Source organism: Larus michahellis, chromosome 5 (assembly GCF_964199755.1).
Source record: "Larus michahellis chromosome 5, bLarMic1.1, whole genome shotgun sequence".
NCBI lineage: Eukaryota > Metazoa > Chordata > Aves > Charadriiformes > Laridae > Larus > Larus michahellis.
Window position 1 is genome coordinate 30539592 of NC_133900.1, and position 239034 is coordinate 30778625.

The 239034-nt window shown below is 38.2% G+C and overlaps 3 protein-coding genes across 13 annotated transcripts; 2 read left to right on the forward strand and 1 right to left on the reverse strand.

Moving 5' to 3' along the window:
• The first annotated feature begins 53660 nt into the window (after positions 1–53660).
• On the forward strand, positions 53661–58783 carry GIMD1 (GIMAP family P-loop NTPase domain containing 1). Its single transcript, XM_074589418.1, has 3 exons — positions 53661–53728; positions 55285–55706; positions 58511–58783. The coding sequence occupies exons 2-3, from the start codon at positions 55314–55316 to the stop codon at positions 58781–58783; spliced, it is 666 nt and encodes a 221-aa protein (XP_074445519.1). The 5' UTR covers positions 53661–53728; positions 55285–55313.
• Positions 58784–60637: 1854 nt separating this feature from the next.
• On the reverse strand, positions 60638–100121 carry AIMP1 (aminoacyl tRNA synthetase complex interacting multifunctional protein 1). 4 transcript variants are annotated; one of them, XM_074589414.1, is made up of 7 exons: positions 100001–100121; positions 79332–79465; positions 78497–78610; positions 76035–76190; positions 72844–73052; positions 68028–68196; positions 60638–60881 (listed from the first exon to the last, which is right to left on the reverse strand). In XM_074589414.1, coding segments are annotated over exons 1-7 (951 nt in total). In that variant the 5' UTR covers positions 100003–100121; the 3' UTR covers positions 60638–60714. The 4 variants fall into 4 exon arrangements, with proteins under 4 accessions (XP_074445515.1, XP_074445516.1, XP_074445518.1 ...); XM_074589415.1 differs by having other exon boundaries at positions 99817–100051; XM_074589417.1 differs by lacking the exon at positions 100001–100121 and adding an exon at positions 97182–97272.
• Positions 100122–100282: 161 nt separating this feature from the next.
• Positions 100283–208813, forward strand: TBCK (TBC1 domain containing kinase). Of its 8 annotated transcripts, none has more exons than XM_074589405.1 (27): positions 100283–100350; positions 100828–100885; positions 106431–106665; positions 109146–109218; positions 130755–130869; positions 132397–132470; positions 133586–133727; positions 134970–135030; positions 136344–136405; positions 137165–137226; positions 137932–138080; positions 139097–139238; positions 140659–140758; positions 142733–142782; positions 143148–143277; positions 144129–144227; positions 145519–145581; positions 146460–146586; positions 147101–147151; positions 148544–148627; positions 152665–152750; positions 158913–158949; positions 160502–160663; positions 175268–175443; positions 192199–192374; positions 197074–197233; positions 208141–208813. In XM_074589405.1, the coding sequence occupies exons 3-27, from the start codon at positions 106473–106475 to the stop codon at positions 208249–208251; spliced, it is 2685 nt and encodes an 894-aa protein (XP_074445506.1). In that variant the 5' UTR covers positions 100283–100350; positions 100828–100885; positions 106431–106472; the 3' UTR covers positions 208252–208813. The 8 variants fall into 8 exon arrangements, with proteins under 8 accessions (XP_074445506.1, XP_074445511.1, XP_074445509.1 ...); XM_074589410.1 differs by having other exon boundaries at positions 100285–100350; positions 139100–139238; XM_074589407.1 differs by lacking the exon at positions 100283–100350 and adding an exon at positions 100373–100531.
• The last annotated feature ends 30221 nt before the right edge of the window (positions 208814–239034 follow it).

The window sequence follows — 239034 nt, forward strand, 5'->3', positions numbered from 1 at the left end:
TTAACATGTGCTCACAGTGCCTATACTTTACTGACTCAAGCACCTAATGTGCCTCATGAAAGGAAAAGAGTAAATAATTACCAGGGATTTATGTATTAATGGCTGATTATTCTTTTATATTTATAACTCCAAAAAAGAAAGAGACCCTACTACAAGAGAAAAGAAACCCATTTATTTCCAAAGAAGTGACAGTCCACCAAACAGCTGAAGATAAAAAGCTATGCAAAAAAGGGCTGTCACATCTGTCAGAGTTGATATTCAGGTACGGCTTATCGTCTTGTGACGACGTCTATCTTTGGAGTCAAAAACTGCCCATATTTCATGTGAGACAATAGGAGGTCTCAAGTTGGAGGAAAATGCAAACCAGACATTTCTGAGCTATTCTGCAAGGCCATGGATATATCCTCACTTCTGTCTCCACCCTGAGCTCACTTGCAACATGTCAAACACATGGCCACAGCTGACATTTTATGCCCATTGAGCCTGTGTCCACCATTACAGCCTCACCTGTGAGGCAGTAGGTGAGCACAAACTCAATGTCCAGTTGCTGAGCACAGGCTTCTCACCTAAAGACATGCTAATTCCCATGTGGATGCAAGACTCGTCAGGGAAGCTGGAAGGCAATATAGAACTGATGTTTGGGGTTTTCTGTCTTGGGTTCCTCCTCCCCTCCCCAACAGAAACTTGGTGGTTAGAGTAAGGAATTAATCTGGGGCTTTAGCACAAAGATAACTATCTTGTTTATTGACCAAAGTGCAGGATGTTTTCTTCATGCACTCAGAACTGTTTGGTTACACTGACATGTACAGGAGTACACAGTAGTTAAGTAAACGTGACTCACCTGATGAGGAACAGTGCTCTAATTGAGGAGAGACAGCAGTGTTTCTAGATACACAATTTATTTACATGTTTTAGATCTAGGACAATCTGTAAGTCACATACTTGTGCAGAAAATGGCATGTTTGTCATTAGGGAGGGACTTCAAGTTCTTAAACTCAATTCAGAGTTCTGCCCACTTCCGAAAAAATGTTTCAAGTGAGAGAAGGCCCAACAGCACACTTTCAAATTATTGAAGACCAAGTTATGAACGTTAAGAAAAAGACTAGAATTAATTCTAGGAATCTAACAATCCATCTGAGAAGACTGCAGTATTTTGAATTTGGCAAGGTTTACCAATTCCAGGAACTAATGATTTTTAATTTTTTTTTTTTTTTTTTTTTTTTTTAAAACCTCTAAATGGTAATGAAGTTATCATAATTTCCCTAAGGATTTTCAGCTAACTCATTTCTTTCAGGATCACGTTAAGCATCCAACATTTCTGAACGGCTTCCAGTTACTGGAATCCAGCCTTTAAGATAAGCAATTTTTAGACCTTTCATTTGCACATGGACTACATAACTGAAAACTCAACCTGTGACTCCCATTCCTTTTCTGCCCTGTTCACCTTTCCTCTAGTCCTCACCCTTCCTCAGGTCTTTTGTTTTACTATTTTATTCATGAAAGAATCAAAGTAAAAACTAAGTGGGTAACCGGACAGTTTCTGGGTAAGACCTTTTGTTATAAGTTACACAGTCTGGTTTCATGCCCAGCCAAGAGTCTACAGCAAAGGAAACCTGGTGGTCTAACCTAAATCCCATGGCAGAGATATGCTATATTGCCAAAATACGCGATCCCACAGAATCTGAAGTGTATCTGCTGCCTCTTTGCAGAGAAATGAAAGTTGACATGAGTGGAAATCAAATTACCTCCTTCCCCCAGAGGCGGTCATCTTCCCAGGTCAGAGGTATGCAAAAAAAAAAAAAAAAAAAGAAAAAAGAAAAAAGAAAGAGTTCATATTTCATGGCTTGCACCATAGCTGTGACTGGACCAACAATATCTTCTATTTCCCCCCCCCCCGCACTCTCCACCTTCCTGACTTATATTTTCCAAATATTCCTCAAAATAGAATTATTAGAATATGGGGGGTGGAGGGGTGGCGGGGGGGAATGCACATTTAAGCAAAGTACTAGTTGTGGAAATGTGCTGAAATTGAAAATTGTGTGGTTTTGTATAAAGGAAGATAATAACTGTCACATAACCTCACTGAAACATATGGTTTGCATTGATTCTCAAAACCCATAAATAAACACACTAGGAAAATCATTATGAAATTTTTAAGAAATTGTTGGTGGGAACTGGAAAAGGAGAGACGTGGCAAAAGAAAACAGACTGTCAGATTTGCAACTGCAAGCTAGCTGAGAAGAGATACTTTTAAAAACAAGTTTATGTTTCACAAATATTTACAGTAGATGAAAAGCCTAAAGGCAAGTAAGAAAAAACACAGGAAGACAGCACAGTTACATCATTAAGGCCACCATGAAAATCTCTGGACTTTAATGAATTTGCAAGACCTCCATAGGCCCCTTTCAGTGATTTAATCAGAATTTAAGTTTGGTATTAACACAGATGAGTTCTACCACGTGTATAATCTGTAAACATACATATAACCAAAAAAGGTAACACACAAACATTTTAATACTTGGGATATTTAAAGAAGTTGGTTTTTTTTTTCAACACTGTGAACAAATTTTCTTTCAGATGACCAGTAATTTGTCTTGAAAAATTATCCTGTTTCATAAGCATTCAGAAGCAAGAAAAGTTCTATGGCGTACCATGCAACTGCTTTAGAGTTGAACATTTTTAGTTCACTGAAACTGCAGAATTAAATATGTTGGCCTACGAATATGAATCCATTAATTGGTTTGTTTTCACACTGGCCAACGAATAGGTACGCAATCAATGAAAAAACTCTGCTGAGGTGTAGTAAGTCACAAAGAGACAGTAACGCAATCACTTCTGATTGTCTGTACATACCCTTCAACCCTCAGCCAGCTTGCACTATAATGAAATGTTTTTGTCCATCAAGATGTGAACAGTTTCATTAAATCATATGTTTGCTTTGCTGACTTGACCAATGCAGGTTATTCATATAAAATAAGACACTGACAATAAGTCAGCGTAAGGTAATTCAATTCCTCATCTTTCACAACAATTAAGAAACAGCCCTATATTTAACCCATTTTCAGCTGTATTTCATATAGATGCAGCACTAAGATACATTCCCTTTCTTTTAACATTAGTGGCAAGATTTAAAGCAACAGAAAAATACAGGAGCCTCAGAGTTTTATAGTAATCCTCACTGATTTTGCTAGAACTGACACTGAGCAGGACTGGCAACCTGTTCTCTAGCTCTGCTCTGCACATTCATGTTTCCATCCTATTATTTAGGAGATAAGTTTTGTTTATTCTTATCCATGATAATTTCCACTGTACATGCCGAAACTCTGCTACTGGTTAGTCCAACACTTGACTGTAGAGTTAGGAATACGTAAGCGCATTTTTTTCAGGAGCTGAGTATTAAAGACTTCTAAGTCAAGAGGGAAACAAAAACATGAATATGGTGAAAGAAACGCTTTCCAGGGAAGAGACACATCTTTTCAAAAGCTTGTTTCCCTGGATCCTTTATGAAGTGTTCCTGATAGAAGCAGTCAAATGGAATTTGATTTTCCTTTTCCTAAGGAGTGTTGGGGTGAGAAGACGGACGTGCTGCCCATAACACTGAGCTCAGCTGCATGACAAGCTACAGTAGGTTTGTGATTGTACATGCAAACAGAGCCTGTCTAACCACATCTGTCTTGTCTTTGGGGTCTTCTAAAGAGAGAAGCTGATGACAGCTGAGACAAATACATGCCATTTCACTATGGACAAATCCCTTTGCGGTGCACACTTTTGCCATTACAAAAATAGCAATAACAACAATGCCCAATCCAACTAGAGCCTTCCTAGGGAAAATAAATAAGCAAAACTGCTTTTCCCTCCCTAAACAACCCTAAAACATGTCCAGGAAGTATCTAGATCCTCCACTGCTGCAGCAGTATGGCTGCTGGTCATCATGATAGGCGGAGCTTATCCATCTTATCCTGAATTTACTCTCTGGCAACGGATTGTTGATCCCGTGAGACTGGTTTTATGTTCAAAGCATTCTCAAAGCTTTGTTTCCTTTGTGGCACATTCTGTATCCATCAACATCAGGCCACAAGCTCCATTTTTTCCTTGTTAATTATGCTTATGCTGCTCTGCTCTGGCTTTGTTCATTGCAGAGCTTTGATAAATGAGCTTTCTGCCCTCATCATTCTGAGGACACAGAGAGAAGTCCCATCCAGTTCTAAGTGAAATGATGAAAATAAGGAAATGGTTTGGTTTTCATATTAGAAATTGATGAACTGTTCAGGGGGGAGGGGAGGGAAGGGGAAAAAAAAACTAAGAGAAAAAAAAAGAAATGAAATTCCAGAATTAACCAGACTGGACCAGCAGCTCTGAATTCCGGGAGCTGCTGGGTCAGCCAGCTCTGGATACATTTCGAAATATAAAACTATTTTTGACTTGATTTTTGCATCAGTGCAGCTTAACAATTGGGAAAATAGTAAAGTTCCTCTTATTGGGATAACTTTTCTTGTGAGTGGATCTTGTTTCCTCTGTTTAGTAACTGCCCAAGTGCTGCATTAGACCACTAGAATCACTAAGAGGTGTCCTGGCTTTGTGACCAAGTGACCCATTCACATTTAAAATTAACTTTCTGCTCAGTACTGTACCTCAAATATTGCAGCTAGTCTGTATCACCTCTATGGAGCTCAACAGAAAAAAGCAGCCCATAGCTTTGGTTTGCATAAAGAGTACAGTATGGAAGTGAGGTGTGGTGGTGGGGTGGAAGGGGTAGGCAGAGAAAGGAAAAAAAACCCAGTCCTAAACCCACAAGCCCATGGCTGCTCAGTTATAAACTAATGACAAGGTCTTTGTAAGGGTGCCAGCACCTGTTTCTCGTGGAAGAAGGAAACTGCATGCTGTATTGGTACTAACTAGTAAAATTACTGTGGCCTGCACAGATTGATTAGAGGACAGGAAAGTAAGAATACCATAAAGAAAAGTGATTTCAAATTGCTTTACATAACCAGCTAAGATTTTTGGCTTAAGCAGGTATAACATGATGACAAAACTTGTTTAAATAGCAATAGTCACCTGGCCACTCTACATATCCCATCATCCTCTGTCAGGGAGGCAGCAGTTCCCACCAAAACTCCAGGCTCAAAGTTCAGTTGTAGGCCAGTTCACTTCAAGACAGTACAAAATAGCCTGTTCTAGCTCTCTGTCCACCAGAATCAGCATTTGTGAAGCAGTGGTTTTCTGTGCTGTTTGCCCAGGGCACGCTCGGAACAGGGAACATCACGCGCTGTCAACTGTCACGTCCAGAGTGCAGTAGCCCAGTACCATGGCTAAGAGGGAGCACGTTTCTTTCACTTCTGATGCTAATTCCCTCTTTTTGTCTGTTTTCTATCAAATAAAACATCCTTCACTTTTTAGTAATAAATTACACTGAAATGTATCCAATGGTACCTAGAGGGATAACCAGCTCTATTTAAGTTCATTTAATTTCTTTGTTCTCATGAAAACTTGCAAGTTTCAGGCATGGTATGAAGAAGGAAACAAACCAGACTTTATTCAGAACCAGAATATCTCAGTGTTCCCATAATCTGGCTCCTTTGTCCTTCTCCTGCTTCTCTGTGTGTATCCGATTTTTCCAAAGCTCCCAGCAGCAGGATGGCACAGCTTTGCTTTTTTTTTTTTTTTCTCCCCCTTTCCTTGCCAACTGCAAGTCATTATTTGTTTCACTAGAGGAAACAAATCCAGTTTCCCTCTGTGCTCTAAGTTGCCAAGCACTTTTACCTGCTGGCTTCAGACTTGGATATCTGTTGCAAACAAGGCAGTAATATCTTAAAAATTAAGTCTGAAATAGATATTTTCGAAATAAACTTCTTTGGGCAAATTCTGCACTGAAATAAATCTTGCGCAAAGTCCCAAGACTGTAGATGCCCAGAGTTTGAAATATGATGCAATCTGTTTTGAAATAACTAAGAGCAAGATGCAGATTTCTGGTGTGACCAAAACTGCTACATCTACACATGTCACTCCTGCCTGACCAGGTCATACAGCCCTTTCTTGAGCAGTGGGGCCACAAACAGGCCTTTTCCCTCTCCTGCTGTTCCTCCAATACAGTCACTAGTGGAGCAATTCAGTCAGCAGGGGCTACAGCCATTCTCTGCCCCTTCAGCACGCTCATCAGAGTCATCTCATATGCGGACTTCTTCTCTGACCTTTTGCTTCACATGCCTCACATACATTTCTCGTATTCTCATGAAAAGCCCCTCTCACTCTACATTTTTTTTTATTCAGACTAGCCACTGTTTTGGGATACTCTTGTTTCACACTCACTGGTCAGCTTTACTAACGCAACACTTATTTTCATATCGGTGCCACTTGGCTACCCTCAGAACTTCTCTTCAGCCACTATGAATGGGATACCTGAATGTCTAACTTTATGGAGAATTAGCTAAGTTAGTTAAATATGCACTTCAAAAAAACCAAAACAGGCAGTAACAGACCAAGCTGATAAACGTGGCATCAGCTCAGCAATTACCCAGTTGCACTGCATATCATAGTCCATCTTGTCCCATCAGTTTTCTTCATTAGCTTATTAGATGCGCCCATTAGATACCTACACCAGCTGCATATGTATTTGCACACACACTAAAGGGATCTTATTTTCTCAGTGCTAAGTTCTCTCACTGGTAGGGAGGATACAGGGAAGCAAATCTGGATAGCCTTACCAAGTCATTACCTGTGCTAATGTGAAGGTCTTAAATTCTCTATTTTTAGAGGCAGTGGATAACTTTGATTAAGTCTTATTTTTAAAGGCAAATAAATATGTTGATTTTTCAAATACTTATTTAGAGCTATGGCATTTCACTTGCATTTTGACTTTCCCATATTGGAGAGAACTTAACAGTTGAACAGTCCCTTACAGAAATCACATTCATGTATCTCCAGAGCATAAAATCAGCTAACCAGTCAGCAGACCTAATCCCAGAGACATGTGAAGGCCCATGAAAAGGCAGGGTATTCAGGTGTCTTTCCTTGTGCCTACGTATTCTTTTCATACAGTTACCTCAGGAAAAGCTCTAGATTCACCCTATGGCTAAGAAAAGAGAGCGGAAAAAGTTGAAGGGAGGGTTGTTCCAAAATAAAAACAGTTCGCAAAGCGTGGTGACTTGTGTAACATGCCTTCTGTTTCACTGGCATGCAAGCCAGGCACATCTGATATTCAGCTGTTATTTTTTCACAAAAGATAGTGGAATTATATCAAACACTGCGTGGCTGGCCACAGCAGAAAGGGAGGTGTGCCACGTGACTTACATTTGACCAACATGACTAAACATGTCACTGAAAGCCTTCTTAGGAAACATAGTCTTCTTGAAATAAAAAACATATTTTGAAAGAGAGCCCACAACAGAAGTCATGGAATCTTTGGCCTTTGCGTAACATGGAACATTTTCTGGGATAACCATTGCGGTACAACAGTTCTCAGGACTGCCTGGTTGTTCGCCTTCAAGTTACAACATACATGGGTTTCAGATACTTCATGTTTGGCAGCTGGAATAAGGTACCTTGAAATATCAAGGAAGCTGAACTCCAGATATAGGGACCAGCTATTACTTTTTGGTCTGGCGGTGGGCCAAATTGTGTTCATTTTACTCACAGGAGCCATCCAGCTGAGGTCAGTGTGATGACTCACATGAGCAGAGTGCACAGGACTTGGCACAACGAGCAACAGAAGCGCAGATGTGGAAACTACTCTAAAGCCAGAGACAAACAACGAGATTCACATGGCAACAAAGGATTTGAAGTTGTTTCTGCTGACCTGTTCATACAGTGAGACCCAACTAGACTATCACAACTCCCTAACGGTAGAGTTTATTGCTAGTATGTTATTTATGGTTTCAATAACCTATGTCCCGTGAACTCACTAGTTCAACAGGACCCACTGACATTTTTCTGAGCACCTACTGCAAGCTAGATCCAACTATTAGGCCTTAAATAGAGAACATAATTAAAGATTCATTGTTCCCACAAAATCACCTTAAGATATTACCATTTCCCTACACTCAGAATATAGGAAAATAATTTTCCCAAGACATAATGTGGAATCTCAGGCAGTTTTGTTACTTAAGACTTACCTTCCAATGGTATTCCTGGTATATTCCACCCATACTATAAATCTGATCTTTGAAAATTTTTTAAGTTTTATTTATTTATTTTAAGAAGCCAAACTGTGGAAACATTGAGCAGCTGTATTAGTTTCCAGTACACTTTTTTCAAATTCATGAATCCATTCACTTTGAGTAGATACTCTCAGATGGCTCTGCTTCATCTGTAGTATGAAGGACCTGAAATGACTGTGTGTGAAAAAAATCTGAACAACTGCAATCTTATATGAATTTGCATTCCATTTGGAATAACTCACAGACAGCAGGTTGGAAACTCCACCAGTTTTGACTTGTGGAGTGTTCTTGCGATTCTTCTGTCTCTGAGGGCATATTTGACTCTCCCCAAAGAGACCCACAGTTCCATCCTACAACTTCAGATGGATCACTAGATGCAAAGGTCACCTGCACTATGGCTTGCTACATCTGCTACCTCCATGAACATACACTCTGCTTCAGTACTCTTTCCAGGTTCTTCCTTGACTGTGGTTTGTCCAGAACATCCCTTCAAGGGGAACTTCCAAACCACAGAAAGGCAAAACATTACAAGCTACTGCTTACTGTGGATTGCACTATCAGTCTGTGAGAGAGCATGAAAGAGAGACAAAGAGAGGAAGAGAATTTGGGAGAGGTTCCTTCCCGATTTCTACACCATCCAAACTCTAGATATAAAATATGGAAAAAGAGCATGGGAGTAGATCTGGGGAAAGTGAATACGGCATTTTCGGTATGAGGGGAAAGCCCGTTAACAAAATGAGAAGTCCCGGTTGTAAATTAAATCAACCACATCTCATCCACATATTTTTGACTTACCACAGAAGTAATATTTTATTCCATTTGGGGTTGCTGTTAAATCCATAATATTGTCCTTGCTTTAGCAGGGGTGTGATTATCAGCACCAAGATAAACAAAACAAAAAGATTTTGGTAAATGTGTCAGAATTTCCTTAGAACTAGACAAACTCAGTGCAAGTTCTGGGATTTCTTCACAGTATTTATGTTCTAGACCATTTGGGGAAAGAGATTAGTTGCTTTGCTGACTTTGGACATGCATGCTTGAGTTCATTAGTGTGGCTGTTAGTTCTTTGCAGTCATAGTGGCAACATTAGCTGGCTTATATCATTATGCACACCACAGTGATGGGTTTGATATCTGAGGCACTGACAAATGTTTCACTGTAAACCAGTAAACACTGGTTGAACTAAGTGGAAGCAATAATGTTTTCAGCAATCCAAGATACGATACGAATACGTGCTTTTGAGTATGTCTCCATTCTCATTTTCTCTTGCTCGCTGTTTCCCCTTTCAACTCTCTCTCAACAGCTGCTTTCTCCCAGTTTCAGCAGGAATAAAACTAGGTTCCCAACCTTCCTGCCTGACTCTTCAAACAAGCCAGTTCTTAGTCTGTCCCTATACATGCAGCATCCACAATCAGCTTGTACACAACTCTCTCATATGTACACGCACATATATCAACTTGCTCTCTTGCCTCAGAAATTAGTGGTGCTACAGGTGGAGACGGACCTATGGGGAGACTGGTGTTATATCAAACCCAGCTCATCCTGCCCAGGCTCTCAGTGAACTGTTTGTTCCCCATTAGCACCAAGCAGTACTGGTAATTCTTTTACATCCTATCCTACAATGATGCAGCCTTTCTGCCCCTAGCTTCCTGGGGCTACATGCACAGGCGGCATAGGCAGCCTGCTTCAACATACAGCAAGGGGCTACTTGGAGTGCTAATCAAAGTGAAAAGGAGACAGGTGTTCATTAAGCACGGCTGTAATAATTTCTAGTTCACCATTTTAAATGTGGATCCCAGGTTTCCCACCTTATCTCAGCTTAACGATAGGTTCAGGTATATAATATTGGAGGGAGGAAATGGGTACAGCATATTCCTGAAAAGAGGACAATGCATAAAATACTCCCTGTCCACCAAAGAAATATCTACGCATGTACACACTTTTATTTTAAATAGATATTAATCTAAATTAATTTTAAATAACTATTTTAAGTAGCAGAACACAGACTCCACCCTGCCTACACATGGAGAAATGCAGCATCTCAACCAAGAAATAGCTGTTAGAAACTGATTGAATTTGGACATATTACAAGTATCTAAGAAAATTCTTTGTGTCTATGCAGCATTATTAAGACTGAGTTATCATCTTTTCCCATTATTTTACATTACTTGGTATGGAAGTTGACTACTGCAAACTATTTGCAGTGTGCATTTGCATTACATGGGTAACTCCAGGCAAACCTAATAAGCCCATTTGCTCTTGAATTTAAGGGGACTTCTCAGATGCATGTTGAATGAGTTCTGCACATGCCGAGTTATTCAGAGCTTTGCATCAGTGGGTGTAGGCTGATTACAGGGCAACTGAATATAACACTAGCATCAGATGTCCTGCTTGTTTGATGGTTCAGCTCTTTTTTGCAGCTGTAAAATAACTAAAGCATGTCCTACTAGATTTGTTACAGGCCTCCTACTTGCCATGTGAAGTCTGAGGAAGAGCCTTGAGCTAATCCCAAAAAGCACTCTCATAACCTAGCCCTAAGCAAAACTTACACTGATTCTTCACACTGCAATCAACCCTTGTTTAGTTTTGTATTCTAAGTACAACAGCATCTGCCTTCTGTCAGCTACAGAAAGCCACATGTGACATTGGGCACTGGAAAGCAGACAAGTTTTGTGTTTTCCTAAGAAGTTACCCCAAGAACTTCAGGACATCACAACTAAAGAGACAGGTTTGCTTAATGCTAATCAGGGGCAGGGTTGCATTCAGTTACATCAGAAGTTTAAAGACTTGATTTTAGCCAGTCACTACAACACTGTCTCCTAACGACTGACTCCACTCCAGCAGTAACAGCACTTCTATGCTTTCTTGTCATCAGCACTTGAATATTTTATCATACACAAGAATCTACCAAGAGTGACTTATGCTTGTACTATTCTGTTTTAGGCTTCCTTGTGAACCCTGGCTTTCCTAAATCTTTCCCTTCGTGCATCTATGAAAGGAGACAGCAAACACTTCTCTTCCAACAGCAGCATTATTATCCATTCAATCATATCTGCAGAGGTGGCAAAGAGTTCATAAAGAAATAAAGCATTTTGGAAGGTCTGCAGGACCAAAGTCCTGCCAGTGACCATGCTAATATTTAACTGCATGAGTGGTCTGGTGTCAGCACTCAGGTGATCCTGCTTAGCACTGCTGTTGCCTCCATTTCTCCAGGAAAGTGCAGTATGGTGCACCTCACTAGCTTTTGCAAGTTAGTTCAGAAGTAGCATAGGGAGAGCGTTTCCAGACAAATTCAGTGGGACCGGATCAACTCTGCTTCTTGACATAATTAGCTCACACAGACAACTCTCACAGCCCCATGCAGCTTTAGCTATATTGTTGCCAATACCTGTGGAACAATATATGGTCTCAATACCTCCTTAAATGGCACTGCTTTTCTAGTGCAGCCACCCTGTACTTTTTTTTTTTTTTTTAATTCAAAATGTGACTACACTTGCTATCTTTTATTGGCATGCAAAAAGGCATCATTGCTTCTTCCATTAACTGTTCTAGCAGCTTGGAAGTTTTTGGGGTTTTTTTTTGGTAGGCATCTCAGTCCTTTAAGACAATTTACAAGAACAAACCCTTGGCAAATGTTGCCTTTCATATTTATTGCGCTGTTCTAATTATCACAAACGTTCTTCACAGTATTTCAGACACTCTGTATACCTTGCCTAACAGTTGCATTCTGTTGCTGACATCAGCATAAATTAAGTTTTTCTTGGTGGGAAATGGTGCTATTTAGAAATAGAAGGCAACAATAATAAATTCAAGGAAAAAAATGCAAAAATTCTCCATGACCTTCCTGACAACTGCTGTAATGGTCCGAAAACTGCAGATGTTTTTCCACTAAGTTTTTACAATGTTTATTTTGAAATGATTTTTTTTTTTTTAAATCATGTTGTTTTCCTGTTGTAATTTCTGCAAAGCAGATGTGACATCTTGGGCTTAAGGGCTTTAAGCTGATTTTGATGGCTCGGTCTTGATGCTATTCATGCAGCACAGAAAGGCCTCTTGCAGTGGAAAAGGAACCACTGCATAAAGAACAAAGAATCACCTGGGAGGAAAGGGGTTGTCCTCACTGTGTCAGTGACGGGACTTGGCCCTTGGATTTAGGAAAGGGGTCCATCTACTGCCTAGTCCCATGTGGATAATTCTCAGCAAACGGAAGAACACAATGGGCCATATCAACTGGCCTCACACATCTCTATTTCAAGCAGCCTAAGGCCACTTAGACACACACACTGAAGTTACAGCAAAATTGGGTCTGAGAACAGCAGGAACATGGATTCCATCCTTGAAAGCATTTAAGAGCTAACTCTTTCTCCTAAAATTAAAAAAACCTGCAGAAGAGTTATGTACTGGACCAGCTAGATTAACCATTATATAGACAAATTACACTCAATGCAGAATAAAGCTTTTCCCTGTCATGTGTCCTCAGAACAATAGCAGGAGAAAAGCTATTGCTTGAATGTCCAGCTGGTGAGAGTGATCAACAATCTGAAAGGCCTTGTCTGCCTACCAGTTAAGCTGCAAATGGCTTCAGTGAGGTGCTGAACAAAGTCTGCATTTTTTTCCATTCTGCATTCCCAGGTTTAACCAATGTCTACAAAACAAGCATGTCACACAAAACCAGCTGGATCTAACACAGTGCTATGAGAATAATAAAGTTGCTGATTTTTCTCCCTTCCTCATAGCCTTGCTCCCGCCCTCATACTCAAGGCCCTCTCACTGACTCCCTCCCTTCAGGGTAGCTCTCCCTGGACAGGGAATTCTACTTACGGCTTCTCTTCAAAAACTTTTGTGATGAGGACAGACGTTATTCTAGAGTTAGCCAGAGGGTTCTAGCTAAAATGAAAATTAACATTTACCCACACCTTCCCACCGTCTCACTCGCCTCATCCATGGCCCTTCAGATTGCGCGACAGCACCATGCAAACCCACCCTCAATGAGGCCCTTATTCAGATGCTGGGAAATTCCTCATTTACCTGCAGTCAAGTCAAGAAACATCTCTGCTTTCTCAGGAACCTGGATCCCTGGAAAAATGATGATCAAATATTTTTCTCCCGATTCTCAATAATGTCAGACCTTTTTGGAAAGTCACCTTCCATACTTAATGATTCCCTGCAAGCCTACACATCCACAGAAAGTTTGCATTCAGAAGTCCCAAGTGGGAAAACAATGCTGTATGCTACGTGTTTTTGTATTCAAGTTACTATGCTGCTAGAAGATAGACAGAAAAAACAAGGCAAATTCTTCAGAGCTCAGGAGTAAATGCTGTGAGATATTTTAAGTGAAGGGAGACGGCCATTTAATGCCAGTCAGATAATCATAAAGTGAAATGCACTTTAAAACACTCATTAATCATTCCCAGCATGCTGGGAATCTTGAAACAGATGTTCATGGCAGGACAGATCATGTAGTTCACATGTCCCTCGAACAGTCATCTGCCTTGGCCTCTTAAAGGACAACATGTTTTATAGCATTACCTGAGAGAACTTGGGAAAGTGGAGTGAACGTTACCACATATTAAGCACAGTTCCAGAAACAGAGTGACATACTTTAGGCAGGCAAAATGTAAGACAAATAATGACAGATATCTGTCTTAGGCGCTCATCACTACAGCATCTTATCACAACTAAGATAATTATTAGTACAGGAACACTAAGAATGGGGATTTCAGAGCTGCCTGGATGATTTAGATACCCATTAATTTTAAAATATATTTGACAGGTCATATGCAGCCCATAAAGTCCTAGTGATGGATCAAAGGCCACATATCTAAGACCTACAGCAAACCATTGTCATAAGTAGACAGTAGGAACTGAAATGGTAAGGTAACCTAGGGTGGCAGGCAATATACCCAGAATGAACGTCTATTTGACCTTGCAGCATAAGACTAGTATTCAGTCTTTCACTCTTCTTCTTATACATGGTCGTAAGGAAGCTGCACAATGCGGAACAGTGAGAACATGCCTTCTGCTGTGGACATGGCTAGACACTACTCATCAAATCCATTGTTCAACAAAATACTCTCACTGGTGTTCGGCTATTCTAACTCAAATCTTTATGTCAGTATTTTATTTCTTTTGCACCTTGAATCAAACAGAGAAGCCAGCAAACAATGTAGTCCCATAAGGCATAAATAAGGCAGCTCTATAATCAAATTGAGCCCTCTACCTCCCTGAAGATTGTTCTTTCCAAGCTGTTCAAATATTGAATAACTCCAGAATATAATTACCCCTTGTATTCGATCATGTGCCAAAGTTAAACTAACCAAGCATTGTAATATAATATAGTTCCTTGAAACAGCTAAACTTTCACATTGTTTATCTCTCTGCCATATGTAAAAGGACCACCCGAACAAAATATCAGGTAAAGGTTAATGTCCCTGCTCAGTGAAAAGGAAGGTGCTAGAGAAGATGCTATAGATGACACAGTAGTAAGGTGGTTTAGCAAGACACAAAAGAGTCAGGAGATTGTGCTTTATTCCTGATTTTAGCTTCTGACAGCTGTAAGAAAAGCAGTCATATAACTTGTTTGGCCACGACTCAGTACTTTCTTTGTAAACTGGAGGCAACTCCATTGAAACGTATCTGAGCCAGAAAAGAAACACAACCCTTTATTAAAATAAAACTAGATTTTACTTTCAGAAACTGTTCCCCCCCCACCCCAGTGTTGAACATGAGAAAAGGAGAACACACTACTTCCAAATAATCACAGAAACTTCATTTGTTCATAACATTATGGTTTATGTTTAAAGTCCGAAGAGGAAAGTGTTCCATTCACTAAATTTGACACTAGTAAATATCCTTCTATTTTACAATCACAGAATAAAGTTTCAAATCAAGAGATGTTATTTGAACCTGGGAATACCACCTGCTGTTAAAGATTTTTTTCTTTTCCAGATAAACATCCAACTTTGAGACATGTAAAAGTAAGTAAACACTAAATAATCTCTTCAAACAAACAAAAAAAAGGTTACATTTATAGATAGCTTTTTGGAAAGTGTTTTAAGACCATGTGCGGAACAGCTGATGAATTTAACAGGATATTTTTTTAATATGGGTCATATTAAGGACCAAGGATCTCTTAAAAAAAAAAAATTGTCGGCGCCCACTAAGCTTAGAATATGGTATTTCCTGACTGTTTTGGTTCAGATCAGTATCAGAGTCCAATTTTCCTGAATTTTCCACTCTGAAGTCTTTCCCAAGCCATTGTCTGGAATACAAGGTAAGACAAAGCATGAAATGGGTTTTCCATATGTAGTGAAAAAGACACCTAACCCATTCAGTTTAAGAGAGGGAAGAGATGTTATCATTTACTGTCGACAGATAAGGTTGAACCAGAATCTCCTTAACTTGTGATCCTGGTGCTATAGCAACATCATCTTCAGACAGGTCACTCACATTGTGATCCTCAAACAGCGGCAACGTACTTTCACTGGAGTTAAGGGTTCAGGTCCCAACCCAGAGAAGCACTTTATAGTATTATATGGTTTGCTGGACCAGGATTTTAACTTACCTGCTTTACTTTCAGTCTGTGAAACTTGGACCAAATCATGTAACAAGAGGGCAAAAGAAACCCCTACAAGACTGGAAGTAGGATTTCCCAAAATCTCTTTTAGGTGTTTTAAGTGAGGTTCCTGAATACTTTCTGTGCAACTCCAGCCTTAGTTTCTTTTTAAGATGATGGAGATGAAGGTTCAAGAGTGGCTCTACCCTATCATTAGCTTCTTTTCTGGTCTTTCACACTATAACACTGAAAAATACAGTTGTGAGGCTTTCTAGAGATACTTGAACTACTAAGAGTAGGACAGAGAACCAAATGGTAAACCAAAATGACACGTGAACCAGCAGGAAAAATCACCTGTGGAAGATGGGGTGATGGAGTCTCTGCTCTTGGCTCGAAGCAGCACAATACGCTTGGTAGTTCTGTGTTGTACATAGAATAGTTTGGGTTGGAAGGGACCTTAAAGATCATCTAGTTCCAACCCTCCTGCCCTGGGCAGGGACACCTCCCACTAGACCAGGCTGCTCAAAGCCCCATCCAGCCTGGCCTTGAACGCTTCCAGGGATGGGGCATCCACAACTTCCCTGGGCAACCTGTTCTAGCGTCTCACCACCCTCATAGTGAAGAATTTCTTCCTTATATTTAATGTAAATCTACCGTCTTTCTGTTTAAAGCCATTGTCCTATCACTACATGTGCTTGTAAAAAAGTCCCTCTCCAGTGTTCGTGTGGGCCTCCTTTAGGTACTGAAAGGCTGCTATAAGGTCTTATGTGAGTAGATCATGCATTTTAAAAAGCCTGTAAACTGGTATGACAAAATTGAGAGAGAAGTGAGGAGAATTCACGTACAGGTATGTACATACAAGTGTCTTTAGCACACTGGTACTACCAATGAGGTACCACCTACTCTGATGTGAGCCTCAGAAAGATCCTAAAAATTCTTAAGATTTCAGCCTTCTAGAAAGAAGAGTAAGATGAAAAATAAGAGACATTTGTCAGAACATGCCTCAATCTATCTACAAGCCTGAATGTATCCACAGTGGAAAAAGACATTACGACAATGAGGAGCCATCTCACCAGGACAGCTAATGAAGGGATACTGGACTGTGTTAAAGACAGGGAGGGATTATCCTACACTTTGTGGGCTTTAAAGTCGCTAAAAGCACGTTATAAATTCCTCTGGCACCAGGAGCTACATAAGGAAAACATAAGTTGCTCTATATGAACATAAGGTTTTTTTAAAGCTTTCAAGGAAAGCTCAAACTCAGTGCTTATAATACGTTTTCAATAAAAGAAGAGATAAAAAGAGGAAAAGAGATTTTTGTATGCAACAGCCCATACAACAATCCTCTCTAACAGCTCATTTCAAGTCAGATGTACCCTCTGAAAGGATTTGCTATACTTACACAGGCTATTTTTCACATGCCACATAACCAAGTTGCAGGTGATGGGATTGACAGTTGGTGCAATTTCGCATCAGTGCATTAAAAAGCCTCCAACAAACCAAAAAACCCCAACCAACTAAAAGGAAGAAGACCCATGCTCATCTTTGCCTGCTTACTTTGTGGTACTCAACATGAGCACGTGCAACAAGAACCTCAGGTTTTGATTCTACTTTCTATACAGCCCTCCCAGTTGACTGCATGACCTTGACCATCACATGCCACCAGAGCACTGACATATGCATTTCTGAAGAAAAGAGTTTGTAAAAAAAGTTACCAAATAAAAATAAACTAGTTCTTTGGGTTTTTGCAGGACAGTTCTAATCTGACATTTAGTTTGCCTTCTTTTTGTCATACAAAAACCCCTCAGCTGCCACCACTGACTACATGTAACAAAGGGAGCCTGCATTTTGCTTTGTTTAAACACAGTTACAGCAAAATGCTTTAAGGCACTGTAGAATTTAATGGCATTTATTCTCTCTGTGCCTCTTGGAAACACATTAAAGCCATAATTAGGGCTGGCAAATCACTTGTTACTCATTAGCTAAGAGAAACAGAAGCAAATTTGAATTGTATTTAAATTGACTGCTTGTTGTGTATTGAAGGTAAGCCAGCTGTTCTCACCAGTGGGAGACAACGAAAGTCTACAGCCATAAATAAATGAACATAGAGATGTTTGTTTATGTACAAACGCAGGGACCTCAAAACAAAGGTACCTCACAGAATGCCACTGACAGGCACCACATATCCTTATAACCTTGAAAGAATCAATTGCTGTGGCCACAATCTTATTTTTAATTCTTAAAATCCATCTTCAACATTAACCCTAGCTAATATGTGTGTGTATTGATGTGATTAAGTTTAAAATTTCAGAAAGAAGATCGGTATCCATCAGAGCAAAAGCCCAAAAGATTCTTAAGCGAGAATTTAAGGTGACCTTGGACAATATGGCTCTTTAAAACAGTGCAAAAAAGTATATAAACACCAGAACTAAGTAGCAGTGCTGGACACATCAGCCACAACTGTTTTGATATAAACATATTCTACTGAAAGAGCAATTTGATTTTTACTTGGAAAAGAGCGGCTTGTGGTACAAAGGGCTTCTAGACAACGTGTGATTAAATTAAAATCAACTACTAAACTGGAACATCTTCACTAAGAACGCAGAAAAAATTAAGATGCAAGTAGGTCACCCTTCACTCCTCTTTCAAATTTTTCAAGCTGTCATCCAAACAGCAAATAATCAGGAGTGCTCTGTTCAGAAAAGTAGACTCCAAGAGGGAGGACATTCTAGCATTTAGGAAACTGGCCAAGACTTGCAAATATGGGTTTGATTTCTTTCTCTCACAAGGGTTTCCAGTGTATCTTGGATTACATTACCAAGGGGATTCCAAAATCTAAAAATCAAACTTGGTAACAAATTTAGCATCAAATTTTCATCATAATAGTTACTTAACTTGGAAGCATCTAAGCCCATCAGCACGTATTCTTTCTACCTTCCATTTAATGAAATAAGAAACACTCTGTTTTGGAGTACAACAATAGCACCTTAGCCTTACCACTAATGAACAACTCTCTTCTAGTGAGGTCCCCAAGGGACACCCTCAGGGAGTCTGGGCAGCAGACTCCAGCTGCAGACTTCCATTACCCATTCCAAATGGTGTTCCAGTTCCTGCTTCTTCCATATGTTAGAGATAGGACACACAGAACAGACTTGCTGTAGACATGCATTGAAACCAAACTGTGTCTATGTTTAGATTACAATTGTCACACCAGCTCTATGGTGTCTGTCCCTCAGTTTCACACTATAACCTTTGAGAAAGCAGAAATGGTCCAGGTAGAGACGCTTAGGCGCTGCAGTAATAGGGCCATGCTACACAGATGGAAAATACCCCCATTTGGGACTGTATATAGGTAGGAAAAGGAATGGAGTGGCGGGTCTAGTGCAGCAAGTATTTAAAAACTTTTCTAGGTCATGGACCAAGGGGAGAACAAGCTCTAGGGACTGCAGCATTTTCTAGCAAAGGAAAATCGATCAGTTGTATAAAAATGTCCTGACAGTTTGGCACACCTGTACTTAAGGTCTTTAGTGAATAACACCATCACACAGTACAATGTGTTTTCTATTGTGTTACACGAGGCCAATATTTAGATTAATTTTACTTGACGTTTTCCACTTCATATCATTACTTTTTTCATCAAAATGGAAAAAAAAAAAGTAATAAGATAGATTCCCCTGAGAAACATTTTTCCAGTGTGAAGAATTTGTATCAGGGATTGCTGGCCAATGTACAAATTTACTGTAAAACAATCAAATGCAGTTTTACCTGTAGCTTTCTACCCTCCCTACACTCAATCTGCTGAAGGTAGTCCTGGTTTTCCATTTTCTTCTCCTCTGTCCTGTTCAGGGTACTAGTGTGACCCACTGTATTGTGAAAACAAATGAGCTCCTGGTTTGTTTTTCCTTTATCTGTCCATCCTTCAACTCTTGTGAGGTTTTAACTGCAGCTCACATTAACAGAAAACATAAATCCCTATCACTACCATATTCTTGTTTTCCAGTTGAAGCACAAAATGAATACACAAGAAGTTGAAAAACTATAATGGCAAAAAAAATTCTTATCTTCAACTTTTCTCTCTCACTTTAGGTCTCCCTAATTTTTCTGTAGTCTCTCCCTGCTTCACTGCCATATATACTGTTGGAGCCTCTCTAGGATGACCAGTAGCCAACAGAATTTTCTTTAAAGGAAATGGCCCTTTCTCATCTTCCCCTGCTACTTGACAACCATGCGAAGAACCACCAATTTTACTAGGCTATTTTGAAGGTCCTAACATTGATGTGTGATAGTAGTCAGGGACTCTAACAAGCTAGCAACAGAAATACTGATTAGAAACTGGCACTTGTCTTATGAATCACCAAAAATTGAATGCACCTGGCTTAGTATCTGTAATTATTTTGTTATTGATGACACAAATACTTTTTCATGGAAAGGATATCAGTTTGTTTTTTTTTTTTTTTTTTTTTTTTCACCTGACTTAGGCTAAATCTGGACATACTTTGTATGCCTCAAGTCTGGCCCGTGTGCTTGGACTCCTTTTGATGCAAAGGAGGAAGGAGGAAGCGTACTATTCTACCCCAAATGGACTTAAAATCAGCTAACTACAGACTTGGCATGGTAGCTTGAAGGCACTCCAAAGAGTTGCAGTTTAAACACACTTTCAGCACCATAGAAGGATAATTTCACCAAGGAAGAAACTGTGCAGACATAACTAGACACATTCAGGAGTGGCTATGGATGCTACAGATACAGTTCTTCCTCAGCTGTTCATCCAGAGAGGTGAAAAAACATAGGTAAAAGCTGTTAAAATTATCAACTCAGTGCTGTGACACTTCAACTGAAGTGCTGCCAGCAGTTCCTCATGTACACATTCAATTCCCATGATTTTTAACCTATGAAATTTTTTTCCTTAAGGTAAGTTGGTTTAATTTTTTCCTTATAAAATGGTATCCTTGTGCAAAATACCAGTATCACATCTTGAAATAACATTATATACTCAGAATAGGTTTTAAGAAAAGGACTTAAGTTCTTACAAGAATTGGAAGCTGTCCTACTTTAAAATACACTAGAATTTTGTGCATCTCCCTCTCAGTCTGGTATTAGTCACAAATGAAGACAGAATATCAGACTAAAGAGATCCAATGTCTATTTCTAAGTCAAGTGGCCACTTCTAAGCACTTCTGTGTGACAACTTTTGACAACGGAAAACAGCATTTGGTCATAGTTTTGTGCATACACAAATCATTAAGATTTTTACTTACACTTTATACATACTAATCAGCCACAAACAGTCCCACACGAGCCATGATCAAGAACAGAATACTCACATTTTAAAAAAAAAAAAAAAAAAAGCTTCTCCTTTGAGCTATCAGCAACTCAAGGACATACCAGGAAGTGGTTATTTAAAGAGTTTTCTGATCTTCACCAAGAAGTTTGCTGCTAAATGAAAAAGAATGTACAAGCACAAAAGCAGCAGTGCTTTGTGTTACGCTTGCTGAGGAAGAACAGACTTTCCCATTCCTTCCTTTTCAGTGAAGCATCATCTACACTATGCGCAGTCCAGGAACATCTCTGGCACTGATGTTTTAATTTATCATTTCCCATAAATGATTCCCTTACCTGATTAAACTTATTGTTGTAACACTATTTATGCTGGTCTAATTTGGGGGAATTTTTCTGCCTGCCAAGAGCACTCATGACTTTGCAGCCCTATTTGAAACTCAGCCCCAACAACACAAAGAGGGTTCCTAAAATAGTCCATGAGCTGTTGCAAGTTAATGCCAGAATGAAATCAAATATTTGCCTGTGCTCTTCCAGCTACTCTATCTGACCTCTGCTGAGAAAAGCTCAAAAACTGTATTTTTGTTTACTGTACTTAATATAATGCTTAGGTGTAGAAAGATGGGCTCGATGTATGCATCTGTGCTAATCTTACCTCTGAATTCACAGAGGACCAAGTTATGAGCATTCATTCATTTGAATGGTACTTCTATGAATTGCTAATCAACAGATTAACTCAGAGGAAAGAGCACAATGTAACATGAGAAAGTAAATACACACTGCAATGAAGATGAAATAAAATCCAATGATTTAAAGTACAGTGTCCAGAGTTGCACAGAGACCATCCAGAAAGACCAGTTCTTTTTGGAAAGAGATGCTGGATCAGACTCCGCTGTTATGACCGTAGGTGTGTCAGCTGTCATGTCAGCAGGTAGCTAGCATAGGAGAATCCTTCCAGTTGTTCAACCCCCACAGGGAGCAAAAAGAAGTTATTCCCTTTTGACTGAATGATATCAGAAGGTTTTTTTGTTTGGTTGTTCGTTTTTTTTAAACTGTGAAGACATTCTGAAACAAAGGACTTGGGAAGCAATCAGAATTAGTTATGTAGTCGTTCACATTTTACTCAGTCTAAAATCTATATTTCAAAGATATTTACAGGAACAAAGCTTTAGTAGGGTAGTTTTTCACAATGTTACTAATATTTGGCAATATTGAATGATGAATAAATAAAATGTAAGCAAAGAAGTGCCAGATGAGAAAATGGTGATTTATGATCAGCAGGTATGATGCTAGTCGCAAGGTTTTAAACAACTCATGCAACCACAAAAGAGATTCAGAAAATGTGGATTTTTGAAAGATGCAACATCTGGTGTAATTTTTTGAAGCCACAAGGCCCCCCCAGTCTCTAGAATAACGCGTAGAGCAACTAAAGCCAAAAATATAAAAGCTGGGGCAAATATTAGTTGCTTTTTTTTTCTTAAGGAAAAAAAAAAAGTAACACCACATGAAGAGATGAGTTCAGCTATTCCAAATCTTTATTATTAGATGTTAAGTTCAGACAACTTTTATTTCTTCAAATCAAAACTTCTGGAATTCTTGCTAAAGATAAATTTTGGTAAAATGTCAATGCTCTATCACCACATCATTACATTACTAAATGAAAATAAGCTGCATAATGTCAAGTTTCAGTTAACTGCTTTACCAAAAGTTTGCAGAGCTACCTTTTAAAACTAATGAGGAATTCCTTTTAAGGTCTTCACTTGAACCCATGCTCCTTTTTGTTTCTCAGAGGATTTAATAAAAGGGGACTGGGGGTGGAAGCTGGAGGTAAAACTAATAGTGATGTAGTAATATATTTTCTCCCAGCTAAGAAGGCTGCCTGGTGAATCTTTCAGCAATATAGAAAATACTGGCAAAAGTCCTTCCTATCCCCTGAAAGAGTCATCTGGATTACATCCTCTCTAGCAGTGGGATTAAACCACTTGTAAAGAAAGATATCTCTTTTCATTAGGTATTTATTTATTTATTATTTAAAGAAAACAACTTTAAAACTAGCCCCATAAAAAAAGAGAATAATTTGTGTGGGTTTCTCAAGACCCAGATTCAACTTTACAAGTTATTCAGAAAGAGTAACTGGTTTGGTTTATATTTTCAACGTGTTGCAAGAGCCCTACTTATCCATGAGTCTGATTGTGACACGCCTGTGGCGTGAAATTACTATAGGGTGACAGCACTGATAATTTTGCAAGTACGAGGATGGAAATAGGGGCCCCAACATCTACAGACAAATCTGCGGTCTCCCAAAAAGTTCTTTAGTTGAATGCACTGAAAAAGGGTTTAGCTGTAATCGATATTTCCCCAGCACAAGAATTTTGAAGAAAGATGCTAAACCAAGTAAGTAAATCACTACACTGTAGTTTTCTTCAACACTGATCCATTAACAATATCAAGGGAAAGGTTTTTTTTCCCACCTCTGCAACTCCAACTGAAAATCCGATGATTTTGGCTACAGGTTAAGCACACCTTTGAGTAGGCTTTGGGATGTCTACAACCATGGAAGACAGAAGTTTATTGCTCCTGCTCTGGTCTTAATGTTGGCTTTCACAGGGCCTGTGGGAGATCCTCTGACAGCAAGAAGGTTTGAAAGCAGCTGTGATTACAGTCACTCTGAGGCTGCCAAATATTGCATGTGGGGTGAGACAATGCCCCACTCAAATTTTCAGCATGTTTTCTGCCACCAGAGGTTTTACATTTTGATAAAGAAAGAGCATAACATCAAGACATCAGACAGTAGAAGCATGGGGGGAGGGCGGATGTCAAGAAAAAAACCCCCACAACCCAAGGTTGGTTCATCAGCAGCACAGTATGGACCAAGGGCATACATACAGAAGAGCCATATAAAATGATACAAGACATTTCAGGGACAGAAAGTAGTTCAATTATGATGATGGCTGGGAACCTAATATAGGGATCCAAATTCGCAGAGTATTTTAACTATGAGTTTTACATCAAACTTTCCAGAGAGGTTCAAATACCCGCTCTTTTCAAACTGACTTTTCACATCACTGCACACCCTCTCTGCCAGAGTGCCATTTCTAGCTACTAGTGCTTTGAAGGAAGTACACCATCTCACACCAAGGCCATCCACTCAACAGCCTCTCCAGATCTGACACACATCACTTACAAACAGAGCCATCGGGGCACTCTGAAATCAGCTCAGCCCTTTGCTCTTCACAGAGATATTTGTAAACTACATTTGGCACAGTTCTCCGAGTACACGCAAACTGTCTTCCCCATCGCTTCAGACTGTATCCTGACATTTGATTAATTCATAACACAAACATCTGTTTCATTAATCTCTTCTGTCATTATTTTACAGTCATCACATATCTGCATGTCAGATAATTCAACACTTACTTATGAGTTCCTTGTGGACTTTTCTCCGAAATTATTTCCTTTCGTTTGTGCACATTTCGTTTACTCATATTGAGTGGGTCAGTGAAATATTTTACATCAGTGTCAGTGATTTAACAGAGGATGTTCAAATGAAAGGGTAGTTTTGATTTGCTCCTCATTTATCAAGACTGCATTTTATTTGTCAAAGGATGTTGTGTCAGTTTGGAAATCCTGAAGCAGTATTGCACATGCAAAATGTTACAAGAAAAACAAATTTGCCCCCGTTGTTTAGTATTGTTTTAGGTTACCTTAAAGTTTTAGGAAGGATTTTATGGTAATTTATGAGAAATTTGTTGCAAGAATGAACACTATCAAGGCAAGGAATGAATCCAGAGACTCTATAGCGAAAACTGGTTTGCTGGACCCAGTTTTAGATGTACTCTAAGTCCATGTCAAATCCATTAAATCCTTTACTTTGTTGTCAGATGTTAGTTACCCAGCAGTTTCTATTATCAAAACAATTGTATTTTAAGTACTATAGAGGTATGGGTAAAAGCAGAAAGGAGGAAGACATGCCTCACTCAGTTCCAGTAAAGGCTACTTTGGATGTCAAGTTCTCTTGTTACGTGTAACCACAGACTTTTATGATCATCATTTTTTCAATGAACTTGTGAAAAGCACAGGAAAGAAATTCTGCATTCCCTATAGATATCAAGCTCGCCGGCTTGACAAAGTAAACTGGGAAAGAGGAGTAAGAGCTTATAATGCTACAAAATTGCTTCATCTTCTCCATGAAAAAAAAACAACTCAGCACTGTTTGCTCATCATACACAATTCACTAAACCTAACAGAGCCTGAGGACTTTGTGCAGGTGAAGAATTAGTTATGTGTTTCAGAAGCAAGGGAGCTGTGTTCTGATATTTTGTTGAAATAGTACAGCTACTATTCTCTACCAAAACAGAGCTCGCTTCTTGTATTGGTCACAGTGCACAAAGCTGGATTTTCAATTGGGAAGTCAGTAGCTTTAAACAACAGGTTTAGCGCATTCAAAATTATTTTTAAATAAGGAGAACACCTATGCTTCAGGGGACACCACCTCCTTCCTCTGAGGAAAGGAGAAATTCCTCTTTGTCCGAGGCCTAGTTTCTGCTCTGTCTGCCCATGCTCACATATTAGGCTTCAGCCTTCATACAGCTGACAACACTTTCACCTTAATACTATTCGACCTTACCTTTCCTATAAATTTATAAGTATGCATAAAACAGATAAGACTACTTAACTCAGAGAGAAAAGCTCTTTGCTCATCATTGCATCTCTCAGTATCTCCCCCGCTATCAGTGTAAATATACTAGATCATAATGAATTAGAGTACCTTGAAGAAAGGGGACAGGAGACTACATTCAAGATGTTATATATACTTGTCTCAAATGATCATACACACAATGAATAAAGTGTGTGACCAGCTAATTAAAGAAGCTGTATTATTAATGCAAATACACTTTAAATAAAAACAAAGTAAAATACCAAAGCTAAGTTTAACCATGCTACCTAAGCATGTCTCTAATATAATCTTCATCTGGAACGACAATGAACATGGATAGTCTTTCATTTTTTACTATTTGTTTGGCAAATTCCTTCATTCTTTTACCTTAGTCATGAATGCTTTTGACAACAGATACTTGGCTGAGAAGCTGGAAATCAAACTGTAAGTACTGCTGTAAGAGGTAACAGACAGCATCTTAATCTTTCAACAAAAGAGGATTCCAGCTTTACAGTACAATAGCAGACCCGCCTCTGAGATCACATCTCATCTTTTGTGCTGGTCACTGTATCAAACTGTTTCAGAACTGCACATTCTCTCCTGAAGGCAAATTGTCTACAGATGATACAGAACTATTGTCTGTAAAGTAAAACCAGCAGAGATCTGGGTCCTTTGTCTTTCAGTATAATAGAAGCGTCCACTTAAGTCATCAGGACAGACCTTACTTTTCCTTTACCATTAAAAGGTTGCACTCTGCTTGGTGGTTAAGTTGCAAACACTCATCTGAGTGTGCACATGTACATTTCCTACACACATGTAGGAAAGTGAAAAAGCAGCTAGAAGAATCCCAGATCAGATTTCTTATGTTGCCAAATAAAGTTTATTTTCTATTGGTCAACTTGAGGTGAAAGCAGAAAGAACAAAAGAGTTATCCACCCTATATGCCAAATAAGAATTCTGCAAATCCAATTATTGCCTTTCTTCTAATTCCATTTCCAAAGTTGTTCCCAGAATTTATCCTGTTGCACAAAAGTGAGAGAGCAGATTTTTGTAACAATTGCCACTGATATACAGTCAAGAAGCTGCTTCTTGCCATCTTAGTCTCTAATGTTTGCCAGCATTTTTTAAAAAGTGGTTAACACACTGACATTTTTGTCACTGAAGCAATCAGATCTAAGTACAGATGAAAAGCAAAATCTTCATGATGTGCCAGGATTGCTATTAAAACAGCTGAATTTTAGAAACCCTGAACATTCAAAGATCTGCTGAACTCAGGGGCAGAAACAGTGAAGCATTTGTCTGTGCTTCCCCCTTCAGGCAAGTTGCAAAGAAATCTTTCTACGCATCTTTCCTGACCCAGGTTTACCAGTGACAGCAAACTGTCTCTGATGCTCAAGTGTCCTCAGTCATCCAAGATCAGGTGGCTATGTAATAAATTCAGTTCATTACGACTGCCCACTGATGTTTAACATTGCTAGCAAAACACTGGTTAAGGCACCCATCACAGCAACATATTCCTGAAACAAGGTCTTGAAGTAGCAGTAAAGCATTTGTTTAACATTCATTTCATAGCAATTTCACTTTTTTGCATAGCAAGATATGTTACAGCTTGCTGCTCTTCTCCCTGTAATATTTAGGGTGTCTGAAAATCTGTTTGTAGCATGTTCATCTTATGAGGTCTCCTGTTAGTCTTAGATCTAATGGTTCATACATGAAAGTAATAAAACTCCCAAGTCTAAAAATAAGTAAAACGTGTTATTTCAGAAGGCACAGGTACGCACGCTATACATAAAAGCAACGTAACCTTTATTAAAGCTTTGCTATAATCTGAGACTGAAAGTGCTCTGATTATTTCTAGATGTCACAGGGACTTAATACCTTCTTCAGAAATAAAAGCCAAGTCAATTCATAACTACAGGGCCACAACCAGCACTTTCATAATAACTTCGCTTGAACTTTGCAGTTACTCCTGACATCTTTAGTTCACTTTTCTCTTGATATATAATACATATTTCTGGTTTAGGCTGTCATGCTGTGTTGGCTCTCCAAGTCTTGTATATATTGTATACTGCCAGCTATGAAGTCATGCTAAGATTGTGAAATACATCAAAGCAAGGACATTCAAAGTTTCTTCAGGCATTCTCATCTCATTTCCTCCTCCTCTGCCTTAGCTGGAGTTTATGTTGCACTAAATTCAGGCATGAGCCTGAGATTCTGGTAATCCATCAAAAGAATAAGATGCAGACTTTAAAGACATTTTTCAGAAGTACTGTTAGTGGGCGAACCTCAAAGGCATTGCTGAAAACACCCAGTATATTCACTAAACCTCAAGTCTTTGTGACAGTCTTTTTGGAATCAGCTGGCATCTTGCTTTTTCTTCTCCCAAGTAATATGAAATATTTCATGCTTTTGGAAATTAAAATGCAGTTTTAGTGGTGGTTTTGTTTGTTTTTAAGCTCAGATGAAACTCCAAGTGGCTACATCTGCCTTGATTAACATTACTTGTGACATACATTACTTGTGAAACTTGGATATAAGTAGACATGCCAATAGAGTTAAGAGTAATTTTCAGAATTGGTAACGCCTCAACATTTAGGTTACTACAACTTTTTTCACTTACAGGTCATACACTGCTAAAGCAGATCTTTACGTCATATCACTGAACAGCCCAAGAAAAAGCTTTGGTTAAAGCTGTTCACCCACCACTGTTAAATTCCATATTAATTTTTAAGCCTGCCTTGCTATCAGCATAAAGAAAAAATATTATTCCCAATGAGGATGTTAAATTTTTTTGATAGATAACACGTAAGCTGACATCAAGTTGCTTTCTATTACACTATAAATTGCATTGATTTTCCTAACTATTCAGCTTGTCTTAGCATCAGAAGAAGATAAAAGGTCCCAGAGACCTGGTATTTTCAGTAGAGTCCATCTATGTGCTCCTACTTGATCAGTTTGCCAAAATAGCGTTGTCCGTTGTCTCTTTCTACAGTAACTCCAGACATCCCCACTCTCACAGGCTGCTATGCTTTTCTTCTAGAAGCTACTCAATAGCAGCTTGGATACTTTAAAGTCTGTTGCATTTCCTTTCTTTCTAATGGAGCAGATCTACTCCATGAACACACTAATCTGTCACAAAAGCACACCTGTGGCTAGGGCACAGTCTATGCAAATTAACAGGGTTTATCAGCACTGAAGCTTGGGCTGTTCTGATTGATCTCACTATTGTCACAAGCAAGATTTTGTCCAACTCACATGCAATGACATGAAGAGTTTGCTAGTGGCAACTACCAAGAATTTAGTGGAAGCTCAGGAATTATTGCCATCACATAGAAACACAACACTCCTCTGGCTTTTAAATAGATTGAGCAGTAACTCACTCTTCCACTGCAGCTCATAATGCTACCATACAAGGCAATGACACTCGGAGATCTCATCCATTTCTTTTTTTGACATTTTCAGATGAAAGAGACATTAAAATACTAAGCCATATCTGTACTTACGCTGTGGGCTGGCAAACTGATTCCTACTTCAACCTAGCTGTAAAAAATACACTCTGAAATAACCACTAGCTATATAGGATGCTACTTTATACCACCTGCGGCTTCCTTGATCAGTTTGCTCCACTAAATGTTGGCGCATCAGCTAATACTGCTTTCACTCATTGCTGAGCCAACAAACACCAGTTAAAGCCATCTAATTTACTTAATAGAACAATTAAAATGAAACTGGAGAGTGTTTTTGATTATGATAAAAATTCAATTAATTGTGTTCATTATGATTGTGTTCATCATTGCACACCAGAGTTACCGGAAAAAAATTTACAGACAAGTTTCCCCCAGAAGGGACATTCACAACACACTTCCATTGCTTTAAAAATATACATGCAGTTACTTAAGATATTTCAGGTTAGCAGCCATACTGGTAAGACAATTTTATACTGCAGCTGGCATACTTTAAAGGCTCGTTGTATATTTAAAATTCAATGACTTAAAAGAAAGAGTGCAACAGTGGCCAGAATTTCATCGACCTAATTGCTCATGAAATTTAAGAATGACAAGCTTCTTTTCCTCACAATTATACTAAACTTTTCAGGAACTCAGCTTTCAGGAACTGGATGCATGTAAGTTATTGGGGGTGGAGTTTTGCTGGTTTAATGATTCCACAAATAAAACAAAAGGAAGAACTGTGTATGGGATTTGGGTTTATTTTTTTTTTTTCCTCGAAATTATTATTAAACAGATATAATCTGTGGTCTTTATAAAGTGATGAAGTTGATGGAACCATTACCCACACTCCCATTCAGATCAGCTAACACTTCTGCTAATGCATTTTTCTCTGACGGGACTTTCCAATAAATCAAGGCAAAAATGCAAATACAGTTAATATTTCATTTTTCTCAATATTATCTTGTCTTCTTTGTCTTTCTGTTCCCCGAGGAGCCAGATGGTTAGAAGTGTTTCCGGGACACAGCTCCAAGATACCCTCATGTATTATGGCGAACACCAAGCTCTCTTCAAGGTTCACTGCTGGTCTCTACAACCCACTTGATTGGACGATTCTCATCACTGTCCTTCCAGGCAGCCAAAATGACCGGGCAATATTCTCTTCAGAAATATTAATCTATCACATACTAAAAACCAAAGCGCTTTGGAGCCAGTCCAGACAGCAGCAAATCACAGTCCTCCTCCTATGCCTCTTGTTAATGGCAGTATCAGCTCTGTAACGCTCAGTCTCACATTGCACTTGGGAGGCTATCACAGTCCTACTCCACTTCCCAGCTATACAAACCCCTGCTCTTTAGTGAAAACAGAATTTACAACAATCCTAGCTCTCCCTTGTTCAACAACTGACTGCATTGGTTCTCCGTAGCAAGAGGGGACAGATCTTTTGTTTGCTTTCCAAGAGTAACATTGTACCTCACCCATTCTTAGGGCATTTCTCAACATGTCCTAAAGCAATTTGTCACATTATGCATTGATTGCTTTCCTAGTTTTCTATAAAAAGACAACATACTGTTTTAATTATGCAATACAAACAAAGGCACGGGCATTTCAGAAGGACAAGAGCATGGCGGGGGGTGTTTGGGCTTTTTTACTTTCTTCTGCTGCCCTCCTACCAACTTTTTTTTAATAAGATAACTAGACAGACTTCCTATGAGTTCTCCTGCATGTAGATAGAAATGAAAAAATCTAATAGAATTTGTTACTCTAAAAGACAGAAAAGCATAAGGAAAAGGCTATTGTACAGTCCACTGGAATGCAGAAGAGTCTTTACAGAGTTGGGACAAATGTTTAAACTCCAGCTTTTCTGAATACTAAAGTCATGTTAACTTTTCCAATATTTTTTCCTTCTCTAAACACCAACCCATCTATTTGGATAGGTATACAACAACTCAAAACCGATGTAAAATAATGTCAAATAGAGAACAAAGACAATCCAGTTCACATCAGATTTTGACACATCTTTCCAGCATTCTTTAGGCCAATTTAGAGAGCCACTGAAGTTCTTTGAACTATTCATGGAGCAGGGAGCTGCACGAACCAAGCAAGTATGAATAAGTACTTGCATAAAGCAAGCACTAGCAGATAGCTCACAGACCACTAATCCCTCATTTGAGCTACTCTAAGCTAGTAACAGCAGCAACAATTTCCAACTACCCTGCCACACAAAGCACTTAGCACTGAAAAGGTGTAAGAAGTACATTCTCTATCATTTAAAAAGGCTGTAAGTCACCCAAAATCCCAATTTATAAATTATGTCAGTAAACAATAACTGCCACAATTCAATGTGTTGTAGCGTGCAAAAATTTACTTTGTAAAGGACAAAGGCAGCCAAAGCTATAATCTAGCAGCACATTCTTTGTGGAGATTCAGAATATGTTCTCTACTGATAAAGGTATCCTTCAGCTTGCATCCTAACCATGAAGTGTTATATAGCTGTCTCGTTCATAAAGAATCAGAATACATTTTTAGTTTTACTATGAAGAAGCCTCCAATACAAACAAAATCACCTTCTATTGATATGTGTTTAACCGTTGCACTAAAGCACCCCTTCTTTCACAACTGCCAGCAGTAGAATTGTTTGATGTGTCTCACCAAGTTAAAAGCGTCTAGAGCAAAACTTGGGGTTGGAAGTGAAAAGAAAAGAGGAATAACAGTTTTCGGAAGTTAGTACTAGATCCACATGCAGAGAAGACTGGCAGCAAAGTAAATACACTTTAAGAAGTACTTGAGAACAAGGACATCACAGGGCCTATGATTTTATCATACCTGCGCCTTCTATGAAGCCTTGAAAGGAGCCGATTTTGTGATACTTTTTAGTTTTCAATTGAAAAAGTCCTTGAGGGTGTCAGCTCAGCAGGAGGAATTACCCTGAATCCAGTAAAAAACTGAAGGAGACACTGCTTCAGTGGAATAAACTGAGGACTAAAGCTCATAAGCTGTCTTCAATGCTACCAAAAAAAGCAAAGTGCCCAGAGAATAATGCATTTTTGCAACTTAGATTCTCTTTTCAAAGAAATTAAATGCAATCAAGCACCAATTCATAGGCACAAGGTTCCTGTAAACAACTATGACCCCATACCACCTCAGCTGTAAGACTACTTGTTTGCAATCACAGTCTAAAATCAAAATGAAGAATGCAGAATATACTGAAGGGAAAAAAATATAGCAACAAAGCAAGCCTGAAGACAACACAAAAAGTTTGAAATCTCATAAAAATTCTTACATACAAAACCAAATGGTATCGTAGACTACTTGAAATTGAGAAATACCTCTACAAAATAAAGGACCAAGAATATGCCAAAATATAAATGTTTTAACAACATTTGGGGGGGGGGGGGGAGGGAGAAGAATGCATAGATCACTCACTGGTACAGATTTAAAAAATGGTTTCACCACTTGTATGTTGACAATCTAAAACTTGTACCAAGAGTAAGGCCAGTCCCAGGCATACAGAAATAGTGAACTCGCATCCAAAAATAGAGTGAAAAAGTAGAGTTTGTTAAAAAAGAAAAACAAGTGACAAAACCCAAACAAGCAGGGATTCTTATTTGTCTTAAAGTTTGAGTTCAGGTTCATATTTTAAAATTACTTTTTCTTCCATTTGTTCAAGCGACTTGTCATAATTAGGCCCTATTGATCCACGGTAACTGTGAACTCAGTCAGACTAAGCAAGAAAGAGTTGCTTAAACATAGGCTTAAACTTAAATCTAGATAGAAGGGAGAAGGGAAACACAGTCACATCAGTAAAAATCAAGAACAAATATACTTCCAAAGACAGCTGTTTTCCTAACTAGGCACGAGTGGTTTGTCATTGCTAAGAACCAGAGAACAGTCCTTGGTCTGCTCTACTGGCCCCATAGACAAAACTTCCATACACAGGCTCTGACTGGAAGCTACCAGTAGTTGCATGAGGTACCAGGGGTCCCAGCACAAGAAGAGGGCTGTACTACCAGCAAAGTGGGGTGATGGGGAGGAAGGAAGCAGGACTATATTTATCTCAGGCACATGTGGGATCCAAAGAAGCTTTAGGGACTGAATTTAGATAACAAGCAGTAAACAAGAGGAATACAGGGCAAAGATCCAACAATCACATTGATATCAACTCTAACAGGTAGAGTAAGCAATGGAAAGACACGTTAAATATGACTATTACCTAAAGAGATTCTTTCACGCACTTCCAAACAAGCCTTATGGGGTTCCACGTGGACGAACAAGGTCTGCAGAAGAGAAAAACTGCCCAAATGACTCTGTGACCAACAAACAAGTTTTTGCCCAGTCACTTCTTCCTGAAGCCATACTGCAAGAGATCTATGTACTTCATGAAATCTTTCTTTGCAGTCATGCACAAAAAGTAAAAGCCAGGAAGCCTCCTGGTTCTTGAAGTTGAATTTCCTACAAAATGTACATGAATATTCATAGGGATCTCATGGATTAATTCATATATTTAATTACTTTTTCGTTTGCGAGGCCTGTAGTGTCTCATTCTTCGCATTTTCTCTCCTAGATCAGTACTGGCTTTTTTGTTATCACTGCTTCCTTGTTGCTTCAAAAAAACAAATGAAGATTAAATTAATTTCTGGAAATTTGTCAGAGAAAGATATCTAAGTCTTTAATAGCATTGGACAGTTAGCTTACGCTTGTCCCTCAGCATCAAGAGCTAATCAATCAATACATATTAGAATTTGCACTAAAGATACCCCTGAAAGAGACAGGAATGGAAAACAGCATAGTTTTTGTATGATCTAAAAACAAAGTGGAAGAAAGAAAAAAACCAAAACCATTTCTGCAATTACAACATCACTGGATACATATAGCAAATGAAGAAATGGATGTCTGGGTTTTAACGGCATTTCCACTTCACTGGGTCGGGATCACATATTGTACCCTGTAGCAACGCAAAGTGTAAAGTTCATAGTACATAGTATAGTATTCTCTATACGTAGAATAGTTCATAGTATATAGTATAGAATTATGCATATTAGTATATAGAATAATTAGTATTTCATTGTAACCTGTGTTCTGAGCCTAGGTTTGTATTCAGATTAATCAAGCTCCTATTTATTTAGTACTCAGTACAAGCATGTCTCCTTTCATGATCAGTTTTGGTGAGTCATGCTGTATTCAAATGAAAACTTGAACTCTATTAGTTAAGATACAGAGAATCCCATAACGCTAAGTCTTAGGAAAATTAGGGTAAAATAGAAACATAAAACCAAATGGTAGGGCAAAAAAGCTTCCAAATAAATCCAAACACCTCACTGTGTGACATTACTTTAGCAGGGTTACTCCTGATCAAGAGCTGTGCATGGAAAACTTCCGAGAAAAATGTTCTTACTACCGAAAGTAGCACTGGAGACATCAGTAAACTTGATCTCGCACCTATGCATTGCACTTCTCTAGCGTCCTTCATTTAGAAGGCTTCAGAGGCATTCCCCAAGATTATCTGGATTTTCTTCACATTTTCTCAGGTCTAGACTACACAGCTATTGCTTCTGACCTAAAAAGCAATCATTTCAGTAGTGGAACATGGCAACTTTTTAACCAGTATGCAGCAGAAACCCTATACAGCCAATTACAATAGGAAGAAGACTACACAGTTCAGCTGGGGGAATAAGAGCAGGATTTTTGTCTCTCATGCAACCTCGTTCTCCTTTTACAAGGAAAGAACCGTACAGTTCCTGGAGTGGGAACTGACTGAATGGTTAGCAGCTCCTCTGTAAAGACTCTGGGGTCCTGGTGGACAGGAAGTTAAACATTAGTGACCCATGTGACCTGGCAACAATGAAGGCTAGCAGCATAATGCAGCTGTACCAACCAGAGCATCACCAGTTTTCTAGGGAAATGATTATGCTTCCTTAATTAAGGAAATATAGCTTGGCTCTGAATTCAGTGTTGTGCAACCCCCTAAGGTCCCTTCCAACCTGATTGACTTTTATTAGTGTCACCAGATTGCCAGGGTCACGATGGTAATTACAGAGACCGCTTCTAGCGGTGCGGAATCTCCCAAAATAAAAAGCATCTACTTCTGCAAACTATTGTGTGCCAGGAGGTTTCGTGTCCAAGATCTAGCCTCACTTGGCCCTACCTTGCTTTGAGATCAGACAAGATCTCTATATTATCATTAGGTATTTTTCTAAAGAATAGCACCTATCACACTAGCCAAGTCAGTTGATCTTAACAAAATCCATGCCAGCATATTTGAAAGATTACATGTATTCACTCATTTAATACAATTACTATGATGTTTTTATTGGAAAACTCTTGCATTCCTCAGACTCTCAGTGCTATTCCTTGCGAAGAAACCTACAAGCATGGAACATTGTTTCTTTTGTTTCACATCACCAAAATGAGTACAATCAACCCCATGAGATTTCAAGACATTTATCAAGAGTCAAGCCAGGGCTATAGAAGTTGTCTGGTAAAAAGCAACGGTCACTATGTTTATCATACATTTGATGGAAGAAAAAAAAAAAAAAAAAAAGAAAGAGACCAGCTGAACTAAGGAGAAAGTTACTCATTATATTAGACCATTGATTTATATTGTCCAAACATACACATTCAACTAAAACATTCTATTCAACCACCATTCACCACCAACTCAATTATACATAATACAGCTGTATCTACACCAGGGTTGTGGCAGAAACAGCAATATCTCCATCCCTGGTGGGGCAGAGAGAGCAGAATGAGGAGGGGAAAATGACACTGAGATATTTAATAGCAGTTCAAAAATTTGTTGAGTGTGATTAGTACATTCCAGGTAACAGATTAAAATGACTTCATACTTCAAGCATCTCAGAATGTTTAAAGGATTACAATAGGTAAGTATTACTTTAAGGAAGCACCACATGGGATCACTTATTATGAAGTCAGACCTCAAATTAAACACATGGAAAAGAGAAATGCTTTGGTAATTTACTCTACGCCTACCTCTAAAACTCCCTGTTTCATCTTCTGCGCTGCCTGCTCGGTTCTGTGTCAAATTGTCTCCTAATATACTCATAAGTCCTGCCTGTCTCTTGTTACTGCACAGGCGTGTGCCAGGCAGCAAGCCATCTGGAGGCATACATCTTGATGGCTAACCAATACCAGCTGATTGTCTGCCTCCTATAGTTAGTGTGATCCACTGAGGCAGCAGAACCACACTTCACATCCATACTCTAATCACGAGCACACCTGCCTTACACCAGTGTCAGGCATTGGTCTTCAAGCTGGTGCAACTTCATCCAGAAAAAAGACCATTTCAATATCTGGACTAATTCACTCCAACCTCAAGTTTTCTTCTAAACTTGCGGAAATTCTTCCTTCCTCTTGAAAATTAGCAAAAAAATAAAACTACTTATGGGGCTGACCTACTTGCATAAATTCAAAATGAATTGAATATAGGAGTTAAAAAATACAGTACTTTAACCATTTCCCATTCATATGTGGCATTTTAAGATCAGCATGAACAGACAAGAAGGAACTTTTTGAAAAGCACTAACCCCCCCACACACTCATATGTACAAATTCCTTTTTGGTTTTGAGCTCTGTCACCCCCACCTCCCCAGGTGCCCATGACAGACTGAGACCAATAAGGACTACAGTGGCAGACATTAACTACTTTCCTATAAACAACTCAGCCATATCATCACCAGCTTTCCCTTCCCTACACGTCATCAGATACAAAGCACACTGCAGAGCTGCATATACTTGCACACACAAAGACCTCTTCACTCAGTACCTCCAGGACTGTATTCATCCCTGGGTTACCAAGGCTCAAGGTGAGGCATTCAACTGTATTGGGAAGGTTATCTGGCAGCCCAAATACCAAAATGTGTGTAAAACTTAAAGCCACATAGCACATACAACTTACCTCAGAGAGCTGTAGAGCTGGAGGAATAAATCACCACTCTTCATGTAAACCTAAACCTATCTCTTCACCAGCCTCAAAAATCCCACACAGAGCAGACCTAATGCTCACCCACACACATCCTCAAATAAGGGAGCAAAGCCTTCCCACAGCATGCCAGCAGCTCACAGAAGCACCCCCTATTTGGATGCCATCACCTGTGTAGCACAGGTGGTAGGAATCAAAGCCTAAATCACCACTTAGCCACATTTTTGCTGGTTCAGAAAGATAACAGCATCATATCAACAATGCTTTACAGCTGTAATAAATGCCTCTGTGCCCATCTCAAAACAAACCACATATTTTCTTTCTACTGTTTCATTTGCAAGAGTATTAATAAAACTGTTTATTTTAAAAGTGAAGAGAGGTGGTCTTTCCTCACAGAGCTCTAAAACTCTCCAACTTTTCCTTGTATCATCTAGGTGCATGATCTAAAAAATTTGCATGAAGGTTATAGAAGGTTATAGTTTTTCTTGTGGGAATCAGGTTCCCTTCTCTCAAATCTGCTATTGTCTTTACGCTGTTTGGTTTTAAGGATTAGCCCAAGAGAGCTAAGCTAATTAGCGCCCTTCTTCCTGCACTCTAATTCCTTACCAAAGTACTCAGTCTGAGCCACTTTCCTTACACTTTTCCATGCTTTCTGGAAAACTATGGTGAAGTAAGAATTTGACATTTCCTTAAAATGCATGTTTTGTTGGCATTGATGTGTTTAAAACAGGGTGAAGATACCACATTAGCCATAATACTCATTGCTGCTTTATGATGAGTGTGAAAACACTGTCAAAGCAGCAGCCCTAGAGAATGGGGTGAGCACTATGGAGCAGCAGGTGCCTCTTTCTCTGTAGTTCTCACCTCATTAGAGAGGCTGGGCACTTCTCCTTGCTTACACATACACGAGTGCATACATTGTGTTAAACTGCTTGCTTTTTCACTGGAAGTTGTCTCCTGGAGTGACTGAGATGGGGCATCTTTAAGACGACTGGGAACAGTCAGTGTTTTACGGCTCCAAAATAAATTAATACAGTCTATCAGGAGTCAGCAGAGATATTTCCATTGGCAATCAGGAATGTCATTAATAACATTTTGAAAAGTTCCAGTAGAATCCCTCATTACCTCAGTAATCCCGGAAGGAGGAGAAGCCAAGAAACATGCATGTTTAAAATTTCAGTTACATAATTTCCTTCAGGTTTCACAAGAGACAATTCTGCTTGCCTTTTTCCACGTAGTATGAGAGCCAAAGTTTTCTCATGCATTTCATTCCAAGTTTGTTCTCTATTTTATACCTTCATTAGTATATAATCTTTGTGGCTATATGTGGTTGTACACTACGGTCCATTGCACTGAACTATGTATTCTCACTTTTAAGACTAACATATGAAAAAAAAGGTCGTGGATCGGTTTTAAAATAAATTGTAGAGTGAGCTGTGGATACAGACATGCGATACGCAGTTTGAACAGCAGGCATCCTATGCTTTGTTAGCAAAACTTATCTTCAGTAGCAGTTCTGCTCCTTCAAACAAAAAACTCAGTTTCTGAATTTACCTCTTAGCATGTACTTCTTTCTCTTACTATTTATATGCTTATCATTAATATACTGGTTATATGGCTGTACATGTGTTCTGCTGTTTCTATTTCTTTTTTAAAAATAAGTTTTTGATACGTGATATAGTAGGAAACATGGTGGAAAGTACCTGTGGTTAGGCTGAAAAACAGCAATGTTTGCTCGGGCTTCATTTTTATGCAGAGCACCATGGAAAGGCACTCAGGAAAGTGCCTCAGGAGCTGAAGTGTCTCAAGGCCCCACTTCTCCATTAACTGAGCTCCTCTTGTAGTGTTATAACTTATATAAAAGGAACAGGTCTACATCTGAAACACAGACACCTACAGAGGGAACAAGGGCAGCAGCTAGAATACAGCAATTCCTAATAGGAAAAAATTGTTGTAACAAACCCTTCTGTATTAGTGGTTTGAACACGTTCAGCAAAATAGTGGATTTCATGAAGACATCTTTCAATTGTACTTGATAAATTGTTATATAGCCCTTCACTACCCTTCATGATTATTTTGTCCTTCAACTTCTTTGATATTGAATCACACCTTTCTGCTTTACCTTTTTTTTTCCCCTACTGTTTTCTACTATCACTGTGTCCTGTTCAACCAATGCCTAATTTGCCAACAGAGCTCAGGGCCTGTTTGCTTCTCCTGTATACCCTTTTGTTCCACATGTCAAGGATCCCTATAAATTATGTATGTGTCCTTTAACAAGTAACCTATTGCTTGCCATCTCATGGTTTGAAATTCTGAAAATTCACCTTTTGTGTCAGCAGACCTGAAATGTGAGAGATAACTGTTGTCATGCCTGTACCACTTCTTTTCCAAACTTGCCTCACTCTTGATGAATTGTTCTATTCTGGGAACAGGAACTTGTTCAATTACAAGAAATTTCTCTACCAATAAATTAAACACGAGTCTTCTACCACCACCAATGTCAGTATTTACATTCTTTTAAAAAGCATTGCCTCATAATGAAGTATGTCCATCCCATTAGTAGCTTCCAGTTGTCCCTGAGTTATGGTTCAACCTGATGTATTTACTTGACTTTTCCCCACTACTCCACTCCCTCCCCGCCTGCACCCCCCCCCAAAAAAAAAAAAAAAAAGCAAAGCACTGCACCAGAACAGGATGTCCTACAAGAACTGGCAGTGAAACCTGCGATCATTAAAAATCCAGTACTACATTTTGCAACATTTTTGATGAATCACTGGATAAATATTTGGCCTGAGCATGATTTCTGCAAGCTTGAATTGACTTTTCTCACCCTATTTTCTTGTCCCTTGATGCTTTGATCTTGTGTAAAAGGAAGAATGGACCATAAAAACACTTAGACAGATATTCTGGCTTCACAGAACATGTTTTTTCCATTTTGACAGTTTTTAATATGGTTTCTGATTTCTTGAAGAACTGTAAAAAGAGAAACTGTGATTTCCCAAAAAAGAAAAGAAAAAAGAAAAACAAAAGAAGTATATCCAAAAGAGTTATAAAATATATTTAAGGATATTCCAGTTAAAGTTCATCAAAACAAGTATCTCAAGATGTATGTTATGAAATGGATATAGGCTCTATAAAGAATAGCTATAATTGTACACTGAAAATGAAGGCTTTTTATACTGTCATAAAATTACACTCAGTTAAAAAGATCTACAATGAATGCAGAAAGATTTGATGAGGGTGGAGAAGGAAAATATGAAATACATTAAACACATTAAATAAGATAAACAGGAATTAATTTTGAAGTTAGAAAAATTGAAAGACAGCTGAAACTAAGAGGGAAAGCACTGTGCTGCTTACAAATCATACAACTGTTAGTTTAGTTTTCTCCTTATACCATTTTTATTCTTATTTTTCTCTGTAGAGTGCCAAAATTATCACTACTTTTTATTGCTGACTAAGCTATCAAAGACTATATAGCCATATCAAAACTAATTATCCATTGTGCACTAGGAAGAAAACAACCAAGATGAGAAAAATAAACATCCATGATACATAGGAGAAATTTATATATACCTTTAAAAAAAAAAACAAAAACCACAAACCCAAACAACAAACTTCCCTACAGATATTCGAAGTTTTCTGATTGCCAAGGTAATAGCTTTGATGAGGACCAGCAAGGCAGTGAAGAAAATGTAGTTTAAGGTGTCTCGTTATTTCTTTCTTTTCTTACTGAGATACATTAAAAGGCGCACTTCCAAACTGACATCTTATAAACTGCTCACACATTTATACGCTTTGGCGATATGTAATTTGATGTAGCCAAATGATTGTTATAGTCTCAGAAAAAGTTCATACCCAATACTTGCATGCAGTTTTAGTTTTCAGTTTCACAGTTTAACTTTGTCGAGAAGTTTTTAGTTTCCTGATGAAATAGTTTGGCCTCCAAGTTATGTCTGAGGGTCCTGCTTTTAATACATACCTTCGCAAAAGAATCTTTAGAGAGAAGAATCAGACACGCACTGCGACCCATGGTTTTTTAAAAAGCAGCAACTTTTCTCTTGATACCTACGCATAACTAAAACATTGTGCATCTTAAAAGCTGTATAGATACAATCTAAAAATGAAAACCATCAGGATAACTGTTCATATCCAGCAATTGCTGACCCCCCATCCTGGCAGGTAAGAATACATGGATATCATGGCTGGAACTGTCTGTCAAGCAACCCAGCAAGGCCAGCACCCTTCCTCATTGCATATCCAACATGAAGCTCCTGTGGTGTGAACCATTTTCTTTGGGCCTCAAGGCACAACATCTAAAGTTGTTCCAACAAAGACTGAATGATCATTTTTAGCAAGGAGTAACTCAACCTCATAAATTGCAGTAGTCTTAATGAGATCCAAGGTAGAGACTGGAGGGGCCAGTAGAAGACAGAAGCAATTTAAATCTCCAGTGAGAGAAACACCTGTATTCATCAACACACAGCAGTCTTGTGATCTGAGCAGCAATGCTTGATTTTAGTTAATGTTGACTGCAACTCTCAGATAAATGATGTAGGAATATGGGAGAATTCCTTTACTTGGGACCACCAACCAATACCAAATCCCTGACTGGGAGTGATGGAACAAAAACTAATAACAAAGAGGAAAAATGTTCTTTCGTTGGCTTGAAAAAGCTGTGAAATTTGTCTATCTTGTCTGCTATTCTCAGTTACAGAATACCAGCACTCTTGTTCTTTTGTAGACAGAATACATGACCTAAGAGAAATGAGTACTAGGAGGGGGGGGAAAAAGGGACTCAAATATAGTGTCTTTTTATCAATGACAAAACACTTGCCTCACCTTTCTCAAGAAGTTTAGAAAAAGTGCTGCTTTTTATCCTTTCAATAAATATTTTTCTCTCTCTCAATTCAAACTATTAAAAATAATAAGAGGAATATAATACAACTTTAAATGAGAGTTTATATACCACATGCTTTATGACAGCTGCTTTTATTTCACGTTAGATTAACAAAGCCTTTATACTGAGACTTTGGACCTGACCTTACAAAGCAGCAATACCATTAGACCCGAAGCACATGTTTCCCATTTAATGTTTCTGAGGTAACGTTCTTTGTGAAAGCAAGAGAAATGAGAACGCAAACTTGCAGGAAAAATAAAAGTCCGAGTGTCCTCCTTTTGAACAGAATTAAAGTCAGTTTGGACACTTGAAAATATGAAGTGAGAGGCCATAGCCTTACAAAGAGTTTCTCAATATGATCCCAAGAGTTACAATGCTCAGCTTTCCTTTAGTATGCCATAGCTCATTGTCATTTCCTCTCAAGAGGCTGAACATATTTTGCCATCTCAATTTGAAGTGAAAGGTCTCGCTTACATCAATGTTATTTCAGTTTTAACCAGCATTACTCAAATGATTTATAAGCATACCCAACCAAAAGAGCACTGTTGTAGTTAATCACAAATGAACCCAACAGAGTTATTCTGGGGTGCAGCAGAAAGGAATTTGATCTGCCACATTTGCAAGAGTCATGAGTTAATGTTATGCATGGAAATTGAACTAATCTTAATGGTGTTTTACCGTTGTCATATTCTAGTGGCTCAATGCAAGAGCAATGTACTTGCTTTTTTCTTGATAAGCTTAAAGTACCTATACGCAAATCTTCCCTCCTGCTTTTGTTCAGTAACTCCAAGCATTAAAGCCTGGTCAGTATTCTTCAGCTACCGGCACAGTCACAATTTTATGCTTGAAACTATTTCTATGCTCTTTTCAGTTGGTGAACCTGAAAAGCTGCAGACTAGAGAGTCTACAAGGTTCAAGGTGAACTCAGAAGAGACTGACAAATGCAGGAAAGAGCTAGACAGGGGCACAGTTTGGTAGCCAGTGGATGTACTTTGTATTTAGGACCTTGCCAAAGAAAAGAAAAACTAAATGCAGAGGAAAAGGACAAAAACTGTATGACAAATTCAGTGCTAAAATTCCCATTTATGCCAGTGGAAGTTGGATCAGGGTTCCTGTAAACATATGGCCTTTCACTCAAAGCAAGTCTCCCTTCTGAAACACGCTTCTGCAAAACCTTCCAATAGTAATTATGCAGGATTTGCTGGAGCTGCAGCCAGGTTCCAAAGCCTAGAGACCACCCCTGCACTGTTATCTGGGACCAGCTTAGAATGGAGACATGAAATTTACTTTTTTCTTTTTTTTTAAAGACGACGACAAGAAGTTTGTTTGTTACATCCATGTTTAAACACTTAAATTTGTAATTCTAATTGAAAACTGCAACATTTGTCCCTTCCTACTGACTCTAATGAGAATTCTTGGATGCTAAGCACTTCTGGAAATTAGAGACATTATTTAGGGGGCAAGACAATGAAAGAGCAGTCTACCCAAAGCATCCCTCTGTGACAGTCTTGTCCTAAGCCTGAGAAGTTCCAGCTGCTTTTTGCCCCAAGAACAATGTTAATTTTCAGAGAGACCCACCAGCAGATGCACAATACTTTCTCCTAATCTTGCAGACAGTCTGAATTTACATTCCTGATATCAGATAAAAATAGGCACACAAGTTTTCTAAGGCTTAAAAAAAATAAAAAATATATATATTTTTATTTTTTTTAAAAAAAGTGTGGTCATTTTAACTTACACAAAGCAAAGCTGAACAATCTTACTGTTTGTTTCGCCACATTCATTTCCTCACACTTACATATTCTTTAGACTCAGGTTAGACTCCTCCAACCAATCAACCAACCAGCGAATAAACCAGAGTCCTCCTCCTGCACCACCCAGTCCAATCACGTCATTCAGTTCACAGCTTCTGCCCTACTTCGTGCTGCTTTTTCCTCACTAGTGCAACCCTTTGTCCTTTTCTGTTGGGCCTGCAGACATGCAACACTCACTCATATCAAAGGACGACATATGTCTGCACTCTTCCTTTTCAGCTAGACGTAGCTGCAGTTAAGCAACTTCAATGTCTAAATCTGTATTTCAGTGAGGTTATGTACATTCAGATCCAAGAAATCTGAAAGGTGAAACACTATAAATAAAAGTCACTCATGTGCAAGGGCAGATTTAAGTACCCAATATGTCTTATTCAAATTATAGTCTGAATTACCCCATCATCCTTGGACTAAGGTCCAAAAAAGGCTACTTTTACCACATTACAGTCCAAATCACAATTTTTCTACCAACTTTTTTCCATTATTAATTACAAACTGTGGGCAAATCCCCTCTTCCCTTTTTTTTTTTTCCTCTCTTTGTTTTCTTTACTAGCTGGTCTTGTTATCATTAAATTGCATAAAACAGGCCAATAGTTAGATTTCTGTTCAGTTTTCTGTGTTTGAATTGGTCATTTTGACTTCATTCTCTTTGATGTCTAGAAAATAACCTTTCTTCATACTGTTTGTATTCAAATGCAAAAAAAAAAAAATAATCTGTGATTCTTTTGGTGTGCTATGAATAAGCATGGACATGTTGGGACAGGAAATGCATACATGCCATGATAATTAAGAAAGACTAATTTGTTAGCAGTTCCGTAATACTCCCCAAATGCAGAAATTCTAAACAGTGTGAAGTCATCTGCATAACTCCTCTTCTCTTTTCAGCTGCCAGGGTCCACAAGCAGAGTCTTCCATAACAGGGATTATTGTGGGGAGTGAGACAGCATGCCAAATTTTGTGGACTAACATTGAACGACGCAGCACTAATCAGTACGATATAGTGCATATTTAATACAGCTACTGAATCTCCCATTTACTAAAGGAGACTCTTTTCTGTAAACTCCTTCCATCTTATGATTTCTCATGCTTTCTCAGCATGCTTTGGGAAACGTTGGCCTTTTCTGACACATCCATTTGCAAAGCCTGTCAGCTCCATGTGCTGCCCGTGCTAGCGGTAGGTTAAGAATTGCACCTTTAAGAAGCTGCTTCTTAGCATTTTTGAGAAAGTGTCTATTTTATATATTTCTACAATGAAGTTGTGTGTCTGAAGGATAAAGAAAATACAGCAAAAATGCTGCACTTAGACCTCTTACGGAATGATTGAAGTCTCCATCACGCTCCCCCAGCCTCCAGTGAACTCTCTCACATGCTACCAGAAGACAACCTAATTTATATCCAAACAGCTTAAGTGATGGTATCAAAGATGTACCAAATCACTATGCACAGACTTCTCCTACTTAAAAGGAAGATTTCTCCTCTACCATCTGTTTAAGGCTGTCTCTCTGTAGCAACCTATTTAACATATGTTGCATAGGGCTTCACTATAGGCCTTCAGAGCCCCCTAAGGAAGCACCAAAACTCTAACTGCTGAATTTTGTCACTAGTTTGTCTTTTCTAAAGGAAACTAATAATTTAGCCACTGAATCCTAATTGTATATGTGCTAGAGAGAGGATGGATTTATCCTTTTACTAGAACAAGAATTCTCAAAAACAGTTTAAAGTCCCAAACTTGCCAGAAAACAACACCAAAAGAAGATCACGGGAAGGAGTTTAAGACGCAGCTCTCCGGCAGATGTTAAAAAACAGCACATCTTCAACACAAATGCAGCAATTTTATATATAATCATCCAGTTATTCAAATCTGAAACAGGAAAAACAAAAACATGTTTTCTCTTTACACCAAGATTATAAATTAAGACATGAAATTGGGTCTTGTGAGGTTACGGAAATGCTGACAGCCGAAAGTTTTTGTTGTCGCATTACAGTTTCCATCTTTTTTTTTTTCCTTTCTCTCTTTTTTTTTTTTATTTTTTTTATTCTTTTAAACAAATCTGTTCTCTCATTTGAGACAAATACCATTTCTAAAGAAAGAGTTGCGGGTGTAGACTGAAAAAATTAGTAATTTCTAAAGAAAGAGTTGCGGGTGTAGACTGAAAAAATTAGTACTCTCGTTTGTTCTTTGTGGCCCATCAGTGATTGTAAAATCTCAGCTGATGACAATAGGCAGGCATTGTTTGACCTATAGGGAAGCTAATGTAAAAACATGAACACGCTACATAAGTTTATTTTTTCTGATTCCAAACTAAACTTCACTTGAAGTCCTGAATTACTCCTGCTGGGTCACTTAACTGGGAGACAAAACTTTGTTAACTTACTGGGAGTCACCATTTGGTCTCTGCTATATGGCCGTCCCCTGTACACCTCTGTTCTGAGAAAAGGCCTATAGAGCATTGCATGACAATAATTTACAACTGAATTTCCACCAGCAGTGTTGCATTTGGATTGCGCTACAGATGGAATACTCTCATCTCTCCCACAGAAGTTATTCACAGCATGATACCACGTTTTAACTCGCCTCGTGGTTTAGTGCACTGTATTGTAACATACATCAGGGACTTAACTATTTGGGTAAAAAACATAGTTGACTACATGAAGAGGACACAATATTTTGTCTTTATCAAAGTCCATGAACTTGATAGTGTGTTAGTGAGGCCACATAAACATTAGCCTTCCCTTTTGACCCCAGTTATCCCTCTCCATACAGGGAGCCCCAGCTTGCATCAGAAATGGAAGCACTGGCAAGAAACAACTTTTTCCAGGATGACAGATTTCTGATAGAGGAAGGAAAAACAAACAAACAAACAAACAAACCCACCCAAAAATCTTTTTTTTGGGCACAGAGGCTGCTGTCAACTATGGAATTGGATGGATGAAAGTTATATCCTGCTCTTCCTGGCTGGAAAGAGTCACACAGAGGAGGAAACAAGCAAATCCTAGACGGGGAGGGAGGCAGGTGGAGGGAGCAGATCTCATCAAGACTTTGATGACCTGAAGGAGCAGTGTATTCATTGAATTTGCAGTGGCAAACTGGTTTGCAGACCTCAAGAAAAAAAAGAAGAAGAAAACGCGAAAAAAACCCAACAAACCAATAAACAATGTAAACTGACTTCTGAAAACTTTCCTCTGCTTCCTATTTGTTTCTTCGTGTATCCTTAATACCCTTAAAATTTCCAGCCTTTAAGTTTTGGTGACTTAACCAGGTAAGGTGGATGACACCAGAAGGAACTGGGCTCACATTTCCTGTGTGCTCTGTGGAGTGCTAGACCTGGGGCCGTTTATATCTGAAGATACTCAGCAGAAGACTTCTGCTGTGTGCAGCTGAAGTAGTCTGCCAAGCAGTGCCATAACAACCGTGAAGGAACCCAGGGAAAAATCTAATCAACCTGCAACTTCTACGGCCCTCTGCTGTATCTGAAGCCCAAGTGTGACTTCCATTGCTCCTAGTTATGTCAGTGCTCACTGAGACTAGGCTATACCTACAAAACTTTAATTTCAGGAGAGCAAGCAGTAATGCAGCTCTGTATTTTGCATCAACAACAGGCAGATTTCCAGCCACTGACTAAGGTAATGGTCTATCACATTTCAAGCCCTGAAAGATCTTAGACACATTCCACAATTTATAGAGGTACTACATTCCTGCACGCAGCACATTACAGAAGCTACAACACACACAGCATTGAAGAGAGGAAGCATTCCGATTTCTTAAATCCTTTCCACTCTGAAAGGCAGGTGGAGATTTTTGCCCCTTTTGTCCCCTCGTGCAGAAAGGACACCAATTTAAAAAGTTCCAACTTCACAGTATTTAGCGACAGTCAATATTGGAAAGTTAAAGCATTAGGGTTAATTACCAAGTCTGGGGCTCATAGTCCCAAACCACACACCAGCTTTGTAACCATATACTTTACACCCTTTTCTTATACATACTATTCAGAATTTTAAGAAGCCATCTACAGCAATTCTACTTTTCTAAATAATTGCATTGCCAAAGCAAGCCACGCTGGCCTGTAAGGCAATTTTTACAGCATAATTCTGACATTACATGTTTAATGGCTTGACAGCATGAAATATATTGGAAGATGTCCTCAGGTTCAGCTTGTTTGGAATGTTTTAAAACATAAAAAGTATCTGTTCAGGCTTGATGTCCACAAATTATCATGATTATCAAAACTAAAAAAGTGTAGTATTTCCAATTAGTATTCCACTTTCTTAAATATTTTTAAGAAATGCTCTTTGCAACTGAGCATATTGCCTTTCAAGTGTAAGTACATGGAAAGAAGACAGGAAAGATTCATAGCCAGCATTAAACGTAAAAAAATATCAAGTTGTTAGTTATTGGGTATTTTAAGAGAAGTCCTCAAGATATGGTTTATCCATAGAACTACAAACACCCTGCAAAACCTGGAAAATAAGAAAATGAAGGAACTGAGTACTAAATCTGTCATGAATACACACAGCTATCCATTTATTGATTAGCAAGGTGTCATTTTTACACATCCTTGAGTTGAAACTATATATGCTCTGTATTCCTGAGATTCTATGAAATATCTCTTAAGAATTAGAGTGCATAAGAGTAGCAGTGTGACCAGTCCAACCCTGTGTATTAGTGCAACTTCTGTGGTTATTAGTGTTACAACGGTTATAACCTTTGCAGGCATCATGGGAATATTTTTGGAAAGTATGTCTTAAGTCATTTGTGTCCCTATGGAGCATTTTACAATATGATAAATATACTTTGTTGGGTTTTTTTTTTAAAATGCAATCAAAGCTGTTATTGCCCTACAGAAAACTGTTGCCTTCAGCTAAATCAATCCCACTACACACCTTCAAATGAGGTGAATACTCCCCATGCTATTTAGATGAGGAAACTGAGAAATTTTGCAGCTTCTCAGAATAAGAGAATGAGTATTACAGAAACAGCAGCCAGATATGGGTTTTCTGAGCTTCCAGATATGTTCTCCATTCACAGGACTTTTTCCCCAGGGACAAAACGTTTTTACACACGTGGATGAATTTTGAGGCCAATCACAAGGTGAATGAGTATGGTACCCTGACTCATGTCACAACAGAAGATGTAGGGGGCCAGTCACAGATTTCGTCCAGCTAAGTATGTGTAAGGGAAAAAGGATTCTTCCTTAAGTCTATATTTTCATACTTTCTGATTATTGTTTCTATTCCAAATGTATGCCTTTGAAATCAACGGTTTATGATTTCAGTTTTTTGTTGGTTTTTTTGTTTGTTTGTTTGCTTAGGTTTTTTTAACTATTATTTATAGATGTATAGTCTTACTTGCAGCATCAACTTTATTTATTTGAATATTTTACATATTTCACATGAACAGACACAAACATGTCAGCCTTGTGGACAATGGCCAAACCTGTGTACTAGTGACTTGTGTCCAACATTTATACTAAAGAAAACCTATCCTTGCAACATGGGTGAAAACACTCTAATATTGCTAAGTAACCTGCTCAAGAGACAGTATAGCACACTATGGTATAATAAAATTACTCCTTGCATATTAAAAAAAAAATTGATATGGTGCCATGGGAAAAATCATTAGTTATATTGGAGAAGGTGGGGATTAGGAAGAGAATTAAGAAACTCGCAGCCTCTGACAGTAAGCGTGAGATGCCCTCTTTTACAATGCATCCCCCAGCATTTTGAAAAGCCGTATCACACCAAACCATACTAGCAGGAAACAAGAAGACACTGTGCTCCTGTGGCTCGTTACAGTGCTTTGTTCTCAGTGCACTGAGAAGCTGAGTGCTTAGAAGAGTATCAATTCTGCCAAATGAAGAGACACAATGCTTCCACAGCAGAGACTTACCAGATCAGCATGTCAAAGATACTGGTTTCTAATATGCAGTTGGATATTATTTGCAGAGGATGAAGTAAAAGGATATTTTGTGGATCTTGGTGATTCAGTGGGAGAATAAAGAAAACAAGAAAAGTCTGGCTCATGTTCTCACTGTGCTGATAGTTCTGCTCAATCTCCTTTTAAATACAAGGCAGGTCCTTGATCTGCCTTTCTCCCAGCAGTATTTGCCTTGAACACAAAATCTGCTCTAATAAGTCCAATGGGAACCTGAGAAGTTGGCTACACAATTGTACAAACAGACATTTTCCGAAAGCTGGTGTAATTGCAGCATACGTCTGCAGCTCCTTTCCCCTTAGCAATGCCAACGTAGTAGCACATAACCTACATAGCCAGCTATACTGCGTAGGGAAACATGATTGCTGATAATTGCTTACTTTTGTTCAAAAATACTAAGGATTGGATTAAGTAAAGGAAAAAAATAATAATCCATTTTAAGGAAACGTGAACATATTTTATGTGTGTGTTGCTTTAGGATCAGCACAGCAGTTTTTGTTGTGAATGCAGTCCAAAAGGAGTAAAGTGTCACTAGATCCATTCTATCTCTCTCAGCAGTGATGTACCTGGTATTTCTTAGAAATTACACATCTAACAAAACTGAAGCCACACCGACTACGTGGACTGCCTACCTTCCTGATTTCTCATGTTGTTTGGGAAGGCTAAGAGCTTGCCTCTGTGTGTGGCAATCCCTAAAACGGCCTCACTGGGTTTCCTTTAAGTAAGAGAAATTCATCAAAGCACATCTTAAATTACTTATTATGGCATCATCTTGGGCTAAAATGAGAGCCCACATGAGGAAAGAAGCTGTAAGGGATGGGAAGGCGTGGGAACTAAAAGATGACACATGGTAAGAGATGCCATGTGCCTAAAGAGAAACTATGCTATTTCAGTTTACAAAATCTAGCCTGCTTGGTATACCCAAACAAGCAACATTGTTTAGGGTATGTGCAAACCAACTGGGTGATCACAGGGACTACAACAGAACAGCAGCTGACACACTAATGTGACTAAGATGCATTGCAATTCTAGTTAATTCTGCAGATACATACAAATCCAGCAGTTACTTGCAAATTATTTTAGCCTTGTTTTTTCAAAGACAACTAAAGTAGCTGATACTCAAATGCCACTTATATGCAATTAGATTAGGGGCCTTATTTCCTTAGATTCTTGACAATTCCTCACTAGACTTGTTTGGTATTCCTATGGGAGCAGTATAAGACTTCCTTTATCAGTTACAGGAAGCCTTACTGCCTGCCAATCTGTAATAGGCTCAGTTTTGTTTTTTTCTTTGCCATTTCAAAAATAAAGTTATATAAAAACAAAGGAAACAAAAAAAACGGCTTACCCACTGGCAGCGAGCAATGCTAAAAGGCATCCAAGGCAGTTCTGTTGTACTCTGTACTTGTTCTTTGCACATTCATACTCTTGACAGTAGATTTTAAGATGTCATATCCAAAGCCCCATAATAAATGCCACTAATGCAACTTAAAAGCTAGTGAAAACTAAGGTCTCCATTAGAAAAAGAATCAGATAAGGGACAGTAAATAACACTTCCAGTTTCTTAATTGCTACCTTTCCGTTATGGCTGTTCAAATTCATTAAGGTGCCACGCTGTCTGCATTTTATGTATAAAGTAAAAAATGTTTCTCATAATAAAGGAGACAGAAATGCTTTTTACATTTCTTATTTCAGGAGATGCTTGAAGACTCCTTTAATTATTCTATATTTTCTAATGCTTTAGCTTATTTCTGACATGGTATTTCATTTCAGCATAGGACTCCAGAGCAAGGGGACCCCAGCTGAGTTTTACAATACCTGTGGAGCAGGCTGATACTGCCACCTTGGGGAGGACTCTTTCCACATACTATGAGGAGCCTAAGCAAGTGTCATATAAATCAGTTTAATTTTTTCCCTGTCATATCCTCCCAGGAAGACAACTTCTTAAAATCCTCTGCCCGTGCTGTTGTAAGACCTTCCAGATGTGTCCCAACTCGGACTGTATTACATTGATAATAACACTGGAAAGAAATGCCTTTTTCAGTTGGGAAGTTTGCTTAGCCAAGTGTTAGATATCATTTAAGTAGTGCCTCATTTACACTACTCTTAATGTTACAGCCATCTTGCCAGCGTAAAAGCCCTGTTCTGCATGCAGCTGGGCAAGCTGTATTTTGCTCCTCTGCTTCTGGGATTCTAGCTTTCTTGGTAGTCTAAATACTTGTCCACGCATAGATTAAATTATATTCCTTGCCAGGCTACCGGCTCAGTTGGATACGACTGCCAGTACATATACTGCCTCAGATGTCATGAGAGACATTACTGTGCATAGGAACAGTCTGATGAAAAGTACAGAGCTAGAGTGTGACAACTTAACCAAAGTCAAGACTTCTAGGCAAATTAAAGGAAGCATCTGGATTTTATCTTCACAATATCCATAGTTTTATGAGAGTGACCTACCCTTTTGCTTTGCAAATGATTCACCCCCCATCCGGTCTTCTTTGAGTTTGTATCCACTAGCAAATGAAGGAATCTTGCTATAGAATTTCTATATAAATATGCCTTGAGACAAAGGCTGTGCACAGCATTCAGTCACAAGGCTTTTCACAGTGGAAACTATCAGTAGTTGCCTCAGCTACGCATACGATACAGGAAAAAATTCAACGTCTCACCTCTCACCAGAACAGGCAGGCTCGAGAGCCGTGAGCTGTCTGAAAGCAACTAACTTCTCCATGTGCTCTTAAAAACATACAGCAATAAAACTATTATGCAGCTGTCTACAGCCAAGTGACACAAATGATGAACTCATCCATTACGAATGATGTGAATTTACGTGAGGAGGCTGTGAAGGAGGCACCACTAGCTCCTATCTTCTGCCAAAGTACTGGCTGTGCCTGTGGCACCACAGCAGGAGACAACAGGCTTCTAGAGAAACCGAAGTCTCACTCCACTGCTGTGGCAGGCTGTAACAGCCCTGGTACTGTGGTAAACCGATACTTACAGGCTCCCACATAGAGCTACATTTTGGATGACAAAGTCCCAAGCAGGACTGGGGTCTGGAAAGCACTTTCCTCTTCCTCCCACCACAGACAGTCTACACACCAGATTCTTGCTCTCACTGTAATGACACATATCTTAATACCCTTGGAGTAAACAAGTGCCTCCACCCACCTGGGATTTACAGTCAGAGAGGTGGCTTATCTAAACCTTTCCTCGTGAACAGACAAGAAGGGCTCACTCCACTCTTCTGTACTATTACTAGAATGTGGTTACTAAAGCACAAATTTGTATTTATTTCCACTAAGGCATACAGGACTTCAAATCAGTTACTTTCCCACTTGTGGGAAATTGTCTAAAAAGCAAGAGATAGGTCCTTTCTGGACAATCTTTTTATCTCTAATTTTAATGCTACTATAGCATGGCAATGAATGATGTTCGCAAGAGAATTGTATCAAGTTATCAAGCCAACAGCTAAGGCACATGACTGGCAGTTAGGCAAGCGTTCAGTTTCCTTCATGATTTGTAAATAATTTCTGTATTTTAATCCATTTTTTGATTATTTTAATCCATTTTTCTTAGGCAAACAGCTTTACATCTGCATATGGTTTACATTTTGCTTTGAAAATATTGCAATTACTAATTCATCGCAATAATAAAAGAAAGCGCATACGCTCTTCACATGCATATATATGAACACACATTCAAGAACATGCAATACAAAGTCATCTCAGTACCTCCATTATCACTGTCACATTTAACTGCTGGTAGAACTCAACTAACTTTGAAAAATATCAACTTCAAACAAACACTAAAGTGATTGCAAAAACTGTATCTACAGTTAAGTTGAAAAAATTCAACAGTGCCAATTAATGGCCAAATGTATCCAACTGAACGAGGATCTATCAGTAATAGATTAACCAGATTAATGTGTACGTAACAGTCAAAGCAAGGTACATTGCCACTGTTAGTTTCAAAGTCCACATAATATGAACGTCTCTTTATACTGCACACATGGTTTATGAATGAAGTCTGAATGAAAGAGGATTTTAAGGGAAAATAAGGTAAGTGACATAAAATGAAATCAATCTAATTATTTAAGCGTAGACTGCTTACAGGAATAAAAAGAACAAATCCTTGATCATGATTTAAAAAGGAATGCACAAATGCATGACCACCATATCATATTATTATGCTACAGAAAAAGAATACAATGCACATCTAGACTGATGGATAACTGACAACAACCATTTCATAATGTGTCCTTTATAAAAGGTATTCTTAAAAAAATTAAAAAAAAATTAAAAAGAGAAAATTGGTCATCAAAAAACCCATTGCAAATTCAATAAGGAATATCAGCATGTACGGTATTCAATGTTGCCTGTAACTAAATTGGTATGTTAACAGCTCTCGCATGTCTGGCTTCGTACTGAAATTATTTCAAAAAATTGATTTGGGCACAGATTGAATATGAGGGAGAAAGCTTGAACTGCACATGCAAGAACGTAAATAAATTAATCACAGGAAATCTCATTCCAAAATTACCCACGATCTCTCTCTGAGTACCTTAAAAAAAACCAAAAACTTCCTGAAGTTCAGGTGTCACTGATAACTTAAAATCAACTACTTATTTGCCAATATAGTTTTCCATTTGAAAAACCTCTGATTTTAATCATCCAGTATTCCTGTTAGACAATTAATGTGCACCAAGACCCCTGCAGATACTGGATTACACAAAAGTACAAAGAGAATGAGAAGGCTTATTTATGAACAATTATAGTAACTGTAAGTGATACTTAGGTATCTCTCCCCTCTCCATCCACCAGTCTATGCTTTTCTTTTCCACTAACTATGCCATAAGTCTAAAAGGTTGTACAGTATACATTTCCAAAGTCTCGATTTCACATGGGGTTAGAACCTGCAGCATTGGCAATTTCAGCTCTTCTTTTTTTCATTAAGACACACTTATATTTATCTGTATCAGAAAGCCCTTTTGGATTAGTCTATTTAAACTTCAGTGGTAGCTGATGAAAGACATATTCTAAGCTGTTTTCTGCTGTGAAAAAGTGCTCCTTTAAAAGCTACTTCTCCCTAAAACAAGATTTGCTTCCTGAAACACAGTCACTCAATAATAGCAGCATGTATTTGTCACCATTCTCTTCTTCCACCCCTAGTTCTCCCTCCTTCTCATAACCTACTCTCCCTGCATGCCAGTGCTGTTTTTCATGGTTGTTTCCCAACTCCGCCCTTGCCTGTTGTCTCTCCTTAGCTTTACCTGCTTTACTTGTTCCTAAAACTCTTCTCACATTGGATTCTTTCCCAGCTCTTCAGTTTCTGCCAGTGTCGGAGTGCAGCCTGTTAGGTTGCTCTCATACCTGTGACACCTTCCATGAGGTCTTGTTATTTCTAAGCAACTGACTGGGAAGGAGAGCAAATATCCATCTTTGCATCAGAGAGAGGTATATGTGCTGTAGTGAATGTCTATCTACACCACACAGTCCTCAAAACATTTCGGGCAGGGAAGGACGCTCAAAAGACATTCAATTTTCTAATTTTTGCTGATATATGGGGTTTTTTTAAGTTATCTGAAATGGCTCGTGTTATTTGTTCCTTCACTTAGTGACAGGTTTGTGGATAAAAGCATAGACAATGGTGGAGAGCAATGAGATGACCATCAACCTTGTTGTCCTTGGAAGAACTCAGACTGGTAAAAGTGCTGCTGGGAACAGCCTGCTGGGCAGCTCAGACTTTGAGACTCATCGCTCCCCAAGCTCTGTGACTACCTGCTGCAGCCTTGGACGCAGCTGCCGAATTTCGGGGATTATACGAAGAAGTGGCTGTGAGCTAGCACTCCGTGTTCAAGTACTTGACACTCCAAGCTACCCCCACAGCAGTCTGAGCAAAGAGCAGGTGACAGACACAGTGAGATCAGCCCTGGCTCACCACTTCGGGGAGGAAGGCCTGCATCTAGCTCTCTTGGTCCTCAGAGCTGACTTGCCTCTGTGCCCAGATGAAAGCGATCACACAATTCAGTTCATCCAGGTAACAAATAAATAAATAAATAGAAGTCTCTGCCTTAACAGCAACTCTTTTGTGTTCAGGTGACAATAGCTATGGAAGAGTTGATTGCAAAATTGAAATAGAGAAGTGCAGCTGAAAATGGGAATACTTTCCAGTCCAGCAGTTGAAACACACCATTCACAACTCCAACACCATGCACCATAGCTACTAAACACGCGAAGAAGCAAGAACTGCTCTCTTTTGTATGTGGGTTCAGCATAAATGAATGTAGGAACCAAATTTAGCCATCAAAGTAAGCTCTTCTCTCAGAAATTATACTTAATGCTTTATCATGACAGATCTAGCTTGTTGAAGAGAAATTCTATTTAAAGCAAAAGTCAGGTTACCTCCCTCTCCTGCGGTCTGTATAGGACCAAGGCAGAGAGCGACAGGTCCAAAGTCACGCAGAAAATCTGACTGACCTGGGACAAGAATGTTTAGCTCTGTCCTGCATTGTCACTACTGCTCTATCTGTTCAAGAGAAAATAACTTAGAAAGTTACCATAAAATTTACTCTGGCTGAGGAAAATTTCCAGCATAACTGCCTTGAAGCAAACATTTTGCAGCTCCTGGGGGAAATTTTTTTTTTGCAAGTAGGTAAGATATGTGGGAAAAGACATTGAAAAGGAATGGCTTTCTTTTCAGTTGGAGATTTCGCATTACTGTGCATACATATCTTTGGAGAATGAAAAAAAAACCAAACAACAAACCAACAGATATTGCTCAGTTTATCTATCTGATCAGATGAACCAGGTTTGTATATTTATGAACAAAGGGTTTCAGTTATTGCCAAAGTCTGCACATTACACTTTGCAGCCGTTACACTAATGAACTTTCTAAAAATCTTTAGGGCTGGAAGGTTCTTCCTGGTCCATCAAGTCTTAAAACCTGCTGTAACTGATATTATCTAAATATATAATACATATGTAGAGAAAAATATACCAATATATAAAAATATTGATAGAAAAACAGCTTTCAAAATGTCTGATTTGCTTTCCTGTTCTTTCTGATTACTCTCTATGGGTGGGCTGCTCCACACTTTTCTGGTAGTTTGAAAGTTGGTTCTAATTTCAACACATTCTTACTCATTGTCAGTTTACATATATTTGTTTTCAATGCTACCCTTTTTCCTTATACAGTTCTCTCTCTCTCTCTCTATAGTTCATGGTATTTAACAGAAAGCAGTATTTACTTAAAATATCTTTAGTCTAAGCCAATGAAAAATCATCATGCTTCTAGTTTGAGACTGTTTTGGATCAAGTCCATATGGGCATTAAAAGCATAAGAGAAGCCACCATGCCTTTTGTCTTTAAATGGAGCTTTAAAACCCCTACTAGAAATGAAATAAAACATGTTTAAGGATAATAATACCACTTCCTTCTGCTTCATGATTACAACAGGCTCTCAGCTTAGCTAACAGTTGGCTTTTTATTTATTTTTCCCTTAAAAGATTAGATGCTGTGATTCCATCAGCCAAACACAAATAGGGCAAGACAGCTGCTTGGGTGCTGGGAATATGAACAGTAACAGCTACATTTCAGTATGTCATTCCAAGAAGACATCAGCACGAAGACTACCTTTAGCAATCAGGAGTTTTCACAATGATCCTCTGCAAATTAGGGATGGCATATCACTAAAGATGGCATATCAGCAGAAGACTACTGGCATTTAAATCTCTGCATTTTTTAAAATTTAATAACATAGCCTAAGAAATTGAGAGAGTGGCAGATAAACATTTCAGAACTAAAATTAGCATTGACCTTGAGTCCTCAGCAAACCAATACAGTATCCTCTTTCTCCAAAACTGATAACCCAACACTTTCTTAGACAGCTTATGCCAAAATTTTTAATTTTTAAAATTTTTTTTCATCCCTACCGTCTAAATGATTCATGATTCTATGATTCATCCCTACTATCTAAAACAGATTAACGACTATCAATACACCAGGTTTTTCTAACTCCCTGCTTATCTTGGAAGTAGAAAGACAGCCTTTAAAGCAGTTTTGTACACCTTGGTATTTAGGTTACATAGTTAAGATCATTGCAAAGCAGACTTTATTACCAAAGCAGGCTTCTTGTCACACACAGGAGTTAGCATGATTGCCCCGAAGTTGTAATTTCATTTACATCTGCAAATGAAAGCCCAATCTCTTACTTGCATTAAAATTTTCTGTACTTACTGACAAAAAAGCAGCTTGTTTTCTCCATTGCTCTCCATCAGATGAACTACAGCACTTAAAGACAAACTCTCTGGCCCATCACTTCGGTGAGCATTTGATTTGTGTTCTTCCTGAATTGCTGAAAATAGTTCAGTTTTATGGAATACAGCTGGAATTGCAGTTGGTGTTACATAGAAATTCATCATTTATTTTTTTCAACACAAGGTGATTTGGTGATTTTTTTAAAAAAAAAAATTAAAGAGCTGTAAAAAGCGTAGAAATATGGGCCTGTGGAAACTACTCATGTAAACTAATGTGTGACATAGCTAAACAATCATTTTTCCTTATTTATACAGATATTTTTTAACTGGAGAAATTCTATTAACATCTGTAGTAAGAGAACCGAGAACTGCTAGTACTGCACAACCACATATTTCCACTGAAAGTGGATGTCAATGTCTTGGGAAGGTGAAAAACCCCAGAAATTTCAGCAACTCGGATAGCATGAACTGGATTACTGCCAGGCAAAGAACATATAACTGGTCTGTTAATGCATAAGTATATGAAGTGGGAGTGGGGAAAAGGAACAAGAAGAGATAACTATTTGAAATTTGTTTTTCATTACAGGAACTTCTGGGTCCCACATGGAAGGATTTCACTGCAGTTCTACTTACTCATGCAGACAAGGCAGAAGAGGCTGGATTCAGTGAGGAAGCGTATTTGCACAGTGCCTCAAGTACCCTGTTGTCACTTTTGAGCTCAGTACAGCACAAATACATTTTCCTAGACAACCAGAAGACCATAATTAAAGAGGAAAGAGCTATTGTCTTAAGAAAGCTCTTGAATTTTATAAGACAAAATAATTATCAAGTGCTTCTACCTAAACACAGCAAGGAATAAAATTAGCTTTCAGGTATTCATTTGTCTATTTTCTATGGTAGGTAACATTTAATAAAAGAAATAAAAGAATAGAAACCATCAGCTGGAAAATTGCACATCCATACCAAATACCTTTGAACACACAGTTGGAAATATCTCTTTAGATTACTTGCCTTTCATACAGTAGCTCACACTACTGCATCCAGAATTCTAGCTTCAACCACAAAATCAGAACAAGCTAGTGCTCTATATCACGCTCCTAATACGTATGTAGTCACAAATGAGTTTTTATGCTACAGCAGATTGTATATTGCAATTCATACAGAACACAGATCTGGAAGAAAAAAAAAAAAAAATAAACGTGCATGAGCTCAGACTGTAAGGGAGTCTCTTTGCTCAATTCTTCAAGCTTTCAGAAGTTCCTCTGAATTCCAAAGTTTGTAAAGAGCTTTCCAGTATTAAAAGCTAAGATTTATCCGCTCTAAAAGTATTTCCTTACCTTGATTCAGGATTAATTAGAATTGAGATTTTGAACTTTAAGAATTTTGTTTAATAAGAAATTATTGGATATGTAGTTTACAAGGCAGATAAAAAAGCTCCCATGTGCTTAAAGCTATTCAGCACATTTAAAAGTACTAATTACTATTGCTTATTCCCAGATGCATGAAAAATTAACACAGTTTATAGGCACATACAAAACTAATTCAAAAAAGAAATCCGTTCATCTCCTCTTTTATGCCTGTTCCTTTTAATTTTATATCATTGTCATTTTGTTTTCTCTCTCAGCTTACTGGATGAAGTTCAAAGCCTACAAAATTCAAAGTGGCTAAGTTTTTTTATTTCAGTGGTTAAAAAAGCACTTACTGTTTCAGTGGTTAGACAGCAACCACTTAAATATTATATACCAAAATATCTGAAGTATCTCTAAATAGTTACTTAAAAGGTTTATTGATCTGAAATAGTTATTTTCAGATTATTAAAAAGCAGGAATTAAAAGAAGTAATTTGAGGCTATTACCATAGCAACCATGACTACTTGTACTACATTATTATGGAATAACTCTAATTGTAGAAACTGAAAAAGCTATTTCTGTTATAACCAAAGCATCTTCTGTATAAAATATCATTGCATAAAAATACATTAAAACAAAAAATGAATTGACTTTATACTTGTTTGGGCATTGGAATCGGATTTTTTTTTTGGTAGTATTTGACTAGCTCTGGCAATCTATTTGCTATTCATTCTTTCTTTGTACTATCTATCATTGGGAAGGAAATATCTAGGTGGACTAGATGAAGAACTATTTTAGCAAAATGACAGTTTTGATCTTATTGACATTAAAACAGTATGTCTATTTATGCATCTTCGGGCATAAACGGCCATAGTTTAATCTTCCCATTACAACTGTCTGCAGACTTCTGAGACAACATAGCCAAGAACAAAGTTGCACAGGCTTATAATATACCTGCAAACCGACTGGAAGAAGAGGAGAAAAACTATTAAAAGGTGACTAGAAGAATGCAGATGATTGTAGTTGTCACCAACCAACTGCTCGTTCTGCACCTCTTGAACAGCAGTTAGCACACAAGAAACATCGCAGAAATTTTTCCTTTTTGAGATGCTCTTGCTCCATAGATCCTCTAAACCTTTTAGCTGTCCAGAAAATATGCGTGCCTGCCTGTAGTTCTATCATGAACAAGCCTTGGCAATTAAGCCTTGAGCATTGAATGGTTAATGACTGTTGACAACACTTAACCTCAAAGACAGTAAGCATGATGAATGAGTGAACGGTGAAAATGTTGGAGACATAACACATTCTGTACCTCTGGAAGAGGACTCAAACAAAAAAGGTATTAACCATGCACTTCAGAGGAGTAATATATTCATGGGTTTTATTGTGCTTGCATTACTTTCCATTTCAACATCTGAAAAAGCTTCTAATAACCATTTATTTATTTAATTCCGCTGTTTGCCATGGTCTCTGCCCTGCAGACTCCTTTCCCTTTCACTTCAAATGGAACTCCTTTGTACGTAGCAACACACTGGTCATTGGTATGAAGATCAGGTTGGATTTGCTCCCAAATCTTCTTCTTGGGATTAAGTTCCTTCTCAGGATCTCCTGTTTCAAAACAAAGAATAACCTAATAGCACACAGCACAGAAAGCAGAGCAAGAGCTCTATGTACACATCTGTGACAGCCCAGATAGCATCACTGCACACACTTTTAAGGGAAAAAAACACATTACCTGCAATCTTCAAAACAAAAACTTTAATAGGAATTAAGGACTGTCTAGGAAATGTCTCCAGAGCCTCTCTCAAACCATTGCTAGTTGTTGGTTTACAGAATTTACTAGAGACCAAAATGATTCCGAAGAAGTAAGTAGGTGTGGACCACAGAAATATAGTACTCACCAATGCACAGATTTGTTGGCATCTTAAGTTTAGGAAGACCATTAATATTAAGTGAATTTAGCAAGTGCCCTTGCAATTGAGAAATATTGAACTTAGACAAGAATAGTCCAAAATTAGGATACTGACATATAATTTTAGTTCCAAGTTTCAACACTGTTCTGCTACCTTTTGTACTATTTGACAACATGCTCTAGTGCCTAAAACAACATAAGCATTAGAGGTCAGCTTGTATTTCAACAATGATGGCCTCAGTCCCCTGTTTCTGTGTGTACCCCATGATAAGCTACCTATGCCCTAGAGGTATTGACAGTCTAACTACATTAACAAATCTGACTATTTAAGGATCTCTAATGACCACAAAATACAGTTTTCTCCTACTAAGGTTTTGAAATGCTGTTAACAAATGACATAGAATAAGTGAAGTATTCCAGAGTCATATTTTTGCTATTTTTAAGTAGGCAAAAAATACAAAGTATAGGAACAAAACAACTAAGCTAAATAAACTCTCTTGCTGTAAAGATTTATACTCAATAAACTGCTTCCTGCGACATAATCTAGATAAAGCAAGACAACAAATTCACTGTACAATTATTTTCTGTTCAAAGGTCAAGTAAATTTAACCTTGTAAATTCTAAGAAAATGCAGATTCTCTTAAAGAAAACGGAGATTTCATTAAAACAAGTTATTTAAACGTAACGCTGTTGGGTGCTCGTGACCTCTTGTGTGTAACACAGGCAGGACAAATTAAAAAAAAACCACACAAGACTTGTTTTAAATATAATTAGAGCACATTTAAATGCTGAAAGAGATCCCATGCCATTTCATCATTGATACACTATATATATGTGTATATACATATGTGTATATACACACACATATATATGTGTATGTGTGTGTATATATATATGTGTCTGTATATATACACAGACATTATGTGTATGTACATGTGTATATATACACATATATGTATATACACACATATACATATGTGTATGCATATATATACATACATATATACACATATATATATATATATATATATGTGTCTGTGTGTGTGTTTGTTTTTACTTGCTTGGAGTGCCATATGGGCACCATTTTGCCAAAACTATTAAAATCTTAAGTTCCAGAAGAGGCAAGAATCAAAAAACAAATCCTAGTAAATAGATCCTCCCTGATATCCTCTCAGAAGAGCCAGGAGTTCCTAAAGGAATATGAGGAGCTCTCCAGGTGAGCAGAATGTCAAGTACTCTCATCTTCCACTACTCAGTGTCCACAAAGGTTCAAGAAGAAAAACTATTAAGGCTACAGGGATTTTAATATACAGATTTCTAGTAGCTGGTTGAAATTAATTTCTGCTTGGTGTATTCCTGAGTAGCTGACCAACAAGCAGTTAAATGAACTACTGTCATTCCAGCCTGCCTTATTGTTTTTCTCCTTTAAATGTTTTCAACGATTCAATCTACTCACATTCTCAATGCTTGCAAAAGTAAGTTACTTCCGCCTGTAGACAAGTCTAACTGCTGTAGCTTTGATATCTGTGACCGTGTAAGAGAACAGAGAAATCTGTCCTGATCTGCTTAAGTAGGCTAGCCTTACCAGAGCAAGATTCAATAATGCAGTCGAGTTATTTTACAACAGTGCACTTAATATTTAAAAGAAAAATCAGTAATACCATTAATAAATTAAACATTTAGACCTAATTGTGCATTTTCACAAAAATAAAATCCTGCTCAATGCTTAAGTTCATGAACAAAACCAGACTTGGATTTAGACCAAAGTGAATGTATACGAACTATTAAAACCATTAAACAGAATGTTAAATGATCCATTGCGCATTTCCTTACCCCTCCTCAAATATAAAAAGCTAGTGAATTTTTTCAGTAAGAAAAAAACCTGACTTTTATTATAAAAAACACGCTTTGGATGTTAATAAGTTTCTTTGGAATCCTGCATCAAGCTCCCTTGGGATCTGTGGCGAGCTCATATTAGATTAGTATAGGCACCGATTTTAAATACTACCAGAGCTTCAGGCTGTGCATTTTCCTGTGACTTCTCCTCATTGCATTCCTTCTTCCCAGAAAATATTCTTTAGAAGGATTTCTATAAATAAATAAATTTAAACTTGTAATGGTTTAATGAGCTTCTCACTCTATTTACATAAGAAGAGCCAAATAAGAGGTCCCAAATTTTCTTAAACATATCATCCACGTGTAGCAGTTTTCTGGGGGGAGGTGGGGTGGACAATGACACAACACACCAAACCCACCAGAAGTTGTTAATCACTTGGATAAGAAGGTAAGTGACAACAATCTTAGTCTCTAGCTAAAAGAAATTTAAGAAAAACCCTAAAGCAAACCAAAACCAACGAAGAGTATTAATGCCTTAGTTTACAAAGGCAACATGCAAAAGACAAATATGCAACAAATGAAGTTACAGAAGCAGATGTCAGAATGATTTTGTAAGTCTCCATCCATCAATGCTATTTTTCTTGCTTTTTCCTACTCACTTCAAGATAATCAAATGACAAGTCTTAAAAGTCTTTAAAATAAGTTTTATGTAACTCAGAGATGCATCACTCTACTTTGAACTACTAAGCATTAGGTATATTTTCAAAGTCAATGATTAGCTAGCCTTAATATCATACCTAAGAATTTTCCTGAGAAACTATATATGAAACATTAGGAAACAGCTGACATATTTCAGACTACAATCTTTAGCCCTGGACCTATACGCTGTTCATATGGGTTGTAAAAGCCTTAATTTGGCACTTATCACAGCTCCATGTCTTTGGCTCCCTGTCAGAAGGAAACTGATATAAAGCACAGAAAGCCTTGTATCCCAAGCTGCAGATCATAACTTTAGAACTAGTACAACTTTTACACCACCTTTAGTTTATTCTATGTCTTTTAACAATCAAGACATCAACAGATTATCTGTATGCCTTAACACCTGGGAATAATTTTAAAACAAATGTTTCTTTCTAAAACTGATTTGCTCTAGGAAAAGCTTTTTGCAACTGTATGGAGTCAAATAGTTTAATTATTTTGAGAAAGCTGACCTCAATAGTCACATGCAAGAAAAGACATGCTGGTTAACAGAGAACAGAACTACTACCAGCTCTCACGTTATTTTCTAATGCCAGGTACATGAAGTTACTAGAGATATAAGTTTGGAGTGAGGTTCTCTCTTAGACAAAAACAGAGCAAAAAGACCTTCCACCCCTCTAAAAAGCCACATGCCCAGGTTGATTTGTACGCCATTTTGCAGGGCTTATGCACGAGAAGGGTTTGCTCTACAGCTTGATGCACATCCAGAGCAACAGAAAGCAACATGAGTGTATCGTTGCATGTAACAGAGGGCAAACATCCAACATTTAATCTATCTTTACTCATGGATATGTGGCAACCACTGGAAGTTACGAGTTAATATTCCTACGATTTAGGCAATGGAATTGCTGAGGCCTTTCAGATTTCAGTACAGCTTACCAGTTCTGCATCTCAACTAGCAAGCTTGGTATATTTTTAAAACAGAAATCTAAACATTAAAAGAATGCTGCAAGACTGATTTCCTTCTTAAACACAGTATTATTTTAAAACTTTTTCAATCAGAGCATTAAATCACAGCAAGCTGAGCATTCCTCCTGTTTCTAAAACACCTAGATAGACCATTACTTCCTTTATCATACACCAACCAAAATACCTATTTTTTTAGGCCATCACTCTCAAATCATGAGAGGTATAAAAATATCTATATACATTTATGAAAGGTATTTCATGCAGATACATCCAAGCGTAGAGCTTGCCAAGAGGTTCATAAATGAGTCTGACCTCGGTGCCTGGGAAGGTCATGGAACAGATCCTCCTCAGTACCATTACACGGCACATGCAGGAGAACAGGGTGATCAGGCCCAGTTAGCATGGGTTTGTGAAGGGCAGGTCATGCCTATCAAACCTAATATCCTTCTATGATAAGGTGACCCACTTAGTGGATGAGGGAAAAGCTGTGGATGTTATCTACTTGGATTTTTGCAAAGCTTTTGACACTGTTTCCCACAGCATTCTCCTGGAGAAACTGGCTGCTCATGGCCTGGACAGGTGTACTCTTCGCTGGGTGAAAAACTGGCTGGATGGCCGTGCCCAGAGAGTGGTGGTAAATGGAGTTAAATCCAGTTGGTGTCCGGTCACAAGTGGTGTCCCCCAGGGCTCGGTGCTGGGGCCGGTTCTCTTTAATATCTTTATCAATGATCTGGATGAAGGGATCGAATGCACCCTCAGTAAGTTCACAGATGACACTAAACTGGGCGGGCGTGTTGATCTGCTTGAGGGTAGGTTGGCTCTGCAGAGGGATCTGGACAGGCTGGACCGATGGGCTGAGACCAATGGTATGAGGTTCAACAAGGCCAAATGCCGGGTCCTGCACTTGGGACACAACAACCCCATGCAGTGCTACAGGATTGGGGCAGAATGGCTCGAAAGCAGCCCAGCAGAAAAGGACCTGGGGGTGTTGGTGGACAGCCGGCTGAATATGAGCCAGCAGTGTGCCCAGGTGGCCAAGAAGGCCAACAGCATCCTAGCCTGTATCAGGAATAGTGTGGTGAGCCGGACTAGGGAAGTGATCATCCCCCTGTACTCGGCACTGGTGAGGCCCCACCTCGAGTACTGCGTTCAGTTTTGGGCCCCTCGCTACAAGAGGGACATTGAGGTGTTGGAGCGTGTCCAGAGAAGGGCTACAAAGCTGGTGAGGGGCCTGGAGGACAAACCTTATGAAGAACGACTGAGGGAGCTGGGGTTGTTTAGCCTGGAGAAGAGGAGGCTGAGGGGAGACCTTATCACCCTCTACAACTACCTGAAAGGAGGTTTTAGAGAGATGGGGGCTGACCTCTTCTCCCTGGTGACAAGTGATAGGACAAGAGGAAACGGGTTCAAGTTATGTCAGGGGAGGTTTAGATTAGATATTAGGAGACATTTTTTCACTGAAAGGGTTATTAAACATTGGAACAGGCTGCCCAGGGAGGTGGTGGATTCACCATCCCTGGAGGTGTTTAAAAAAAAGGGTAGATGGGGCACTTAGGGACATGGTTTAGAAGTGGCTTTTGTCAGGGTAGGTTAAAGGTTGGACTCGATGATCTTAAAGGTCCCTTCCAACCTCAGCAATTCTATGATTCTAAATAAAACCACTGCTGTACAGCTAGAAATTATCAGAGGTACGATAGCTTAAAAAGGTTAATATATGTCTATGTAGAAAACGGAAAGCTACCCCATTTTCTCACACGTGAAAGCCAACTTTTGAGCAACAAATTCATCCTGAAGGTGAATATTTTGTTGGTAAATGCACACAGACAACTCCACCCAATACAGGGAATACTGGGAGTTAGACCACTTTTTCTTAACATAAAGCAATGCAGTGATCCTGACCAGAATACCACTGTTTATCAAGAACTCAATGATCCACATTAACAGTTGACCAGAGTAGGTCCGGGCTTCTGCTGTGCTGCACAAATTCCTAGGGCACAGGATAAACGTAGCCAGCTGATTGTAACAGAGGAGCCTGCAGGCAGCTCTCACGTGCTACCAGCAACTGAGCCACCTGCGTGTCCTCACCTTTATGGACTAGTGTAGCATCAAGTTCTCATTCAAACTTCCTTTCTGTTTGATAGTTGAAATGACTAAGAGAAGACAACAATAGCTCGAACGACCAAAAGAGGAGAATCTCTTCTATCGACAGGGACTGCACAGCATGCTGCAGGTGGATCAGAAGCCCATTTGATGCTGCACCAACTCGGGGTTCCCATCAACTGTGCAAGGTAAGATTATTTATACTACTCTCTCTTTTCAGTGTCAGCTCTAATAAACAAACAGCATTTTAAATTATACTTTATGGAGTCTGAGTGCCTTTCTTAGTGGGATCATAATGGACTGGCACCTCCTGATGAAAAACACTTAAAACCATGATAGAGAGAACAAAATAACAGTGCTAACAAAGAAAACAACAGGAGAAGATAAATCTGACCGTATCCCTTTCAGCTTGTGAGAATAGTGAACTGGCATTTGGGTAGAAGGGAACCATTCATCAACATGCTACATCTGTGATGGTTATTTGAATTCACAATATGCGGGGTGAGAAACTAATCATTTTGTAGATGACTAGGAGGTGGAGGAAGTACAAAAATGAATGAAAATGATCTTTTGAGAAAGTTTAAATTTGATTATTTTCTTATTTATATTCTGAAAAAACACGGATTTATTTATTTAATTAAGTGGGAAGAAGTCCAATGTCTGTCTTTGGAGACCCAAAGAGTCATTTGCTTCCAGACAAATGTATAAAAACCCTAGTGTTTTGAGTATTATAGGTTCCTCTCATAAATAGGAGACTTCCAACTCCTCCATCTCCTCCAACAACAACAAAAAAAGCCTACCTCAAGTTCTGATACTTTAATTAGGGGGAGGAGCCGGAATCAGGAACTTATTACTTCATCACTTACACTGAGACACTGGGAAAGATGCTTTATATTTGCTTATTGTAACTTGCAAAGTGCAAACACATTTGTCTGTACACTTCAAAAGCAGAAATACTTCTCAAGACTTAAAGTGGGTAATTTTATATTAAACTACTATACAACTTTTTCAAGTTACAGTTATTTCCCTGTATTTTCCAATTTTTGGCAGGTGGTTAAGTATTTTCAATCCTTTATTTACAAAATCTTAGCACGCTAGTAATAAAAAAGTTTGAATGTATCTAATTCAGAAAATTTCAACAAAAATTGCAACCAACTTTAAAATACTGTTTTATCTGCTTCAACAATGAGGTCATTTTGGCATACCTATTTCCTTCAATTTCCCAAATATCTACTTACCAGGAAAACCTTCAAAAGTGATTCTATCCCCAGGTACTGCCCCGGGCGGGGGAGCCAGAATTTCCACTTTTTCTGGGGAACTGGCACACATCACCATTGCTTGCGATACTACCCCTCTCATCTTTGCAGGCTTCAAGTTACAGAGTAGTATTGCCATCCGATTCTGCATCTTGGGGGAGGAAAACAGAAAGATGTGAGTACTTAAGTGCCACACGCTTTTGGGGACTCAAGGTATTTCATTATAACAAAAGAATTACAATGAAGAAACCTTAACATGGACAAGAGAACCATACCGCAATAGATGCACAATTTTAATGCCTGCACACAATAACATCTAAACCGGTTAAGGGCTGGCCAGTGAATAATAGAGTAAATTCCGAATTGTGACACACTTACCACAGAAATACCAAACGTGCAATACAAAAATCCAAAAACCAGGCGATTCATTTCACCCACATTCCACCTTTACTCATTCTAGATCACCACTTAAGTCCACTTTCAATATAGCACTATTAACCAAACCATTTCCATTTAATAATAATAATAATATAAAACCACTCTACAAATTAGGCTAGCTCATAGATAAAAATTTCAAACTGTGTACTGGAAGAATACAGGTGTTCTACATAATTAGCCCAGTTGAATCTTAAAATTTATCTTATTTAACCCAAATGCTTTGAATTTTTTTAACCATTGAAAATGGCTGTATATACTGTGCACCGCAATTTGTCATAGCAAAACTGTAAAACTAGATTTCTTCCTTTGTTCTTTTATTTGAATAAAATTTGTAATAGTAAACCACAGAAAGCACACTTTGTTAGGGGAAACTGCCACACTTTAGCCTAGAAAACAAACCACACTTTCATACTGAACAAAAATTACACCCAGAACATTCTTCAGAGACTGACAGAAAGGAAGCCTTAATTCCCATATTCTGAATGCACACACACACATATATGTATTTCTAGATTTCAGTCTTTGTGCATTACAATATAAACTTTAAATAAAACTGCAGGATTAATACTTAACAAAACTCCTATGATCAAGTATTCCGAACACTGCATGTTTTCCAGTAGAACATTTTAAAAAACAAAAATATAAATCTCCAAAATGAAGCACTTATAATGAAAAGATGATCTTGCATAAATTTCAAGGCAGACCATTGACTGAAAATTTCTTAAGTTATTGCTATAGGTATAAATTGCCTAAAACACAAGAAATAGCTGTAAGATATCAGTGACTCTAAAATGCAAGTTGTAGACATTATCTAGCACTATTAGCAAATGGATATACAGAATAAAAGAAACAAGATTACTGCATTTGATACTCAACTTTAGTTTTGACTAACTGGAAAAAATTCTAGACTTCAGAATATTGATTTTTTTATTATAGATTAAACAATTGACAAAACCAGACTGCATTAATCCAGAAATAGAGATCACCACCTTCATCAAACTAACAAGAAAGAAAACCAAACTAGTATCACATCATTCCTTTCCAATCACAGTGACCCAAATGTTCATATATAGCATAAAATTTCTGTATGAGAAGTTGATTACTACTACTAAATTAATATCAACATTTCAAACGTACACATTATCTCATCACTTTCACTAGGAAGTATCTTCAAATGCTTTTGAAAAACTGCTCTAATACTAAGATAAGCTCATGAAACTCAACCAGCTTTCTGGGCTACAAGTGTGCATTGCTGGCTCATGTTGAGCTTCTTGTCCGCAAGCACCCCCAAGTCTTTCTCCTCAGGGCTGCTCTCAATCCATTCTCTGCCCAGCCTGTATTTGTGCTTGGGGTTGCCCTGACCCAGGTGCAGGACGCTGCGCTTGGCCTTGTCAAACTTCATGAGGTTTGCATGGGCCCACCTCTCAAGCCTGTCCAGGTCCCTCTGGATGGCATCACATTTCTGTGATGCCAGTAAGATCGTAGCCCTGCCAGGGTGCACATGTCTCTAACTCCTCTTATTTGTTTGCCATGCTACATGTGTTTGCATAGAGGCATTTAAGTCAGGTCCCCAGTGAAGCTGACTTACTGGGTGGAGTGGCTAGAATTCCTTTGTGCTGCACTCCAAGGCGCCCTCCTGCTGACCTGTGATCCTTCTTCAGGCCCTGGGCATTGATTGCTGGCACTGGCACCAAACTGGTAGAAGTGGGATGGATTGAGGTTCCACTCCCCTGTCAACTCTAGTTTAAAGCCCTCTACATCAGCTTGGCAAGTCTTAGACCAAAGATGCTCTTCCCCTTCTCTGACAGATGGGCCATACTAGCCCCCAGTAGACCTGGCTTCTCAGAGTCCCATGGTCTAAGTAGTCAAACCCCTGGCTGTGGCACCAGTCTTCTAACCACTTGCTGACTTGCCAGATTTGACTGGTCCTTTCAAGCTCCTTCCCTTTGACTGGGAGAACTGAACTACTGGCGCTCCAGAGTCCTTTACTGCCACTCCCAGGGCTCTGTAATCTTTCTTGATACTCCTCAGGCTGCTCTTGGTGGTATCACTGGTGCTCATGTGAAACAGCAGCTGATGATAGCCAGTGGACTGTACGACGCTTGGCATTCTCTCAGTGACATCCCCGATACAAACATCTGGCAAGCAGCATACTTCCCTAGAGAGCGTGTCAGGTCAGCAAATGGGTGCCTCCGTACCTTTCAGAAGAGAGTTGCCTATTACTATCACCCATTGCTTTTTCTTAGTTGCACTGGTTGTTACGCAGGGAGCAAATCAGGCTGCCTTACTCAGCTCCAGTGTCTCTCCTGATGTAAATGTTCTTTTCTCTTCAGTCTGCAGAGTGGTGAAGCGGTTCTGCAAAGACACCTCAGGCTTTGGGGGAAGTCCCTTCCTCCTGCTGGTCCTTGCCATTGCAAGCTTCCATTCTTCTGCATTCTTGACCCCCTTCCCTTCTGCATGTGCGGGTGGGGGAGTTTTTGGTTGGTTGGTTGTGGGTCCACTGTAGACTGCAGCGTTTTTGATTGTTTGGCCATGGGCTATGATGCTAGGAACATACAGAGATCCACTTCAAAAAGCCAAACGCAGTGGCAGAAAAGCTGTCAACTCCTGCTGAAATTTCAGAATGTTCTCCACTTGTCCTCAGCTGCTGCTAAAGACTTCAGCATTGACATGGTCCACCTCGTGCTTCAGTACCATACCCTTGTTACTGATGACACATGTATCTATACACGATACCTGAGGGTGCAATTTCTGACTTGGCTTCACCATGATCAGCAGTGCACAAAAACACACTGTACGACATACAAATTGGGCATGCAATAAATTTTCATGCCCATAAATAACTTGCACTGCATACTGAAATGTTAATGAAGATACACATTGTGCTTCCTAACCAAAAGTAAAATCAGATGATAAAAATACTACAGCCTCAAACACTGCTAAATTACCACATCAAACACTGCAATCATAAATAGCTGAATTTTTGATGAATTATGTCTATAGTACTTGATCTGCTGTATACATTTTCATTTAAATATATGCATATGCCAGGCCTTCACATGTTTGAACACTTCAAAAAATAAAAAAAAAAAAAACACACAAAAAGATGGAAGCTTGCCCCTAAGAATTTACTGCCTATATAGAGACTTGCCAAAACCAAAACCAGACACATAAACTAACTGTTCCCAAAGAATGTGCAAGAATGATCCCTAATTCTCTGTTAGTGAGTACTTTGGATTATTTTTTCCAGACAGAAAGCAGAAAGAGAAAAAACGATAAAAGACTGTTACTGCCACTGCATTCTGTACACTTCACATTCATAAGTTTATTTAGAGAGGCTTTTAGATGTTTTTTCTACAGGCTTTCTTGAGAGCAGACTACTGCTAAAAATGTGTAATTTGATTTTTTTCCCCACTGAAAATCCAGTAACTGGACACTATCAGGTGATCAGTGCAGAGCAGTTATTGTACTCTGTCATTTTTTTCAGTTCAATAACTTTCTGTATCATAAAAACAACAATCTAAATTTCAGTTGCCTCCTACACTGGCAGTCTTACCTTAGGGAGAAGGTGTGAATAGGGATTGAAAAGGCATTTGAGAAAATGTAGCTTTTCCACACTAAGATCAATTCCTTCATGACCCATTTTGCAGTTGCTCTATACAACATTGCTTTAATTGCCAACCTTGAATTTAAATTTAGAAGCAGCCTTCAGTGAATTCTTCCCTTCCACTAATCCTTTAGAAGAAGTGTGAAAGGAAAATGCAATCTTGAACTTTCAGGTTGTTCCCAAGACATACATAAATCATGCAAGTCAAACACAGAAGTGTATCAACTAAAAAAGCGTAGAGGCAGACTCTGTTCCGGACAAGGAAGTAAAAATATGCATTTTGTATTCCACTGCTGTTTAAGCCACTCACTGGCAGCTAAGTTAAATTTACATGCTCTTTGCTTTACTCCATGCCAAACGCTTCAACAGGCTATAAAGAGAGTTGGAAGGCGAAGGTTTCAAAAGTTTGGATGACAACAAGAAAGTTACTATGGATTCTCTACTACGTACTAGAAAACTAAAGGAAGAGTCACATCTGTTTGGTCTGGGAGTCCACTGTGTATAACGGCATCACAGAGGAGTCAGAATAAGATCCCGGAACAGAAGCACTGCAAGCAGAAAGGAACTGATTTGGGGTAAGGGTACTTCTCCATTTTCTGGCAAATGTATTAAGCATTACCTCCATTTGCATTTTATTTTTATTTTCATGACGGTAAAATCTTTTAACACAATGAAAACACATCCTATAAACAGATGATGGTCTTAAGATACTTTAGGAAAGGAAAAACTATCAGTAACTAATTTTGTCAATACCTGATCCAGAGGAACATGTTTCACTAAACCACTGACAACAGTCCTTGGGCTTGCTTCACCAACATCCACTTCTTCAACATACAGACTGTCTGCATCTGGATGTTTTTTGGCAGTAATGATGCAGCCAACACGAAGATCCAGACGAGAAACATCTACTTGAGCATCACTACTTCCAGCAGCTGGCTGCTGTTTCTTCTCCTTCTTTTCACCTATTAAAGAAAGTTTAGTTCATTAAATAAACCTTAAAAAAAAGGCATAAGTAACATATATGACTAGACTACATATATATATATATATGAAAAACGAGCTACAATCTCAGAAATAAGTGTAAATCCATTGTAAAACACAAATGAAGAGTAAAGAGTTAGCACTTCTATTACTAGCTTCCAGTGGAGAATCAGCATACACACTCTAATTTAGATTGTTACTATAAGCAACACAACAGATGTGTTTTCTTGCTTGTAAAGCGAAGTCATCGTGAACTTTCAGTGTAGCTAAAATGTACGTTAAGTGATACATATACTCTGCTAGAGGCCACATCAATAAGCCTGATAGCACCATTTTAATAATTAGCAAACACCAACAAGTCTTGCCATGGTGTTTCACCAACAAAGGGAGACCAGCTAATCACAAGTCATCAGATTACCAGTGCTTAAAAACAGCTCTCGACTGTGGACAATGCTAAATCACTGCAACTGCACTGTTACAGTTGCAAAGCAACCCTTCAAGGCTAACATGCTTCACTTCCCAAATATACTAGTATGTGAAAATGCTCATGGCATACGAGGTTCCACTGATGTGGAGTCTTTATCCTATGGCAATGCAAGGGTTTGTCATCAACCATACATACTTATGGTATAAAAAAGCAGTGAAGCAGCAACACTCCCCATACTCAGCTTCTTATTTAGATATTCCCTTCGAGAAGAGCAAGTTACCTCCAGTTTGTCTGTTACAAAGACTGTCCTGTTTAAAAGACATTCAAGATTTGTTTAACAACTATGATCTCTGGGAGATTAAGAAGCGTCTAAGAAGTGCTTACTTAAAATAAGCATATTCTATTATTCTTTCATCCAATATAGCTTACACATTAATGTAAACTAAACTCCATTCTTTAGGGAGCTAAAAAGGAAAAGTGGACACAGCAGGCAATTTGATTAATTTATCATTGCTCTAGTACAGGGCTGAATTTAAATAACACATTCGATAATAAAAACGCAGCATTTTTTTAACATAAGCAATAGCTCTTCAAAAATACTTTGGTTCGTATATGATGAATAAAAAGCTCCAGTGCGTATTACTGGGTTTTATTAATCTAATTGTAATTAGATTACAGTTAGATTAATAAAACCAGCCATGTATACAATAATGGAAGAGAAACTGAAAAAACAGTTAATATTAAATACATAAGATCATTTCAAAGACCTGCCATCTTTATCCTTGGAATCATTCCTAACTGTTCTCCACTTCATGATGTTTCTCTACACTAGTCTGAAGCCAAAAAATCAGCTTTTAGCACCCTGTTTATTTCACTTTAGAGAAATTAAGTCTGTTACCAAATAAGGAAAAGAGAACACAGCAAAGCCTGTCTGTACACAGCATATATACAGATACACAGAAAATATCCATTTCAATGTTGCAGGCTAAGGAGAGAACTGCACTTCTCTGGACAGCGTCAGAGTCAGCTCAGAATCAATATGCAGAGAAGCCTCAAAGATGGAAGTTTGCAAGAAGTGGAACTAAGAACATGGGAATAACCAGAGAGGAAACAGATGAGATTGGTGACAGAAAGCAAAGGGATTTGAGATATTCCACAATTTCATCAATTTCAAGACTGAAAAACAAGTTCTACATATTGGTTACTTTGATTGCTAAATACTCTACCTACAATAGATGTTGAACTCCAGAGAAATAACCTGTTAGGACTTCTATTTAATGTTCATGCTATATTTCACCTTTTTCAAAAACAGTCACTGGAAGAAAAAAGTCAAATAGACTGCTTTCCAAATTTAAGTTACTTATACAAGATGAGGGGAAATATAATACAGGAAAGTTTTATTTTTCCTTACCAACTGAATACTTCCTCTGCAGCCACTGAAGACTTGCAGAAAACAGTCAATTGCCTGGTATGACATTTGGTTTCTGCTTTTATATTTACAGCTCTTTCAAATACTACTGATTTGTCAAAGGCTGCAGTACATCAAAAAATAGGAAGCAGCTGACAAGCCTGCATACAGCTCACCAGAAAAATCAAAGAGATACGGTGCCCTATCAGCATAACATGCAAACTCTGAAAAGCTGTACAAATCAATTCATAGCCAATTAATAATAATTTGCATAGGAGAATGATTATAAAATATGAGTTTAAGTTACAAGATAGACACCTGTACTTTTGTGCAAGTGCAACAGGCACACCTTTTCTTCTATTAAAGAGAGTTTGTTACACAGAAATCAATACAGACAGCTAAAAAAGAATAACAGGAGGAAAGGCGTTAGGAAACCTACACACCCTTCTACTACACTTCCTCCCCGTTGCCAAAACCAGATCATGCTATCTGCCTATGTCCTTTACCCAGTACTTCCTCCTAGCCACACAGTTTTCACCAGTGTTCACATGGATATATCTGATCAATTCTGACGGAACCTCACTGCCTGCAAGAATTTTCCCGGGGCGGGGGGGGAGGGGATGGGGTCGGAGCAGTATACTTAGAGGATGTAGAAAACTGTTTTCATGGCAGAAAAAAAATTTAAAAATTTAACTAAGTCTCAGAATAGAATGCCCTCCAGTCTGCCAAAAACTTTCTTAAACTTCATGTCTTCCTCTTCCTCCCCCTGCCTTATTTTTTTCCTCCTTTGTGTGTGTGTATTTTTGTTTTGCTTTTTCTGTTGTGGGATTTTAGGGAGCTTGGGGGGGTGGGGGGTGCACTTGCCTTCTTTTTGTTTTGTTCATTTTAAATAAAGGAGTTCAGTCATATTAAAAGAAATTTGGCATGTATCCCATTTAGCTAAGAGTCTATATAGCTTACTTGATGGTGTTCATTAGCTTCAAGTACTCCCAAGACTTTACGAGCTAGCACATGACTGTTCCTACTGTGGCTGTAAGAACTGTATTTTTCTGTGCCCAAAATGATGTAAAAGCACTTGCATAAATTAAATGCCTTAACTGTCTATCACAGCTAAGAAAACTGAAGTACCTTTTTTTTCTACTTTTTCCTTCTTTTTCTTATCTTCATCTTCACCTTTAACTTGATCTTTGGAACCAGATGATGCGACTGTTGTATGTTGTGGAACGTCATCTGAAAACGAAGCTGTAGAAACAGTTGTACCAGAAGGAACTGCGACCTGTTTCACTAAAATCAAAACACAAAAGTCAGAAGGGGTACCAGAACTTTGAACACCATGACATTTTAAGTTTCCAACATAAATGAAAAAAGTAGAGAGAACTCAAAATTTTGCTTAAAATACCTGAACCACAACTGCTGAATAGTGAAGGAGAACATTACAAAACACATATCAGAATTAAGTCTATATATGACTATTCTGATCGGTTAAGAACAATGCCTCTGACTACACATTTTTTAAATGGGAAAGAGTGCTAAATGCCAGAAAACATACAAGCTAACACCACCTCTTGTTACAGTTTATTTCAACACCTAGTTATCTTTGAAACTAATTCCGGATCTCTCATTTGTGTTTATCTAGTTTCAGTTTCTAGCTACTAGCTCCTGTCATACTGCAGACTATTCCATAATTTTCAAAGCATAAAATCATTTTTATGTTGGAGTCAGATCATTCCTCAACTCTTTTCTGATTAACTAAAGAAACTGAGCCTAAATAATCACATTCTAAGAAATCACCTGCAGCCCTAAACCGATCTGTTGATTCCTCACTTCCCATCCTTAAATTCTCCATGTTACACTTGTTTTTCTTTTTAAACTGCTGATACAGAATTCCAGACATCATGTCACTATCAATCTTACCAGATGATAGCATAAGAATCACCTCCTTTCTACAGTCTGCTCTTCTCAAGAATCTCATCAAGGCTTTTTACCAAATCATTGCACTGGGTAAGCATCATCAGTGGACAGACCATATCATTTAGGCTCCCTTTCCCAAGAAAGGTTAGACCAGATGATCTATCTTTTGAGGTCCTTTTCAACCTGGGCTGTTCTATGATTAATAACTGTTTGACAAATCCTTCTAGTGTCACTATTATGCAGTTCCTCATTCTGCATACATGCTTCTTTTTACACTTGAGACATTAACTTCCCTGAAGAACTGCACTGTGTTTGTTGATACCAGCTCTCTTCAACACTAAAGTCCTTTGCACAAATTATGTTCTTATAAAAATTTTTTAAAAATCATTTGAATCTGAGTTTGTTGTACCAACAACCACTTGCTTGCTAGTTGTGGAATGACTTTCTGTTTCTCAGATTTAAAAAAAAAAAAATCTCAAGAGATATTTTTTACATTCTGTGTCCATCTAGTTTCTATGCTCAAGTACTTAATACTGTCAAAACTAACATACGCTAATTCACTTCAAAATAAAAGATCTGAATTTAGTCCTAGTACCTTTTAGATAAGCAAGCTAAATAAAGGAAGATGCACGTCAAGCCAAACAGTAATTTCCTAGTCCTTTCACATCTTGGAAAACATCCGGTATCTTGAGACTCCTCTCTCAAGCATAACAGAGATTCTGTGAAATATCTTATACCTGTCAAGAATTGCTGCAGACTAACAGACAATGGAGAAATACAAACTAACAGTTTGGTTTAGCATATGAAAGGACTTTCTTCATGCCCAAAGGAGAAAAAGAACTCTCTGCATTTATAAAACACTAGTCTTTCTGAACACTGAATGCATTGGTTTACCAGTAAAAGATTCAGTATGGTTTGAATGCTAGCATCCAGATACACTGGATACTATCTTGCCCAATTTAGAATACTGACAGCATGGGTAAAAATAGTAACAGCTGTTGAGGGCAGAAGAGGCTTTCTTTGGAAATAATTTTAAAGAAGACACACTGGATCAGAAACACTTAAGTTTTGTATTTTCCTCCTTTATTTTTTAATATGAATTATATAATGATGGTGCAAGCCAAACAGAGCTACACAAAGGAGTGCAAAGAAGGGAAAACAGCGCAATGGAAGACTGGTCTTACTAAAGCATGGAATCAAAAATTCAAAACACATTGTTTCTAATTTTACATTAACACAGATTTTCTAATTAGTCACTGCCCGTCTGTACTTTGAACTATGGCCTGATTTTCCACACATATTTTTCAGTCATACTGGATTAAATACTGAAAGCATCAAGAAATGTTAGACATTCACCAATTTCTAAGGTATTATAAGAAGTCACTGTCATCAGTCAAATTTGGGGCTTATTATGAAAGGCACTGTACAAAAACATACAAAGAACCAAGTTGCATGTCTGATTAAGATCTGGCATATGTACCTGTTTGGCTTGCAGCTTACTAAAATGTTGGAATTAAGCAACATATCATAGGCATGGAATGCAGGAAAATCCAGAATTTGTAAGAAATGCCATAGAGTCACATAGAGAAAGATAAAAATGACGAAGAATTACTGTAGTTTGATGATAACTTGTGCTAACTGGATCTATGCTGTACGAGGATAGGATTTTTTTTACCCACCTCCATTTCGAATTTCTGCCTGTATCAGCTCCTGTTTCAGCCCTTCAATTTCTTTCTTCAATTTGGCATTTTCCACACGAAGCTTCTTCTCTTCTCGAAGAGATGCCTGCAAGACTAGAGTTGACACTATACTAAAAACGACAGGTTTCAATAATTAGCATTCATCAGAGAATGTGAAACACGGTGAGCCAAACATCAAAAAAGTGGAAACTTTCAAGGAGTGTATCCATCAGTACTATTTTGGAATCCTTTTTTGTTGAAATAGCTTTTTGCTTTTTTTTTTTTTTCACAATACTTATGTACTCAAGTTGCCTCTCAATATATTAGCTTCTCAGTCCCCCAAACAGACTCACAAGAAAGAATTCAAAAAAACCTATTAGAAAAAGCTTGAACATGTTTGTAATATGGAGCATCTTAATTCACTAATATGAATACGTACAAAATATCAAAGCTGAAGGTACGGTACTCTTGAGAGAACCCCACAGTGGTGAAAAAGCAGTAACACATTCAGGCAAACACAGTCCCATATTCTTCCCGACTCTCTCCCTCTCCCCACAAATGGAATCATGTCCTATCAAATTTCCATAATCTGTTTGTGTCATTAATCCTTCCACATTCATGCCTTCTATATTCCAGAATAAGCAGCTTCAAAAAACCCACAAACTGCAAGACATTGAAATGGTGCTACTACTACAAGCTTTATCTTGGAGAACTTGAAACACACTTAAAAGGTTGACAGCACCAATAAAGTTGTCCGTGTTCTCGTTTTTTCTTATGAGCATTTAATGTTAACCATCTGGTTAACAACTTTACCATAAGATAGATAATTCCTTACTAGCTTTCTCCTTGAGCAGAGCAACTTGCTGCTTGAGGTATTCAATAACTTGATCAGCCTCTGCACCCTTCTGCTCCAGTCTGTTCAGCACTGCATTGTTGGCTGCCATCTTTACCAAGAAACGGGATAAAAACCTAAACAAACAACAGACAGTATAAAATTAATGACTTCTTACATGAAGCAATTTTGAAATCAGTTGCTGAGTAAGAAAATTTGCTAAATGAATAAGGGGGCTCCCACCTCCTAATGCAAAGCCCAAACAAAAAGCAACATTAAAAGGAATTTGATGTTTGACAGCTGCCCATATGTATTTTCGAAGAAAAGCCACTTTTCTTCCCAGCTGCAAAAAACATGTTCTTCCTTCATGAAACAGAAAAAAATTCCACCTTCCACCTTCTCAGAAAGAAAAGTCTGATTAAATTAAAAAATAAAAAAAAAGGGAATAAAAGGGAAAAGGCTGGACAGGAGAACACTGTATCCTGGTTTTAGCTGAAAAATTCATTAAGTGTACGCAGAATTTTATTGATACTAAGAAAATAGAAACATCCTACAAAAATTTCCAATTTTTTCTAATAAATTTATGTAGAATAAACTGAACACTTCATACATTGTGGCTGTGCATACATTAAGAATTTACTGTTATTTTACTTTTAAGCAGAAGTCATCAGTATTTTTACTCATTGTGGATTAACACAACTTTTATTGCAGAGTTATTTTAGCACTGATTTTGAGTGTCTTATTTGGTTTCCACTCAAATGGAAAGCCAGGAACCCAGGTAACAAATTAAAGAAGCAGGAAACACAGAAGGCCTGGAAAGACAAATAAATGCTGTCTAACCTTCTTTCAGGATGTTCAACTCCTTTTACTATATTTCTGTGATGTTCCAGTACCTAGCTATGCCTCACATACAGCTCTTATTTTTTGAAAGCTACCAAATTTGGTCTACATCCTTTTCCACAACATTTGTGTCTAACCATAAAAGCTCAAATAGTCGCAACAGAATGATGAGATACAGTTACAGTAACCTCTATCTGCAGCATAGTGCTTTTACCCTCCCACTCAGTATCTAGATGAAGAAAAAAAATCTGTACTAACAGCTGTCTCATCTGTAAATCAAGAAAGAAAACTGATTATAGGTGGGAATAAAAGAAGCCTTGCAGATCTTCACAAGCAACAGTGATGTAATTCCTGTGAATTTGCCCATCAACTGCAACAAAGGGAAGAGTTGGTAACAAAACAGCAATCCAGATCCACGCATTGGCTCCTCAACTTTATCAGAGCCCAAAAATGCCTTTTCTCGCATCAAATTGGCAGAAAACTTCCCATTTTATTGCAAGATTATTCTGACACTATGACCTAAATCTGTTTTAAATGTACAAGTATTCTCTGTTGGGATTTGCAACAAAAGCTGTGCTCAAGACAAAACAGGTTTAGAAATAACCAAAAGGTGAACAGATACAACCACACTCATGCCACTGTCAACATACCACCTTTGCTGCATTCTTAGTACCAACTTGCATTTGATATCTGATCTTCTATTACAAAGAACTCAATTCTCCACAGCTATGTATGTTTAAAAAAAAATTAAAAAAAAAAAGGGGTGGGCGGGTGGGGAAGACAACGAATCAGGAATTGTGTAATTAAAACTTCTCAAAGTAAAATTCACAAAGCCAGGGTCAGATGATAGGTGGGGTATATTCGTCCTGCAGAAGTGGTGAATGAGCTAACGTCTTGCCTTCTTTGCAATCTAATACAATCAAAGCCTGTTTTACACAGACTGCTTCGCTTAAGGATACAAGAGTATTACTGCCATCATACCTTCCATTCATCCACAACAGATTTTTCTTTTAAAAGAAATAAAGTCTCATGCAGAAAAGAGCATAAAGCCATCTCTCCAAGTCAACTAAAGTAATCTTAATAGTGAACTTAATCTCTGCTAATAAGAAAATAATTTTGTTTTCATGGGCAGTCTGAAAATTAGAGGGGTTTAAAAAGGAAAACAGTGATTCCAGAAGTAACTGATTTAGATGTCAAATGGAAATAAACATAAAACTATTATGGCACAACACAGCATAATACAAAGCCTAGGGTATTACTGTCTGCATACCAGTAAGATTTCTTGCAAGCTACATATTCTCTCAGGGGAGCACAATACTAACAGTGGAAACTTTGCCAACAACAACAGAAATGCTACTAAAACTTCAAAGTGAATCAAATTGGTACATTTTATAGGTTTTAGCCAAGTTGGCTAATGAACTGAAGATCTGGAAGTAAAGTTACATAATTACAATGGGTAGACATTTTCCCACTTGTCAAATAAATTTCTGTAAACCTAGTATTATAACAATAACACAAAGGAATAGGTATTTCCCATACTAATATAAAGAGCCAACAGGCTGAAATGAACTGCTACACAGGCACAGGAATCCATACAGCAGAGTGATAAAACTGTATCTAAAAAGGGCACATAAAAAAGTTAAGATCCACCCTTTATTATAAAACACAACACACTTAAAACCATTAGCATTGCAACAATCAAAGGTTATAGTCAATGATTTTTGAGAAGGTTTTTTTTTTTTTAAGCTTTCCCCTATTTCCTTTGCCCTCTATTACCCTGACACCACCCCACCGTGCACCAGAAAAAAAACCAAATAACCAACCCCTATTGGTGATACACAAAGTAAAAATAGGAAAGAAAATCAGGAATAATATAGTTTAAAAAAACAGAATCATATCTCATTACAGATACATTTTGGCCTGTTTTGCAGAAAATGTTCCAGAGGCCAACTGAAAGTAAAAACACTTCACACAACTGTGCCTAACGAGCTACTTTTTCCCCTCAAACAAGAAAATACTTCTGAAAAACAAGTAAGGACCTCCTAAGAATGGTAACCCCCTGAAGTTACCTGGTTGCTCAGCTTAGGGAAACTGTTTAATCTCAGACCTCTCAGGAGGTCTGAAAGGACCTCAAAGAACTACTTTGTATCTATAAAACATTCAGAACTGCTCCAAAACCCACTTGCTCCACTATAACGGAATTCAATCTTCAAATGAAAGACTCAAGTTCTGCAGTCATTCATGAAGTTACATATCAATACATAAAAGTTGTTTAATTTCTCATCATTCAACTTGCTGATTAGAAGAATTGCCTATCTTTTTTTAAACAGAAAGCATTGCCTTCTGTGTTCTTCTAAGTAGCCGCAGTACACCCACAGGAGAAAACAGCCATTATTCTACTTTGTTTCTCAAGAACACATGATGTGGAAGGGTCCCCAAAGTGGTGAGCTCTCTATAATAAATCAAGATTTCTTGTATAGTACAAATTACCATAAAATTTCAACCTGTTTTACACATACTGGTTTATAAACATTGGCCTAGACCTTAGAATATATCCGGATCAAAAAGCAAACGCACCAAGAAGATGCTAAAAACAAACTCTGTTGTACCTTGCTCTTCATTATTAATTTTCTCTGTTTTTAAAAGCGAGAAAAAGCCAACCCCCCCCCCCTAAAATTAATGACAAGATTTAAAACTTAGACTCTGAAAAATGTTTTGGAATCTATCCATAGTCCAAACATGGAACCAATTACTTTTCACTATTGGAAAAACAATTATTTAACCAAAAAAAACCAGAAATTGGAAGCCAACTGATTCCCAAAACCTAAAATAATTAGCTCTAGGCATTCCTTTTTCCAGCTAGAGGTTTAAAAAAAAGCTCAGTACTTCGAAGTTCTCAGCTTTTTGTTGCGACGGTTTTTTAATGTCAACACACAAAGATTACTAACTGCACGAGATCTAACCTGCAGACTGCTTAGTAAGACTTGGTGCCTACAGGTCAACATGTTCTCCATGTATGCATCGAGTACATTTATGACAGTGGTGCAGCATTTTTTCATCATTTTCAATTCAGTAAGGATTTATGCTGCTCTCCTAGATGATGGGCATCTTATTTCTTGGTCTCATACTTTCCATGGGTCATAATGCAACACAACCAAATGCCATGTACGTTTCAGTTGGTCACCCTGGGCATATGTTGAGACAAAAAGGTTGCCAAATTTTGTCTCAAATGATGTAAAATGAAACAAAATCACAACTGCCTGCTTTCCCACATGTACACTAACTCCTCCACAACAAGAGGGTAAACTTTCACAGTTCACCACACCTAGGCAGCGTTCTTCATTGCACAGCTGCTTAGCTCCAAACCCATCATTGCTCTTTGCTTTGTGCTAACTATGGAAGAATCAAGTATTTCTACAGCAAAGCAAATCCTACTGATCTTCACCAAAGAGCAGATACCCATCACAAGCTGGCCCAGATAGCATAAACATATGCCTTACAGAGAATGCCATGTTTATGAAGAGCTGCCAACGAAGACCTAAGATGAGGAAAGAAGCCACTATAGGAGAAAATAAAAGTCTGCATAAATACATGTTTCCTTTTCAATTGAGATGCACTGTTCAAATTAAAAGTTTGTCATTACGAAGCAGAACCAGTAGGATCAGCCTTATCCTCAAAGTTCTCAACAACACTATGGTAATTTCTCCAATGCTAAATAAAATTCATTAATTTAAACTATAGAAAAATATTTAACGGCAATTCCTCTTCCTAAACTTTGGGGTTTAAGTCTCAAGCAGTTCTCAAATTAAACTCCTTTTCTTCTTCTGTGAGATGTCTCAAAGACATTTTATTGTGGCCAACTTGTATAGCAAAGTATTCCATTTTCTATAAAAGAAAGTATCAACAATCACTTTGTTTCTGCCAGAAGTGTGTTCAAAGACTTCTATCCGAGCATCTTTTTTGAGTATGGTCATTTCTGGCAGACAATCTTACAAAAACCCATAAATATAACAGAACGTGCCAGCTGTTTGCCAGATTCTGCTTTCCTATGCTTTGCACTTCTATGAACTGTCAGAACACAGTGAAATCAGATTTCAGAACCTCACATCACACCTTTTTATTCTGCAAAGTAAGGAACAGTAGTGAGTATATCAAAACAGAAGGAAAAAAAAGAGAGTAGAACTATGTCATCTCTTCCTAAACCAAAGTATCAGTGCAACTAGGAAATCGTTGTAACTCATCCCTTCTCCTGTCTCAGGGAATCAGGATTCATGCTTTAAAAATCAATTCTCTCTTAAAGGTTTCTGCTAACTTCTGACGAAGTATCCTAGACCTGATGCCATAAACATCTTTGTCTAAGATTTACAATATCTGACTGGATTTCACATTTTTGGTAGAAAAACATATGGTTTTGTTTTCAAAACTATGAAAATTTAAACTATAAAAAAGCCTCAAACATGAGCAGAGCTACGACTGATTAGTTTTGAGATCAAATCTTAGTTTTGACTCGATCATCTCCCTGCTTCACTCTAATTAAAGCACAGAAGATCACCAGCAGCTATCAATTTGTCATTAGGGAGGCAATCATCTACAACATTCAGTTACAAATTACAGTGATATAATTCTATTGCTAGGACATTTCAGGAATCAGCTATGTTCAGTAAATTTCATGCACTTACCTACCACAGAAGGTTGGGTGTTTCACTGGATTTTTACCTGTTACACATTATAAAATGCAATCATGGCTTTTACACCCAAATATTCCTTTTCAGGAAATGTGTTTCTAAAAGATTAAACGTTTCTATGCTTCCAAAGATAGAGAAGAATCAGATTTACTTATTAGAAACACAGGTTTTCCACAGTTTTGTCTGTGGAAAAAATATAATTCCTCAATCACAAAATAAAGTAAAACATGAAGCTGTTCACAAACAAGTTTCAAAAACCATGCCTTTTAAACCCATATACAAATAGGCTAAGGTATCAGTAAGCAGCAATGTAATGCTGAGAAAGAAAACAGAAGTATCTTAGATATTAGGTACAACTTTTGCATTGCTTGAGACTACTTAATCACAATCAAAGACCAAGATTCCTTGTTATAAAAAAGCAAAAAGACATAGTGCACCCCATTACACTTAAATATGTTTTCACTCACATTGAAAAGACAGGCGCTTATTGGTTAAGATTTAACTACCAGCTCATCTGCCTTTCAGAAGTAAGTATATTGTTAACTCCGTAAGGGAAGAACGTAGGTTTCCTGAATCTCACATTGACAAAGTAACTTTACACAACTGAAAACACGGTTTAAGGCCCTGAGCAAATATGTGTAACTGCCGAAAATGTAGATGCTCACCCAGGTCCTCCTCTGCATACAGTAAAGGAGACCTACCAAAATATTTTTGGCACAACAATGGTAAACACTTGAAAAGCAACAGCTAGCACTGATATTACAACTAAAAAAAAGAAAAAAAAACAAAGAAATCCACACACACAAACAAAAACCAGCACATTTTTTGTCAATGTTTTGAGGAATATTAATAAAGTACAATGTAAAACCTCAGAATCTAGAAATTATTATCAAATAAATCATTATGGAACCTGATTTTTGACCTGTCAGTACTAGATCAGTAACCTCCTACCAGGTACTAGAAATGTGGCACTATAAAAGATCAAACGAAAATTTAAGTATTAACCTCATATTCTGCTAAAGAAAGAATGCTCTTTTTAATATGAGCAAAATTAAATTACAGCCTAAAATTTAAGAGGGTATTGTAAAGTATGGCAATACAGTTTTGCAGACTCATAATCACAAAAAGATGCAAGAATTCTATCTTCCTCATTCTCCCCAAACAAGTGATTGCTCTAACTGGGTGTTTAAACAGTTGAACAGCCTGAATATTTTTTTTGTTTGAGTACTGAAATACAATTTTTAAATTATTCACAAACTATAAACTCCTGTGTAGTCAGTATTGAAAGCAATTTTCCAAGCAGCAAAGTATTAGGCAAAGTTGTACATTTCTGCCATATGTTATTTCAACTTACATCTTTTGCACTGAGAGAGTCAGAATAATTGCTTTGCAGGTTTCCAAACAACTAGCATGTCTAACACAGTCTATCCAAGAAGCAATGCCAGCCCTAAGGAATGATTTGCTAGCTCTGGAGACTACAGTCCAAGCCTTCTGGCTGCCAGATAAATCAGGCTCAATGCCAGCTGCAGACAGGTCTTTTAGTAGTCCTAAGAGCCCGCCCCTCCCTATTTTAAAGGGCTGTAAATAGTAAAAACACACACAACCAAACTCCTTCATATTGAAAAACACTGCAGCATGAAAGAGATTTTTTTAAAAATGTCATGGAACATTGCACAAAAAAAGGCCCATCCACTGGTACCAATTTTGAGGCAATAGAATTTATTCAGTAAAAACTTTTTTTAAACATGAAGACAAGTCTGATTTGAAAGGGAACGACGTACCAAAATCACAAGCAAGTCACAGCACAAAAATCAAATCTATAAGAAGAAATGAATGAAGAACTAAGACAGGCATATGTTAGAACAGATAAAGGTAGAAGCATTAAATTTTTATTTTAAGACTATTATGACAGGCTTAATTTGAATTAAAATGGATCTCTTGGATCTGCACAGTACAGACCATCAGAAACTAAACAGTGAGAAGTAAAAATTATTCTAGTATTTTGTTCAAGTTTGCATTTCAAGGTTTAGTAGATGCCACAACATATTAATTAACTGCATCGTATCTTAACACACTACCGCTGCAACATTCAAAAGGTTAAGGTAAGTTAAGAACATTTGCAAATTCATTCACATCCTGGCTGTAAGCTTGTGCTAAATTTGTATTCAGGGAGAAGATTCTACTAATGGTTGTCTCAGTTCAATTCTGAATTAACTTTGTAGTCTTTCCCACTTCTGAGCAGACACCCCAAGGACTAAACAAAGCAGAGACATGACTACAAGGAGTTCTGTCCAGGTTAAGACAAAAGTCAAGCAATTTGGACGTGGTTTGTAACAAAATTTTTGCCTTCAGAACTACCAAAGCTTTTCAATAACAAAGACCATATACGAAGTTATATGTAACTTAATTTATTAACCTAAGAAGACTGCCCAGTAATTCAATAGACATGGATAGCTCACAACACAGCTCAAGAAAATCAACTTCTTTGCACTGCTTGACTTAAGCCTCAACAGGTTACACGCCCGCTACATCTGCCAGGTCCCCTGGAAGTTCAGTAGAGAGTCATCTGGTTGTGCTTTATAGTGCAGTCTGAAATTTAAGTAGCAGTTCATATGCCAAAACAGTTGGACAGCCTTATGTATTTTTTCAGCAGTGTGTATCTTTTGGATCCTGCTGCATTAATATTTTAATAGTGCTATCAGAATTTTATGGTAAACTATCACCACGTGCAGAAGGAATTCTCACATAAATCCCATGATGGAAAAGATGCAACACCCACGACATGCTACCTTGTTTCTTTGACCTTAAGCACCAATTTCCAAACCCAAAATACAACCAGTTTTTTGGAACAGAAAGCTTACATCAAAAATTGACAGGTTTTTTGGGTTTGGATTTTATTTTTAATTTATAAAAAATTAATTTTCCAAACCATGGTGTATCCAGTGGCTATCTCTGAATATAAATACAAAGGGAGCTGCTACTCATGCCTCAAAGTATCCTCATAAAACTTCCTCGACAGGTGATGGACTTTACAATTACAGACACACACACATGCCTATAAATTCAGAAATATAAGCGCACCCAGCTGCATCTGGACAAGTCTGCAGGGTCAGCATATGCCACAGGAAATCGAAGAATCTGTACTGCGGTTCACCCTCTAGGGTTTTACTGGAGAGTGAAAGCTTTAGATTACTGTTATAACTACAGAGTAAATTACCCATAAATCAAATAGCAGAAGAATAATCAGAACCGCACTGAAATCTACCTGTTGATACCAAGCAGAACACTGTTTCTTAGTTATTTTATTGACTTTTGTAACTTCACCCTAAAAAGCTGAGCATTCACACTACCTCCTTAATTAAGAACAGGCACAGCAGTTATAAAAAGGTAAAGAAGAAAGAAAAGTTTACCCCCTCTCCCTAAGACAAGTCTCACTTGAAAACAAAAATACATTTTAAAAGTTTCTCTCAAAATCCAATCTTTTTCTTTTGGGTCTGTCAGACCAATAAGGATAATAACCCTTGTCACATCCTACCTGCTAAAAAGACATTTTAAAGGTATCTTCTCCTCAGAAACTTGAAGGGTTTTGAAATAAGAATACCATTAAGCAATGTACTTTATGTCAGCAACAGTCTGCAAAACAATGGTATTGGTTAGGTAGTTCACAGGAACATTGATCCCCCCTTTGCAATTTTAATTCACAATACTCTTTATGTCTGAAACCTGCCTACTAGTTATCTTACATAGTTCAATTGTGGTTAAAAAGAATCTTGAATTTATTACCTTTACGTTAGTATCAGCTTTTCTACATGTAAAAGTAGTATCTTGTAGGACTGCTAAAGGAGAACAGGATTTAACCATTCTGTTAAAGCAAATGCTAAGGTTAAAAATAACCACTGTTTATTCACGAAAGCATTCAGCAGACATCATGCAGATGTACAGCAAAAGGATCGGTGTCCTCTAACTACATCCGCATTAACAGTTGCTGGTATTTACTGAGGCAGAAACTTTAGGTATTCTTTTATGTGGGCCAAATAAAAGCTGAAGAAAATTAAACCTGAAAATGTGCGTGTTTGTGTGCGCATTGTCTGTATGTAATCAATCCAAGAATAAAGGCAAACATCTCTTAATGGGGAGCAAAAAAGATGACAAAGATTTAGGGGGAAAAGCAGTCCTCCCCAAACTTTGAGGCTGCAGTTGCGGTATCTTATTTACATATGCAAAACCCTCTGAAACACATTCAGCGTTCCGGCTTCATTCATCACACAAATAACTGTAGTTTCCAGTGTTGAATTTACTCATAATACAGGAGGATAATATTTTAATGAAAGTCTTCTATAAAGATACCAACTTACCCTGTGCAGAGAAAATTATTTATTCAGCTGTGGAGTGAAACGCCTCAATTAACTTTTAAATCTAAAGTGGGCCGACAACAACCAATCCTCAGCAGCCAGAAGCAGTTACGTGTCACTTCAAAACCACATGCCAGCAGTATCTACCACTACATATTCCTGGCATCAGCCTCAAGACACAGGTCTTTCCTTTCATCATGTACACGGTGAAGAAAATTAAAATTTTTAGCAGGCATCACATTTGCATAGAAAAATCTCCAGATATAATTATTAAGTATTGTAACTAACTACCTTTTGGATCAGTGATTTTAACTGGTGTGGTAGAAATATACAGAATACTTTTTTCCCTTTTGGAAATAAAAGAAAAGAACTCCGAAGAAAAAAGTTTTATGTAGATTTACATTTCTGCAGATGAAGACTTTGCTATTCACAGTAGGAAAACAAACCAACCAACTTCTGAAGCAAAGACTGTATAGCAACTACCTGTCAATCATTTCTAAATAAAGTGCACAAAGTAACAATTCAAAGGATATTTGAAATCAAAATGCCAGTTTTCCTTCTGCTCAGACTATAACATCCACCAAAGGCTATATTATTACATAGCTTTCAGATCTTCTATGGATTTGAAAGAAATTTTTACAGAAAGATGTCCTTTATATACAGAAAAAAACCCCACCACTTTTTCCCATACGGCAAATGCTGCTTACATTGAACACAGTTTTTTTTCTTTTTAAAATAAGAATCATTTAATTCTTTATTAACAGAGAACCACTGCTCAAATTTTGTACATTTATTTCAGATTTTGAAAACCAAATCCATTTGCCAAGTCTGCTAAATCAAATGTAAAACCCAGGCAAACAAAAGACACTTTGGACTATTGTAGTTATTCTAGCTGACACACAGAGAAATAACCTACCCAAAACAAAGAGGGAGATCTCGAAGGGCCATTTTTGGCCTAAGTTGTCTTCTATGTTCTAAACTAGAGGAGGACACCAGGAGTTTTTTGGATAACCTTTTAGCATCCTTTGCAAAACTCTAGCTGTTACAGGCCAGTGCCTGTACCTTCTTCTTCCCTCTGTTAATTTAACATTGCTTACGTTCATGAATATCTTCTCACTAAAAATGTCCCCTCACTGGTACTGAGAAGAACTAAGTTAGGAACATCAACTAAATACCTGGTTTTATGAGCACTTGATAACCCAATTTCAAAGTAAGTATAACTCAGTAGTCCTTTGGGTACAGTCCAGAATAGCAAAGTGGTTATTAAATTAATAGTATGTTAGTTTAGGTAAACTTCTGGACTACGTCTTCTACAAATACTTAAGCAGTGCTTCAGAGAAAGCACAGCAATACTGTATCTTTTAATGGTACCAAGAAAGTAATCAGTCCTGTAATTGCCTTTCAGAACCTTCTTGGTAGTTGCATGTAATGAGAAGTATTTCAGGTTCACAGCTTTTAAAACTTCTAGGATGAAAATGATTTTTGCCTCTTTTAATACTAGATCTGTGCAGAGAAAAAAAAACAACACAACACAAAATCTTAAACCACAAACGAACAAAACCCTTGTGCACTTGTCTTGGGCATTGATAGGGCTGATACCAGCTATTAAGACTGATGATACCTGACAGAAAAATCCTCTAAGCAGCTTTCGGGGAATAGCTGTATTTCATCTATGGATTCAAAGCTTCTTTCGTTTAAGACAAATTGAGCTAAATTATAATTTTGCTGTGTTCCAAGTTATTCTATTAAAAATGCAACCATTTTAAAACAATTTTTTTTCAATTAAAATATCTTGGTTTAGCACCTTCAAAAAGTACAAATTTGCAGGTAAGTTCTCAGTAAAATTTAATTATAAGCTACATGTAAAGGAAAAAAAAAATATCTGTGCCTAGTTCTTATCTTTAGCATTATTTTACAGATGGTCATATGAATGTGAAATTACTTACCTGCTATGATGTAGCAGGGTGATTCAATACCTAAGAGAAGATTAATTTCCCTGGTGTACAATTCAGTGTCATATCCTAGTTGGCAATGGTGACTTCCTTAATGTGTGACTGTTAGCAATTACTAGAGCGCTTCACGCAGAAGGTTTCAAGCCTTATGGTAGGACAAGCACAAATGTGAACTTACAGCCTTCGCTCCAGAGCGGCTGCTACCAAGCCAAACGTAGTGCCTCTTGCATGCCACGTGCAAGCCCGTACACTCTTGTGGGAATAGCAGTCCCTAGCTGCCCTGGCCAAGTGACCTGCTGAATGATCTCCTCACTTATCTTCAGAGTCTGAAACAAGATGCCACTACAAAGCTGTATATTAAACTGTAATTGAAAAACACTCTGGGATAGAAACCAGATCCAATAGCCATGGATCATTTCTGAGAGGGAGTCTTGAAGTCAGAAACTAATCTTTAAGCTATTAATTCATACTCAGTTGAAGTTATGTTAGGAAAGCTCCTGATGAGAAGGAAATGGAAATAAAAGTCTTCTATAATGGGTAGTTTTATGCCAAAAGATTGTACCAAATGATCTCAAGAAGAGATTTGCTAACTTGAGGCAATTTTTGAAGATGTTTTATGCATTGCCAGCTGCTTTCAAATGTAAAAAGCATCTCAGAATCTGTCTCCTTTCAGATAATTAGGATATGAGACAACACTCCAGGGAAGCAGTTACGAGAGGAATTCAATTTTCCTCTAATCCAGCACAGAATCTCTGTCAGGTTTTTTCCAGCATTCCGAAGAAAGAAGAATGGGTTCTTCTACATGAATTGTGTTTAACAGATGATGGTTAAATACAGTATATATTGCTCTCTAGTATGAAAGCTAGTTTAAGCTTCCCTCTCCACAGTTTTTGAAGTCGAGGAACACTTTCTAGGGTGTTAATTTATATGAAGTGGCACAAGAACTTAAGAATGGTACACAAAGTTGTGGAGTATAACAGAAGTTGTAAAAGCTAGGTCAGCAGAAGGTATCTCTTTTCTGGAATTTCTCTCCAAAAACTGTACACAGCAAAGAAGAATTTATCCAATTCCCATTTCGGTAAGGTATCAAAGTAATTCTCTTTAGAAACAGCAAGTGTCAACAAGTGATTACAGCTGCTGTTACAGACCCCCATTAATTCATTTAATCATCAAAATAGATCCAGTTCAGATTGTCGTGACTCTAGGTTGTAAACGTAACTTGAGAGAAACCTTATCTTTCATCTCTTAGGTAGAGATGATTCCCTTACTTATCCCTTTAAAAGTAATTCATAACTTCATTAATAATGTTCACACTCCATATGGACAACAAACGGGTTTTGGACAAACATCCCCTCCTCAGTTTCTATGGACAGAATGGGTGACCTACCCTTACCAGAAGGCCAGTAACCAACTGACAATGTTCTGATAAAACAGAATCAAGCAAAACAAACCACAGAAATGCAAGTGAAGAACTGGAAGGTGCTCTGCTCCAAGATTTCAAAGAAAAGATTATTCAGATGCTGACTTACTTTCCTAGTTACTTTTATCCCCCCCATTCCTGCCTCGATCTCATGGCAGGAGGCAAGATTTGTTGAGTAACAGAAAAGGAACAGAGCCAAGGACATTCAAGAGGAAGAACATACATGACGATCCAGAAACAAATTCTTTGGTGGTCGCACACTACTCTTAATGGAACTCAGTGTTAGCCTGTAAGCAGCAGCATTAGAACTATTAATTAGAATTATTAATTACCATAGCATAATAAATAGCATACAAAGGAACATATAATCAATTGAATTGCTCCTCTTCTTTTTCCATTTGAACAAGCCAGTTATTTAAAATATGATACTGAAAACTGAAATTGCAAACTGTTTTACAAGCTAGCAATAAGACAGTAAGAGGACATTAAGAACCGAAACATCTGCTAGTTCTGAAAGGCATGCCATTTTTAAGGTGGTTTCTTTAGGAAAAAAAAAGAGAAAGAAAAAAGTCAAAACTGGCATTTAGAAAAAAATCCCATAAATTATACCGATTTCTTTTTGTGTTGGCCAATCTGGTATTACAGAGCATTATCCAGAAGCAGACCATGACTTGCACTGTAAGCAACTGTCCCCTAGAAAACCGAACAGGGAACTGGCACACTGAATTTTATCATCAGGAATGCCAGCAGTTGCCATGCCTAAAACCACAGTTATAATTGATTACAAATTTCTAACCATACTGAATTGTAAACATTTTGCAGAAGCACAAAGCATGCTCAGACAAGATACTTTTCTTATTTAAATGTTAACATGTATGCTTGGACAATTTAGGAATACTCAAATGAATATGGTGACAATCTCAAAACATTTGGAGCTGCCACGCTACCCAAGCAAACTAGCACATTTTTATTATGCTTAAAATGGGCTTTCCCTTGTTCTGTCTATCAGATCTATTCAACCAACTGGAACCAGAAGGACTACATTTTCAGGAGGGAAATACTTGCTTGCAAAATGTTTCACACTTGTTATGGACTTCACCATTAGAAGACTTCACGTCTCAAAAAGTGTAAAGGCAACTAACTAATGAACGAATCAATTAACACACCACCATACCACAAACATTATAGACAACAACTTCTCACCTTGGAATCTATTCCCTTGCCACGCCTCTTCCCTCCAGTTTAAAGGAAAAAAAAAAATAATCAGCTCAAACTTGAAATTTCTCTAGAAAAGAAGTGTGAGGGAGAGAGTAGGAAATAAAGGAGAGGCAAATCAGGAAAGGCCTGACTAGCCACATGTCATTACAGGCAAACTGCGTCAGCTGCTCAAGAGGCTTCCCAAGCAATATTCACATTGCACTCATGCATACTCAAGACCCCCCACAATTGCCACAGATATTTGCTTTTGTTCACATTCTCCTTTCCTGTCTCTCAACTTTTTAAAGACACTTCAAAGAAGATCAAAAAAGCTTGAAAGAATTGTAGTTGTTTAGTCTATAGAACAGAAGATAGATGGGAGACTTCGTCTCATTCTTCAAACGCTAAGGAAGTTGGTATGAGAACGGGACTAAACTGTTCACCAGGTCTGCTGCAGACAGGAAAAAGCAAGGAAGATTTAAGTTAGACATTTGGAAAACTTTCAAGTAAGAGTAAAGGACTGAACAGCCTGCCTATGGAGGTTGTAGAATATCACTAAAAACAGGTCAGGCAAACATCCGTCAGAAGTGATTAAGGTATAATAGATGAGAATGAACTTGAGATCTTTTGCTCCTCTTCTGCTAAGGTCTTTTCATTACACCCAGCATTACAAAACCAACAATATGTCCCTCTTTTACATCCCTGTGTTTTATTTAACTTTAAAAAACATGTATTAATTGTGATATTTCCGCATATTCAAGAGTGATTATTTGGGAGAAGAGAACACATCAAAGATTTGATAACTGTGAAAGTTGGATAAATAAACCACCTGTGAAGTAAAACACCCATGTATTAATTTTACCCTCACTCTGAAGAAATTGACCTCTAACATCATAATGCAGACAGTATTATATTTTCTTGTTCTCCCAAGAGAAAAGAAAATTGGGAAAACTTTAACTGATGACTTACTGATCTGTGGTCACCAAGCTGTCAGTAAACCATATTTCAGTTTTTCCATAAAGGATTTTTTTTTTTTTTTTTTAAGGAAAGCACTTTTTCCCAAGCACACACGCAAAAATAATTATTTATATATTTATATAAATAGAAAAAATAAATCAAAACAATGAAAGCACTTTTGTTCAGAAGGCTGCTTTGAGAATTATCCAAATCTTTTGAAACTATATTAAACTATGAGTAAGAATGGCTTCCACCACATCAGGGGGAAAAAAAGACATCAGAGACTCTTCCCCCCCACTGTTCAATACTAATGTAACCATGGAAATGAAAACTAAACACCAATTTCCCTCTCACTCCCAGTATGACAGGAAACCTAACAAGGGAAATGTTTCTTGGTGACGGTAATAAGAAACATAAAGGTAACTGTTAAGAAGGAGAATAAACAAGGGTTTCTGGGACTCTCTGCTGGACTGACATCGTATAATTCATATCACTACAAGAAACAAGAGACGCTATTTACTTTCCTCACATGTGATGTCCCTAGCAGCTGCCCTCTAGGCTGACCCCTCGGGTTTATCTGTGTTGCCTAGCATTTGACATTATTTACATTTTAGAAAACACTTTCTTAGAAGAGGAAAACGTGAATGAATTCATTCACATGGCAGCTGTGACATACAGCAATCAAAACATAATCAGAAAAGTTCATAAATATTATGGTAGATATCAAATTTGTCTTCCTGCACACTTGATCAAGCCTTATGACAACTGCTTTACATTACTTTTATTATATAGGTATTTCCCCAGTATGCTTACAGGGACCTGTAAAGTAGGTGGGATTTGTAGAGGCATCCAAGAGCTCAACTTTTCTTTTCACTCTCGGTCTAGACAGGTCTTGCTGTCTATCTCCTATTTTGCATCTCAATACATTTTTTTTCTTGCCAATTCAAGATCCACTCTTCATTCTGATACTGTTATTTGAGTTCTTGTGCTCCAGAATGTACAAGCTATCTCTGCTGCTTCTTAGGGCTTTTTCAGAAGTGACCAGAGTAACATTACCATCCATAAAATTATTTACTCTACTTTGGGAGGGAAGGGAGAAAAAAATCCAAACCAAACACCTGAGAAGCCAGTACTTTTCTAATCTGTTTCTACTGCTGATTAGTAAATTTACACAGAGCAGCAATCTTAGAAGTGGTCTGTTGATTCAGAAAGAAAATACACAAATCACTGCAGCCAATTATTACCTTATGTTACCTCTTACTATCTAGCACAGTTCTATAGCATAAAACGTATTGTATAATAGAAGTACAGAAATATCTTGAGGCATTTTTACAGTATTTCCAGAAGCTGTTTTAAAGCTTCACACCAACTGAAATGATTGCGCTGTATAGCAATATATTACAGACTAATACAAACGTGAAGTTTTTTTACTTTCTACTTTAGGCTTAATTTAAGAAACAACAACCCTCACTGCACGCCTCAGCCCCCAAATTCACAAATAATGGAGTTTATAGGAGAAATCAAACAAAAGATTAATCGATAATTTGGAAAGACTGATCAAATTATTGTGATGATGTGTCACTTAAATTAGGAATTCAGTGTGTCAAGCACATAGTATGAAATTTCGGTGATAAACGTTACAGTTATATATATATATTTCAACATTCTCTAAATTAGGACTCTGTTCTTCAAAAATGTGATTCTACCAAGGATATTAAGCAGGCAACTTTAGAAACAACAAAAGCAGGAAAAGGGAGGTCTGCCACCAACACGCCTTGCATGATGGAGCATTACTCACATGACATTTTATAGTTCTCTTTTCAGAAAAACATAATATTGTGAAACTGCCAGGACAGTAGAAAGTCAAAGACTCTATCCCTGACTGATTTTAAGAAAGAATTTTAAGAAAATTCACCCCCTTGAGAGGGGTGACAAGTGGTGTCCCTCAGGGATCCGTACTGGGACCAGTGCTGTTCAACATCTTCATCAATGATTTAGACAGTGGGATCAAGCGCACCCTCAGCAAGTTTGCCGGTGACACCAAGCTGAGTGGTGTGGCTGACAGGCCAGAGGGACGGGATGTCATCCAGAGGGACCTGGATGAGCTAGAGAGGTGGGCCCAAGCAAACCTTATGAAGTTCAACAAGGCCAAGTGCAAAGTCCTACACTTGGGTCAGGACAACCCTCGTTATCAATACCGGCTGGGGGATGATATGATAGAGAGTAGCCGTGCGGAAAAGGACTTGGGGGTATTGGTTGACGAAAAGCTGGACATGAGCCAACAATCTGCGCTTGCAGCCCAGAAGGCCAATCGCATCTTGGGCTGCATCAAAAGAAGTGTGGCCATCAGGTCGAGGGAGGTGATTCTACCCCTCTACTCTGCTTTCATGTGACCCCACCTGGAGTACTGTATCCAGCTCTGAAACCCTCAGCACAAGAGGGACACTGACCTGTTGGAACGGGTCCAGACGAGGGCGACAAAGATGATCAAAGGGCTGGAGCACCTCTCCTATGAGGACAGGCCAAGAGAACTGGGGTTGTTCAGCCTGGAGAAGAGAAGGCTCTGGGGAGACCTTATAGCGGCCTTCCAGTCCCTGAAGGGGGCCTATAAGAAAGCCGGGGAGGGGCTGTTTGCAAGGGCATGTAGCGACAGGATGAGGGACAATGGTTTTAAACTAGAGCAGGGTAGGTTTATATTAGACATCAGGAAGAAGTTCTTTACAATGAGGGTGGTGAGGCACTGGAACAGGTTGCCCAGAGAGGTGGTGGAGGCCCCATCCCTGGAGACATTCAGGGCCAGGCTTGATGAGGCTCTGAGCAACCTGATCTAGTTGAAGATGTCCCTGCTTACTGCAGAGGGTTTGGACTAGATGACCCTTAAAGGTCCCTTCCAACCCAACACATTCTACGATTCTATGAAAATGCCATGAATTGATTAAAAGGATTTTGCAAAAGCATAAGAAGTCCTAGGGGGTTGCTTGCTTCCCCCCATCATGGCATACAATTAACTTCATTACTAGTCTTTTCTTGGATAAAATATATAATTGAAGTAACAATAATATATTAAACAGACTTCAGTCAAATATATTTAGGAGAAAAGCCATTACAGAGAATACCTCCTAATTAAAAGGATGAAGAAATATCCATGGGCTGTTTGGCCACCCTTCAATAAAGAGGCCCTAGATTAGCCTGCCTGGTTCAATTCATAATAAATTAGGGTTATAATGATGTCAAAGCAACTTCACCATACCTTTCTGCATTAAACTTATTTTTCAGATTGTTTTCCCACTAGCATATGGTTCATCATCAGAAGCATCAAGTCTTAAAGGGCTCTAGACAACTCAGGAGTCCTATTATTTCCAGCCTGATGGACAATTTTCAGATTTGCACAATGTCCTTTTTTTAGCAAATACCTTACTCATTTGATACTGTTCTTCCCAGACTGTCCACTGCATTCAGTCTGGGGAATGAGAAGCTGTCTCCTTCTCTGTTTACATTTAAAGGTGTAAAAGAAACACCTATAGCAATATATAGAAAATATGCACAAGCTTCATATTTACAACTGGAAAAAGACATTCTGAGCCCAAATTTGCTGAAGATAGCTTTAAGAATCATTTTAACTTAAACCACTCTGCCTTCAACATCTTACACCTCCAGGATTCAGTGCTGCTAAAACATCAAGGCAACTCATCAATATATTTCTTAAAATTCTTCAAAGTCAAAATTACCATAACAAGAATATATTGTTAATGTGCAACAGGGTGGGCAGAATATATTATGATGATCTATATTATGATGAAACCATGCTGACCAGCAAAGATCCTTGAGGTTAGCTAAAAAAGACCACCACAAAACCAAAGCAACAAGAAAAAAAACTCAAACAAAAAAACCCTACTTTGACAAGTCTTATCTAATAGTTGGTAAAGTTCTACCAGTTACTCATTTGTAAGGCCTTATGTGTTTAATAATATCCAGTATTAAAAGTTAAGTTTTAGGGACTTTGGTTTTATTTTACAGATTTGGGGCTTACTTTCCAACAGGTCTGACAAAGAATGTATTATTATTTAAACGTAACTGTAAAATAATATAGTAAGTGAAAAATGAGGGCATACAAAAAAGGGATGCTATATTTAATCACTACTGCCTCACCTTACTATGATTTCATTTAAGTATCCTGAACCACAAAACTATTTGTAAAAAGCAATGATTGTATTACAAATAGTAAGTAGCTGAGTTAAAGAAACAGAAGGAGCAGGAAATGCAAGGATAACTTATTTTGCAGTAGCATTTTCTTCATTTTGCCAGCGGCTAAACCCAGTACAAGAACTCGTACTGATTAGCTCAAGATATACAGTACTTCAGTAACACTGCCATATGCTGGTTAGCTGTGGACTTGTAACACAACCCAACAAGAGAAAATCGTAAGTTCATCATCCAATTCATGCATCCCTGTACAGAGTACCTGTTATATGTTAAATCTTGCAAGTACCTCTACTGAGGATGGACAAAAAACTTAGTTACACGTTGTTTTTCACTCACTGATGACTATGCAAAAGCATAATGAACATATATACCATTTACGGTACATATGAGAGAGCATCTATTTTTAAATTAGTAACAGCTGTACCTATGGAAAGCTCAGTGGATACTCCGGGCCTGTGCTTTCCAGGCTATTACACCATTTTCTTCAACAGCACACCACTATACCACTTCCAAACTGCCATGTCAGTTGATGGGCTGAATAAAGAAACACAACTGACTTCAGAAGAACCACTTCACGTGCATGTTTCCTCCTCTCAAAGTGCAGTATCTGTGTTTGCAATGCCACCCAACAGCTACAGCAGCCCCGAGATTAAATCCCTTAAATAAATTAAACAACAATGAATGCCATTTCCTCTAATTCGAGAAGCTCATCCTGCCCCCTCCACGCGCTGCAGGGAAAATCCCCCTCAGAGGGACAGCAGCGGCCTCCCTACGACCACCGCCACCGCACACGGCCTACGAGGAATCTCTGCTCCAGCCGCCCCCCCCACACACTGCGCCAGCGGCTCGAAGAAAACCATCAGGGCCCTGCCGGGGTCCCACCTGCCCGCCCCAGAGAGCTCGGCCTAGCCCGCGGGGGAGCCCCGGAGCATCAAACCGCCGCGACACAGTCACCCTCAGCGACGGGCAACCGAACTAAGGCACCCGCGGGCGCGCTGAGGGACGAAGCCGCTCTCGGTGTTGAAACTCAGCCGGGCGCCAGCAGGCCCCACCGACAGACACTCACATGAACGGAGCCGCCACCACACTCCTTCACCCGCTGAGGGAAAAAGGACCCTCGCCTCCGGGCTGCCCAACCGAACGCCTGAGGTTGATAAGAAGTCGCCCGGGAAAGCCTCACTGCCCCCAGCGAGCTTTTTTTTTTTTTTTTTTTTTTTTTTTACGGCTAAGGTGCTCATCACGTCGTTCCCAGAGTACTGGCAGAGTACACACGCGGGGGTTAGGCCTGTTTTTAAAAGGCCCAAACAAAAAGACAGATCAGGGATCGTGTAGGACGCCTCTACACCAGGGTCCTTCCGGCGGCCGGCGGGATGCAGTGACGCCACGGAGCCTGGTGGGGCGGCGGCGCTCCCTCAGGTACCGCTGCCGCCGGCCCCGCTAGGCCGGGCCCAGCCTGGCAGCCCCCGCCGAGGGAGTGCCCGCCGGTGGCCGCTGGGTGAAGGAGGGGCTGAGGGAGCGGCCGGCCCGGCGAGTGTGGCGGGAGCGCGGCCGGGTGGGGCCGGGCCGCAGGGCGAGCGCTCCCCGGCAGGGCCGTGAGGTGTGCGGGGCCGGCGGGAAAGGCAGCCGCGCCGGTTCGCGCCTTCCCGGGCTCTATTTTGGGCTGCGATCCCCGGCCTGGGCGCAGTGCCTCAGGGCTGGGGGGGGGAAGGTCTGTGGCGAGTGCGCTTATAGGGACTGAGAGGTTAGCAAGGGTGCCCGGAGTTACCAGCATTTCTACCAGTCATTTAGCAAACTGGTTAAAATTAATTTATCTCTTACTAGATTTAATTCCTGAGCAGCTGTGTATAATGCATAAATCAAATGGTAACAAAACCCATCTTTTTATGTGTGTAGGGACACTGACGTAGCAGAACAGGCAGATAGGCTGTAACCAAAAGACACTGACAAACAGGTAAAAGAAATAACATATTTGTAAAATAAATGTGACTAAAAGTATCCTGGTCTATCAAAATTACGTTATATGTTTTCTTCATGCTATCCAGGTGTTATTTTTCTCTATTAGCTAAATATTCTAGCTGCAGATATGAAACTTGAGATGTCTGTAAGTCTCACTAACCTTTATTGCTGCTGTCAAAGTAGCAATGTTTTAGTCTATGTGGTAACATTGTAAATGTTCCAAACACCACCAGTAACTCTTCTGGAAATACCTACACAGAGGCTTTCATGTATATATGACAAAATTCTCCATGTACTATGGAGAGGGCATTTCTAAAATCTTTGGTGGCTTACATTTCACTTGAGTGAAATGATGCCTTACTAGCCCTACAAAAGTACGGAAAGGAATTACTATTTAGCATTTTAATGAAATAACTCTTTAAATATTTGTCAGTTACTGTGCCAAAAACACCATGATACCTGTCTTTTTTTTTTTTTCCCCCAAAATTTGTGTATTCATTGAAGATGAAATAATGGCATTGGTGCCCTGTCAAAATCTGGCTTGCATTTTCTGTTTATCTGAAGTAACAGTTTTATAATGAAAATTTTGGCACACTTATTTATTCTATCTGTTGCTGAATTGGTGTAGCTGGAATCTGAAGCAAAGTGTTTCTTTCTGCCCTGAATGTATTAGTTTGGACAGAATAATAATGATTAAAAATATTAATTTTTTATAAGTATGCCTAATGTGTGTATGGTCTGTAATTATCTGCCTATGATTCCATAGTTATTCTTTATTTATAGGTAATATACTTCTTACATCAGTGAATGTTAGAGAACTTTGGAAATATTGTAAAAGACAATGTTTTGATGTTATGCCACAGGGGAAAACATTTGGTTAAACACAGTACTGCTTACATTTAGATTTTTAAGCCATTTTATGAAATCTCTGTAGTACAAGTGGTGTTTGTAGTAGATGTTTATACTGCAGATGAAAAAAAAACTTGAGGTGAACTAAATTTAAGACAGTCCCCCTAACCACTGCAAAAATTAAGGTGATTAGTTAATATTTTTCATTTTATCAAGTGAATGTTTCCCAGCTTATTATTTTGGTTGTCCTAACAAACTCTTACTTATTTTCTGTGCTCGCTTCCATAGGAATCTGAATTCAACTTTTCTTCAGTATCTGTTATACATTTTAATAAACTTTATGAATAGCTGAGTGATGGTGAACACTGGGAGGCAAATCACAGTTTTGGTTTTTTGTGAAGTAGCAACACTGTAGCTAAAATAGCATATTTTATTTCAGTTACTTTATCAAAGTAGTAATTACTCTAGTTGCAACGGGAATGTTTTAAGACTTAAGAGCAGAAGAAAAGATATCTTGTGGAAGAATTTCTTCTTATGAAATGGCCTACTGTGAAAATACTGTGATTTAATAAAAAAACAGTGTAAGCATAGGATGTTCAGGCCACCTTTTATCCTGAAATTGTCCACAATTGCTTTAAAAAATAATTCAATAGCAGTAGCAGTACTGATTGTAATTATGTTTTAATTCTGAAAAGCTGCCTTCGTTAGGCAAGGGACATTTACACCTGGATGCTCAGGAGGCATTTACATAACAAGCCATTTCAAATTACTAACACATATTAGCCCGCATGGCTAGTTGTCTTTATTTCTCCATGGGGACACTTTAGAAACCACAGGTGTGTTTCACAGGATGGATTCATTCAGGTTGCTCTGTTTGTATGTGCAATATTTGCTTCTGAGAACCAAATTTCCATGTTTTGATTAACTAATTTTTTTTAAGGGCAAAGTGCTTAGTGTCCATTGACTCAATTGCCTTAGTACTGCTGCAGTGAAAAAGTTGTACATGATGGCTAGAAACTGCTAAACTGTAAAGAAAAAATATTTGTTCTCTGAGAGTAGTAATTATTCAGAGGAGTAAGTTGCTCAGTAGATGAGGGGCTACCTTTTGTATTGCATTTATCAGTGTTGGGCATGGCAAAGCTATCAAATGAAAGATTATCAAAATAATGCTAATCTGAATATTAAATAGGAATTTATAAAGGTCTTCTGTTTGTGGTGGATTTTGCTAAGTGTTGGTTAGTGTTTTTGTGTACTGTAAAGGTTTCTAAGGGAGATTTGAATGAAGGTAGTGGGCTAAGGAAGGTCATTCAGAGGTGGGATGCAAAGCAGGCCGTTTCTGGATTTCTAATCTTTATGCCAGACCTATTTTGTAGATGTGATAGACTATCTCATAATCAGAATAAACGGTGCTTTGGAAACAGTGACCCCGTAATTTTAGATGACACTAATAACACAAGTCTTTGCTGTTTCTTTTCTCACTGTTTTGGATTATCAGAATTGAATTTCCAGAATTCAATTCCAAAATTTAATTTGCCTTAACTGTTTCTGGTGTCAGTTTAAAGTAACAAACCTTCCTTTTTCTCTTCCTATTTCAAAGTAATAGGTAAATTCTGCAGGATATAATTCGTTCATCCAAATAATAAAATTAATGCAATATGTGTCTTTTCTGTATAGCAAAGGTGAGTTTGAGGTGTAAAATTGTGTGCCTTGAACATGAGGAGGATGTGTAGCACTCTCTGTGTTTATAGTTGTGTCAGACTTTGATGTGGATTAAAAAAAAAAAAAACCACAAAAACCACCCTCACAATTTAAAAATAGATAAGATCTTTTTTCAGATGAATTTTTAAAATATGTTCAGCACTTCTGTTTGAATTTAGAAATGTCAGTAAGTAACTGGAGAAATGACTAGCCTGAAATAATTTAGTTAAAAAACCCCTTTCACTTAAGCTCTAATATGTGGCCCTTTTTAAAGGATTAAGTTTTGAATTTGGGAGTTACTTGGTTTATTTTTCAAGTCAGTCCCTGTAATTTATTGACGTTGAGAGTTAAGGACAGAGATCAGAGTTTAATTGTGAAGGTAGCTATTCACTGAACATCATCAGAGAGAATTTTTTTTCATTGCTTTAGTGGGTTCTGCAGAGTTAACTCTATAAGAGAACTTGTTTTTAATGTATACCTTTTAAAATTCTTTATTGATTCCTTTAGGTGGCTGAGAGGAAAGATTGCTTGCATTTCACATTTTTTCCTTTTTTTTCCTGTGTGCTTCCTAACGAAAGGAAGTGAGTGATAAATCTGCGGTTTTCTAGTTGAAAGTATTGCAGGTGGTATAGTTCATCCCTGTAGACCAAGTGATCTGGAGTATGAGAAAAGTGTAATCTCTTAAAATGGTTATTGAATTGATGATATTTAACAATTCTTTATATTAAAATGCCTTTCTAAATGTCAGCTGAATGCAGATACAATGTATCAGAGAAGTATTATCTAGCAGATTATTTTTCTGCAGGAAAAATAAAAACATTTCTTAACTGAATAAATATATTGTACATTATGTATTTAACCTTTTAAAGACATGATGTATCTCACTGTTTGGCATAATTTTGCTCTTCCTCCCCTCAACTCTGATCATATTAACTTTTTTTTTTATTGTTTTAGAGCAGTTATTAGAAGACTCTTGTGCCAACCTAGATTATAATTCATTCTCTAAATCAAGATTGTTTTTTTTTCTCTTCATGCTTAATATATATTTTCTTTCTGAAGCCAGGTAGTCAATTTGCTAGACGTGCATGTTTTTACAGGAATGTGGGTCTTATTATAATTACATAGTTAAATCTCTCCAACTGGAACATACTGCATGCCAATAAATCTTTGTGCTTGCACTCAGTCCAATTTATGTCTTTCCAATGGATGTTTTACCTGTAAATTGCATTCTTGGCATCCTAAAAATCACTTCAAAAAATATTAAATATTGATGAGATAAGAAAGCATTGTGTCTTTACAAATAAGACTCTTAATACAAAAATACTACTATAAAAACTCCAATGCTCAAGGCTGTTTCAGATTTATTTTCTTCCTTTTTTAAAGTTTGATTCCTTAATGCTATGCATTCATATTCAATGTGATGATGTATGTTAGAATTTAAATGTGGATATCTCATGTCTGTGTTTCTTCAGGGGGGAAAAAAGCCACAAATGAGATCAGTCTTATATTTGCTTTGTATCTTAAATTGGACTGTATTAATGAAAATAGAAGATATGTTCCATAATTTCCATTTGTATAGACTTAGTAAATATGTTTGGTATATAAGGATCTCTATGCAACCTGTTATGGGGTCACTCTGTCAATTAAGATTCACAAAAGAAATTTAGTAGGTTTTTAACAGGAATTTTGTGCTAGGAAAAAGGTTATTCCCTTAGAGAATAAACTACTAAACAACTCTCTTTCTCCTGTGTGACTTTCTCATGAGAGAACAGCTTTTCCTGAAAGCAGCGGGTTGATTTTGGCTGAAAGAATAATATGAAGTAGCACTTAGCTTCATTAGTGCTCTGCATAATCCTGTTCTACTTGGTTTTTGTTTCATAAAGCCCCTAAAATGATAAAAAAATTATCACATCTGCTTTGAAAGAATTATGTTGGTTTTATACTTTAAGCTTTTCATGTTATTTCTCTTATGGGCTTCAAATCCTGAGGGTTCTTCCTCCTTTTTTCGTGAAGAAACTGCATATCTGTTGCTACTCTTTAGAGCTTATAATTACTATTCTGTATCTGAAAAAAGAGTGGGATGTGCTTTTCACATCAGTGGACTATTTCAGATGATTGTATGCACAGATGCCTCCAGAATCTGTAATGTCTCTGGAGTTGAAGTGAGCTGGATGGTACTTTTCTGCATAGGCTCATTAATGAGCTGAGCAGAGGCTTGATTTGGTTTTTGGATTTTGGTACTTGGTGCTTCAGATTAAATTCTTAGTTTGCAAGTAAAAAGAGGTCAGGTATTTTTACCTGAGGCTACTTCTGCATGTTTTAGGTTTTCATATTCTTGAATGGCGTAGTGGTTGGTTATGGAAAAATGCAGAGAAAACGTTTAACTTGCACTGATTTGAAATGCATAGTTCAGAGCAGAGAGAAAAATGGTCATGAAACTAAGTGTTCCTGGAATTAAGTTGCAAGCTCATTTCTTTTGCTTGACAGAAATATTTAATGTAGATTACTTCCTCAATTTGTTATTGAGTCACTGTGTGAGCTAGCAGTTTAGAAATGGTGGTAGGACAGAAGACTGTTACTTCATAACTTTTAATATTAGAAATGCAAATAGACGCTGATTATCACCAAAACTGTGGTAAGCTGCTGATACAAGATGGTATTTTAGAAGAGGTTTTTTCTGTTTGGTGCCTTTACTGGTTTTGAATAAATAAATATTGCAGTAGTTGTCTGAAGATTGCTTGGATTAAAGCATTTATCTGCTCTTAAAAATAGTTTTATTTGATTCTTAAATGTGTGTTTAAATCTATCACTGTATTTTCATCTTTAAATGTAGTGTTTATTATGAAGCAGCATTGTATTATTATTATTGTGTGTTCATTATGCAAAAATGTCCCATTCCCCCATAACAGAGGGGGAAAAAAAAAAACAACAAAACATTTTAACTGCATTATTTAGTAAGCTGAGTCATAAGAACTCTGTGTTCTTCTTTTAAGGAACACGAATTGCTCCAAAGGACTTAAGATTGTGTGAAAAAGATGTTTCCTTTAAAAGATACTGAGATGGGTGCCTCCACTTTCTTCGCTTCAGCTCTGCCACATGATGTTTGTGGAAGTAATGGCCTTCCTCTGACACCTAATTCCATCAAAATTTTGGGGAGATTTCAAATCCTTAAAACAATCACCCATCCCAGGCTTTGCCAGTATGTTGACATTACCAGAGGTAAACATGGTGAGTATCTGTTTAATAAGGAAATGTTATTTATGGTTACAGTTATATTTTTGTGGCAATATATCTAAAGGTGACTGAGCAGAATATTGCCTTTATAGCACCAGAAAGTGGCTGGTTTTCAGTCTTAAAATGACTGTATACCTTTGCTGTGACTGGCAGTACTGGTGCTTTTGTTTCTTTTCTATGGAATCAAGGCAGGGGTAAGTTGTCTGTCTTCTTTTGTTATGCGTTATGCTAACAAAAGCTAAGAACTTTCTTCTTCTTATATCTCACTGTAAAATTTTTGTACTCAGTTGCTGTGCCATGTCATTGTGTGGGACACTGAAATGCACGCATTTTTGATGCCGAGCTCCTACACCCATGTTCTAATCTTGTGAACTTTTTCATGTGATGGTTAGGTTTTTTGTACTTGGTTTGTAGCCATTCTTGTTGTGTCAGTCATCTTGTGTCTTGCCTGCAAGCTTGACTTTTTTTTTTTACTCTAGCTCTTTAAGATCTCTCCCACTAACAATTACTTTATTCTTTTATTTTATTCTATTATTTTATTTTTTTTAGTAACCGTTATCACACTTATTGTTTGCTCAAGGCTTGAGTTGTTTTTTTCTGCTCCAGATGATCTTATTCTGTTGCAAGCTCAGCAGGAGTACAGCACTTCATTTCCACAAAAAGGCTGCAATGCCTGTGACAGTTTAAGTGGTTGCCACTTTTAACTTTTGAATAAACAATGTACCCATAAAAAAGTGCTTTGCATGTATTTGTTTGATTAGCTAAAGGGTCTCATAAAGTAGTGCAAGTAACTTTTTCTCTTTTAGAATGCAGTATGATAAGATGTTTTAGATTTTTAGAAAATGAGGATATTGCCAACTCCAAACACTCAAGTTTTCTGCTGGGTGGGGGGTTCTTTGTGTATTTTCATTTGCTCTCAAACCTGTAAATTTTTCATTTTCTGCAGCCAGGAGATCTTGAAAGATTACTCGTTTTCATCTTGTTTTCACTAGTACCTCTTGAAAAAATGGAAAATGGGATTTTCTTACAATGCTGTCTAGATAAAAGGTTAAGAAACATTAGCTAACATAACATTTAGTAAATTAAAGATACAGTTAAATACAAAAATGTGGCCTTTTTGACAATGAAAAGTCAATGACAGGAAGGTTTATGAGTATGTATAAATATGAAGGAGAAGGTATCTTCTGATAATGGAAGTAACTTGAAGAATAGCAAGTAAAATGCCTAACCATAGTCAGGAGACTGTTCTGTTCTTAGTGCTTGGAATGGCAGTTAGTTAGTTTCAAATAATATGGAAAATTTGGTGGCAAATTTTATCATTATGATACTGACAGAATTTTTCACTTGTCAATCCTATGCACAGCGATTTAATGTTCTTTCTCTTGTAAATGTAATCTTTCTACCCTTATAGAGAAATACTAAAGCAGACTAGGAAAACAGTGCAAAAAAAAAAAAAAAATTAATTAGACATATGCATTCCTCCCAAAAGACCCTCAAAAGGGGAACATAAAAGTAACAGAAAAACATTCACACTGAAATCTTTTTTTTTTCCTTAAAATTAAACTACTTGTAAATCTTTGCTAGTATTGTAGAAGGCTTCCAAAGAAAGTTTAAGTGACACTTGGGTTTCAAAAAGGAGAAACAAAGAGTTGAGTAGCAAGCATTCCAGCTTTAATGTGATGACTTGTGTTCGTCAAAGTATTTTCCATCTTTATCTTACTGTAACAGCCTTCTTATAAAAATATGTTTGAAAAAGTTTAGTTTGATTTAGTTTTGAATCTGAACATTCACTACTAGCTGTTCTACAAGCTGTGGAAGTAGCAAAGCCTAGCTTTAGGAGTTATCTCGCATCCCCATGTAAAACCTTATGCTATTGTCTTTGCCGACTTTATAATTGCTGTCTTCAGTGCAACAATTATTTTGTCTTTTCCTCTGTATTCAGAGCCAACCCATCAATCTTTGGAACACGTGGGACCCCTGCAGGTCCTATAGCTATTTGCTGGGCAAGAGGTGCTAGAGATAGCAGTGTGTTAGATGGCCCATCAGGACTGAAACTCCTGTGCTCACTGGATCCCTTTTCTCAAAGCTGGTGTTACTTTGAGTCTCTCTCATCAACCCAGAGACAGACTTCTGCAAATTTGTAGATGCTTATCTTCTTTGAGACCTCTATTCTTAAGTCAAATCTGACTGACATTGGCTGAGGGGTTCAACATTTATTAGGAGGTTACCAGATGGATTTACAGTGATTTACAATGAGGAAACAAGAAAGATAATCTGCTGTATCTCATAAATGAAAATGGTGGTGAAATCCAGGAGTTGTACATCTTTAACTTTTAATTATTTGTAATTTTCCATACAATGTATGTCAAAATACTTTAATATTTGCCAAATCGGTAGACTGAGAAGCCTGTACTCCCATTGTCTCATTTGGACTCTAGTCCTCTTATGCTTTTTCTCTTTTCTTTTCCAATTAGAGAGACTGGTTGTGGCAGCTGAACACTGTGAAAAGAGCCTGGAAGATTTGCTACGAGAAAGAAAGCCAGTCAGGTAAGGTGTCGAGCTAAACTCAAATTTGCACACCATAATTTCACATATCATCTGTGGCAAAGTCCTGGACTTTTTTTTAACTTTTATTGGTTTATATAAATTTTACTCTTTTAAAGCTTAACCTAAAGACATTGTTTATCAGATAAATGCGCGCCTGAAAGAGGGAGGACTTATTTCCGTATAATTCTAAAAGCTAGAAGAGTTGTGGGGAGCTTACTTACAACTGAAATACTTTGTAACTCCAAATCCTGTCTGTCTTGCAATAGTGGTTTTGGGTTTTCTAAAATCAGACCTATGACAGCGTGTCTTCCTAAGAATTAATTTGAAGGTTGTATGTCTGCCAGATGATGAAATACAAATTTCACTAGAAAAGGCAGAATTTGGTGTGTTCATATGCAGAAATATATTAATTTATTAACTAGAGAGTGCACAGGATGTCAGATACATATGCAGGGTGCTAGTAAGTGATTTGAATTTGGGCGAATATAGTCACTTCAGCACGGCTTTGGTCAAAACCAGGTCCAAAGGCTGGATGTCGAGAATATTTGCTTTCATACTAGGATGTATAGAATAGTTGAGCTGTATCTTAAAGAAACAAACAAACAAAATCTCCATCAGACGTGTTGCTAAAAGTGTTAACTGTAACTATTACCTTTGGAGCAAAGAAGTGGCCTCTTGTCCTAAAGAATGTGTAACACAGAAAATGTGAAGAGTGGAAGAAGAGAAATATTATTTCCATTTGGGATAGCAAGGCATTGTATGCTAACTGGTTATTTCCAGAACACACAAATACATAAATATAAAACACATCTAGAAAAATCCAAAGTCTCTTCATTCTAGTTTCTGAAAAGTTTATAGCAAGCATTGTATTTCATCTCTCTTGATATTCATGCAAGCGTAGAGGTGATGATTACTCAGTAAAATAATCAACAAATTTTTGTGCGTCTTCCTGGTTAACTGCACTTAACATTAAGCCTCTCAGGTGGGCTGTGTTTGATAAGGTACCGTGCAGATAGACTTCTTGTGACTCATCCCAAATTAGATTTGTATAAAGGGAGTAAAACTGGGCCTGTAGCCTTTTAAGTCTTGCAACCCCTAAATAGGATGCTGACTATGTTGTCTGGCAGAGATAAATCTAAATGCACAATGCCCTTTGTCTGTGCGTTAGCTTTTTGTGAACTTAAGCTTGTATGACAGTCTGTGTTGCAGAGGACTTATAGCTTGAGGAATGTTAGGCAAATATGGCTTCCATTTTTTTCATAAGATAGAGAGGTATTTAGGTGTAAAGGGATTTTCATGCGTGTTATATATTACAGGCCTTCATACAGTTTTGCATCCGATTCTGATTGTGCAAAGTTCCAGAAATAGTTAAAGCATCAGAAGCACTTTTCTTTCCTTTTTCATTTAGTTCTCACGCTGTTCTTTGAACATGTGTATCTTGGTGTCAGATGAGAAGCAGCCCAGACTGTCTGCTGCCTCTTGCCTGTTTTTGAAAAAGTATGCATGTAGCTATTTTAATTTGCTTTGAATTGCTTGATACAGTATACTTACATAGATTCTGACAACTTCTGTTGCAATTTAATCCTGTAGCTTTAGAATTGCAATGGGCAAGATATCCTTTTCTGAGGCGGGGGGGGGGGGAATTATATTTCTCTATCATAATTCTATAATCAAAACTTTCTCAAGTAACAGTTGTGGTCTGTATGCACATCCATTATGCCCCTCTATACCAGCATGTGTTTTGTGGTATTTAGAAAGATTTTTTGAGATGTTTTTTAGATAATTTACGATGGTATGCAACTTTGGGTTTTTGACATGCTTAAAGAAATTATTTAGTTTGTGACAGTTACCTCAGCTATTTGGGCTGTGGCTCTGTTGAGAGTAGATGCATAAAGCCTGGCTTTATTTTTTCCTCTTCGCTTGAAAGAGTTTTTACTGAAATAAGTTATTCTACTATTTGATCTTTCTTTTAGTGAGCAGATTGGGATTTCTTCAGGAAGTTGTAGTCACCCAAGGTATAGGACTAAAATATAGCCTCTTCATAGCTTTAAGAGACATTAGTGATTCATCTACACAAATTACAGCTTTTGCAGTAGTAGCTAAATGCTAAATTATGTTAACTTCAAATGAAGTTTCTTGCAAGACTGATATTTTCCCTCTACTTGTATTTTCTTAATGAAAACAGACACTTTTGGTTCTTATGCGAGACCCATAAATTTCCAGAAATAGCTTGGATGGATCAATTCCCAGTTATTGGTTATATGATCTGTCTATATCAATTACCTTTGGAGGGTAGTATTTGGCTTCTTTTCCTATCTATTCTGATTGTATTGGTCAATGATAGCATAGCTGGTTACACATCCGGAGTTGATGTGTATGCTATTGCAATTAATTTTATGAACTGTTTATGGAAGCTGCTCTTCTGGTTTCTAGTTTAATTTTCTTTACACTTGCCAGTAACCTAAGTCCTTTGCACCTGTACCACAAGCTGATATAAAATCATCAGGAAATCTTCTATTGTTAGTGCTGAAATTCAAGGCATTATATTATGTACTGTCTTATCTTTCCATACATACTGGAAAACAGGCTGTACAGCTGTTTGGTAGTTATTTGCAGTTAATCTTTCCTGAAGTCATACGTCAAGTGTAGCACACATTCCTTAAGGTATAAATGATATTTAAAAAAAAAAAATGCACTGGAGTTCTTTGTTCAGTTAACCTCAGAGTTTTCTAATTCTGATGAATCAGTTGCACATAGGGGCCGAATACTGGAAATTAGAGCTCTAACCATTTATTTTATCTGCTGTATCACAGTGCAGTAAGTCATTTTTACTGAGCATAGATAGCAACAAAAAATTTCTAGAACATGGATTTGTGATACATTCAAGACTTCATTCATTACCTAACAACTCTATAAGGTAAATTTCAAGAACTCTCAAATGAATGAAATGTATCAGCTCTTAGCAATTCTTATCATAAGTAACCAGATACAGCTCCGATGTTGTCTGTGTTTTATTCAGGGAATAGCCATGTAGACATCAAAACTACAATTAGTGCTTCTAAAAGTGACATTAATTCCAATTTTCTTTGCTGTGCTTCCACAGGGCATCGCAATAACAGCAGGGAAGCTCTTTTGGAGTTGTGTGCCACAGGGAACTCAGGCTGCAACCATGGATAAGAGTTCTAGGATAGGAGAGGTTAGGATAAGAATTCTAGGCACTGATGTCCCATTTTTTACCAGGCCAATCTCCATTGTCCTCTAGATTGTATTCTGGGTCATCGTTTCCTGTTTGTTTATTCCTGATTTATTGTCCCATTTGTTACTCTGAGTCAAAGAAAGCATGCACTTAATTTTAGTTTGTAACAGTCACATTAGTGCAAAATCAGCTCTCTGAAGTATGTTCAGGAGTCAGTTAAATTTTTAAAGAGCTAGGAATTTATGTACATGGTCAAGCAAAAATAGTAAATACCTGATTTAAGCTTATAATAGTTTACTGCTGTTCAGAGATTTGAAAACATGTCTCGGTCTGGCTTGCTTCCTCTGTGTTGTCTTGCACATGCAAGGATTTTTTCTTGTGAACGAATTGAAAAGAAGACACACAAAATTATGGTGGGTAAAAGTTTTGTACTTTAACAGTCTCACTAAGGATAGTTTTCATGTTTGTGGCAGTCAAAAATTTTACTAGATTTTCAAAGTTGCTAGTTATTTTAGCACTGTTGATACCACAGACCAGAATGTAAGACGTAAATTTATTTTTAAGGTTCTCCATCTTTTAAACACATTTACAACTACTCCTTTGGGATACCTTTTCCAGACAGTGTTAAAGGAGTCATTTTCTCTGCTCCTGTGCTGTTATAATAGGAGCTGTGAGCTTTTCCTTTTCCGTCATGCTTGAAGTGTGTTTCTTCTTTGAAGAAGCTGGTCTGCACTTGTATTCATAATAATAAAAATGCCAGCAAATACTGACGTTCAGCAGACTTTTGGCACCTACAATAGACTTTTTCTGGATTGGTCTTCAATTTGTGGCTTGGGCAGTCTGAGCCTATTCCTCTCTTCAATAAAATATAGTTGTCATATGTTTTGAAAGTCATGGTTTTGAAAAATTACTAGTGAACCATCAGAGATACAAGGTATAGTTTGTTATACACGGAACATTTGATGGGAAGCAGACTGTGTCTGCAGCTGTTTACTAGTTTGGAGAAAACATGATCTGACTGATTCGGATGAGTACATTTTATTTGGCTGTATTAAACAGTTGTCTGCTCATTGATTGGATTAGATTTCCTTATGCCATCCTTGCTGTTAATGTGCTTTTGGCAAACTTGAAGTGAAACTACATTACAGAAGAGGTTATTAGACAGGGGAAAAAGCAATTTCTGAGTAGCCAGGGATTCTTCAAAAATATTGTAAGACAGGTGCAAGTCATCAAAAGGCTGAAGGTTTTACATGATTTGACTTGAAGAGCTGCATATGAGCAGAACTTCAAGGGCTGAGTGTATTCTGCTTTGAATCAAGTCTGTGTTGGAATTTCACATGAGAAATCCATATGTCATAATAAGGCTGCATTTAGCAAGGATAAATGATGAAGTCGTAAAATGAAGTAGCATTAATAAACAAATTTATAATTATTTTTTTCCTAAGCATGTATGAGAGTCTATAGTTTGGGCATTTAGTGTCTGTGGAGTTTTCCTTTAGTTTCTTGCCAATGCTTTATTTCCAAAGCTATGATGAAACATTAGCCATTAGTCCAGACTTGTTTATATATTGACCAGTGATGCTTTTCTTCATACAGGGGTATTTTTTTACTTCTGTAAGTAATTTTTAGTCTGACTGCAAATCTTTCTGTAGCATTCCTTTTAGCATAGGTTGTCTCCTGTGACTGCCTTTCCCCTTACAATGAGAAAACAACTGTTTGGAATGGAAAAGGAGTATAGCTTTCATGAGGTGGTTGAGCTGAACATTATTGCTCTTGATGTCTGAGTGACCTTTTTTTGGTATGAAGCCAAATTCTTTGCTTGTATAGTTGGCTGCAATGTTTGAGGGCAGCACAAAGGCATCACAGATCATGTGTCCGTGTCTCCCTTACATGTGAAACGTAACAGCGAGTGCATGCTTGTTTCTTATTTTCCTGTCTTCCAGGAAAAAAGAAAACAGAAGTATCCAACTCCTTGAGATTATAATAATCTCTTCTTCTTGCTATTAAAAAGTAGCTATGATGGCTGTATACAACATAAAGGCTGTAGATGTGGAAGAAGTGCCTAATTATATTTCGACCTTTTGCTCTGCTATGCTGCTTCTGTAGTTGCTTGTAGACACTTCATACAGATTTCCGTGCTAAAAGCAATATTAAAGATCTTGAGCTGAAGATGAGTTATGCTGAGTTAATTGAGAACAAAAGTAGTGGAGAATTTTGAGTCTCCAGTATCTAGTGAAAGAGGATGTTGAGTTTCTCTCAAACAGACCAAACACCGTCCTCAGCAGGAGGGTGGCTTAATCCTGCAGAGATATTTCTGCAAGGAGCTGTGTAAGGTTCAGTGTTAAAATTCCATTTTGCATGAATGAGCAAACTACTACTAATGAGCTAATGTCTGGAAAACCAAATGTCAAATTTGTACTGTGCAAATCTTACTGGATTTAAGCCACATCATTAATCTTAATGTTGATTTATGATAGTTGCGTTTAGAATAAAAATTGCCTGTAGACTTGTGAGAGCAAGATGTGGTTAGTATATGGTTATTCCAACTTAATATAGCGTTTGACACTTCATCCTGCTTTTAGGAAGGAAAAAAGGGAAGAACTAACACGCATTATACTTGCTATACAGTGCATACTTCTAGAAAGAGATTATATTTTTAAACTGCAAGTTCTTGCTTTTTTGGAGCAATGTCTTCAGGGGACCATTTGTTGCTAATTAGGAATCAGACAGCTGGTTTATTTAGATGCATTGATATGCTTACAAATATCTTTAACGTCATTGTGGTTTGAGATCACTTTTTCTGTGCACATGGATGTTCCCTCCTTAAGTTTAAGCTCCTCTGTTTTACAGAGCAAATAGACCCAGAGTTGTGTCTTCACTCCGAGCCAACTGCTTTCCTGTCTAGAAGCTGCATTAGTCCCATACCATCTCTACATCGGTGATGGGCTAGACTTGAAATTGTACGTTTACAGAACATAATGTTATGGGAAACATCGTATAGCCCCTTTTTCACTGCCCTGCAATTTTGTGGGCACTGGATCATGAACACAGCACAAAGTCAACAGAATTGCTTGGCTTCTGAACCAACAGGACCCTCAGATGGACAGATACATCTGCAGACAGAAGGAACTTGTATTGGGATTGAATGTATAAAGACTTGTGTGTGTCTTTACAGCTAGAGAGATACCAGGGAATTGGAGATTGCTGTGGTAGGAGTGTTTAGAAGGCTGGCAGATCAGGCTAGTTTTAAAGTTTAAAACTGTTAAATTTCATTCATTAACAACACACATCTTGCTAAAGGTTAAGTCACACATGTTATTAATCATTACTGTGTACACAAAACTGTTAGTCTTTAACACGTATTGTAAATTAGCTGTGAGTATACAGTACCATGGAGCTGATGCTGTACAGTTAACAGTGGTAACTACGTCGCTTGGTGGTTCTTGGAAGTCAAGGTAATCAGGCTGGAGACCTGAGTGAAACAAGAAGTGATGTGGACTGGTCTTTCTTCTACTATTATCTTATGCCTGATATTTTTGTTACCACCACTCTCCAGCCCTTGCAAGGTGTGGTCTTCTGTACACCCAGTAACCCTTCTTGTGTATTTGGGAGTATGCCCTGCATATTTACTGTCTGCTGTGACTCTCTTGTCCTTTTGTCTGGCAACTTTTGTTGCGTGGATTTCTCCTATATGCAACTATATCCATCTCTTATTGCCCCTTTGGTGATTGTATTTCTCATATCGCTTTCAAGGAAATTTAATATTAATTATATGCTGATTAATACATTTAAATTTATAGTCACAGGCATCTGCTTTGGGTACGCTTAAGTTTATTGTTACCTCTCTAGATAGGTGTTTCCTGCCTGTTGTGATGATGCGTACTGGGATATAGATCAAAGTGATGCACTCCTAATGCCTTTTGGAATATTAGTTGTTAGCTATGAAATTCCTAACAGCACCGTTGCTTATTGGCCTAGTTGTAAAGTCCCTTTGATCACCTGCATTTGCAGACTGTTCTTCTCTTGGAACTTTCCGTTCTGTTTCACTTTTGAGTAGCATCTGTACCATTGATATAGGGATCCTGATATTTTGAGCTAACTACTAAAGCATACCTAGCTATGGCTTTTAACCTTAGATATTTAGATTTTTATTTTTTTTGAAGTATGGTATAGCTAAATTGTTTGCTAAAAGAACCCTGTTGTAAAGTCTACTAATTTACAGGAAATGTCTGGGTTTAGAAGAGCTGTGCATTGTTGCAATTTTTGTCCATAGCTTTAAAAATTCTGTTGCACCTTTATAAAGTGGGGGCTAGGTCGGGGGTTAATTAGCAATGTGGCTTGTTGGTAATGCTTAATCCTCTCATGCAGAGATGCCTGAAGTGCAGTCTTTCTCTCAAAGGTTGAGAATTTTTTAAAGAGATTGGTTTAGTGTGGTTTTACAAAGTTCTAGGTGTTTTTCCCGCTCTCCAGTAACATGTATAAAAAGAAAGCGTTCTCAGTTATCATTCGTACTGATATCTGTACTTACTGGAGTTAGTGGTTATATTTGTTTCCTTGAAATGACTTTCCTTTTTTAATGTAATTTATGTTTTAAAAAGTTAATTACCTTCTAGTGTGTTAGATCTGCAGCTACTCTATCGAGAAGTAGACAACAGGCTTACCCTGCTCCTTTTTTTTTTTTTTTTTTTTTTTTTTTTTTTTTTAACTAGCAGTGCTTCACAGAACTGCAGAAATGAATAACAAAAAAATCAGTCCTGGCTGGCTGCAAGGACAGCATTCTTTATTGTTAGCTAGTCATGGTTTCTAGAGCTGTCAGTTCAGGTCATACTGCCACACAGCTGCAATAATGTTAACTGCATTAGTAACTACACTTCATTTCCAGCTTTCCTTTTACAAGTTTTCATTAATGAGATTCTTAATGAGATTTTTCTTATCCACCTGGGGCACCACAGAAAGAATGAGAGAATCCATCTCCTTTTATAATGAAGTTAGGGACCCATCGCTTCTGTTGCAATGGGAAGGAGAAAGTCAACATGGATAACGTTAAGAAAAACTCTTCTTCTCAAGCCACAGATATAAATCTTCCTTAAAAATAAAGTAAAATATGCAGTTGTCCATTTAAGGTAATGTCAGAAAGCACCCCTATGATCTTAAAATGTCTGCTCAATACCTGGCCCTCAGTTGCAGTACGGCAAGAGTCCTCCACCCTGACAGGCTAACCTGTCTCCCTGGCTGCAGTGGAAGAAGCTGTGGACATCTGCAGCTCAGATTTTTGCCCCTGCCTGTGCTCTCCTGGTGCTGCGGGTAGGAGTTCATACAGGAAATGCTGGCTGAGGTTGCCAGCTGGCTTGGTCGTAGGGTTGGCCTGTAGGCTGGCTGTACTCCCCTTGGCCCACAGTGCTAGAGCGTCTTTGTGGAAACCAGAAGCATAGGTTACCACGGTACAACATGAGGTAAAAAAGCCTTGAATGAACCGTACTAAGGAAAGGGACCTTTCTCAGACTATCTCTTTATTAGCAAGTAATGTGATCCAGTAGGAACAGATGTGTAGAGCAAAGTGTGCTATACATCTTTTAGGGGTGCTGATTCCATATAGCTCCAGTCTGCTCTGGACCAAATGCCCACTAGCAGCTGCAGGACAGTAGGCAGGTTCTGGATTCTGCCTTCTGGTTCATCTAAAAGGAATCCAGTTTGTGTGCTCTGAAACCACCCTGAGTCAAGCGTGGCTGGAGAGGCTGATCAGGAGAGTATACTTTAAAAGTACAAACTCAAGTCTAAATGTAGAACTCCTTAAGTTGCCTTGAGCTCTCTGCTGCAGACATAAAACTGAAGGTTGCTGTTCTCATTTGTTTAACTTAAAGCTCGGTTTTGCATAAGCTGCAGAAAAGCTGAGCTGGCTCTACGTAAGTAGCTTATGTATCCCTTTTGCTGATTATCAAAGTAACCTGTAAGTAGAGTCAAGTCTCTTCTCTTTTTGCCTTAGTTGCTTAGAATTCTTGACATATATAATTAATTTTCAAAGATGGAATACTTAATGTGTTTCAGTGCAGAGTGAAACAAGGGAAGGTAGAAGTTGTGGGGCATAGTTCTTGGTTTACTTACAAGTAAGATGCTGAAAGTAGATGAGGATAATTGGTTCTTGTATGAGTTTGCGTTACTTCTTGGGGGGAAAAAATAATTATTTTTCTCTGTATGTCTTCAGTAATTGCTATGTACTCTTTAGTTTTAAATATAGTACCTGTGAGGTTGCTCACTTTCATTTTCTGAGCTACTACAGGGAGATGGCATAACATTTATAGCCTTCATGCAAGTTCCTAAAATTCTGAATGCTTGTTCTTGTGTTATTTTCTTGACCATTAGCTACCATAGAAAACTTTTTTGTTTGGTTGGGTTTTTTTTTAAAGAGAATGATAATGCCTACTTCCAATGCAAACTTCCTTCTCCCCACCTGAAGATTCTTGCACAACAGTCACGAGATCATCTTTAATCTCTGCAGGAGATTATTCCTTGGCTGCTGCTTGCACTAAATTATGTGCGCAAGAAGACTGTTATGCTCAGAGAAGCTAAATTCGTAAAAGGGAGCTCAGTTCTTCAGCTTTTAGGTCTTTGAAGAAGGGGAGCTTTCTTTTTTTCATGGTGTGAATGTTTTAAGAATTCTTTTAGTTTTCTGTCTGCTGGAGAATGATTTTGGACTCTTTTTTTTTTTTTTAATCCTCAAACAAAGGGAAAAAATGTTGGATTTAGTCAGGAGCAGAAGACATGGTGTTGAGAATCCCATTGGTACTAACCTTTTCTTAACCACATTACACGGTAATTATCATTATCATGATCTTTGAATTCAGGCAGTACTTTAATGGTCGGGAGCCCCTTCCTTTGGGTGTCTTGAGTACGAAAGCTGGATTTCTACGAGTTCCTCTGTTCTGTTCCCTTCCAGCATAGTGAAGAGTGGCACATCTGTCAAAGCTGGGAGACGTTCAAAGATAAGGAAAACACTGGGTTGTGCAGTACCTGCTTGCTCTGTGATTAATTTATGTTTGGCTTCTAGACATAACTGAAGTTTGTGCAAGTTTATGATAAAATATAAAGGCAGACGTGTGAATTCTTTCCTGTCTGCTCTTAGTAATATTTTGTAGTCTCCAAAAGAAGTCATTCAGGTTTAAAACTTGCTAAAGGAAATCTAGGCATCTAGGGTTGTTTTGGGTTTTTTATTTATTTACTTATTTTTACTCTTCAGACACTTTGATCATCAGACATCTGCAGACTTCATACGATGATGATGAAAAATGAGATGAGCATTGGAGACATGTTTCTTTCCTATACTTAGGCTATGCCTAGCCATTTGGTGCCTTTCTATGCAAAATTTCCATCAAATCCTCAGCAGAAAACCTTATATTGGTTTTCTAATAGAGAGATTTCTGAAATTTCATTTTTCATCTGCTCTTGTAATTTTATCAAAGATAATAAACAAATGGTACAAGCCAACTTCAGCTGTTTTGTCAGTGCAGCATTTGCAAAAGTAATAAAACACTGGATTTGCTTTTCTTTATGGTGAAATGTTTAGCACTGTAAAACCCCTATTACAGTCTTCTGTGTAAGCTGTGCATATGCATGTTCTTGTAAATATAGAAGCTAATACACAAAAAAATTGGCTTAAGGAAAAAATTGATTAATTTTTTCATAAAGAATGCTTAAAGTAGACCTGGAATTTTGTGGATATTCCCCAGTTCATTTCTTTCAATGCACACATTTGCTATAAGCCAAGAACTATATAATATAGGAATGAAAGTCCCTACTGAAAGATTCAACCAAAGGCATTGTTTCCACGTGAAATATCTTTTAATTTTTTATTCTTGAGAATAATGTCACTCTAAGTTTTCTTAGAAAGCTGCTTCTTAGTAATAATATCTCAAAATAATTCCTCTGCTTGCAGTTGAAAGTATGACAAGACCATTACCTGTCTTGTAATGACATGGTTGCAGAGTTTTTTTGTAAGAGCAAATGTAGATTATGACCCACTCGTTGTCAGAATGAAAACTTCAAAATGTTGCTGTCTTGGTGTTTGTTTCTGAAGAAATCTTGCTGTGACACTGATCTTTGTAGCAGAGAATCCTCAGCCATAGTAAAATCACAGGTATCTTTATAAAGTGGGATATAAGATTACAGCTTCCAGTTTGAGGCTTGAGTTCTGTCTGGGTAAAGACAGCGGTGGCAGGAGAAGAATCTTCTCTCATCCTCTTGAGCTGAGCCTGAATGGTATAGTGGTTCAGGGTGAAAAGAGACAAATTTACTTTAGTGTCTGAAAATAACGTACCTCAAGCATTTGTTTTATTAAGGCAGTGCTTCAAAGGTACAGTCTAAGGTGGCCCACCGATACGTACATGGCTGTGCCTTTGATTAACAAAACATTTTCCTTCTGACTTTGGTGTATAGAAGGAAGCTGCACTAAGTTAACTGTGGCACAGTAAGACAGTTCTGGTAATAGTGCTCCCACCCACCCTGCTTCCCTTTTTTCCTGGCAAAGACCCTACTAGTAAACTCTGCAATATTACCTCTTTTCTTAATGGGAAGAGGCAGAAAAGCAGTGATGAAATTAATCAGCAGAATCCTGTCAGAAAACCTTTGAAAAGCAGTAATTTTGAGTGACTGATGTGAATAGTACTGAAACTTGATGACTTTACAGAATTGCTGCTGAACAAGCACATGGTAGCGTCTATTTTAAGTGTAGAATTGAAAGCTTTCAGTAACTTTTGGATATTCATTGGGTGGACTAACAACACAGGATGGGCAGGTTTGGTTAATTACTATAATTTCTGGTACCTCTTTTAATTCAACTAGAAATGAATGCCTGGCCATTAAACACTTTTTGTTTCTTGATGTGGATTCAACAATTATTAAAGATATCAGTGGAAATCATACGTATTAAAACCTTAATACCGAGTGATTGTGGTAACTATAAAAAATGATTTTATTCTGCTCTTCCTCTTGAAAGAGCATTTTAAACATGCTTGAGGCCAAAATAGTATTGCCATAATTGACATTAGGTCAACACTTATACTTTAAAATTAGTATACTTTAATATACTTTAAAATTAGCAGCCTCATGAATGTGTAGACCTGGTGGCTTCTTTTTTTATTATTTATTTATTTATTAGTCATTTTGAATCAGGCATCTACCTTTTCTAATGGTTCCCATGGTATGAAGTTGTTGGTTTTGTTTTCATAACAAAGATGATGGTGAAAAATCCAAACCCATTATTTTGTTTTAGCCTCAGCTCTCCAGACTGAGATAATTTAGACATGATCTTTGCTACGTCTATACTTTTTCTCTCATCTATTTTCTATTTAACAGGTAATATTAGGTGTTTAAGTCTGAAAAGATTGTTAGTATGCAGGAATTGTGACAGGGCAGAATTTGGGAAGCAAGCAAAGTTTGCTTGCTACAAAAGCCACTTTCAGACTTTTTATGAACGTGGGTGTCTTCAAAAGCATAGGGTATGGGCAGACACTGATCTGTAGTTGCCAGTTGGCATTCTGCATGCAAACAGCAGTTCTCTTTCAGATACATTATTTACTTCAACATGGAGGAAGGTAAGGAAATAGGCACTGCCCACTATGTGACCATTCATCAGGTATCTTCAGAAGTCACCTTTCCTTCAATGATTGTGTGGTTTAAGGCTCTGGTAATACTGCTACTCATACCATTTACTGCATAGTGAATGTTTAATAGACAAATGTCAAGGCGTCTACGCTTTAGAGAGCTGAAACTTAACATACCTTATGCCTAGAAATTTAGATGCTGGCGCATTCAGATACAAAGGAATGGTAGCCCTTGCCTAGAGCATGGGATTTGATGCCTGGTCTGGAACTAACTTAACAAGAAACCCTCGAGCAGCTGAAGATCTGATTTGGTGCTTCTTATTAGAAAAAGGAAGAGTATCCTAGCTGCAGTTAATTCCCTTATTTGCTTTTTATATGTTGTCTGATTGGTTTCCTGAGTCTGTTGATCATAAAATGTGTGGCCTTTTAAAGGTGCATGTATTTGTTCAGGTGAAGTCCAAAAGAAAACAAAATAAAGATTTTTGGATATCTGACTTCAATTGATCTTAAGTCTACTCCTACATTTTACCAGTTCCCTCCTTTTGGAGGAGAGGAGCATGTGAGATGTGTTATTTCCTTTAATGAAATGTTGGCAATGTGATACATGATACACGTATATAATGCTATTGAAGTTAGGTTCTTTATTGTATATTTTGAGGTCATTCTCTTAGGTTTCATCATGTTAGCTCTTGTTCTCCTGTTGTCACCTGTGCATCTAGTTCTATTATGTTAGTTATCTGAGAATGTATAGTCTGTAGTAAGAATGTGGAGTCTGTGATCTGGTTTTAAATGAGGGCTACTTTACCTAGTCTTTATGTGTGATGGTAGAAATTTTGTTTATTTCATTGCACTTTTTGGTCCAATGAAAAGTATCATTATTATACCTTTTACATATGAGCCAGCTGAGGCTAGGATGCAAAACATGAATTCACAGAAGTTAATCAGTGGCAAGATCAAAAAGTGGGAATGTGGATGTGTCTTCCCCCTTCTGTGCATTAAACCAGATGGCACCAGAGGTTTCATTAAGATGGTGCTTTTTAAGGTGGGCTTACTTTTTCAAAAGGACTTTGTTCATTTGCTGCCCTGTTTTATGGGATGAATGCTGGGTGTCTTAAAGGAGTTCAAGGTGCAATGTTTTAAAATTTTTGCTTTATGAGGAGCAGATACGCTTAAATCATTCAGAGTGATAATGATCTGAAAAATCACCTGTCTATTAAAAATCTTTGTGTGCAATCTGCTCTATATATGAAGTTGTTCTTTATCTGTGCCTTCATCCATTGTTTTATGGACTTTTTTTATTGTACATTACGAGTTGAGACCTTCATAAAAATGTAACATCATTTGTGTTGCTTTTAAAGTCATTCATGCTTGCAGCTTAGAACTTTAAAAATGGAATGAATAGACTTTTTGAGTTTCCTCAGATGAGCAATATGAATTTGTTGAAGATATCCTGTGTGAAATACCTCTGTGCATAGGTTAGAGACTTCCTGAGGACTCTGCCTGTAAATTCATATTTTTTTTTTTGTCATTTATTCTCTGCTTGTTGCATTCCCTTCCAGTTCATTTCATTCTGATAATGTGAATGCATTTCCAAGTAAATTGGCAGTGTTTACAATCTCGGTCCCTAGTGCCATTTTTTAATCAAACACATAATAAAGTGCTAAATAAACCATTCCCACCTGCATCAAACGCGTTATGTTCTGTATAGGGTATTTTGTAATTTATTTACCCGGGAAGACCCAATTTATCTGCACATCTGTTTTTCAACCCAGTCCTGCTTTTTATCCAGTTTTCCAGCTGGTTGATTGAGGCATAAGGAGGTCAGATGGCTTTCTTGAGGTCAGTGTAGTGATTGTCTCAGCTGGGATTATACCCAAACGTTATCCTTTGCTGTAACCACTTGGCCACACCACTCCTAAGCAGTCTGTCCACATTGTTGGTGGTAATGGAACTAACTGCAAATGTCATTTTCTTTGTTTTATAGTTTTGCTTGTATTGAAATATTGTCACTTTTATGAGTTCAGAAACATTACATCTGTTCACAACCTGGTTCCGTTCCACTTTGAACAGACACAATTTTTTGTGATGAATCTCCTTCCTGGATTCCAAATGCATGTTAGTTTCACAAGTTCTGGGGTAGTGATTGATGACATTGGTGGTTTGTGTTGCTCTGGTGTGCTTCCTCAGGGCAGACCCTGTCTGACACTCCTCTTTGGAAGAGGAACCCATGTTTTTGCTCCTGTGTATCAGTGCCATAAGCTTCTTAAGACTCCTGGTTGCTGAGATTCTCTTCCTCTAGAGTTTACTTGTTTACAGCAGTAATACAATGTTAAAACAAGACACACATATTTGATAAAGGACTTCTTTAAGCATGCATTTCTGTGTACGTACCCATGAGTTGTAAGTCTGAGGAAAGAGGAACTCTGGAACATGGTATCATCAGCATAATCTTATCCCATTTGGTCTTGCTCTGCCTTCCTGAGGAAAGTCAAAATAGTTCTAGTTCTTGTTATCAATTTTCTCTTGCCTTGAGTTGCCACTGCATTGAAGAAGCATTACTTAACACTAATCCACATATGTCTCTAGTTAGTACAAGAAATAGGGGGTTCTCTACAGTTAAGCAGGTGATGAGGCTTGCTTTCTGGTGCCAGTCCTGTGTTGCTTCAAATTCCAGTGGGACCTCTGTTCATTTCACTAGATGAAACGCTCTTACTCAAAATAGTCCATTAAGTGTTGATTGCACTTTCAGTACTATCCAGGCACAGCTTTCTTCCTTTTACAAAATGGATTAGGTACTCAATGTTGACTGTTACAATAGCATAAAAAAGTGAAATACACAGCTGGCCATAACCAATTAAAAAATACTACAAATGCATTTGTAACAAGCAGAAATATTTCTCCTGTCTCCAAGATATTGCTGCTGCCTCCACTTTGCTTCCAGCCCCAGTTATCTTTGCTCCTGTACTGCTGTCCAGGTACATCTTTGTGTTCTGGTTAACTACACTGTAATAGCTACAGCCGCCTGGATCAAAGTCATCAAAAGGGGAGACTGCTTTGTCTAGGAGAAGGTAGGACTGGAGACAGTAAGCAGGCAGGAAGATCTTTTGACATACCCAGTTACTCCATCATGTGAAACTATTTTATTGCAGCACCAAAAAAGGATGGAGAAGATGCATTTCCAGTTAATGCCATGAATGCACTTCTGTGATGTGATGAATACACTGAATTCATGTTCAGATTAGCATTAATTTTCCTTTAAACTGGAGGAAAAGAAATCTGCGTGAACCTGTAACTTCCAGGATACTAACATAAATGCTGAAATTTTACCTTTTCTTTTCATTGTTTCTTTTCTCATGTTGGAATTCTTTTATTCCAACAGTTTAATAGGTCAAGTCTCTTTACCCACCCATTTTTGATTTCCAACTGTATGATCTGCATTCCTCTTGTTCTTAAGTATTCAAGATGTCATGCATCAAGTAGTTTTTATTTTCCTTTCAGCAATCTCTGGTATATGCAGGGACTACGGCTGCTGGCTGTCAAATGCATTTTTCCAAAATCACTTTTCCCACTCTGGAGTTAGGCAATTGTTTTCTTTCCTTGACGCTGAAATTTAAAATTGGCTTTCTGGAAGTTAGAGCAACAGAGCACCATGAAGAGAACCTCATGAAAAAACAGACAGCAAGGAGATCTTACCAACAGAATATTCAGTGTCTGTGCATTTCCACAGTAACTCATGGGTGATATTCTGTGAGCATGGATATCATATATGGTTGCTCTGTATTCCCTCTCTCTTGGGTGTTTGCTTGTCATAATTTTTGGAAACAGGATAGTGGTCTCAAATAGTTTTTGGTCTGAGCTAGTACGACCATTTGTAGGGTTAGGAAGATGAGAAATTTTACCTAAAAGGGAAGTAATCAGTTGCAGAGTATTGTTTGTTCCTAGAGCATCCTATCTTGGAGTCCAGCTTTCTGCTTCTACAGGCAGCTACATTATTGTTCTCAATCACCAATAATAAGTTATAAATAACCATTCAAACTGAATAATACATATTTTTGTTTTGTTTGTGTGGGGTAGTTTTGTTTGGTTGGTTCCCCCCCCCCCAACAATTCAGAATCCCACCTTTCTGTCACAAACTTTCTGATTTCTACATGTGTTTCCTTTTTTGTTTGATCTTATGTTTATGTTGACCCATGGCTTGGGCAATTCTCCCTAGATGTTTGTTCCCAGGTACTGCTCTGTCACTACTGGGTGAGTACACTCAGTCTTAGCTCTCCATTCCACTAACTGGTTTAGGGGCTTATTGTCTTTAGTTAGTTCCTGATAAAACCCTCTTTCCCTCTCACCCTGTTTGTTAGTATGTGATCCTTTTGAAGACAGGTAAGACTCTCAATATGCCAATTTTTTCTAGTATAACTTTTCCCCTTCACCCTAGCCCAGAAGCTGTTCTCAGTCAGATGGAAGATTATAGTGGGCAAGCTAAGAAGAATCTTTTCCTTTTTTTTTCTCCTCTGTATGAATCCAAAAAGTGACAAAAGTGTCCTAAGCAATCAGATTATTTCATCAGTAGGTCTGCAGCACCACAAGACATGGAAACTCTGCTAAAACATCTGTTTCCTGACAGGTTAGGTTCATTATTCCTGAAGTAAACTTCCAGAAAATGGCTTTGTGTCCTTAACAGTAAGAATGCAACAGGTTGGAGATCAGGCTGACTGCTAAGTAGAAAAGTTAATGTTTTTTGTGAAGGACACAATGCAGCCACCTGTGTACTATTACAGTGTGGAAATTAGTCATTTGTCTGGTATAGCTTTTGGTCTGACAAATTCTGGAGGTAATAAAACAATCCTCATTTTTGTGGGTTTTTAAGTCCTCTTCTCTCTCCACCCACAAATGCTATGCACATGCTTCTCTGAACCATGCTGGTTTTGTACTGTTGGCTGAACTTGCTCATATCAACTTGTAGAGTTTGGTTTTTTTTTTTCTTACCTACAAGGTGAATTTCTGAGGGAGGAATTCAGTTATTCTTCATGCTTCCTTTGCTATGGTTCTGTACATTCAAGTTACAGACCTAAACCAGGTATTGGTTTTAATCCTTATGTTCTTTTAATTCTTAATTTCTAGAACGAAGGAACAAAAATGTCCCCTTTTCATGGCAATGTTTCTTCTTCTCCAAGCCAGGAAAAAAGCAGGCAATGATTAAATCCAATCAGTTTGATTGTTACATCAGTGTGCAATCCTGTCACTTGAAGAGAAGCCCTTTTCAAAAGCCTAGCTGAGTAGGCTACAGCTGAGTAGATTTGTTGGTATCCAGATTGAGGATTTAAATGAAGCCTGCTCCTTGAAAATGTCAGGGTAGTTGTAGAGAGACCATGCCTTTTTTTTTTTTTTTTTTTTTTCTTTTCTGTCTGTGAAGTGCTCCTTTTGCAGAGAAAGTCCTGTTTCTTCCCTCTTTCTCCTCTTGGCGGAGAGGAAAAGAACTTTAAAACAAATCTTGTTAGGAGAGCTAGGAAACTGAAGACAACTAGTGCCCCTTCAGATCTGCCTTTTTTTGAAGTGCATCTCACACTTACATGCTTTTACTTACTGCCTCCTAGCATATTTCCCTTGAGCAATGGAATGATTTGCTTCACAATACTTTAAAGTCACAACCACGATCATCAGCTGCTGTGATGAACAGGGTATTCAATGCCATACACTGTCATTACGGCTCTCCTTAGGTCAGTGTTCTAGCATGGTTGGTACTTGCATGGTGCCGTGCTTCCATTTTGTCACCTTTTCTCCTGTGTTGTTTCTAGTGCTGTTGCTGTTGGTTTTTTCCTCCACCTGCTGTTAAAGGAGCGTGCTGATACCTCTGCAGTTTAAGAGCCCTAGTGCCTAAACTACTCCACTCCTCTAGATATCTCATAGTTTGACACTAGCTAGCATATTAAAAAATAGGCTTCCAGATAATCAGGGGAAAAGTTTCTCAATATGCTCAGATGTTGCCACCAATATTGGGTATTATGAATGTATTCCTCACTAAAGACTGTGGGGTTTTTTCCTGTATGTGGGGTTTTTTTAAAGATCAACTTAACCTGAAGCCTGGAAGCAGCTTCACGAGTGCACCTTATGCACGTGCAGAACCCCGTTGCAATGCTTGCGGTGTTGACAGTGGCTGTAGAAACTGGGAAAGAGCTGATCCCCCCTGAAGGGAGGGGGTAGCCTTGGTAGCCATCTCCAGTGAGGCAAGGGACTGCTGTTGAATTTGGCCTTGGGGAGTTTAAAGCAGAGAGATCTTTTGTGCTTGATAACAGCAAGGAGAATTGTTGTCGGGCACTTTGCAATTAAATGCAAATCTCATGGGTAATAACCACAAACAGTGTGTTTTACCTAATAAATGAAGTAAGAACTAGGTAATGTGCAATAGCACTATGAAGAGCTTGTTATACAGAGTTCCCTCTGTCCTGGGGAGGTGGTGTACATGCTTCAGCTGCAGGGTGAGGTGCTTGGCTGAACACTTCTGCCCAGCAGGGTGGCATCAAGAGCTTAAGAACGCTGAGAATTTTGTGTGTCCTGGTTTGAGGTGAAACAGAATCAATTTTCTTTCCAGTAATTTTACTTTTCGGCTAAGCCTCTTCTAACTAATGTGCAATGAAAAATAGTTATCATTCATGTGTTGCTTGTCGCTGTAACACCATGGGGGATTTATCATAAAGAGCAAAGAATCCAAAAGCAGGATTTTCAGGCATTTGCCTGGATTCTATTTTTATGAATTGCAGGAGAACGGGGAGAATAAATGGGTGGCTGAGGCCCCCTAGTGCCACCAGAGCACACTGCACTCCTCAGGCACAGAAGCCACAAAATTGCACGTTATATTTACTTTTATTTTTAATACAAAGAAATACTTTTTAGGCTAAAATACCTCATGATGTACTAATTGTTCACATGCATTTGTTTCCTTACTGGAAGCATGATTTCTCACTTATTTTTCATGTCTCATTTTGCGAAGCTGTGCGAAAAGTGTGAGAGAGAATTTTCTTTGCAACCATTATTGTTAATATTTGTGTTGTGGGCAAAAAGCTATAGAGGGAAGCTGAAGGCTTGTAAGGTACACTTTTTACCACAGCTGTATGTCTGCCCATGAACGACTGCGAGAAACCACTGCACAGCTCGTGGTGCCTGGTGCTGTGGTGTATTATATAGCTTGGGGGTGGGAGGGATGGGGAAGAAAAAGTGCCAGGGAGGGAGGAGCGGGATGGTTGTGGGGTTTTGTTTTGTTTTTGTGGTTATTGGCCATGTGGTTTTGGTTGAATTGCTAAGACCTTGAGAATCACTTCCAAATGCTATGATCTAAGATAGAGCAGTGTGGATGTATGTTAGAGTAGCTTCCCTTTGTGCTTAAAATTTAACTTAAAAGTGTATATTCACAATTAGTGTAAAGTAGTATAGAGCTCTCCTTCTTGGAAAAAGGTTAGCGTCTAGAGCATAGCTCCATGTAAGGTAACATAATGGTGGCCTTAGACTATTATTGAAACAGCTCTTTTCAGTATTTCTGTGCTGTCCTAGTCTCAGAAATTGTTGGAATTGTGGCTTTGTCAAAATCTAGCCTTTTACTCTTGTGACAAAGTTCTGGCATTCCATCAGGTATGAAAAGCAGCTAAAAAAGCTTTAATAAATAAATTAATTTTGGTGTTTAGTCAGCTAGTTGGCTTGTCACTCTTGCCAGTCTGTAATGTTCCCCCTCATTTTGCTGTTGCATAAACTTTTAATAAGCAAGAGAAGGTGGTGAGCCTTGTCCAGAATACTATTGGATGTTATTCTTTAACAATGAAATAATAAAACTGGAGATGTAAAGTTAGGCCTTTATAAGCAGATATGCTTTGTTTTCTGGGTGTTTTGTAAACCAGTGTCTACAGATATAAAGTTGTCAAACAGACCTGAAATGTCCTCTGAGGGGGAGTGGGCGGGAAATGAGACAATGAGATGGGTAAAAAGTTAAAAGGAATCTCTCTGGGTGACGTTAATCTGTGCCTTTTGTTCTTATTTTGGGTGTGCTTTGGAAGCCTAATACTGGTGGTCTCTGTACAAACTTCCTGTTTACTTGCTCACAGAAACTCCTCTTTAGGACTATCAGTTCTTACAGTAAATGATAACTTTTGTCAAAATACATAGTTATGTCAAAACAGTTTGGATGGTAAACTTCATTGTTTCTTTCTAAAGACAGTTAGGTTGATGCTTCTAAGCTTGTAAAACAAAATGTGAAAATGAAGTTTTCCGCCCTTTCTTTTCTTTCTTGGTTTAGATGTTGAGATGATGGAAGATTATAGGTGTGATCTAGCTGTGCCTCTACACTATCTTCTAGATGAGCTTTAGTTAACATTGGAGTTTCAAAAAGTTTTGTTCAGTTGAACTTTTCCGTGAAAACCAATATCAGACTTAGGAAGAACAAAAAAATCAAGAAGGGGTGGGATTTTTTTTTCCCCCAATTAGTTGAGGTATATCTAATAGTTTCTATTGCAGATAATATTTTATACTTTGTCACAATTTTATGATGTTTTTAAGGACCAGTTCAGGGTGAAGAAACCTCGTTGTGCAATATTGAGGAGTTGTTTATGGCACTGAGCATATCCTACCATATTCGGTGTTGATCCCTTAAACTGTTCTGGAATTGTAAATGTCTCACTTGCCTTTGAAATAGCTGTGTTTTACAACTTAAAAAGGGCACCATTCAGTATAATGTGTTTGGTTTATTTGTTTGTTTTTTGCAGTTCTTCAAGGATCTTATGCATAGCATATGAGGTTTTGCAAGGTTTGCAATATATGAACAAACATGGAATGGTCCATCGAGCACTCTCCCCTTGCAATATTCTTTTGGATCGAAAGGTACAATTACAGGAATAAATCTATGTTTCTGTTTCATTTTTGTTCTTTCCTCTTGCTGCCAACAGTTAGCATGCTATGTCATATACGGAGACTGGGCACTCACAGTCCTTCTGATAGGGAAAAATTGCATATCTGGAAAGACATTGGTTGTTGTGGTGGTTGTTTGTTTTTTTAATTAAAAAAAAAAACCAACACATAAAAACCAAAGAGCCTACAGTTTTCCCCTCTATCCTAAATTTCAAATGTATTTCAGATTTTATTTTTCTCTTTTCCCATTGTCTTCTATCCCAAACTACTTTTTTCACCCTTTTCTCCTTAAGGTTATAGTCTAAGTCTACTTGTTGTCATTGTAATTAGTTAAAAGACCTTCAGCTGTTCCTGGCGGATTAGCTGTTAATAATGTTTCCTGTGTTTCATGGTGATCTGATACTTGACTTTTAAGATATCAACATATTTCTTTGTTCATGTTAAATTATTGAAATTCCAGTGTCTGTCAATTCTGTTGTCACAGACTATTGAGTTGGCAGTGTGGAATACAGGTTCTGCTCATAAAAGCTGAGAGAAATGGATAGCTGCTGTTGTACCCAGAGCAGTAGCTTCATTTAAACTGACAGCTAAGCCTGTCTACATAACCCCTCTTTCCTTCTTCTTACTCAGTTTAGATAGAGTAGCTAGATCCTCCCCTTGGAAGGCAGAAAGAAAGAGGAAGAAGGAAAGAAGGAAGGAACGCTCTTTTTTTATATACCTGTAAACAAAAATAATAATACTTGAACAAGCAAAAGTACTTTGGGATTTTAAGATAGTCCTAAAATCAATAAATAACAGAAGGGGGCCAGGAGACCATAAACTTCTAAACTTTTCTCTTGCACTTTGAATAGCTTTGCTGATGTAGCCTTCACTGTTGCACCATCTGCAGGCTGGCTGAGTATAATTCAGAATCCAGCAGAAACAATACCTCAGTTTAACCTCTATGACTATTTTTTGTTGCTTTGGTGTTAACTTTCTGCCTCCACAGAAAAAAAAGCAAGCACCTGGAAAACTTGTTTGTTTGAAATATGTGTTGATACACTTAAGGAGAGCAAGATAGTAATGAGTTGATGGGAAGGACTGGAGGAGCAAGGCTGGGTAAATGGAAAAGGTGAGGGAATAGTGGTAGTGCTTAGGGAGTTTTAGGGTTCAAACAGGATTTTGAACAATTTTCAAACAGGAAAAATGTTCAGTAGAGAATTCAAGCATTTTTAATTTACTGAAAATATACTGTAACTTAACAAAGTTCTGATTTTCTTGTGTGTTCCAAACAGGGTAATTACTTAATGCTCTTGGAAAGCAAAAGCATTAGAAATAAGCACCTTATTAACTTGCAGTGGAGTTCTTCATAATAGACAGAAATGTAAGAGGGTGACTTGTTATAGGTATCTGCCTTCTGACAGCTAATGCAACTTGAATTTCTTATTTTTTTGAACTTAAACACAGATTCTTCCAATGTTGGATTTTGCTGCTCTTGATCATTTATTTTTTCCTTGTCAGGGACATGTGAAGTTGGCTAAATTTGGACTCTACCATATGACTGCTCAAGGTGTTGATGTTGATTTCCCTATAGGGTAAGGATGTAACTATACAATAGAAATACGTCAGGGATGTACGTTTTCAGGAAATATACGTTTTGAGGAATCATCTTCAAAAATGTGTTGGATGCACAGGTTATAGGTTCCTGTTTTCATATTTGTTGCATACACCCCTTACACAAAAGATTTTGATCATGTCACTGAAGAGGTTATCATCTGACTAGGTGAAATTAATGAAAGACAGATTATGGGTACCATGCAAGCATGTTACTGTAACTATGATGTCAGTCCTTACTGCCTAGATTTGCCTTCAAGTGCTAGTAGTTCCCTGTGACTCAGATTCTGGAGGTACAGTCTAATTTCAAATTTAGGAAAAAGCAGTCAGAACAATCAGTACTTTGCTATTGCACATGACCATAGGCCTCTTGTTTCTTTATTGTTTTGTGATTAATTTTCAAGTGATCTTATTGTCTAGCCAAAGTTACATGCTTTGTTGCTGTGTTTCCTTGCCACTTTTTGTTGTTTTGAGGTGTCATGTTGTTAGCAATTGAAATACTGAGCTGATTCTTAAGGATTTGCCGAAAAGAAGTCATGATGTTTCCCTTCAAAAGGTGATTTCAGATTTTTCTTTTTTTTTTTTTTTTAGGTATTATAATGCATTGTTGACAGACAAAGCAATAATGTTATTTTAAAATTATGTAGTAGCAGGTAGAATATGTCCTCAACACCTTTTGTTACTTTTTTTACAAATTCAAAAGTTATTTGATGGGAACACTGTCAACGGAGGGCAGTACTGCCACCGCCTCCAAATATGGGTCTAGGATACATTTATTTAATGTACTAGTGCTGAACCTCAATATACGTTTTCTTTGAGATATGTAGAAATACTATTTTGAAAGCTGCTGTTATTTGCTCTCACAAAAAGACAGAGCTAGTGATTGAGATTTGCCCTTTTATGTGGCAGGCACTGTGTAATTTGCAACTGCGGTGAAACTTTGCTGCAATGTGTAGATTTTGACTGAATAAAATAGAACAATCTGCATTGTTATGAATTCTAGTTTTCAGAATGCAAAATTATTTTGATTACTGTAACTGAAATGTAAGTTTTTTGGGCAGACAGGATATTACTTAACGTCACTGCATCTTTCTAGGTACCCATCGTATCTGGCACCTGAAGTAATTGCACAGGGAATAGTCAAATCAAGTGATTATACTCAGTGTGAGAAGCCTCTGCCTTCTGGCCCTAAATCAGACCTGTGGTCTCTTGGTATAATATTATTTGAGCTTTGTGTGGTATGTAAGACGATAATTCTCTTGATTGTGATTCTTGGGGAATAGTTGCATTAACTTGATTGCTCTTGAGTATGGGGCTAATGACACTTTGCCCGTCACCCGAGTCCAGATACCAGAATATGTTAGCATTCCTACCTGGACAATGTTGGTGGTGGTTCAAGTAGTAGGATGCATATTGGCTTGGTATGAGTGTATGTGTTAACCATGAAAGGCAGCTGCCTGTTGAACCACAATGATGTGATTGAATGATGAAATTCTTAGCAAGGAATAGCTTCTGAGTCAAGAAGTCTCTCTAGATTTTGTTGTTGTTGGTGGTCTCGTTGTGCTTTTAAGCATGAAATAACCATAGATGTTATGCCTTCATTCTCCTTGGAAAGGATGAGAAACTACTAAAGTTTCATGGAGAGGAGGAAGAGGGAGAATCTGCCTTATCACCAGCGTTTAAAGAGCTTCTGTACAGAATTAAGGGTTTATTTGTAAAATGCTTATTTGACTCTAGAAGTTAAAATAAATTATGACAGGAAAATCTTTATTATTTGTATACGTTAAACTGGACTTCTTTCATTCAAAGGTAGTAACGTTCTGTAGGGAGGTATGACCTAGTAAATACCTCAATATAGATATTTAGCCATATTATATAAGATAACGAAATTGTCAGAAAATTGCATGGTCAAGAACCTGTTTTATGTAGTGATTAGATCAGGACATTGGAAATAGTCATCTTTTGCATATTCTGCTCTTCTGTAAATTTGCATAGCATTCATAGATCATTACTTATTCCTTTTAATAAGTACCTGTTCTTAAAAATGCAATAATGATACTTTTGAAACACGTTTAAAGGGATTTTCAGATGACTTTTCAAAAGCACTGTGTAATAATACAAGCGACAATGATTAGCATGTTTAGTAATTAATGACAGTTTTTGAAAGCCTGTTAGTGAATTAATAATAAACTTTCAGGTTTGCTAAGGTAGCTTTGGGCATTGTTTTGCATATTTTTTTGGGCTTTGCATTTGTTCCAGTTAGGAGACATTATAAATGATACTTTTTTTTTTTCTTTATGATTGCATGAAACAGTTTCTGCTATAGTTGGAGTAAATAATATTTTCTGTTCTAACAGATAGTTTTCGTAAAACTAAAATTGATGTGTAGAACCTTTTTCACTGTCTTCGTGTATAGGTTGGCGTGTATGCTATCTAAATATTTTTATTCAACCGTTGATTTGATTTTGTTATTCATTTAGGGGAGAAAATTATTCCAGAGTTTGGAGATAGCAGAAAGATTGAAGTTTATAATCATGTTAGGTAAGTAGCACAAAATCAAATTTTTAAGTTTCCAAGCAGCTCCATAATTAGAGCTTTACAGACTAGTCAGTTTGTGATGCTCAGACCTAAGGCACTTTACGTTTCTCAGCTTTCATTTCCAGAATTAAATAGGCACTTGAGGCAAGGTTGCTTGTCTAGAGAAGGTACAGAGGTGGGTGCCAGGAAAAATAACTTTGCAGAAGAGCCATGGGAATGTTAGAGTAAGGGCAAAGTATAAAAAAACATGCTTAGGAAAGTTTAATTTTGATGGTTATTTGTTGTTTTGTGTTGCAGGAGGTTTCTGTAATGAGTTAGTAATGATATGACACTAAAGACAACTGTTCCCGCACAATCAGTGCTTGTGTACCAAATCCTCAGCAGGGAGAAGCAGGACTCAAATAAGAAGACAGAAAGTAAAAAGGGAGCTGAGAAGCGTATTACTGCATCCAGGCTTTTGTTTCTGGCTTCACATACAAACTATAAAATGTTACTGTAGAGGTGGAATTTCCACTTAATGTAAATGGGTCTGAAAGTGGGACTATTTTGTGGGGTTTAAAACTTGATTTCTTCTGGGGTTTATGTATAAACCACGGGGAGGGGAAGGACGTGATTTTGCAATTTGAAGCTTTATCAGTAAGTTATTATTATCCAGAGCAAATAGTAATACTGTTGAAGTTACTGTCAGTAGAGACATCTTTTTCATTCAGCAGTTAGTGCTTGGCTGCTGAAATTCTGACTGTTTTGATATGTGATTTGTTAACAAAGCTTCCTGAAGCACTTCAGTCCCCTTCAAGTTGAACGCAAGTTATTGGTAACCCTGGTTCACGGAAAAACATTCAGTGTCCTGACTTGGGAATTATTTTCTCAATGATGTGTTGAAAACAAGTTAAGAAATACTGCTAGTATTATCTGCAAGTAGCAAGAAAATGAAAATTACTTTGAGCTTCTATGTGCAGATATTTTTAAGTTCTCTCCAGGATTTTTTTATTTTTTTTAGGAAGTGGAAAGACTGTTTTAATTTATTTGGCAGACACCGAAACTCTGGATTTACTAAGCCTGCAAAAAGAGTTTTACTGTCAAATTAGATGGGCTGCTTAACTTTCTTAGGCTTCAATTTTTTTGTCTGCATAGGTGATAATAATTTTCATTTCTAATTTTGATAATTCACTTTCAGGTGATGTGTCAATGTCAATAAAAAGCCAGAGTTAAGTGCTTTTTATTGGGGTGGGGTTTCATCTCATATCCTATTTAATTGGTATCATTTTTTTCGTAGTCTTTACCTTTTTTTTTTGTTCTGTTTGTTTTCTTCAAAGGCTGCGTAGATGATATTGTAACTGTATTGGCTGAAGAACATGGTTGCCTTGATATTATTAAGGTTTGTGGAACTAGTTTGCTCCTCCATGCTGTCTTATGCAAAACATTTTATTATTGTTGCAGAGTATTACACACACATATATATTTTAGCTTATTTAGTCACTAAATGTATTGCAGTATGAAGAAAAATTTTGAAGTCTAAACTATATATCTAAATTCTTTCAAATAGTCAGTACTGGGTAATATTCATTCTTTCCTAAAATTACTGTCAGTCTCAGTAAATGTTAATGCTCTCTGGATAGTTTAATAAGTTATGAATTTTCTTTAAATTGTTGGGGGTTATGTATTTCTCTTCTAGAAATTTAGTCTTCTATCTGGTCCACTTTACATATTCTGATAGTGTAGGTTTATGCAGTTCAACTCCTCCACACCCCCAAAATTAATTACTGAATTTTACTCTCTGTTTGTTTTGAGGCGTTGTGTAAAAGGATTCTGACTATTATCAGAAGGGAGTTCCCAGGTACTGCATTGTTTCAGGCTGGGTACAGTGTATCTAAATTTAAAAAATAAAATTAAAAAGCTGCATACATTGCAAATTTTTCAGACTTTTTTCCTTCAAAGCAAACGCAGGGGTAGGGGGTGAGGAAAAATTATTTCCTCAGCATTATGGTCTGACCCAGCTAACCTCATATGTGTAGGTGTGAAATCTGATTGCCCTCAAAGAAATAGGCTGTATGTTAAAAGTTAATTATGAGCTAAGTGGCTTGCTGAATTAAAATGGTAATAAACAGACCTCTTCTGTATTTTTCTTATGTTCCAGGACCTTTCTGAAAATATCGTAGCTCTGCTGAAGAAATGCCTTACATTCCAGCCTTCTAAGAGGTAAGTATTCAGTCCAAAAGCCTAGTAAACTCTGCTGGGATACTCTGAAATTAGAAGACCTGTTGCTGAACTTTTTTTGGAATGCTGAAGATTTGTGCTACCTATAAGAAATTCTTGGTTTTGTTGCTTTTCAATGTTTAAAGGAAAAGAATGAGGGGGGTGGAAATCAAGTATGCAAAACATTGAGATTGAATCTGAGTATTTTGGGGGAAAACTATTCAGGCAGTTGTAGTTCTAAGCTTTTACTGGTTTCATATCTGGAAGTTGGTGATAGTTATGATAGCTCTGTTGTAGCCAGAATAAGGGCTGCTTTCATCAAATCTCTTCTTTCAAAGTACTTTTTCATTATGTCAGTCCACCACAGCGTTCTTCTGAAAACTGATTTATGCTTTTCTTCTTTAATCAAGGCTTTGCATTTGCATTCTTCCATCTCTGCTTATAGGAATTTCAGGGTAATTAATAAAATAGTTGCTATGTACGTTAAGTGAAGGCAAGATCTGGACTTGGGCTGTAAACAGACATGGTGTGTTAATGCATCGTGAGTTGAACAAAATCGGTAGACATTTTTTGCTGTTAAAATTTCTGAGATGCAATATAATTTAAAATAACTTGCTACTATTCGTCACTGGGGACATTTCTTCCTGAAATGTAACATTTTTGGAAGCACTTTACTCTTAGTGTTTTACTCTCTTTTCTTAATTCAAGGCCAACTCCAGAGGAATTGCTGCATGACAGTTTGTTCAGTGAAGTATCCTCAGTATATCCTCCCTTCCACAAACCTGTTGGTCTGTTCTCATCTTCTCCAAGGTGTGCTAATTTAACGCTTCCTGAAGACATAAGTCAATTATGTAAAGGTAAAAGCAGGTGGTGGGATAAATGTCACTGGAGGGGGAAGGAAAATAAAATGGGTTTGCATTTTCTTTGAATACTTTGTTGCAGAGAAACTATGAAATGTTACGATACTACATTCTTGTAATAAGTAGTTTAATGGGCGGAGATAAGGGCAAACATGTTTTGATGTATGTCTGCAAGTTAAAGGAGGCCATCTCCATTTTGTGCTTCAGCCTCGTGGAATAAATAGCTGTCACTAGTAGTCAAGTCCAGTTTGGAATATCAATTTAATCTTTTGCCTTTAGAATTTGGACATACGCGTGTGCTAGGTAGTATTTTTCACTAAACTGTGTTGTGAATTGGTAATTGAATTCCGCTGGATCATAGCATGACATGATTTTTTGAAAATATTGGAAAACTAAATTCTTGTGAAAGAGGTGGCATTCTAGAAAAAAAGCTAACATTTCTGAGTTTTAAAACTACAGCATGCTGAAAGTGTTACCACTTTTAAGTCCTCATTAACTTCTTCTGATGAACTCAGAGATTTCTACATGTTTAGAAAATCTCAGTGTACAATTTTTGGAGACTTAAGATTTTATACCTTGTTAGTATAGGAATGGTATGTGAGGGGCAGATAGATTATAACTACTCAGTATGAATCACTAGTTTCGTATTTTTACTCTTAGCGCTGTATTGTGTACAAAATAGTGTTTGGTTCGGTTAGTTTTTCTTTTTTAAAAGATGCACAGGAAGCAAAAGTCCCCACTTCAACGTATTGATCTGATTGGTTCTATTTTCTGGCACCGAGGCATACAGCAGAACTACTTGCTTTTTTCTGACTTCTGGCCATCTGCTCTTCCCTTATATCTTCCTAAAGGGCACTTGCAAAGGGAAGATCACTTTTCCTCTGACTTCACATTAAGGTCTAGGACCTTTCGAACATAATAGTTGGTTTTTTTGACAACATGTGTTTAGAGTGCTGGGAAAAAATACAAACTGCCTAAAAAGCTGCAACTTATTTTTATGTGGTTTCTCCTAGTAGATGAGGATAGCGATTACCTAGCAGAAAGATCAATTGAAGAGGTTTATTATCTCTGGTGTTTGGCTGGAGGAGACTTGGAGAAAGAACTTGTCAACAAGGAAATCATTCGATCGAAGCCACCTGTCTGCACGCTTCCCAAGTAAGGAAGGAGAAGCACTTTAAGGGAAAGGAGGGTGGATGGAGAAGGCCAATGATTCTGAGAGAACATTTTGGCTTGGTTTTTAGTTCCAAGACCTGTCTGTGTGAAAAATATTCAGCAGAAAATCATGTCACTTCCTCTCGTACCCAATTTAAGGCATTATTTGAGTGCCTTATATCTGTTGCCTACCAGCACTTCATATTCCTTTCTGAAATTTGAAGAAATGTAGGTCAAGTGCAAAATACTGCACTGGAAGTCCCTAAACTTAGCACGCTTTCCGATACTGTTAAGTTGTAGTAAAAATGTCTCAGTGGGCTTCAACAGCGTATCTGTAATTGTAATTTAATTTAATATGTTCTGTGGCAAATTGTCACATTCTGAATTCTCTTTGACAGGGCAGCAGTGCTGAATGGTCAACCCAATTATTCAGCAGATTAGCCAATTACATTTTTTTTAAATGCTTGTTTTTATGACTTACAATTCTGTAATACCATTCTAGTCATTACTACTTTTATCTTACTGTTGCACATGTTGCATTTTTATGTAGTGTATTAATGTTTTAATCACACAATCTGATCTTAATAAGTGTAATTATGTGTCCGTATAGATCAATTTGCTGGTTCTGGATTTTAAAAACACATGAAGTCAGTGTACAGACAAAATTCAATAGCTTTAAAAAATAAAAAATAAAAAAAATGGAGCTAGATTTTAAGTGATATTTTGGTGGCAAAATTAGTGTGAAATTTTGAGGGACTGCCTATTTCTGTACCCATAGGTGAACACACGTGCTTTTGACTTATGAGGGGAAAACATTTTTTGTCGTACTATCTGTCTTGAAGATGAGGTGTTAATTTCAAAAATGCAATATAACTCCATCTTCTAAGTGATACTGAGAATGTTATCTTAATTTCCAGAAATCAATTTCATGTTGTTGGCTTTAAAAATATCACCAAATAGACAATTTGTGCATACTCTTTCTTACATGCATTTGTATCCTTAGATGGACTGCAATAGAAAAGACCTGGGTCAGACTTTTGCTTGGTTTTTGTCATCATGGGAAATAGCTTTCATTTGATAATGTTTCATTTTTGCTTTTCAAAATAAATGGCAGTCCTGGTCTGTGCCAGGTCAAGGAATAAAAGGGATTATTAATCCCATATTACTCTCCCTTTGTGTGCAAACCAAAGTTATAGAAAACCTGAAATGTGCCTTTTTACAGCAAAAGCTGTTTGAATAATTTAAGGTGATTGTACGTTCCCTTGATAGCAGGTTTCATGCCATGCAGTCAATACAGTATACTTCTAAGAGCTAGTATTTTGTTCTAAAGAGGAAACTCATTGATGTAAGAATTTTCTATTTTTTTATAACTCAAGTCTTAAGTTATAAAATGACATGATTATTTTTTTTTCCCCTTTTGAAGCTTTTTATTGGAAGATGGTGAGAGCTTTGGGCAAGGACGAGATAGAAGTTCCCTCCTAGATGATACAACTGTGACTTTGTCTCTGTGCCAACTCCGAAATGTAAGAAGAATATTGTGCACTTGTTCTTATGTCTTCACTGCAGAAACATTTGTTTAAAGGGAATATGGAACAGCAGCTCCTACTGCTGTTCCTACAAATGACAGTGTTATTGATTCCAAGAGAACACTTCTTGACATCCAAGTCAGATTCTGATTTATGCTATTAAATTGCTTTGTCTGCAAATGCTTACTAAATTTGATTTATCTTCTGTCTCCTTCCTGTGTCCCTCCCTTTCATTATTTTTGTTTTCTGTTTTATTCTGGTGTAGCCCAAATAGTTCTGTAGTACCTGATATTCTCCACGATTGCTAAATTGGACAGTGAGTGTCGTCTTGCATTCTTTAATTCCTGTCTGTAGGTGGCTCACAATATTCAAAAGAAAGATCAACTCAATTCAGTTGCAGCTCCTTAAAGGCTTTATACTTAAAGCTGAATACCAAGTTTCCAGTAGTTAATTACTAATCTTTGGTGTATATATAGCTATTAAACAACTAGTTCAAAAGATCACTTCAAAGCATTTTGTCAAAATGCAGTAATGCAGTTTGCTTCCATCTTCAGTGGAAAATCAACATATGATAACTCATCATTTTGGTGTCATGATCAGTTACAAGATTTACTGCATGTATCACTGAAATGTTTTAACTGTTCACATGTCTTTGCACATGTTGAGCTTTATTGCTGTAGAATTAGAAATTTATGCTGCACTGTTTGCAGCTTGCGTTTTATAGAAGCAAATGCAATTCTGTCACAGTTCTTATAAATAAAAAAACCCAACCAAACAAAAAAAACCCTTTCCATATGATTACAGGGGTTAATACAGAAAGGAACATGACTCCTGAAGTCTTGATCTCTGCCACCATTACCTTAACTTTGGGGGCAATGTGGCAAATACTGTGGAAACATGTTTCTTCAGTAGAACTTTGCATTACTTCACACAAATGCATGGAAACAAACCACAGAACTGGGTTTGCTTGCTTGGGTGGGGTTTAGGGGGTGGAGGGGAGGTTAAGAATATGCAACAGCTATTTTAAAGGTAATATGCGCTGCAGCTCCTACTGCAGTTCCTAAAAATGGACAGATTTTAAGGCCTTTTTTAAACTTTTTAATCTGTGATTTTTGGATATTGCTGCCTACTTCTATAAATATAGCATCAGATAAGTATATACTGAAGTTTCTTTTGGGGAAAATACAAGCCTGAATCTTGCGGTGTTAGTTGAAATAAATTTTTGAACCTACGCAATTCTTCAAACACTTTTCATAGAGCAGAGCATGACGCTTATAATCAAAAGAGGATCAGTACTGAATGAACTGAGAATGAACCGTTCTGTCAATCCCAGGAGGAACAGGCTGTGTGCTGTATGCCTTTAAGTTAGGGATTGAACTGCAAAACAGAGCACTCAAGGGAGGATGGCATTAAACATTAATCACGATGCACCAAAGATGTCAGAAAACTTCAGGCAAAAGTCCAGGCATGCTTGTCTGTCACCTTTCCAGAGAGTGTCTGTATTTCTGTGCAGCTTTCAGATGCTGATGCTAAAAGGAACTCGGATTTGCATAACTCTTGAACTGATTAAAAACATAAAACCAAGTTGTGAAGTTGTTTGCAGCTACTTGGGTAGGATTTCCATGTAGAAAACCGAGGAAAAGAAAAAGAGCTATGTAATATTATTGATCTATTAATCCATCCCATAGAAACTATCTTTTGGGGGGAAATAGGTTTATGAATGAGATGAGTGTTATCTTCAGATAGAATAACTTCCATCAACTGAAAAAGCCTGTATTAGAAAAAGTTTTTAGTATTAAAGGCTGTACGCTTCTTTGCTGATGGAGGACTGAGCTAACGCTTAGGTCTTAAGGCAAGCTACTAAATTTGGCAAATGAATTGCTAATTAATAGGTTTTGTATTCCAATAAATTTTTCCACTTGAATTTGGAGTAGCATTCTGATAGTTAATTATTTTTGTGCTTCATTTCAGAGACTGAAAGATGTTGGTGGGGAAGCATTTTATCCTTTGCTTGAAGATGAGTAAGTATGTGTGTAAGTTTGTACATATATAAAGGGCTGAATTTTGAGTTCTTAGCTTTGAGTGGTACACTGCACAGCTAGACACAACTGTCTTCCAAAAGCAAACCTAACATGTCCTTGTTCGGCTCTCGGAGTCAACAAGAGCTGATAAGCCCACTGCACTGGTGGACATAGGGCCCTGATGCCAAACTGAGGATCCCCACCTGTTTCTCTGTTCTGGAAATCATCTGTTTGTGCTGAATATTCAAAATTATCCATTTATAAATTGTTTCTGACTCAGAAATTCATAACAGGATATTAATTTTTTTCACAATTATTTGTTTTTCTTTCTGTTCACTACTACTATCCTAACTCTTTTTTTCTAGCCAGTCAACTTTACCTCATTCAAATAGTAGTAATGAGCTGTCTGCAGCTGCTAGTCTTCCTCTGATCATCCGGGAGAGGGACACAGAGTACCAGTTAAATAGGATTGTCCTGTTTGACAGGCTGTTGAAGGTACGGAATCTTTATGATGGTGGGTAATTGGTTTTGGTCCGTTAATTAGTGGATTTTTAAGGGACCAAGTAATTGAAAAAGGAAACGGAGATACAAGAGACCACAGTGAGAATGGGGGAAGAAAGCCCTACAGAAACAGAAGACAGAAAATAAAAATATGAGAAAGTAGTGATGAATATAAAAGTAGATTAAAGTATGCACATGAAAACACAGCTGCTGCTAATACCTGTTATTTACTGAAGAAAATACTTCTGCATGCTTTATTTCATAACAGACTAAGCTGTTATAGGTGTATGTATGCCTGTAACGCTTCTGCATTTTCAAGCAGTAAGGTACTTGGAAACAATACCAGTCTTTACTGTGGCAGTGCCATGTTAGAAATATGTGTTTTATACTAAAGGGGGAAAATACCAGTCCCTAATTTACATATATGCAGAGAGATGGATTCTTGCTTAAGAATGAGAGAGCTGATGTGCATCATCAAGTGCAGACTTAGGAGGGTATAAACTAGAATGTTTAATAAAACAAAGTGGGATACATAGTGTGAAAGGAAACATATAATGAAGAAAAAAAAATTAATAAAAATTTGGATTAGTAAATTTATATATCCAGTATATACCAAAGCACGTCAGTAGATTAATGAGAAAGAGGGGGTATTTTAACATCAAACAGCAGTCCTCAGTCCAGCCCTTCCAGTTAGGAATGAAATTTTCTTGTTCTAAAATCTGCATTCACTGCTCAAGCTGACAGCATTTGTCCTTTGGGGCAAAGACCATCCCAGGACTGGGTTTTGAATTGTTTCAGTTACACGGTAAGATTTCTTTTTTGCTGTTAATCTCTTCTCTTTGAAGGCCTACCCATATAAGAAAAACCAAATTTGGAAAGAAGCCAGGGTTGACATCCCTCCTCTTCTGAGAGGCATGACCTGGGCTGCACTGTTGGGTGTTGAGGTAAGAGTAGTGGGAGGGCATTGGCAGTAGTTCTGGTACTGACTGGGGAGGGAATGGGATAGGAATGGGATTGACAGGGAAGCTGGAAAGGATTTGAAGATTTAGGAGATAGAATTACTAGAATTTCAAACAAAATGAGTCATGAAATTGTAGGAACAAAGATAATGTTCAGACAAACTTGCTTGTTGTCTAGAACATTTGATTTCAGAGAAGGTATGTAAACTTAACTGCCTTTAATTTTGATTATGGGATGGAAAAATACTACCCATACAGCCAAATTTTGCTAGAACGTTTAAATACAATTGGTAGTTAACAGTTGGGTTTTTTTTATTTTTAATATCTTTGACAAATGCAATTAGAATCCTTCTGCTCCAGTCAGCAATAGTGGGGCAAAACAGGATGAAACGTATCAAATGTGTTTTTCTCACCTACCAATCAGTGCACTTCCCCCAAAGACTGGAGAATAAATAAATTAAATGTAACCCTTTTGGACAAAGGACTAGAAAGGAACGTCCCAGAAATGAGGACCTCACAGAGATTGCTTGGCTGTCCAGCTTCTGCATCTACCCTGCTTGCAATCTGCAGTAGTGCAGCAAAGAGGTTCTTATAAATAACACATACCGGGTTATTTAGGATATTTAGCTTAGGACGTGATCTGCTGTGCGCTATGTAATATAACCAAAAAAAAAAGCTGTAAAGGTAAAGAACAACTGCTGGTCAGGGTCATAGCCTGGGGTGGGAGCTGAGTCAGTTCTCATACTTCATCATCTTACTGTCTGTGCAGTGGGGGTGGTGTTCTCCTGTCCCATAACATTAAAGGTGGACTTGTTAGCCTGCCTATCTTGGGATTCATGCAAGGACAGGCTACTTAAGAATGGTGTATACTGGTAATATCAATATTAATTAACAGGCAGCTGGATTCAGTGCCTTTACAGAGATAATGCCAGTGGCTGAGGTCAGCACTGAGTTTAAACTAAGAACATCTCTTAACTTGAAAATGGAAAACTGTATCAAGTACATAGCTTTCTGCATAAACTGCTGAAAATCACTGAAGATCATACTGAGAAAGTCACAGAAAGGTCTATACATCCTGAATTATAACAAAATGAAGATGTCTTTATTAAAGTTCAGCTGTCAGAATTTTTTGTACTTTGGGAATTTTTTTCCCAGGGAAAAAAAGGTACTAACTAAAGCACCTAACAAAAACAGTCAACTTCTGTATATCAGTGTGTAATATGCATTTATGTTAGTAAGGGCTTTCTAAATTCGAGTATTCTTCTTCCACATTTAGGGTGCCATACAAGCAAAATATGATGCCATTGATAAAGACACACCGATTCCTACAGATAGACAAGTAAGATTTCCAGTGTTATCAAATATTGTCACTTGACGTAATACAAAGATCTTTTCTACCAGTTGCAGTCATTTGGCTATTACAGCAGATGTGGCTGATAATACTAAAAGGGTTCCCCCTGTCCTCTAGCCTTATTCATGCTGTAGCAAGAATCTTGCAAAGCAGATAGGAACAAGTAGTTTAACTCATGTTATAATATGTGGAAAGTGAAATCCTCTTTTACTTCGGAATCACTGTTTCTGTAGCAGCAGCAAAGTGTAGTGAACAATGTTACTGATGGATTTTTAAAAGTCCTGTTTTTATCGAACGTTTGTTGCGCCATGTACCAAATAGTGCCGTGTACCCTGAGATCCCATAAGGTGAGCTGTGCTTCACAAAAATGGGTTCTTAAGCAATTATGTTCTCCAAGAAGTCTTGCCAGACATAAAAAGACATCATAAGCAACAGCTGTTCCTTTCGGCTGGGTGGGGAAATAATTTCTATCAAATTGGGTACAACATTCTGAGAATTCTGATTTGATTATCCTTTAGAGCAAAGTGATATTAGCACCTGAAATGAGTCCAGAAGTTGTGTCAGAAAAAAACTGTAACAGTTATCTGCTTTCTGCCTTTTTCAAGGATTAGAACCCTTTTAAAAATATGAATCTGGAAAAAGAAAAAAAAATCTCTTTTTTTTTCTTTTTATTTTTGACAGGGCTGTTAGTCCCCTGTCCCTTTTCATTTTTGGTTTGGAGAGTGATGGAGGAAGCAGATTGTGTCTATGATGGTGGTCTGACCTACATTCTTTGGTGACTTCCACCTCTGGTGTTGCAAGATTGTTGTAGTACTAGCCCACTTATCTTGATTTCTTTTTATATTACATACTTGGCTGTGGTGCAGATTGAAGTTGATATTCCTCGTTGCCATCAGTATGATGAATTGTTGTCATCACCAGAGGGTCATGCAAAGTTTAGACGCGTATTGAAGGCCTGGGTTGTTTCCCATCCTGATTTGGTGTACTGGCAAGGTGAGTTTGACTAGTCGGTGAGGTCAGATAATTAACTGGAAAGCTATGGCTGACTTATAAATACCTCCCCCTCTTCCCCCCCCAAATTGTTTTGAGTGCTTTCCTTCCTGTTTCTTTTGAAGAATGAATCTGTGGGTTATTGCAAATTTAGATCCTAATAACTTATATTTAATTTGTAATTCAAATTTGCCCCACTCTTTCGTATATATTTACTCTTCTTAAGTTTCAGTCGCTTTATTTAAAAAAAAAATAAAATAGTCTGTTCCTTACTACTCAATTCTAAGGTAAAACTGCAGAAGTTACTGAGTGAGTTCTTGGGATGGTAAATTCCATTTCTTGGAAGCCTTGGCAGAATAGTCAGTTCAGCATTATAGTTCAACAATTTGAAATTCTCTCTGTTTTCATGCATTGATTTCACAGTTGTGAAATTTTTGTGATAAATTAATGAATTTATCTTGTGCATTACAATTAATAAGCTCTTCATGCCATTTCTCCATGGCTTTTCTCTCTTTAGGTCTTGACTCTCTTTGTGCACCATTTCTGTACTTGAATTTTAACAATGAAGGTGAGTACCTCTTTCTGCTGGGGGTGAAGGGGAAGCACTTTCTGTCGTCTGGATCTCGTTGTAGACAGATGTGTCTGCACCTGCTTATAGATGGAAACTTTATGTCGTTACAAAGGAATTTTGAAGCTATTGTTGCTGCAGGTCAAAATAAATAGTTGTTTTTTGAAAAGTGTATGTGGTGTACTGCTGTTCAAGCAGGGGTTCAAACCCTTTGTATATTGCCAAGTACAGTAATGAATATATAATAAAAAGCACAAATAACCTTGATTATAGACAAGCAAGAAATGCTTCTCTAGTACTTGTCCTTTTCAGTGAAGCTGTAGTTAAGCCTTGTGTGATGTGAATGTGTTATTTGTTAACCTAACTGTTAACCTGTCAGACTAGCTATATTCAGAAAAGCTGCTGGTGGTTTTAAATGCCTAAAAGCTTGTCAGACCAGTGTTGGATATGTGGCCTTTAGTATCTTAGAATGGGATTTGTTCAGAATAGGTCTAGTCCAATCTTCTATTCTCTTGCAGTTGCCTTTCTTTATGTACAGTCTGTGTGTGGGAAAACTAGTTTCTTAGGACAATGACTCCTATTATTCCTACTGTGTGTACTCATTTAAATATTTCAACAGATTCTTCTTGCTCTTGGACATGTTTCTATACAGTTTGATTGTAGAACCTGGTTTCCTTCCCATTGAAGCAAAACATAATAGTAGTGAATTAGGTAAAATTTTGTGTTCTGGTTTATGAACTTCATTGTACACATTTGGCTCGGGTGTTTAAAAATTGGTTTCAGTGCTAGAACAGTTGTAACACAGAGTTCATTTATAACATGATCATATGTCATATTTGCTATAAATCTGATGTTTTGCTTAGAAACTCCCAAATTATATTTTATATTTATTGTCTTTGCACAATTTACGACAAACCCGTATTTCTTTTTACATCTGTGGTCTAGCACCATGGCTATTGTATTACAATAGATTGTCTCTCAGCAAGTTCCCAGGAATTAATCAAGGGGATAAACACTTAAGTTTTTACCCTCTAATCTCTATTTGATATGTGTGTGAGGAGCCACTGAGATGTTTTGGGACCTTGACTTTTTGATACAAACATCGTCATGGCTTTCCAAACATCATCTCATTACTTTGGCACAGAGAAGTATGGAAATAAACTGGGAGCAGATCAGGTCCACCCAGCTTTATATTGGTTACTTGGTGACAAAAGGAGACCTTTTTAGAAGCTTTTAAAATTCTTTAATGAGGAATGTGCCCGTTTTATGTTTTACAATATAATTCTTGTGTATAGATTGATTTTAAGTATTTATGTTTATTGTCTGCTTAATAATGAACTCTTTTAGGTGTTTCTACTTTTGTAGTTTTATACATTTTTCTAATTCTTTCAGCTCTGGCATATGCCTGCATGTCTGCTTTTATCCCCAAGTATTTGTATAACTTCTTTCTGAAGGATAATTCTCATGTTATTCAAGGTAAGTCCCTTTATTTTTTGTAGTTCTAAGAGAAGTAGAATTATTTCTGGATATATAAATACACTTTTTCAAGTGGTAAAATTCAAACACGCGCACTCTCTCTCTCTCTGCCTCTCTCTCTCTCTCTGCCTCTCTCTCTCTCTCTGCCTCTCTCTCTCTCTCTGCCTCTCTCTCTCTCTCTGCCTCTCTCTCTCTCTCTGCCTCTCTCTCTCTCTCTGCCTCTCTCTCTCTCTCTGCCTCTCTCTCTCTCTCTGCCTCTCTCTCTCTCTCTGCCTCTCTCTCCACAAAGCAAAAAATGTTCTGTGTGATATCCAAGGTAAGAGTCAGTTGATCATGCAAAGTTGTAAAATGAGGAAACAGTCTTTCCAGTGTTAGATTGTAAAGACCTGCCCTTCAGGTGATCAAAATCATACTGTTACAGGAGCTGTTTTGACAATGAGGGAAAATAAAGAGGAACAGCACAAACTAGGGACTCCTCAGAAAATGAAAGTTATGGTATTGAGAGTGTTAGGGATTTGAGGGGAATTCTTACTGAACAAAAGATGGTGTCATTGAATACAGGACAGGAGTTGGAGATCCCTGAGGAATAATGTTCCATAGTTCAGTCTTAGACAACTATGTAGGTAACTCAGAGAAATTAAAACAGTAGTTTGTAGGTAAATGTCTGTTCTACTTGAAAGGTAATGGCAAATTTTGTGGAAACACGAAGAAGGAATTCTTTAGACCTAGAAAGCCACCTTGGCACAGTCTGTGTTGTAAAGATAATTTGTCTTTGAGACAGTTTTTAAAAACCAAAAAAAGCTGTTTGAAAAGCCATCAGTAGTTTAAAAAAAACAAACAGGTGGTAATGAATGTTTTTAATTGCAAGCAGTTAGGAGTGTTTATTGAATACTGGGTTTCAGCATGTCTCGCTATCCTTGTATTTCTTTTCAAGAAATTCTTTTGTACATAACTTGTGAAACTCCTCAACTTAGAAATGGGTCTGTCATTTTTTGTCTTCAAAAAACAAAAGGTAATTAAGAACTGATCAACAAAAAATAATTAGACATAAAAGCTGTTACGTATTGGATAATAGGGAGAGAGCTAACATAAGGAGAGAACACAGGGAGAGTTTACACATGAAAGACAATGGGTAAGAGGTGATACGAACTGAATATGTAAAATAATAGTTTGGAAAAACTGTTCAAGAGAACTTGTTTGCATCCTTTTTTCTGTAAAGAAAGAGTGCTTGCTGGAAAAAAAAGGGGCAGTAAACGTCTAAAGATGAAAAGAGTAAGTATATTATATCAGATGGTCCTGTGAAGACAACTGCTTTCGACTTCAACATTAATAGCTTGGTAAAGACTTTTCTCAAGGGGGTATGCTCTTCTATGAAATAATTCTTTTGCTCTCTAGAGTTGCCTAATGTTATTTCTAAGGTGCTTTACCAAAATATGTATCAGCCAAAGTTAGAAATATAGGTGAGTAGGATTCTGTGAACCAAAGTAGCGTAGCGTTCCTAAGTTCCTGTGCAACATCTGGCATCTTCAAGGGCTTGGGGAAGCTGGACCTTTTAGGATTCTTTCAGTATTCTAATTTAATCTTTCTAGGGTCATATGTCAAACACCAAAGTGTTAAAATAAAATTCTGAGTAATTTCCCTGCTCTATTGGGTTGGAAGAGTATGTCGTTTAACTGCCTACTGCAATTTTAGCTTCTATGCTTTTTTGTGTCTTTAATGTAGGGGTAGATGGGAGGAATGTTTCAAACTATAAGGTTCGACATAACTCATTTCTGAGCTCGTCCTATACAATAAAGACAGGTGCGTTTTCTAAGCTTATCAGATTCATTTCCTTACATGAAATAGGAAGTAAGGGCAGTTAAAAGGGTTTGGGTATGGAAAGTCCAATTATGTAAAATAAAAATTTATATAATTCCAGCCAACAGCAATTGGCTGGACCCAAGTGATACATTCTTGTGGAGACTTGTATGTTTTCAGCAGACCCTTAATTAACCATGTAATCCCACATAGTAATTATATTTCATGATACTGGCTAGTCAAATAAGGATGGTATTTATCAACCTGTAGTATATCTGTAGAGAACAATCGTGGGCATGAATCTTCATTTTTAAAGTAAATGTGCTTCAGGGAAGCTAATTGTGAAATTGTTTTCATCAGCATATGGCTGAATGCGTAGGATTACTGGTTTGCCATGCCTGACTTGTGATTACTGGCTATTTCATGAAATAAAACTGATATAAGATGCACCTTAGACATGTGCTTTTTCTACAATTATTATTGTGTAGCATGGTATGAATGTAAGGCATGGATTCAGTTATCTACCTAACTTGTATGCATGTGAATCAGAATAACTTTGGCTTGAAACTCAGAAAACATGAGATACGCAAGCAGCTTCGAAGCAGTCTTGGTGGCCTTAGTGTCACAAAACTCAGCACAGGTCTGTTTACCCACTTAACTCCCCATCTGAGTGCTGCCAGGGCATCTGTGGCATAGTATCAGAGGGGAGAGGCTGGCACTCCGAACAGGTTTAGTATGTTGTAGCTTTGTCTTTGCAGCTTGGAGCAAAAGTTGTGAAATTCTGAAGTAGGCTCAAGAGGTCTTAATTTTTATTGCAACTTACCTTGGAAAATTAGGCATCCTTTCAAGTATAATTTGGAGTAGGAGTGTGGCTTGTTTCCCTTGTGCTCTTACAGTGAGAGCAATGTTTACCAGTCTTCCTGAGGCAGAATCAGCTTTTAAAATTTCTGGTCCAAATAGAATTCTATTACAGAGTGATTGTTCTTAACTTGCTGGCTTAACCTGAGAGGAGCTAACATGAGTGCAGATAGTCAAGATCTAAGATAGGAGTCTATAAACAGCTGAATGTTTAGACCCACTTCTGTTCTTAAATAAAGGTGTCTATGCATGGAATTATCCCAGCAGAACCACTTCTGTGCTTCTTAGCAGTGGAATTGTGATTGAACTTTGCCATTTCAGAAATGAAGACAAACTGAGTAATAGGGAGTTATTTGCTGTCCCCAAGAGAGACTGCAGTAGGCATCTAGTCCTTACATTAGACTTTAAAGGAAGCAATGGCAACCCTGGATGGCTAAGTTGTGGAGCTGTGCGGACTTAGTGTTTGAGGGCTTATATTTGGGGACAGTAGTCTGTGGAGCACTGAGATGTCAGCATGTTCTGATCTGGGAGCTGGGTTCACATTCTCTGTCTCTCTTTCCTCGACTAGCTGTCTGGGCCTTAATTACTCTCTCCTTGGGAGCATGGAGGAAAAGGAATTGCCATCTGTTACAAAATTGCAATGTTACTGCCTCTTCATCTTCCTTCTAACAAAGCATATGACAGTGTGGACAAAACTGGGAGAGGGGCAGAACAGAAAGAAAGAAATCTGTCAGTGTCTCTGTTCTGCTGTCTGCTTCTCTTCCAATTAAAAGCAAGTGTTGTTTAGAAAACTTAATGAAATTGCACCCATCAGCCTAACGTGCCATGCTGAAGATGTAATAAATTTTATCTTTCAAGATAAGTATTTCTCCTCATCTGTTCCAAAAAATACAAATTAAGATGTTACTGATCATGGAACCTTAAAGACACATTGCCTTAAAACCTCAACTTCTGGATTACAAAATTTAACTTTGTAGAAAAGAAACCACACAGAACATAATTTAAAGAGTATAAACTTTGTGTATTGCTAAAACAGTTTGGGTCTTAAAAATCCTTGGAACAGTTTTGTTCTAATTTGCTTACATCAATATCTTGTGGCTCATACTGAAGTCTTTAACTTTGCATGTTGGACATTCACCTCAACCTAAGTATGAACCAAATAAACCATTGTTGAAATCCAAATGGAGAAGTACTAAGGAAAAGAAATGAAATTTTTCTTCCTCTGTATTGAATATAATGGTGACAAGGAGGACAGTAGTGGTATTCACTTGCTGGTTTATTGTCGATTTAAAAAAAAAATAATTTCCTTTTCTACAGCTCCATTGTCAGCTAGCAGCATGTGGTGGCGTCATTGATGATCTTGAATTTGCTTGTCATTTCAGAATACCTGACCGTGTTTTCCCAGATGATTGCATTCCACGATCCAGAGCTGAGTAACCACCTTAATGAAATTGGTTTTATTCCAGATGTAAGTGTTAAGGGTTCTTATATAAATATTGTTCAAAGGAAGTAAAAAATGGAAAATGGGGGCAACTAGGATGACATGCCTTTCCAGATTGTTTCAGTAGCAGTTTGATATAAGTGAAACGTTCACATTAATGGACCTTTCTGAGTATGCTGATAAAATGGTAAAGTTTTGATTATTGTTTTACATACCTCAGTCCTTCCCATTCTGTTGGCATGGTGAATACAATAAAAATGCTACTAGTCAGATGTTATAACTTACTGATTCAACTTAAAAGACGTATATAATTTTATTTTTAAAGTGTGGATTAATATACGAAAATAATGTGGCAATAATTGACTAATAGCAAAATTTCTGCAAACTAAATGACATTAGTTAACACAAAAGACACATGAATTTGCAAGTAATACAAAAAATATGTGCAAGCAATGGTTAATCTGTAGATATGTCAGACTTTGGAAAATGCTTAGCAGTCATTTGTTGGAGTGTATCAGAAACACTGGACAAGTGTGTAACTTGTGTCTAAGTTTTACACTTTCATTGGAAGAAGTCTGTAAGATGGAGGAAAACGAAAACTGAGAACAGCCAAAAAGTAGTAGAGAGGGAGGGCTATGTTCGAAAAGGCAAAACAAGGCCTTCTTTAGAGCCTTGCTTTTACCTATCACTGTAAAGTGTGAAGCTTTCCTCATTTGTGTAGAGATGTGTATAGTCCAGAAAGCCAAGATAATACTAAAAAAAAAAGTTTGTCTGGCAACTATAGCATTATTGAAGTTTATGGGGGACGTTTCCGAAAAGTATATTTAGGCAAGGCTATAGAGAGTGTGTTGTTAATTGATACTGTCTATATCATGATACAATTGACACTCAGAAATTTGGTAATTACAAGTTAGTCGTAACAACGTATGATGACTGAGCAGTCAAAATGGATGAAGGAAACTGAAGTCAGGAGATGTTGATGTAGAAATATAAATTTCATAAATTAGAAATTTATATGCATTTCTTCTATAGGCAACAGAAAGCTCATTTTATCAGAAAAGCCTTATGCTTATTAGGAAATGCTTTAAGTTGAAGCAGCAAGACCAAGCCTCTGAAAGTCATTTGTTGTACACAATTTTGGTGTGAATTTGTGCATCTTTGGGACTTGCAGATACTCATTATCACTTTTTACAAAGATTGTAATGGAAAAGCAAATATATGCTTTCATTTGTAGAGGTGTTTTTAATATAATCATTTGTTTATGAATGATACAAATTTAAAAGATACTGTGGCATTAAATTGAGCAGAAGAGAACACCGGTGTATTGCATTATAAACAGAGATGTTTGAGAAGGCCATGTGTATTGCTGATGACCCACATCTGAAGAGGGCAGGTGGGAGGAACATGAAGGGAAGGTGCAGAGAAGGGAGAATGTTCAATCTGCAGAAAGCCTAAATATGATGATTAGGTAATGCAGTAAATAATTACAAAACAGAGGTATTTTGAAAACAAAACAAAACACCTTGCATCAAATACAAATGCTAGTTCTAAAGTTAACACTAAGCCCTGAAGAAAGGTTGTCCTTTCTAAATCATCTGTCATCTTATTTGTTTTTTTTAACATATATATATATATATATATATATATATATATATATATATGAAAGTTGTTCTGCCTTTTATATTTGTGAGAAGGGTGAGTTTTGTACCTGTACAAAGACAGCACAGGATCCATCAAGGTGAAGGATATGCACTGTAGTAATGAGATCCGAACCAGAGTTTCGTGCTTGAGTACTAATCCTATCAAAACAAACCCTGATTAATCTTTCATCATTGAAGTGCAGGCTCCACTGAAGGAAAGACTGTGTTTCCTGGCACCCTTCCCATTTGCTTTGGGTCACGTAGCTCTCAGAATATTGAACACTACTGAAGCTCGAATAGTTCTAAATATTGTTAGCTGATGTGGTGCCTGGATTTAGTACATTGCTGTGGCTATGTGATTTACATGTAAATAGAGGGATATATACGGTGAATCTTACAGTTCTACTTTGCTCACTTTCCCAAAGTCCCCACCCTATATAATGCTTTATAACACGTTCTATATTTTACTGAATAATTCTGACACCAACAGGAGACCATTTTGAACTGAAGAAAAACAAGGAAGTGTGCTATGTTACTAAAAGGGTAACTGTAGCCATAAATCATTCTAAAGAGCTTTCAGCTGCGAATTACGGAAGCTAGACATAATTGTCAGCTGGCCATTAACAGAGATGACAAAATCTGGCCGCAGTTACTTAATATCATCCTGCTGGAGCTGCTGTCATAGGTAGATACCTTAGCTTGGTTTTGGTGATATGCAGGAGGTGTCGGTGATAGGGCTTCATCTAAATGAGAATTAAAAATCCTGCAATTGAAGTACTTGATCTCTGTTCTGTTACACAATTACCTAGTGGTGAACATGATGGAGATGTTTCTTGCTGGTATTTTTATCTTGTGAGGGAAGTAATCGTTTTTTAAATTTTGTTTGTGTAGGTGCATATAGGTAGGTAGAATCTAATATTCTGTCGTTTCTGTTATCTATCTGTGAATATTTTTTTTTATAATGGTGAAGACATAACAGTGTACCAGTTTAAAATAGCACACTGCATTGAATGACAGGTGGTCAGGTGAGGATTATTCTGTAAAAGATTGCAAGAATAATGTTTACTCCTAGTGTGTTTGTCATCTTTAAACCTGTAGGTATTTAACCATGATCTCAGCTCTGTAATTTTACGATGTGTGGAGGATGAAATGTCTTAAGAGATTTTTGAATTTTCTTAGAGGTTTCTAGTAAACTTAAGTATTATATACATGCATAATGAACAAGAACTTATGAAGAATCTTGGCATTTTTGATGTTTTGAAAACTCAGACCTTCAATTTTAAATGATTCATTTTCATTATCTTGCCACCAGGTGCAGAGCTTCACTGTAGCTGTGTTATGATGTTCTTAAGGTGCACCTGGGTCATACAGGACAGCTACTTTATTCTTAACGACTTTTCACAGAGCAGGAAGCTTGTGTATGCTTTATAATATTGCCTACCATCCTCACCAACAAACGTTAACACTCATTTTCACCTTGCTATCCCTTCTAAAATACCATTAGAATCAAAATCCCCTGAGCCTAAATATCTTTAAAACTATTGTCTTTACAACTGACATCTCAATTTTCTGTACAGACAAGTGTGTAAAGCTCTCATCTTCTGGAGGAACAGTCAAATAATGATACAATCCAGATGGTAATAACAGGCAATAATAAAATCCTTGTGGAAAAGGCTTTCTTCAAGATTTGAGACAATGTCTCTAATGGCTTTGAATGTCTAATGGGAGATGCACTCTTCTCAAAATACGCCCATCTAACCATGGGCAAATGAACATCTTCACCCTGTTGAAAAACAATGAACTGCATCTCCAAGCTCAGGTACTAAGCAGAATTTGTCACAGCAGAGCACTATTGGAAAGGAAGCTCCAGCTAGGGATAATGGAAAGACAGAGAATGAAACGAAGTCTAAGGACAAGAGATTTAAATTTTAATTTAAAAAAAAAAAATGTGGAACTGACATGAGGGGACTGCTGTCGTCTTCATATAAGAAATGTCTAAGTCCTTACTTAAAAGCATCAAAGAGCTTGTATTTTACTAGCGAAGCAAAATGATAATTGGGGCATTGCTGATCTCAAACTCACTCTAAAAAGTGAGGTATTGGTTTTACAGACTCTTATTTTGATGTGACTTATTCCCAGGCTGTTCCAGAAGTTCAGATGCTACTTTGATTAAACATTAGGCATGCTTTCCAGATACAGAGTTAAGTGTGAATAAAAATCAACCCTATTATGTTTAGAGTTCAGTAGTAAAGAGTTGAAAACCTCTGAAAACCAGCCTATTAGTACAGAAGCATGAGGCAGTGTTGTTCCAACTGATGATTGCTAGGGGGCAGTATTTACTAATAATATGTTAAAAGTGCGGTCATTTAACTACACGAATTTGCTAGCTTATTTATTGGAGGACTTCAAGTCAGTGCAGTTCTTCTTTGTGTTTTTTAATTTGACTTGCATGGCGGAATAATACCTCCAGTGTTGTGGCGTTTGTTTGTGTGCTTATTAATAGTAATCATAACCTCTACAGCTTTACCAAAACCTCCTTGTCTGAAAATCAGAGGGAAAAATCTCTTCAATAAAAACTTGCCTGATACCTTCTACTTGAATAGTTTGACCTCCTTTTCATATTATTATTGATAGGTTTGGTGAGGATGGTTTAGAGCAGTGCTTTGCCTTGCTTTTACCTTTTAATAATCTGTTTGATGTTTCAAATTTTGTCTGTTCTCTTATGTATTTCTGTGTAGATGCATACAAGATAGAGGTGTTTGTGTGTGAAATTAGGAGAAAGTGTGAATCTGCCTTGGTAAAACGTCTTAATCAAATATATGAGAAAGAGGAAATAATTGCTTTTAAATACCAAGGAAGTAACATAGTTCAAAATGACATCTGCGTAATATGTACCTCCAAGCAAAGAGGAGCCTCAGACTATTAGGAATGCTTGTTTTCCTACTGCATGAAAAGCAAGATATTGCATACAAGCAGCAAGTAAACAGGTATTAGCTGATCACAACCACTGTAGGGGATGTCTCAGGGAGCAGGGTATGTTGTTATTCAGTAGAGAACCATCTGTTGAAGACATGACAAAAATATACTTGGGGAAATAGTATGAATGTATTATAAGACAGAAATGGTGATAGAAATGGGTTTATTTGGGGTTTTGAACCCTTAAAATCAATTGATGGGTTGCAGGCCAAGCTTTATAAAAGCCTCCTGAATATTGAAATTGTTGGACACTCTGGTCATCACAGCTTTTTTAATTTTCTGCATAGCATGTTTCAGATACTATCAGATGCTCAATTGAAGATTTAAGAATAAAATTGAGAGAGCTGTGCTAAAGAGCTTTTCAGCAAATGTGTGCATTGTTTAATCAGTGCCATAACCCTGTTATGAATTTATGGAATAAGTAGTAATTTATTAACATAATATTGATTATGCTTTCTGCTTCTCATTTGTTTACTTCCAGGGAAAGCTTAATAAGAGGACCAATTTGCACTTTTTATGAGCTAAAAAGTAATATATTAAGCTTTATGTCTAACTGTAAATCTTCAGAATTGGAAAACAGCACATGAGCTATGCAACTGAGTAAAATTTAACAATGGTCATCTTGCTCTTGCCTTCCTAATTTGTGGGGACTTTCTGTGCAGTTTGATGTCTCAAGAACATAGATTCTGTTGCCTTCAACACGATAAATACTTCGGTGAAAATTAAGAAACTCTTAAGGTGTCATAAATAGCTTAGCTCTTATGCATACTGAAATTTGTCTGTATGATGTCATGAGTATGAAAGTTTGCAGAAATTAAAGGCTTTCTGTAGCCATTGCAGCAGCACAAGTTCTTAGACAGTCTCCTAGTAGTATTAGTGCTGAAGCAGCCTCAAATTCTTCAGATGACACCTACCTTTAACAGTCACAGTAGAACTCCATACATGCTTAAGATGTTAGTAACTGAAACGATATTCTTTTGACGATGAAACCATTCTTATTTCCTTTCACTGACAAGTGTAAATTTTAATAAATACCGAAACAGGAGAAAAAGGTAAATACAGTTAATTTTTCTGTTGGAAGATGTGATTTTCACTTTTAATTATTTATATAGAACCAGGTTTTTTTTCCATAGTGAAAAAGATGTATTGAATTGAGTTGTTTTATGCTTACTCGGGCATCCTTTGCTAATTTTCACTTAGTGGTATATGTGTGTTAGGTGAGAACTGCGACAGGTTTAATAGAGCAGATTTCTGAGTTCTTTAGGACTTTGGGGATTATTTTTTGTGAACATAAGCCTACTCAGGGTGGTGGCTGCTTTTGTTGTTGTTTTCAATACAGTATCACAAACTAATAATTTGAAGGAGATGAGAATGGGGGCCTGGGGGAGGAAAAAGCTTTTCTGAGGGATTAAAAGTTGTGTTATAGTGGTTCTGCCACTGCAGTTATTTCCATTTTAAATACATTCATGCTGAGCTAGGCAATTTTTAATGTAGTAGACAATAGTCACAAAAAGCTTAAGCTCTTAATGTAACACTTTTTTTGTTCTCTTCCTTCCACCACCACCTTTTGCAGCTTTATGCTATTCCTTGGTTTCTTACAATGTTTACACGTGAGTATGCGCTCTTTTTCTCTGATTAAATGGTCTTGTATTTTGTAGAGCAAAATTTTTCTCACTTTTTCAGCTAAAGCCTTCTTAATTGGTGTGATGTGTCTATCATTTAGTAGATTGCTTGTAATTTGCAAGGATGTGTTGTGATTTGAGTCTCAACAGTGCCTGCCATACTTTCTGCCCTGACTTGACAAAAATTAGCATTTTCTTATTATACTTTTTTTTTTATAAATATTAAACTTGAACTGGATTAGTTTATGCATGCAGCATTTAGGGAATGTGCAAAGGAAGCTGTTATCAACTAGAAAAAGATATAATAGTTAAAAACCAAAACCAAACCTCACTACCTTCCCCTGCCCTCACCGAGATAGTGTAAGAAAAGACAGTAACTTTGTTTCTGAAGGCCAACAAAACAGCTTTTTTTTTTTTTAAATCACACTTTGACACATTGTTATTCTGCTAGCACTGTTGACTATGACATTTCTTCAGGTATGTTAGGAACAAAAAGAGCTTTATAATTTGTTGCACTTTTAATGAAAGAGGACAAAGTTAATAAGCAAGTCTAGAAAGCAATTAAAAATCTTTTCTCAAAGATTTGTGTGATTTTTTTTCATTTTGTGTCAATATGGGCGGATTTTGAATTAAAAAAAGCATCAGGATCAAAAGAGCTGATGGATTATTTCTCTGATGAAATATCAAAGAATTTAACGTGAGATTCTTGATTGCAGTTTCTAAAGATCTTGAGTATAAAGCACTGGTTCTTGCAGTTGTCCATTCTAAAACTTTCATGAGAATCACGACCTTTGGAAAACCAAGGAGATGGTTTCCTTGGCAATGAATTGCAATAAAATTTTAGAATTATTTAGTTGAAGGATAGCTTATTTTAGGAGAGCCACCTTCAGCTTTATATGTAAAATCATAGAATCATAGAATGGTTCAGGTTGGAAGGGACCTTCAAGATCATCTAGTTCCAACCCCCCTGCCATGGGCAGGGACACCTCCCACTAGACCAGGCTGCTCAAAGCCCCATCCAGCCTGGCCTTGAACACCTCCAGGGATGGGCATTTTATGTTGCTATTTTTAACAGGCTTTTCTCCTTGTCTTTCCTCTATTTCTCATTTTTGCTCTATTCTGCTCATTTTCTTGTCTAATTTTAAGTAGTTGAGCTGATTGATTAACTCATTAATATCTTCGTACTATTGGAAAAACTGATATACGTATCCTGATGCATTTTTGCGCTGTACCAAGAGAAAAATAATTGCCTAATTTTGTGTGTGTTTGAAATCTGAAAACCTGCACATTTCTAAGTATTTAATGATGAAATAAGACACTGATTTCCAGAATAGTCAAACTATATATGAAGACAAACCTGTTTCTAAACAGGTTGAGTCCTTTTTGTTCCCAAGTAAAAAAGAAATAGTCCTAAGACAGGGGAGGAAAAAAGTATGTAGGCAAGTCTTTAACAGCGTTTGTTTGTGTACATATGTTTTTATCAACTTGTATGCTTACAGTGTTTTGGTTTTTTTTTTTATTGTCCTCGTTCATCATGCAGATGTCTTTCCTTTGCACAAAATTTTTCACTTGTGGGATACATTACTGCTTGGAAATTCCTCCTTCCCATTCTGTATTGGAGTTGCAATACTTCAACAACTGAGGGATCGTCTTCTGGCTAATGGATTCAATGAATGCATTCTCCTTTTTTCAGATTTGCCAGGTACAGAAAAAAACCTATTTTTTCCCTCTTTCTCTGTCTCCCTCAGTGTGTTGCTGAAGTAAGTATGTGTTTGCATGGGAATATATACTACATGTGTATTGAAATCATGGTAGATTTAGGCAAGCTCACTGTCAGGATGCGTAGGTCTTAACTACATCTTGATGAAGTTAGGAGAAGTCTTTTTTCTGTCATCAGCAAGAATTGGGTGAGCTTGTTGTTATTTCCAGCTGAAGGCTGGAGTAATTTCTTGTGAAATTTAGAACAATTTTAAATAATTCATAAGTGACTGTGTGTAGACATGCCACGTATAGAAACAATCCAGTTGATAGGGATTTTTTATTGAAAAAAAAAAACTTAGTGCTGTTCTGAACTGTGCTTTTCCACTTTGATGCTGGTACTAGCCTGTTTTCCTTTCAAAAATAATTAAACTTTTGCTGTGGAAGCAATTAATATAAAAGAGTTAGGGAAAGTAGTATAGAAGCCACAGGAATTGCTCTGTGTTAAATCAGTTTCCATTTGAAATGTGAAGCTTTCAAAAGCACCCTCAAAATCAGATCAAATGCTGCATGATCATTGTGCAGAAGTTCTTTCTTTTTGTTCAGTAGGAAGCTGTTGACCTATCCATACAAGCAAGTGTTGCATCTTTAAAAACAAACAAAACAAAACAAAAGATTGCAGTCGACCATGAAATTTGGGTCTTACTCCTGAGCAAGTTTCTGGTGAGACAGTAGAATGCATTTGAACTGAGTAAGCCCCGTAAACTGAAAGATGTCTTTCTATTTGTGATGGACTAATATTTATGTAACACATGAATTGGAAGGCTACTGCACCTAGAACATGCTTATGTTCTTGTATTAATTCCCTCTCTCCAACCCAGGATCTTACTAACATAATATAGGTCTTGGTTAAGAGGTGACACGGTTTTAATTGTGTGGCCTTTCTTAAGATAACTTTAACTTTTGGCTAATTCCTGGTCTAATTATAGATTTAGTGGGCTCTGCTTGAACACCATGTTCAATAATTGAATAATACAATTCAATAATTCATAATTCATTTAAACAGAAGTCATTCTTTTTCAAAAGAACTGGATGAGACAATCAAGTTTGGAAGAGCATTTAAGCTTAAAAGCTCTTGTTAAGTGTGACTGTCTCCACAACTGCAGTTACAGAGGTTAGCAGTAGTTTAGGATATGGCAGCAAGCATCCTGAGGCTCAGTTCAGAGCTGCATAAATCAGTCTCTCAGAAGTTCATTGTGTTTTCACAGGTGAAGCTCTGTAATTTTGCCAATTATTATTGTCACAAATTCTGTCTCTCACTATATACCCTTGCACATCCATCAGGATTTCGAAATTTTGCTTTCCTGCTTTAGTTTGATATTTTTGACCCTGGCCCTGGGGAGAGTGAAAAAAGATGGTTTTGAGGATGAAGTTGCCAGGGAAGTGCAGAGGTTTGTGGGGTGATGAAAGCGCTTCCCAGAGACAGTGCAAACAAGCAACAGCTTTCCTTCTGGCACCTTCAGCGTGGGAGAAATTGCTGGACACTTGCAATTTTTGAGCCCTGCCCTGGGGAGAGTGAAAAAACCTTTAATTTTAGTGTGTACTATGCAATTGCTACTATATTTTTCAATTTATAAGAAATTTAATTAGGCCATTCTTTATGGTGTGTGGTTTTTTTCATTTTCAGTCTATATATTAGTCATTTCAAATGTCTTTATTAAATTTAACTGGATATCTTTAGATGGTCTGAAAGGTGAGCGCTAAACTAAAAGATTATCTCTCTCCCCCTTCCTTCCTCCCCCATCTATTAGCTGTATGTCTTAGTTAAATATAGAATCATTAATATTTAACTTATTTCCTTGCCTAAGGTCATTTCTCCCTATTTTTTTTTTCCTTGAGTGGTTCTAAATTATATATTCCAATTTACCTTGAACCAGCTGATTTACTGACAGTTGAAGTACTTTATGCTGAGGTCATGTGTAAGAACATATTAGTTCTCATAATACGTATCTGCTTATATAATAAAATTAAATCACTAAAATCTGTAGGGTTATAATGTGCGTGCTTTCTGCTGATTATAGTTTATGACAACTTTGCTGATACTATCGTAGGAAATGTTTTGGTAGAATGGTGTTTCTGAAAAGACTTATTTTTTTAATGTTGGTGATATCTGCAATATTTTGGATGTGAACAGTGGCACAATTTGAATATTGTGAGATTAATCCAAAGCATATCATAAAATGACTACTAAGGGAAAGAAGAATGAAAATGAAAGACAATCGTAGTGTGACTTAAAAGTTAAATGTTATTGGTCTAGCTGAGGCTTCTGTAATCGGTAATTTCTTTGAACATATAATTATTATAGCCTTGTGTCTTCTTTCTGATCTGAATCTTATTTCTGAATTAAGATGTATTGACTGCTTATGTTTTTTGTCACCTCTGTCTTCCAAACAAGACTTCTGTTATTTTGGTTAAATTGTGTGCCATGCCTGAGAATTTTCGGAAAGTAATTTACAACTAACCTTCACCTGAAACTGGGTCACCCTGAGGAAGAGATTGTGTTGTTCAAAATATCTGTAATAATTTCAATCTAAAATCAATTGTTGCTTAACAGCCTGAAACTCCTGTGGTTTTTAAGCTTTCTGTGCACTGAAATGGCTTATCTCAGGCTGCCAGTGAAAGTAACTTGCTTTCCAGAGTGATAAAGCTATTTTACTGCAATCTAGCAACTTTGTGGAACACTTTTTTAAGATTTCTTGGTTTTACAGCAGCTATTTCTAAAAATGTATATTTAAAGTTTAAAAAAAAAAAAACCCAAACCAACACTGCTTTATTCCCTGCTCGCTGCATATAATGCAGTTTCAATTACTGTTTAAAAAAGTTAATGATGTGAGGAAAAAGAAGGGGCACAGTGCCATTATTCATTACTTGATTCTGAAAACCCTTTCCAATACTCGTCTCAAAGCTTTGGCCATATTTTATTTATAAACCCAATACAATTGGTCATTAATTGCGTTTTTCGGGAGCTCTATTAGAAATTTTAATTTGTTTTTATATAGTTTTAACAATGATTATTGTAGCTTGACTTGATTACTAAGTTCATTACCCACTCTACAAGTAGTATGAGGTCACCAGCACCTTTTGTTAGGGAACAGACCCAGGAAGGAAGCATCCAGATATGTACAGCTCTTTGCAAACAGTTGTAGGATCCCATAAACCAATTCATTCCCACCTGGAATGGGTGCAATATAGGGCCTGGCAAACAGCTCTTCCTCCAGAGATTCATGCCAATATCATCACTGATATACAGAGATTAATTAATCCCCTTGAGAAGAGATAGGACAACTACCAAAAGATGGGGATAGATGCTATTACAGAACAGGTAAACACCAATCCTAGACGTGAGCTAGAACATACTTTCAAATAAGCCTTGTAGCTTAGTTCACACAATAACTTCATCTTCTGTAATTTTGGAGTGAGAGAGAAGGGTTCGTTCTTTTAATGCTGTGCACCTTAGGACGGTGTGTTTTGTGGACTCCAGGCTAGTCAGTGCTTCCAAAGGAAGAATGTCAGCCTCAGATAGGAAGTCCAGAAAGACTGGCTGTGGAAAAGCAACAAGGAGCTACAGTAAAAACGTTTAAGTGGAAATTGTAGAAGATTCCACTTTGTGAGATATAGGCATGTAGCTTTAAGATGCAACATGTAGTCAAAGGTGTAGCTATCACTAAACCACAAAAATGATTCTCCAAGGAACAGAGTTTCTCTAATTTGGGAGAAATAATTATACCTGTTAGCGTTATACTGAGGTACCAAAATGCCAAATCCCATGATGGTGAAAGCCATGTAAGTGCTTAGAAGGATTACATCCAGCTCAGAAATGGACTAAAGATTTAAAAATAGTGGAAATTCTACACTAAGATCGCATGGTGCAGTTTTGAATTATGTGTTTCTGCTGACAGCAGCAGGATTAGACTCACATCAGAGAACTCTACTTTAGATATGTATCCAACCCTAGGTAGCTGCTATTTTACTTTCTGTTGTTTTTCTGCCTGAAAATCCTTTGTCTGACCACATCTGTGAATTCATACATTTTTATTGTGCCAGAATTTCTGGTGGTTCAGCATTTAGTTAATTAAGATTTGGTAGGAGGAAGAAATGGCAGTTGGCCACCAAGCCCATGCTGAGTTTGTGGGTGTTTTGGTGCCTGTTCACATTTGTTTCACCACTTCTTGAACAAAACTCTAAACTCTGAGATCAAAACACCAACTTTGAAGGGACTGAGAGAGAGACAGTGGGGTCTTCTGTGTGCAAGTGAGCAGTGGCAAAGCAAAGATAATGTACTGTCTTGATTAGGGTTTGACTTTTTATCATACAGTTTTGAAAATGTCCTATTGCTTAGATTAAGGCTCTGAGAAATAGATGTCATAGTAGCTCTTTTAAAAGGAAACTTTTTTCGTAACTTCAGCTATGAAATTTTGACACGTGGCTTTGTTATAGCTTGCCCAAGTTCAAAACTGTTGTCCCCCGTGTAAAATGAGACTGCAAAGTGATTTATCTGGGGTCAGCGAAGCTGGACTGCTTTTTCAAATTGCAGTATATTTGAAGAAAAACAGTAATTTGGTCACTATGTCACATGATGCCCATGATAATGGTGCTGTAATGTAAAAAATTGGATCAGACATAGCAAAAGACATCAGAAGTAAAAAAGGAAATCACATTTCTAGTTTTCTTGAAAGATGTGGATCAGGCTGATACTTATGGAAGCATCTTTTTCTGAATGTATTCCTTGCTTTTACCATGTTAGGTGGCTTCTTTAGATGCAAGTGGCAGCTGCATTTTATAATGCAATTCCTGAAGATTTATTGTTGCTAAATAATGCCATTTATGAAGCAAAAACTGTGCATAGCTGCTAGTAAGTGGTTCTTTGCTTGTTTTGCTGCTTTTTTTCTTTCTCCTCCCTTCCCCCCTTTTTTTTTTCTTAATGGCTTACAGCCAACTGTGGGTTGAGAACTGGCTTTGGTACAGAAGCAGAGCAATTTGTCGTACACACCTGCTCACCAGGGCTGTTCAGTAGTGTCAAATTCTGTAAGATTGATGTCATTTTACCTGGAGCTGTGAATTCTCTAATTATTCACATTTTCCACTTGTAGTGACATGAACAAGATGCAGTTCTATTTATAGATTCTGCCTACTTGAGACTAAAGAGAAATGCTGTGGTGGGTGACACACTAAGGAAAAAAATACCAAAATCCTTTTTTATTTCTTTATTTATTTATATTAGTGTTCTTCCTAGTCTGTAGTTGTCACTGGCAGAAGAAAGACAAATATACATTCTTTAGCAAAGGAGTGTCTGTCTCAAGAGATGGCCTTTCCTAAAAAGGGTGAAAAGTGAGTTCATCAGTAGAACTTTCCTAGTGCATGTCTTAAAATCAGTCTGATGTGCAGCTTATGCCTCCCGTTTCTGGATGGGAACTGTATGTACTCTTCACAGCAAAAGGGGACTTCAGAGAATAGAATAATCCACCTGTTAGTCATGTAGGATTTTTGTACACCTTTGCCCTGGAATAAAATCAAAGTACAGGAAGGTAGACTGTCAAACATACTAGCATTTGTAGGCTTGGAAAGGCAAAATTCAGGCCGCTCTTATCTGAGCTTTGCTTCTAGATGTGGTAAATTATTTTTCCCTTTACAAAGGTGTCTCAGAAAAATCTTTCCTTTTTTTTTTTTGCTTTCATTAAATTTATGAGCATAACAACTGATTCAGGATTAGACTAGTGCTTAGAAAGCAAGAGTGTGCACTAGATTTTTTTTTTTTTTTTTTTCCTCCTTCTACAATTGCAGAAAATGTTGCCATCAGAGCAGGGTGCCTAATATGATATCTGTCTACATCTTTGTTATGCTGAATGTGTGTGTTTGCCTATAGAGGTATAAATGATCTTTCCAATAATCTTTAGTTCTCTGCTTGTTAATTGAGGAAGATGTTAAAATGAGCTTCACAAATACTGCGGTGTTAAAATTCCTTGGTTAAAATGAACATTAGCAGCACATCTCTAATCATCTGTATGATTGTAGATATATTTTGGGGGGGTGTATGTTGTTGACAGATACACATAGCTACTTAAATATGGAACTGGAATGGCAGAGTAGACTGAGAGGTAGAAAAATCTTTCTGCCAAAATAAGGACTGAGAAACAAGGTCTGTCTGAGTGAATTCTCAGTGGTCTCATACTTTGGGATAGCTGTCAGTTCTTTGGTTTACTTGTCCATATTCAAAGAACTTTAACTCTTGCCTTTTTAAATTTGCGTGAGGGATTTGATTCTGTCTATCCAAACTTCTTTGTTCTTAATATACTAAGAGCTGGAGTTTAGTAGAAATCAATAGAAAGACCAAAACTAAACATGGAGAACTAGAGCAGGATTTGTACCTAAAGCTAAGGCTTTGCTGATTTTGCAAGCTCAGAATAAATTTCAGGACTGGATTGTTATCATTGAAGGGCAAAACTTGTTCAGGAAGGACAGGTATCCCAACTTGGAAAAGCTCGCATTGTATGTGAAGAATGTTGTCTGTATTCTGAAAATGGTGATAAATGGGCTAAGTGCCCATCAGGGGTGTGTCAGGTGAAACCTCTGTCACTGCAAAAATTTAAAAAGCCTAGACAAGTACCTGTAGGGGACAGGCTAGTCACGCATCATTTGGCTTCAGAACAAGGCAAGGAGCTAGACAATCTCTTGCTGTTTCTTCAATCCTTATGCTTAAAACAATAACCCAACCCTACCAACAACTTTTTTCTTTTTTTTTTTTTTCTCACCAACGTGGTTCTAAAGAAACAAATTCAGCAATCATGTAAGCTGATAGACTATAAACCATAAACCTCTCTGCTGGGAATGTAACCCTGAAATGACACAAATTTAAAAATATCTTAAAGATGGTCATTTTAGGGTTGTGTTGGTTTGTTGGTTTGGGGTTTTTTTGTTGTAAAAATACGATTATTAGGAGTGTGCTTCTTGAATACTTTCACGTGTGAATTCAAATGAAGGCTGTTAGAAAGCTTTTTCACAGATTAGGGGGACTTTTTTCCTTGACTTCTGAGTAGGTTAATTATGCAGCAATCTTTAAATCATTTAGAAATGTATATTGGCAAGGCTGGTGTGACATTAAATACTTAAAGCTACTAGTTTTGCACTGTGTAACATTAACATAGACTTGATTAATGGTAAACACTGAAAGTTCATCTCAGTAAGTTATCTACTGTAGTGCCAAACGACGAGCATTTTTTTAGAAATGAGAGCAGTTTTTAAGCATAGGTACATAAGCAAGTTGGTTATTATCCTTCCTGGTTACAGTTGCTGTATTTGTGGGAAATTAATAACATTTTAGACTTGAATATATTTCTTGCTCTTTGGTAGCTTGTGGGTGTTACATGGTTCAGAATATACTTTAGGCAGATCTAGATATCTTATCTATATTAATCTTTACCCAGAGTTTTCCCATCACTGGTCAAGGAACAAACAGGTCAAGTTAGAGCCTTTGATCCTTTTCTCATGTACTCCTTTTCAGTATTACTTGAATTTTTGTCTTATTTCAAAAGCAGGAATTCTACGTTACTTCATATTATTTCATTAAAAATATCCTGAAGGCTGACAAGAGGAGACCTATGTTAATACAAAGGTCTTCTATTTACAGCTCTTTAGAGATTGATCGGTTTTGTAAGCATTTGGTCTGGTTGGAGTCTCTGATTGTAGAGATTTTTTACAATTTTATAGGTGTTATGTCCGTGAAACAGCTGAAGTGGCTCGTATCTACCACCCAGCTACAAACTTAGCATGATCTTTACTAATGCATACTAAGCTTCAGTATTTGCATATTACTTTAGTCAAGCACAGATTTAGGATAAAGGAGGTACGTTTCACTAGAAGTTGAGATTGCTAAATGTCTGTTGAGTAAGTTTTTAGAAGATTTTAACAAACCATACAGCACAGAAAAGCCAAAAAACTTTTTTCATTCAAAAATTGAAATGTTGTTGGATGTTGTGTTGGTGGCACAAGATCCTCATCTCTACGTATTTCTAACAAGTTTCTCCTCTAAGCTGAGTTTTGTAAACTTGTCCTTTTATGCATCTTCTGTAAGTGATTATCATCAGCTATGACATAATGTTCATTCTTCTGCTGATCTGCTCTATTTCCCCTTATTCTTGTGTATCTCAGTTTTTGCATAGTAGCCTCCATCTGACTATTTCCATTATACAGTGTGAATGAATTCCTGTCCTTGGCCAGTATCCTAATGTGATGTTAGGGCCGGTCCAGATGTATTTAACATTTTCTTAGTTTGTAGAAATATCAGCTGTTAAACAGCCCTGACTCACCTCATAAAACTGTTTGAAACACACTTTCCTGTCAGAGCTTAACCAACATTACAGTCTTTATGTAACCTATTTGGGTCTTCTTTCTCAGTAAGACAGAGCATGTGGCATTTGGTGGTTTACTTACAGTAAACCTTTAGTCTTCGTACAGTCATTCATCATTCTGTCTCTTCTCTGCTCATCTTTATCAGTGCAGGACAACATCACGTTTCCATGCTGGAAGGCATTCTTTATGAAACCTTTACGCTAAACTGCTGAGTCAGCAATTTTTACAGTCATATGTAAGAGAACGATTCATGTTTGTCCTTTATGCAGTCTAATGTCTCAGGGAATAACTCAGTGTTTACTGCTGTTTGTCTCTATTGCTTATTAGTTTGGTAAGTGTTGCATGAACTGGTCCAGACGACTGCATAACTGCAGGTACTACAATAGTTGTACTTTCTATAACTCTCCTCTCAGCTTCTCCTGTTTATGCACAGGCTGCAAACATACCTGCTCTTGGTCTCAGCAGAAGTATCAGTATCTCACATAGAAATGTTGCTTCTACTTGAATTATTATCTTCATAACACTCTCCGTTTTGTAACTCGTTATCTTGATACATTCCTAATTTTCAGTTCCTGACAATCTCCTTTATGGATGAAAACAAGACATGTCTTTGGACATTGCACATCGTTTCATTACATAAACCCAAAAATCTTTCTCTTCCCAGTGTTTCGAACCCTGATGCAGATGGTTGATGTGCTCTCACCAAGCAAGTGCCGGGAATATTTGATTTTTATTTTTCTTATACACTAACCACTGCTTGTGAGCATTCAGGCTCAACAATAGTTTAAATTGTTGTCTTTCCTTTCCAACAGCAAGGTAACTGTCACGTGTACACTGAAAATGGCAGTGTCATCCAGAGATAGCAAACGATATTGACTGTGGAGAACTGTCTAGAGAATTTTTTATTCCAAGATAGTGAAAGAATTGTGGAGTAATGTGCTGTCAGATAAGGTAGCTTGTCAATGCGACATTGAAATTATTGATCCTTATTACAGTCGTGCAACATGCAATCTGTCTGAAAACGTAGTACTATGCATTGTTCCCTTGCTTCTGCATCCAGTCATTTTTCTAGCTGAGTGCAACTTCTGTACACCTGCTGTATTACGTAAAAAATATGATGGCTCCTTGGTTGATAGCACTTGTCCTCCCGGCAGCTCTTGAGAGATGCATACCTTGCCATCCATGTAGAAAGAACAAGAAAGACTTCTATCATATTAATTTAAGAGTTTTAAAATTTAATGACTGATATTTATGTTGCCTTTGAAATTTTGTCCCAAGATGTACTGAAAGGGGTCCTGATGTGTGTAAGTAAGTGCAAATTACTATCCACAAAACAATGAAATAACACAACTATCCTGTAATGTATGAAATAAATGACAGAAAAAAAAAATTGCCTTGACCTTTTTGTTTATAGTAACCTTCTAGCAGTAATAGATACAGAGATGTTGTCTAGAAATGTCACTTCTCTTCCTAGATTTGTCCTTTTAAATATCTAGGCTTAGTGTATCTTTTTGTATGTCATCAGAAAAGAAAAGGTTTATGGCCTTTCACCTCTATATCTTCTGAGAGCAGGAATCATGAGATTGAACTGCGTGACCTATTCAGCTTCCCTGCTTTTATAGCACAGAGGTTTTCCAGCCTATTTATGTGGCTGTGTGGTGAAAGCTGATGTTGCCTGGCAGGGTAGTAATAAACTACTTGTGATGGAGAGGTCAAACCAAGCCCATAATTCTGGGCTGTTTCCAAAATGCAGAAGCAGTTTATTTTGGCCAGATTTCATAACTGGTATCCTGTTACCCAAGAAAAAAGCTCTGGAATTGATTAACTGCACACAAAGACTTAGTCTGTGTACATATGCATTAAGAAAGAACAATTCGTGTTATGTTTTCCTCCATTACTTGCTTTCACTTGCTGTGAACATCCGGTTTTGGTGTAAAAATAAAAAAGTCTCTGTGCTTTTGTCACAGGTGTGTTGACTTTATACTGATGCTTTAACATCTGTTGCAAGTGGTCTACTTCTCTCCGGTATCTATAATAATAAACACTAAATATATGTAGCTTAAAAAGCTATGTCAGGCTGAGCCATGCTTTTCAGTTGAGGCTGTTGAGAGAAGGAGGCAGCAGCTTGGTAGGGAGTGATAATTTAACAAGAACAGAGCAAAATGAATAACATCTCAGAGCAACCAGGAAACTTAGTTCAGAAAAGGAGCAGAATATTTCAGTAGGCTTAATATTGGGCTGGGGCCATGGCAAAACCAGCATATGACTGTTAGATCACTCTTTGTTTACTTCCCCACCACTGTCTCTTTCAATTCCTGTAGTTGCATAATTAGAAATCTTAGGAAAAGTCTTTTGATGCCAAGTAATGGAGTAATTAGCTGGTGGCATAGAATTGTTTCCTGTAAGGCTTCATTGCTGCTTGACTGTGAAATACTTGAGTTCAGTTGAGCCAGAACTCCTAAAAACAGTGTTTTAAAATGAAACTTGTGATTTTTAGTTCCTAGGTACTTGGGTGCCAACTTTGACTTTTTGAAATGCAGGTGCTCCGCACTTTTTGAAAACCAGACTGCTTAAAGATGTACTAAATTTTAAAATGAGAACTTATTTTTATGGCATTTATATTATGTTAAAGCACACTTTGCAGTTAAAGACACCACGTTAGGTCAGCATGTTTTCATTACAAATTTTCCACCAAAAAAATTTGTGTGAATGAAAACAGAAGGCATGTGCTTTTTAAACTACAGAACACCCCAGCGTTGGGACCTTGAAGCACACAGAGATGTTATATGTATGTACATGAGTGAGCAGGCCCTTCCTGTCCTTTCTAAATGTTTCTGTTCGCTTCTTGCTTTGCTTCTTGAGATATATGCAGAGTGTGCTCTCAGAAGGATGTTCTTCTAAGTTATTCGCACATGACAAGTAGTCTGGCATCCTGGAGAGGTGTTCTCTCTGTTTGTTCAAAGTCGTGATCAAGAATCTAGGCACTGGCTTGTTATATTTGCACTTCTGACATACCAACAGTATGTTGTTAATAATATGTGAGCTTTAATGTTTTCTGGCTTGTAATACAGTTACTTGGGAGCAGGAAGAGTACAAGCAGGATTAATACTGTGTGAATGCAAAGTCTTGGTGCGATAACAAAAGATGGACGTTTAATTGGAGACTGACTCATTTGTCATATGTTTGAAAGGGCATGGGAAGAAATCAGAGTTGAAGTAGCAGAGCAGACCCTTACTTATTAGCCAAAAGGAAGAGAAAAGATCTTATCTAGCAAGGGTGCAGGATTGCATTGCATTTTAGTTACTGACGGGAAGTGATTTTTCTTAAACCAAAATTTCAAGCAAAGGGTGAAGATGGGCTTGAAGGTTACTCAACTGTGACGCTTGTTCATGCAATGTGACTAATAAATATTCTGTAAATATTTACATCAGTTTAATGTTATCTTAAACTCCAGTATCCTGAAACGAATTGTTTTTAAAAAAGAATGCAAGTAGATTTTTCACTACCACCCTTGTGGGTCATAAATGTTCACCATTCCCATATATACACATACATGTGCCTATGTGCATACATATGTAACTTTTTTTTATTACTTGCAGAAACCATGATGATCTTGTTATATTTTTATTTTGCAATACTTAGAAGCAGATCAATTATTCAGCAGACTGTAAATTGGTGTTAGGCTTTTGATGGCCTCCCTCCCAAACCATTTTAAATTCCCTCTTGTTCCATGGAATTTCATTTTCAGACGTGGCCCCTGTCCTCCTGAAATGCTGCTTAGAAAAAATGAGAAACTGAACAGCCAAGAATCACAGAACAACAGACTCCTAAATTTTTTACTTACACCCTGATGTGTGAGAACTGGTTATAGTTTTTAGGGAAACCCATTGCTGCATTTTCCCTTTCTCTAGATGGGTTGCTTTTGGAATTACAGAGCTTGTTTCTAGGAAAAATATTTTGATAGTCTGTCTCAATGCTTAACTCTGTCAATCTCAATTTCTGCTTTCAGCTATTTCATAACTATCTACTGCAGTAGCATTCCTATTCCATCCCCCAGTTCTCTGTTTTCAATTTCAGATATTTGTAGGCTATTATGCGCTCACAACAAGATGTTTCTCATGCTATTAATTATTGTTGTTCAGATAACTTTTTTTTTTTCTTACTGGCTAAATTTTGCTTTCATCTCACTTATTACAAAAGTACTGCTAACATTTCCTTAGCTAAGAATCTCAGGAGACAGGGCTATAACACACAATTATAATAGTCCCTTTACAGAAAAAACAAAAACTATAAATGTATTACAGTCTTGAACTGAAATTCTCAACTTCTTATAAATCAAATGAGTCTTCAGAAGTGTAGAGAAAGTGTGACTGTAATGACCGTGCTTCAGACTGTATTTGGAGCTCTAGGAATAATAACCAGTGAAAGACATCTGCTGTCTTTACCTGAATTTAGAAATTGTGTAAAATGTTCCAGTTGTGTGGATTTTCCTTGGGAATGATACTAAATAACAACCTTCTATTACAATATATTCAAAACGAAAAATCTAATATGTTTTCATCACAGAATGAAAAATTGTTAGTTACTGTTGAGACACCGTGTTGTCCGTTTATCTCTGGCAAGTATTATCCCAAGTACCTAGAGAACCTGATATGGTTAAGGAAAATTGTGATTTACTTTCACATCCACAAAAAGGTTTTAGAGCTACCATTAAAATTAGGTAAACCACAGCTTTAGTCCCAGATTTTTCAGAATTTCGGAAGCAAGATAGCACATAAACATGTTGTCTTCAGTGGAATTAAAGCCTATGCTCCAGGTTGTATTCTACCTGAATCCTACAGCGTTTTGAATGGGAGATTAATAGACCACATCATTCATCCAGATTTTAAACAAAGCGAATAATCTTATCCAACTGGAATGGATGATTCCAATCTTCAATTTCGTCGTCTTGTGCTCACCACCCTGCTAAATGACTGAGGTTTCTGGTGTAACTCCCTGATTGATGGCAATGCATGAAATCTGTTTGAGATATACAGATAAAGCTTGGCTACAGTGCCTCTATTTTCTTCGTAGAAGCTGATGCTTCGGTCGTCTAAATTGTGAGTGCAGTAATGAATCATCCAAGATGCTTGGGACAGACACAAGAAAGAAGGGCTAATAAACCTGTTACTTGCATGATGCAATACACTAGGTTTGTCATAAAAGGCAAGCTAGAATAATTTTTCCTTTCATGAGACCGCAGACAAGAGATGCAAAATTAACTAGTCTTTTTACAGTGATAGAAAATTAAATTGTTTTTATGTTACATCTTGTTTGAAGACAGATACATGCAGATGCTTAGCGTGGCAAAAAATGATGTTTGTAATAGGTTTACTTTTTTGTTTTCCTTTTGCAAGTGTTTTACATTATGCTTTGTTAATTTTTTATTTGACCACAGCTTATTTTAGGATGCTTCCCATTTGATGGGTGTCTGCCCTCCTCCCAAGCTGAGCTGTAGTTTGTCACACACGGCACTTCATTCCTTCAGTCAGAATGTTTCACTGTGAATGTCTGATTAGGTTTTGGACTTTTTTTTTTTTAAGTTCTAAAAAAAATCCATTGTGTTAGCCATCAAGCACAAATTAGTGTTGAGAACTCTTGTTCTTCCACCAAACAGATAACATTAGCTTTGTCAAAATGGCAGGCTGCACAAAGCTCAACAACAGAAAGCTTTCAGTTTGGCTTGTAGCAGTATTGAACTGATAAATAAGACACTCAGCTGATCCAAAAATCCCGATGTCCATACACTGCACGAAATGTACTTTTGATGTACTGCAAGTACTCACATTTAAAAATCAGTAGTCCAACGTGCAAAGACATTTAATGAAGATGCCTTACAATGCCTAGGCTTCAGTTATATTGCTGGCTTTGCACTGGTTAAAGTTCTGTTACGCTTCTGTTAAAAAGCTTGCTATATTTCCATACATAACTAGGGATAAAATTAATGCTTAAACTGTCTTTGCTAGTTTTTCGTAATAAATTTCTAAGTGGTTTTTTTTTATGGGAAAATTTTTTTGAAAACTATGTGCCTTTTATGTGGGGGAGAAAGAGACAGAGTGTATAAATGGGTATATGTTTATTTAGCAATGTCATAGCTAGGTTAATTGGCTTTACTGATTTTTCATGATTACATTTCTTGTTTTTTCTTTAAATCCCTGATCAGAGATTGACATTGAGCGTTGTGTTCGTGAGTCAATCAACCTGTTTCGCTGGACCCCGAAGAGTGCTACATACAGGCAATATGCACAGCCTCCACGGCAAGCCAGTGAGAGCAATGGCACAAGAAGTTCAATGTCCTGCTTTTCAGCAGACTATCAGGAAGCACCTCGAAGTGACCTAGTAAGTGATTTGGGAAGTGGAGGGGGGAGAGTTGTTCAGAATGCATATTTCTCCGGCCCCAGATGTTTTTTTTCTCTTTTAAATTTAGACAGGAAGAAAATACCAACCAAACCTCAGTTTGGTTGGTACAAACCAAACTGGCATTTATGTTGTCACTTCCAAGCACAGGGGTTTAACACATTCATGAGATGTTCTGATTTGCTTGTAAGCCAGTGCACAGTGATAGAGCCTATGCCATATTATTAATTTTGATGAACAATCCAATGTAGTGAATGAGAATTAACTGAAAGGTTGTTGGGTTTTGGTTTTTTTTTTTAAACTTTACTGCTTTGAACTCCAGCTTCTTTGATGTACATGCCAATAAAATTATTTCTTGTTGTGCCGGATTTCTGCCTCTCCCAACTCCTGCTCCTTCGGTTCTGTGGTGTTTGTTACCACAACAGACCAATGTCCATGACTCACCAGCAGAACTACAAAGAGTCTTTATCTTAGGAGAAAAATAGTAAAAAGAACAGTTTGCCAGAGAGAAATAGGTAACTGGAAAGTGATGCAGGAAGCTCTGACTGTTTTTTCTATCTTGGCATGTCAGGTTAAAGGTATGGCTCAAGTTATTTTGAGAGGTAGTATGAGAGTTATGCCTGTGTTTGTCTTGGCAAAGAATAACTAGTGTCTAAGAGTATATCTGCATTAAATAGATACTCAGCTTAGTACGAATATTTTTTCCCGTCTCTCTCCAGTAATATCTGATGGTTGTTTCTCTTGCCAAATACATCATCTGAAGAATGGTCATTTGAAATTATTCCTTTCCTTCCTCTCAACAGTACAAATCTTCAGTCTCTTAAAAATGAAACACTTTTGGTTTTTTTTTCCTTTCACATTCTCCCAATCAGAATTCATTCACAAGTACATTATAATAATAGGGGAAGGATATATAGACCTGCCATATCTATTTAGTCAATTGCATTAAGTTGGTTTTTTGTTTTTTTTTTTTCATCTGTTTTTTCCTAACTACTAAGAAACTAAGAAGTGCATTGTCACTCAAGTATATCTTACTTTTGAAGTAGTCCTTAAACCTGAGTTTGATATTCAGTCATTTTCTTGTTTTTTAATTTAGTTTTGATTTTATTTCTATTGCTGTATTTTCTGGAAACCTTAGCCACAAGTCCAGGAGTCCAAGTGCTAGACATGCAAATGCAGAACAGAAGGACACTCCGAAGAGCTTGCAGGATTTAAGAAATAATAAGTGGATGTAGAAATGCAATTGGGAAGAAAAATGAAATGACAGGAGAATACTGGCTGTTGTCATACAGGAATTGTAGCCAACACAACTGCTGCTGTGCTGTTCTAGAGATATGTAGAGGGACTTTCTGAAGCAGCTAAGGGCTGCACGTTCATAAAATAATTCAGATAGGACCTTAGGAAGTCATCTGGTGCAAATTCCTGCAAAAACCAGGCCCAACACTGAATTCAGTTGGGGTTGCCCAGGGCTTTGTTCCATCAAGTCATGAAAACTTCCAAGGAAAGAGATTATGCAGCCTCTCTTGGCAGACTGACAGTGCTAACAGTGAAAATGTTTTTGTGTATGTGCTAGCTTTTCTTAACGTTATGATGACAAAGAGTAAAAAGACAAGCCTTCTCAGTCCTAAGAATGTGCTTGTGCCTTTCTGTGTCCAAGAAAGAGTGAAGGGACTTGGGAATAGCAAGGGGGCACATGGGAGAAAGCAGCAACGGTCTACTGAACTGGTAAACAGAACAAAGATTTATATTTGTAGCAGAGATAAAAATCCATTATTTTGGGTCAAGCAAAGTTTCTTTCAGTGTCCTTCCATTTCCTGAGAAGTTTTTTGGGTGGGATTTTTTTTTATTTTTTTACTGGTAGTAATTTTATTTTCACACCAGAAGTTTTGTTTCTTTATAATGCTAGTAACTAGGCTCATCCATTCCAAAATTTCCAAGAAATTAAGCTAATGGTTTTGGTATGTTACATAGAAGAAAAATAAATACCATAACTTTTATTGCCTTCTCTTTCATTTCTACTTCTTTCTACTTAGCAGCAAAGCACTTTTCATTTACTGCAGCGTAACTGATAGTTTCACTTCTTTTGAAGCTCTAGTGTATTGGATCTTTTGAGTACTGCTGTAGGGTGTTGGGTTTTTTAAGCTCCTCATATGGAGCAGCACTATGATTTATACAGAAACATGTGAACATATTCAGGCTTTATCTCATGGACACCTGAATGACAAGGAAGCTGATTCATATGTTAAGTTACAGTCTACAAATGTGTTTGCTCTCATATGCTGTATCTTTTTTTGTGTCAGGTTTTGAGGCAGATATACACAAGCCAAATATGTTTTGGGCCCTTCACTACAGGAAAGAAATTGAGATTCTGAGCAAGTCCAGAGAAGGGCAACAAAGCTGGTGATGGGTCTGGAGAACAAGTCTTATGAGGAGCGGCTGAGGGAGCTGGGGTTGTTCAGCCTGGAGAAAAGGGGGCTGGGGGGAGACCTTATTGCTTTTTACAACTACCTGAAAGGAGGCTGTGGAGTTGGTGGTTGGTCTCTTCTCCCAAGTAACAAGTGGTAGGACAAGAGGAAACGGCCTCCAGTTGCGCCAGGGGAAGTTTAGACTTGATATTAGGAAAAATTTTTACACCAAAAGGGTTACTAAGCATTGGAACAGGCTGCCCAGGGAAGTGGTCGAGGCACCAGCCCTGGAGGGATTTAAAAGACAGGTAGACATAGTGCTTAGAGATATGGTTTAGTGATGGTTTTTGTCAGTGTTAGGTTGCTGGCTGGAGTCAGTGATCTGAAAGATCCCTTCCAACCTAGACAATTCTATGATTCTATGTTATAGTTCTGTCAGCAGCCATAGTTCAGACTTTGAAAATCTGGTGTAACATGAGCAACTAATCAGCTGACTCTCACTTGTGACCAGTTCTGCACTTCTGGATTTGTCTTTATAAGACGACGCTTCTCAGAGGTTTGAGCAACATTGCTAAAAAAAATCGAAATTTTTAATGAAATACACTCTTTACGCCCAAAGGTGGTGTGGGCGTTTTTTGTGAGGTGTTTTGCGTTGTTTTGTTGGTTTTTTTTAACCTTAATCCTGGAGCTATCTGTCTCTTTCTTCAGATGTGTACTCTACTGGTGTTTACTGCTATGGGGAAACTTTTTTTTCTACTTAAAAGCAATGGAATCTTGAGTTCAATCTTTAGTACACACAGTGGCCATTAATGGATTTTCTAAAACACCATTGTCTCCTTGGTGGTCAGTCTAACTCTTAAAAAATTACTTTGCTGTTTCCCCCCTATTTAGTTGCTCATTATTTGGACAAGCAGTTTGTACTACATTTTTATCTCCAGTTTTATATTTGTGGATCACCTCTGTATTTAAGGGTGGGGAGGGTAGGAAACAATTCTTCTGTAAACAAAGCTGTGGGTTTGCTTCTGAAGGTTATTTATGACTTCATGAAACATTAAGTGTTTAGTGTATTTAATTCTAAACACCATCTGTCTCCTACTCCTATATTTTGTATTTTCCTTCTAAGCTGCTTCAGTTTGTTTCTTAAGTGTTTTTTATTGGCTACTCAAATATTTGTGTGTATCTGCATGTTATGGTGCTTTGGTTAATGATAACATGAGAAGTATTTGCCTCTGGGTGAGCATTTTTCTCCCTAAATCCTCAGCCAGTAAAACAAAACTTTTGACTTTTTTATCACTAGCATTGCTTAGTTTTCATTTTAGTGGCATCTATTTGCAACTTCATAAATAGGCTTGGGTGCTCTCTTCCCTCCTGGACTTTTGTGTTGCTTAATCTTTTACTCTTTCAGCCGCTAAGCATATTTCTACTGAGATAAAATCTCAAGGAGGAAATAGTTTTGGAGAGAATGAATGTACAGTTTAAGTGATTTTGCATGTTTATTTTGAGAAAGATAAAATGTCAAAAATAAGAATGGAAGAAAACCTTTAAATTCACTACTGAATTTTAGTAGCAGTCTACTCAAATTTGTGTCTGTAATCTTTTCCTGAACAGTACACTGATTATTTTTTTTCTTTTTTTTTCTTACTCTTCCTGACACTTACCTTCATCCCTTGGAAACTCCCAAAGTGTTTTTCTTGAATGTCCAGGGGTCACATTTGTTGCATAACAATTTTCTGCATTGCCTGTACCTCTTTTATTAGAGGCATGGTAGCTTGCAAACTGCCTGTATACTTCTAAATGATGCAGTTTCTTTATCTTTATGAATGTCTGCTCAGATGTGGCAGGTAGACTTACAGAAATCCCAAGGCTGATAAAATTGTGCCTTCATCTTGGTCTTCTACTTCCCATCCTCTTCTCAAGGGTGGGAGTTCTTGATGAATTTTGGGGACTGAAAGCTTTAAACTGGAGAAAAGTATGCCAGATGATTTTTGATCCTTGCATTGATTTAAATGCCACTGGTCCAGTTCAGTTTTTCATTTTTGAAGTAGGAAAAATGCTTAAGTAGGAAGGTGACTTAATGGCTTGATGAAACAGTACAAACATGAAAAACATATTTATTTTTATCAAAAATATTATGAGCAAAATTTTCTGATGGCAACTTTTCTTTGCAGATGACTGAGGATAGCTAGTGTGACAGACTTCTTTCAGATGGAAATTCAGGCCTATTTGCAATAAATACACCAGCACTCAGGTGCTTCTAATTTCCTGTGTGCACCTAGGATATATTTGTCCATATAAAATGATAGAATCATAAACTTGCCTAGGTTGGAAGCGATCTTTCAGATCACTGAGTCCAAACTCTGACAAAAACCATCACTAAACTATATCTCTAAGCACTATGTCTACCTGTCTTTTAAATCCCTCCAGGGCTGGTGCCTCGACCACTTCCCTGGGCAGCCTGTTCCAATGCTTAGTAACCCTTTTGGTGTAAAAACTTTTCCTAATATCAAGTCTAAACCTCCCCTGGTGCAACTTGAGGCTGTTTCCTCTTGTCCTATCACTTGTTACTTGGGAGAAGAGACCGACCCCCACCTCTCTACAGCCTCCTTTCAGGTAGTTGTAGAGAGCGATAAGGTCTCCCCCCAGCCCCCTTTTCTCCAGGCTGAACAACCCCAGCTCCCTCAGCCGCTCCTCATAAGACTTGTTCTCCAGACCCCACACCAGCTTTGTTGCCCATCTCTGGAGCCGCTCCAGCACCTCAATGTCTTTTTTGTGGTGATGGGCCCAAAACTGGACACAGTACTCGAGGTGGGGCCTCACCAGTGCCGGGTACAGGGGGATGATCACTTCCCTAGTCCTACTCACCTCACTGTTCCTGATACAGGCCTGGATGCTGTTGGCCTTCTTGGCCACCTGGGCACACTGCTGGCTCATATTCAGCTGGCAGTTGACCAACAACCCCAGGTCCTTTTCTGCCAGGCGGCTCTCCAGCCACAAAATGTATTGGCTAGGTTTATATTAAGTCCTTGAATAACTGTCGTGTGAAGTTCATCTATTCTTCTAAAAAAAGCATGATGAGTCGTGTATACCAACACTTCTGTTTCAGTGTACAAGCTAGGAAATGTCCAAGTGCAATGGTGCAACGTCCATGCTGTTCATAACAGCTGTTATATATATTCTGCCTCAAGGGTCTTCTGACTATCCTGACCCGTTTCAGGTTTCTTTTGTGTTCTGTTTTTGTACGGAACTTGGTTTTGTTTTCTTCTTTCATTGTTCTGCTACTGAACAGAAAGCTGTTCCTCAAATTTGTCTTTAGTTCATGTTCTGCAAAGCATTAACTGATCAAGATCTGAGTTAATGTTTCTAATTTATTTTGCGCGTGCCTTTGATGCTTCTGTTTTTCTGACTGTAGCTGCCAACAGTTTGAGTGAGAAGTTGAGTTTATTTGTAGTTTTTGAGATGAGTTGGTTGAAATACACATTTTATGTCGCTCTCCTGTGAGTGAATAAACAATTCTCTGTTTAATTTGATGTCATAAGTTCATCGTGTTCTGGCAAATATTTTTAGGAATTGTTGAAAGCTTCAAAACTTTGTGTATTTGTTAGCTTTTCAAAATTGTTTTTGATAACTTACAAACCAGGCAGCTAGTAACCAAAAAGGGGAGCGTAAGGAAAACTCTGCTTCCAGTGCTTTGGTTCTGCAGATTAAATAACCTGAAGGAAGCCTTTTATAGCACTTGCTGTTACTCTGCTTGGTTTTAAAAATATGAATGTATTTTAATATGTTTTAGGACTTTTTCTGTTAGAAGATAAGGCATTAAATCAATTGCCAGAGTAGATAAAACAAGGAATATATTGGCTTAGGAAATAACTGATGTTAGATGTTAATATAAGAGTCTCTAATGAATGTTGTGGTTGTTTTTTAAGTTGTAATATAAATAGCAATTACTTTAATTGAATGTAAACTCATTGGAACAAATGTGCTGTGTTTTTTCTTAGTCGAGGCAGAATTAAAGGAATATGTTTATAATAATATAAATATTATTTAGATGAGACTCTTAATAGTTTATTAGACACTCACTTAGATCATATTTAAGGATTGTAAACATATTTTGTACAGACTTGGTTTCCGAGTCTCCCTGGGACGTGTTTGTCTGCTGTGAATGTAAATGGGGCAGCCGGAGCAGCCAGAGCACTCTCTGCTGCAGCCTTAGGCTCACGTTCTGGATTCACTGATTGTCCATCTAGTCCTTCCTCACAAGCCTTTGCAATTATGCCCACTTTGAAGTTGAAAGCTGGGTGTTTTTGACCTTTTTGACCTCCCACAATTGGGATTCCATGACTGATTAACAAATGTGCTGAAGGGGAGGGAATAATTATACCTGTAAAATTAATTAAAAAAAAAAAAATCTAGCTGGTTCTCTCTCTGCATCTTATGACACTGTGGGGGTTTGGGGGTTTTTTTGGTGGTTTTTTTTTTGTTTGTTTGTGTTTTTTTAATTGTTTTAAAATCAGGTTCTGGATTTGATAGCCTCTGATCAATTAAATATTAGGAGTTTCCTTTTCCTCTTTTTTTCAGTTTTGCCATATTACTGGGGAAAAGAAATTTACTTTAAAAAATCGTAAGCAGTAGCCACTGTATGACAGAATAAGGGATATGACAGCTATCATCACCACCCTTTAAGGTGTGGAAATTACTGAAAATGAGCTGTTTAACTAGATAAAGAAAGGAATCGGGCCCATAATAAAGTAGTAAATAGAACAGAACAGTACAATCAAGTTTGCTGCAGCTGTTAAATAGCTCTGATTTGAGCCAACTCTGGCTTTCCCTTTTATTCCCAATCGTAGCCCCTGTGGAGTGTATCCTGTGAGAAGACACTGTCTGAAATGCATATGGTAGCACTGGTAACGTAGCCTGAGGTCAGTCCTTGCCAAAGTAAATTATTGTATTATTGAAATGAAAAATGGAAGAAAACCAGAATTTCCTAAGTCTCTCTGGCCAGTGTTACATCTGCCCAGCCATACTCGATACTCAGCTGCAGCTGGCAGTCCGAATCTGAGCTCGGCCAAGTGGCACTGTGTGTTTCACCTATGCTTTTTCCATCTGCAGATTGATGCCACTTTTCCTCACTGATTATTGGTGGGTGATCTCTGTGATACTGGTGAGCTGGTGTGGTTCTATTCTTGAAAATTTGGTGTTGTGAAAATGTTTCTTTCCACAAGTACGGCTGCAGCAAAGCCTTGCGTTATAACTAAGTTTTAGCAAGGAGGAATTTGCTTGGTGTCACTGAAGAGTAGTAGCAGTAATCTATTTTTGGAACACCTCTTTTTTTTTTTTTCTTTTTTTCCCTTTTTTTTATGCACATCCAATGCATGGAGAATGTTAGGAAACAGTTACACACCTCAGTGTTTTAATAATTTCACTGGTAATTATTTAGTGGGTTGCTGACGATGTGATGTAAAGTTAACATTTTGTGAGGGATGCTTTAGAATCTTCCCCTGAGACATGCATAAAATGATCAGCTCGCAAGCTCCTAAGGAGGGCAAAAGTTCAGGCTGTAGTGGTCCTGAATTGCAAGGTGGCTGGCTGGTGCTATAGTTGGTACTTTGTTTTCACGTGGTTTAGCACTGACTCCGGCCCTCTTTGAGACGGAGGACTGTAGTGGAAATAAGTCTTTTTGGTAACTAATATAAATACTTGGTGTGGTTTCTTGGGTGTTAGTTTTATTTCATACTTTGTTAAATAATCCATATTTTATCAAAAAAAAGAAAGTGGCCTGTGTCTAAAAAAGGAAAATGGAAAAAGCCGTCTGGTGTGTATGTGAATTTACTTTAGGAGAGAAGTAACACTCAGAATAACCCACTGAGTGCTAAAAATATGCTTTAGAACCAGCACAAATCTGAAAAGCTTGATGCTTTTCTCAGCTTCTGTTAAGCACAATTAGAGACGGCAAAGAGAAATGGTCCACTTGGTATTACATTTTTTTTATGTGTGTGCTTGTAGGATTAGAAGGCAATGGGGTTTGGCAGAAGTTTTTGAAGTCAGGTTTTGGAGGAGCAGTAAACTCAAGGATCTTAGTAGTTTATCTCACGCACAGATATGCTCATGTGCACAGACATAGCTGCCTCCTGCCTCTCACAGCAGCTCTAATTCCAGCATGCACTAACTCCTCTGTATGCCATATATTGCTGCTGTGAAAGTTATGTCTAGAGCACAGTGCTGTGTAACAGTGCTCTTGAGAAAAGGTAATAAAGATGAATTTTCATGATATGGGTAAGGGATGTATTATGTTGGAGATAATTATTTCTGTCAAAGGCCAAAGGTGTTCTTTTCCCTCTACTCCCCAGTCTTCTGTCCTACCCTATTCTCTTTCTCTATATAGGTCTCTGTAGGAGCCTGCCTTAGCCTAACCTTGAATCCAGGATTTCATCGCATCCCTTTCTTAATGCCTCAGGCCAGGCTAAGTGCTGTGCATTTTGTCAGTTGAGTCAGGATGCGGTGTCATGATAATCTAACTTTATTATGAAGTGCAGTGAGAGGATGAAAAAGACTTTACTGAATGCAGCTCTCTTGCCTGGTGCTGTTGCTGCACTCTTGCAGTTGATAGCCTAGGACAAATTGGCTGGTGGTCTATGTGACTGTGTCAACATCATCTTAATCTACTAGTAAAATTGCTACAGCTATGTGTATATGTTTTCTTATCTGCCGTTGTTACCAGTGGAAAATGTTATTTTCAAATATGTGCAACAGCATAACTAGAAGAAAGAGTGCATACTGATTGCAAAGTTGAACCTGCAGCAAAAGTTAGTCACAGAGCCCATCCTGCAAACATGAATGAACACATTTTCGGTTGATGGGCAGAAATGTTTCTGTTGATGCTAAAATGGTGATTTATTTATATCTCACCAAAGCTTCGGGACAGGTTTCTAAAATGAGTGGAGTGGTATAGAAATCCAAGGAGATTGATGTGAAAAGCACATACAGCTTACAGCGTAACTGTCTGGCGAACCATATTTTCACACTTTTTGACAATTACTCAAATTCAGCACTCCTCTTAATAGTCACCAGTTAAGGTAGAGCCTTAACAGTATGTTTTGCACTTTGGCAGGCTTCACAGTGGTGAATAACTGAAAATGTCCCAGAGCTGTGCTGCCACTGTTAATGTCAGTTGAGAAAACAGGAATAATAGATAAATAGCAACTCCAGTTGAATCCTGAAAAAAGATGGATCGTCTAAATCCAAGGTCTCTGACATTGAGTGACATTGTGACACATGATCACATTGTGAGGGAAAGGAAATTCCTCTTTCGGTTGCAGTTTGCATTGAGATGTGATATTAAATTCCTGTTGGTTTTGTTTTTAAACAGGGCAAGGGAATCTCTGAGAGTTTGTACTCTTAAGATTCTGCAATATTTTTTTCTTAAAGTAATACTATTTCTTCTCAAAGAGAGAGCATCTATCAAGAGGAAAATAGAGGCACCAATAGAAAGCAGGGAAGGCTTGCTAGACCTTCTTGCTCCTGCTTTTACTTCAAGTGTTATTTCATGTTAAAGCATTTTGTGGGTATTTTCAGGCACAACTGGATTATGGCTCAGCTTTGTGTTTTAAAATGGTTCCCTGCAGTGGTGAGAAATGTTTACCTATTTTATTGTATCAGAGGCAATAACTACTGAGACTTTGCAGCATGTCTGCCTAGCTGCACACAGGGAATAACTTGTCTTTCTGCTCTGCTGATTCAGCTTATTCAATTAGGTTATCCAGGGATGACATATGTTACTCAATTATGTTATTCCAGGGAGAAAGAGGTTTCCTTAATAATGAGCTACTTCGGCAAGCTGAGCTCACTCATATTTTTGTAGACTGCCTACAATGGTGTATGAAGATATTTGGAGGATGTTTATGAATGGCAGTTGGCTAGAAGTTGCTGTTTGCTCACTCCTTAAGGTATGAATCCTGGCGAAGGGAGCTTTGTGGGGGAGTCAGGGTGATAGAGGAGGTGGGAGAGTATAGCTTGCAAAATGAAATGGAGCAAACTAAAGACATAGCAAGTAGAGGAGATAGGGAGCATAGAGAAGGCAGGCACCAATGTCTTGACTTGGAAATAGCAGAAGCAGAGCATGATGACAAGGGAACGCTGAATCTGAAGTGTAAGAATCAGTTTGCTAGAGAGGTTGTGTAGAGAATAGTCGCTCTCAAGTGTTTGAAAAATTTTAGAAAACAGTTCCTAAAACCTGGAGGTTTTGACTGCTCCTCCTTTATAAGCGGTATTGATTTAACATCTAAAAACATTGAAGCCTTTTTGTGTGACCCTTTTCGAATAAAGGACATAAAAAATGGCGGGGGGGGAGAGGGAAGGGGGATTAGGGACTGTGTCAAGATATGTATTCCTTTTTATTTATTTATGATCATTAGAATACTTCCCCGCCTCTTTCTGTCAGTGACAGTGGATTTAAGCATCATTCTCTCTCAGATGGTACAGGAGCTAAGTACTTTTCGCTTATCAGGCCATCAGAATTCAAGGGAGCAATGGGAGTCATTCTATTTGTTTAAAAACAAACAAACAAAAACACCCCACAAAAAATAAATATCCAAAGGACAATGCTCCTAGGGGATTAAGTACTGCCTTCATCTACTTTATTTTGAAGAATATAAACAAAAACATTTGCATGGAAATTACTGAGTGCAAACACACTGGTAATGACTGGTTTCAGTCATAAAAATCCTTTTAGATGAGGCAGCAAAAATCCAGTGTTCGTACCTGGTCTTGTTTTCAGATACTTCCTGAAAACCGACTGTGCCTGTTGTGCAAACTGCGTTTTTGATAAAAACACGATAGCAATGGCTTTGCCTACAAATCTGCCCTGAAGTGTCCTGTTCATGCTTATTCTTCCTCTTCTTTTCTACCGGTTGTTTTCATCTGACAGCTATATTTTAATTGGTATAAAATAGTGCTGCTCTATATAAATATATTTATCGCAAAGTTTATATGGTGGCACCATGACACTGAGTACTGTATTTAGGTGGAATAGCTGTAAAAAAAAAATACATTATCTTTCTTCCATTATGGTTATTTGAAGTAAAACCAAGAACAAACAGCAATGTCTTTGCTACAAACTAGTGTGACCTTTGATTCAGAGTTGCATCTGTTTGTAGTTGCTGTGTGAATCTGCTTTTGTTTCTTTCTCTGTTTGAACAATTCTTCAGAAATCTTTTAAAACCGTTATCTTCTAAGCTGGTTTAAAAATGTTTTTGTCGTCTTGTTCCTAGATGTACATGCGTACATTGATTTCAAAACCAAAACTTTATGTTCCAACAATATGGAATGACATCTACCATGAAGCTTGTTTCTGTGTAAAGGACTTTCATACTGGGAATAGATTATTTTACTTGAACCCCAGATTTTAATTATACTGACTTTCACCGAAATTCCTCCTGTATTACATTTGCTGCAATAAGTTTTGCCAACTTCAAAGACAAAAGGGGGGAAACCCTGCTTCTACTCAGATAAAGCTGTCCTTTCCATGGATAAAAAGTTGCTTTATAGCTCCTGTGTTTATCAGACGGGACTGTTAAGTTCAGGTTCAGCAGAACTAAAGATACTTTAGTATCTTTGCTTATTTTCTAAAAAAAAATTAAAAAGTATATCTTCATTTATAGCCAGGATGAAATGCCTGTAAGAGATTACAGGCTAATGGAAAAATAGATAGGAGCTGTGATTGTGCCAGCCTCGTGTTCTGGAGTGCTTTAATCTTTCTGAAGCTTGATTTCTAATTTGAGGATGTTTAAGCAGCTTTAATTCCTAATGTGTAAAAAAAAAAAAAAAAAAAAAAAATAAATTCTTAATGCCTATTTCTTTTTATTAAGAGCAGTAAATGCATATGGCTTAGCAATTCCCAGGCCTATTTGAAAATTAATGGGGTGAGAAAAATAAGTACTTTGAAAGTAAAGAATTTAGGGTGTTTTCAGAGAAACTTCTGTGAGGCGAGTAGACCTCAGACTTTAGCTTAAGTACTCTTTTTCCTGTTACCAGCCTGCTGATTAAGTGGTTGTCCCTGATGAACAACTTCTTACAGCTGACTAGTCTAAAGCAAGATTCGTGCTTGAAGTTAGGAGATCTCCTTTGCAGGAAAATAGGCAAAGCAATTTAAGTAGTAAGTTCAGTATCTTAGCACATGTAGACTTTTGTGTCAAAGACAGTAGTCACTGAGGTGGTAGAAAGCAGCTGGAACACTGTTGTGGAGAGGAGTAGGAAAGGTGTTGAAGGTTCAGAAGAATCTGCAAGATTTGGGTGCTCAGGGGCCATGGAAGCCTCAAGAGCTGTCTGAACTCAAGTCCAGTGCCAAACTACAGGTACCCATAGCAAGATGGCGGTATGAAGAGGACTTGTGAGGAGGACTGGGTAGAAGGATTGACAGCTTGGAGTTAGCTGTATTTAGTTTGTGCTGTGACAGACAGACCATTAGAAAATTCCTGTGAGAAAATGTCTGACCTGAAATATAGTTGTTAGCAGATACAGCAGATAAAGTCAAATTTTTAAATGTAATTAGGAAAGATGATATTATAAGTGCATGCACGTAATTCCCTTTGCAATTTGAAGGAAATAAATTAGTCTGATAAAACAGTTGTTAAAAGAAAGAATTGATTCAACAATTCTATTTCCTGCAAGTCTGTCAAGGAGCTTTAGGCTGCAGCTTTCTTCAAAGATTATATAGAGATCTGTATCACTAAATATACCATTGAAGCAGATCTGGACATACTAGGTCAAAGCAAAGCCAAGATGGTTCTAAAATTCACAGCAGAATGTGTTTTTCCTTATTTTCAACCCAGTTGAAGGAAAAAAAATGCTTGTCCTGGTTATTAAACCCTATTCACAGGACAGATAGTGTCTATCTGTGGAGCACTTCTTGTGACTTTATACTTCCAGATAAGGGGAAAATGGTTTTATATCAGTTTAGGTGAATTTTGACTGATTTGTTTTCTGATGCAGACTTCGTACTTTCCTCTTAAACTTTTATGCTTTCCTGAGGCATTCATCCTATCTGCTGAATTAGACAAGAATTGTATAAATAAAAGTAGGAAGTAGTTGTATAATTAGAGTCCATCACAATGTAAATGTTTCTCCAGAAGACTTAACTCAGGTCATCTCAGCCAGCTTCACTGGCATAGTCCACATTTATAATGCCTGACTTTGCTACTGGAGTGTTTATTGTTACCTGTAATCGTCTGACCTCGCTTCAAGGACTGAATTCTTTTTGCAGTGGATTTGCTTCCCTTCCCTCCATGGTGTTGCTCCGCAAACATTCTCCTGAGGGGAGAAGCTGTCACCTGAGGAGGGTGTAGTGATGTCTGCTAGTTTTAGTCATCAGGCAAATGTCTCAGCCAAGTATGTATTTATGTAATCAGTACTCTTTCTACTTTGCTACCTTTCTTGGATGTTGCAAACTTGTGTCTGCTATAAATCCCCTAGACAGGGACTGCTGAATTCATTTGACAAGTCTGAAGTTTGTCATTGTTCTTCCTCCTTCTCCTCCGCTTTGATGCAGTCCATTTCCTTGGACTTCTCTTGGGGAAATCCAGCTACTCAACAGGGAGGTGGCTTTAGACAGCAATGGGAGTTGGCTGTGTACTCTTTCACAGTTATTTTTATGGAAACAGGTCTCCCTTGAGTATTGACTATTCTGTTGAAACAAATAATACGTTATCCAGAAAATCAAAGATCTTTCTGATTATAAAGCGTCATGACCTCTATTATTCTGAACTTGGGAGGAAATTATGTGCTGAGACTACCAATTTGTAAATTCTTTTGTTTGAATACTGTCATATACAATGGAAAAGGCAATTTGGTGGGCTTATTCCCTGAAGTACAATTGCCAATTTTGTTGGTAATTTTGAGTGCTTTTTGATAACCTGCTTACAACAAAGGTATTTCTAACAGCAGAAGGACTGTCTAAGAAGTCTTCTTCTGGGATATAACTCAGGAAAATATATGCATGTCTCTGTTCTCTCTAGCACGTTCTCTAAACTTGGAATAGTTCTCAGATTAAATGAGAAATTAATATGTTTAGAACCTGAAACAAACACTAGCGCTAACAACGGTCAGTCGGGCTAATACTAAATAGTCATACCTCCATTTCCTTCAGTGTGTTACTCCTGTTTTGTTGAATTTTTTTCATGGTCTGTAAGCACGTAGTGTCCTGAATCTCTGTGATTATTGCAATCTAAAACAAGATGGCAGAAATGGAATATTATTTCAAAGCAGAAAATTTGCTGCTGTGATACTCTAAGACCTATATTTTGTCTGCACTGTATAGACTCATTCTCAAAGATAATACATGATAATTTTCTATTTGTTCTTTCTTTTTATCCACTTTCTGTAGTCCATCTCTGTATGCCTGTGCTCATGTTCAGAACAACTGCAGAGTGCACAAGCAAATCTTGATGCAATGGTTGGCTGTTTCGTTAATATAGGTGGTCTTCCTCAAGAATAAGACATCAAAACAGACTGAAGATCTTTCAGAGGATGCTCCCTGTAACAAATCCCAGTTATTCCGATTGTTCCTGTCTCCTGACAAGCCAGAATAACTCACTAGAAGCAGCTGTAGACTTAGTTATAAAGAACTTCTGCCTCTATTTGGCCTCCTGCTCAGCAGGAGCACAATGGGTGCATGAGACAAACCAGTTCTGTTATAAGATGACTAAGCTCCATAAGTATCTTTGATGTACATAACTCCTGGAGTAAGTCGAGTACCATAATGGTTGGGGTTTTTGCATATGTAACCAACCTGTTAACTCTGTATCTGCTGGATTAAAGCATAATGAAACCAAGCTGCTTTAAAATTTACCTGTGATTTTTCAGATTTGAGGCAATGGCAACAGCAGAAAAAAAAAAAAGTTTTTTGCTGCAGAAGACTATAAGTAATAAGCGTACTTTTTAAACTCAACACCATGGTGCATGCTAATGTATTTTTAATTACATAGTATATGAAAGTTTTAAAAAATAAGCACTTTCCACAATTAATTGAAGTGCAGATATAGTTCTGGAAGTTCCACTAGGGTAGTCGAGAGATTAAAGAAAAAAGTCTCATGTTTGCATATGTAATAATAGGAAAAGTGACTGTAGCAGTCCTTTAACTTTTAGATCTTCAAATAGGTTTTGCAAACCCAGTGTACCAAAGGACAAAAGCTTAGGGCATGCTGCAGATCTTTTTGCCTATTGCTTGTAAAGAATCTGAGTTTGACGCTCTTGAACAAACTGGAGGTTTTCCTCATGCTTTATTTTGAGTGATTCAAGCTAATTCTTTTGGGTGAAAGTGTAGTTGTAAAGGCACTTAAAAGATTCAGCAGCCTAAAACAACCTCTGAAGGAAGGCGGAGACATGGCTTCAAAAGTTTCACAGCTGTCTTACGGTTGTTTCTGGTGGTTTCTTTTCTGCTGCAGTTCAGAGATTTGCATGTGTCGGTAATTAATGAAAATGCAGAACTTCTGCATTCTCTGTTATTCACAAAAATATAAAAAGTGGTTTTTTGGTTATTTCTGGTTTGTTTTTTTTTTTTGCTTAATTGAGGTATGCATAAGCTTTTAAGAATATAAAATTGAGAAATGCCAGCGCTTAGGAATATTTCTGAGATAATTCACAATGAAGGCTCTCTTATGAAAAACAATTTAAGTATTATCAAACTAGTTGCTCGTGTACTACCAAGTGTGTGGTGGTGTGTGTTGTGTTGTCATCTGTCCTGTCCCCCAAATTAAGGAACAAATTTTCTGCTTTATAATACAGGACTATTTCTTACATTTCTGATGTCCTGATTTGTGCCTAGTCTTTGGTCTGGGATAATACCTGTTGTTTAGATAGCCCTGTATCTTACAGAGGCATCCCTGCAGTTTCTGTGCCAAGTCTCCAATTGCTATCCTTCTTTCCCACTCCAAGCGTGAAGCTTTTCAGCTTCTCCTTTCAGAGAGTGCTTTCTAGCCAATCTACTTCATTTTGGATACTGAGAAACATTCTGTGAGTTTTGTGACCCCTTCAGCCACAGTGAATAATTCATTAATAAATCACAAACTAAGACAGTTTTCACAGTTTGTCAAACAATTTTATTTTTTAATACATTCAACAGAAAATAGGGCTATAATTGGCAGATACGCATTTGGCACTGGTCTGGAGCTTTTCTATATGGATAGTTTAACTCAGACTAGTTCAGAGTTGTAAGAAGATGATCTATTTCTGCCTAACAGGGTCTAATCTCTGACTTTGAGGCTGTCAAATAAGTAGAAGTTTCAAAAAAAACCACCATGTCTCTAATTCTGTCACCTCTAATATTGATTTTCTTCTTTTAAAGTCTAGGGATTCCATCAAGTTGGATGACCTGAAGGCAGAGGTGTCGCCACGAATTTCAGCAGAAGATCTGATTGATTTGTGTGAATTGACAGGACCCAGTCATTCCAAAACGCCTGTAAAGAAAACAAAGTCTAGCAAGCCAAAGCTGCTGGTGGTGGACATTCGTAACAGCGAAGAGTATCCTTCTAATATGAGTGCCAACCTTGCCAAATCATGCTTGTGTCAATTACTTTGTCATTGTTTGCAGGTAGTGAGATGTTAGAATGGTAAATAATGGAAAGGGACATGGTAGAGGTACAGTGGAAGGACCAAAGGCAGATTTTTTTGTCATGGAGAGGCCTAGTTTGCAGAGAAGAGGACAAATGTATTTTTACCTTCCCCTTTTAAGCTGTGGGTCTAGTGAAACCACTTCGTACCAGTAGCATGGGTGCTTTAATAGTACCTTTGGGGGTTTTTGACAGCTGTTGTCAGCAGATCTTCCTCATTTAATAATACCAGTATTTTGGAAAGGTGTGAGGCTTTCCAATTAAGTGGAAGGGAGACAGAGAAAAGTTGATAGCTCATGTGCTTTGCCAATCCCTCAGTGGAAATTGAGTGCTTTACTACTGTCAGGCAATGCAGCCATATGGCTGCCCTAACTTATGTCCTCTAGTTAGCTGATAAAAAATATAGCTTCAAGATGCCTTGAAACTATATTTTTATCAGGGGTGCTACCCTGTCGACGCCTTACTCGTTTGTTCTTTTTCAAATACATGGCTCTTTGCACGTGGAGTATTTTTTTTTTATTGTTTTTCAGAAGTAGCGTGGTTAACGGGGCTGGGTTTGTTTGGGTTTTGAAGAGGGAGTCCTTATTACAGATGTGCTTTGCAAGGAACACACGTCTTTGTCAACATCCATCTAAAAGTGAGAATAATAGCAAGATTTTATTAGATGTAACTCTCAGTGTTATACTGAGTATTTGAGAATATACTTGTTATTGGTTTGTACGTTTTCTTAAAATATTTAATGTTATCCTTTCATAATAGCAAAAGCAATGTAGATAGTTGTTTTTGTGGTAGATGTACTCTTAGTTTGCTCTGTTACAAGCTATAATTCTTCATGGGCAAACAATACTCAATTGAAATATAACAAAAGAATCATGAGTTTTAGTCCGCCTTTTACTTTGAGAAAGGAGGATCATTCTTTTTATATATGCCTGGCTTGTTCTTAAAGGTCTCCGATGATAGAGATTCAACAGGGTCCCAACATCTTTACCATTAGAAAAGATCTTCCAGTGTCTAACAAATGGTACTAACATATTGCGTGCATATTAGAAAAGTGTAGATTCTAAACAATGAAGTGAATGGTGGATCAATGCCAATATTTGGGCCAAAATATGTCGTAAAAATTTAAATAAATAATGTTTCAACTTTTTTTTTTTCACTTTTTTTCTAGTGGTTTGTTAAAATATCACTTGAAAGGTAATTGTATATGCAGAAAAACACTGCCACTAACATTTTTCTCTATTAATATTTACTAATATTTATGACTAAGTATGGTGAAGTAGAAAAATAAATATTATTTTTACTATGTAGAAGTAAATTTATTACTTACATAGTAAACAGAGTAGTATAGTTGGACTATTCTAAATTAAAACTGTTAATTTCAAGGAATTATAATTTTATTGTATGCCAAACTTGAACCTGTAATGTGATCTGCTGTGTAGATAAAACAGAATGGTCGAAGGAACAGAAAAAAGCAATTTTTCTTTTGCTTCCATGTATTAATTTCATGTAACAGTTCAGGATTCCGATTAAGTAGAGATACACATGTCTGAGTAGTTTGACTTTTTCTGGACTCCAGCGGCTTCTTTACTCCTGGATCTAGAGTGTTGAAAACGTGGTCCTCTTTGTTCAGAAAACAGTAAAAATGCGGACTATTTTCTGAGAGATAATTTCTTCATCAAGAGATAATACTCTTTAAACTCCTGTTTAAAAGAGAAGTCCCTGGAATTAAAAACTGTAACAGGCTATTGTTACGGCATAGAAAGCTTTGATACTACGACGTTAAATAATGTTTCTATTCTGCATCATTCTTTTATTAATTATTTAAGCAACTTCCTAGAAATCATCAAGGAGAATGCAGAAGGAGAGCGAATAATATAAAATGCCTAGACTACAGTCATGGCACTGAAAGGCTGTTACCTGTGTACAGTAATGAATTTATTTATATTATAATCAGGATCAAAGGCAAGGTGTTTGCTTAAATGTTTCTGTAGCTTTCCTAATAGCTTGATAATAGGTTCTACTGTACTGTTGTACTAATCCTATTCTACTGGATTCCAAACTTTGATAATTTTAAAATCATTTGACTATTATGAAGTAAGCGGTTTTATGAGGCTGTCTTTCATATTACAAAATTTTAATCAGATTTTCCATATCTATTTCTTGAATGAGAAGGCATGCTGGAGATAGAAAATCTCCGTAGCTTGAACAGTGCACTGTAATCGCTGCTGCTGCTGTTTTGATCTGGTTGGAGTTTATGGTAGACTGAAATGTCCTGTCCTTTGAATACTGGGTGGACTTAAATCCTAATAACCATCTGGTATTTGGAAGTAGGGAATATCATTATTAAAAAGGCAGCCTGGTAGGCAGTAAAATTACCCCTTGAGTGAGTTGGTTTGTATGTCAGTTGTAGAAGAAAACATGTGGTATGTAAATGCTATTAAACTGTCAGCAGTTCTGAATATACATGGGAAACCATAGGAATAGTGCATTCAGTGTCCTGTTCGTTCTCGCAGTAAGGAAACAGCCTTTGTGTTTGTCACGAAATTTCAACAAACTGTACAATAGGATCAGGCAGGCTGTTACACAGTTAGATGTTACTGTGGGGTGTGTTGTCGAATGTGACAGACCACTGTGAGATGTTTCAAAAATGTGATTGTTTCTTATGTTTTGTTATTAGTCTTCTGTATCGTCTAGGCCTGTCATGCTAAACTTCACTCCCACTTTGTTTTCAGTGTGATTTGAAAAAAAGCATGAGAGGACTTCCGACAAGTATCAAACACGCTTCATACTTCATACTCGGATGCACTTGAAAGCTAAGGCACTGTTTGGTAATGAAGCTCATGTTGCAAGGCCAAGAGCTTCTGGCCCTTTTTCCCAATAGACAGCTTTGTAACAAAGGCTTTCTAATGAAAAGGTAATATACTCAAAGCAGCATCTCTGTTGGCCAGCAATTCTTCTAAGGCTCATTTCATTAAGCATGTTAGCAGAAATACTGGCAGCCTTCCATTCCTTTTATAAAAGTTATATCTGCATACTTATCATTTCTCGGTCTGAAGCACAAAATCTTGGCCTTTTTGTTAATTGTCTTAGTACTGGGATGCTTAAAATGGTCACTTAAGATTAGGGAGAATATGAATGACAGCAAATACAGTTTGAATCTATCTAGTTTGGCACTAATGTTGATATCAAATGTGTTTCTTTTTTAAAAGATTTGGTCAAGTTTCTCTGAGCAGTTAAGTGCACTCCGTGGCATACGCGTGAGCAACCAGATCTGTCCAAAGTAACTTTCCGTCTTAATGATGATCGTTTCAGAACTTTTACCCTGGTTAGTAGCAATGAGAGTGATGTGGTTATAAATGGGGTTGGGGGGAAGGGGGTTAGCACAGATTAGTGAAGGAGAGGTGTCATAATTTTCCCCTTCAAAATAGAAACAAACTGACAACATTAATGAACAGTATGTGATCATCTCTTGTTCTTCCAAATGTTTTTATATAGCCATATTTTTCCCACAGTGTAACAACGATGATCATAAAGGTGAAACTGTTACATAAAACACAAGAAATGAATGCTAATTGAATTCATTAAAATGAATGTAAGTCAATTAAATCATACCTCAATTTAAGGCAATTACTTTATTAAAAACAATTCTGGGATTTAATTATAAATTAAACTAGCTTTCTGCAAGTAATAAAGAGTGACTAATCTAGATATTTAACATTGTGTATATTTTTGCAGAACTTTGCTGTTTCCCATCTTTTCAAAGCTGTTTTTGTTTCTTGTTGGGGAAGGGGAGTGTTCCAGGCATGTGTGTACAGTCTATGAATGTAATTCAGAGATCTGTTAAGGTCATGGCACACTTTCAAATCCATAAAAAGCTAGGTAGTAGTGGTCCAAACTAATTTGTATTGAAGAGACTTTCATGTTCAATATTTGTTTGTAAAACAAATCTCATTGAATGATCATCCTTTGAAATTGAAGCACAACTAACATATCTCAGAGTTGCTGGCACTCCTGTGTTGTTTGCTTTTCAGTACCCAATAGGCACTCGTTGTTAGTGGGACTGCAGATAATATACATGATGCTCATTGTCCAGGAATCTGAGCGCATGTACATTAGAATCTCAGTTTGGGTCAAAACTGTAGGGACTCGCGGGGGCTGGCAAGAGGTTTAAGGAAATTTTCCAACAATCCCTACATTCTAAATACTTCATTCTTTTGCATAAAACTCTGGAACAGGTGCTCCACCTGCTTATTGGTATTTCGTTCCTGTTCAGACTAGAGCTATTTTCAAGTGAAATCTATGAAAATATGTATACTGTAGATACTGGTTCCTTAGCACGAAGTGTTCTAATATAGCAGATTGGTTTCTGGAGTGCTGTGCTATGTCCTTTATGAAACAAACTGCTCTTTGTCCCGTCCCTTTCTATGTAGTATTAGAAGGTGGTTTTTCCATATAAGTAAATTGCAAATGAGGTTTGTCAAAATACACTAGCACAAAAGACCAACCCTGTTGTATCACGACAGCCAGGATGGAGAGCAGGTTCATTCTACAGCTGTGCATGTACCACAGATTTCTCTGCCTTTCAGATGTCCTTAACTGAACTTCCTCAGCTTTAACCGTGGCCACATTTCTGGCAGCATCAACGTCCCGTTTGCATCAGCATTTACTGCAGAAGGGGATCTCATCCAGTGCCTGGCAACTGCCACACTCCAGAGCTTTAAAGGCAGAGTTGTGGTGATTGTAGGAAATGCAGTGAAGAACACAGCTGCTGTAAGTATACTGCTATAACATATATGTTTATACTTGGAAATGTATCAATGACATAAATACAGACAGTAGTAAATAAATGCTAGAGTCAGAATAATTCAGATTAGTAATTTTGGGTATGATGACAGGATTTGGGGTGATTTTCTGTTGTTGTTCATTTCTGCTTCTAGACAAACACATATTTCTCTTCAAGTGACCAAGTGATGTTTTGAAATTAAATTATTTAACCTTACCTTTTTCAGCTTTAAAACCATTATTTTTGGCACGTTACAGAAGTGACATCAGCACTTCTAATGTGCATTAGAAAGATACAGTTTTCAAAACTGACTTGCATTTACTTTCTGTGGTGTTAGGAAGCACCTAGGTAAGTAGGGTGGGGACAGATATGTGGTAAAGTCCAAAGGAAATAAGATATAATTCATATTCCCACTAATAAAAAACAATTTATGGATTAGTTTTGTAGAATCATTTAGCTCATGCAGTTGTGCTCAGTGAAAAGGAGAGTGGTTCCTACTGGTAACTTTCGTGTGATACCTTTATTGTCGGTGCCTTTAACTAGACAGGGAGAATATTCAGATTTGCCTATTCCTTTTTATGACTAAGTATTTGGTGGTGGTGTGAACCAGCAGAATAACAAGTAGAAGTACTTCGTTTGCCATTCTTTCAGGTGAAGGAAAGTTATCTTTTTCTTTTTCTTTTTTAAAAAAAAAAAAAAAAACATGGTCTTAAGTATGGTAGACTTTTAGTTCACCACAGTTTCTTATGCCTGTTTACTCAAACGACGTGAACTATAACCCTGATATGACAAGGAGTGCTGTGGACCATTAAAAGGTCTTCTGCTATGCTGCTTCACCTCTTGATTTGCTTTTAGAGTTCTTGAAAGTCTAACTAAAAAGTGTAGAGTTTTAAATAGCAACAAAATACTGGATTGACCAGTTTGACCACAAATTAATTAAATACTGGAGCCTAAATACTGGTAGGGACTCACGACTTCTATCACACCCTTAAAGTACATATAAAACCAGCCTCAATTTGACTGTGTTGATAAAACTTAGAACTCCTTTCTTTTGTGGGTTATTTTTTAAGGCCAGTTTCAGTTTTACACTGCATGGCTGTATAGAACTGTCTGACACTATTCATGAACGTAACCAATCCAAGACTATGTAGCTTGAGACTTGACAAGAACAACAACTATTAGTTTTTTAAGTTTTACTAGGTAATCTAATCGTAAGAAAAATCGAAACGTGAATATGTGGAGATAAAAACAATTTTGTCCAAAGAAATGTTTTAAGAGATTCAGCATAAAATGTATTTTTTCTGAACAGAGTTATGTATTTCCAGCTGAAAAGGAATGAGCCACAAATTGTACCCTCCACAACAAAGGAGAATTTTTCAGAAGTGTTCACCGATATTTACTCCATTGCAAATATGGAGATTGGCACTGTTAGATGTTTGGTTTAAATTTATGCAGGACTGAAAGAGGTGGGGGTACGTGTGATTAAACACTGATTATTTATGGGGCTAGTTGTAATTAGAAGATTGAATCTTTCAGTTGCAGTTCATATTAGTAGCCTACTTGGCATCATTTAAAGAAATTAAAAATTTAAAAAAGCAAAGTTGAGTGTACTGAACAGACATATAGAAAAAGCCTTTTTCCCCTTTTCACACATCTGTTTCTATCTTTTGTATTTGATTTGCTGCCAGATGATAAAATATTTAAATTGGAAAGAAAATGCTGTCTAGAAGGGAGAACAGAAAACGTCACCACAGCACTGTTCTAGCAGGAGGCAAAGGAAGCCAGCAGAGCTGCAGACTTCAGCATAGCTCTGGCTCTAGTTGAACACTTCCTTAGGACAGAATTAAAACAGTGTAATCCTGTTTATTAAGCTGTTTAATTTACTCACCCAAAAAGTTAAATGAATAGATTGACTGATATAGAAGAGCTGTACTGAATGTGCCATTAGCAGCATAAAGGTATTGTAAAGAGGAGCTTGTGGTGGTGCTTGGCTTGCACTTCACTGCAGAATATTCCTTCCTTTAGGCTGGTTCTCACTTTGTGCCAGCCTTTCTTCTCCTAGGGGATTCTGGGCACTTGTTAACAGAGCAGACACTTGTCTCTGGAAACAGCAGGAAATCTCTACATAAAAGGCATTATGCTGGAGTTAAATCAACCAGATTCTATTTTTATTTTTAACTTTTAAGTATGTTAAGTGGCGGCATCTGTTAAGTGAATTAAACTTCCCTTTCCCACAGCCATTGACAGACAAGTACCTTGTAAATTCCAGTATGAGCAAGGGATCCTTACAGTTGGGAGTATAATAATTAAATGGGCAATGAGTGCTCAACTGTAGCATCTTTTTTTTTTTTTTTGGTGCATGGTAAATAGCACAACTCCTGATTTTTGTCACTTTTGAAGTCTGAGTTGCAGCAAGTGCAAAGGTGGATCATAGTTCTGCGTATGTAGGATGGGTATTGGTTTGGGTCTTTTTTTGGAAGGGTGACATTATTCCTTCATTACTCCTTCAGTCAACTTTGAGGTGCTAAGCCGTTACCTGTTTCCATTTCTCCACTTCCAACTTCTTGTCTGTATTACCACAAAGTTGACTGAAATTAGAACAGGAGAAATACCTTACCAGCAACTCAATTTTGACAGTGACACGCTTCTACTTGTGTGATGTGGTTGTTTAATGTATATGTTTCCCCAGTGGCTTAATACATGTGTTTTATTGTCAGTAACAGAATAAAGCATACAGGACACTTTAAACTGTCGAATAATTAGCAACTCATTTATTTCTTGCCTTGGAAAAAGATAAGCTGTAAGTAAAAGCTTAAAAAACATCTATTTTTATAGCAGGGAAATATATTCTAAATTTTGTAACTTCTGATTGTTACATTGATTATTTTTTGTCGAGATAAGTTATGCTGCTATAAATACATTGGCTAGACAATTTCTACAAGTTACTGAAGCAAAGTAGTCATTCTTATTGTATGACAGCAAGTAATAGATAAAATATGTTCATTATCTCCCAAGCAAAGACAAGCAGTCCTGATTTTCCGTGAGATCTTTCTGACCCTTTTCAAGGCAAGAGGGAGAGGGTCAAGCTCAAGATTCTTTTTGTATAACATATTCCTAGCCTGAAAAATTTTTTTATTTTTTTTCTATATGAAAGTAACATTTTCTCTGTCTCAGCACACTATCAAAAATGTGTTTCGTCTTATATGAAGAGTGAGACACATCGGTTGAAGTGTCCGGTTACCACTGAATTTGTGTGATTTTTTTTTTTTTGCTGTTGACGTCTTCCTCAGGCCTTTTAAAAAGGCCTTGCCAAAGAAGCAAGTCTCTGCATGCTGAAACTGGTTTCTTGTTATATACCTGTCTTAAAAACACAAATGGACACCCATGAAACTTCATAGGGTGATCTGAAGATTAGATGTTGTGTGGAATACTAAAGGGCAGGTGCCTTTGTGCTTGTAAAGACAGACGCATTTAGTTAGAAGGGCCTAATGAAACTTCTGTGGTGAAAATAAATAGGAATTAGGCAATAAACTTCTTAAGATGTTTCCACTATACGTCTTTAAGATTCTACATTTCCATGTAAATATTCTCTGCGGAAAAGTGATTGAAAGAGTGGAAAGAAAACTGAAGATATTTTCTCTTTGCAGGGAGGGAGGGGCTCCTTATGATTCCCAGAATGGCTCTTTTTCACGTTTGTTTTGTTAAGGCATCACCCTCCCTTTTGCATTCAGACTTGGAGCCCACTGGAATCATCAGACCCCTCTTTGTTGCCTTTAAAGAGGAAGAGATTAAGCTTGTATTTTGAAGAGTCTGAAAGGCTTAGTTAATCAACAGCAGCCTTGCTGGTGGTAACTCTACCCAAGATGTGGTTAAGTCTCATTATTTTATTCTGTAAAGTCTGTATTATTTTATTTATTCCTTTTTATTATCATAACGTGCACACGTTTTCCTTCATCAATGGAAAGTAGCTCAGCTGCTGTTGCCAGTACGTTGCTCTTCACACGGCCTGAGAAAGACACTTGGGCTGCTGGCCAGGAGTTGTGTTAGGCTGTTGTAATTCTGCCCCCATCAGTGGCTTTGGTTAGTTTGCACTGAATGCCTCAGGTACAGCAAAGATGACCTAAATATTTCCCCTTTCCAGCTAGGTATGAAAGAGGAAAAGGGGAAAATTAAAGATGGAGGCGCAGGAGCAGAATTTGACTATTCCTTTTGCTCTTCTGAAGTAGGTGCTAAGGAAAGCAAGCTGTTTCTAGAACTCCAAATAGGTTCTCTTCTTTAATCTTTACTGAGACCGACCGTTACTGGAAATTTTAGTTGGTTGTTTGATGTAGACATTGTTTGGCCCATCTGTGTGCCTTACTACACAGAGGTCTGGATGTTTCTGAGGTGAGACATTGTGGAGTCCTCAGCTTTACCTATCAAAATGTCTGACTTCTGAGAGATGCTGGCAAGCAGGATCTCAGCTCTTCTCAATCATCTCAATCATCCTGTAAGAACAGGAAAGATGGGAGATGGTGAACCTGAATGCTGGAGTGGTGCTGTCAGGCCCAGAGTTTCCTTCAGGCATGGCAGTCTTGGCTGTGGTTATATCGTCTTTGTGGGCTGCACCTCTGAAAGAGCACCCTTGCCCCTGCATGAGCTTGCATTTATTAGGTTGTATCTGTAGCACTCGGGGCCACTCCATTATAACATAGGATTATTATTTTCTGGGGCTGATTTTCATCTCTGAGACTGTTTTGTCTTTCTTGGTATTCCAGTTCAGAGAATCTGAAATAGTGATAACTGAAATAGAGATGGTAATGAACTAATAAATGTCTGTTATAGGTCCAGGAGATTTGTGTAAGGATATTGCCAGCTAGGATGGTATTGGTGAATTTGGTAATTCCAATATCCGTACAGGTTGTCTGGGGCAATGTTGTTTTGCTTTTCTCTAAACTGTATCCAAATCTGCTTTTGAAGAGAACTGACTGACTGACTGCTTCAGGAGGGAACGTGTCCATTGGGTGAGACATCCGAAGACTTTTGTCCTGGAGTTTAATAAAAAACAGGACAAAACTGGCATTTTTGTGTCATGGTAGTAAAAAGTACTGCAAATCACAAAGAAAGGTTTTTCAGTATCAAGTATTTCTTTGAGCATTTTTCAACATCTAGGGCAATCTTTAGACCTGGAGGGGGACAGAATCTTTCAGGAAGACTTACGCTTTCTTTTTTATATTCAAGCCAACTGTTACACATCTCTTTTAAAATTGCGCATTTCTGTTCAATAACAGCTTTTTTTTTCCTGTATAATCAAAAATAGAATAGGTTTGTTTTTCTGCATTTTAATTTTACAATCTGTTCAGCTGTATTGGATGCACTGAATATATTTTGGTCAGTACAAATTAGCTGTGTTACAGCAGCTAAATCTCTACAATTGAGTTTTCATTTTCAAGTGCTCACTCTCAGCTGGGTATTTTTTTGTATATATGTATAACTTCTAAGTGGAAAATTAAAAGTGCAGGTGTTTAAAAATTATTACTTGGAGAAACTTGAACGTTTACTCTTATTCTCAGTAAAATTTACTCTGAAAGCAGCTATTAAATACCTGTCTGGGTAAGCTTATTTTCAAATCTTTGCATGTAAGTTCTTTAAGTTACTGCTGTATTTTTGTACTGATGGAATGGAAAGTGCTCCTTTTTGGCCAGGTCTGCACGTAAAGAATTTTTCTCTGATCTTGTTAGAGCAGCAAGTTCTGTGCTTTTTTCCCCCCTTTCTTTGGGTTGCTTGTGTGTGCAGGGTGTTTGGGGTTTTTTTGTTACATAGTAAGTGTTTGCACAAAGTTGTGTTTTTTGTATTTTATGCCATTCAGTTTATGCTAAAACAGTAACCATTAACTAGGTACTACTGTTGTGGGTTGTTTTTTATATATGGGAGACTTTAGGTGCCTAGCTTTCCCTTGGTGTTGAAGCACTATTTCATTTATCTGGAACCCTTTGATATAAGAAGTATCTGACTAAAAATAATCTTGTGTGCTGGGTCTACTTTATGGTATATGGAATGTGCTAGACTGACCACCGTGACTATGGTGTGCTTTCCAAGTGGTGAACTCTTGACTGAAATCATACAGCAAGAGAGACTGCAGTCCCTGAGAGGTTTGTGTAGCATGTGTTTAGAAATGAAAACCTAATAATAATCTTGTGGCAATGGATAAGTACTACAAAATTTGGTTGATATTTATCCTCCAGCTTCTAAAGTATATCTTTTTCTTCTAGACTTCTTTCAGAGTATGATATTAACATTTAGTCCCTGGTAACATCTGTCAAAGCAGTCTTTTTCTAGTGTTCTGGTACAGTGTGTTACTCCTCCTTCTTCCCTCCCAACTTGCCCTTTAATTACAACCTGTCACAAGAATGTCTGTGAAAGTGAATAATGTGTACATAGCAACCCTGATGGCTAGCCCAAAGGGTGCTGGGAACGGTGCTGCTCAAGCTGTTGTGTTATTAGACTCTTTGCTGTAGACAGTCTAAACATGTGACGTGCCTGGTATGATACATTCAGTGCACTTGAAAGCTGTGATTTTACTGCTTGGAACAGGGTAGTAGAAACATTTTGATAAATGCTGCAATGTGCAGTTTATTAAGGTGCTTGACGGTACTTAAAGAGGCAGTCCTGTTACGCTGTTTGTATTGAGAGCAACACCAATACAGGGTAAAATGTTTAGCATTTGCCCAGATTTGATAGGAATTTGCTGTGATCTTGTCTGTCTTTGAAAGCCTGATTTCTTGTATCTGCATGAAAGAGTCTTAGCTGACTGCTTTCAAATGCAAATTGCAATTCTCTGGCTCAGTTATACTCACCAGGAAGAATGTTTTATGTGGAACTGATTGATGCATTACTTAATGAAGGAACAGTGTTTCCAAAGTCTTCACCAAAGCCATCACATAGTAGTAATTAAACAAGTTGCTCACCTATTCATCCTTTCATATACAATATTTGCTGTGAAAGTGGCAAGACAAAGTTCGATTTAAATGCTAGATGCAGCCAGTAAAAACACAGTAACTGAACTTTCTTGGGAAGGACATTTTGAGGAAAAACCACCTGATGCAGAACAGAAAAAGCTTAAAGTCTTGTAGCATACTTTTAATCCTCTGCCTCAGATAAGCATAACACTGTTTCCCCCAAGTAGTGTCATTGTCTAAATGTAAACAGAAACATTACAGAGAACTGTGATCCATTAGTGGTATGGGGAAACAGATATATCTCAGAAGTAATGTCAACACAAGCATTTGATAAATTTGAGAAAGTATAATCACCATATAAGTGACAGAGGTTCATTTCTATTTAAAATCAACCTCTAAAATGGAAATTTAATTGTACACTACTTACATGGTTCAACAAATCTCTCTTTAAAATGTAGGTGGTTTACAGGTTACTGAGGGTGATGCAACCCATTTGTTTATCTCCTCACCATGTTATCTTCTGCCTTAAGAGCATCTCTGTAAACGAGGTTATTTAGTGGACTACAAATTACGCATTCAGGTGCCTGTTATTAAACTTCTAGTTAACACTTTATGGATAGCATTTATAAAGGTGTGAAGTCCAAGGTGGCAGTTTCTGCTGTAGAAAGTCTGTGGCATTAATTCAGAAGAGCACGGTGGTCATTTTTGATGCATGAAACTTTGCTGGTTTTGGATCACTGATTTTTTTCAACATTTTAGGAGACTTTTTTTTTTATCTTTCTTAATTTCTTGGATTTAAGTTACTGATATTTGAACATACATGAAGGTCATCTTGGGGAGGAAGTCTATGTAGCTATTTCAAATAGTCCTTCCTCTCATGCCCCTCCATCAGTGCACCTGCCAGAAATAACACTTTCATGTGTTTTGAAAATACTGGCTTCATACAGTATATTTTGGCAGGGAAGGACACCAGGTGGTGTTGGAACATTTGAGAAACATGGTGAACAAGTTCCCGTTCGTGTTTGTGACAGACGAAATCCTCTGTCTGGGAGAAGAGGGCACAAACATATACTGAGGAACAGAACTATAAAAAGTCAAAGCATTAATTAGGAAGACTGCAATGCTAGTAAGCTGACTTCTAAATCTACTCTTTACTGAAAGTTACTTTTTCTACTTTCAGTGACACAATGTGGGAAGGCAGATGGTAAAACTAGGAATGTTTTTAATCGGATCAAATCCTATTACCCTGTGAGTTAAACGTTGACTCTTTTCTTCTTTGCAGTGTGGAGACAGGTGTATGTGCAAAGCTCTTGGAGGCTGATATTTGGAGTTTGATAGCAGCTCTCGGCTTATGGCACTGTATATGCCTCTGGTCCCCTGACTTGCAGCTAATTCCGACAGTAGCGAGGTACCAATAGTTGTACGTTCCCTGCTCACTGGATTTTTCCCTGACTGGAAGTTCAGATGCAATATTTTGAGCTGTATTTACAGCCTTTCTCACCAAAGCTATGTAGACAACTGCAGACAGTTCTGTGACAATTTAAAAAAAAAAAAAAAAAAAAAAAAAAAAAGACAGTTCAACTTGTGGTATATCACCTTTGCAGAGGCCCTGCAAGAAGCAAGAAATTCCTCACCGTAAGGATATAACGGAACCTCTTGTCATATGCAGTGAAGAAAACTTATTTCCAGACATACCTTGGTTACTAATGAAGTTCTTTCTAAAATACAGTGGGACACAGGCCTTGATACTCAAACCCTACATACAAAGCATTTGTTTGCATATTTTCTTTTCAGATTACATGGAATGGTAGTTATATTATGGCTAGGACATCCAAAAACTTGGAGCAGAGTTTACAGTTTATTCTCAGAAGTGTAAAATTATCAGTAGACAGAGTGGATCCTCTCTGCTCACACATTGTACTCAGCAAATACCATACTGCTTCCTGTCAGTCTGAACGCTTGTTGCTGTTTTTCATTTCTGCCAGCTGTGAGCAGCAATGGTGCCCGATGGAAGAGCACTATACAGGTGGAGAGTGCGGTGGGGTGACAGATAGGTACATATGAAGTAGAGATGTCTGGTAGGAGTATTTCAGGAATATATACTATTTGTGTAGCTCGTGGTATGCTCAGCTGAGTGCTATTTTTGACAAAGAAAAATATCTTTGTCTCTGTTTTACTATACACCACATCTTTAAGGACTGTGATTGTAGCGAGAGGTAGCTGGACTCTCCTAGTGATATCTCTGTGCATATTACACCACCTCTGCATCAGAGAGCCTTTCTAAAAACATGGCATTTACTTTTCTTGTGAAAACTGGCATCCACATATGGTCTAACTTTACTATTAGCTGTTTTGATTGTTTGATTGTGGGGATTTTTTCATTTGATTCTTTGAATCCTGCACTGACTGACCCAAACTGATGGGGGAAGAGATGATTGAACTTACTTTTGGTCATCTTTAGGCAACCAAAATGTCCTGGCTGATCCACTGTGACCTCTTATTCTGCCTCAACAAGTCCTTGGTGGTTACAGCTCATGTACTAGTTGCTCACTCCCTGGTTAAATCTGTCCTGAAGCACAGAGAAAGGAATGCAGTAGCTGCATTTGAAACAGAAGTGGACAGAAATTAATTCCTTGCATATATAAAATACCTTCAGTGTGAATTAAAAGTTCTGGCTATGGAAGGAGTTTAAAACTTTGCTACTATGAACTCTTGCCTGTTAAAGAGATTATTTCAGGACTTGTACTTGATCAGGTAATCATGTGGAACATCTTGTTCTGCCTTAGTATCTGTTACACTACTGAGGGCAATTTGGAGGAATGTAAACGTGAAAAGAAATCCCATGTACTAAGTTTGGATGGGGAGCCTACTGCTGTTCTTGAGTTGTTTGTGCGAGGTTAGTTATTTGGATGGCATGCTTGCACTGAGTTCCGGGATAGTATCACAAATCATTTTAAAGGGTCAAAAAGGTAACTATGAATGTTTTACATAGCCCATTTGGAAGCACTCGGTGATTTTGCAAATGGTACTAATTTGTCATTCAAGTATAAAGCAACAAACTGGAAAACTTGGGATGGCAGGGCAGTCTTTCTCACAGCTATTGGAAATAAGGTAAAACTATTGTAGTTTTTCTTGGAGTAATCCATTTTGGTGGCTTGCTTTTTAATGTATTGCAATCAGTATTTAAACGGCAAGTTTGACATGTGATACACAAAATACTGTTCCTTTGGGGTTTGATTTTGATATTTTGATAGATAATTCTTGTTATTTTGATTTTTTTAATCATTATTATTATTTTGATACACAAAATTTCTCGATCAGCGTAGCAACTTTTCATGAAGTTGTTACACAGAAACTGACAGCTGCTGTGTTTGGTTTATGGATTGAATTAATTGGGGAGAGGGGCTTTCAAGGACTGGGCGATGTGCATGTGTGCTTGCACTATGTGACCTGCCAATGGTCAGATTGGGGGGACCGGGTAGAGTACAGCTGCTAGACCCCAAATTCATGTCTGACATCTGTGAAATCAAGTCATGTTGGACAAGTTTGACAGGTAAGCAAATGGCTATCAAACTGTGACGCCTGTACGCTTGGGAACCTACAGAAAACAGCTGGGAGCTAGATTAATGCAGAGAAAAATATCTGTTTCATGCTTTGAGAGGGGTTCCAGTGATTACTCTGAGATTAAATAATCCTGGTTGAATGAGGTGAAATCCTGCCTAAGCAGACATAAATAAAGTTTGGGGCCATCAGTGTGACGTTTTCATGACCAGCAAATTCATCCCAGCTGTTTCAACAGCTAGGCCTGGGTTCCTGTATTGGACTAGTTGGTGCAAAGAATGAATTTGTAGGGTCCGATAATTTTTTTTCTTTTGTTTAACTTGTCTTACTTAAAACAAAGTTATTTCAATTTAAGGACTATAATATGCAGTGTGCTAATGATATATCTGTTTCAGTTTGCAGCTCATCTAGTGAAAAACAAGTACCCAAGGGTCTGCATCCTAGATGGAGGGATTAACAAGATCAAGCCAACTGGTCTCCTCACTGTTCCTTCTCCACAAATTTAAGTGACTGTAAACATTCAGGACAATCTATCTGAATAGGGAAGTCTTAACCATACAACATGGATATCCCAAAACCAATGGGCATTATGGCATCTTCACTATACAAGCTATCCTGATGATCAGTGTCTTATCCTGCAGATGTAGAGCACGTGAGCTTTGCATTTATTCTTTGATTTAAAGCTTCAGTTGGAACAGATGAAAACTGTGAAGATTCAAGCTTTCCAAGAAACCTCTTTCAGCATTGATGTAGTGCACAACTGGTTGAACAAGTCTGAACACAAGAAGAACAACTCAGCTGGCATTTGGTATATTATAAATATTTCTGCAGAACAAAATAAACTGGCACTTGATGGCTCTAAGCTGCACTCAAATAGATTATTTTTCAGAAGTATTTTACTGTGAATATTGAAAATAACAAGCTGAAACTGTATCCTGTGTGTATCCTGTGAAAAAGTGTGTTCTCTATTATTTTGAAGAGTAATTGCTGTAATCTTGTGACCTACTTTCTTTTCGAGAAAGCATTTTTTTCATCTGGCTTGGAAATAAAGATGTGTCCCAGATTAGAGTTCACTGTAAGAGCTGCTGCTGAGGCAACCCAAACTGTGTCATATCCTGCAGAGGTGGAGAAGGCCTACTCTTTTGTGGAGAATTTAACATTCTATTTCCATAAACACAGCAAATGCAACAATTCCTGAAACAATTGCATTTACCAGAAACATAGGCTTTTGACAATACTGTGTCTTATGACCATAGATCAGTTATTCTGCAAATAATAGTGCTTTTCCACTTTAGAAGCTCATGCCTTAAAAAGAGTCAATGCAACTTTAATTTTCATCTGAAAGCGTTCTAGGGGAACCACTGTTGGGTATGAATTGGAAGTGCAAAGTTCTCTTTGGTTCTCTTCTCTACTCTTTCAGTTAATGCTGTCAATTTTATTTTTTTGTAAGTCCTATTTCTTAAACATGAACTTTAAAACTGACAGGCTGAGACAGCAAACCTGTTTCTAAACTAAACTAGATGCAAGTGCTATAGATGAGTGAAAGCAGGCTTCCACAAAGGGCATAAGGTGACTCTGCACTAGAGATGTGGAAATTACTTTGCAATAAGAAGCCAAAAGTATTGAAAGTACCTATAGAAAGAGAAATTGCCATGTCTCTGTTGCTGAGAAGCTAAAAATAAATTTGATTCAGACAAATACCACGTTTCAGGAGATGTGGGAAAAAAAAAAAAAAAAACCTTCATTTCTCTCCCTCAAAATCCCAGGTTAGCTTTGCTGGCATGTCAGGTTCTTTATTCTAAAAACAATGGGGGGGTGGAGGGGAAGGCTAGGAAAAGAAAAGAAAAGAATCTGTCTTCAAGAATGCTACTTGGAAGTAGTACCTTTAATCCAGGAAAACCAGTTGTGATAATGTAAGACTGACAGTATGGCTCTGAAATTAAATGGGAATTTGGAAGAATTTATTTTAGACAGGAGACAAGAAACTTCATGTTTCTCTTTCTGCATTTTTAAAGCTTAGAAAACACTGGTGTGACATGAGGCTTAATAATCACTGAAGTGCAGGGATTAAAATGTATTTTGTAAAATGAACAAAATGACACCGAAGATCTCTTCACCTTGTTACAGTCGGATATTAGCTTGAATTGTGAACTTGGCACTACGTTCTTTATTGGAGTGTTGTCTGGGACACAGCTGTTAACACAATACAACCTCACTGTTAGGGTAACGAGGATTTGCTCTGGATATGGTTATCATACGCCGTAATTGAGGATTTTATATCATGAAGAGTTTTTAGTTTGGTAAACAGAAAGTTGCAGCAGCCAACTTTATTTCATTTTACTTCTGTTGCGAGAGATTTCCGAAATTGAGACACTTGTGAGAGGAGAGAAGGGCTCAGTGAGAAGGCTGTGAACAGTCTCTATAAATCACAGCCAAATCAGTGAGAAGGCTGTGAACAGTCACTATAAATCACAGCCAAAACAATCACTTTTTTGTGCTGTTTTTTTTTTTTTGTTGTTTGGTTTGATTTTTATTTTAGTGGTGGTGGTGACTTTGGGGTTTTTTTTGGTTTGGAAGGTGTTTCTTGAACTGCAGCCATGGAAGATGAGACCTTGCAGAAGGCATTGAAAGAGGAATGCTTTGGTTTTGCCTGTGCGATTACCTGAAGATTTTACCCTGAGTCTTCAGAAGCTGGTCTGTAGCACTATGTGCTGCCTCCAGGGAGGTTTAGTCTTGCCACAGCTGTGGTTTTGAGAACCGTATTGGAAAAGTATGGTGGGTGAAAAGAATATGGAGGAAGAGAGGCACCTTTTAGCTCCCTTTGTCTCAGCTTGTCAGTGATTTGTCTAAAAAAAATCCTGTGGACTTACAACATGCTGATATATATATATGGGCTTTCTTGGCTCTAAGGTCAGCATAATATACTGACGCTTTCAAGAAGTTTTTGACTTTAAAAATTCAAGATGCCTGGTAGAGTCACCAAGTAAGGGATCAGAAATGAAATGTAGGGACAGATCATCATGTTCCTCTGTCAACACAGGGTTTCTACAACAATCTCTGGTGAGGCCCATGGTGCTCAGCTGACTTCAGAAATGACCTGGAAACGGAGAAGAGCAGCTAAATAACACGCTTCCTGATGCTACAAAAGCATCCACCGTGATCAAAGTTTTGCGAGGCTGCATGGAGAATAAGGAAGACCATGATACTCAGTGTCAGAGAGATTCACTATGAAAGGGTATGCCTGGGGCCCTGGAGAACAGTTTTAACCATGTTCAGCAGTGAATTCATTGACAGATAAGATGACATTGCAAATGCCTAACAGCAGCCAGAAAGCCACACAGGATATTGGTGATTGTATGGAAGGAAATGAGCAAAACAAGTTATGCCATCAGAGAATTAACCCATATGGTACATTCTGAACACCACACAGATGCTTTATAGTACAAAAAAGATACACAGCATTAGAATGGATACAAAACAGAGTCAGAATAAGGTGATTTTAGTTACGTTGACTGAAATTCTTCAGTTTGGAAAAAGAGGCAACCAAAATAAAACGTCCCACCTTTTGCTGAGAGCACATTCTTAAATGTGGAATTGGTCACCAGAAGAGGCCAACAGTTGATAAAAATACTTAAAAAGAAGGATTAGACAGCTTTGTGGAATAGCTCTATCTCTGACTGACTGTTAACCACAATGGTTGAGAAACATATTCAACTCGGGGCTTTTCTGATCTATAGTTAAGAGAGGTTGGAAGAATACACCTGAGAAAGACCACCATATTTCTTGCACTCCCTTTTCAAGCGTTTGCCCTTCATAAGTGGATATTGGGCTATATCCAATACAGCAGTTCAGGTGATGTTATGTATTTAATCCTAGCTTGATATTTGCATCTCCTTTATATAGGTACTCAGAAAAGGACTGTAAGCACAAAGAATAAAATGCCTTTGAGAAAACAGGTTTTAATGTGTATCCAGCCACTCATTCCTGTAGTAGGAAGTATTCTGTATCTCTTACAGGTATTTTAATTCTTAAAGAAGTCAAGTTATCTTTCAAGTGAAAAATACCTAATATTTAGCAGGTGCATCAATTCCTTTTTGACTAATACAACTGGGTTTAGTATTTAAATGCAGTTCAGTCTTCACTTTCAGTCTAGGTGAGTAAGATCCAAAGCCTATATATTCCATTTGCACATGGATATATTTTTGACAGAGGACTTTAAAAACTGCCATTAAGTAAAAGTTTAAATTATAAAGTAATGCGTACATGTATTTTCCAGGAGAAGTTGTGAGAGAGGATGTATCTAAAAGCAGGAAATGTCAAGAACTTCTAACAGTATTGAATTTTTTTCTCATGTAAATAGAACTACCTGCAAAGTTCTGTAGTTAACAGCTGGATATGGCTGCCAGTTCCTGATATACCTGCACTTACTACTTTAGTCAGCGTTTTAAAGGCTGTACCTATAAATAGGCATACTATGCCTGCTTATTTTAATTCAGTTAAGTAGAACAAGCACTCAGTCACAAAATTGGCTTCTGATCTCTTTTTCCATAGACAAAGAAAATCCTTGCGTTCTGTGGTCATTTCTCATTAGAGAATTTTATCTAGTTTCTGCAGTGTTTGCCCAGCTTAAGAGCATCAAGATGTATTTGCTCTGTTACCCCACCAATTTTGGCACTGCTGTAGTGGGGCAAGTGGTTGTCAGATTTAATAGAGCTCTTTCTTGAAAGATTTCTGTAGGCCAGGTTTTCCAAACATATACATTTCTAGCACCATGGTTTGTCCAGCTGTACCATGGTCATTCTCTGCTTTAGACTGCAACTGGATACTATAAAGATCTAGTAGCAGAAAAAATTCTTCGTCTTCCATGCTGATGTCTTCTACTGCTTGCAGACAAATGTACCAACTAAATATTTCCAACTGTTTGGCCTGGAAAATGCAGCCTCTCCCAGTCTGTTTTTTCCTACCGTTTTAAAAACATCCTGAATCTGCCTCAGCCACCTGTGCCTATAGCTTCCTATCAGGATGGCCAGATTCCCCACAGGGCACCCAGGTGGGCATTGAAGGAGAATAGAGCAAAGGTGTTAAACCCTCTTTTGGCAGTCTCATGCCTACTGATCATTGCAGACTAAGAAACATTTGCTGTTAAACTCGTGTCCTTCTTTAGACCAGACATAGTCCTCTGAGATTTTTATTATACTTTGCATCTAAGTTTCTTGGTTGTTTTTGGAATTTTTATTTTTTTTTTTAATAAGTAGATATTTGTGCTATTTGGTCTACTCTTTTGAGCAAGGACTAAGACTATTTGTCCTTATCCTATGAAGCTTCCTTCCTGGACCCATCTTGTCTCCCTTTGTCATCCTGGTTTCTCTAAGTCTGGGTCATCTGCAACCATAATACCTTCCTGGTTCAGGATGGAAACAACTCACCTTATGTAGCAGAAAGGAGGGGTGTTGCAGTATTTACTTCACTTTAGTTTTCATTAATGTGGTTCACTTCAGGTACTTCCGGTTTGTTACTTTTTTCATTTAGAATGAGTTTTCCCTTCAGACCTGTGTTCTCCCCACTGGTAGTCCAGGATATTTGAAAGGCAGTCTCTCTGATATTTCTGAAGTAGAAACAGTAACCGTAGCAGCTCAACAGAGACAGGTATATATTCTTTCACTTCAGTGATTTATTTTTCTGATCTACTGAATAATCTCTAGAAGTGTGAAGGGCTAAGTAATTTGTCAGAGTGGGCAAGGGGTTATATTTCAATACCATCCTTTCTTTGATTCTTTTTTCAGGCTTTAATCTATTATTAAGCTAACTGACAAGACACTACGCTTCAGTTTGTTGCCGTCTATGCCTTTGTGTGATGTAATCTGTGTAGGCATAATACAGTGGTGCAATGTTATTTTTGAGACCTTCTGGATATCAGTAGGTAGGCTTCCCTTGCTGCTCTGTCCAGCTAAGGGAGATGCTTGTTGGAGTATCTCTTAGCTGGACTTCAGAGCTGCATTGCACACAACTCAACAAAAAATACCCGAATCAAATGAGCTCTTCAGCACCTGCATCACTCATGTTATTATTCAGAGAGGTACTGTGAGAGCCTGTTAGTTTTGTGGCCTGAGACATACTTGCTGTTCCTATTTTCAAGGCGTGAATGTCATCTAGAATATCCCTTCTGGAGATTTAATTTACATCTGCAGTTTTGTTAGCTTTTCAAGCTTCTTTAGTTAATATAAAAACTAGCTATATCTTTAGTTAGCTTTCACAGTGTTCATATTGAGTTACTAGGAGGTCTGGGAATCGTGTGGGAATGAGTGTGGCCTTTTAATCTCCCATTTCCAGTTATCTTTTCTTTGCTGATGAGTCAGACTGGCCTCTCCCAGTGTTATGTTAGAAACTTAACTACTGCCATCAGTCTTATTTTGCTATTTTTAATTCCTTCTCCTGGGCCCAACTTGCAAAGATGGACTGAAAGAATTATTATTTCTCCCAAAAGAGTGTTTGTTTCCAGGGCAAGTAGTGAAACTTGATCCATGCTGGCTGAGCTAACATGAGATTTGTATATTTGACTAGCAAAACTACAGATTTTCCTTTTTTGAATCCCAAGATATAATGCCAGTATTGTCATTCTTTTAGAATTCCAGCCTCAGTAGAGAGCAGATGCCAGAAACTGCATTCTGTTTTGGAAATAGTGTTTCATTTGCCTTGCAAGTAACCATGAGGCTTGAAGTTTGCTGCTGGTGGTGCCTTTTAAATAGTAACACCAAAATACCTCTTGGACAACAGTTTGTGTTCTATGACAACGGAGTCTGTATTCCATTAATTTATGTTGACAAATTCATCTCACGCTACTATGTACTCACGCTACATAGTTCAATATTGCAGTGTGGCTGTCTTACTCTATCAGCATTTCATAAACCAGTGTTCAGCAGAGTTTAAAGAATCTGGCCCAAAAAGCAGGATCAGTAGAGTATTATTACCACTGAATCAATTTATAAGTATTTCTTGTAAAGCTTTTTCCCAAAATGTATTTAAGCATAATGTAAATCCATGTTCAGATTAACCTCTGGTAGTGGTCTTGCACATAAAGGTAGAGAGACTCCAGTGCATGCAGTCTTATAAATCACATATTTTACTTCTCCGGTAATAAGTCCTTATGTGCTTTAGGAGCTGTATTCTATAATGCGTAGAAACCAGGTTTCCAGACACAATAATCTGTGTGAAAGAATAGAGAGTAGAGTAACTCAGAGATTGATGTGGTAATCGTTATATTCAATGGGAACAATCCAGAGAAAACTCGTAGATCACTCTCTTAATTAGTATTTCCTAACTGAAGCCATATTAAATTTGTCTTTTCTTTGTCTGTCTAGGGTTATCTGGCATTATGTCATTTTAGAGAGTCAGAGCATCTGATGGTATCAGCTCTTGCCAGCTGAGCTGGCCAAAGGAATAAAAGTCCTGTGAGTACAGAACAGGTACATGGAATAATTGTGGGGTTTTAAGAGATTTGGCTTGAGTTATTGGGCTATTATTTCCTGCCTTGCTACAAACTTTTGATATGCCTTGCAAAATCTTGGTCACTCAGTTCCCTTCACTAAAATGAGGCTAATAACACTTCCTAATTTTACTTGGAGTAGGAAAAAGAAATATAGTGAGTACTGTGATCACTTAAAATGTGTGAGTATGAGGACAATGCAGACACTAAACTCTTCTTTCCTAGGAGCAAGCTGTTTCCTTGGGAAGGCAAAGTGACAACATGAGTTCTCCATCACTAATTTTGTAAACAATCATTTCAGTAGTAAGTACTACTAATGAATGAATTTCAGCATTCCTACAAATAATTTATCAAGAATATAGTATTAGTAATGAAGAAGCCTTTGTATTACAAAGCTTGTTATCAATTTTGGTTAGCTACATCTAGCAATCCTGTTAACAGTGCATAACAATCACTCTTGTGCAGTTAGGCCATAATAAAATATGATGTATTTTCAATGACTACAATACTTAGATTATTTTTTTTTAACTTGATTATGATCAAGATTGATGTTGATCAAGATGAAATCCTAGCCTTCCTTATAAAGCAGAGGTCAGGCATAAGAAATGTTTTTACTTTTTATTTTCAGTTCTTTTTTCTCTTTTAGCAATTCAAGTGACTTCGTGTTGTATGCACAGAAGTTATATGTAGAAGTGAAGAAGTAGATCAGTTTGTGTTACACTTTTGGGTCCTGCTATGGCTTGTTAAGGCATATCAACTCTGCCTGCCTCAGCAGTAGTAAAACACCAAATTTTTTTTGCTAACAGTTTTCTCACAGCTTCTCAATGGGGAAACATAGGCATTGAGGCCTGCATGAAGGGGTAGCCGGAGGGGTCTAATGTCAGTGACGCGTTTATATGCTACACTAAAATACCACAAGCTAGGAAGCGTCAGACTTTCTGGATGGATCTCTGTTCCTATCCCATCCACCTTTTCTCCGCTTCAGATCTCTACTAAAAGAACTCAATAAGGAACAAATCAATTGTATTAACAGAGATAAATGTAGACTAGAATTTTGGAACTAAATGTCATGGAGTCCATCATGTGATATTTAGCCTTTGCTAGTAGTCATCTTTTTAGATAAATTAGCATGTGATACTGTTATTACTCAATTTTTCATCTTTTTAGACTGTCAGTGTTCTTACACAAATTGAATACATTCATCCTCTGGGTATTCCTGACATGTTCTAACAGCTGTTGAAAGACAGGATTTTACCCTTAATCTTCTCTCACTTGGCACTCTTACAGCAAGCTGACTCAAAACAAGTTGGAGCTGTAGTTTTTTTTCAATCACTTCCATAGAGAGAACTTTATCTTGTTTGGGAGCTTCGTGTGTAGTTCTGGCACCAGTGAGCACAAGAGTGGCACAGTGTATCTTCTGCTGTGTAATTATAATTATTACTTTAAAAGTATCGTACAAACCTGGAGTTTCAGAAACATACTTTTAGTGAGCGCACAACATTCAGCTTCCACAAAAGGGTTGACTTTCTTGCCGTTATGTCAATTAATTTGATTTGTCTCGGTTCAGTTCCTACCCTAAATGCAAATTTTCTCAAACCCTTTAAGATTTGAATGAGCTGATATGTCTGACTTTAAATCTTTGTTTCAAGTAAAGCTGTTTCTTCAAGCAATGATGTTTCTCCAGCCTCAGAGAAATAGGTGATATCAGATGTATGATGATGTCCATCAAGATGATGTCCTCAACATAGGCTGTCCTGTGTGTTACATGTCCGCAGCGTAGAACCAGTTCAGAGCTCTCTGGCAGCTCTTCAGCAACTGGAATACTCCTACCTCAGGTCTGGAAAGATGCCTGGTTTACAACATGGGAATGAAAGTGGAAAGTTTAGTTAAGCATATAACTATATGCTATAATATATACCTATATAAAATATAGGTATAACAATGTAGTTAGCAAACAGCTTGCTTTAAACTGACAAGGCTGTTAAAAACTTCCAGCTCTTTTTGCAGGATCCTCTGAACCTAGCTAGAATAGCTCAAAGGAATTGGAATAATGAAAATCCCTCCTTTGCAATATTTGTATAGACATGTGGCGCATGCACATAGACATGAATCTGAGTGCTTTACCAAAAAAGGTAAATCCTCTTGCCATTTCATGCAGAGAAATTTTGCAATTACTTTTGAAGAAGAAGCCAGCAAAATGGGCAGAGTTAGAACCCGATACTGTTGCAATGTATCTGAGCTCAGTCGTTCCAAATACTCTCACTCTTTTTGAAATGCTTTGTGCCTCTTGGTACTATATGTGCAAATATATATTTGCCCTATGTTTCTTCTTAATGTCCTCTACGTAAACCAGTATTTGCCCAGGCTTCTTTGCTCTCTTTCATCCTGCCTGATAGTGCTTTTACAGTGTACTTTGCAGGCCCTCCCTCCGGGATTTCATTCAACTTTTCACAGGGCCTTAGCTTTTGCTCACCTTCCCTATCGGAAACATGTGATGGATTTTCTTTCTCGGAAGAGTTTTTTAATGCACTCATTGTGTCTCCTGTTCCTGGAAACTGCTTGTTCCTTATTAGCAGATGCCTGAAGCCACTGGCATTACGATCCTGGGCTTGTAATGAAATGAGATTGCTGCTGTGCGAAGGGGGAGGGAGGGAGGAGTGGAAAATTTCTCTCAGTGCATCACTTGGAAAGGCAGCCCTCTCATAAAAGAATCGCCAAGAGAAGTCTTCATGTTGATGGATGAGAACCAGTGGGGGTGGCAGGAGACAGTTGAAGGCAACAGGGAGTTATTCTCTAATTACTCTTTCCTGGCAAGGTAGAATAACTGACACTTAGGGCTGTGCTTCAGACTGGTGCCTCTTGCTCACTTCTTGTTACGGGAGCACCAATGTCCCTCATGCTGGGGCTGCTCTTGGGTTATTGGGTTATCACATCCTGAGGCAGTGGTGTGAACTGTCACCTCCCATTGTGGCAAAGACAAGGTGGCTGCTTTTTTCTTTCTGTTTTGGTTGGTTGGTTGGTTGGGTTTTTTGTGAAGTAGTGGGGGAAAAAAAACAGGCTGTGAAAAAAGGCAAGCAGCCCTACCATGTGTGCTGCACAGAAAAGTTGTGCAATAAATGGTCACAGTAGCAAGTAATCTAAACATATGAGTATTAGGAATTTATTACACTGAACTTGAAGATATCCTGTGTTTCTGGTGGTCATCTGGTGAATGCTAAAAGAAAAAAGGAACTTCAGCCTTCCTTCACTTTCCATTTTATTCAAGCTTCTTCTCATTTCGTCTTGTCCCTTCTCTGTGATACCCCTCCATGTGAATCCAGGACTGGATGAATCCTGTTAAGCTTGCATTAGGACAGACCTCATGGGGTCAGCAAAGTTGCTGAGAATTTGAAGTACTTAAGGCTGAATAAATACCGTACTCTGGCTGTGACAGACTGGTCACTGTGATGCCATGATACAAAACAGAACATTGGTGGTTTGGCAAATGGAAATTTTGTTTGTTACAGAGCACTAAAAGTGTTTTGCCTTTGGGTCTTGTGCAAATACAAATAGGTATGTAAACTGAGTACTTCTCATTATTATACCCTGCCTGTGTGTGTGTCCAAGCAGGGAGAACGCATGCCAAAGTGCAGAAGGAGAAGCAATGGTCCAGGAAAACTCACCATGTCCCTTCTGCCAGTCTTGGAAACCCAGGACCACTTTCTCCCAGGGATGGAGAGGTCTTCCTAGAAGCAGCACTGGGTCTCCCTGGTCCCCTGAGGAAGCAGGTAGGGCAGATCTGGCTCTCCTAGAGCCTTTCTGAAGTCAGATTCCATTGCAGCTCCAACCCTTCTCCAATATCCATGACAAGTGGCCACCAACCAGGCTTTTCATCCTCCAGGGTGACAGGATTAAATTTGCCAAGAGCACTGAGAAATCTTTAGCTGGTACACGTAGTGCAGCGCATGTTATCTCTCGCTTTCTGTATAAATAATATTATACGCGTGCACACAGTCAAGGGGATGAGATGAGGTCAGTCTAAGAAAATGGAAGAGGTGTTAGTTCCTGACATTGTAGCTGTTTAATTGTTTGTTGGTTGGTTTGTTTGTTTATTTTAAGTGTTTATAAGGAACTGATGATGGAACCTAGACTAAACGTGGGAACTGGAGCTTACATCTGTTGTTAAACATGCTGTAAAAGGTAAGAGTTTCTGAACTTTTCAGAACTATTGTTAACTTCAGTCAGGAGCTTAGAAAGATCACTGCAGAACCATGATGGGGGGATGATAGACTGCTAAGAAGCTCTTGTCTACAAATAATGCTGTTAGTGTGTACCCTCCCTGACCCTTTGCCCCTAGCATGCAGGACCCTAGTTTCTTTCTCAGACCTTCGACTACTACTGTAGTTGAAGCAATAAAAGCATTTAATAGTTCAGAGTTACAAATCACAAAAGAACATGCCCGGCAGTTTTTCTCAGATTTTGGCTTGGTGTTTTCAGGGTTTTGATTTTTAGCACAGGCAAACATGTATTGTGAGAATAAAGTTATGCTGTAGAAGCCCCTAAGCATTATATCCTACACAGTTTTCAAAGGTGGTTGGTCATCCATAGCAAGCAACTTAGACAGAAGTGCAGCAGTGGATGGGTCACCAATTTGAATGGGAAGCTGGGCAGGGAGGGTCTGGGAGTTTTGACACGATGTGAGGAAGTTCAAGGTGTGTTTTATTCTCTGTGTAAATTCACATCTAAAACTTGAGTCAAGCAGACTGACCCAGGGATCAGAAAGTAACGATTCCTGGGCTTTTATACTGAGCTAGGCTTAAGCCTATACTTGCTTGAGGTGCATGGAGGACTTCATCTTATTGTAAATTTTGGCATAGCTGGCTGTCATTACTGATGTAGGGAGCAGATGAAAAGGACTGAATGCTTGCCCCAGCCAGTTGGTGGGCATAACTGTGGGTTAATCCATTGTTCTGCTACATTAAGGGTTAGGGTAATCTCCACTGTATACCTGTTCGCTTGCTGTAATGTTGTGTTGTCCTGTTGCAAAGCCTCACCTGTTCATGATGTATAACATCTTGATAGATTATTACAGCATTGGACTCTTGCAGTTTTGTGCAGAAACGTATCAGACTTCTGTCTGTGCTACTAGGTATGAAGCAGGTTAAGTAAAGGTTATTTCGTGCAATAGAAACTGCTTCTGGTAACACATGGCCAATTTTCAGAAGTCTCCAGTTACTTACACAACGGACTTGCAAAAAATATGAACCCTTTGTTAAATGCCTACATGGAACCAAAGTTCCTGAAAATCTGGACTCCATGCTTGCTGCTAAACACTTAAAAATTTGGACTTGAACTTGGAAAATTTGTCCTCATAAGGGTCAGGATTTATTTACAGCCTGTAAATGGTTTCAGTGGGAAATGCTGGCAGAGCCATCCCACTAGTATTAATTGTTAACCTGTTTTGGAGACCACCCATTCTGCCTGTGCAATAGAACAAGCCTAAATGGGGCATTCATTGCCGAGATTTCATCCTTACTGATTTCATTTCATTGATTAAAAAAAAAAAAAAAATGTCTCCTGCATCTGTTTTCCTCGTGAAATCTTAAGCTGACTATAAAATCCTCTTGAAGTCTCTGCTGACCCTATTTCAGATTTCATTTTCAGGGGAGTGCTTTTTAATAAGAAACCTTAAGAAGTTCAAATATTAGCAGGCATGAGGTGCATGTTTTCCTGTGCTGTTTTACGATTCAGCAAGATACTTATGCAGATGTCAGAGGCACCGTCAGGTTGAAGATGATGTCATGACTCCTAGCTTTAAGTTAGGCGTAGGCCTAAATACCTTAAATACTTTATTCTGATCTGGCTAGAAACAATTAGCAGGGATGATCAAAACATCGAGCTTTGCCTGAATCCACGCAAAGACCTGAGGGTTCTCTGCTGTGTTTTTGTTTTGTTTTATTAAACTAAAATTAAAAATACCTCCTATAGCCAGAAAGCATTAATCAGGCTAAGGAATAGCAGTCAGAATAATAATGACGGTACTTTGAGGGAAAGAGGAGGGGGTAGAAATAATCAAAAACAAAATGGAGAAAGGCCACCCACCAAAGATGTGTTGAAGGGATGTAAACAGCCTTGAGAGTATGCTCAGAGATCCTGGAGCTGCTCAGGTTCAAATAACACATCCCACTCGCGAGCAGTTCCTGTCAGAGAGAGGAGGAGCCTTTCTTCACTGTAGTTGTTGAGTTGCAGCCTACAATTAGGTAATGTTTTGTTTCAGGGGCCTGCTCTATGGGAGGTACTGCTTGTGCAAAGGCTGCCTTTACTCTTGGATTTAACAGTGGTGTAGCCTCCAAGGAGAAAAATTATCTCATTAACTCTTGGCGAGGAGACGGTGTGCAGCCAGAACGCTCCACATGTGCACAGCATGGTCTTCATCACGCAATACAATTTGTAATTGCTGATTACTTTTTGGCTGATGTTGAAAGCTTGCCTGTCAATCCCCACCTAGAGTGCAAAACAGTAAGTAATCATCCTCCCCCACCTCCAGCCTAGTTCAGCGTGAGCTCCCCAGAAGAGGCAGGAAAGTCTTGCTGCAGGAGAGGCTCATAACCTTTGGTCATATACAATCCTCCAAAACCATAAATTAAATTCCTGAAGGATCATAGTGTAGGTAGGTTTTGCATATGGGTGCATGTGTACTTAATGCATTTCAGAAGTGTTTTTTCTCTCTTTCTTTTATTTTTTTTAACACCTATTTGAGTGGCTGGGTTTTTTTTAATGATAACCATGGAGCTTGGGAAACTGTGGGATTTCTCGTATAGAGGTACATCCAGTATAGGGTTGTTCTTGTTTGCAGTCAAGCAGTAAATTATCCTAGTGCATTTTGGAATATTTAGAAGATGACAGTATTTGGACAAAAAGCCATTTTTTATTGTAGCTTTTAGAAGTGAAAAATTAAAGAAGCTGAAATTATGTTGTTTTCATCAAGATGATTAAAAGTTTGAAAAGCTCATGTCACTGAAAAGAAATGAGTATGCAGAAGACAGAGATATTGTGTATAATAGATGTTCTGCCCAGATTTGTCAATCAGTCAGTCAAAATCTTGAGACTTGGAAAAGAATTCCCATTCACCAAATGCTCAGCCTCTAACCCTGGTTCCTTCTCCAGCCTATCTTGCATGCTCCCAGTTTTCTCCTCATATATGGACATAGGCTTTCTTTTCCTGCCTACTCCCTCTGCCTCACTTACCAGAAAGTCTGCATAGTATGTTGTGTTATCTGTTATTCCAAGTAGATAACTAATTATTTAACCTTTTTTTAAGTGGATACTTAATGACATAACAATTTACTGTAACTGGTAAATTTTCTGAAATCAAAGGACCATTTGAAACCCTCATGCAGGAGAAGGAGAGGGGGAAAATCTGAACTTCATATTCCTTGCATTTCTTCAGGATTGTCCTCTCAACACTGGAACTCCATTTGCTGGAGAAACTGAAGAATGAGAACCTGCTGATCTCTGATACACTGGTGTCCTTGCCAAACTAGGTAGCGATGTGTGAGACCATTTCTGTATGTTTCCAAACGCAGCTGTCCCTGTGTTATAGCAGCGTGGCTGGGGATGATAGGCTGTTGCCCTTCTCTAAAGGCAACAAGCCTTACACATGCAGTCCTGCCAAAAGATGCTCTCACCTGTACAAATGGCAGCTAGTAGAGTAAATACTGAATGAACTGACGGCAATTCCTATGCTTTTTTGGAGCACATATTGCTACAGGGAATAGTTGTTTCATTATGCCACTGTGCCCTATAAGATAGACCAGACTTATTTTGTGGGAAGATGGTATAGGGTTATTCAGAGCTCGTGACTGATTAGTCAAGAGGCAAGAACAAAGAAGCGGTTCAGCAGTTCAGACCAACGTTCATTTTTGTTTATCCAAAAAAACACATCTGTCTGGAGGTGTCTGTCCAGTCCACAGCTCATACAGATTAGCTGTTAGAAACGTTACTTGTGACACTGTGCAAACCTGTAACTGTGTCTGGTGTGCGTGTGCCAAGCTTTGATTGCAGGGTAGAGGCAATCTAGAAATGCACAAGTGTATGGTGCCCAGCATGGGCTTAAGGCCTGAGGTGTCTTTTTACTTTCAATTTTAAATATTTCTGAATTGTCCTGCCTCTCATACAATTGTTCTCAACACAGCAGCAGGACTGGGAGGGCTGGTGAGGACTGTTGATGCTGCATGAAATGAATCCCCAAGTTGCTATTACAGTGGAGTACTTCTTCCCTCCTCCAAGGCAAATGAACAAAGCCTGGTGCTCAAGTGGGTGTCTCTGCGCACACTGTGCTGTGCATCTCTAAGTACACCAGGCAAAATCCTGCACAGTCTTTGGCTGGAAGACAGCCTTGATTTTAATAGATAAGAACAGGACTTTAGGGAACGGTTTTCCAAAAGGGGCAAGTCTGGGAAACTAGACTGCCTAGTCACTTGGGTTGTGGTTGACTTGGCTGGTACTGATGCTTCCTGGGCTGCTGACACATGCGAAACACCAGAGCTGTGAATGGAGGGCGCCTCAGTGATGCTGACAGATTGGCTCTACAGAGCGGCTTGTGGCAAGACTTGTTTTTGCTGAAGGCTGGAATTCATATGCATGCTGTATATGGCAGCATTTCTGTTTTGATTAGAATGTGTGTGTGTGGGAAGCTCTTTGTACTTGCAGGCTGCCTTATTAAGGTATGATGATTTATAATGATAGATGTGGGGATCATCTGAACTGTAAAGTTTTTCTCTGGGGAAATCTGAGATAACAAGGTAAATTAATGCTTTCTGAGCAGATTAATTACACAAAATTATGCTTAATTAAAAGGAATATTTTACTGTAGCTTAATCCAAAAAGATCCAGAGTCTTCAAGGTCCCAGTGGACCTTTTGAGATATCAGTAGGGCTGGAGAATATTGGCAGTCCAGGTGGGAGTTACAGTCGGGTATTACGGGAAGAGTTTGAACTTCAGACCCATTCAGAAGGGGAAGAAGGGCTATGGGAAACCTGGGAGACCTGCAAAGTGAAATAAAATGTTTGTGTAGGCATTCAGAGTATACTGTCAGCACAGAAGGTTCTTTAACATTAAAAAAAAAAAAAAAAGAAAGTAGAAATTGTGCTCTTTCTTCAGTATTCAGAGTACTTGCAGGTAACAGACAGGTCCCCATAGTCTATCTGTTAACCACAGAAAATGTATGGGAGCAACTTAATATGTACAGAGAACAAAGGGATTAATGTCAAGTGTTGCTGAACAAATTTATTATCCAGAAACTCTCAACTGAGTGCAAGTCTGGAATGCATCCGTTCTCCCAGTATTGCGCTAGTGTAATTATTTGTTTAAGAGGTATTCACGTGTTTACTGCCTTTAGTGAAGCTGGTGTTTGCTTTGCAGAGACCCACAGGTAGGTCTGGCCTCTTTGGCAAATCTCAGGCACAGTCATGCGTGAATGCGGTGCACTTTTCTCTCAGTGCGCCAACAGCTCAGATTTCTCGGAAGACGTTCAAAACTTGACGTGCAGAACATTTCATGCGAAAGAAAAGATTATCAGATATAATCTTATGTCTTGTGGACAGTCATTTAATGTGACAAGTGTACCGTAACACACTCGTGACATATGGATATCCTGAGAAATAAGCAATTTATTTGATATAGCAGATTCCCTCTTCCAATTTCTTTGCTCCCTTCTTGTAACCATAGGCTATTTCGGATATTGTTTACCAGATGTGTCACTGATGGCAGCATTGTGTTGTTTTTTTCATGCCTAGGGGTTTTGGTTCTGGCCAGCTTTTACATCCTGCCGTTTCCCTTTCTGTCTTTGGGATTTGTATACAATTACTGAGCAAGATTTCAGTATCTTCCAGTGGCAGTGCATTCAGCTTGGAGCTGAAAGGCAGGATGCTAACCAAAAACCTGGGGGATCAAGTCTCCAGTTTTCCCCTGCGACACAGATTCTGTTTCATGCCAGCTTTTGTCTCTCTTCTCTTTCCTTTTACCACCTCTGAGGATATAAATGCTATTCTCACTCATCTTGTGATCAAGCCTGATGATTTCTTTACAGTTAAAATTGAGCACAGGAAATCTTCTGACATTAATGCGGTGAGCTTGATCGTGAATAGCTGCAAAAATTATTACATCTACAGTAGTAGCTCACTCTGTTGTTGAAACAGTGGAGCAAATCCGATAGTCCTGCTCAGTAAAGATCATTATGCATTTTTCACTGGTCCCTGTCTCCTGTTGGTAAATGCATTTACCAAGAACAGCAATGTAGATTTGGACCCAGAAGGAGAAAAGTAAAACGAAGCAGTTCAGACTGGGGTTTTTGTGGATGTGTCTCGTTCCATGTGTCTCTTATTAGGATTCACAGTGAGTACAAAATTGTCAATTAGATAGAAAACCGTTAGAATCTGATCTGCCCCTGAATGAACATCGAGGTAAGATACTGAAGCTGGTAGCAAATAACATTGTTTTGGGCAGAAGCTTCCATACTGAACTGTAGGAGGAAACTTGACTACGTGCTCCACTGTTTGATTTGTCTGTCTTTCCTGCTCTTTAATACAATGATAGCAGTCATGTTTGTTCCACATTACTTCTGTACGTTGTTAGGACTTGATTTTTCTGTCATTGTTCTTATACACTGCTGCTCCTGCAATGAATTCTGCTATTGTTACCGCCTTTTTTTTGTTTCCTGGGATTATTATTTTTGCGACTTCTGGGTGCGTGCATTTGTGGTGTTTCTTGATTGTATTTCAGGAAGTGTTTTCCAGTGCAAGTCAATGGGATGATCCGGTAGTTTGTCATTTGATACTACAATTTTGTCAGAGCTATCTGAGCATGAAACTCGATAGACCGGGCATTAAAGAGCAATCTTGAAGCTTCCTCATGCACTATGAACTGATGTTTGTGTGAGCTGTGAGAATCCTATTTCTCAAGCTGTGTTGAGCTGGGGCTGGTATGCCTCACTGCCATTTCTTTTAACCACCAGTGAGACAACATGAACACGTGGATACAAAACTGCTTTGGGGAGACTGAAAGTTTATTCCTGCCTCTGCCACTGAGTTGAGCCTGCTCGATTAACTTCATTAGAACTTTGTTTGTTTTTCCAGTGTGTGCCTGATTTGAATGACTCTTTAGAGCATATGCCCTTTGGGAGACAGATATGTTTTCCTGTATGCTTATGCGAAGGCCACCTGTGATTGTTTTTTTCTGGATGCTATTGCAGTTCAAATGATAAATATATTATGGTTTCAAGGTATTTAATACCAATATTTGAAAAGCCCTCATTGTATCATTCTTTTCTAGGACAAACCTGTACCTAATATCTCCAGCAATGGGAGACTATGAGGACTGTCTACCTTAGTACTGCGTCAGTATTGTGGTTTGTATGTAGAGAAATAGAATATTGCTAATTAAATCATCCAGTTGTTTGTATGGGGATCCAGAACTAAACATGTACCTGTTTGTTACAATACTTAAAAATACAAACCCAGTATCTGGCATTGTAATGGTCACAGCATTAGATCCTGTGTGTTTATCAAGCATCACTGCTGTTAGACCCTGTTGGCACTCTGCAACCTGAAGGGCTCATACGCAGTAGCCTGGAGAGTTCCCTGAGGTGAGGCTTCCAAAAGTGACACTGGAATTTCTTGCAGACCCCTGGTTCTGGTGTGATGTTTGGCCTCTCTGGCTTGAGGAGCGTTTCTCAACTCTCAGATGTTCACGTGCAGGTTTGCTGGTACTGCTAACAGTTATCTTCTACACCAGTGGTCCCCGTGGAGTGCCTTCCTTCAAGGCTCAGGGATGAAGGGTGTAGACAAAGCACTGCTCTTCGTCTAACAGTGCTAACCCCTGCTAACCTGCGTTTCTGGGAGGAAGATTTTACTTGTATTCACCAAGTGTCCAAGGTTTTAACTCTCTTTCATTTTCATGCTACAGAAGGAATCCTGTATGTGTATTTTTAAAAAGAACCATGTCTGAAGTCCCTTGGACAGTTTTTTGGTAATCCGAGAATGTTATAAGGTACTTTCAAAAAGCAACTGCCTTTTTAAAGTAGTTTGGGGATGAGAAGATGCTGCCACTGAGCTGAATAAATGTATGAGGTGGAGAGTTGTTTATTGTGTGCTGCAGGCATTGTACAGTCCAGAGGAGTGATAGCCTGCATGTTGTATCAGTGGCAGGTCTGTGATGAGTTCATATATTCAAAGAACAGAAGCTGGGAAACTATACGGTGACTGACAGGCTTTTTAGTTGCCTTTTGTCTGTTTTAAAATATTCTTAATTGAATTAACGTTTTCTGAATGAGAGACTGCAGTGCAGTACTGACAGAGCAGCATTCAGCCAGCAGCTGTGCTTCCCCCTGGCAAGTGGCATGGTGGGGTGGGAGAGAGCTGGTGCTGACCACCTGATTTCCCAAACATGAAAGCAACTGATTTATTCAGCTTTTGCTTTAATAGGACATTAGTGTGGAGACATGATATAAGTACATTTCCTTTGCAGTTGCGCCAGTACTTTCTCGTGGAAAAATACACCCGTTCTGATTGTAACAAGGAGGCATGGTAAAGCAGAATTACAGTTAAAGCAAAACTGAGTTTAATTTGGCTGAGAGACAGGATGCAGCGGTTTTAATCAAATGGAGAGCTTTCCTGTGGGAGATAGAGTTACTCCACACTAGAAAACATCCTGATTTTATATTTTTTTTTTTTTGACATTGATGGTCAAGAAGTGGAGCTCTAGCCCAGCTGTACCACTGCTGTTTCAGATCCATGGATTTAGTTTCCTTTAAGAATTGTCCCTTGCTCCTTTTCATGCTTGGCTTTTGGGTGGTTTTTTTTTGTTTTTTCTTGAAAAGGGAATTATCAAAAGTGACAGCTTTTCATCATTTCTGAAATGTTTTCTATGTAGGGTATAACTTCCCTGTGAAATGTTTTTTGGGGAAAAAGCCTTCATCGATTACAGCAGAACAAGAAAAACTGCATCTCTTTAAATTGAAAGAGGTAAAGTGGACACTCAAGTCCATGAACTCGGGGAAGAGCTCTCTCAAAACTGAAAAAAGATATCTGGTTTATATTTTGCCAGGAACTTTGAGTCAGAAGAGTGCCAAATGTGCCCACTGCAGAGGGGGGAAATGCTGTAACCTCCTCTGTGATGTTGGATTAGCATCCTAGTGCCCTGCCATTGCATTGCCCTTGTCTGCTGAAGGTGTGGTATAACTGTCGAGCAGAAAAATGGAAATTAATAGGTGATAAATTTACTTTGACACAGATGAGCTGTGTGATTCAGAGGAAGAAAATTGCAGGCATAATACATTCAGAAAATACAGTGAAGCAGTCAAAACTCAGAAGTTTGTGAAGCATATTTAGATGTCAGCACCTCTGACAAGTCTTCATAGCACATCCTGTTGCTGATAGTGAAAATGAGCAAGCTTTGCCTTAACTGTCTGGAGGTTTGTTGGACACATTGGGGGCAGGATTCAGAGTTAACTAGACTCAATTAGTCTGTTCTAGCTGGGTAGTGGAGAGAGCAGTAGCTGTACTGACAGTGAAACTCTGCAGATTGACACAAACTGTAGAGATACAGTCCAACCAAGATAAACTCACATCATCTTTTCATGCATTGTAGGTTTGTGTCCTCAGGTATGAATTTTCTGCTCTGGGTTTAACAGATTATTTCTATGAATGGCTTCCCTTTCATTATGAACTTAATTGAGTAACCAAGACATTTTGAGGAGCATGTAGATTTCTGAATTGTAAGCAATTTCCAGAAGGGAGATTCTACCTTTTTGCCAAATAAAAAATGTACAGTAGTTACATTTCAGCAAAATGTCATTGCACTTTATCAAGGCACATACTCATTCCAGGTCAGCCACTATGAAAACTTATGGGTTCGTTTGGAAAAAAGATTAACTATTCAAATTGTCCCAGAGTTTCACTGGCAAAGTGATAACAAAAATAAATGCCGATAAAGTTGTTATTAAAGATATATCCATTTTTAAGGGGAAAAAGGTGATTCTTAGGGAAGGTGTTCTGAGGGAGAAAATTATTAAAATGGGTCTGTTGCTGGTGGTGTTCTCATTCTCTCTCTCTCCTCCTCAATTCCTGGCACCTAACTTCTCATGGAGGAGGTTGGTGTGACAGCTTTTGTTCAGCTAAAGCTCTGCTCACAGCAATCCCTATAAGAAATACTGATTTCTTCTTTCTAGCGTTGTGAGTCAAAGTATCTCAGATTTAGAGAGGATCACTTCAGTATCAGAGGAGGGTAAGAACAGAGTAGCTGAAGTAAAATCCTGCTTGCATTCTGAAGTCTGACATAATTTAGCATGTAAGATGTTGATTGTCATGTTTCCTGAGGTATTATGTAGCAAACTTGAGGTGCTTAAGAGGGCTCCCAGTAGTCCATGAGTGAGGAGGGTATTTATCTTGCATATTAGCCTTGGCAGGACCTGAAATGAAACTCTTACACTAGGGAGAAAAACAATTTTATAATGCCAAATGAAGAGAGCAATCCCGTAAATGCTGTGAGTGGGCTGTGCTGAATTCATCTGAGGGGCAAGTTTCTTTTGGATGATTGCACAGTACAGCTGCCAGGAGGGTATTGCAAGGGTTAAGTCATTTTTATAGAATACTATTTCTCTGAAAGGAATCTGTTTAGATGAAAAGCATCCTAAAGAAGAGATAAAAGCACCGTTCCGCGGGTTCTGTCTGTTCAAGCAAATGACATAATAGGTGTGATTCCCCTGAATAGAAATCTCCCTGTTCGCACAGCATCCAGTTTAAGATCTCTCATGAGTCACTGTGTCCCAGTATAGAAGTTTATTAATTATTATAACATCACCTATTTGGGCACTATTGACTTTTCAAAAGCAATATTTCTATGACAATGGCACAGGATTTTCACTGTCAATTCTTTAGGTGTTTTCTAGTCTGAGAGCCTGATGCCTCCTCTCCCGCCGCTTTGTGGCATCACTTCTGCATTGACACAAAGGCAGTGTGAAACGTGCCCTGACCCAAAACCTGACGTTTGGCCTTAAGACCGTGCCGAGGCTAAGAGTAGGACAGTGATGAATTGTGTGGTAGGAAGAGCAGCCTAGAGGCATTGCTAAAAAGCAATAGTCCAGGGCTGCTGTCAGGCTTTGGCACGGTGTCAAAATATCGCAGAACTGTCATGCAGGAAGCCTCATTGCCCGCTACTCACTGCACAGTCTGTAACCTTCTGTAATTTTATACGGTAGGATTGTGATATAGTTTACGTTATTTTTTAATACAAAATGCCACTGTGTGACTGTTCAGCGTTAGGGGAAATTTGGGACATGTGGAATTTGCCCAGCAAAAAGACGGAATGCTGGGGTGGTGGTTTACCTGCATTACCTGGATGATGTTATTTGTCTTTTGTTTCTTGGTCATTTTTTCTTCTCTCCATAGCAGCCCCTGCCTCTGATGCCCCCGAGCTGTGGGAAATAGATTGATCACGGACTGAAAGGGAAGCAAGGGCTGTAGCTGAATGGGGTGGTTGTGGGCTTGGGGTGTGCTTAAGCCCTCTGACATTTGAATTTGACATAAAAGCAGTTGCAGGGGGATGTTGTCTGTGCCATGCACAAAGCAGGCAGAGAGCTGTGAACTGATGTTTGGGAACGGACTGAGTGATAAAATGGTGCGACCATGCCGCAGCACAGTGCAGATGGGCCTTATCTCATTGCCATTTCAAAAGCAGTCTAGCAGCGGGGAGCTCGGCACGGGCTCCCGCGCTCCGCTGGTGAGCCCTGTCTGAGCATCGCGCTGGTCTTATTAGTGTCAGCGGTAGGAAGGTGCTACTGTCTGCAATTAGCATGCTGCCTGCCGCTCCGCAGCTCTCTGAAGTAGGAGGAGGTCGCTGCGTGTGAGAGGAATCCTGAGAGCAGCGTCCACAGTGGCAAAGCGGCCAAGAACTTTGATGAACCAGGAAAGATGAGAAGAGCTGCAGGGCTGAAGCTTGGCCAGGTGATTAAGACATGGCCTGAACTGTACAAAGACGTTTTGGGTGGTTTCCCAAGAGGAGGAGTTTCAAATTAGCTGGAGCAAAAATTCTGGCAGACGGTGGGGAAAAGCACTGCAGCGTGAGCTCTCCTACGTCTGTTTACATTGGGTACCCCCCGGAGGTGCCCGGCTCGGCTCGGAGCCTCTGTGCCAGGCACAACATGGGTGTACGGAGGGGTACAGTCTGCACGCCTGCTGTGAGGAGGGGTCACACGGGGCTCTCAAAGCACACTAGGTGAGGCAACAGTGCCGATAATGTTTTGGAGGAGTCCTGCAGGAGAGGGGGGTTAGGCAGGAGGAGCTGTTAGGCTGTACAAACTTTGCTTTCTGTGATTTTGGCTTAGAGCGGGGTGGGTGTGTACACACGCTGCACGTGGTGTTTTTAACTAGCTCATGTTATGTTTCTTTGAACCCTTTTAAAATGTCAGGAGACTGAAGGCTTTTGTTCTAACAAGCAGAGCTTGACAAACTGCTGAGGATTTGCACCTGTGAGATGGGGAAAAACTGGCACTAGGGGAGGTTGTTCCTTCTTAGGTAGCGCCCGCTCCCCAGCAAGCCCCAGGGAGGGACTGGGGAGGTCCTGCCTCCCACCACTGACCAGCCCTGGCTGCACTCCTCAAGCAACCCTTGTTTTACCTGAATGCATGAGTAGGCATTATATTTTTAATAGATATATGTGATATATATATATATAAAAAAATCTATATATGGGTGTTGTTCCTCCTATATAAATAAAGGTGCAGTATTGGAATTGTCTGCCTGCTAGAGGCACATTCAGCTTGTCATCTGTTGCACTTCACTGTAACTTGTTCAGAGGGGGGCAAAAGTTGATTTTATTTTTTATTTCCAATGGCTGGGAGAACAAATAAAAAGTCTAGAAATGTAGATAAACCACTGGAATTATTATAGGCATTATTGACTGGAGGAAAAAAATGCTTACTTTTTTCTCTTGGGATTTTGTTCTTTTTTTGTTGAGTGAAGTCCTTCCCTTTTGCCCTCTGAAATTAGCCAGTTGTTGTTGATAACTTTTTGGTTGTTATTTTCTCATCCAGCAATTTTTAGTGTTCAGCTGCAACCCATCTCCTATCTTTTCATTAAGTTTGATGCGGAAGAAGCATAGTAAATTTTGTGATTCTGACATACATGAGAATTCAGTATTATTTCTGAGTAAATGAATGATGCTGGAATTCATGGGCCGGAAAAACAGCCAGTGAAAAAACAGCATAGCACCATATGAACTAAAACCTTGATTATACCTTTGCTATCAGCTGAATTTTATGTAAATGTTCTTTCTAAGCACAGCGGTAACACTAAGCTTAGTCCTGCCATCTCTGAAGTCAGTAGCTGAGCTCAGGGAGGGAGGTGGCACAGGTGGGCTGTGATGTACCTGCACGTACCTCACGGTATCTTATTTTCGGCACCTCTCTAGGACACAGTTTGAAGCTGGACTCATCAAATAGAGGAAAAAGAGCATTAACATGCGGGGGAATTTTTTTTTAAATTTCAAAATCCACTGTTACCAGTTGCTGGACTCGTGTGTCAGTAAGTTAGGTTTTGGCTTGGAAGAGGCTTTTGGCTCAGGGTGCATTTGCAGGAGCAGGGGGAGTGTGACAAGATGGGAACTGGAGCCACGAGGAGCTGCTCTGGAGCTTTGCCATGTCTTGTGGCCTTAAAGCCTGGCTGAGGGCAGCAGCAGAGGAGGACAGACGGCTGCAGACTTGCTCTGCCAGGTAGAAAACATGGCAAGAGGCAATTTCTTCTTCATAAGGGCATGTTGCCACTGCCTCTTCTCTTGGCTCAGACAGTAAAAAGCTTATTTCACCATTAGGAGGTGGCCAGAAGGCTGGAAAATGTAAGAGGACGGGAGAAAAGCAATGGGGTCAGGAGCTGGGAGTGAAAGGTTGATTGCTTGGGAGTGCTCTCGCCCGCCCACAGACTGGGGGCACGCAGAAATAAATTGTGTGTATGAATAGAAAATAGATGGGGTCTGACCTTGCTTACTGAGTTTAATGAGGGTTCAGACAATGAAATCAGGGGAAGGAGATATTTGCCCTGATTTTAATCTTCGTTTATCTTAGTCTTAGAAAAAGTGTTCTGTATTTTAAACCAAGGAACAAGTACAGAGGAGAGAGAACAGCTCTGTGTTTGTGAATGCTATTTTAACAAGAGGTCCCCAAGCTGATATGGGTCTGTATCATAATTTGCTATGGACTTTGTGCTTTTATTAGAATTACTAGCAAAGTCACAAAGTCAATTTACCTGTCATCTCCTGGGATGAAGAAGGGAACAGTGTGATTGTTGGAATGGCTGATGTTGGTGCCCCTTGGTTGTTTGAAGTTACTAATGTTGTTTTTTCAGGTATAGAAAGTGTCGTTATGACATGAATGGGCAACAGTACTTCACTTGGGTTTGCGTTCACTGTTTTCGCTTGTTGAAACATTGGCAAGAGGAACAAGTTTTTTGTTTCTATTTTTAGTCAGCAGAAGGTCCAAGTTGCAACACTCAAGACTTGGACATTTCCAAGATGTGATGGAGTCTTAGAGCAGGAACTAAAATGTAGTTCCCTGCCAGGCCTGAGCTGCTGCCCAGGGAAAACAATCGATAGAGGAAAGGTTACAAAGAGAAGAATTTTTTTTTTTTTTGTTTGACAGCTGGCTAATCTTTCTGGATTTGGAAGGTCATAGTCATGAGACATAGACAGAGTAATAATAGCAATGCGTGTCTGACAGAATGCCCTGCTGCTTTATGGCTATTAGGAAAATACCACAGGAATTAATTTTTTAAAAATAGCTCAGCGTTGCAGGCACAAGGGGTGTGACTATGGCTGCAGGAAAAAGTTTTGGCTTCTTAGTTCCTAAAGGAAAAAAATTCCTGTTTGCTTAGTGTTTATCTTGAGGAGTAAATTGGCTTCTCCTGCCAGAGAAAACAGTCTTTGGGTTCATCAGGTCCTGAGGCAAAGAAACTTTATTATTGTTTGGGTAGGATCTGGCAAACACTACCAGGTGCAGTGCTTTATACCTAATGTGAATCTTCCTGGTAGATGGGGGCCTAAACTTAAAAGTATGCAGCTGAGGGTAAAGGCTTTGATAGTCTGTTTTCCATCAAAAGCTGGAGACCACAGCAGCAATACAGAGCTGGAAGATGGAGAGAAAAAAGTTGGGGTCCCGGACCAAACTGAAGGGTAAGAGAAAAAGTGCAGTTGGGAAACTTTGAGAGCTGTGTGAGGAGGAGGAGAAAGAGGAAGAAAAGGCAGGGGAGGAGAGGAAGCGACCTGTGCAGAGAATGGAGAGCTGTACTCCCTCCGTGCAGAGGACGGGGAGTTGTACCCCACACAGTGTGCTGCGGTGAGTGTGCCCAAGCCCTAACTGCAGCCAGGGGCAGAGGCAGCAGGATCGGGTCCTGCCAGGAGTTAGAAACTCCTCCAGCAAGGTGTGGGGGTGTTGTGATGCCCCCATGGCTGCCTGCCATCATGCTGTGCAGAGGCACCCAGGCGAGCCAGCGTGTGCGCACGGGGCAGCGTAGCTGTGTTAACGCAGTCTGTGCCCACGCTGGTTTATCCCCGCTCCCACTGGGGGAAAATGGCAAGTCTAGGGCCCATCTGGAGTGGTGTTGGCTCAGCACTGGGTCTCCAGGTGCAGGAGCACAGTTAGCTGCAAGGACAAAACAGCTGGTGGCAAGCATTGCCTATGCCCCCTGCCCAGGGATTAGAGCCCTCAGCTGGGACTAACTGGGGGCAGCACAACCTCTCCACCAGCCCAGAGGTTGTAGTGACTGGAACCAGAGGAGGTGGCTTCAGGGTTTGCACTTTGCAGGTAAGAGTTACCAGTATTTTGAGTATAGTGCCTATAAAATTGCTGGTAGGTGTGTTGAAGAGCTTTTGACAGATTGGTGTCACTGTGGGCTAGACTGGAAGCTCTGCAGCACAACTGTAATGTGCTGAAATGCGAGGCTGCAAGAGCTCTGCCTTTGTCTTGCCCTCGTGCTGCCCTGGCTTAGTGTTGGTGCAAATGCACTTTGTAAAAACCTGGAATGTTGGTAGCTTTTGTTTAATTAAAGAATCTACTTTGGAGCCTCGTAGAGCACTCCGCATGGGAGATAGGAAGGACATGTGGTACCTAGGTAGGAAGAAAAAAAGCTGCAGCGCAGAGTATGGCGGAGAAGGGAGGGATGTTGCATTTCAGTTCTTTGTTGTAGGCAAAAGAGTTTGTTCATTTTCAGGTACAGGAGAAATAGGATTTTAAACAACAGTTTTTACTTGGAGTAAGAACTCCATTTACCACATCCGCTTTGAAATGCTGCTTGGATGCTTGTTTCACGCGGCTCTTCTGCAGTGAGTTTGCCAACTGCTTGGCAAGGGACAGGGGAAATGCCTGTTAAAAATTAACTAGCAACTGAGATAAATGACATATGAATGGCTTGGGGACCATGGTGATTTCATCAGTGTCTGATCTACTTGCTTGCCTCATGGTTGCCCAAGTTCCTTTGTAACGTGTTTTTGGTTTTCTCGGCTTTCTGTACAGCAGCCGTCTAGATGCCCTGTTCAGAAATTCCTTCGGGAGAGAAAGTCAGATGCGCTTCTCTGAGCAGCTGAGAGGATTCATTTTAATCAGGAGCAAGGTGTTTTGTATGGAATTAGCAAAGGGCCTGGTCTTGTGCCACAGAAGCCAATGGCACCTGGGTCCAGAGTGTCTTCAGCGTGCCTCGCCTGACTATGGCGGTGGCAAGAGGGCCGAGTCGGAGGTCCAGGCCTCTGGAGGTTACAGATGAATTAAACTTGTTTGTAAGCTTCCCCCGTTCAGTAATGCCGGATAATGGACGCTTTTAATTGTGCTGCTGCTTTTAACTCTCTGCAATTGCAGGTTAGGCTAGTTGACCTGTCTCTGTGTATCAAGAGGACAGTGTGCAGCAGTAGCGTTTGCGATCAAGCTCAAGTAAATGGTGTTTACCTACCTCTGGGTGCACAATATAAGCTTCTGCCCACTTTTCTTATCTGCAACGTGGGTGACTTTACTCACCTTACTTACATCAGTATAAATAGGGGTGTGGAGAGATGCAGAGAGAAAATACCTACTGGTCCCTTGAACATGTTTGGGGAGCTCCCGGGCAGCCTCACCTCTCAGCTGAAAGGCCGGTGGGTGAAGCCTGAGAGCGCTGGAGCAGCCTGTGCCTGTTCTGCTGCAGCTCTGTACAGTTCCCTTACAGGTGCAAGACATTTGTCTTCCCAAAAGGGCGGTCATCAAAGGGTAGAGCTCGTTTGTGCAGTCCATACACATCCCCTAAGGGAGTTATTGCCCCGTCACTGGGACATGAAGCATGGGTTGTCCATGTTGAGTGTCAGGATGCAGCCATCACTCCAAGGATGTTTTTAATAGCAGGTTTGAAAACCCGCCTCACATATTATTTTGCGTGCTGCAAGGTTACCTCGCAGTCGCTGTTGGCAGCCTTGCGTGGTTTGGAGATGCTGTGTTCCTGGGCTGTCCCAGGCAGGCCAGCCTTTGGAAAACTCACCAAAGTGTGTGTTGGTGCATTTCCGGGCCAGAAATGGAGTCCAGTTGTTTTGCAGTTCCGTACTGGTGAGTGCAGTTGCAGGATTGCTTACATTCTCCATTTGTGCCTCCTGTGGTTTCCCCTGTAGTTGCCTCTTGAAGGGTCACAGTTCAGATCTGTTTGCCACATGCTCAGGATATTGCCCTATTTTTACAAGGGCATGTAGTGATAGGACAAGGGGTAATGTCTTCAAACTGGAAGAGGGTAGATGTAGATTAGGTATCAGGAAGAAATTTTTCACTATGAGGGTGGTGAGGCGGTGGAACAGGTTGCCCAGGGAAGTTGTGGATGCCCCATCCCTGGAAGTGTTCAAGGCCAGGCTGGATGGGGCTTTGAGCAGCCTGGTCTAGTGGGAGGTGTCCCTGCCCATGGCAGGGGGGTTGGAACTGGATGATCTTTGAGGTCCCTTCCAACCTAAACCATTCTATGACTCTATGATTCTATTTGGGGGTTTTGTGCAGTTTGCTACCTGCACGCTAGGACCGAGTTGCAGTACGCAGGGGACTTCAGTCAGAGCAGCTGGCCCAGAGGGTGGTACTGAACGGGCCTCCTCTGTTGAGGGTCCCTCATTAGGAAGGAAGCAGACTTGCATGTCAGGGAAGGAAAATCTCCTCCTTACCTTCATCAGGGAGCATGAAAGTTTGAATTTGCCCAATGTCTTTAGCAGCACAGCTCATACCTCTGATAAAACTTGAAAGAAAAATGAAGAGAGTTGCACATGTTAGGGACCACCCGGTCCCAGCCAGCCTTGGAGGGTTAGTCATCGTTTGCGTGTTTGCTGCGATGCCAAACACACTCTGTGGAGTAAGTGGTGTCCTGGGAGGGGATGGCTGAATAGACGATGAGGAACAGTGTCACAAAGAGCCTCAGTGAGAGGCCTGTGGACTGGAGCTCTGTGGCCAAGCCGTATTTGAACCCCTACAATTTTTGTCTAGCTCTCTAACCGCCTATATAAGCCAATCAAAGGCCATATGGTGATGAAGGTATCCCTTGATGTACTGCGTACTTTCTCTGCCTATTTTTCATATTAATGAAATATTTTTTTCAAGCCCTGGTCACATGTCTCTATTTGGCAAACAAACCGCTCCAATAAAAGCTGGCAGAGCAGCTCACAGTGTTTCCCAGCGAGCGGGTGAGTGTGCCAGGGCTGCTTGCGAATGCCCAGCCCAGCTGCCAGAATGCCGAGGTCTCCTAACGCCCCACAAAACTGCCTGGGTACCTTGTGGGTAATTACACATCACTTGGGTTTAGCAGTCAGCCTTTGGTAATGGAGTTCAGCCAATTAAAATTTCTTTTTATGAGCAGGATAGAACCCATGGTATATGACAGGAGGGTGACTGAATTGCTCATAGTTTAGTGCACCTCTAATTAAGCAATAAAAGTGTCTGGTTTCTGTGTAAATTGACGTACACTATAGAGTTGTGGGGTTTAATGTTTGTGAGCAGTTTCAGTGTCTTCCAGCCCTATTTATACACTCCAAGGCACAACGACTAAAGGGATCCCCTAGACTATGAGCAAGAATCATGCATATTTGATATTTAGGAGAGAACACTAAATGTCCCATCTGGGCTTGGAAACGTTGAAGAGCCCCATAGGATCACAGTATCTCCTGTCTTCCAGCTGGTCCAAGAAACTGAGGTAAGATGACAACGTTTCCTGAGGCTAACTCAGAACTTCAGAGGGATGGAAGTCAAAGTGTCTCTCTTGGACACTCCTGAATCCTACTAATCAAACTTCTTGCCTTAGACAGTCTTCCAGTTATTTTCCTTGGGTTGGATGTTAAGATGGTCTTTGCTGAGAACGCTTGTGTTGTCATCACCAGCTGAGGTGGCACACATCGCCTGGGCTCCCAGGTGAGGAGCTCTTGTGCTAGACCTGAACCCAGGGATGCGGGAGTGCCTGTCACTGTGCCACTCAGGATTTATATCTAGAGGGAAAGGTCTGGAAAAGGGGGAGAAAGTTTACTTGCACTTGGCATCCCAAAATATTGGTATTAAGATCCATTGAGTAAGTTACAACATTTGCTGGAGCAAAATAATAGGCAAGAGACTTGTTCTTTTAAGTCAGCCAGCTTTTTTTTTTTTCTTAATTTAAAATTTGGATGTTTCTTTTGGTCTGCTACCGATCACATATCAGGGCATCCTTTTGGCTGATTAGCCTTTTTCTCTGGGCACTTGTGTTACACGTGTATTATTGTGCTCATCTGGGAATAAAATCATGTAAAAACATACTTTAAATTGGCA

Bases quoted from the DNA above. Each gene is read 5' to 3' on its own strand.
- GIMD1 (XM_074589418.1), top strand. From the start codon at position 55,314: ATGGTGGAGAGCAATGAGATGACCATCAACCTTGTTGTCCTTGGAAGA. The intron at 55,707-58,510 runs GTAACAAATAAA...TTTTCATTACAG, and splicing joins ACACAATTCAGTTCATCCAG to GAACTTCTGGGTCCCACATG.
- AIMP1 (XM_074589414.1), bottom strand. The intron at 78,611-79,331 runs GTAAGGAATTAT...TGTCAACTCTAG, and splicing joins TCTGCTCAAGGAGAAAGCTA to TCTTGCAGGCATCTCTTCGA. The intron at 76,191-78,496 runs GTGGGTAAAAAA...TTTTGATTTTAG, and splicing joins GGCAGAAATTCGAAATGGAG to TGAAACAGGTCGCAGTTCCT.
- TBCK (XM_074589405.1), top strand. From the start codon at position 106,473: ATGTTTCCTTTAAAAGATACTGAGATGGGTGCCTCCACTTTCTTCGCT. The intron at 136,406-137,164 runs GTTTGTGGAACT...CTTATGTTCCAG, and splicing joins GTTGCCTTGATATTATTAAG to GACCTTTCTGAAAATATCGT. The intron at 140,759-142,732 runs GTAAGAAGAATA...GCTTCATTTCAG, and splicing joins CTCTGTGCCAACTCCGAAAT to AGACTGAAAGATGTTGGTGG.